This window comes from Lingula anatina, chromosome 6 (genome assembly GCF_051362555.1).
Source record: "Lingula anatina isolate TDL-2025a chromosome 6, LinAna3.0, whole genome shotgun sequence".
Classification (NCBI taxonomy): Eukaryota; Metazoa; Brachiopoda; class Lingulata; order Lingulida; family Lingulidae; genus Lingula; species Lingula anatina.
In genome coordinates this window covers 15,343,532-15,580,554 of record NC_141772.1, presented here as the reverse complement: position 1 = coordinate 15,580,554, position 237,023 = coordinate 15,343,532, and the positions used below count along the sequence as shown (strand labels likewise).

The 237,023-nt window shown below is 35.5% G+C and overlaps 16 protein-coding genes, 1 long non-coding RNA gene and 1 other non-coding gene across 29 annotated transcripts; 6 read left to right on the top strand and 12 right to left on the bottom strand.

The window, feature by feature from the left end:
• The first annotated feature begins 17,918 nt into the window (after positions 1-17,918).
• Positions 17,919-22,822, top strand: LOC147761239 (uncharacterized). The gene is made up of 2 exons (XM_087015669.1): positions 17,919-19,339; positions 21,010-22,822. Exon 1 carries the CDS (start codon positions 17,967-17,969, stop codon positions 19,308-19,310), a length of 1,344 nt encoding a protein of 447 aa, XP_086871795.1. The 5' UTR covers positions 17,919-17,966; the 3' UTR covers positions 19,311-19,339; positions 21,010-22,822.
• A 17,889-nt stretch (positions 22,823-40,711) lies between these two features.
• LOC106154325 (E3 ubiquitin-protein ligase NHLRC1-like) lies at positions 40,712-42,778 on the bottom strand. Its single transcript, XM_013528643.2, has one exon. It carries the CDS (start codon positions 42,065-42,067, stop codon positions 40,823-40,825), a length of 1,245 nt encoding a protein of 414 aa, XP_013384097.1. The 5' UTR covers positions 42,068-42,778; the 3' UTR covers positions 40,712-40,822.
• Positions 42,779-50,635: 7,857 nt separating this feature from the next.
• Positions 50,636-89,113, bottom strand: LOC106154350 (SRSF protein kinase 1). Of its 4 annotated transcripts, XM_087014766.1 has the most exons (16): positions 88,995-89,113; positions 88,838-88,907; positions 86,084-86,116; positions 61,983-62,098; positions 60,203-60,311; positions 58,720-58,807; positions 58,338-58,425; positions 57,559-57,665; positions 56,195-56,357; positions 55,567-55,721; positions 55,177-55,273; positions 54,265-54,771; positions 53,466-53,566; positions 53,093-53,200; positions 52,496-52,658; positions 50,636-52,052 (listed from the first exon to the last, which is right to left on the bottom strand). In XM_087014766.1, exons 1-16 carry the CDS (start codon positions 89,017-89,019, stop codon positions 51,859-51,861), a joined length of 2,124 nt encoding a protein of 707 aa, XP_086870892.1. In that variant the 5' UTR covers positions 89,020-89,113; the 3' UTR covers positions 50,636-51,858. The 4 variants fall into 4 exon arrangements, with proteins under 4 accessions (XP_086870892.1, XP_013384128.2, XP_086870893.1 ...); XM_013528674.2 differs by lacking the exon at positions 86,084-86,116; XM_087014767.1 differs by lacking the exons at positions 86,084-86,116; positions 88,838-88,907; positions 88,995-89,113 and adding an exon at positions 72,022-72,392.
• LOC147761238 (uncharacterized) lies at positions 86,667-88,827 on the bottom strand. Its single transcript, XR_015334946.1, has 2 exons — positions 87,429-88,827; positions 86,667-86,934 (listed from the first exon to the last, which is right to left on the bottom strand). It is a non-coding gene; the product is annotated as an uncharacterized LOC147761238 (long non-coding RNA).
• Positions 89,114-91,104: 1,991 nt separating the features above from the next.
• Positions 91,105-91,178, bottom strand: Trnat-agu (transfer RNA threonine (anticodon AGU)). The gene has a single exon. It is a non-coding gene; the product is annotated as a tRNA-Thr (tRNA).
• Positions 91,179-92,969: 1,791 nt separating this feature from the next.
• LOC106154361 (uncharacterized) lies at positions 92,970-100,929 on the top strand. 3 transcript variants are annotated; one of them, XM_013528693.2, is made up of 8 exons: positions 92,970-93,092; positions 95,993-96,200; positions 96,876-97,074; positions 97,346-97,614; positions 97,795-97,920; positions 98,123-98,255; positions 99,000-99,183; positions 99,430-100,929. In XM_013528693.2, exons 2-8 carry the CDS (start codon positions 96,005-96,007, stop codon positions 99,961-99,963), a joined length of 1,641 nt encoding a protein of 546 aa, XP_013384147.2. In that variant the 5' UTR covers positions 92,970-93,092; positions 95,993-96,004; the 3' UTR covers positions 99,964-100,929. The 3 variants fall into 3 exon arrangements, with proteins under 3 accessions (XP_013384147.2, XP_086871790.1, XP_013384146.2); XM_087015664.1 differs by having other exon boundaries at positions 92,991-93,116; XM_013528692.2 differs by lacking the exon at positions 92,970-93,092 and adding an exon at positions 93,297-93,586.
• Positions 100,774-105,055, bottom strand: LOC106154360 (putative methyltransferase-like protein 24). The gene is made up of 6 exons (XM_013528691.3): positions 104,773-105,055; positions 104,405-104,544; positions 103,075-103,206; positions 102,519-102,593; positions 101,934-102,081; positions 100,774-101,336 (listed from the first exon to the last, which is right to left on the bottom strand). Exons 1-6 carry the CDS (start codon positions 104,923-104,925, stop codon positions 101,037-101,039), a joined length of 948 nt encoding a protein of 315 aa, XP_013384145.1. The 5' UTR covers positions 104,926-105,055; the 3' UTR covers positions 100,774-101,036.
• Positions 105,056-106,995: 1,940 nt separating this feature from the next.
• On the bottom strand, positions 106,996-112,149 carry LOC106154319 (ras-related protein Rab-29). The gene is made up of 5 exons (XM_013528638.2): positions 111,573-112,149; positions 111,121-111,192; positions 109,904-110,085; positions 109,430-109,554; positions 106,996-108,391 (listed from the first exon to the last, which is right to left on the bottom strand). Exons 1-5 carry the CDS (start codon positions 111,685-111,687, stop codon positions 108,244-108,246), a joined length of 642 nt encoding a protein of 213 aa, XP_013384092.1. The 5' UTR covers positions 111,688-112,149; the 3' UTR covers positions 106,996-108,243.
• Positions 112,150-112,657: 508 nt separating this feature from the next.
• Positions 112,658-120,965, bottom strand: LOC106154352 (NADH dehydrogenase [ubiquinone] 1 alpha subcomplex subunit 12). Its single transcript, XM_013528678.2, has 4 exons — positions 120,776-120,965; positions 119,742-119,824; positions 118,804-118,876; positions 112,658-113,079 (listed from the first exon to the last, which is right to left on the bottom strand). Exons 1-4 carry the CDS (start codon positions 120,922-120,924, stop codon positions 112,887-112,889), a joined length of 498 nt encoding a protein of 165 aa, XP_013384132.1. The 5' UTR covers positions 120,925-120,965; the 3' UTR covers positions 112,658-112,886.
• Positions 120,966-121,157: 192 nt separating this feature from the next.
• Positions 121,158-155,189, top strand: LOC106154351 (suppressor of tumorigenicity 7 protein homolog). 3 transcript variants are annotated; one of them, XM_087014680.1, is made up of 14 exons: positions 121,158-121,340; positions 137,114-137,196; positions 138,425-138,599; positions 141,432-141,602; positions 141,948-142,026; positions 142,504-142,558; positions 142,843-142,942; positions 143,459-143,556; positions 144,112-144,226; positions 144,431-144,503; positions 144,986-145,239; positions 145,655-145,747; positions 146,080-146,219; positions 154,270-155,189. In XM_087014680.1, exons 1-14 carry the CDS (start codon positions 121,190-121,192, stop codon positions 154,363-154,365), a joined length of 1,683 nt encoding a protein of 560 aa, XP_086870806.1. In that variant the 5' UTR covers positions 121,158-121,189; the 3' UTR covers positions 154,366-155,189. The 3 variants fall into 3 exon arrangements, with proteins under 3 accessions (XP_086870806.1, XP_086870804.1, XP_086870805.1); XM_087014678.1 differs by lacking the exon at positions 121,158-121,340 and adding an exon at positions 124,090-124,271; XM_087014679.1 differs by lacking the exon at positions 121,158-121,340 and adding an exon at positions 125,849-126,234.
• LOC147761237 (uncharacterized) lies at positions 129,299-132,550 on the top strand. The gene is made up of 2 exons (XM_087014676.1): positions 129,299-130,405; positions 130,712-132,550. Exons 1-2 carry the CDS (start codon positions 129,667-129,669, stop codon positions 132,322-132,324), a joined length of 2,352 nt encoding a protein of 783 aa, XP_086870802.1. The 5' UTR covers positions 129,299-129,666; the 3' UTR covers positions 132,325-132,550.
• A 1,033-nt stretch (positions 155,190-156,222) lies between the features above and the next one.
• LOC106154358 (protein Wnt-2b-A) lies at positions 156,223-164,321 on the bottom strand. Of its 3 annotated transcripts, none has more exons than XM_013528690.2 (5): positions 163,920-164,321; positions 161,374-161,609; positions 160,759-161,036; positions 158,097-158,361; positions 156,223-157,728 (listed from the first exon to the last, which is right to left on the bottom strand). In XM_013528690.2, the coding sequence occupies exons 1-5, from the start codon at positions 163,997-163,999 to the stop codon at positions 157,433-157,435; spliced, it is 1,155 nt and encodes a 384-aa protein (XP_013384144.1). In that variant the 5' UTR covers positions 164,000-164,321; the 3' UTR covers positions 156,223-157,432. The 3 variants fall into 3 exon arrangements, with proteins under 3 accessions (XP_013384144.1, XP_013384142.1, XP_086870807.1); XM_013528688.2 differs by having other exon boundaries at positions 160,759-161,039; positions 163,920-164,319; XM_087014681.1 differs by lacking the exon at positions 163,920-164,321 and adding an exon at positions 163,485-163,813 and having other exon boundaries at positions 160,759-161,039.
• Positions 164,322-166,933: 2,612 nt separating this feature from the next.
• On the top strand, positions 166,934-211,408 carry LOC106154345 (protein MCM10 homolog). The gene is made up of 22 exons (XM_087014446.1): positions 166,934-166,979; positions 190,715-190,810; positions 191,123-191,500; positions 193,344-193,445; positions 193,694-193,798; positions 194,104-194,322; positions 194,694-194,825; positions 195,094-195,190; positions 195,350-195,512; positions 196,305-196,463; positions 196,850-196,983; positions 197,605-197,685; positions 201,908-202,003; positions 206,997-207,152; positions 207,385-207,473; positions 207,723-207,985; positions 208,817-208,949; positions 209,276-209,415; positions 209,624-209,737; positions 210,054-210,202; positions 210,536-210,578; positions 210,853-211,408. The coding sequence occupies exons 2-22, from the start codon at positions 190,804-190,806 to the stop codon at positions 210,922-210,924; spliced, it is 2,832 nt and encodes a 943-aa protein (XP_086870572.1). The 5' UTR covers positions 166,934-166,979; positions 190,715-190,803; the 3' UTR covers positions 210,925-211,408.
• LOC106154323 (regulator of nonsense transcripts 2) lies at positions 168,301-190,070 on the bottom strand. 2 transcript variants are annotated; one of them, XM_087014445.1, is made up of 37 exons: positions 189,931-190,070; positions 189,200-189,426; positions 188,654-188,776; positions 187,605-187,735; positions 187,048-187,146; positions 186,397-186,754; positions 185,407-185,526; positions 185,152-185,196; positions 184,765-184,849; positions 184,191-184,267; positions 183,909-183,989; positions 183,212-183,361; positions 182,559-182,776; positions 181,620-181,794; positions 181,269-181,361; positions 180,977-181,016; positions 180,699-180,760; positions 180,239-180,331; positions 179,849-179,915; positions 179,474-179,608; positions 179,135-179,232; positions 178,810-178,895; positions 178,284-178,450; positions 177,805-177,860; positions 177,383-177,499; positions 176,805-177,032; positions 176,437-176,538; positions 176,017-176,076; positions 175,545-175,683; positions 174,980-175,119; positions 174,390-174,573; positions 173,945-174,037; positions 173,035-173,333; positions 172,428-172,592; positions 171,789-171,930; positions 171,260-171,408; positions 168,301-170,147 (listed from the first exon to the last, which is right to left on the bottom strand). In XM_087014445.1, exons 2-36 carry the CDS (start codon positions 189,404-189,406, stop codon positions 171,290-171,292), a joined length of 4,554 nt encoding a protein of 1,517 aa, XP_086870571.1. In that variant the 5' UTR covers positions 189,407-189,426; positions 189,931-190,070; the 3' UTR covers positions 168,301-170,147; positions 171,260-171,289. The 2 variants fall into 2 exon arrangements, with proteins under 2 accessions (XP_086870571.1, XP_086870570.1); XM_087014444.1 differs by having other exon boundaries at positions 171,294-171,408.
• Positions 197,682-201,287, bottom strand: LOC106154346 (kelch-like protein 24). The gene has a single exon (XM_013528670.3). It carries the CDS (start codon positions 201,268-201,270, stop codon positions 199,444-199,446), a length of 1,827 nt encoding a protein of 608 aa, XP_013384124.2. The 5' UTR covers positions 201,271-201,287; the 3' UTR covers positions 197,682-199,443.
• A 1,585-nt stretch (positions 211,409-212,993) lies between the features above and the next one.
• On the bottom strand, positions 212,994-218,573 carry LOC106152330 (kelch-like protein 6). Of its 2 annotated transcripts, none has more exons than XM_087014449.1 (2): positions 218,444-218,573; positions 212,994-216,236 (listed from the first exon to the last, which is right to left on the bottom strand). In XM_087014449.1, exon 2 carries the CDS (start codon positions 216,225-216,227, stop codon positions 214,332-214,334), a length of 1,896 nt encoding a protein of 631 aa, XP_086870575.1. In that variant the 5' UTR covers positions 216,228-216,236; positions 218,444-218,573; the 3' UTR covers positions 212,994-214,331. The 2 variants fall into 2 exon arrangements, with proteins under 2 accessions (XP_086870575.1, XP_086870574.1); XM_087014448.1 differs by lacking the exon at positions 218,444-218,573 and adding an exon at positions 216,855-216,872.
• Positions 218,373-223,797, top strand: LOC106152329 (protein MCM10 homolog). Its single transcript, XM_087014451.1, has 10 exons — positions 218,373-218,475; positions 219,403-219,558; positions 219,785-219,873; positions 220,123-220,385; positions 221,217-221,349; positions 221,676-221,815; positions 222,024-222,137; positions 222,454-222,602; positions 222,936-222,978; positions 223,253-223,797. Exons 2-10 carry the CDS (start codon positions 219,461-219,463, stop codon positions 223,322-223,324), a joined length of 1,101 nt encoding a protein of 366 aa, XP_086870577.1. The 5' UTR covers positions 218,373-218,475; positions 219,403-219,460; the 3' UTR covers positions 223,325-223,797.
• A 4,699-nt stretch (positions 223,798-228,496) lies between these two features.
• On the bottom strand, positions 228,497-234,212 carry LOC106152348 (kelch-like protein 25). Its single transcript, XM_087014450.1, has 2 exons — positions 232,850-234,212; positions 228,497-230,482 (listed from the first exon to the last, which is right to left on the bottom strand). Exon 2 carries the CDS (start codon positions 230,471-230,473, stop codon positions 228,623-228,625), a length of 1,851 nt encoding a protein of 616 aa, XP_086870576.1. The 5' UTR covers positions 230,474-230,482; positions 232,850-234,212; the 3' UTR covers positions 228,497-228,622.
• Positions 234,213-237,023: the final 2,811 nt, after the last annotated feature.

Below are 237,023 nucleotides of genomic sequence, written 5' to 3'. Positions count from 1 at the left end.
ATTAAGGCTAAATAAAAAAGCAAACAATGGAAGCAAGGAAAAGCAGTGATTAAAAAATTTGGTCATTTATTGATAACCGGATTAAACAGGTGCGGCTCAGGGATCATTATATATTTTGATAAACAGTACATAGCAGAATCAGTAAAATGATCGTAAATGCATACATACATGTAAATTTGAATACAAAAACTATCCAAATCATTTCTCCATGCTTAAACAAAAAAAAAAAAATGCTTACTTTACGATGGCTTGTACAGTAACTTTTTCTTCTTAAAGAAAACGGGCGTCAATAATGTGGATATCTCGGAAATTCAACGATCAAAGCAAAGCGGAAAGGCAAGCGACATGGTCGCAAACAAATAGAAATACGCAGACCACTGATATTTTATATCTAATCACGCTCATTGAATGTTGGCGCTCATCGGTTAGAAAACGGACCGTTCAGCCTCTGCAGCAGACAAAATGACATCTACTGAAATATTCCAGAAAATATACAAAAATAATCTAACCACAGAAATTTCATAATAATCATCCAGCCAAAAACAGGATGGTGTGATGGAAATGTGCCACTTCAATCATAACACCCAATAAATTACCTGGAGCTCTGCAAATCGCCTTGAACTCCTGCTGTACTTTGTGGCATACCACAATCCCAGTCCCTGCGGTGTCACATGCAGTTTCACAGTTTGGTAATCCATAGTTAATCAAACCAATCAGAAATTTTCCAAGGTTTTAAGGTATTATGGACCTTGTATCCAGATAAACAACTAATCTGTATCATAACGATGTTTCGTGCTGTTTTATTACATAATGGGGATTTACACTGTATTTTAAAATATTAATTAAAATTCTACTGAAGCAGAGTAATGTAATTAACTGTTGCTCAGCATAGTTGTCACACCCCGAGAAATTGATATAGGTTTTTAAATTCTTGCTGCACTTTGTGGCATACCACTCCTACCACAATCCCAGTCCCTGCGGTGTCACATGCAATTTCACAGTTTGGTAATCCATAGTTAATCAAACCAATCAGAAAATGTCCAAGGTTTTAAGGTATTATGGACCTTGTATCCAGATAAAAAACTAATCTGTATCATAACGATGTTTCGTGCTGTTTTATTACATAATGGGGATTAACACTGTATTTTAAAATATTAATTAAAATTCTACTGAAGCAGAGTATTGTAATTAACTGTTGCTCAGCATAGTTGTCACACCCCGAGAAATTGATATAGGTTTTTAAATACTTGCTGTACTTTGTGGCATACCACTCCTACCACAATCCCAGTCCCTGCGGTGTCATATGCAGTTTCACAGTTTGGTAATCCATAGTTAATCAAACCAATCAGAAATTTTCCAAGGTTTTAAGGTATTATGGACTTTGTATCCAGATAAACAACTAATCTGTATCATAACGATGTTTCGTGCTGTTTTATTACATAATGGGGATTTACACTGTATCTTAATATATTAATTAAAATTCTACCGAAGCAGAGTATTGTAATAAACTCCTGCTCAGCATAGATGTCACACCCCGAGGAATTGATATAGGTTTTTTAATTCTTAAATGTAGGCATTTTGTTTTGTTTTGTTTTGTTTTTTCTTCCATGCAGTAATAATTTTAGTGATCATTTCTTATTACCTGGGTCAAATATGAGCACATGTTCGATGAAAGCCCCAAGGCAAAGTTAAGAGTGTTAGATGTATGCTAATGTGTGGTGCAAGCTTGGATATCAACAGGTGCTGTTGCCTTGATATACTTGGTAAAGTAAATAAATTGATGGAGCAAATAAATGTTGAACTCCATCGATTGTAATTCACTGTTGCTCAACATAGTTGTCACACCCTGAGGAATTAATAGATGTAGGCATTTTATTTTTTTCCCACGCAGTAATGATTTTAATCATCATTTCTTATTACGTGGGTCAAATATGAGCACATGCATGTTTGCATGAGCACATGTTCGATGAAAGCCCCAAGGCAAAGTTAAGAGTGTTAGGTGTATGCTAATGTGTGGCGCAAGCTTGGATATCAACAGGTGCTGTTGCCTTGATATACTTGGTAAAGTAAATTAATTGTTGGAGTAAATACATTCTGAATCTCACCGCTTGTATAGGTACAGCTAAGGCCAAACTAGGTTAGGTATAGTGCTTTGATACCGTTAAAAATGCTAAAAATGCACTGTGATTTACTGTTAGCCCAGTATAGTTTGAATTTTTTTCAATATCACTTTTTACATTTTGTACTTTATTACAAAGGGAGTGCAAAAAGAGCAGAGAGAAAGACCTTTTTCGTTCGCGCCTTAACTTAACATCAAATGCATTTTAAAGGTGGTGATTATTTCTGAATGAATGAATGATTGTATGGTGTAAGAAAATATGAAACAACAGGATATGGGTTCCAACTGTCTGCTTTCACATGCTGAGAACACGTGTTTCAAACCGCAGTGAGCATTTAATTGCTTAGAAGGATAAGTCTCATTTAATCCTGATATAATTACCTTTTTCTTCTGATTAATGGTACATTGAGTTCTTTGTCGCCAAAACTAATTGGCATGCACAAGGCTGTGTTTTTCAACATTGCTCTTAATTAGATATCAACTTGTTCTGACTTCAGTTGAAACATGATATTTTATACATAACGACGCTGCTAAAAGTAAAATTTTAATAATGCCAATTATTATCAAAACGACATCATTTTGTGAAAGAGAAAAGGAAAGCCTGGTGTTTAAATTAGATCGACATATCCCAAACAGCATTACTCTTGACAAAAACAGGAACATGAAATCCACCTCTAAATTTATAGAGTAAACGTGTTTTTTTAACTGCGACACGTGCTTATTCGAATCTTTTTCATGAAATCCTGATGGCATAACTAACCCATGGTATACGGTAGTATTTGATCAAAGATACGTACGTCTTATGTAAAAGTGCCAATAGAGAACATTTGACGATGCGTCATCTTTGACTATCACAACCACTACCCAGGCTGTATTCAGGCTGTATTCGATGTACAAATTATATACTGATGTGTAATGTTTAATCTTAAAATATTGTATAGGGCAACACCTTGCTTCTTTGAGTCCTAGAGCACTGGTCACAAAACTAAAAAGAAAATAAATCGCCTTCCGAGTTTACATTTGCATTTTCTTCTTTGCTTATGTATGCTTTCTTCCTAATTGTGAGAGTCCGGATGTGTTTGAAGGCACACGATGGGTGTGACTTTATACAGCAAAATTTTGATCATGTTTATCCTTATTTTGAATAAATATAATAAATTGAACTTTTTCTTTATAATTACCCTTCAATGCCGACCTTTGATTTTAAAACATAGGGCCCCAGGATATTCCACACTGTCATACTGCCCAGGTAGGATTCTACATTTTAGAACTTAGAGTTATTTCGATACAGAAAGTCTGCCGGACTGTCACTTTTAAAACACCAGATCGGACGGACCATAGAATGGTAGGACTGTTTTGCTTGACATCGGGGGTCCTGATACCGAATCTAAGCTATGCGAAATAAAGCAAGTTAATATTGGTAATACCGTTTTATTAAAATACGTCCAAAATCTTACGGCTTATTCAAAATGACACCTTATGAATTTTTTTTTTCACTACAGTCCAACATTTACCCAAAGCCATACCACAAAATAAACGCCGCGATAGACCAAGAGGTAAGAATAAGCCAATATTTGAATATCCACTTTAGTGACTTTTGTAAAAAGAGACACGAACCAAAACCATGCTCCTTTTGAATCTAGAGTCGACGCGTTCGGTTCATTTGCTGATAGGTAAAATTTACAAAACATTACAACATTGTAACTCAACTATCTCTTCATGCTCAGCCATTGTTTGGGCTGATCTATGAAAACTTATCCATCAATGTGAAGACCGAACATGATTACTACTGTAATTCACTGTTTAGCTCTGTCTTGTTGTACACCTGCTTTTCAACTTATTTTTTCACAAAGAAATTAATTCCTCGCAAATGCCCTGCTGGACCTGAAGCCTAAGGCAAGAAATCTGTCGCGCAGAAAACAAGTGGTACAATTACACGTTAGAGAGCAGATGTCCGTTCATTCAGTAACGAGCTTAAATAGTAACGTATATTCCGATAACGTATGTTCCGGGTTATATTTAATTTTAATTGTTATATATTCCTTAAAACAGTAATGTATTTATATAAAATGTTGGGAAAATAAGGGAAATCTTCTCATTTAAATGATAGAAAACAAATACAAACAATAAGTTACACAATATCAGTATATTTCGGACCTTAATTGTACACGTAAGCTTGGTATGAATAGCATGATATTGATAACCCAATTTCGCCATATTTCACATCTAAATTATACAAACATATATATATATATATATATATATATATATATATATATTAACCAAAATTAACAAACCCCTGAAGATGCATTGAAACTGGTCGGGGCAAAATAGCTGCTGTTCTTTTTATTATAAATATATATATTTGATTTGATTTGAGCTAGAAAAAAATTTTAAAATGCACGAGAGCAAGGGAGGGCCTTGGACAGTCGGTGGTCGATTTTAAGTATAAAACGGAGGAAAACTTTTTGTTGAAACAGTTGAAGAAATTGAAGTATTTGAATCACATCCCGAGGTATATTGATCTCGTTAGAGTTAGAGATTAATAAGGAATAAACCAGTTGGTTAATCTTGCCAGCTAGCTGCTGTTCTTTGGCTGTTTTGCCTGGATTTCAGAAAGACCATACATACACATACGAGCTGACTAAATCGAAATTACAAACAAAGTTTTTAAAATAACCTCCACACGACTAACAGTCTAATGTATAGCAGCAAGCGTGTATGTAGGCAACGTCGACTTTTGGGGGTATTCATTTTAATATCCTCATAACATTTTGTTAACAGTTTGGGATAAATAGAATGTGTTTGTAATTAAAATGTCAGCCAAAAATATCACTGTTAGTGACCACAACAATATATGAATTAATATTAAAATAGCATATTCAACTACAATGTCATAGGGAAATCACCGCCCCAGTACTTATATCAAATAACAGGGGTAATATACATGTATATATTGTTATAGGGACCTTATATGGGACACATTCACTAATATTCACTAATAAGTGAATGGTTGATAATAAACACACATAACAGATTACTTAACATTGTTATCTATATAAATTTAATCGTTACAACTATGAAAAATTATCATGGTCTTTCAGCTGATGAAAATAACATTTTGATTGTCCCTCAGACATAAAATTTACACTTGTCTACGCATTTTATCATATCATTAAAAGAACAGAAGATGTTTTACCTGAGGTATTCATGGGTATGTGTACAGTTGTTTCTTAATGGTAAGGCGTAGACACTTTATTTTATCCAGCTTCACAGTGTGAACCTCACGCTGTCGTCAAGTAGAAGTCTTTTCCATTAGAAAGCGTAATCTGCTTTTCATTGAGTAGCCTATATTAAATTGATATCAATATCAACCTCGCTACCCGGTGCTGTGATGCTAGTCGTGATATTTTAAAGATACGTCGCCACCTTAAGTTAACATAATAATTTGTCACGTTGTATAAACAAGTTTGATGTTTTCTATATTTAAATATTGATGTTTATGCCCTGTCGCATTTTAACATTTTAAAAAATGATCGCCTAAATTTGGAATTCATCAAACCATATATGAACGGATTAATTGCTGAACTTAACGATGCAAATTCCACGGCAATGTTTCGAAGAACAGCATATGTCAAACTATCCTTCTCAAAGAGTTTTTCGCACCAAAAGATGATCGGGTATGGACAATACAGAGCAAAAAAGCAACCGAGAATAATTGCAGTCATTTTTGCAAGCCTAGCCTCCGTATTGCTGGTCGGTAATTTGATTGTCACTCTTTTAGGCTTGTCAGTGCGGGTATGAGACGTAGAAGGACCTCCTCTGGACGTTGTCGCCTCCAATGACGCCATATCAGTGGTACCGGTTATTCCACTTTCACCTCCCATACTTGGTCCCGGGATGACACAGGAAACCGTATTTAGACCTCCGAGGCTGGCTGTCGCATTGGGTGATGCTGATGGGCCTGCAGCTGAAGGAAATTTCAGCCCCACGCTGTTACTAGCTGTTTGGTTTTCCGGTGTAACAGTTTGCAACCTATGCAATGAAGTGCCTTGCAGTGCATTGCCGTATTGCCCAATTTGTTGTTTTTGTTTCTTGACTTTTCTAAATATCGCGATGTAGAAACTTACAGCAACCAATAGACAAACAGGAATATGTGGTGTTCCAAGGTAACGCAAGAAACCTTACATTGTCTTCTCTGCCCTACACTCCACCCCCGGAGTCCAGTTATTCCATCCCATTAAGGGTATAGAATTCAAAATGAACATATACAAGTAGCACATACCGGTGATGAAATAAAATCTCTTTTTTGGTAAAATTCTTTGATAGTGAGTATGCCAGCATATTTTGACATATCTTTCAAAAGAAATCAGAGTCTGAATGAGCATTGAAACTCCAAGGAACAAACCCACTGCCACTGTTTTTCCGATGCAGAAGTACTTGTTGAAAGCCAAATGATGTAGTGCTGGAATAATGTCGACGAGATACGTTAAGGTTATATTGTAAGGCATACTAATTAGACCGGTCAAAACGTCAACCAGTGCTAAACTCACAATGGCTATGTTAGTGTTCGACCGAAGCCACTTGAACTTCCAAAACGCAAAAATGACAAAACAGTTAGACGTTACCGATATCAGTGATATCAAGGCTTCAACGGTGATAAAGACGACGCAGGTCATGCGTTGACAGGGGGGAGCGGCCACATTTGATCCGTTCAGTGGAACAACGCCACCCTCCACAGTTTCATTCGATATCAAGGTAGCGTTGAGCATTATCTCGTCTTTAAATCTGTAAGCGCTCTGAGTGTGTGCAACGAATCTTCTTGATTTTGCCTTAGCACGAAAGCAGTGCGGAATTGGCTACGTCTTTGTAATTTATGTAGATATTTTGAATAGTTCTTAGACTTAAAAACTGCCGACCGTCTCTCATTCCTGGATGCTTCTATTTCCCGTGGATTACTAGATTATCCTTTTGCAAGTATGAAAACCCAAGCTGATTAAGAAGTGACGTCGTTGATATAATCTCTGTTCAGTTTGACAGAAAAACAGAAAAGTAGATATCCCACTTGCACTAGCACACTGCATTAGTCTTCGCTCTCCCTTTTTACTTTCAGCTTTAAAAAAACTAAGGGTCGTGCTTACCATTTTTGTTGAGATTAATTGATTTTTTTTAGGTTATTAAGTTTAGAGCTCTTATGTAAGGAATGAGGCACGGATAACAATACTTTGAGATACTGGTTTGACTTCACATCCTGATTGTCAGAGGTACCATATAACTGCCAGTTTGTTCTCTTTCTCATATGTTCTGAGATATAAAAATGAAGGAGCAGGCAGGCATGGCAGCTGAAGCTCACGATAGACATGGCATGACATCACATTTCTGTTAGCAGTTGGCGTGGTCCTCTGTCACGCGGTGGGCATTTGGACACTGCCGACATACGGCGGTTTTATTTAATATGTTAAAAGTTAATAAAATGGTTTTTACTGTGGTAACTAGGCTGACATAATAAAGTCATTTTGATATTTAATTGTTTTTAATTATTGACGTATCAGGGTGACACACAAACGTCATCTAGCTCCGTCAAGAAAAGTCACGCCAGGTAGATGGTGAAGATTCTGAACTGAGTTAGCTGAGAAAATTAAACAACGATAAACATTCACTTCACAACTACGGTAATGGAGTTTTTTGGTCATAGTATCTATGGTTTAGAATACATACTTTATACTTAATAAACTGTTATTACCTTCCTTTGTGTGTGTGTTTTTTTTTTTTTTTTTTTTTTTTTTTTTTTTTTTTTTTTTAGCCTTTTAAAATAAATGCTCAAAGGAAGGTAATAACAGTTTATTAAATATAAAGTTGTTTAATTTTCTCATCTAACGCAGTTCAGAATCTTCACCATCTGCCTGGCGTGGCTTTTCTTGACGGAGATAGATGACGCTCGATCGTCTGTGTTATTTTGTATTCAATGTAATTCTTTTTCTCAGAAAGGAATGTAATTAAATAGAATGTATATTCTGTTTGTATTCATGTACCTGTGGCAAGAACATTTTATGTTGACTTGTAATTGTTCCCCATTCTACAATTTTAAAATTTTACCGTATGCTTTAGGGTTGATCACATCTCCAAGGAGGAGTTAGTAGATGCTGTAATGGCCGTGTAGAGAAAAAGATGTACAAATTACAAGTATACTGACAGGTAACTGATGGGTAATCGATATGATAAATAGAGCTACTACATTTTAATCTTAAATATTGCCTAAGGACTATTATAACACCCTGATTCTTTGAGTCCTAGAGTACTGTTCACAAAACGAATACGAAAATAAATGAGCTGCCGATTTTACATTTGCATTTTTCTTTGCTCGTGTACACCTTTTTCCCCCTAAATCCACCGATTCCTAATTGTGAGAGCCTGGATGTGTCTGAATCCACACGATGGGTGTTACTTTATATAGCAAAATTTTGATTATGTTTATCCTTATTTTGAATGAATGAATGTAATAAACTGAACATTTTGTTTATAATTACCCTTCAATGCCGAACTTTGGTTTTAAAACATAGGGTCCCAGGATATTCCACACTGTCATACTGCCCAGGTGGGATTCTACATTTTAGAACTTAGAGTCTGGGGCCCGTTATTTCGAGACAGAAAGTCACTTCACTTCGAAACACCGGGTCGTACGGACCATAGAATGGTAGGACCGTGTTGCTTGACACCGGGGGCCCTGATACCGATTCTAAGATATGCGAAATAAAGCAAGTTAATATTGGTAATACCGTTAATACATCTAAAATTTTATGACCTATTCAAAATGACACCATATGAATTGTTTTTTATTACAGCCCACATTTTACCAATAGCCATACCACACAGAGTTGATATCAGGCACGATTAAGTCTTTTGAATTGGGTATGGTGTAGTACGGGTTGTGGTCAGCATGGAGATTTAACCTAGACTTAAGTATAATTCTTCCCTTGCTTCAAATTTGATCTCACGATACTTTTACTTTTATACGAATTACAACTCTCTGGTAAAAATAGCACCCTTGCGTGAATTGAAATACAAGTAAAAAACAAATAGTCCAGAGTATATATATTTGCGAACTCGATTTGGCAAGAGTTGATAAGGACTCAATATTTGTGGATGGCGTCAAGAAAATAAATCAATTGCATTTTTCTATCAGTAAATGAATAAGTAAATAAATAAAATAAATAAGCTAGCAGGTCATTACAAATAAACCTACTATAGCTAGCTAAATCTATTAATAACAAATGGACATGAACTATCCCGTACTTAAACATAAAACACCCACTGCATATACTGTATTACAGGCTAGTACAATATATGCAGAAAATAATTTGTACCATATAATAGATGTACATGTAAGTTAACTTACAATGATGGCATTCACATCTTTTTAGCGTAACAAAATACTATGTGGAATTGTTCTATAGCAAAATATACCAAAATAAAGGCTACAACTGCTGTGTCATCTTTTGAAATTAAAAAGGATCGAAACTCAATGAGCAATAATGACGCAACTCTCATTTGCAGTAAAAATAGAGTATCCTGCTTATAGCTTTGAAACCAAAGTATGAAGGTAAATTTATACCGTGACTGCCTGCTTGTTTGAATGGGTTCATTGTGTAAATGATACCTATGTCAGCATGAATTACGTTTTTGTATAGTACTTTATTTTACTTCCAAGAAATTTAATCAGTTCTAATTAATGTCGGTTGTCACAGCTGCATTGAACTACACATTCACATTTTGTGAAATGTAACAAAACCGATGTAGTGCCAGAGACTTAATGTTGGTTTTGCTTGTTTTAAGTTTATACTGAAATGTGGCTATGAAGTAGAAATATAAGTGACATGTATTTGATTGTCCAATTATTTTTGACGGAATTAAAATATAAAAGAATAGAATTTACTTTCAATCTCATTGACTAAACATAATGATTCAACGCACTGACAATAATATTTGCATCCAAGGGCATATGTATGTATATTAGTCGATTAAACACTATATAGTCATCTGGTCATTTATTGATAACCGGATTAAACGGGTTTTGCTTAAGAATCATTATATATTTTGATAAACAGTAAATAGCAGAATTAGGAAAATTATCTGAAATGTATACATGCATGTAAATTTGAGTATAAAAATTATACAAATCATTTATCTTTGCCTTAAAAAGAAAAAGAAAAAAAACATTGCTTACTTTACGATAGCTTGTACAGTAACAATTTTTTTCAAGCAAACGTACGTCAGTGGAGTGGATATCTCGCAAATTCAACATCAAAACAATGCGGAAAGGCTAGCGACTTGGCCGCAAACAAAGAGAAATACGCAGACCAGTGATATCTTATATTCTAATGACGCTTATTGACTGGCCCTGGTCACCCTTGGCGCTTATCGGTTAGAAAACGGACAGTTCATCCTCTGAAGTAAACAAAATGACATTGATTTACTGAAATATTGCAGAAAATATACAAAAATAATTTATTCATAAAAATTTCACAATAATACTACTGCAATAAAATCAGAATGGTGTGATGGAAATGTGCCACTTCAATAATAACACCTAGTAAGTCCTGGAGCTCTACAAATCACCTTGAACTCCTGCTGAACTCCTGTGACATAACACTCCTACCACAATCCCAGTTCCTGCGGTGTCACATGCAGTTTCACAGTTTGGTCTTCCATAGTTAATCAAACCAATCAAATTATATCCAAGGTTTTAAGGTATTACGGACCTTGTATCCAGACAAAACTAATCTTTTTCATTACTATGTTTCGTGCTGCTTTATTTCATAATGGCGATTTACATTGTATAATTTCTACTGATGCAGAGGATTGTAATTCACTGTTGCTCAACATAGTTGTCACACCCTGAGAAATTAATAGATGTAGGCATTTTATTTTTTTCCACGCAGTAATGATTTTAATGAAAATTTCTTATTACCTGGGTCAAATATGAGCTCATGTTCGATGAAAGCCCCAAGGCAAAGTTAAGAGTGTTAGATGTATGCTAATGTGTGGTGCAAGCTTGGCCATCATCAGGTGCTGTTGCCTTGATATACTTAGTAAAGTAAATTAATTGATGGAGTATATACATTCTGAAGTCCACTGCTTGTATAGGTATAGCTAAAGCCATATATGCTAGGTAAGGTATAGTGTTTTGATACCGTTGAGATTAAAAAAGCTAAAAAATGCACTGTCATTTACTGGTAGCGCAGTATTGTTTGAATTTTTTTCATTATCATTTTTTACATTTTGTACTTTATTACAAAGGTAGTACAAAAAGATCATGGAGGAGACCTTATTTGGTTAGCGCCTTAAGTTTACAACAAATGCAATTTTTAAGTTGTGAAGATTTAAAAGGTAATTTAAAAATGTGATGATTGTTTCTGAATGAAGTAATGAAGTAGGAAAATGATATGATACAAAAGAATATGTACACCGAGTTCAAACTGTCTGCTTTCTCATGTTGAGAAGATGTTTCAAACCACAGTGAGTATTTGATGGCTTCTGAGGGTTAGTCGCATTTAATCCAGATATAATAATTATATGACCTATTTCTTTTGATTCTGCCGCTGAAACTTATTGGCAGACACAAAGCTGTGTTTTTCAATATTGCTCTCAATACTAGCCTGGGCCCGGTTTTATAAAGGACGTTTAGCACTAACCACCGATTAAATCCAGCGTTTAACTTAAACGACGTTTAACCGGGTTTCATGAACGTCGTTTAGCACTAACCAATGGTTAAATCTTCTTAACGGTTGGTTAAATTTATACGCTTGAGGGAGGTAGTTTAAATTTCTTAAACGCCGGATAAAAATAACAAACCTGCTGCGGTTTGCCAGAAATCCTCGCAGATATATACCTTTAAGACCGAGAAGAGACAGCAATTTCAGTAGAGATTGATTTGATTTTGATGGAGCAACTGAGCAAGAACTCATTGAAAGATTTAGATTCAGTAGAAATTCGATACTGTATTTAAAAAACTTACTTCAAAACCAACTAGCTCCAGAGACGGAAAGGAATCATTCTTTCAAGGAAACTAGTTTCATTTTGAATATTTTTTATGATATTATGATTATTAATTTATTTATAATTATTATTATTATTTTTATTTATTTATTTATTTATTTATTTATTTATTTATTTATTTTATTATTATTTTTTTTTTTTTGGAAAATAAGTACGTAAACATACTCTGGCAATCTAAATCATCTAAATCAATCTAAATCATCTCTTTGTTTTCTCAGATATTGCTGACAATGCCAAAGTACATTAAAGAATAGCAGACAACACAAAAGAACAATGGATTAATTATGGGTATTTTATTTTGTTTATAGAGACCCATTGCATTCTGAGAAATTTTATTTCCAAATATGGTCTGGTTAAGTTGTTCATAGCAACTAAACACTGGTTAAAAAAACTAAATGGCTGTTTAAATGCTGTTTATAAAACACAATTTTAACCGCCGTTTAGTTAACCAGTGTTTGGAGATTTTATCCACTGGTTAGGCTTATCCACTGGTTAGTGATAAACATCCTTTATAAAACCGGGCCCTGGTGTTTAAATCAGATGGACATCTCCCAAACAGCATAACTCTTCACAAAACAGCACTGAGAATAAAATTGGAGTAATTTGACTCTCTAGTCAGAGTCCAGCACTCTTTGACCCTCATGGAGTTAATTTGGCTCCTATATAAGGGTCAAATTACCCCACTACCTGAGTCGTTAGACTCTCTTCTCATAGTCAATCACCCCTGGCTCTGATGGAGTCTCTAAAATCAGAGTCACATTACTGGGGGCCAGTGTCTGGCTGACCCCTTTCACCGACTCTTTTCGCTCGCTGGACAGTAAGCCTCGCACTCAGTACTTGTGATGGCAGTGAGCAGAAGGCGTGGTGAGAACAGTTTTCATCATACTTTGTCAGTATAAACATTACTTTATTGGCCATAGTTGGTTTTATGCATGAACAAGTGCTTTTCTGTGTGTTTCTGCAAGCAGAACTCGTGCACTTATTACTGGCCCGGGCTTTCAATTGGCCACACCCTGTATATGTGTGTATGTGTGTGCGTGTGTGTGTGTGTGTGTGATGCTGTTTATTACCAGATTTAAAAACTGTTTGTTATTGCTGTTTCAACATCCTATGCGACCGGATGACCTTGTGTTTAGAGTGTCCGCCTCCAGAGCCGAAGGACATATCAGTCTTTATTAAACGGTACCTGCTGTCTCCCCGCTTGGCACTATTGTTATTATTATTATTATTATTTTCATAATGTGCCAAGAGTCAAAAATCCCTTAATATGGGGTCATGGTGACTCTTTTGTAGAGATAAATCAAGGGATGAAGGGATATGTGAATGGAGTCAATTGTGACCCTCCTGTGGGGTCTGGGATGGCGCTACTCCATCGGAGGCAACTCGACTCCAATTGGGAGTTATTTTAGGCACCACTGCTGGACTTCAAGTTTGGAGTCTTTTGGACTCCGATTTTATTCTCAGTGAGGAACATGAAATCCACCTCTAAATTTGTAGAGTATTTATTGCGAGGCGTGCTTATTCGAACCTTTTTCATAAAACCCCGATGGCAAAACTGCGACAGTATTTAAATACAGATACGTCTTGTATAAATGTACCAAAAAAGAGCAATTGACGGTGCGTCATCCTTGACTATCAGAACCACTACCCAGGCGGTATTCAGTGACATTGACAGAGAGGGGTAGGGGCCAAATTTATAGAATAGTCACAGAGAGACCATCCAAAGTGTTCACAAACTTAAGTCACCATGGGGTCCTCTCAAAGCTCCACTTGGCTTTAACGTTTTGTAATTTCAAATATGCTTCATGAGGTTTTACAAAATGTATTACCTGTTTATTTCATGGTATCTAATAGTAAGACATATTTAACGCTTTCTTGTTCTCTTGGATGCTGTCATGTTTTATAGAAGCAAAAACTTTATTTTATATTCAATGTATTTTTTTTTCGGAAAGAAATGTAATTATATAGGATGTACATCCTGTTAGTATACTTGTGCCAATAGCCTTTAATGTTGACTTGTAATGTTTTCCATTCTACAAATTTATAAGTTAAGCGTATTATTTGGGGTGATCACATCGCCAAGGAGGAGTTAGTAGATGCCGTAATGGCTGTATAGAAAAAAAGAAGCTGCGTCACTGTACAAATTATACTAATATGTAACTGATGGGTAATCAATAGTAATCAATAGTATAGAGTGATACAATACAATAAGATAAAAAGAGCAGATTTCAATCTTTAAGTATTGTTTAAGGACTATCACTCTGCTTCTTTGAGTCCTGGAGTACTGGTCACAAAACTAATAAAAAAATAAATCGCCTATTTTATACAGCAAAATTTTGATCATGTTTATCCTTATTTTGAATGAATGTAATAAATTGAACTTTTTGTTTATAATTACCCTTCAATGCGGACCTTTGGTTTTAAAACATAGGGTTTCAGGACATTCCACACTGACATAACGCCAAGGTGGGATTCTACATTTTAGAACTTGCAGAGTCTGGGGCCCGTTATTCCAGGACAGAAAGTCTGTCGGACTTTCACTTTTAAAACACCGGGTCGTACGGACCATAGAATGGTAGGACCGTGTTGCCTGACACCGGGGGCCCTGATACCGAATCTAAGATATGTGAAATAAAGCAAGTTAATATTTGTAATACCGTTAATACATCGAAAATATTATGACCTATTCAAAATGACACCATATGAATTGTTTCTATTACAGCCCACATTTTACCAATAGCCATACCACACAGAGTTGATATCAGACAGCACGATTAAGTCTTTTGAATTGGGTATGGGGTAGTACAGGTTGTGGTCACCGTGGGGTATTTTAATCTAGACTTAAGTATAATTCTTCCCTAGCTTCAACTTTGATTCCACGATACATTTACTTTAATATACGAATTACAACTCTCTGGTAAAAATAGCACCCTTGCGTGAATTGAAAACACAAGTAAAGAACAAATAGTCAAGAGTATATATATTTGCAAACTCGATTTGGCAAGAGTTGATAAGGACTCAATATTTGTGGATGGCGTCAAGAAAATAAATCAATTGCATTTTTATATCAATAAATGAATAAGTAAATAAATGAAATAAATAAGCTGTCATAACAAATAAACCTACTAGTTAAATCTATTCATAACAAATGAACATGAACTATCCAGTACTTGAACATAAAACACCCACTGCATATACTGTTTTACAGTATTGGAATAAATAATTTGTACCATATAATGGATCTACATGTAAGTTAACTTACAATGATGGCATTCACATCTTTTTAGCGTAACAACATACTATGTGGAATTGTTCTATAGCAAAATATACCAAAATAAAGGCTACAACTGCTGTGAAAGTCATCTTTTGAAATTAAAAAGGATCGAAACTCAACGAGCAATAATGACGCAACTCTCATTTGCAGTAAAAATAGAGTATTCTGCTTATAGCGTCGAAACCAAAGTATGAGGGTAAATTTATACCGTTACTGCCTGCTGGTTTAAATGGGTTCATTGTGTAAATGATACCTATGTCAGCATGAATTACGTTTTTGTATAGAACTTTATTTTACTTCCAAGAAATTTATTCAGTTCTAATTAATGTCGGTTGTCACAGCTGCATTGAACTACACAGTCACGTTTTGTGTAATATAACAAAACCGATGTATATATAGTGCCAGAGACTTAATGTTGTTTTTGCTTGTTTTAAGTTTATACTGAAATGTGGCTATGAAGTAGAAATATAAGTGACATGTATTTGATTGTCCAATTATTTTTGACTGAATTAAAAAAAAACAAAAGAATAGACTTTACTTTCAGTTTCATTGACCTAACTTAATGATTCAACGCACTGACAATATTATTTGCATCCAAGGGCATATGTATGTATATTACTTATTTAAGCATGTACAGTAACTATTTTTTTCTTACAGAAAACGGACGTCATGAAGTGGAGTGGATATCTCACAAATTCAACATCAAAACAATGCGGAAAGGCTAGCGACTTGGCCGCAAACAAAGAGAAATACGCAGACCAGTGAAATCTTATATTTTAATGACGCTTATTGTCTGGCCCTGGTCACCCTTGGCGCTTATCGGTTAGAAAACGGACCGTTCAGCCTCTAGAGTAAACAAAATGACATTGATTTACTGAAATATTGCAGAAAATATACAAAAATAATTTATTCATAAAAATTTCACAATAATACTACTGCAATAAAAACAGGACGGTATGATGGAAATAAGCCACTTCAATAATAACACCTAATAAGTTCCTGGAGCTCTGCAAATCGCCTTGAACTCCTGCTGCACTTTGTGACATAACACTCCTACCGCCATCCCAGTCCCTGCGGTGTCACATGCAGTTTCACAGTTTGGTCATCCATAGTTAATCAAACCAATCAAAATATTTCCAAGGTTTTAAGGTATTACGGACCTTGTATCCAGACAAAACTAATCTTTTTCATTACGATGTTTCGTGCTGCTTTATTTCATAATGGCGATTTACATTGTATAATTTCTACTGATGCAGAGGATTGTAATTCACTGTTGCTCAACATAGTTGTCACACCCTGAGGAATTAATAGATGTAGGCATTTTATTTTTTTCCATGCAGTAATGATTTTAATCATCATTTCTTATTACCTGGGTCATATATGAGCACATGTTCGATGAAAGCCCCAAGGCAAAGATAAGAGTGTTAGATGTATGCTAATGTGTGGTGCAAGCGTGGACATCATCAGGTGCTGTTGCCTTGATATACTTGGTAAAGTAAATTAATTGATGGAGCAAATAAATGTTGAACTCCATCGTTTGTACAGGTATAGCTAAAGCCATGCTAGGTTAGGTATAGTGCTTTGATAACGTTGAGATTATAAATGCTAAAAATACACTGTGATTTACTGGTAGCTCAGTATATATATATATATATATATATATATATATATATATATATATATATATATATATATATATATATATATATATATATATATATATCATTTTTTACATTTTGTAATTTTTAACAAAGGTAGTACAAAAAGAGAAGGGAGACCTTATTTCGTTTGCGCCTTATGTTTACAACAAATGCAAATTGTTTCTGAATGAATAAATGAAGTAGGGAAATGATATGATACAACAGAATATGTATACTGACTTCAAACTGTCTGCTTTCTCATGTTGAGAAGATGTTTCAAACCACAGTGAGTATTTGATGGCTTCTGAGGATTAGTCGCATTTAATCCAGATATAATAATATATTCATGTGAAGAATGCTAAAGTTATGTTTTATTATGCATAAAAATTTCAAAATTAAACATTTCATACATCATTGTATATTTTCTGATGAATGTAATTCATCTGTGTAATCTATTGATAATAATCATAAATTTAAAAGTGTCATTTTCTACACAAAATGAAAAAGCAGACTGTCTGCAGAAACAAAGCACTCGGTCGCACCGAGACCTTCCTCAATGTCTATTATGATTGTGAGACTGGACACTACTCACCAATGTGTCAGTAATTGTGTCAGTCCAAGCTTCGCTTATTGAATTGTTTTTTGACATTTTATTGGTGTCAAACACTTCAAATATCAGTATTTGTAATTATGATATTCTTATAAATAGAAACAACCTCTTGATTAGCGTCTTGGTGAAAAAAATCACATTTTGTGTAATTGTGTTATGACGTCTTCAGTTTATGCAGCAATCGAACTTTAGTAGAGTTTGAGGTTATAATTGGTTATAATTCTATTTCGTTTCTATACAAATGAGGTCATACGAGATTCCCGTTTTATGCGAGAGCATATGCGCACTTGCGCACATCTCCACTTCCGGTTTTTTGTCGAGCGAGCACGGCACGTGGAAAAATTGTGGCACAAAAATTTTCAAGAATATTCTAATATTATGGCTGAAAAGGTCGAAAGTAGACCAAAAGTTAAGAAAAATACGCATGGCCACAAGAAATCTTCCGACGGGAAGTCGAAAGAAAGTGGTGACTCACCACAATTTCTAACAGAAATTCAAACTCTGACGCAGAGTAGCGTTCATGTGGAAAATGAAAATGGCGCGTCCACTAGTGCCGATAATACCACGACTGTGGATCATAAAATTAGTGCAGCACTTGACTTCATAGCTGGCACAATGAAGAATATGCAAGATAATCTTCAAAAGCAAATGGAGGATTTTAAAAACGAAATAAGGTATGAATATCCTCATGAGTATTATGAAGAGCCAATTTATGACGACACGTCAGTTCTTAGTGAGGCTCGGGATTCAGACCAAGTAGTCGAGATGGCAGACACTGCCCATAATGAAAATCCCAGTACCAGTAAAAGACACATAGAGGAAGAACTTCTTCCAGAAAAGAAAATGAAAGTCTTGAAGAAAATGACTGAAACAGCTAAAAAATCTGAGCCCAAAGGGCCTGAAATTAACACAACCTTAGCTGACAACATTACAGCATTCATGAGGTCTAAACCAATGGAAGAGGAGACCAAAGCTCTTTTTGAGAAAATTTTAGCTCCTTCCAACTGTGAAGGTTTGCAGCCAATTATTATTAACGAGGAAATATGGCCTAGCATTAGTCATGATGCTAAAACACAAGATTTAAAGCTTCAGAGAGTGCAAAATTATTTGATAAAGGGCGTTTCCTCAATGGCAGTTGCAATGAACAAACTCATTAGTAAATGGGATTCAGATACTAAAAATTTGGAAGAAGAAGATTTTGAAGAAATAATCAATGATGCTACGAATGCACTTCGAGCATTTGGTTGCACAAACTTTGAACTTTGCACAAAAAGGAAAGAGGCTTTAAGACCTCACATTGATAAGCAATATTCACATTTGTGTGCAAGTTCCATCCCATATACAAATAGGCTTTTTGGGGATGAAATAGTAAAAAGAATCCGTGACATGTCTGATGTCAACAAAATGAATCACCAAGTGTTTAAAAACACTGGTTCATCATATTCTGGGACTCCCAGAGAAAGAGGAAGCAGAACCAGCATGCGAGCTAGGGGAAGAAGTTTTCCTCCTAAGAGCATAAGAGGTGCAAGAAGTGGCACCAGTAGAGGTCATATTAGGACCTATCACAGGCAGCAGGATTTAAAAAACTGCCCTGCAACTCTGCATCATTAGATGTGGAAAAGTTGAAGAAAATTTTTGAGGTAAGTCCTCAACATAACATTGCTGGTAGAATATCAAAGTTTATTTCCCAATGGGAATTGCTGACATCTGATGCTTGGGTGTTACAGACTGTTAGAGGTTTAAGATTGGAATTTGTGGATAATAATTATCCTAAACAGACGACACCATTAAGAGAAATAAGATTCACAGAATCTGAAGGAAAATTGATTGATTTTGAAGTTTCAAGATTATTATGTAAAGGTGTCATTGTTGAAACACAAAATGAAGAAGGACAATTTGTCAATACAATATTTACTAGGCCTAAAAAAGATGGCACAAGAAGAATGATATTAAATCTTAAACCTTTCAACAAATTTATGAAGTACCATAAGTTTAAAATGGATACTTTAAAGACAGTCTTGAATTTATTGTGTCATAAAGCATACATGGCACGCATAGATTTACGAGATGCATATTATATGGTTAGAATTTACAAAGAGCATCAGAAGTTTCTCAAATTTCAATGGAGAAATAAATTATATATGTATACTGCCCTTCCAAATGGCTATTCAGATGCTCCAAGAGCATTCACAAAATTATTAAAGCCATTATGTGCATCCTTAAGAAGGAAAGGGATTATTATGATATCTTATATAGATGACATTTATATACAAGCTAGTTCAGAAAATGAATGTCTATGGGCAGTACAAGAAACTGTTAAGTTATTCAAAACTTGTGGATTTTTGATCCATGAAGAAAAGTCAGCATTAATCCCAACTCAAGAAATTGTATTTTTGGGATTTAAAATAAACTCTAAAAATATGACTGTGCAACTGACCAATGAAAAGAAACAAGTTTATAAAGAAATGATTGATGATTCAATCAGAAGAGATGATGCATCTATTAGAGAAATTGCAAAAATATTAGGAATATTAATATCATGTTTGCCTGGAGTCCAATACGGGCCATTGCATTATAGGAAACTAGAGAGAGCAAAAATTAATGCATTGAAACAAAATAAAGATGATTATGAAGCTGTAATGGATATTACAGATGACATGAAAGTAGATCTAGACTGGTGGTCTAGAAATATATTGTTTGCAACAAATAAAATTTATCATGGCAATGCACAGATTGAAATTCAATCAGATGCTACTCCTTTAGCATGGGGAGCTAAATGTAGAGATACAAGAATTGGTGGATTCTTTACTGAAGAAGAAATTTTATTCTGTCATGATAATATCAATGCATTTGAATTGCTTGCTATAAAAATGGCTTTACATGCCTTTATTCAAGAAATCAAAGGAAAAGTAGTTTTATTGAGATCTGATAATACTACAGCAGTTGCATACATTACACATATGGGAGGTTTGAAATCCCCAGTTTGTGATGAAATAGTATCAGACATATGGAATAAATGCATTGAAAATGACATATGGCTTACTGCTGAATATTTGCCTGGAATATTAAATGTAGAGGCAGATTGGGAATCAAGAAATGTGAATATTAGAACTGAATGGTCACTAAATATTGATATATTTAAAAAAGTGACAGATATATTTGGTATGCCATGTATAGATCTATTTGCATCAAGATTGAATAGCAAATTAGAAGTATTTGCTTCTTGGAAACCAGAACCTGGTGCTAAATACATAAATGCTTTTTCAATATCTTGGGAGAATATGTATTCATACATTTTTCCTCCTTTCAGCCTGATTCCCAGGATAATCAAGAAGATTCGGGAAGATCAGGCAGATGCTTTAGTTGTGATACCTTTTTGGTTGACACAAGCATGGTTCACTCCATTAATGGAAATGTTAGTAGACATCCCTATTCTGTTACCGCCAACAACAACAGTATTATCACTTCCACACCAGAAAGGGGTGACACACCCAATGGGAAATCACTTGAAACTGTTGGCATGCAAAGTATCCGGAAAACTCTCAAATCAGATAGAATTTCAGAGAGAGCTATCGGAATCATATTTCAATCATGGAGAAAATCCACTCAGAACCAATATTCAGTCTATATTAAAAAGTGGAGAATGTTTTCAAATCAAAGGAAGGTCAATTTTTATAGACCAACTGTAGCGAATGTGCTAGATTTTTTAGTACATCTCTATGAAGATGGCTCAAGTTACAGTGCTATAAACACTGCAAGATGTGCATTATCAACATTTATTACCATTGGTGCTTCAACAGTGGGGAGTCATCCTTTGATTGTAAGGTTTTTGAAAGGAGTGTTTAACACTCGACCTACTGCATCCAGATATCAACAAGTGTGGGATGTATCAATTGTTTTATATTACATGAGAAAACTGTCACCAGCAAGGCAGTTATCACTGAAAGATCTAACAATGAAGTTGGTCATGCTTATGTCTCTAACATCTGCACAGAGAGCACAAACGTTGCATTTACTGAAGTTCCAAGAGTTAGAACTTCACAAAAACTATGTTTTATTTAACATAAAAGAAACTTTGAAACAAACAAGACCAGGAATTGGTACAATATCTATACAATTTAAATCGTACCCTCCAGATAGGAGATTGTGTACATTGACATATGTTAAGGAATATTTAAAAAGGACAAAGCCATTGAGAAATGGACAAGAAAAATTTTTTATTAGTTATAGAAAACCTTTCTCATCCGTTTCAAAAGATACAATATCCAGATGGATTCGGATATTGATGCACCAAGCAGGTGTAGAGGAATCATTTAAGGCTCATTCAACCCGAGCTGCAGCAGTGTCGGCAGCAGAAAGAGCAAAAGTTCCCGTACATGATATTTTGAAAGCAGCTGGATGGTCTTCAAGCAAGACTTTTGCAAAGTACTATAATAAACCCATTAAAGGGAAAGAGTTTGCTGACGCAGTTTTAAATAATTAGAAAAGGTATGTAGTACTATGTTCAGAGCCAAGTTGCTCTCGTGACCAGCAAGCTTCGAACTGTGGAGATGTGCGCAAGTGCGCATATGCTCTCGCATAAAACGGGAATCTCGTATGACCTCATTTGTATAGAAACGAAATAGAATTCAAAAATTAAATGAGATTTATTGAAATTTAATTGAAATTCTATGAAGTTTCTAATACAAATGAGAGGTCATACGCCCACCCACCTCCCCTATTCCACAGCAAAAGGGGGGGGGGGGCAGTGCCTGGTTTACATAGTAACATGTAAAACCATATTTATGGGTTGATATTTGTAATGCACCTAAGATAACTTAAGTTATCATATCAATTCATTACCATATTTTTGGGTTGGTATTTATAATGCACCTAAGATAATTATTTATATTATCTTCCTTTAGTTAACGGGATGAGAAGGATATACTTTGTCTGAAAAGGATTTCATATTCCTTTTATTGTATAGTGGTATTACAATTGCATCAATTTTCTGGTATGCAGTGCTGGTCACTCGAGATAGTGACTATCGTGCGCAAGTGCTCTCGCAAAAACGGAAATCTCGTATGACCTCTCATTTGTATTAGAAACTTCATAGAATTTCAATTAAATTTCAATAAATCTCATTTAATTTTTGAATTAAAGAGGCTTCGAGACAGCAGGTGGGTGCAATCTCACTCGCAAATAGTGCAGAATAGCCATGTTCGCGTCCGCTTGCAACATAGCGAAGCTTTCGAGATACGGGGCCCTGGTCACCCTTGGCGCTTATCGGTTAGAAAACGGACCGTTCAGCCTCTACAGTAAACAAAATGACATTGATTTACTGAAATATTGCAGAAAATATACAAAAATAATTTAACCATGGAGATTCACAATAATACTACTGCAATAAAAACAGGACGGTATGATGGAAATCCGCCACTTCAATCATAACACCTAATAAATTACATTTTTACAGCTCTGCAAATCACCTTGAACCCCTGCTGAACACCTGTGACATAACACTCCTACCATAATCCCAGTTCCTGCGGTGTCACATACTGTTTCACAGTTTGGTCATCCATAGTTAATCAAACCAATCAAAACATTTCCAAGCCTTTAAGGTATTATGGGCCGTGTATCCAGACAAAAACTAATCTGTATCATTACGACGTTTTGTGCTACTTTTTTTCATAATGGGGATTCACATTTTATTGATTCTACCGATGCAGAGCATTGTAATTCAATGTTGCTCAACATACATGTAGTTGTTACATGCTAAGGAATTGATATAGGTTTTAAACTTCTTAAATGTAGGCATTTTGTTTTTTCTTCCACGCAGTCATTATTTTAATGATCATTTCTTATTACCTGGGTCAGATATGAGCACATGTTCGGATATAAAAGCCCAAAGGCAAAGATAAAAGAGTTAGATGTATGCTAATGTGTGGCGCAAGCTTGGACATCATCAGGTGCTGTTGCCTTGATATACTTAGTAAAGTAAATTAATTGATGGAGTATATACATTCTGAAGTCCACCGCTTGTATAGGTATAGCTAAAGCCATATATGCTAGGTTAGGTATAGTGTTTTGATACCGTTGAGATTAAAAAAAGCTAAAAAATGCACTGTCATTTACTGGTAGCGCAGTATAGTTTGAATTTTTTTCATTATCATTTTTTACATTTTGTACTTTATTACAAAGGTAGTTTAAGTTTACAACAAATGCAATTTTTAAGTAGTTAAGATTTAAAAGATAATTTAAAAATGTGATGATTGTTTCTGAATGAAGTAATGAAGTAGGAAAATGATATAATACAACAGAATATGTACACTGAGTTCAAACTGTCTGCTTTCTAATGTTGAGAAGATGTTTCAAACCACAGTGAGTTTTTGATGGCTTCTGAGGATTAGTCGCATTTAATCCAGATATAATTACCTTTTTCTTCTGATTCTGCGGCTGAAACTTATTGGCAGACACAAAGCTGTGTTTTTCAATATTGCTCTCAATACTAGCCTGGGCCCGGTATAACATGAAAATCTGACTCCCATGAAAATGTGACTCCCCAGTCAGATTTTCATGATGAAAATCTGACTCCCCCCATGAAAATTTGACTCCCCCTCCACAAAACTTCATACATCTTATTTTATTTGAGTATATGACTGTGATCTTGTAGTATGTAAAATGGATGATACGTTGGCACATTTTTTGTAGTTTGCAGTGAAAATTCAAATGAAAAAATAAGAAAAATAAAAATGTGCACATAATGAAAATCTGACTCCCCCGTGAAAATTTGACTCCCCCATCATAAAACTTCATAAATCTTATTTTATTTTGGGTATATGACTGTAATCTTGTAGTATGTAAAAAGGAGGATAGATTTGCACATTTTTTTGTAGTTTGCAGTGAAAATTTTAATGAAAACATAAGAAAATTAAAAATGAGCACATAATGAAAATCTGACTCCCCCATGAAAATTTGACTCTCCCATCATAAAACTTCATAAACCTTATTTTGTTTTGGGTATATGTCTCTGATCTTGTAGTAAGTAAAATAGTTGATACATTGGCACATTTTTTGTAGTTTGCAGTGAAAATTTTAATGAAAAAATAAGAAAATTAAAAATTTGCACATAATGAAAATCTGACTCCCCCATGAAAATTTGACTCTCCCATCATAAAACTTCATAAACCTTATTTTGTTTTGGGTATATGTCTCTGATCTTGTAGTAAGTAAAATAGTTGATACATTGGCACATTTTTTGTAGTTTGCAGTGAAAATTTTAATGAAAAAATAAGAAAATTAAAAATGAGCACATAATGAAAATCTGACTCCCCCATGAAAATTTGACTCCCCCTCCACAAAACTTCATAAAACTTATTTTATTTTGAGTATATGACTGTGATCTTGTAGTATGTGAAATGGTTGATACATTGGCACATTTTTTGTAGTTTGCAGTGAAAATTTTAATGAAAAAATGAGAAAATTAATAATGTGCACATAATGAAAATCTGACTCCCCCATGAAAATTTGACTCTCCCATCATAAAACTTCATAAACCTTATTTTGTTTTGGGTATATGTCTCTGATCTTGTAGTAAGTAAAATAGTTGATACATTGGCACATTTTTTGTAGTTTGCAGTGAAAATTTTAATGAAAAAATAAGAAAATTAAAAATTTGCACATAATGAAAATCTGACTCTCCCATGAAAATTTGACTCCCCCTCCACAAAACTTCATAAAACTTATTTTATTTTGAGTATATGACTGTGATCTTGTAGTATGTAAAATGGTTGATACATTGGCACATTTTTTGTAGTTTGCAGTGAAAATTTTAATGAAAAAAAGAGAAAATTAATAATGTGCACATAATGAAAATCTGACTCCCCCATGAAAATTTGACTCCCCCGCCACAAAACTTCATAAACTTCATCCACATAGTTTGCATAGAGATGGATATTTTGTCATTATTTGAAAGTTTGATGATGAAAATTTTGGTCAATATTTTTAAAACAAGTATCCATCTTTATTCTTGTAGGTTTTGCACTCCCATGTCAAAACACTACATTTTTAACACAAGAAATTGGCCCCATCGCCTTTTTATTTAATTCTTCTTATATAGCATACCCAACAAAACACTTGCTTTTGTTTTCCCATTATTTTCCCTAAAGCTGGATGAAAGATGGGGGTTAATTAAGCAAAAAGGATAATAAGTATGCATTCTTGCGCCCATAGGACTTTGACGACCCATCTTACAAATCAAATGTTTCATATTTAATATTTTTTCCTTTAAGCTACGACATATGAATATGAGCGTGTCACAGTCCTATCACATTTGAAAGTTTGGTGGTGAAAACTTTTGTCAAAATTGAGAATGTTTTCGAAAGGAATTCATCTTACCACCTGTAGGATTACCTTGTCAAAATGTTTCATATTTCATTTTTAGCATTAGAAAATTTCATTGCTCCAGGTCCTACCTGTGGCACTTGGTTAGTTGCAATTAGGTAGCTGCCAGGGCTGTGACATGTTTGATGGTAGCCTTGTGATCTCAAGTTGATTGCAATCAAGCAATAACCACAGATATTTCAGTGCTCTAGGCCTTACTTGTGGTACTTGTTTAATTGCAATTAGGTAGCTGCCAGGGCTGTGACATGTTTGATGGTAGCCTTGTGATCTCAAGTTGATTGCAATCAAGCAATGACGACAGGCATTTCAGTGCTCCAGGCCTTACCTGTGACACTTAGATGATTGCAATTAGCTAGCTGCCAGGGCTGTGACATGTTTGGAGGTAGCTTAGATGCCTGCCTATATAACTGGCAGAGTTTGTGCAAACTTGCCAGTCTGTCTCTGAGTGTCAATTTGTTTGCCATGGATGAGACAGAATATCATGCTATCAAGGAGTTTCTTTTAAGTGATCCTACAAATAGATGTTGGCCCCCCTACAGTTTTGGACAAAGGGGAAAAGGCAAATTTCAGAAGAAAGGTCAATAGATATTCAGTTGTTGCTGGTCTTTTGTATTACAATCATAAACAGAGGGGGTTGTTAAGAGTAATTAAAGAGTCAGAGAAGAATGAAATCCTTGAAGGCTGCCATTCTAGTCCAACAGCCGGACATTTTGGTATAAACAAAACGGTTAAAACTGTAACAACTTGGTATTTTTGGCCCAACATGGGAAATGAAATTGAAGATTTTATTTGTGAGTATTCTAACAAATATTTAGTTTCATAAAAATAATTATTTTATACTTCTCAAAAACAATGCTTTAAAAAAAGTTTCTTGTAACTGTTACTTGGGCTCATTTTTTAATGCTTGTTTTTACTCTAATTTTTTTCTAATTTTGCAATTTGATCAATTACATAAGTTATGTTATTCTACTTGACCAGATGCTTTGAAAAGTAATTTTGTAATAGGAAGAACAAATATTAGGATATTATGTACTTAGTAACAAGAAAAATAAAAAAAAAAGTGAATGGATAACAATACATATATAGTATTCTTATAAAAAAAATGATTAATCAAGTTTTATTTATCCTTTTCCAGGTAGATGTGATCTGTGCCAGCGCATCAATGTACTTTCAAAGGCACCATCCACGCTGCATTCAATTCCACCCCTGACCAGACCTTTATCCAATTCGGAATGGACTTAGTCGGGCCATTAAATAAAACACCTAGAGGCAACAAATACATCATTGTTTTGACAGACTACCTCACTAAGTGGCCTGAAGCGGAGGCGATTCCGAGCAAGGAAGCTGCAGTCATTGCAAAATCTCTTATGAAAGTTGTGTGCCGTTATGCCAATATCAAAGTGCTTATTTCTGACCAAGGACGTGAATTTTGTAATCAAATTAATGAAAATTTGTGTCAGCAACTTGGAATTGAGCATCGCCGCACAACTGCCTACCACCCCCAGGTAAATGGACAGTGTGAACGTTATAACAGGACTCTCTGCAATTCCCTCGCAAAGTATGCGAATGCCCATCAGGACAACTGGGATGAGTTCATTGACCCATGTCTCCTTGCATACAGAACCACAGAACACTCTTCAACTAAGAAAACACCTTTCTTTTTGGCATTCGGCAAAGAACCCACCCTTCTAATTGAAGACAAATTCCCTGTTGGAAACCCCACCTCAGAGGTAACAGAGCAAGAAGCCCTTGACAGTCGTTGTCACAAAGCATCAGGAATGTTTTCCAAGCTGGTTGAAGCCCAAGAGAACATTTCCAGGGCCCAGGTCCATCAAAAGAAAAGGTACGATGCACGCCATGAGGCTCCAAGTTACAAAGTAGGGGATGCAGTGTTGCTGAATAACGCACGGCGAATTGCAAGGATGGGAGACAAACTACAGCCAAAGTGGGTGGGACCATTCGAAGTGGAAGAGGTACGTTCAAAAGGGGTTTACAAGCTGAAAAACAAGAAAGCACTAGCTAATACCTCCAGAATGAAGCCATACAAACTGCCGAAAGACACTCCGCAAGTGCTGGAGAACACAACTGGAGAGACAGACCTTGAGTACAATCCTGTTCACCAGCAGTGGCAAACAGAAAAAGCTAACCAGTTGGAGATTCCAGTGCATGGCGTAAATTTGAATGGTAAACCGCATAAAATCAAACGCACAGATCCACCCAAAGTATCTGCATCAATTCGAGGGGATGGCAACTGCTTTTTTCGCACATTCAGCCACATTATAACAGGTTGTCAGACCTATCATAGAGAAACCAGAAAGGCAATCACTACTTATTTGGAGCACAACAATGAATCTTTTAGCAAGCTCGCACAATGTTCAGATTATTCTGCCATAAGCAATATCAGCAAATCTGGCCAGTGGGCCTCCGAAATTCAGGTTTTTGTAGCTGCAACTTTACTTTGTACTGATATCATGGTTTATTCACCCTATGGTCAAGACAAACAGGGTAAACAAATTTATAAGTGGTTGAAGTATAGTCCAGTACCTAAGTTGTCAGACAAGTCAAAGAAAAGTGGAGTAATCTATATTACAACAGGCATCAACATTTTCAGCCTGTTTATGATATTTAAAACTCATCTTAACAAAGAGAATAACCTTATGTGATAGTTGTAAAGCAAATTTATGGGAAATTTGTAAGCAGCATTATTCACATGTTGGTGATATTTCCTTACTATTGTGTTCTTAAATTACAATATGATTTTTTTTAGTTAAGGGGCAAAAGTATTTTGATTTAGCCTAGCGTGCAAAGTAATCATTAAGTTTTCACTGCCACAAGGTAAAATATTGAAGAGAAGCAGAATTTTCTTGTCTCAGTGGATCCTTTTTACATTCGTCTACATTTTGTTGATATTGTATGCACTTAATTGAAAAAATATTCTTTTCTGATATGACACAAAACTATTTTTATTTTCATATAGCTTAGTGTGCAGAGTTATCATTATATATACAATGAAAAGTATGTGGAAAATAATGATATAATGACTGAATAAAAAATAATTGTCCTTTTCATGGGTGTAAAATAAATATTATACTGAATTTCTCACTATTTTTAAATTTCAAACACTATTGCAAAAATTTTTACCCACAAAATTTAAATATTCCACATATGTTCTCCATAAAAAAACTAAAAAGTAGAAACATTTAAATGTGTGCTAAATATGAAATAAGTGCTTTTAACTAGGGGAGTCAAAATCCTACGGGTACAAGAATGCAAATTTAATATCCATTTTTCATTTATTTTCATGCAGTATTTTACCATAAAACTTTTTAATATTTCCAATAATTTTTTTCATAAAGTATCATAAAAGAAAAGTTGTCAGAATGATCATTATCAATAAATGAATAAGTAAATAAATAAAATAAATAAGCTGTCATAACAAATAAACCTACTAGTTAAATCTATTCATAACAAATGAACATGAACTATCCAGTACTTAAACATACAACACCCACTGCATATACTGTATTACAGGCTAGTACAGTATATGCAGTAAATAATTTGTACCATATAATGGATGTACATGTAAGTTAACTTACAATGATGGCATTCACATCTCTTTAGCGTAACAACATACTATGTGGAATTGTTCTATAGCAAAATATACCAAAATAAAGGCTACAACTGCTGTGAAAGTCATCTTTTGATATTAAAAAGGATCGAAACTCAACGAGCAATAATGACGCAACTCTCATTTGCAGTAAAAATAGAGTATTCTGCTTAGAGCGTAGAAACCAAAGTATGAGGGTAAATTTATACCGTGACTGCCTGCTGGTTTGAATGGGTTCATTGTGTAAATGATACCTATGTCAGCATGAATTACGTTTTTGTATAGTACTTTATTTTACTTCCAAGAAATTTATTCAGTTCTAATTAATGTCGGTTGTCACAGCTGCATTGAACTTCACAGTTACATTTTGTGTAATGTAACAAAACCGATGTAGTGCCAGAGACTTAATGTTGTTTTTGCTTGTTTTAAGTTTATACTGAAATGTGGTTATGAAGTAGAAATATAAGTGACATGTATTTGATTGTCCAATTATTTTTGACTGAATTAAAAAAACAATAGAATAGAATTTACTTTCAGTCTCATTGACTAAACATAATGATTCAACGCACTGACAATAATATTTACATCCAAGGGCATACGTATGTATATTAGTCGATTAAACAGTTTATAGTCATCTGGTCATTTATTGATAACCGGATTAAACGGGTGTTGCTTAAGAATCATTATATATTTCGATAAACAGTAAGTAGCAGAATTAGGAAAATTATCTGAAATGTATACATGCATGTAAATTTGAGTATAAAAATTATACAAATCATTTATCTATGCCTTAAAAAAAGAAAAAAAAAACATTGCTTACTTTACGATAGCTTGTACAGTAACAATTTTTTTAAAGTAAACGTACGTCAGTGGAGTGGATATCTCGCAAATTCAACATCAAAACAATGCGGAAAGGCTAGCGACTTGGCCGCAAAAGAGAAATACGCAGACCAGTGATATCTTATATTTTAATGACGCTTATTGTCTGGCCCTGGTCACCCTTGGCGCTTATCGGTTAGAAAACGGACCGTTCAGCCTCTGAAGTAAACAAAATGACATTGATTTACTGAAATATTGCAGAAAATATACAAAAATAATTTATTCATAAAAATTTCACAATAATACTACTGCAATAAAAACAGGACGGTATGATGGAAATACGCCATTCAATAATAACACCTAATAAGTTCCTGGAGCTCTGCAAATCGCCTTGAACTCCTGCTGCACTTTGTGACATAACACTCCTACCGCCATCCCAGTCCCTGCGGTGTCACATGCAGTTTCACAGTTTGGTCATCCATAGTTAATCAAACCCATCAAAACATTTCCAAGGTTTTAAGGTATTATGGACCTTGTATCCAGACAAAACTAATCTTTATCATTACGATGTTTCGTGCTGCTTTATTTCCGATGAAGAGCATTGTAATTTAACTGTTGCTCAACATAGTTGTCACACCGCGAGGAATTGATATCGGTTTTTAAATTCTTAAATGTAGACATTTTGCTTTTTTTCCACGCAGTAATAATTTTAATGAAAATTTCTTATTACCTGGGTCAAATATGAGCACATGTTCGATGAAAGCCCCAAGGCAAAGTTAAGAGTGTTAGATGTATGCTAATGTGTGGTGCAAGCTTGGATATCATCAGGTGCTGTTGCCTTGATATACTTGGTAAAGTAAATTAATTGATGGAGTAAATAGATTCTGAAGTCCACTGCTTGTATAGGTATAGCTAAAGCCATATATGCTAGGTAAGGTATAGTGTTTTGATACCGTTGAGATTAAAAAAGCTAAAAATGCACTGTCATTTACTGGTAGCGCAGTATAGTTTGATTTTTTTTCATTATCATTTTTTACATTTCGTACTTTATTACAAAGGTAGTACAAAAAGATCAGGGAGGAGACCTTATTTGGTTCGCGCCTTAAGTTTACAACAAATGCTTTTTTAAGTTGTGATTATTTAGAAGATAATTTTAAAATGTGATGATTGTTTCTGAATGAATTGATGAAGTATGAAAATAATATAATACAACAGAATATGTATACTGAGTTCAAACTGTCTGCTTTCTCATGTTGAGAAGATGTTTCAAACCACAGTGGGTATTTGATGGCTTCTGAGGATTAGTCGCATTTAATCCAAGTATAATTACCTTTTTCTTCTAATTCTGCCGCTGAAACTTATTGGCAGACACAAGGCTGTGTTTTTCAACATTGCTCTTAATTAGATATCCACTTGTTCTGAATTCAATGTAGCTTTGAAAAAAAGATACTTCATGTTTGACGTCGCTGCTAAATAGGCAAATGTTTGAATAGGGGCAATTATTATTAAAACGTTTTGTGAAATACAAAAGAATAGCTTGGTGTTTAAATCAGATCGACATATCCCAAACAACATTACTCTTGACAAAAACAGGAACATGAAATCCACCTCTAAATCTATAGAGTAAATGTGTTTTTTCTAACTGCGAGACGTACTTATTCGAACCTTTTTTCATAATAAAATCCTGAAGGCGTAACTGATTCATTGTATGCGGCAATATTAAATAACAGATACGCCTTATGTAAGTGTACCAAAAAGAGCAATTGACGATGCATTATCTTTGACTATCACAACCACTACCCAGGCTGTGTATGTAGTGACATTGACAAAGACGACTAGAGTCCAAATTTATAGAATAGACACTGAGGGACCATCTGAAGTGTTCACAAACTTAAGTCGTCATGAGGTCCTCTCAAAGCTCCACTTTGCTTATTCGTTTTTGGATTTCAATTTTGCTTTATGAGAGTCGAAATAAAGCTGAAAGAGGTTTTACAAAATAAATTACCTGTTTATTTCATGGTATCTAATATAACCACATATTTGACACTTTCTTGTTGTTCTGGATGCTGTCATATATTTTAGCACAGTAAAAACCTTATTTTATATTCAATGTATTTTTTTCCTTTTTTTAAATGGTAACGTGTGTTATGGGTAACGTTTGTTCGGAGTCATGTAATTTTAATTTTTATTTCACGTTCCGATATATTTTTTACATCGTTATTACACACAAGGTTGATAAAGTTACTTTGACAACAACTTTACTCATGAAAACAGTAAGTGCACGTACTTTGAATTTAGGACATTTATTCGATATTTTTAACCTTCAAAACATTAAGTAACCAGTTTTAATATATATTTTTAATTAAATTAGATAACAATGTTTATATATACTAATGTTATGGGGGGCAAATTCAAAATAAGTGAACTTTATTGCAGTAAGTGGATAGTTTATAATAAACATGTAATCAGACTAAGTGTTATTTTCTCTTTAGCTGTTGCTACTGTAAAGAAGTTTGTTTTCCTGTTCTGAAAGCTGATAATAATAACACATGTTTATCCAGGGTTTTCGACAACGTTGTGGTCTCCCTAGGCCTGACACAGACAACTTACATACGTCTTCATGCTCATTACTTGTTTGGGCCGATTGTTTAAAATCATATATCGATTTATGTTAAGCCCTTACCTAATTACAACTGTAAGACGATGTTTTAGACCGTTTAATTAGACATCCTGTTTCTCATCTGATCATTTCATGGTGAACGTAATTCCCCTAAAACTAATTATCGGACAAGCACCTGCTGGTACTTAGCATGTCATCTACTGTATATGACAATCGGTCTGCCGCGCAGGAAACAACAGGGGAGCACAGTTTGTTTCTGATTACGGCATATATTTAGCAAATTACTCTTGCTAGAGGTGATAAGATTAAGGTGATGTTGAAGACTCCTGTTTCAATAGCATGTCGCACAAATGCAGGGACAAGTACTGAACAAAAACCAGCGATAACCTATTGGACAATGAAGCAGATCTGTTGACAATTGCTTCGTGAACTTAACATTACAGCGGGAGATAAATTCAAGTATCTGAACAAGCTATGTCATAATTTAAAAAGGAAACGAAGAGCAGCATGCTAAGGCTACATAACTCAAAAATATGTTTTGATGCCTTCATCAAATTGCAGGGACATACAACAATTGTATATTACATTATATTATATATTAATATGAAACATTGGGAAAATTGGAAAAGTTTGGGAAATTTTCATATAAATGATAGAAAGCAACTAAAAACAATACGTTACGCAACAATATTGGTATATTTCGGATCATACTTGTACATGTAAGCTTCATATGAATAGCATGATACCGATAACCCAAATTCGCACATATTTCTCATTAAGATAAGATTAATCCTTTTATAATTTTTGTAAAAGCAATTCTTGACATTTCAATAAATAATTTCTATTTTGCCCCTTTTATATATTGACAGATTTGAACTAGAAAAAAATTTTTGAAAAGGCATGAGAGGAACTCAGACAGTTCATGGCTGATATCAAATACATAACACGGAGGACAACTTTTTTTGTTGAAACAGTTGAAGAAATTGAAGCATTTGAATCACACCAGAGGTATATTTATCTCATTAGAGTTAGAGATTTATAAGGAATACGCCAGTTGTTTAATCTTGCCAGCTAATTGTTGTTTTTGGTTATTTTGCATGGATCTCAGAAAGACTACGAGCTGATTACATCGAAATTACAAACAAAATTTATAAAACAGCCTTAACACGACTAACAACCAAATGAATAGCAGCAAGCGTATATGTAGGCTACGTCGCCTTTAGGTATTCATTTTTGTATCCTCAAAACATTGTGTAAACAGTTTGGAATAAATAGAATATGTTTTTAATCAAAACAGTAACCAAATATACCACTGTTAGTGACCACCACAATATATGAATTAATATGAGGATAGATTATACAACTACAATGTAATAGGGAAATCACCGCCCCATTTCTTAACGACTAAGTTAATAACTTATTTATTTTAACGATCCTAGCACATGCCAAAAAAAGAATAATATAAGCTATACGTATATCAAATAACAATATATATATATATATATATTTAAGCTGATGAAAATTACAGATGTCTATCCGGGCAACATTGTGATTGTTCCTCGGACATAGATATTATATTTTGTCTGCGTATTCAATCATATCATATAAAGAACAAAGATGTTTTACCTGAGGTATTCAAGGGTATGCGAACAGTTGTTTCTCAATGTGAATTAAGGCGTGGACACTCATCCAGCTTCATAGTGTGATCCTCACGCTGGTGTCAAGTAGAAGGGTTTTCCATTAGAAAGCTAATCCTATTTTCATTGAGTGCCCTACATTTAATGAATATCAATACCGACTTTGCAACCCAATGTTGTGATGCTAGTCGTGATATTTTAAAGATAAGTCCTAATTATAAATCAAGTACATAACTGTGTTGTTTTTTACTTTGTAACATCTCTACAGATTGCCTTAACGCCACTTAAAGTCAATACAACGATTGGTAGCATTATATACAAGTTTAATTAAAGGGGAAGGGAAAGGGGAATATTAAATGTTTTCTATTTTCAAGCGTTGGTGATTATGTCTTATTACATTTAAACATTTTGGAAAATGCTCTCCTGAAATTGGAATTCATGAAACCGTATATGAACGGATTAATTGCTGAACTTAACGCTATAAATTCAATAGCAATGTTTCTAAGTACAGCGAATGTCAAACTACCCTTCTCAAAATATTTTTCGCACCAGAATATCATTAGATATGGACAATACAGAGCAAAGAAGCACCCGAGAGTAGCTGCAGTCATTTTTGCAAGCTTGGCCTCCGTATTGCTGGTCGATACGTTGATTGTCACCCTTGCTGACTCGTCAGAGCGGGCGTGAGACGCAGAAGGACCTCCCCTGGACGTAGTCGCCTCCAATGACACCATATCAGTGGAACCGGTTATTCCACTTTCACCTCCCATACCTGCTCCCGAGATGACACCGGAAACCGTATTTAGACCTCCGAGGCTGGTTGTCGCATTGAGCGACGTTGATGGGCCTGCAGCTGATGGAAATTTCAGCGCCATGCTGTTACTAGCTGTTTGGTTTTCCGGTGTAACAATTTGCATCCCGTGCGATGAAGTGCCTTGCAATGCATTGCCGTATTGCCCAATTTGTTGTTTTTGTTTCTTGACTTTTCTAAATATTGCGATGTAGAAACCTAAAGCAAATAACAGGCAAATAGGAATATGTGGTGATCCAAGGTAACGCACGAAACCTGCCATTACCTTATCTGCCCTACACTCCACCCCCGGAGTCCAGTTATTCCATCCCATTAAGGGTACAGAATTCAGAATGAACAAATACAAGTAGCACATACCAGTGATGAAATAAAATCTCTTTTTTGGCAAAATTCTTTGATAGTGAGTATGCCAGCATATCTTGACGTATCTTTCAAAGGAAATCAGAGTCTGTATAAGCAATGAAAGTCCAAGGAACGTACCCACTATCACCAGTTTTCCCAAGCAGAAGTATTCATTCAAAGCTAAATGATGCAGTGCTGGAACGACATCGACGAGGTATGCTATGACTATATTGTAAGGCATGCCGATTAGACCTGTCAAAACGTCAACCAGTGCTAAGCTCACAATGGCTATGTTAGTGTTCGACCGAAGCCACTTGAACTTCCAAAACGCAGTAATGACAAAACAATTCGACGTTATCGATATCAACGATATCAAAACTTCTACGGCGATATAGACGACGCAGCTCATGCGTTGACAGGGGGGAGCGGCCATATTTGATCCGTTCAGTGAAACTACGTCCCCCTCCAAAGTTTCATTCAATATCAAGGTGGTGTTGGGCATGTTCTTGTCTTCAAATCTGCAAGCACTCTGAGTGTGTTTAGCGAATCTTCTCCGATTTCTCTTACTCTGGGAAGGAAAACGGTGCTGAATGTTCTATTGGCTACGTCTGTAATTTATGTAGATATTTTGAATAGGTTGATGACTTCAAACCCGCCAACCGTCTCTCATACCTGAATTCTTCTATTTCCCGTGGTGTCTACTTTTACTGGATTATCCCAATGCAACCAAGAAAACCCCAAGCTGATCAAGAAGCTGCGTCGTTGATATTCAAGCCTGCATAGTTTTACAGAAAAAAAAAATAAAGTAGATATTCCACTTGTACTACATGTAGCACACTGCATTAGCCTTCGTTTTCCCACTTCTTACTTTCAGCTGTTAAAAAACTAAGAATCGTGCTTACCATTATTGTTGAGATTAATTGGCCTTTTGTACGTCATTAGGCTTAGAGCCCTTATTCAAGGAATGATTCCCGGATAACAGTTCTTTGAAATACTGACTTCACATCCTGAGTGACAGACGTAGTGTGGACGTACAATATGACTGCCAGTTTGTTCTCTGTATTATATATTCTGAGATATAAAAATGAAGAAGCTGACACGAATGGCATGTGAAGCTCAAAATAGATATTGCACGTCATCACATATCTGCTGGCAGTTGGCATGACACTAAGTCCCACGGCGGACATATGGACACTGCGGACATACGGCGTTTTTATTTAATATGTTGAAAGTTAATAAAATGGTTTTTACTGCGGTAACTAGGATGACAGTATAAAGTTAAACTATTATAAACTCATTCTGATTAAGTCATTCTGATACTATTATTTTTATTATTGAGGTATCAGGGTGACAGACGAGCGTCGATTAGCTCCCTCTAGAAAAACCACCCCAGGCGGATGAAGATTCTAAACCGTGTTAGCTGAGAAAAAATTAAACGACGATAAACAGTGTAATAATAAAGTTTATTGGCCAAAGCATTGATGGCATGTGCATACTTTATATTTACTAAACTGTTATTATCTATCTTTGTTTTATTTATTTATTTATTTATTTATTTATTTATTTATTTATTTTGAGCCATTTTATGTTTGCCAATTTTAAACTCAACTAAACTTCCGGAAAAAATCAATCAAGCCGTTTTCTAACTGAAGCTGTATTACAGTCCTATAAATATTTTCTGTGATTTGAGATGCATAAGTGACATGGTTTTACATTAATGGGAATTATGGCGTCAGTGGCCAAAATGTTTTTTTTTTTTTTGCTTACCACCATAATCACCACCATTTTTTAATTATGCCCTGCAGATAACATAGATAAGTGGAAAAAGTGATCAGCAAAGATGTTCAGGTGAAATTCCTGAAATTCCTGAAAACGCCAAAACATGAATGTGAAAAATGAAAATAATACCAAAAAATTGCATTATTTCAAGAAAAAAAATCTGATCAGGCTGGTTTTCAAACTTGACCTGTTTTAGGATATTGATTATTCCTGTAAGTTTGAAGACAACAAGTTTTACACTCAATGTGTTATCTATATCGCATATACACTGAAAAAAGCCCACTAAAAACCAAACCATTTGCAAAAATGGTCCGATTAAGCCGATTTTCGAAGTATTTCAGTAAGATCGATCACTCCTGTAAGTTTCAAGTTTATAGGCCTATGGGTTTTCATCAAAATGTGTTTTCAGTGTTATTTCATATATGCTGAAAAAAAGCCAAAAAACCCAGCGTAACTTTTCAAAAAATGGGCCGATCATGCTGATGTTTGGACTCGATGTGTATTTTATGATAAAATATCAGTTCTGTAAGATTAAAAACAAAAGGTAAAAGGGGTTTCCGCTTATTGTATCATCACTGATGTGCACGAGCAAGACAGTCGCGGTTAACGGCTATATTTAAATTGAATCTTATACTGGATTTTACTTGAAGCGTGTAGTGGTGTTCATATCAAGTAAGACCCAGTATCAGATTCAGATTTTTCTTTATCCTAATTGAAATACACTTGGAGCAGTCAACACATTCAGTTCGAGTTCATTGTTGACTAAGGTATCCTTGATACATAACATCATTTTTAGACCAAAAATAGGAATAAATAGGGATTTTCTCTAGAAAACAAGAAAAATACGAAGATCTCAAAAAAAAAAAAAATGAAAACATAGGAGAAGTAGGAACTTGACGCCCTGATTATTGCTAAAATATTTCGTGGACTTTCATTATTAAATTAGTTGTCTGTCATTTTAAGCTGTTTTAATATCACCGTTTCTATCAGTTTTGACATTTATTTATAAATGCATTTCACAGCTTTGCTGCCTTGTTTTAACATTATGTCAGCATTTTAATATTAATTATAATAATAAATCTAAACAATGTTGTGATATATAAATATAGTTTCTCTTCCAGTCTGCTATCACAGCTTTGAAGTAGACTAACTACGCCTCACATTCTGGTTCCTACAACCTATCCTCATTGTCAGGGGTAATAACATACCGGAATGGTTTTTGTAATCATCAGTATTGTGCCTCATAACATTAAACTTTTTTCGTTTTCTACACTAAATTAAAGCTATACCTAACAAAACTTTTAGCCACTCTGTAGCATTTTCAGTGTATGGCACTACAGACTTGACATTTAATATGAAATATTTCAGTTTCGAAGGTATGCCTAGGTGAAAATGCGTTCTTTTTTTCACAAACTCGGATCTCATATAAGATATGTGAATGGAGAAGTGTGTAGTCAGGTGTGTCGCAACCAATTAACTGAATACCAGGTTTGTTGCGCTGCTGCATTATGTACTATGCAGTGATTTAATTTGGTAGTGCTCCTTTGGACAGGTCAAAGCTTGGGTTTGGCAAGGCATGGTTCTGTCAAAAAAGTATCCATATATCGGCAACTACTGCATAGAAGAATTTGAAATTTTGCATGCAAGTGGTTAGTTTTGCAAGGTGTAAAATGAGCTATGCAGTGCTTTACAAATTTGTTAATCCGTGGCAGAATGGCGCGTAAAAAACAGGCATTGCCACACAGATAATTGCTCCAAACGAAACGCTCCGCACAGTTTTATAGAGTAATGCCCAGAAAGATGTACCTACACAGAGGCCACACCCAATTTATTGAAATCTTACCACCAGGGTACAGGACCCACTGTCTTTCGGGATATGCTGTTGCAACTAAACAAAAGCCACCCAGTCCGTTCAGAATGAGGGGTATATTGCCACCAAAACGCATTTTTCAAGGCCCTTTGCGGACACCAAACTGGTTTTAGCAGGTTAGAATACCAGACGACCTCGGGGGAACCCACTGTAAACAGCAAAACATCGTTGTATGTTTCTCTGATGAATTGGGGACTTTGACTGTTTCTGGGTTGAACACTGAAATCTTGTGGGTTTCTTTATTAAGGTCAGATTTCACCTGTACCGCTCAACAATCAAAACAGAGTTTACAGACATCCAAAAGAGGCCAACGACGAAGCGCGTGCGGCGTCTAAAGTGACTAAAGTCATTAACAGCGTTAGTATTCGGAGTGGATACCACATTGGTGCCAAAACACCAATGGTAGTCATCGACGAAAACCTGAACCAGATCAAATAAAGAAATAATCTGGAAACCACTTGGCTATCATTTGATAGGGGGCAACTGAGGAAGAATTTTAGGTTGCACGGTGAGATTGCCGGTTCTTACAGAGCACTTTTAATAGCAGATTACTTACAGAACCAAGGGAATGAGCAGCTACCTTGGTCATCAAAACCGCCATATTTGAACCACATAGACAATATGTGGGTAGGCCATTACTCGCCGAATCAATGGCTTACATGTCCTACAACAAAACTGGACCAAATTGGACAGATTTTGACCGAAGCCTGGAATGTTATTCCAGATTGAACTTTAAAAACCTATCCCAAGCAATGCCTTGCCACTTGAGAGCGCTGGTAGCAGCCAGAAGAGGTCAGGCGTAACAGCCACCGTAACTGTGACTAGACACTGACATGAGGGTCCTTTGCGGAGCGTGTAACTCTTTTACAGACAATGATTTGGAAAATATGGAGGTCCAAAATATCTCTTTTTAATGATTGTCGTATGACATAGAATAGGCAATGTGTTTTTGTTTGCTTCTCTGGTGAATTCCATTAATGAACTGATGTCACAATGACATTAAAGAGATAATTTAAAGTTATTAAAACACGATTTTAATCTTTATTTTCATTTATCAGTCAGCAAAATAGGAAAAAAAACTGATGAAAAATGATTTGGAAAAATAATATTCCAAGTCAAGTCTGTATTTGGTAGTATAGCTTTAATTTATTGTAGAAAGTTAGCAGTAAAATCTTATTAATTATCAACAGCTGAACTTCCATCAGAATATCAGTATTGTGATATACATTTTCAGCAGAGTTTAATTTCAGCAACATTTATTGTAAGTACTGGAATGTCTTAACATTGCCCTTTCTCTCTGCCACCATCAGCTGGTCAGCAGGGTTGATGGCTAATGCTACGGGACGCTCCATTCCATCACGGTGAGTGGCAATGTATCTGATGAACTGTCCCTGTGGACTCAGCGCCACTATCCTGTTGTTATCCCTGTCAGCAATGAAGATGTGACCATATCTGTCTGTGCAAACTCCCTGTGATATCAACATTTGACCAACACCACTGCAATATGTCCCATACTGGTACAGCTGATTCCCAAATGGTGACAGCACATGTACACAGCTACTGCCCCAGTCTGATATCACAATGTTATCATTTACATTGTTCACTGTGATGTACTCTGGGCATTCACACATACTGAGTGGAATAGTGTTCAGAAGCTGCCCGCTGTCTGCATGGAATGACAAGATGCATTTCTTTCCTCTGTCACAAATCATCACATGACCTTGTTTGTTCAGCGTAATACCCCATGGCTCCTTCAGTTGATCCTGACCCACGGTTGCCAGCGGCTGACCTCTAGTGGAGAACACTTTCACATATTTGTCATTTACTGATGTTATATACGGTTGACCAGTCTGTGACACAGCCACGTGAAATGGACTGCTTATTTCAATGTTGTGCTTGAACTCTCCAGCATGTGTGAACATTTTTGTTCTGTTGTTTTCATTATCCACAACAAACATTTGTTCCATATCTATGGCTAACCCATGTATGGCAATTTTTCTGTCATCTTTCAGCTTAGAACTGAAGGAATGTACACATTCTGCCTTCTCTAAGAAAACATGAGGATGTGGTGTTGGATTTGTTCCCTCCCCAGGTAATGAACGTTGTGATTGTACTGTCACCTGTCCTAACATGGCTATCAGTCCGGCAGTAGATATCTTACCTTGGCTGTACAATATCTGTGTAGGTGTGTCTGGAGATGGGACAGGTGTTTTCTCCATTTCTTCCAGTCTTTCTATCAGAGATTTTGCATGAACCATGACATCAGAGTCAGTGGCATTAACGATGAGTTCCTGGGCAAAGTCACAGGCACTGTACAAGGAAATATGGTGGAGTTCAAGGATGTCCTTGTTTTTCTCCCTCTGCCTTTTCCTGTTGTCGTAAGCAGAATTCACCTCTGATATCAGTGTCTCTACCCTCTGATCAATTAATTTGTGGAGACTCTGAGCTTGTTTTTTTATGTTTTTGATGGTGCCTGTCCTGATTTGAGAGTCCTGATTCATTGGCTATTTCCATGGCAACTGCCGCTTTAAACCTGTTTGTTGTTTTCATGGTTTTCACAAGGGTAGCTTTAATTTTGCCTCTACTGCTTTTTGCAATTGCTCAACTGATGAAATACGACGTCCACCATGTTCTGTTGCTATACACTCACCATATTTAACTGTATCATCATCTTCACAGTAATATTTTAATTCATTATTAGCATGTTTCTCACAACTGTTTGTCATCTGTGTAATGGCCTTTGCCTCTCCTGCTACATTGACCTGTTCCTCTTCTAACGTCCGTCTCTCTCGTTGCTGGGTTATGATGTCCATGGCCTTGCTGAAGACAAAATTATTTTTCAGTTGAGTAAGTCCACCAGTTGGAAACTGGATCTCTTCTCTACAAATGGGACACAAAAACGTCCTATTCGGAGTCAGGGTGCGCTTAGCATGGTCACATAAACAACCATAGCAAAATGTATGGTAGCAAGGCAGCACATGTCGAGAGACTATCTGTGAAAGCTGCTTCTGCCATGTCTGGCTGTCTCTTTTATAGTTTACAAAGGATGATTGAGTTGGTTTTGTTGAATCACTAAGTCTAAAAATTGTCATAATAATCATTTATCCCTCAACTTCCAAATGGTGCAGCATCGATCAACAGAGATCGCAATTACATGTTATCACTTAGGCTTCGTTCACATGCAATGTCTATTTTCTAAATTCTATTTTCTATTTGCGGCATGTCTTATGATCACGGTCTGTGCACTGATTATCCCGCCGCGTAATTACTGGCAGTGCGAGGCACTTACTATAAGTTACTATAAGTAACTGGCTCGCGCTGCCAGTAATTACGCGGCGGGATATTCAGTGCACAGACCGTGATCATAAGATAGCGCGAATAGAAAATAGAATTTAGAAAACAGACATTGCATGTGAACGAAGCCTTACTGCGCAGGCCTACTTTCATATTTATCACAACAGTTTTTAAGATAATCCCTGAAACATGTGCCCTGTTTCTTCCTTTCCCTTTTAGAACTTCTCCACAGTGGGGAAAAATGGCGCTTGTTTATTAACTGACTCTGACCTTAAAAATATATCTTTGAGGACAAAAAGAACACCTATTGTGTTGGCTGGTGATGTAGTTGTATTGTACTCTTCAGCTCAAGTTATTGAAATAGAGCCATGAATGCGGGCATTCCTGTCTTGCTTTGTATGAAAGAAACCTCTCCGTGTATAATGGCCGTTATATTTATTATACAGAGATATAATAAATTAATATACAGTTTATTCATTGATAGATATATGTGCACGTCAACGATACTGGGTAACAACTCTAGGACATGAGCAACATGGCGCCGATCTTGAGCACGCTTTCCGCTTAGAATATGCATCGTATTTTGCTTTGGATAACTTTGGAAAATGTAACACTTTACACATACAAATTTTTTAGGAAAGACTGCACTTAACTTCACAGAGTTGGGGAAAGCACTCTGCCATCCTGAATCGAAATCGTATCTTATGTGCACGCTCTTCGTTTATAGTATATATCGTGTTTTGCTTCATATTCATTAAGTTTAGAAAATGTAACTTTAATCACATATGAAAATTATCAGGGAAGAGTACACTTAATTTTACAGAGTCGGGAAAGGTCCCTGCGATCCTTAATCAGCGGTTAGACAGCGTTGACATGAAGTAATCTTTTGTGAGTTACAAATATGGGGACCGGATATAGCTAATTTATTTAGGCTCATTTCATAATCATTTGACTGGGTCATTGCGTTATCAATGGAAATCTCCGCTCTTTTCGTTTAGTTCCCGGGCCCAATCTGAATGGGGTAACGGAACTACGCGCTAGCAGTGGTTTCGATGACGTGCGAGTATGGAGGAAAAGAAACGACCCTTGATATGACAAAAACAAGACAATAATTTTCTGATAGCTTTCTTTTACATGATATACAGCTGCAAAACGGACAGGTATGCCTGTGTACGAAATTTAAGCGCTATTGTAGTGTCATTTCCGGCTAAGAATTTAGTCCCTGTCAACGCGGTGAACCTTCTGAGAGGACTACCAGCACAACGCAAACAACTCTGAATTTCTAGGGAGTTCGTCTTATCCTTGTTTTATCTTCACTGCTTTACTGCTCCTAAAATATGCAACAGTTGACATCATAGAAATCAAGGATTGAATGCATATCCATTACGCTGCTCTTGAACACAGGGTGCCAATGACTGATTGACTACAGGCATATTTATATAAGATGTAAATAGAGTTAGCACAGTTTCGCCATTCACATCTGAGTAAACCAATCTCAAACATCTCAGCTCGTAAGTTATTATAGGCACTGTCTTGGAGCGAACCAAACGCAAATTTGTCGTAAGCTAGGGTATTTCATTTTGCTGATTTTGTTTTACTCTTTCAACTATTTCAGGCCATGATTTGCAGTAAATCTATTCTGCTAGTCACAGTCTTTGTTGCAGTAAGCTTGGTAGAAGTTGGGCAGGCCGTATGTAGTATTAATTTTTTTAACCGTTTACTGTGCCGACTGCAAAAAGGTACGTATGTCAATGAACGTGTAAAGTAAGATTAATTTTTCACCATAGATTCAACGTTGCTAAAGCTATTACATTTAGACAAAACTTGGAGGTTGAGTGTGTTTTGTGTGTGTTACACTGTAAGCATCTTATATGATTCTGTTTCTTATATCTTGCATGTGCATTCATTTACCGTGGACTTTACGAAATCTGATTATCATGACAGTCTTGGTTTCATTCCACAAAATAGCACAACAAGTGTCAGTGGCGAATTTAGATGGGGTCAGGAGGTCGTATTCTGGGTCTTCAGATTTTTCAAGTTTCAATCGTCCGGCATTTAAGATTTTCTGTCGAAAGACGGTCAGAAATGAAGAAAGATACCTTGGAAAAGAGTCAGAAATTATCTCTGAATCAGTTAACGTGAATGTACTGCTTTGAGTGTCTTTCGTCTGCTCTACGCTTTCAAAATCTGTGTGATGAATGAATGAAAGGAAGGAATCGACAGAGGCTTTCCTAATGACATTTGGCAGTCCCTTCGCTCATGAGCAAATTGTATATACTCGATGTACTTTTACATATAATATGTGATAAATTAGTTTAGGAGTTTCCCGTGTGAATAGGGGACAGGTAAATCTTTCGAGTGTGGTATGGACATAAGCACAGCAGTACATGCAAACACGCGATTCTTGCGAGCGTGTGTGTGAGTGTGTGTGTGTGTGTGTGAGAGAGAGAGAGAGAGTATTTGTGTAAAGGAGACGGAATACTTTCATAAGATTTAATTTGCCCTATTGCAGATCGGTCCACTGTGTGGTGTCGGGAGGTGTAACTTCTTCGGTTGTGCTTGTAGTGGTGGTTGTAGAAAGAGAGAGGACTGTGTTGACACTTTTTTACAGGTCAGGTTCATTTTTAATATTGAATCTTGCTCGAAAATGCAGAAAAAAACACTTCACATGGGGAAAATATGTGTTCGATTTTACATCATATTTTGTTGTTCATAAATAAGGTAAATCTTTTTAGACAACAATATTCTTCATAAACACACAGTAATCCTTGTGTTACTACCTATCAGACGTGCCGATTAGATTCTTCACACAACACTTGTGACGTGATTGCGTTGCTATTTAATTACAGGAGAGGTATCTGCAGGTGTGACAAAAAAAGAGCTGTTGACAATATGTCATATGTCAAAGCCAAAATGCAGGCTGCATTCAGTGAAATCGACAAAAAGGTATGATGGTAGTATCTATCCAAACTCTTCACAATGCACGGGTCTCTATCTCAACTTCTCATATCGTTTACCCATACGCATCTAGCAAGTTCACATTGTATGCGTTCTTTGGAACAGTTAATGAGAGAAGTGATCCACTGAAATATTTGATAAACCTGAAAAATGATCCTCTCAGTTTTGCCTATAGGAAAGCTACAGCTGCATTAAAACTATTTAAAATGATCTAAAATCACAAAAAAGGCGGAAACTGAGTCACGTTTCACCCATATTATACAAAAAGAAAAAAGGTTCAAATGGATGGAAAATGGGCTTTGATGTTGACTTTAAAGTGTGGTACCATAATACAATAGGTGAAATTTGACACTTTAAGGTCACAAAATAAAATTCCATTTCAACATTGTGCCGCCACAACAGATTTTCTGGATGAACAACATGCAAGTAATAATGTAATTTTGTCCAGATCACCTCAACCTAACCTAAGTATCCAGACTAGAACACAGTCTTATCTTTCATTTCCATTATATATATATATATATATATATATATATATATATATATATATATATATATATATATACTCGTACAGAAAAAACACTTTTACACAAAAACCGACCAAATAGTATGGTTTCAAGTAGTATAACTAAGAAAATTACCAAAAGGCATTGTTTAATTTTACTCGAAAATTATGTTTGAAAGGATTTTTCTGCTAGCATTCTAAGCTGTATGTCAATGGGACGGAAAAGTAGGTCACGAAAGTAGGTTAAATTTCCGACCAAAAATTAAAGAAAGGAGTAGTCTAAAGCTCTTTATGGATGATTGAGTGATCTATTCAGTTCATCCCTTAGCATGTTAATTTATTTGAGTCATATAAGAAACTAGAAGTGGTTTACATGTCTTACTGGTAATCCACACTCCACCGATGCTCGGTTCGTATGTACCTTTAACCGTGTGTTTCAGGGTAGATCACATCTCCAAGGAGGAGTTTACAGATGTCGTAATGGCTGTGTAGAGAAGAAACATTGTCCTAGCTTAATCCGCCATCATGAAGTGGAAAGAAGACGACAATACGGACTCTGAGGAATTCTATCGCGAGTTGAAAAACTAAACCCCACCCGTATATGTAGCAAAGATAGCAAAATTGTGCATTTAGCTTTTCTTTAAGAATCCTTACTCGGAAGAAGTTAAGATCAGTATTCAGCCTGTGTTATCTTCCCCGTTGCTTAATTCACATTGCTTTTGTGGAATTTGTTAAGAGGTGAGATTGCAATCAGTATGGGGCATAACTTAATTCGTCCCTGAACAAGATTTTTTTACGAAAATTGGCAGAATTGACCATGAGTATATAGGCTACAACCAAGTGCAGTCATTTTGGTTTAAAAGTTTTCTTATGGTGTTACAGTATGAGCCCCTAATTACATATTTTCATTAAACATAGGCATTATTTTGCTTTATCAACGATAAAATCTGAACAAAGACTTTTAAGAAAAACCCCTATCAGGGTTTTGAAATGATACATAGTGTCATAAAATCGAAGCATTGAAACGATGATCGTGGCTGCTCAGGTAAAAAAGAAAGTTGAGAAATCGATTTTTCAGTTTTTCGCCAAAATCGCAATTAGTACGTCACCCGTAAGCTGACATATGTGTAAATGTTAATTAATTTACTCACTGAGCACTGAAGATTTATTTAATACCCAAAAGAATGTATGTAAGGCAGTAAATAATGAGTTTTGGGCGAAGGGTGGCAATATCCTTAAAACGCACTGATATGAGTGAAATTCGTCTGCTCTACGTTTTTAAAATCTGAAGCGTGCGGATGAAGGAGTAGAAATCGGCTGTTCTAATGACATTGGCAGTTCCGTTCGCCATAAGCAAATTCTTTAAATTCGATATTATTTTTACATATAATATGTGATAAATAGGTTAATGAAGTCTCTCGTTTGAATAGGGGAAAGGGAATTCTTTCAAGTGTGATATGGACACTAGCATACCAGAAATAAAAGATTCTCGCGAGCGTTTGTGAGTATGTGTAAGGAAGATGGAATACATTCATACGCTTTAATTTACCCTGTTGCAGACGACTCCGGTTTGTGGTGTTGGGCCATGTAACTTCTTCGGTTGTGCTTGTAGAGGTGGTTGTAGAAAGAGCGAGGACTGTGTTGACACTGTATACAGATATGGTTCATTGTAAGTATTGGATCTTGCTCTAAAATGAAGAGCGAATCACTTGATAGGGAGAATTATGTGCTCAATTTTGCAGCGTATTGATTATTGGGTATTAGAATCTATTAACCAGTTGTTCAAAAATAAGGTAAAATTTTCTAGACAACAATATCCTTGATAAAATTAAACAAAGTAATCCGTGTGTTCCTACCTGTCAGAAATGCCGTTTAGATCCTTCAATAAACCCTAATGCCTTGACTGACTCATTGTATGCGTTACCATTTAATTCCAGTCACAAAATCTGCAGGTGTGACAAAAAGAGAGCAGTTGACAATATGCCATATGTCAGGGCCAAAACTCGGTCTGTATTCAGTGACATTGACGGGAAAAGGTATGATGGCACTATCTATTCAAAGTGTTCACAATGTATGGGTCTCTATCTCAACTATTTATATCGTTTACTCATACGCATCTCAAAAATTCATTGTATGTGCTATGTTCTTTGGAACAGTTAATGACAGAAGTGATCCACTGAAGTATTTAATAAGCCTGGAAAATGCACTTCTCAGTTTTGGCAAATGGAAAGCTACAGCTGCATTAAAACCATTTGAAATGATTTGATATAGGAAATGAGTCACCCAAAAACATAATATAAAAAATGCAAAAATTTAAAATGGTTGGAAAATGGATACTTTAATATTGGACGTGCATTTGTTAAAACATGGCACAATATGACAGTTGTTAAAATATGACATTTCTGGGTCACAGCAAAAAAAATTAATTAAATACTGTGCTCCCACAGATTTTCTGGATTAACTACATGCAAGTAATGATGCAATTTTGTCCAAATTACCTCAAGCTATCTTCAGTATCCGACTATATCAATTGATAAGACGTTTCCTTTAAGACCATGCCTTTTCTTGAAAATCTGAACACAAGAACACAGTCTAATGTTTCATTTCCATATTATGTATAGGTAGTGACACAGTGTACATGTAATATGATAGTTGAAGCATAGGATTCTTTTCGCAGTGCTACTGGGGGTTATGAAACTCGACCTAAACTGGCTTGACCTAAAAAGGTAAAACGGTCAGATTTTTACGTGGGCAGGTGAAATATCTTTGAGTGTCTAGTCATTGTTTTTTTTTTTTTTTTTTTTTTTTTTTTTTTTTTTTTTTTTGAATGTGTTATACGGGAGATGGATTTAGCTGTATTTCCCGTGCTGCGAAAGGCGTTTTATGAAATAGAAGTTCAACATATGTTTCAGGGTTGATCACATCTCCAAGGAGGAGTTTACAGACGTCGTAATTGATGTGTAGAGAAAAGACATTGTTCTAGCTGAACCAGAACAAAGAGGACACAATGGATTCTAAGGAATTTCATCGCATGTTGAAAAAGTAAACCCCACCCATTACGTAAATGTAGAAAAGATAGCAAAATATTGCATACAGTTTTATCGAAAATGCATTGAAATATTTCACTCCAATAACACTTACTCGGAAAAAGTAAAGACCAGCATTCAGACTGTTATCTTACCATTTGCTTAATTCACGATGCCTTTGTGGCGTTGCGCTTGATGAACAACTAACGCAATAAATTATGTATATAAGGTAACTATGAAAACATAATTGCATTTGTGTTTGAAAGCCTGATATCACATAAGTGGGATAATAGGTCTAGATATATTACATGTATGTATAACACAAGTATTTTAGAGGGCCTGCAAAATGTACTGAAACATTTTAGTGCTCAATAAATTATTATTATAATAGGGTGTTGAAATTGAATTTTTTATTTCTTTTTTATTGATAAGTCCTTGATTCCTATCTGAGGACAAGTAATACATTTTATCATATTTCAACAGATAATTGCCATAAATTAAAAACCAGAAGCAAATAATCTAATTTTTGATCTCCTGGCTCCTGGTGAACCACGAGCTAAAAGGAATGGGTGAATTTTAACACCTATCGCAAAGTACGGGCTAAGTACTTTCCCCGTTTTTTACAGTTATGGCGAGTGTCAGGTAAGGCGGATTTAAGTTTGGTAAGTCGGAGTAAAATAATTAAAAGCGGGGAAAATATGTGAAGTACTGCAAATTTGAACAAACTGTAAATTTGCAATAAAATCTAAAATAAACTTCGTTTGCACAGCGGCGTAAGCATCACTAGCAGTCAGAACTTTGACCAGGTGGCATCAGTTCCAACCTTCTGTAAGGAGCCTTTCGCGCGTTCAGTTTGGGCTGCTGTCGAAAAGCTAAAATGTATGTTTATATGCCATTGAACAAATTAAATCTCGGCTCGGGCATTTAATTGCTAGGCCCCTGAAGGGACGGCGCGTGTGGAGGCGGGGAGACGCACGTGCCGACAGCAGATTAGTCGGCATTGTTTTTAAGTCGGTTGGCCAGGTTTGATCCGCGGATCTGTTAGACCGCAGATGGCTTGGTCTGAACGTGCTCAAATTGTGACAAACCGACGGGAGTTAAACAGTTTTTTTTAAATATCTGTTTTTAATAGGGACCCCTTACTTTGGTTAACCTTCTATCTGACTTCGGACACTGAACATTTTGACCCTTTAAAAATGCAGAAACAAAGTTATACATAGTTGACCTCAAGACGCTGTAAATACACAATACACAGAGGCTGAAGCAGAAAACATTGATAAATACCATCACCTTTCAGTATCATATTTATTCCGATGTAGCAATCACATTTTGCAAACTGATGCAGTCAAAACGGCAACAATATGTTACAGTATGTGGGAGAAAATCTGACTCTGTTTTCAATGTTTTTTAATATATCACACCACATATACAAGGACGAAATGCTTTAAATCGACAGCCCTTTCACCCACTGCTTTTAAAATTTGATATAGATTTTGTACACAGTGCAGCGTCCGTATTTTGCCATGTTTTTGGCAACTTGGTCAATATATTTTAAAAATAATAATAAAAAGAAACGGAAGGATGGACTGTGGAAGTTGTAGCGCGCTGGCACAAGCATAGCTAGAGAATGCAAATATGAAGGGTACCCAAGGCAGGGTGGGCACCAAGTCCACCCAACTACCCCCTAACGGTACATAATAAAGCACTTTACCATACAAAAATGCAGTGAAGAATTCAAAATCCAGAGCAAGACCAAAAGTGGTGTAGAGGAACCAATAGGTAATCAAATCCATAACTTTATACATGGGAACACAGATTAAACTATTAGCATGAGGAGAACAAATAGACGTTTATTACCAGTTCCATACATCCTTATGTTGGGTGTTAAGTAAATTTAAGGATAGAAGCTCGGGTGGAGTTTAACAGGTGGATCCAGGGCGTCTCAAATAAAGTAATTAGGCATTTTTTTATACCCATGCAAAATTTACCCAGTTCTATGTTACCTTCACTGACAGCATAGCAAAAGGACAGTAAGCAGTACAGCAGTAGTCCAACAGGTTGGAAAGTGATAAGGCTCAGAATACTCCTACTTCTGTCCGTCAGAAAAACTGCTGCTGAGCTGGCAACTTTCTATTTTTTTATGCTGTCAGTCAATTTAGTCAAGATCTGGTTTCATTTAACCCAGATGAACACTCCTTTGGCTAACATGGGATGACAGCATTACAGTTCCTTTGGCATAATTGTCAAGCTCATCTCCTTTCAGTAATGTTCAAATATGGTGGCATCACTTTGCAATGTTTTATATTTGGCAACAGTCTCTACAATTCTCATTGAAATACTCATACTTAAGAAGCACTTCCAACTACAGAAGTCCTTATCCTGGCACCCTGCAATGGAGTGCTGTAATCCTAACTCTCTGAGAACAATACAACTCTTAATACAAATACTTATTTATCTTACAGAATAATTATAATTATGGAACTACTGTACAGAATCGTCATATCAGTGTTTATGCATCAGCGTCTTGTAGCCAAGGATGCCTTAGACATTCTTCCGCCGTGGCGCGCTTGGAAGTGTCAAACTCGAGCATTGGCTTGAGAAAGTCAGCAAAAGCCTGCGCCTCCTTGGGATCCCACTCATATTTCTCCGTCAGCACTTCTAGCAGACCCCAGGGCTTCAGCTTGGTAATGTGTCTCAGTTCAGCTAGAAATGAAAGCATGGTGAACAGTTTTCAAAAAATATAAATTTTATCAGTAACCTGATAAAACCACATGAAATAACAACAGAAACAAATACAATCTTTATGCCACTGTCAAATTACCTTTTAGGCATTCCTTCAGCAATAAAATATGCATATAGAACTGATGTGGTTGCTCACTTAAATTCAATTTCACATGCATTCAGCACTGAACAATGCAGTATTCATAAACATTAACACAATTATAGAAACTTGATGGAAGGAATTCGAAGAGATACATGGTTAACAAATACACAGAATAAGACACTGTCTATATTTATCTGAGTACACAAATTATAAAGCTAAATAATTTAAAAAACGATATATTATAATGGATGTTTTGTTCACTGAAATAGGCTGAAGAAGAATCCATCCACCTAACATCCAGGTAATTCTATCACCCACCCACCTCTTTTGTTAAAGAACTCCCTGGAGTACTTGCCACTGAGGGCAATGTGCTTGGGAATTGCCCCCAGGAGTTCGATAATGTGTGCAAGGTGATCCTCATCCCTGGAGTAGTCCTCCCCTGAGTGGGGCTCAAACAGGTAGTCCCCAGTTGCCAACTCAAATGCCTGGAACAGAAGTTTTCAAAATAAATGACTGGGCACATAACTCGCTAGTCCTCAAGAAGAGGAACAAAATTTTGAAATGTGACAATCACCTTGGACCAAGGAATGGACCTAAATTGTTCAGTACAATTTTTGTGAACCAAGTCACACATGTTATTACTAATAGACACACGCACTCTTTTAGCATGTATCAGTGCCATATATTCACACTAGGGGAACATATCCTGCCCCTTTTAGAATTTCAATTAACCCCACTCAACCCAACCAGAGTGCCTAGCCAAAATGCTGTGCTCCATTAATCACACCAACCCATACGATCTTTGCTCTGTTTATCACATAAGGGAACCCATACCTCAACTCATCATCACAACCACCGATCCCAAACATCCCCCCCCCCCCCGCCCCCCCAATACCCACCCTTACACCCCGCCACCTACCATACAAGCTGTACTCCATATATCAGCAGGGGGGCCGTATCCTGCCCCAATAAGGACCTCCAGACAACGATACTGCCTGGTCTGAATGTCTTCTGTAAAATGGTGATGCTGAAAGAACAGCAAGGGGAATTGTTATTTAAGAAGTAAGTACACTGCAGTAGATTGACAAGTCGAGTTTTTTCAACAGTCATGATCCAAACAACCTAAATGACAATACCATAATCAAACTTCTTAATTGATTAGATCAAAGTGAATCTAGTGCACATGCAATAGCCGAGTGATCATGCACTTTTTTTAAACTCATGGGAATAATTTACATTAAAGATTTCATCTATTAATTTTTTAATAGACTTATTACAAATAGTTGACTTACAGTCCAACATGCGTTCCCTAAGTCAGCAATCTTCACGTGGAGCTCACATATCTCAGAGGAAGGGTCAGGTTTCTTGCCCTCTGATGTAGTGCTGATGGCACCTGAAATATGGTCAATACTCACTTTCCATGTGACTTACTATTCTGCAGAATATCCAAATCTACTACATTTACTAAATAATTCTTTTTCCTCCTTTTTTTTTTTTTTTTTTAGTATCAATTCACATGGGTTGGACCAGGCGGGTCTTTAAATCTGTTCACAAAATGTATCCCTGGTTAGACTGTCTTGTTCTTAAAGAATTTATGTTCAAAATTTGAGGAAAAAGTCAACGAATAATGAGAGGACTCGACCCTTGTATTAGCCCGAAAACACCAGAGAAAACAACATGTTCCATCTGGACATGATGTTACCTTAACAAAATTAATGAGGTTAAAAATTCAATTAAGGGACTTGTTTCACAAACAGTCTGCAGTTAAAAGTCAATATTACCAAAGACGGGTGAGGATTTTAGCCAAGATAATTCAATAAGAACCTTAAAGACAGCCTGCCTCCCCCCCCTTCCCCTCTCATTACTAAGCCCCTGTTGTGAACGTCTGTGTAGTGATTGGAATTCCTAATGGTGACATAATTGAATAATTGAGGGCTAATCATTTTTAAAACACACTAAAACCAATGTTGCACAGTCAACTTGAAGTAGCTTTCTGTCCCACTTAGGCTGTCTAGGCTAAGCTCCAAAAAATGTATAACTTCATACAAATCAGACCCAGGCCTTCTTTCCCTTGAACACCCATTTACTTGCCTTGGGAGTTGGAGCCCTTCAACTGTGGTCTATTTTTCTGCTCAGTGGACAATTCAGGATTCCCATTCTCATTCTCACAAGTGTCATTACTATCACCTTGCTCCATATTATCCTCTGTTTTAGCAGGCTCATTGCCAGCACTGTCGTTTGTATTCAACACGTCACTCTGAGATTCGTGCGCTGTCATTGTTGTCTCCCCGCCTTCCTCAGACGAGGCCGAGGAGTGACCGTTGCATAATAAGGGCTGACTACTGGAGTCCCTAATTGTCTCCTGACTATCTGGACAATCAGAATTTTCAATATTTGATCTACTACTGTTCACAGTATTGTTTTGGTTTATTGCCTTGTCTGCCTCCAGCTGACTGGCTGAATCCAAGCTGCTACTGGATTGGCTGGATTTACAGAGACCTTCACCTCTCTCACTACACTGCTTTGTCTCCACAGCATCATCTCCTGAAGCATGGGATTCGCCTTTTGATTCGTTGCTTTCTTTTCCATTGGTATCGTCTAAGAAGAGAAATGAAATCATAAAATTGATGACTCCATTAAGGCAATTTTTGATTATAATCTAAAAAGTGTTTTTTGGGGTTTAAATTCAAAACACAAACATGAGCTTAACACTTTTCTTTGTAAATAGAAAATTAGTCCAAAAGGTCCATGAAGAACATGGAACTGTAAAAGAGCAGTAAAATAAAACCTATTCTTCTAGTTTTTCACAATGAGTTAAAAATACTATTCCAAATTATATCACTTACATTTTTCCCTCACGTACCAATATGGAACAACCCAAGAATGGACAGTAACTGTAATTAAATACTTATGTAGTCTTTTTCTAATCTTATTCTTACCTCCTACTATGGACAGTAACTGTAATTAAATACTCATCCCGTCTTTTTCTAATCTTGTTCTTACCTCCTACTTCCATCGCCTCTGCATTCTGTGTGGGAGTGGTGGCAATATGGTCTGACTGAGAACTGTTCTCTTCCCTCTCCTCATCATTCATTTTTTGCTGTAATAGATAATTAACATAAAATACATATATGCTATAATACACAGGGTCATTCCTTTAAATTTTTGACAACAATGTATTAGCTGTGTATGTGTGCGTATGTATGCATGATCCAAGATATGCAACATCCATTTATTATTTCTTCAGTAATCATTTCCTTTGCGCTCTTTTTTTTATTTTTCAAACTAGATTTGTCTATTCTTAAACATATCAGCACAATGCTATCATTAACCTTACAATATTTGTGGTGTGTGTGTATGTGCGTGCATGTGCGTGTGCCCACGCATCCTTACAATCTTCTCCCCTCCTCCCATGTTCAGCTCTTCCAGCTGCTGCATCTGTTTCTCCAACAGTTCCTGCTGCCTCTTCATCTTCTTCTTCAGTTTCTTCTTTTTATTCTTGGACATTTTACTGGGATCTGGGGGCTTCTCTTTGGGTGCCGTGCTCACTGAAATAAAAAATACTTACTATATCAGTTCATAAATTATGAAGAATTACTGGATAATAAAAGAAAACATACAATATTTTGGTTTTATGAAGTGACATATATTACAAACTGAAAAACTCAATCATAATCCAAGTCAATAACTTGCTATTCCCAAGCTCCTTTTTTCTGAAATCAACTAATATATCAAATTATATTTTCTTAAAAGACAAAATCCTCAAATTCTGACAAAAAATGACTCCTTACAGGTAGGGCAACTGCAACAGCTATGAAAAAAATACAGTACTGTGTGTGATTTGAACATTGTTTTGCCCTTCCAAAAGTGACAGAGTGTGTTTGTTGAGACGGACACAATTGTGCTGCAACATTTTTGGGTTAAAGTTAAAGCCATGGTGTGCCTATGTGTATATCTATTCAGTGTGCCTACACAAAGACGCATTTGTCCATGCACAGCTAAGAATAAAAATGAACAGTACCTGCAGATCCTGGGAGTTTCTGTCCCATCTTCTGCCACTCCACTGCATCTGCTGCAAGCTTGCGAACATGTGCCTCATCCACGCACATGAGAATGTTCTCTGGCTTAATGTCTGTGTGGATGATCTTACACTTTGTGTGGAGGTAGTGGAGCCCTTGTAGAGTCTGGAAATAAATACATAAGTGAGAATTCCATAATTAGACATTTTTAATAAGAGAAGTAAATACAAATGTGAGAATTTCATAAACAATTTTTTTAAAAATAAATTTGAAGGTGTACAATGCCTCAAAGTGGATGTTGTGATAAAAGTGAATTTTTGGAGTCTGGAAATATAGTACAAGAAAATAATTCAAAATGATCACAAAATCTTGATTAAATGTTCATCATGGTGGCAGCCATACTCTTTTTGGTGTTGCCAAAAATTACGTTTTCCATTTCAAATTGTATCAGTCATGATCGCCAACATTATTTCCCAACATTATTTCCCAATATATTAAAGTTTGCCAAAGCAAATGCAATTGGTCCTCCAGTTTTTCTCCCTCACAGTTTACTACTGAGAGTTGCTATTCAGTCTGCCTTTACTCTTTTCACCCTTGGTTAATGAAAATGGTAAAGAGTTACTAGCACAGGCCCGTAGCCAGGGGGGATTCGAGGGGCCTCAAAAAAAAAACACCACCTTTTGCTGGAAAAAGGTCTCCTCTGGGTAAAATATCATCTAGGTACATGGTTTCATGGTAAAAGGTCCACTTTTTAAAGAAAAAGACCCCCCCCCCCTTTTTGAAATTGCTGACTACAGACCTGCAGAAGGACTCTCAAACTAAGTGCAATGGGTCATGGTTTGGTGAATCATTTATGACCGTTCCTCTTTACGCTAATCTACTTCAAAGCAAAGCTTGTGAAGCATAAGAAAAAAAGGACCAAAAAATATCCAACTAAAAAAGGTCAGCATTATAACCCCACTCACCTCACCCTTTGGGAAATGGACTTAACATTTCACCTAACAATTTAACTGGGTTCAATTTGTATGGTTCACATACAATGAACCTCCATGTGAATATTTTTATATGCTTTTAGACAAAAAAATAATAATAATTTTGCTTAATATTCTTTAAACTACTGCACTTAGCATGAGAATCACCTTTTGGCATATTAGCTGCAGAGCTTTACATGATTTTTCTAAATTTTCACACAGGCATAAAAATTTTTTTTTGAAAACCAAGTCATCACTTAGTGCAACTTATAAGACTTATTAGATTTCTTCTTAATCAATTGGAAATCACGAAAGTACAAGTTGTTGCCCCCCCCCCCCCCCCAACCCTTTCTCTCTCAAAGAGAACAAACACAAGTTGAATTCCCTCTCCTTACCTGTCTAATAATGGACTTGACATTTGATAATGGAATTCCTTGGTAGCTGGACCTGATGATCAGTTTCAGTAGGTGATGACCCAGAACCTCAAACACCATGCACACATCTGAGAGACTACAGTCAAGGCCACATACAAAGAAATGTTCACCAGTTTAATGGATATTCCACATCATTTCTCTCCATGGTAACACCTATTCCTCCCCATTACTTTGTTTGGTAACCTTTCATATCCAATTATAGAGAAAATCGAAATCAGTGAGTTACTAAATATGAACAACTCTCTGGACTATATTGGTGGAGACAAACATGGAAAGGAAGTTTTACAAATGAGAAGAGAAAAAACAGAGAAATAAATATGGTGTCCGTCCGTGGTATTAAACAGACTCATTTTAAAGCACTGCAGAGGGCAAAGCATGCAGGACCCTACAACATATAGCCGCTTTCAGTTCAACCAAAGGAACTGATGCTAAGCTAGCATCAGTTCCAATACTCTAATCTATTTATGACAAAGTGCATTGTTTTACTTTTTCTCCACACTGATATAATGCGCAAAACAAGTTTTCAATCCATTTCTAAATCATGCAGTCATTTCAAGAGTGGTAACAGTAAATTGTATGGGTTACATGGAACTACGTTTTTTCACCCATCTCTAAGGAAATATTCACACTCTGATACATTTCAATATAATTAATTCGGTTGGACAATGTTTTTTTTTTTTTTTTTTTTTTTTTTTTTTTTTTTTTTAACGTCATTTCCTTCGACCCCAACAAAAGGATACGAGTGCCATTCACCCCAGAAACTTTGAAGTCATCCAGAAGTTGAACTGTCCTCTCTCTACAAGGATCCTCGGGGTCACTCTCACGAACCTTGAAAAAACACTTAAAACTGGGTTATCAGAATTCACAATGGGCATATGAATGTTCTCTAAAGATAAATACCCTTTTTCCTGTCTAATCGCTAATCTCTTTAAATCCTCCTTCCAGAACTTTTTTTTCATTTAAAAGAGAAACTAACATTGACTTTTTTATCTTAAACTGTCACACACAGTGTGGACTTTACAAATTTGCAAAACATCGAGAACTACACATTGGGCATAATGTTTAATTCTCTATTTTTTTAATTTATTTTTGCTAGGCTCCCTCCGATAATAAAATACTTACACATTTCAGTAATTTAATTTCATCCAATGCTGTCTCAGTGTAATGTTGTGCACTCTTGACAACTTTCAAGGCCACAAAACGCTTCATCCTGAAAAATAAAGAGGAAATTAAGTCCCTGTCAGTCATACACCTATATCCCATCAAAACAGAGAGTTAGATTCTTGAATTCTAAGTGCTTTTCATGCTTCAACCTATTAAGGTATATTTTTGATTTATTACTGTCACTGTATAATATCTGTGTATTCATTGTTGAGTCATAGCCTATTGCAAGTTTTGTACTAGTATATGAGTATTGTCTTCATCATAATTACTATGTTACTTATGGCCATTATTATTACATGATGAAAATTATGCTGATGTGCCACAACTCAGCCTTGCTACTTCTCTATTCCTTCCTCCCAGTCTATTGGAAGCAATCTAATAAATGTGTTGACTTTCCATGGCTAGGCAATTCCCTTGAAAGGCATAAGTCAATAAGGAACTGTTTTATCTTACAATACTAAGAAATGATCTCCATCTGTTCAGAATTTCCGGAATTTTTTTCAAAAGGTTGCCCAGCATGCTATTTTTTGTTTAATGTCAAATAATCCAGATTTATAAAGGACTGAGATGAAAAAAAATTTGACATGCTTCATGAACAAAAAACTAAACAAGTAATGGTATTTCATTATATATTAAAAACATATATCATCTACAATACTAGTCTCTTTACCTATTATTTCTTCACAATTTAGAGATCAAAACTGATACAAACTAACACTTACAAAACACAGCATTGCAAGAATAATGACATTATCTTAACTGGGCATAAATCATCAGAAATCTCCCATGAATTCATAAAGTTAATATTTTCCACAGAGGTTTCATGACCTTCCGGACTTAAAAAGAGAGAAATGAATCATTTAAACCCGTAACCACTGCAAATTTCAAAATGGTTCTCCCTAATCAACAAACCTGTCTACCAAGGGACACTGTAAAACTGGCAAGACTTAGTTACATATATATAAATTATCACTTAATTCACCTTCAGCAACATGAAAGCTGAACCCTTGAGATTTACTCTTTATCTTGCCTGGTCTGAAAATTTATCAAGTCTATTGATTCACCATTTGAACACATTTCCACAAATGGGAGAGAAAAGTGGCTCCATCTTTTCTCCCCTAAGGTGACCAGTAGAACACTGACCTCCAGCTTTGAGTTAAACTGCATGTCCAGATATGTTCACCAAACACACAACCTTCCCTCAACTTTTGGAATTTATCAAAAATAACAAATATGTCCTCTGTTAGTGTGGGTATATTTACTTATAATCTAAGAAGGCACATCGCATCAATTATTTTGCTTATTGACTTCTTCTGAGTCAAACTACCAACAGTTTACAGTCTCTGCATCACCTGCATTGCTGATAGCAATTAACATGGTTAGTATGCAGCATGTGGTTCAAGATAACAGTTCAAGCTGATTGTGATGACTTTCCACTTACTGTAGATCCCAACACAGCCACACGGTGGAGAAATGACCCCATCCAAGCTTACGGACTACATGGTAGCAGTTGTTATAGAGTTGGCCTATTTTCACGGGATGGTAGCCGCCTGAAATAAATGTTAAAAATATCAACATTGACTAAAAAATGCAAATAATACTAAAAAATAAAACAGCCAGTGAGGAATTTGTTATCTGCAAGCAATGAACTATATCGCTGCCTCAGTTGAAAAAAAAAAATTATTCCAGTACGAACAGCCTTTTATCCTGTGTTAGTTTATATCTATTATCTATATCCTTGATTAAAAGAATGTAAGTGAAAGCATGTAAATGCAAAATCCCATCTGTGTCCCTTTTGGACACTGTATCAGTTCCTTAACAAACCTAATGATAATGAGTATATTTATGATATGATGACACAATGTAAATGGTGAATGATACAAAAAAACAGTTTACAATACTTAATTGTCATTACTATAAATGATCAACTCTCTACTAACTCTCTCCTGTAGAATGATATATAACGATAGCTTCATCACTCAGATACTCATCTTTTTCTAACAAGTAAAAACATACTGAACAGGTGAGAAAATACAGCTTGTAATAATAAACAAACGGGTCTATGGTCCGAATTAGCCCACCCTTATCCAATATATATATATATATATATATATATATATATATATATATATATATATATATATATAAAGTCCAATCTGGAGATCTTAATTTGATTATCTTTTAACTGAAGAAAGGTTTTTAAAGATTTGTTGATTTTTGTAATTATCCCTATTTCTCTTTTCCTTCTTTTCTTTTTTCCTCTCTTCTTTTCTATAAAAAACATTGAAGAATAGGTCCACATCTCCTATCAATTTCCCAAATGCTAGAAATTTTATCATTTTAAAAGACAACTTGCTAACAACACCAGGAACCCCAAGAGCATTGGCTATAGCTAGATAGGTCCCATATTTCTTAGCTTATTGCTAAATTCAGAAAATTCCAGACACGGATAAGTGTTATCTTTGTTCCTCTTCTACATTAACATCAGAGAAATTATAAGGATATCAGGAAATTCCATAAAAAATTCAGAGGTACCTATTCCCCAAAAAAATTTCTCGCATTAGAGATCAAGACATTAGTTCAAATGTGAACACTTTACATATTCTCCTCAAATATCTGTCATTCTGAGAGTGAATGTTTCAGACACATAATTCAGACTTAACGGTATTATGTCAGCGCCTTCTACTTACTCCCTAGACCGATTTAATTTTCAGTTGGGCCCAGGTCCAATTTTTCTCTTTTGCTCAGTAGAATTTTTTAAAAAATATCTTTGGTGCATGAAAATATTTTTAACAAAGCAAAAATTCTTACAAACCTGTGCGCTACCAGAGGTACATGGAATTGCCAATTACAGGAACTGTACCGCTGTACAGGACACAGATTTTGATGATGAAAATTGGCTTGAATTCTTTAATTTTGAAACTGGCAACTTCCAACCCATCCACCCCCATTTACATGAGTCTAATTTTTTTACCATTTACCATGGAAATTATCACAATTTATCCAGCATTAGCAAATAAATGTTTTTTTTACACTTAAGCTTTCAATTTCTATACCAAGTATACTCAAAAGACTACCCAGATGAATTTCCATCAAAATAATATTTTCTTGTACTTTATTATGGACAGGTTCAATTCAAATCCTTGCTTTCCCAATAATGATGTTGATTTTTCATTGGAAATGGTCAATATTTTATTAGATGGCATGCTAGGACCTGTTACCTTTACAGTAGTCCCTGGGGTCTTCCTGTTCATCATCATCAGAGCCTAAGATTTCTTCATCTTCTTCCTCCTCCTCCTCGTTGTAATGGTCATCATTTTTCTTCTGAGAGCTACTCCTGGAAACACAAATATTGTTACCCATGTAGAATAAGAACTGTAAGGAAATGAAGTCTTTCCATAAGAATATAAAAACCATAAATAAGGGAATTTTTTTAAATAGGCTTCCATATATTTTCTACAACTAAAAGTTGTTCAACTGATAAGGAGAAAAATATATATTTGCTTGTACTACATTTCTAAGAAAGGAAAACTTACTTTATTAATGAGAAGCAAGATTGCTTCAAGCTGAGGTGCTTATAATTAATGAAAGATGACATTAAGAGAAAATTCAATACAGAAAATTTAATTGAAAAACAACTCTTCCGCCCACTTCTCTTGAATAAATTCTATACTCCGTTATGAAAAAGATGATAAACAAGGCAGCAAAGCTGTCAAATGTACAGACAACAAGAAGGAAAAAACAAAATAGGGTACAGTCAATTCTGATGCAAAAGTACATTATGTTAAACTGCAAATTCAACATCAAATTTTAATTATGCTCAACAGATAATTCCAATGTAAGTAAAATGTGTAACAAGCATAAGGCTTCAGCCCCATAGGAGTTCAAGTTCACACTCTGAAAATGTATAACTTCCAGAAAAAGAAGTCAATTAGACTGCTTTTCCAACTCAGGCTGCATTTTAGTCCTGTATTTCTTTTTTGAAAGTTTGGCAATCATAAGTAACATGGTTTTCCCATAATGGTTTTCATGGCAGCAGCACCCAAAATTGTGTGTTCTTCTATTCTGATGCAATATTACATAATGGTTAACAGCATAATGACAATCAATTTTTAATAATAAAATAAAGGTATCATGGATTTTCAGAAAATGTGTCTAGCATGGGTCTTCAGGCCTGTGGAACTTCAAAGTCACACCTTGAAAATGCCAATATGTGAAAAATTAAACTTTCACAAAAAAACTGTTTAACCGGCAGAAAGAATTACCAAACAGATTGCATTGCCTACTGAAGCTGTATTTAAGTCCCATGTTTCTTTCTGTAATTTTGAGAACAGTAAATGACATGGTTTTCCTTAAATGGTCATCATGGGAACAGTGCCCAAAATAGGTTTATTTTCAAATTTTGATCCAATATTACATAATGTTTAACAGCATAATGATCATCAATTTTTAATAATATCATGTATATTCAGAAAATGTGACTAGCAAAGGTCTTCATGCCCATGGAACTTCAAAGTGACACCTTGAATATGCCAAAATGTAAACTAGACAGCACTGTGCTGAAATGGGTTTATTTCCATTTTTAACACTTTTTTAATATAAGATGAAATAAACAGTTTACTGCCATTTTTATATGATCAACTAAGAAAATTGATGAGATGGGACAAATATCAATAGAACTGTGTCAAATGTCCAATTTCCTCCATTCTGACATTCTGAACATAGTAAATGATTGAATCTGACTGATATGAGTTTATTTCCATTTTTGACACTTTATTACACGATACACGATAACAAGTTTACCATAATTTCTACATAATCAACTAACAACGTTGTAAAGATGCAGGAAATGTCAAACAAACACTTTTATGTGTCTTATTAATTAAATAATAAGACTGTTAACATGCCTAAGAATTGAATTTGAGGAAATGTGAAAAAACAGCATGACTTCTAAAACAATGGCCCGATTATACTAATTTTCATCCTCAACCTGCATATTAGTAAGATTGACCACTCCTGTGAATTTAATGACAATTGGCCTATCTGTTTTTCTTATATTGTGTTTACAGTGTTGCATATATGCTAAAAAGTGAAAAAACAGCATAACTACTAAAATAGTGGCCCGATCATGCCGATTTTCGAACTTGACCTGCGTTTTAGTAAGATTGATTACTCCTGTGAGTTTCATGACAACAGGCCTATCGGTTTTCCTTAAAATGTGTTAACAGGGTTGCATATATGCTGAAAAGTGAAAAAACAGCAAAAATTCTACAATAATGGCCCGATCATGCTGATTTTCGAACTTGACCTGCGTTTTATGAATATTCATCATCTCTGTAAATATAAAGCCAAAAAGTAAAACTGCCCTCCACTTATCGTGTTAACAAGGAAAGTGCACGGCGCCGGCATCGGCATCGGCGACGGCGACGACAGACGCAGGTGATGGCAATATGTACAGACACATCTGTGTCTGTACATAAAAATATTGAGCGAGATACAAATTGGCTTCAAAACCACTTACTGGACTCATAAATTTTCCAGGAAATCAGATTGCCTTCTATACCAATTAAGCCTCAACTCTTTTCAGTGACAATAAATAAAATTCATGATCAACTCCCAGGAAGTATTTCACAAATAGTACATTTTTTTCACATGAAGTGTGTGTGTGTGTGTGTGTGTGTGTGTGTGTGTGTGTGTGTGTCGCATAAGGTGCAGTGACCATTTAAGATATATGTTGACTTTGCATCAGCTTTTCATTGTGGCTCTACTTTTTTTTCTTTTTTGTCTGCATATAATATGATAAAGAATTTCCACTATTTACACTTCACCACTATAATATTGCTTACTAACTAGTACACTTGGGACTGGAATGACAATACCCAATTACTCTACTGGAATAAGAAACAGGCTGATGAACAGATGACTGATGATTATAAAACAGCACAGGACAATTTGCTGCATTTATCCGTTTTTATGCAAATCAAGTCAAGCAAAAAATGGTAAATATACAACCTCACGACTCCCTGAAATCATTTTAAGCATGAATGCAGAAAATGTCAATAAATTCGCAATAAACCAACACTACCAGTTACTAGTAACTGTAAAACTTAAGAAAAAATAAAGAAAAACAAGGCAGCAAAGCTGTCAAATGTACAGACAAAAAACAGAAAATAAAGATGCAAAATAGGTCATTTTGTCAATTTTGATGCAATAATAAATAATGCTTATAATAGCAGTCAGTCAACACTGAATTCTAATCATGCACAACAGGTACCATGGTCAATAACAGGAGCGAACCCAGAGATATTTTCTAATAGTATTCCAAAGTATCTATGTTGATCCATCCCCCATTTTTATGGTCTTCCAACAGAAAAAAAAATAGATACCAGTCAATATAAACTTAATAACCTGACCGTCTTCCGGAAGACCCAGAAGATGGTCTCAATCCACCCCTTCAATAAGATTACAGTTTCAGGATCATGAGAGTTCAAATTCACATGATGAAAGTCTCAATTTTTGAAAAATGATGACAGTGCATAAAATAATATTACATAATGTTTAAAGACATAAAAAACAATACAACTGCTTACGTGGAAATAAAGACAAGACAGCACGGTTCTGAAATGTTTTTTTCCCCATTTTTAACAATTTTTTAACATAAAACAAAATTAACAGTTTACTGCCATTTTTATATGATCAACTAAGAAAATTGATGAGATGGGAAAATATCAATAGAACAGTGTTAAATGTCCAATTTCCTCCATTCTGAGATTCTGAACATAGTGAATGATTAAATCTGACAAACTGCAATGATATGAGTTTATTTCCATTTTTGACACTTTTTTACACAATACATGATAACAAGTTTACCATCATTTTTACTAAATCAACTAACAATGTTGTAAAGATGCAGGAAATGTCAAACAAACGCTTTTACGTATCTTATTAGTTTAATAATGAGACTGTTAACATGCCTAAGAAATGAATCTGAGGAAATGTGAAAAAACAGAATACCTTCAAAAATATTGGCACGATTATGCTGGTTTACGAACTCAACATGCATTTTAGCAAAACTGACCACTCCTATGACTTTCATGACAATTGGCCCATCTGTTTTTCTTATATTGTGTTTACAGTGTTGCATATATGCTGAAAAGTGTAAACAAGACAGCACTGTCCTGAAATGTGTTTTTTTCCATTTTTAACAATTTTTTAACATATAACAAAATTAACAATTTACTGCCATTTATATATGATCAACTAAGAAAATTGATGAGATGGGAAAAATATCAATAGAACAGTGTTTAATGTCCAATTTCCTCCATTCTGAGTTTCTGAACATAGTCAATGAATGAATCTGACAAACTGCAATGATATGAGTTTATTTCCATTTTTGAAACTCTATTATACAATACATGATAACAAGTTTACCATCATTTTTACAAAATCAACTAACAATGTTGTAAAGATGCAGGAAATGTCAAACAAACACTTTTACGAATCTTATTAGTTAAATAATGAGACTGTTAACATGCCTAAGAATTGAATCTGAGGAAATGTGAAAAAACAGCATAACTTATAAAATAATGGCCTGATTATGCTGATTTTTGAACTTGACCTGCATTTTAGTAAGATTAATTACTCCTGTGAGTTTCATGACAACAGGTCTATCGGTTTTCCTTGAAATGTGTTAACAGTGTTGCACATATGCTGAAAAGTGAAAAAAACAGCATAACTACTAAAATAGTGGCCCGATCATGCCGATTTTTGAACTTGATCTGCGTTTTAGTAAGATTAATTACTCCTGTGAGTTTCATGACAACAGGCCTATCGGTTTTCCTTGAAATGTGTTAACAGTGTTGCATATATGCTAAAAAGTGAAAACACAGCATAAATACTACAATAATTGCCCAAACATGCTGATTTTCGAACTTGGCCTGCGTTTTATGAATATTCATCAGCTCTGTAAATATAAAGCCAAAAAGTAAAACTGTCTTCCACTTATCGTGTTAACGATGAAAGTGCACGGCGACGGCGACGGCGACGGCGACATCGACGGCGACAGGGACGGCGACGACAGACGCAGGTGATGGCAATATGTACAGACACATCTGTGTCTGTACATAATAAAAAGAAAATCTTACCCATAAACAATTTATGAATGAATACTTGCTCTGACGTGATCACCTTCTCATCGTCATGAACTCCTCAACTCTCTCAGACAATTCATTTATCTTTCCTGTAATGCACAGTGCTCAGATCACAGAGGCTCAGCTTGTTAGATTCTTAAATCACTTTTCTAAGATCACGCCAGCCTGTTATACAATTACCTCACACAAATTGAAATATTTTTAAATAACTGCTTGCTAAACTGCTTCTAACTTATTGATTGGGAATATGATTTGTCTGAAACTAATAGGGCAATTGTTGAAAATTTAACTTTTATAAATATATATACATACAAAACAAAGCTGATCATAACATCAGTTGGGAGAATGGTATACCTGCCAAAATAAATGTACTGAGTAGCACCAGGGTAGTCACTCTCGTTCTTCAAGTCAAATACGCACTCTGTTTCATCAATATCTGTGTCATCTGAATCAATAGACATGACTAGGATTTCAATCTATTGTCTGGGTAAACATTTGCCTTCATATAAAATATGAACTAATACATCTCTCTCTCTCACACACACACACACACACACACACACACACACACACATTCATTTTTTTCCTGTTATTTCTTTTCATTATTTTTCAATCTCATGATACACCCTGTCTTTCAGAATCTGACCACATGCACTAGTGTTGCAATAATTGCTAAAATAATCTTAAGCAGCAAGCTGCACACAAAACTGTTGGAATTCAAGGACACAAAATGGAATATATAATATGGCATCCTTATCTTCATAACCTCATTTTTCCTATCAAAGCTATGTTTCAATTCGATATTACACATTAAAATGGGTATTTTTAAAAATAAATGATCAATTTACAGCTATTATCATTAGTTCCTCCATTTACTATGTAATAATAATAATATGGCAAACATGTACTTATTCTTGACAGAAGTCAAGAATATTCAAAACAATTTTTTTTAATTTCATGTGCCAAGGTTAAATGATACAGATCAGAGTGGTTATATATATATATATGCGCTAAGAGGCTTGGCTTTGAATATGTATCATTTTCCCACCAGTGTCCAAAGAGAAAAATTGACTCATCCTCTGTGTTATCAGCCAATCATTTTAACCACATATTAGCTAAGGAACATGTTTTGTCGTCTTTACCAACATACAAGTACACAAACAATCTCAACCTTGACATGGTTAGAGTACTTAATGTCCATCATTCTCACCAAATAGCAAGGAGTTATGTACAGTTGTTTAGCACATTTCTGTATAATGGGTAAAATTAATGACAGTAATTTTGGCCAATAAGATCTCTTTTTAAAACAGTGTGTTTAGTGCTTTTTAACTGAATGTCGAGTAACTGAATGATTTCCATCCACAAAGCATTTACATGGAGAAATCCTGGCAAACATTACTGAAAAATCAAATACAGTAAGCCATTTATATGAGTGGTACTTTTTCCTTTAGCAGGAACACCAAACAAAACCATAGAAACACACAGAATTAGCTACACATGCACTGCTGGAAGCATACAGTTTTTGAGCCTACCAAGTGAAGTTCTTCAGAACAACCAAGTTCTGGTAGCATTTCCCTGCTACATGTGAATCTATATATACCACACCTGTGTTAACTATAGTAACCGAGGTTAATGTCTCGAACATCTGAACACTTGGATCCTGCTTAAACTTAACACAGTTCATCCAGTTCTGTATATAGACAAACTAACTATGAAACTTGGCTTACCTCTGACAAGCGCCAAATCTCTTTTCTTCACCCACTATGAAGAAATTCTGTTAGAAGAACAAATTCAAAGTCTTCCTCACCTGACTGTAAATCTCTATTTATATTTATTGTAAGAAATTATGTTGGATGTTGTTGGATATTCTGCTTCATACATGCTAATTCACCCCTGTGTGAATGAAAAAGGCTTCTCAGACAGCCAGTAAAATTTATTTTTAGCAACATTTCTTTGTCGACATTTTTTTCTCGTTCTTTTTTCCCCTCTATAGCCTTGTTAAAAATATGTGCAACAAAAGAACACTTTAAAAAATCTATACATTGACCAAGATCCATCAAACTGAACAGCACCATGTACCAATTTTCTCTTGCACCATCAAGTAGTCCCGCCATTTTTGTGCCTCATAGCTCCCATACCTGAGCAATGAACCTCTATTCCCAAGCAATCAGCCCTTGCATACCTGTAAGTGAACTGGGGTCCCTCAGAGACAGACCTTCGGAATTTCAAGACGGCTTTCTTATCTTGCTCCCCTGCCTGTTTCTGTCTAACCATCCTGACATCCTTGTGTCTGATCAATGTGCCAGCACTGCTGATGATCTGGTATTGATCTTTCAAAGTTTTAGCCAGGATTATTGCATATTATTACGCTGCTCACTACTGACAGGCCCTGTGAAACAGTAGAGGTACATACCATCATGGTGGAAGAATATATGGATCTTGGCTGTTCAATGTGTGCCAACACAACTACCACAGCCCCTACAGCCGAGGTGGAGTGGTCCATACGGCACACAGAACCAGATGTTACGGTAATGATTGTGAAATTTCGGTCCTTCTGTTGCTCTTTATGAAACCCGTGCCTCTCATGCTTACAGTGACAATTTTGGCTCTCTCATTAACTTTAAACAACTTTAAACATATCCGGGATACCTGCCCCATTCAGCTGATAGTTCCAAATGTTATGGTAATGGCTGTGGAATTTTGGCCCTCTTCCTGCTCTACTATAACTCCTGACCGTCCTACTCACCATGACATTTTGAGTTTCCTACTAACCAAAACCTCTTGTAAGTTAATCCACTGTCATACAATTAACATTTAAGTCGTTAATTTTACAGAATTTTTATCAGATGCTTAGGTATCATCCTCCAAGGTTTTAGTTCATTCAAAACAGGAAAAATCCTGGCATCACTTCTGATATGTTGTTATTATCTTCAACAAAAGAGAAAATCAATGAGAGTATGTATAAGACATTGAATAATTTTTTTTTTTTTTAACATCTTTATATCTCATTGTAAAAACATCTACTGGGAATTTTCCTCCCCAGAGTGCTTTATCTTTTACAGATAAGGGGAGAAATCAATATGTGACAGAATTAGACACAGGGCTGTTACTCAAACACAATGGATTTTCCCCTTTGGCTAATTTCTTTCTGTTTTCTCTGTACAAGATGGCAGGCAGAAGTATGTTTCTATCTTTGCATTCTAAACCCCATTGTTTTCTGAGAGGTACATCAAATGTGTTCTAAACCACTATTCTTTTTGAACAGATCAATACATCACAAGCCCTCCATAATAAGAAGATAAAGAGGTTCAAACAAGTGCCAAATTCAAATTTTTTTTATTCAAAAATGCATTTGTTTGACAGGCAACATGATTAAACCCCTAGAGTTGTGAAAGCCTGAGTTATATTGCAGATTTTTAAGTACTCCTGCAAACACAATGTGCGTTTCCATGGAAGAACAGGCCTTATAAAGTCTCAGTGAGCTTATCTGGTCTTTCTACTCAGATTAAACTATTTCAACTTGAAACTTTTCTGAACAAAACTGCTCAACAGATACTTTCCCCTGATAGCACCAAGATCCATACCATAAACAAACAATTAAGAGAAAAGCCCTTATGGGCTTACATCTGAGCTGAGAACAAAACTCAAACTTACACCAGTGGTTTCTGAAGCACAACTAATTTTCACAGGAAAGCATTCAATTAATGCATTTGTTTCCAAACAATTACAATTCCCTTAAAGACTCCTAGTTTGCACTCTGATTGCAATATACGACTAGGTCAGTCTATTGATATAGAAAACAATGACTAACTATAACCCATGAAGATAAAACAGATATCGAAATGTGCAATGACTAATACTAGAGAAGATCTGACTTGTACATTCAATTCCAAATTTGATACCTAGGCCAATTGCCTATACTATGAAAGTTTCATGGTTCATTAATCACTTGTGGATATATGAGAAATAAGATTTGTGGGTGATTTTGTTTTTATTGAAGCAAATCTATTTTTGTCATACCCAACTATTACAGAAGAGCCAGGTTTATATTTCCCTTCACAGCAAGACCATTATGGTAACACATCTCATAAGAAACCAAAGCCATAAAAGCATAATACCATTCATAATACCATTCATAACTGACTTTTAATTTGTGTTGACTTCTCCACTTATTGAAATGATAATTATAAAACAATGTTGACCACTGAAAGGTGACTTGTGTTAGATCAATACAGACCAATGACAAAGACAGCTTGAGAAAATATTCAATGCTCCAAATTTCTGTGTACTTATTATTGACAAGCACTTTCTATTAATCGCTACATCACTATTTTCTTCAGAACTTTTAGCACACTGCTGTACAGAAAAAAAAAGAGGTGACCTCCCACACATTAATAACAGAAAACCCCAGCTATTCTTTTAGAACCTAAATGCAACAAGTGTATAAACATAGTTCTCTCTGGCAGAAATCTACTAGTAGACACATCTGTACAACATGCAGTACTCATTCATAAATTTCAATCAACATCACATAATAGCCCAGTATTCAATCTTTACTTACGCCCCCCCCCCCCCCCCCCCCCCCCCCCCCCCCCCCCCCCCGCAAAAGATTTGAATAACAAGTCATAACACTTTTCCCATTCTTTCCAACAAAGAACTGTGACTATATTCATATTTTAATATTCATGCATAAATAGAATAATTAGCATAATAAATCTGGTACAGAGACAACATACCCAATAAATATGTGGTGCAATCCAGTATTATACCACACAGGATTTAGCTTCCAAGTTCTAAATAATTAGTAATTTATCTAATTTCAGGTAGATAAGCTGTTTCAAGTTGAGCATAACCTTCAAAATGACAAATCAAAAATGTTTTTTCAATAAAAAATCACCCTAAAGAAGATCAAAGTTTTAAAGCATATACAAGTTATTAAGCAAACTTTATAAATTGAGATCTACAAATAAAACTTTAAACTTGTCGGGGAAGGTTTACATAGAGGATATTGGTTCAAAAAGTTTGTAAAATACCTACAGAAAACACATTACAAGAAATGATGCTCCAGGAATGATGCTCCTTCAACCCAATTACACAGGGTGGTACTTACCGCAGGCTAAATTTACTGCCCATGTTAGCTGGTAATGTTATTGTTTATCCCAATCTGTCATGTCTCCTTCCCCCAACACATTATGAAGAGGTGAAAAATGAAAACTCAAACCAAGAAGCTGAGGGTTTTTCTACTGCAGCCTTGTTAATCTAGTTATGTTCCTTTTTTCGCCAGTCTTATCGTCAATGTCACCAATGGTTACTGTGCTGCTTTTTAATCAGCATTCAATGTCAGGAGTCAATTTAGGAGGAACACATGCACGAGAAACAAAACCAATTATGCAATGGTCATTCACAGGGTCATCCTATTTGAATCCACTGCCTGAATAAGGCCTGAACACTTGTCTTTGATAAAATTACTGTTTAGGCATTACAAAGTCACTCGTTCAGTTTCATTTGAAGTTTCTTTTTATCCTCCCAGTTTCCGCAAATACTGTCAACAGATAAAACTATCTCCAAGAATGATGCTGCCTCATTAGTACATCTCCAATTACGCTTTTCTAGAAAACCTGTAGGATGTTGTAATTGGATAATATTGTTTAATACATGTCTTCATTTGTACTTTCCTTTTCCTGTCACACTAGTCTGCTAATGAAGCCTTTGCTTTTTCCCCAACCACTACTTGTCAGAATGAATTTCCAATAATGCACCAAGTTCATCAATTTCTTCTCTCTCTTAATTCTCCATATAGCCCGATTTTTTTTCCTTTTTTGCTTATGCCTCCACCAGCTGCATTACCACCATACCAATCAGTTGCACAATAAATCTTCAAACTTCTTTTTTAAGACAAAAAAATGACCAAACTATTTTTCTTCCCTCTCCTTGCTACAATGATCATAAATTTTTCTCCAGAATCATCTTCCTTACTTACACTAGCCCCATTCACACGTACATGGTTAATCGAGATTTAGGGAATCGCGATTCTAACGCGCTTAGCTAAATTCACTTTTTTGCGTTCACACATGTAAAAACGAAATCGCGATTTACCTTGCTAGATCTGGTAATTGCAACTGTGCTCGCTAGGGGAGTCACGGTATATCCTGTTGATCATGCGCAGTAGCTGCCTTCAAGACCATGCTTTCGGTGTGTACGGTGTTATTTTCTGTTTAATATTCTCATCGGCCCAAATATTTGTTTATGCTGCCACTGAGTTTTCAGACCATACTTCCTCTTGGCCATTTTGCTGACTGCGAAGAAACTTGAAATTGCGTGGACAGTTTGTTTTCTTTCACTTTCCAGTCGGCGAATAGCTGTATTTAGCTAATGTTTCGTTTCAATTTATACCCGACATGAAATAAAATTTATTGTATTGTATTGTATTGTACTTTCGATAGAAACTATGCACGCGCCTTAAGTCCTCAACTTCCGGTGTTAACATCGATCCCGTTCTCACTAGGAAATTTTATATCGCGATTAAAGTTTACATCGATAGAATCCACCTCTCGAGTAGGATTAATTTGAATCGCGATTTGGCGTCTCTACTGCGTTCACACTAGAAGCTTTACATCGATAGAATCGCGATTTGGCACTAATCGCGATTGAAAGTGTCTCGTGTGAATGGGGTTACTGTCTCTGATCAATTACTTGATAGACAAACCTGTCCATACTTTATTACAAAATGAAGCTGTGAAATTCAAGTAACAATGTTGCTATCAGTTTTTCATAGAAGTGCCAGTTCAGCTTACGAAAAATCTACAATATTACTGCTGCAAGCTGGCATCTGTAAGACGTCTATATTAGCTGCCTCTGTCAGTCTGTTGCCATGAAATAAAGAGTATAATCGTCTTGGTTTCCATTACCTATTATCAAGTCTTCTGCTGTTAAGCCCTTATAAATAGCCCCTGTGCTCCTGTGAGGTTATCAACAGTGGACTGATGCACTGGCAGCACAGGTTGTAACTTTCTTTCCTGGTTTCTTAGATTTCAGAGTTCCAAAGTCAACAGCCTAGGAAAATTCTGGTTTCCAACAGGTCTATATTGTTCAGATATCATGGACAAGCTGTTACTTTTTGTCTAAATTTACATGTGATACCAGTGTTGTATTATCTAATAAGTCTGTGTGTTAGTCTTACGAGACGTGCCTTTGTACTTGTGAATGCTGCATGTTTGCAGTGGTGCACCAGCTTGCCACAACAATCTCATCTTGGATTTAAATCTTCATTTCGGTTTTTCACCATGACTTTTTCTACGGGAATCTTTCGAGCAACTTGGCTTAAAATCAAGAGAGATTTTGGGCGATTTCAGAGAGTGGGAACTCATCACACAGAAAAAAAGGCACATTAGCAAGCACAGTTTGAAAACATCACAGCTGATAGAATTTATCCACAATTTTTTTTCTGGATGTTTCACAAAAATTCTGTAGAATAACAGTATTTTACACAACATCACACATTCACCATGGTTATGCTTTGTATTGCTTTTTAATTACAATTTAAGAAGACATATGTCCTGTGCATACATTGCAGTAAGGTTAACCCCATCTCATGCATATTAACAAGATGAACAGATTAAGCCATACTTTCAATTAGTTCTGGTCTCAAATTTGCCTAAATCATCCACAAGTTGTGTTCTAATAAGTCAACCACCTGTCTCTTTGGCACAAAAAAAAAACATTTTTAAATTTTCTGAAATCCTTTGAAATGTATCAAATGTCCTTGATGATAGTGTGTAGGGTATACCTTATAAACTCACTAGTGCTCAAGGTAACCAGAGAGAGTAAAACAGTTTAATTTCCCACTGCCAATTGCAATATAATATGAATTATTCAGTTCCATTATAAGGTCCTCCTGAGAAGACATACCTCAATTACTAATTCACCTTCATGGGCATAACATGGACTGCAGTTTATCTTAAGGAAAAAAATCAATGCACTATCACCTTACCTGACTGGCAAAGAAAAATGCCAAAATTGCAAGTATGCCAAAACAACTAAGTTATGTTAAATTGCCCACACAGACTAATTTAAAATAGAAAAAAATCAATGAAGAAGCAATCAAATATTGATCTTGAAACCCAGAGTTTACCATCTTTGCACTGGTCATAACGAAAAATCATATTAATGGAGAATATTTATGACAGGTTGTTTCCCATGGAATAATAGAAGTTAAATGAAGAAGTATGTGAGTGTGCATGTGTGTGAGAGAAAGTGCACACGAATGTCAAACTGAAGTATGTGTGTGTATTTGCACATAATATAGCCACACTATAAACACTTAAATATGTCCAAGGTGAGGAGCATGTCTTTCATCATAATACAGCACCATGCCTTTTGTAAAATGTTTCACCAGTCTCTACATACTTATGCACTTCCAGAGTGTTACATACAAGCCTACATGAAACAGTTTGATGAACACAAAATGGCAGTATATGGATTCTGAAAAAGTGATCAATAAAGTTTAATAAGTGTTTGAGATTGATGATGCATATAATTTCACCAAATATATTGAAAAAAACAACGACCAGAAGAACAAACAAATAAGCTAATCAATGGATACATTATGTTACTTTTCTCATAGGAGCCACCATATTGTACAAGATCTAGACTGGAGTGTGCATGCCAAGTATGGCACCCAGACCTATAGGAGTTGTAAATGAACAAATTACTATTATTATTATTATTATTATTATTATTATTATGTTTGCTGTTGAGTTAATCAGTTCCTCATAACAAGTTAATATTAAAGGAGGACAGAAACTATTGAAATTTATATATCTAAATACCTTCGCCCACAGAAAGGTCACTTTCTAAGCAATCAGTGAAATGAATTGAGAAGCTTAATTCTTTAAATGTCCTATAAAATATATCGACTGGTTTAATTTGACTTGAAGCAAACTAGCCCCAGGGTGCTACAGTGCATAAATAAAAGCCACTGAATGTCGGACTACAATGTAACATTGTATTGATTTCTTCTCATTTCTGATCAGTTTAAGTCTCAGTAGACAAAGGTTTCAGATTTCAAGGTGATGGAACCATCTGTGGGGAAAAAGACAGAAATAACTAAAATGCCTGAATCCATTTTCACTGAGATTTCACTTTATTTCCATGCACTACCATTGATTTTAAATGCTCACCACTCCTTGACCTTAGGACATTTTGGCAGTAAATTCATTCAATACGGACTGGAGAATGTCATTTTTATTGAGTTTATGGAATAGAAAACATGAACATCAATCAGAAATTGAACAGTCTGGTAGACTGAGACAGCAAATCAAATTGGTATGGTACAAAAACTCGTATAGAGAGAATTAAAAGGGAACTTAAGTTAACAGAAATATAACTAAACCAAAAAAAATGCAATGAATATAATAAGATTAATTCTTGCAATCAAGAATCATAAAAGACCCCCATAACAAATGGAGACAGTATCAATATATACTTTAAGAAGTATATTTCTTCCTCATATTGGGCAAATATCAGGCCTGTTCTTAAAATTTCACTCTCTGCATTTAGATCTTTTAAAGATCCCTTTGACGGGAAAGGGAATCTGGACTGTTGGCACTGATATCCATGCCTAAGAAAAGACTGAACATAAATATCTTCTAGCATAGAGATAAATCAGATTACAAATAAATATCTGACTGTTATCTTTCTTCAGTCTTATCTAATAAAATAAGTCTGCTGGTTCTATGAAATGAATCCCTTTCCAAGAATTGCCCATCCCATGCCCAATGTTTTAAAAACAAAGCTCCACTAAATCAACCACAAATGTTATTGTTAGAATAGCCATGTGCAAGGGGAATGTGCTTGCTGTGCAGCTCAAAACACAATACACATGTCACACCAAACACATTCATAATCTTTAGTACAATACCGAATGGTCTTGCAGCTTGGTCTTGCTTGGGGGGGGGGGGGGGGGGGGGGGGGGGGGGGGGGGGGGGGGGGGATGGCTAGCTTATTTTTCTGGATTTCTTAACATTTACTAAAACTCTTTCCATTTTCTCCTAAGAACAGAATTCTGCACATTTGGATTTCTTAACATTTACTAAAAATCTTTCCATTTTCTCTTAAGAACAAAATTCTGCACATTTTGCATGGCAGTTTAAGACCTTAAAACATGTATAAAGAATAGTGGGGAAAAATAAGACAACATTTAGACCTATTTAAAAGCTATAGTATTGGGTAAAAAAATCATTTAGAAACCAGTCTGCAAGTAATTCTGTCTACACTAACTGTAGGGCAGCAAGTTTTAGCCAGAAACTAAACTGTAAAACATATTTCTATCTGACTTAAGAAAATAAGACATTGTTTAAATTTTCATTTACCTAAATTCTAAATAAACTGCCCAGCTATCAGGTTATAGAAATAATGTTATGTCCTAGAAGGAGCCCAATGTTTTTCACACTTCACCTAGAAATGTTATTATTCTTTGTGTGGGCCAATGAAAATGGTGGTTAAAATGCCCTTTCCTGGAAATAATTCTCTTCTTCTGCCAGCATGGCTTTGAAATTTCTTACAGTAAGCCTAGGTGAATCAGGCCACGTCAAAACTGATCATGTCTCAATTTGCAAAATGAGAAAGCCCAGGTGCTGTCAATAAATATTGAGTCTAATAATATCATCCATCAAAGTAATTCTCAATGGAAGCAGCTGCTTTGAATGGCAAAAATAGAACCGGGCATTTTATTTGCACTTCCAGCATATAAACTATTCAGATCTTTTCTCTAAGAGTACTCCCCACCCCACCCACCTCTGACCACCACTACAACCACTAAAACCAAATATTTCAAGTCAGCCACTCTAAATCTTCCTACCCAGTAGCCTTGAGCTACTGCAAAATACTGCTGGTAACAGGAATCAACTTAACTGTAAGTCCTTCAAGCCAAATTGTGAAATCACAAGTCTTTTTTTACAGTTGGGTAGCACAAAACTAGTAAGAAAGTCTAAACCTGTTATCTTTTTTTTTCTCAGAAGGTAGTATGCCTGACTACTTATCCAGTAATGCCTGCTGCTTATTTTTCTGTGAAAGGCATTAGCCTTATAATAGCAGATTTAGGAGAGAGAGAGAGGAGTTTTTACAATTTACTCTAGGAAAAATTCATTCAATTGCGGTTCACCATATTCCTAGTACACAAATTCACAGAAAAACTGAACTCTTGCCATCAAATATGAGATATTGTCAGAAAAAAAGGTTTCGCACCATCCTGAACTTCCTCTTTCTTGATGCCAGATTACCTGAATTTAGGTTTGAAACCAGTAAACAAGTGCTCTCTCATTCATCTGTTTTATTCCTGCAGTAGAGCACTAAACCATCCATGCGCCATTCATGAAATTCAAGAACTTTTACTACATGTTTATCTTGTTGCTGATTACTACGTCTAATTATCTTCTCAGCAAACTTGAACAATTTTTCATCTTGACAAGTTGTGCCAAAGAGAAAGCTATTTCTGTATTTCTCTATCTATGAACATTAAGAAGTATCAAGGCACTTTCAACTTTGTCTTTAATAATGTACTAGGCAAATCTTTTACAGAAAACTAAGAAAATTTTCTCATGTTTGTTGCCTGCCACCAAGATGAAAATAGGAACAGGAAAAAGGGAGAACTATTGATAAAATTTGGCAGTAAATATTTCAAATAAGAAAAAGAAAGGTCAAGTCAATTGCAATAGCCTGTTTTAGCCAAATTAAAATATCTAAAGATTTGTTAATTGAACCATACCTCTCTTACCTTGAGTGTTTTTTAATACACGTTTCAGTCCATTGTGTTTGTATGTATTTTATTAGAAACATTTATCATCAAGAGGTCCACAAAGAGTGACACAAAAATCAGGAATCGTTAGTATTCAACTAGATAGGCCAGGCCTCATAAACAGTAATTGCCCTAGATTTGGAGGCACAAATGTCCAAATTAACAACTTGAGTCACAAATACTTTATCTTAGAAAAATAATCATGGAATATATAAAAAGGCTAAAAACAACCCAAACTAACTTATTCCTGGATTTGACTCTCCAAACAACATATTAACGACAGCAATGTGCTCTAAACAAACTCTGGCTCATACTGAAGGTACTGAATGGGTAGATGAGCAATTTTGTGGGCCATAATGCTATGTTCATGGCTACTTATTTTATGTTGGAGTTCTCATTTTGTGGCTTGAGTTGTTACTTTGGGCACTTGTTCTCACAAATCTGAGGCTCTAGTTCACAATAGCGTACTAGTAATTAGTTTATAAGGCCTGAAGGCTGAGCTTCAATTCCTAATTGAATAAGTTTCCCATTAAGCTGCTACATTTTTCTTAGAGCATCAACTCACGTGATGAAATATTAAATGATCTAGAACTCTTGAACACTGCAAGGATAACAACCCTGTCCAGTTAAGGCTAAAATGTCCTTGTCGGTCTGTTCAACGTGAGAAAAATTAATCTGGTTCATGTCAAAAGGTAAGATGTTCATTTGACTGAATATTCAATACAAAAAGTTTGAAAAAGATCAAATACTTAAAGGAGTGTGTTTGGAATGTTTGATCAAGTACTGTAATCTGTACACATTTCAAGATAATCTACACTTTTAAAATTACTTATAAACATTATTTAAATCTTTATAAAATTAACCTTTCGAATTTCCATCAGAACCTTGGAGTACAAACGGCTTCTTCTAAAAATATTCAGTTCACTCAATTTGCAGTATGACTAATGTCTATGTAGGCATATATAGCTGTGAATCTTCTGCCAAATTGGCATGAAGCCTGAAACCTTTTGCAGCATTTGCCTTCAATGCATATACTGCATTTGAAATTTGTACATGTACAATAATATATGCACATGTGCCATCTTCCTATGATATGAAATTTCCTGATACAATCTGTTGTCTACTTAAAGTATATGTCTTGAAACACAATCAATGCATTCTCTTGACAGCAAAAAATGTAAGATAAAATCCACAGATGAAATATTTTTGTCATCTGAGTCTGTGCTTATCATATAAAATTTTTTAAAATTGGGAAAAGTACCTGGATTTATCAAATGTAATAAAACATATTTTGTCAGTTATGATCGCCTTTTCTGCGTAATAATGGCAAGTGTAATCTTTTCGAGTTTGTTTTATGTGGATTATGGATTGTTCTATGATCAATGTGACATCTGAAAGTGACCAAGTCATTCAATGATTCAACTGCTGAGCAAAAGGGGAATAAAATCAGAAAAGCAAACTATTCAGAGGCATCCTAGGGTTATGGTGTCTGCACAAACAAGAACTCTGTTGACTGACTACTAGTATTCAATACAATCATTGAATGGTATTTATACTTGCCTTCTTTTTGATTTAAAAATCAAGCCAGTCGTGATCAAGATCAAAACCAAATCTTCAAGACGAATTTCAAGACTTGCTCATTTTCACTTACCATTTACCTTGTACAGCTTATAAACATGTTTACTTTTTTCTTAATACTTTCCATTACTATTCATTCATTTATCCACTTACTTTTATTTTTTTTTTTTTTTAATTTTTTATTATTATTATTTTATTTTTTTTTTTGCAAGAGAACAAAAAAAAAAGAAGTAAAACTGATAAAATATCAGACTAAATATCATAAAAGAACAGAGACTCATAAATTCAGTGGTTTGACTACCAAGACAAATCAATACTTGGCTATTTGATACAAAATGATACTTGGAGTGTTTGAAAAAAGATGGAGCATTTAGTTAGTATAATGATAGTGTATTGAAACCCACTGGCAAAAAAAAGTAATGACATGCAAAAATATGTAAATGTAAAGCAAAAACACGACAGTAAAAGGATTAAACTATGATAAACAGAAGAAAGCTACAAGAGGAACATTTCGTGAACTCCACAGGTAGAGGGAGGATATAAAATAATTGAAAGGTTTGGCATTACCAGGCTATTGATTGGCTTTTACCTCAAATCCTAGTAGCCAAGTAGAATCAATCAAATACGGATGCTGCCCTACACCTAGCCACTAAACGTTAATCACTGCCTGAATATCACAGGAAGTTAAACATTTAGGCAAGGTCTACACTTAAAGTAAGGAAAAGTGTAAGCATCCGGGATATTGGAAACAATATATGCCCAAATTGTGCATCTTATTTTTAAGTTTGTCAAAAGCCACACTGTACTTTAAAAGAACCTTAATTGACATCTGATGGTTATTTCAGAACAAAGTCTATCTTCATAATAAGAGATGTTCCAGCAAAAGTATAGAGATTAGTACTGGAAGCAATTACCTTTGTATCAACTGCAGCAATTACTTCTGTAGCCTCAACTGGCACACAGGCAATATATGACAGGTGATTCTATTTTTACTTTCTAGTATTGCAGCAAAATAAAAAATAAAAATCTAGGAACTAATATTATTTGATAAGTGTATTTGTTTGAGCACAGTAACACTGACTGCTTTGATATTTGACAAATTTGAAATTTACCCTACGAAACCCAAAGGCATTTACTTTAACAAACAGATCAATAATATCCATTAAAAACAATGAATATGTTTACCATATTTTATCATCAAATTTTACATTCAAACTTAGCAATTATACAGCATAAACCATCCCTGCTACTCTACAAGACATTCAATCTGGACAAATGCTCATTTAGTGTCTTAATAAGATTTTAATATTTCTCATAATATATATTTTTGTCAAAGAGACTTTGTTACAGTCCTAAGTTAGATTTTCAGGTTTTTAGGCAAAATAAAACTTTTGCTATAAGTGGAGGAAAGGAGATCATGGGGGTAGAAGAGATAAGGGCATAAACTCCTTACTAGTAAGATGCCTACTAAAAATTTGAGAGACAAACATTTAGACAAAAGACAAAAAAACACACCTTCACTTTAACTGATGGCAATGAGAATCATCTGAGATACTTCAAAGTCTTACTGCTTAGTGCAAAATCAAGCAAGATTTCAAGAATGGTGCCAGAAACAACAACCTGAATTCAACCCTCAATGCTCAAAAGTTTGCCTTCCACAAAGTGGGTTCTTGCACGTTTTCCTGTCTCAGATGACGTCACGCAGTGTGAACAGTCTCAATTTAACCATCTCAGATGATTTCCATTCCTTTGTCAGGACGAAAACAGGCCCGTTGTTTTAGGCAACGCATGTTGAACGAAACTGACCACATGTGTACATGGTCAGCTGGCCATAATGGTCAACACATGAACTGATAACTAGATACAAGTGTGTTCGTCTGTGTGCATGTGATTCAGTTGGTTAAAGGATGTTCATCTATTCCAACTAAGCCTCAAGGTTCATCTTAGAGCATTTACCATAAAACAACAACTATTTCATTTCAGCTCCCAGTAAGATAGTATCTGTGAGGATAAAGGTTCTTATTAGTACTAGTAAGAGTGCACTATCATAATTACTAGTAGACAAGCAGTACTGTTACATCAATTAAAATTTGTTCATAACAAAAACACAGAGAAACAACAAAAATTGGCAAATATGTACTCTGAAGCAGTTAAAACTGCAATTAAACACTTAAAAAAATGAAAAGTAAATTTCAGTTATTATTGTGCCCCCCCCCCCCCCTACACATACACACACAAACACACAATTCAACTGAAGTGTTATTATCTAAATACTGCCATCACAAGTCCGATTGAACATAATCGGACATGAGATGCATCCCTTAGATAAGTGAAAAGTATCCATCAAGAAGATAAGTAAAATGCATCTTTGGAAGTCATCGATTTATTATATGTATGACTTGTGCCCCTCCCACTTACTAGCCAGGTTCTCTCTTGCCCTTGCTCTCACTCCCTCTCTCTCTCCTTTCTCTCCCCTTCTCTCTCTCGTTTGATGTTCTGTTCTCCTGCACAAATATACTCATATGTACATGCATGTGAACATGCATACACACACATAAGCACCCAGAAAGTATTTTGTACACATTGTTACATATCGACAAAAGCTTTTGTTTGTTCAGCTTCCAGGCAGGTGTCCATTTGAAATTCATTGATTTTCTATTTCCATCTACAGTGTGGCATGCAGAAGAAAGTGCTTTTCTGTAGTGAAAATATGCATATCCCATTCTTTTGGTTCACTTTTCAGCACAAATACCAACACTTTTTCATGTCATTTTTTAATCAATAAAGTGCAATCAACCTGAATGTTTCAAAGAAAAGACATCAACTTATTTATTTATTCTTTTTTTATTTTCTTTTCCCTTAAACCATTTTTTCTCATCACTGAATTCCATACACTGGTTTATCGTAAAGAGCTAATATTGATAAACAACATGACTGGCATGGATAAATATACATCTCAATGAGAGGGTCACTGACACATACACAACACACTCGCCTAAGTCCATTGTTTTCACAAGTACACAGGGCTGGCGCCAGGGTAAGGGCATAAACCTGGCCTAATTATAGACATCTACACCATGCACCTGGATTACCTGAAGTTTTCATAAACAACACCCACACCTACATAGTGAAGGCAATTCTATTCATTAATCAAAACTACTGTGAATTACCTGTGACATGGGAAACATACACTGGTGCAAAACCTTTAAACATATATATTATTATTTCATTCAGTGCAGATTAACAAAAACCACCGACTTGGTTGACAGTGGCATGCCTTTTGTCTTCACATGCTGCAATTTTTTTTTTATCAAATTTTAAACAATTTTCACAATATGTATATCCTGGCTATTATAGTCCACATTCAGAATACTTTTACCAAATTTGTTATGAAAGCTTTCAATAGTATTCAAGCAGAGTTCTAAAAAGCAGTTAACATTCTAATCTATACGATGAGAGAGAAAACCCTGTGAAAAGTGTGAAAAGGCAAAGGCAAGTCCCATATATCCTATAAATACCTGCAGTTTGTATAACAGGATACCAACCGATTTAAAAGACAACAAATAACAAGGACTCCTCCTATATCATGTAACACACCTTAGACCTGCAGCCTTCTCTCTTGTGATCAAAACCAATACAAAGCCTTAAAGTCATAATAACTCTTCGTTTTGGCCAAAAATTGGATTTTCCTGGAGTAAACGGCAATTTTCCCGTACTTACCAATGGTCGGCGACCCCATTCCTGCATTCAAAGTTAGTCCAGGGTTTTTTTTCCTAAACGTTTGGTTTTTTGTTAAAATCTCTTAAGAGATTTTAGAGAAGAGATTTTAAACTGACGGAGCCCTTTCTGACATTGCACAGTCTCGCGATATCGAGTGATAGTTTGTGGTAACCTTCTTAAAACCGCGGGAAAAGCAGACAACAACAACACCATAACAGTAATATAAGATTCATAAGATATATTCGTCTTATTGCTCAAAATGCATTTATATCTACAATGTGTGCTATCTGTGCTATTCTGGGCCTTTCTTTATCCGACTTACTGTACAAAAAATCCGACTTATTCTGCTATTGCATCAGACTTTTGGCGCCAGAAGTTATTTTGGTCTCGAATGAACACGAGAATCCGCGTGACACCCTAACTTCATTGGCAACGGATGACTTAACGACCGGGAAGAAAGGCATCGAAAGCTCTATTGACAAGCACAGATTTTAGTTTTACTACAATAATGGCCGTTTCAGTGGTAAAATGCAATAGAATATATTTCCATGCGTTGTTTACAATGTATTTTTTGCGGAATTTTGAATCTCAAAGGAAGAGTTATTATTGCTTTAAATTGTAAAAGCTGGGTTATTTTGAAGTCAAAAATAATGATAATTCACTTAACCATACTTAGTAGTTGAGTAACTTTTCTACCCAACACTTTCAATTCAAAAATTATACTCAGGACAACTATGTCACTCACAAATTTCAAAACTCATCTCAGAATTGGTCCAGTAAATTGATTAAAAAAGCACCACAAAGCTTCACAAAATGCATAATCACACCAATGCTTGGTTTCTGACATAAAAAAAAACTCCATTTAGTGTATCGACCATTTTAAGTAACCCTTCAATTCTCTCAACAGACTAGTTTCTAGCTGAGTAACTACTAAAGATCGCAAGTGTGTTTTTTAAAAGAGAAACCTTGTAAAAACATAAGAAAGAATGGGATTAAATCTTGGCTAATAGTCTGTGACCTACTCCCATACAGTTACCTGACTGACAGTTAAATACTAAAAATACTTCTCTGCTCTACGTATAAGTACTTCATCCTCTCTATTGGCAATAACAACACTTCTCCATATTCAAAGCCACGCGAGATATGTTGTGACATTCAACAACAGTAATCGAGTTGCTTTACGGTGTAACTCTATACAGTAACTACAGTGTGCAGACTACTTTCAACGGTTCAAATCCACCTACATTCCAATACCCATGGTACCATTCCCTGTGCCACAAAATAGTATTACACCATGTGATCAGAAGGCACAATGATGTCACTTGGCCTAGTTGAATTATAAGTTTCAAGCACCACTTTTAGGCTCTAACATGTATCAAAGCAAGGTCAGACTCATGTATCTACTATCTTGTTATCTGTACTGTCTCTATCATTCATTTATCAGATATTAGATTTGTTTCATCAATGTATGTGTACTAAAAACTGGAGAAATTTTGATCAGTGAAATTTAAATTTGGGAAAGCCATAATTTTCACAAAGAAGAAATATACATTAACCCTCATGTCTATCCTTTGCCATTAAAGGTAGAGATATCATATTTCATTTCTGCATCCAGCAAATTATTCCCAACAATTAAATTTTCAAATATCAATTAAGTCAATGGGGAGTTCAACTTCCATTCAAACCATTAACATTATAGCAAGGATGGCTGTTATTGATGCGGTTGTTTCACCGATTCATTAATTGGCATTTAGGAGTGCTATTATTTTTCAATTATGTAATGTGTCATTTTCATAATGTGAGATTTACAAATTCCCTGTTGACCTGAGACTGCTATGATATCAATAGTGCACTTTTTGAGATAAAAGTTTTTATAAGAATAGCATAATGAAAATAACTGAGAATCCAACGAGCACTGGTATAACCCAATTATGTGTGACCTCATGTTTCAGTCTGGGCAGAGATAAGCTCCGTGTGGTAACAACTTTCATGCGAATGCATGTTGTTAAATGGGTAAAGTCTTTTTGTCCATCATTATAGCAGACTTCAGTTATGCACAGAGATGTAAGATATAGTTAACCTAACTTGGGCAGTGTTCACAATTTCCAATGAGCTGAAAGATATAATACATCAGATTGGAATTTTTTTATTATTTTTGTTACTGTCATTCTTTGCTAGTGGTTACAAAATGTTGAATTTGACCGAAAATTTCAAACTTTCTCTGGGAAGCTGTAATTTTGCGATGTGATAGCTACACCATCACAGTTTATCATTTCATAAAAAGGGAAACAGCAGCTGCCCTTTTTAGGGCACACAGGAGAGTTGAACAGCTATACCCACCAAATCCAAGACGCGTTACCCTGGGTAATATATTTTGCACAAACTAATGAAAGTCTAATGGAATGTTTTCAGTTTTAGTTTAAATCATAAGGGGGTGTTGTCTCAATGCTTCAAAACTGGTTTTGAAGAATTTAATCCACATTTCATAATTAATAAAAATGGTGAATATGTGGGTCACGGTAACGTTATTGACGCGGGTACAAAAACTTTTTATAATCATGTAAATAATAACAATATTTTTGCTATTATCCATACACACTTCATTCATGAGGGGCACACCACTTTCACATGCTTTTAAAATGGAATTGACAAACACAGAGGAATAATGCACATATTTTATTTACTGTAACTCTGTCATATGGGACACACACTGAACAAAGTTGATCTAAAGAATGTTCCAGATTGTAGTTTTTTATCAGAACTATTATTTTTTTATTATTATTTTAACACAATAAAGTTCAGTTAAATACAAAATTTAACAAAATGAAGTTCAGTGTAACACAAAGTTCATAATTATAACATTCTTCCTGACATATGTAGACCAATGGTGATATCTGTTCTGTGCTCACTAAGGCATCCACTCTTGGGATTCTGAAAAAAATTCACACAAAGAATCTGTTAACTCTGATAACGAACAATGGATAACCTAAGATCACAAATAGTTTATTGCTTATTCAAACAAAGTACAGTGCATTATGAGTGGCAAACACGCATTACTGAGACACATTTTCTTCACCCATTTTCGGTGCTTCATTGCGTAACGTAAGTGTTGCTAGTAATCCATTATTGCTGTTTTTACAGACGGTTAAATTTTAAACGCACGGAATACAGTGTAGCAGCTTAATTTAAGACAAAACTAAAAAAAGTAATTCAATTTCGATGATTGAGTTTTCGAGAACAAGAGAACATGAATACGGTATCACCGCGTCACCATGTTCAATATGACCTTTAGTCCCCCATGTGAAACAGATGCAAAACGAAAGTTCAGACGAAGTCACCCTACTTATAGAATGGTAAAAATCAATCGGTACACAAATATGTTGAAACAATTGAAGAAAAATGAAACGAAACTCATTATTTCTCACCTTCATACAAAGAAGATCCCAATAAACAATCCTGTGACGGTTAAATCGAGGGAATTACACCTGTGCCCTGCATCCTATCTCGACAGCGTCATTGCGTGATATGTTATCAGAATGGGCCACCCGCCAGTTTGAGCTGGTTTTTTTAGTGTGCAAAAGAAGCCATTCGTGTGTAAGACGTCATCAGTTAGTGAGTATGGAAGAAGATCGCTATCGATGTATAATTTTCACGCGGCATTTTAAAGTCGTCTGATAAAAATCGATCTCTGAAGTTTCAGCGTTGCGAACGTTATATTGGGACGCGGTGAAGAAAAATCGACCTTGCTGAGCAATAAATGTGAAATTCTTAAGAAAACTGATATTATCATGGACTTCGTGACACAAACTAACCGACATACTACTTTGGACGATTGAACAGTTTTAATACGGAAAGATAGGATTAGATGAAATTTTCATCGGGGTGGGACACCGCATGTATCGTAAGTTAAGCTAATTTTGTGATCATTTTTCAGTGACTTCAAATAAATTTTTATTTAAATAACAATTTGCACATTCTGTTTATTATATCTTCTTGCAGTAGATGTATTTCCTGCTTCAATAATCCATTCAAACCCTAAACAAACTGTTCTTAAATAGAGGTAGGGTCAAAATTCCACAAAAAAGGACGCCATTTTGAGGGTTATTTCGATATATTTTCTGCTTTTTCTATTTTTTTGCTTTTATAACAACATCCTCCTTGCTCATGCAGCTTCTTTGATTTGTTATTGAAACATACACAACGATGTCATGAGAATTTGGTTGGCTATCTAAATTTAAATAACATTCTTGTTATGGCCCCCCTGCAGTGCACCACTAGCAAAGAATGACTGTGTTAAGTTTTTATAAATCTGTACATGTTACTGACTATTTGAACCAGTAAAGGTCTTAAGGATGAAGCAGAAATATACTGATATGGCAAAGAAATCCAACTTGTATGCATGAACCCTAGAAAACTTTGTGGTCTCACTCAGTCAGTGATTTCATAGAAACAAAACATGACATGTCAAGAACAAATTTCTGCTGACCTAGTGAAGAATTAAATGATCACAACAATGTCAAATGGACATAATTATTCAAAACAGGACCAAATACAAAGATACAAACAACTGAAACTTAATCAGCTATGTAAGTCATTATTATAATGACTTTGTATTCTTCGTCGTTATCGATCACTAGCGACAGCGTTTCACTAGTGCAACGGTGATATGCCCTCACTGTGACTGTGGAAGCTAAGCAATGCTGAGGATGGTGGCATCTCTGATAAACACATATTCTTTTGTTCGTCTTTGCACTGTGACAAACTGCGATGAATCATCCCACTTTACTACAATTTCAACAGGAAAAACAAACAGGCGATCAGATTTTCAACGTACCGTTTGTCGTCTGGCTTGTTGTACCTCGACTTCGGTTTCCCCCTCTTCTTTCGACCTTGTTTGGCCAAAACTGTGAAGAAAAGGAACAATATATGATAGATTTTGAGAGAGAGCAGAATTCCAATGACATTATATTAAAAATTCAGAAAACACTTACCCTTTCTTGGGATTTTGGAGCTCATTTTGAGCCAAGAAAGTTCGAGCTCCCTTTTAGCATTCGTTTGAGCATGCGTATGATTCACTTCCTCTGACAGTTTATTCACCGCATCACAGCCTCGTTTCTACACAATCTTAGGCTAGTGTTGATTTTGCCATATGATGAACACTGAATGTGACAGGTGTGACAAACCTCATGCCACAGTTGCAATGTACGTAGAAGGGATGTGTCGATGACATTTACATGTAATTTTGCTCTAGTTGTGTCTGCATACGTTAACCTTTTAATTTTATTTTTAATTTTTTAGTTTATCGATATGATGATGAACTCCTTTAGTTTGAACCATTTTGAAGCTGTTTAAATGTTATCTTGCATAGCTATAGGCACAGACCTCTGTCTTTATTTGATTCTAAGCAACCAAGAGGGATTAATTTGACAAGCTAAGAGAGAACATACATTTTTGACTTTTGTTGTTTTTTGGACATTCTCTGATTGAAATACGCCTGAAACCCAGAATATGGAAAGTATTAGATTGCAATATCAAAAGGATAGTTGAAATGTGTGCCCGATTTTGAGCCGCATATAAATTCAAACTTTCCTTATAAAATTTTGCGCGGTGAACACTGTCAAAGTAGGCCTTTGTATAGTTTCTAACAAAACTGAAGATGCTCGTTGCATAGTATTTTGCTGCTTGATGACACTTTCAGTGCATTGTTAAAAATAGAATACCAGTAGTAGATTCCTGAAAATCATTTTCGATTTAGGAAAGACTCTCAAAATGCAAAAAGCAGTACCCTATAAGTAAAACGTATAAAGCAAAAGAGCTTGTAAATTGTCTGGTGATGAAAGCCTCACATTCTGAAAAACATTCACATTTTGAAATAAAACCCTGGCAAATATCCGCGTCAGTGTTACTTAGTTTGTAACAAAAGAGTTTTAACTTTAAAAGGCAGTAAGTTTTTTTTTTTTTTTTTTTTTTTTTTTTTTTTTTTTTTATGAAAGAGTTTTTACCCTTTAACCTTTTCTCGTTTTAACTCTCAATTTTAGTTCTAATTATCTTTTTAATACACTATGGTGTTTATCGTTTTATTCTCACATCTCAAACTTGATGATTTTTATTATTGCCATCATTGTTTCACTTATACAATTTCTGACGTATATTTTACATAGGCCCATTACCCATGTAGCTGAACAAATCAAATCATCATTCATAGTGACCACGACCTCAATTGAAAGGGGCCGTCATATCTAAAAAAATCCAACGCTCGCTAAATGACCACACTATGAAGCTGAAACGGAATTACATGTTAATATCAGGGATATAATGACTCTAGACTGGTGATATTGGCTGAACGGGCAAGGAAAGCAGTTTCTTTGGCGCCTTAATCCCCAAAATAAAGCCTGCCTGAATATACATTGCACGGCAATTCTAAGAACTGACATTAACCATGTCAGTAATTTATTAACGAGTATTTAACAAGATTTCTTATTATATACCTGTTGTTCTATTAAACCTCTTCTATTTCTGTCCACATGGCGGGTAGGCTCCACAAAATATCTCTCAAAAGAGCTTACAGTGTACGTAGGTCTTAACTTTTAGATATTTTAAAAAGGTACTCTGTACAGGATTTTCCACCAAAGCAATTTTTTTCCTGCTTGCGAATCATTGCTCTAGCCGTCCCTGTACTTGGAGTCGATATTTTATTCCATTTTTATTTGAATGATTTAGTTCTGAATGAGATATGACCTGCCAATCGTTTTAGCTTGGAACGCCATGTCTTCCTATTCATTTTAGAATTATGGATTTTTTTGGAATTATTGGCGTCGGGTACTTTTACTGGGGTTTTATTGTTTTAAGATCTGAATTGGAAAAGATCAGAAACTAGCTTTGCAGGATATGTAGACATACAAATGACTTTTGGACATTTTCAAACATATAGTAGACATTAATGAGACAAAAATCTTGCCTTCGGGAAATTTTTGAAATGTTGAAATACTAATCGGCCAAACATATTAATCAACGATCTCTCTTACCTTCTTTCTTTCTCTCTCTCTCTCTCTCTGACATGATAACCAGGTAAAGTGTACCTAAAAGAACTACTGATCAAAAAGGCCCTACTGGGATTCGAACCCAGGATCTCCTGTTTACTAGACAGGCGCTTTAACCAACTAAGCCATAGAGCCGATAGCACCGCTTCACTCATGTCATGCCATATGGCTAACAATTTGGTTAAATAGATCCTTGTATAAAAGGCCAACAAAGAACCCTATCAATAATAACTTTGTCGTGAAAGACATACTGGTGATTAAATTGAACTGTTTGATATAAAAAAAAAACTTTATTAAAAATAAACCCTATAACCCCTGGTTAATGAAAATTGGCAGATCCAAGTTTTTGCTAAAGTGGGAGAGGGCGCGCAAAGATAAAAAACATCCTTACTTCATTCGGCAAATCTAAAAAAATATACAAGGCCAATTTTTCTTTTATATATCCGACACATAGTGAAAGGATGAAAATTTTTCTTATCGCCCGGTTTACTTTTTTGGGGATGGGAAAAGATGGTACTTGTTGTACATTCATTTCTAAGAGAAAGGCTCACGGCCTTCTGAGCATATCATATCATTTGGCATTTGTTTTTATAAATGTTTCACGTCATACTAGACATTGCATGCGCTTAGATATATAGATGTAACTCATCAACAAGATACCTGTGACTTCCACTCGTGCCTAGCACTCTTGCACCTCTTTAAACATTCAGATAGTGCTAATTAATGACAGAACTCATATCTACCGGAATTTACCCACCCCTGGTTGATAATCAGTGGACGAACATAATGTGGGGCTTTTATTCTAATCTTAAGCACACTTGATCCATTGTTAAAATCTCGTTTCACTTTGGGAATTAACATACGAGCACTGCATGCAGTTAGGCCCCATTCCCATAGACAACATCGGTCTATGTGGGTCGACCCAACTCTGCGGGGACCCCAGCTTAACTGAAAAATAATGCAAAAAGTTAAACTAAACACATCGGTAGAAACTATCTGAAGGCCTGCAAAAAACGGATAACATCTCAACGGTACCGGATCGAAACGGGAATGGAATACAGTAGTTCCTCAAACGTCTTATATGCGATACCCGTTCTAATTTAAAAAAAGAACGTGACAATATCTTAATTATTAATTAACTTGTGTGACTGAGTGTTTTGCGATGGCCTGACTTAAGCTGAGGTGCAGTCATGCGGTTTTCATCATAACGATACGTCCTTATTGTCTCTTATGATTCAAGATAAACAGGATCCTCTTGAATATATCTTGGATATTCATTTATCTATTTTTACACGTCCTGGTAAGTCCCCACAACAACATGCGCTATTTCACACCTTATGCTAGAAGGTTAGCCCCAGCCCTATGCCAGGGCCACAAATGGATTTTTCACTAGATATTCAAAGATATATGTATCAAGCTTATGCATGGCACATTTCTCCACTGTGAAAAAAGTGCACATAATTAATCTGCAGCCCTGGTAGAGGGTAGTTAGCCCACTTTTTATATAATCTAGTATGACATATTACGCAGTGCTGACGACGGCGACGACTGTCTCGGTTTGTTTCCATTTAATTACGGAAGCATACCTCGCTCATCTGTACTCAATGCACGGCAGTGTTGTTCCCACCCCCCACCCCCCCGGCTTGCGAAAATGTAGAGCATATGGAAACCTGTTTCTCTTTTGTTTCACATTGCATTTTTAACTACGTTGCTTCTTTCTATTAATAAAAAAATTCAAAATAGACAGCCCGTTTTCCATTGCAAAAGAAATTAGTATATGATTGATCATTTTTTCCTCATTTTCTTTTTCCTTTTTTTTTCTTTATTTTTATTCCTGTTTTTCATTTTTTCATTAGAAAAATAGTACGTGTATGCAATATCAGGACGATAGATTCCTCTTTAGGGAGAGAAAGAGAGATAGAGAGGTCAGAGTTCAGCATACAGTCTGATCTTGGAAGAAGAAAACGTTTTATTCGTCCAAGGCCTGAGGCAGACTCTCTGGCTAGGACAGGAAGCAATAATGATTGAAGATGACGCAAGTTAGTTCAGGTAATCTATTTTGCCATGAGGAAGGTAGGGCTACAAGTTGAGTAAGTAGCTGTATGAGTCATATTAGATATATGTTGCAGTCAGCTCGTCGGTGTAACGGAAAACACCAGAAGCGCTAATATTGCGTAAGCGCAAAAATCCCATTGAAATTTCATTGTTCAATGAAACGCTGATCATTGGCACGTTCTAAGAAATATGGGACAGACAGGTTTTGGTGCAGCGCTTGAATAACACTCCTTTTTTTACCTTCCTCTTTATATAAAAAGGCGCTCTATTTTAAGCAACGAGACAAATAAGTAAATATATGCTCATAGGCAATATAATAACACACTGATAGTTTTAAAAACAAAATATTGGAGCTGCCTGACCTCGAGGCGTTTGAAAGTAAATAACGTTATCGAATCCTCACACAGAGAAGCGTGCAAAATCATACTACGGCATACCTGAATAAGGTGGAAGATTAAACTGTGGAAGATAGCGCCATATAGCAAAAGGTAAGATGCTCACGAGAAAAGGAACTTGTTGAAGTGCTGTTGAGATGAGTAGTCTTGTATAGTATTAGTTGGCAATTTATTACTGATTGATTGACGTTATGAATTTTCGATGTCGGTTTTTATGAGAAGTATTGGCTAACGGTGTGGGACGAGTAAACTTGGCCGTAGATCTCATAGGAATCTGACGTCTACTATGTGACATGGAAGACTTTTTGGGAAATATTTTTTATAAATTTAACAAACTAAAATGCTGTTTTATGTACACTGTGACTTCTGTGGTGTATCGCTTTCAGCTAGTGATCTTTTCTTGATTTCTCTTTAGTTGTCGGACACAGAGATTGAAAGCCAATGTTTCGCCGGTTTTACCAGAATTTCCGTGACCATCAATCCTTTGTAAATTACTTTACCCCCCCCCCTCCACGCACACACACACACACACACACACACACACACACATTCTTCTTCTCTCACCGGGTATTCAAAATACTGACTACGCATAGTACAAGTGCTGGTGTTATCGCAATCTTACATCAAAGTATGTCAACCTTTGGCCTAGTTGACATTTTTCCAAGTCAGTAGATTGCCTTTCCAAGGCCAGCAGGATTGGTTTCACTTTGCTTTCAAAAAGGCGAAGAATTAGTATGGTACTTGGATTTGAAAAGTGTCACCCAGCTACTGATTTTTTAAAAATTATTTTATTTGATATTATTCTCATAATATTAATTGGGGCATAAACAAACAAACAAATAAATAGGTAAATAATTATGAAGTTATATTGGCTTCCTTTAAGGCAATTTTACCAGTATGAATCGCGTTGATTTCGTTGATATGAAGTCGATTGTTTCTGACATCTCTCAAATACCACCACCCCTCCCCCTTTCACGAATAAAAAAATAGTAAATAGATGTTTCCTGTTGGTGCCTCACGTGATTTCCACCAGCTGTGACAGTATGTCTTATGCATAAACGTAGTAACAGTGCTGTCAGCGAATTTCAACTGTTGTATTTTGAAATTAAAATTAGTGCACGTGTAGACTTTAATTTATCACACATCACGAGTGTAACTCATTGTGCAAAGCGGCAAGCATAGCATGTATATATAGTGCCATTCTGTTTCTACTCGTCTAACAACCGTCTGCTTTTACAAACGATTGAATATTTTACAACAAATGATCGATATTTTATTTATTTATTTATTTATTTTTTTATTTTTTTTTTTGACTGTTTAAATGGGATGCTGACTCAGCGACATTGGCCTAAAACGTCCAACAAACCGATATCAGTCTTAGTTAACGTACCTAAATTGTCACCAATATTAGTAAAAATCGCTTTTTTATATGCCGAAAAAGTGACACGTTAAATGTGTATGTGTAAATCGGTAAATAAAATGGAGAAAAAAGTATTAGTTGCTTAAAAGTATGACTTTCTTCAGACAGTTGTATTTTCGTCTAACCGTTAAAGAAAGGGGGGTGATGGTGTGCATTCGGTGATGACAGATATAAATAACTAATTTCTCTCGGTTTTCATGCATAGAATTTACCCACCAACCAACATTATCTCAACTGCCAAACCTGAAGATTCTTTTTTATTTAATACAGCCTTTTCTTCACTTGGCTTCATTTTCTGTTAGATATGTATATTTTCCGCATTTTTATCTCCCGTTGTAAATGCGAAAGCTGCTCCCCGCTGTAACTTAAATTGATAAAGTATCTTTCTTTTTGTCTATTTTATTCATTGTACTCATTTATCTTATTTTGCCAAAACCATACCAATTAATGCAAAAATAAGGCTAAATGTAATGAGTGATGAAAATTAGGTCTTCGGTCATCTAAAAACTTTATCCAGGACATAAAATTCTAAAATTTAAACATTTAACAATGTATACTTGCAATTAAAATTTTCATGTGCGGCCTCTCTTATCTGTTTTTATTATTATTATTATTACTATTATTATTATTATTATTATTATTATTATTGCAAAAACCAAGCATTTCTCTGTATGTAAGGGTAAATGAAAAATGCCATGAAAACTAAATAAACCATTCTGTTTTCGGTCTTTTCATTATAATACCTCGTGGATATAGAAACTTACATGTATAAAACTGTTCTTAAATTCATATACTAAATTGAATTTAAATTTCAAATATTCATGTGCGGCGTCTCTCTTTTCGTCAGACTGGTACCACTAGTGTTCCCCAAAATATGCAGCCCCTGTATTTAGTCGGGTACAATGTCAAACACATAAAATTTCCAGAAAAGTTTACACAAGAATAAATGCCAGTCATGGAAAAATGTGCAAGTTTGGTCACCATTCATTATTGTTTTACAGGGATTGATTACTATGACACAAAAGCACACCGCATGCACCAAGAACTACTACCTTAACCTATTATAATATACTTTACAGATATCAGGAAAAATGTCACACAGCAACTGGCTCTTGCTTGCTGTCGTCTGCTTCACTCTGAGTGCTGCAGCATATGCAAAGCCGTCATACCAGGAAAAATGGCGACTTCAATACCATTTTAGCCCCGAAAAGAATTGGATGAACGATCCAAATGGACTTCTTTACTATGGAGGAAAATATCACCTGTTTTATCAATACAATCCTTTTGGTAAGCATTCCATGATTAAGCTTTCGTTTGATTTAGTTTCGACAAAATTGATGAAAAATTATGTATGCGTCCCAAAGACGAACTGTTGGACTATTACGGAAATGTTATTTATTTTCAATACAATGGTTTTAGAAAGCATTCCATTTTAAAAGTATCGGAGATATAACATTTGCAGGTTCTCTTCCTTTGTTTTTTTAAACCTTCTGTCTTTTTTTTTATTTCTGTTAAAATGATGGCTGGCAAGTTGAAATGTCAACGTAAATCAATGTCCCTGTCATATGGTATATTAAACGAATCAACATATTTCGAATATCAGAAAAGTCAAGCACACTTTAAAAAATAAAGTGCACTTGACTTTTATTCAAATAACGTGGTATTATTTGGACCTGTCCAACTGAACTTGTTACAGTGAAGTTTAAGAACGCTACATACTGTTGATCATGAACACTTCTTTATCGAGAGCAAGGCTCTGTTCACAAGTTGAAAGCCGCCCACGTAATGGTAGTGGATTCTCCGCGGATATCATGCGGCAAGCTTTCAAGTGGGTCGGCCATATTTGATCCGCATATCAGTTAGTTTGCGGATCAACTGAGTTGTGAACAGAGCCCAAGCGTACGTGGGGAGTGCATAAAGGGTGGCAATGAATACCAATTTAAATTACGTGTATAAATCCAGGTGTCCGCTGGGGTCACATGAGCTGGGGTCATGCTGTCAGCGAAGACCTTGTTCATTGGGAACATTGGCCAATAGCCATCCCCGAAACAGGTGACATCATGGCCTTCAGTGGGAGTGCCGTTGCTGACGTCCACAATACATCCGGGTTCTCTAGAAACGGTGCCGTGCCCTTGGTGGCTATATACACCGGATATAATAGGTAATGTAAAAAATAACAGGGTTGATACCAGGAACTAAATTGCCTTTCTATAGAAAAAAACTTGTTATCTTTAGAGTACTATTTATGACTCTTTCAATTATCTAGGAAATATTAAGTCAACGTTTCAGTTGATGCTAGGATCCAAAATAATATGTTATGATAGATCTTTGGTGATGGAAACGGGATAGGGGCTAAAAACAAGGGAACAAAAATGTATTGACAATTGCATTGTTGTCATTTGTTATGTGTGGCAATCATTACATTTCATTAGCTCAAAGGCCGCTAATGAGAAACAGGACCAGCGCCTGTCCTATAGTTTGGATGGTGGGCGAAGCTGGACGATGTACGCTGGAAATCCCGTTCTACAGATAGAAGAACACCACTTCCGAGATCCGAAAGTGATTTGGTATGAGCCTTCACAATCCTGGATTATGCTAGTTGCAAAAGCCAGAGACAATATTTTTCAGTTTTATTCTTCTCCAAATCTAAAAGATTGGACGTATATGAGCGACCTTGGCCCGAACGGAACAATACCGACAGGTATGCCATTAATGATAATCCGTTTTTTTTCTTAATGAACATATGAATGCTGACATGTATCAGTTCTACCTTAAGCGATCAAAAACATCTCCGACAAATAGGCCTACCGTACATTTTATTCTTCTTGGATGAAGGTATTTTTGTGAATAAAACGCAGCGTTAAACAATTCATCGTTGCAGGTGAATGGGAGTGTCCAGATCTCTTCCCTTTAAACGTCACAGGAGAGACGGGTGTGCAAAAATGGGTGTTACCTATATCAGTGGGCAAAGACTCCGTTCCGCGCAGAGGAGTAATGTATTTCATAGGTACGTATATTCTAGCTTAAATTAATCTAAATGCCAAGATACATGTATAGGTTTTATTTGATGTGTAACGAGGTTGTGTTTTTTACAGGTGAAGGACAAGATATTTTAGATTGTTTCGGTCACAAAATTTTATTCGCTGTAAACAGTTGTCATTGCGAACTGTTGAGAAACGGTTACAGATCTTTTCAACATATATTTTTAGGTTCCTTCAATGGAACTCACTTCACGCCCGACGAACCTGTTGCTAAATATTTGGACTTTGGAGAAGATTTTTATGCCGCAAATTCGTGGAATAACTTTGTCGATGGCAGACGCTTGTGGATGGGTTGGATGTGGTATGTAGATATATTTCTTAGATGTCTAGATCGGAGAAGCCTAATATGGGCAAAATGATAAAAGATGCACCGTAAAAGCCTCCTTAGTTTTCTGCTAAAACTGCAAAACCATAGATGGCAACCAAACCCACGGGTGCGTTGACTGGTATTTTTGTTAACATGCCCATATAGAATTGCGTGTTGACGGGGGGATGGGGTGTGTGGCGATGAACTCCCACTAAATTCAGCCATAGTTAACAGTCTGCACTCTGGATATGATAATTGTTCTTATTAACAGCACATCGGCTGCGATAGTTGAGACGAGTAAAACTCATAACGTGAATGAGCTCCCATCGCATCTTATGTGATAGATAAAATTCTGACTAGTACAAGGGGTCATGTAGCTTTTTTCCCTTGGCAAGTTGGCACACATTACCTTTGTCGTTAACATTTGTATCTGTGGCTTAGTAAATTATGGCTATAGATTGTAAGTTTTTTCAAATTATATGGTCGATCATTTGTTATTGGAGATCCATACTATGTTATCCTTATTCTTTTATTTGTACTTGATTATATGGAAATCTTTCACACAATTTTTGGAAAATCGTAATACAATAATAAACAAACATGTTTTGGAGCGAAACATTCTCTGTTTAAAGAAGGACTTTTTTTCCCTCGGTTTAATGAAACTTTTAACGATGCTATGTTGCCCTCAAAGAAAGTTTACTGAGCTTTTGAATCACAAATATCGTATTTATCATTCAGTTCGTGGAGATACTGCCAGGATATAGAAACAAACCCGTGGCGAGGAGCCCAGACTATGGTGCGTGTTCTTTCGTTGGAGAGAGAGAACGACGGCGACATTGTGCTCGTTCAGAAACCCATCAAAGAAATGGAAAAATTGAGGACCGGCGTAGAGTGGAAATATAGAAATACCGATATTACCACCGTACGTATGCTGTATAAGTCTTCGCAATTTAAAACGAAAGTATGGTGATTGTTTTCATCTTGGCATTTTATGGTCGGCCATGTATACGCACGAAGGCCAGTTTAAATAGCCTCTGTAGTCTAAAAACTGTATATAGCCAAATATGAAGATAATGAGGAAAAATATGTAAAACGTTTAAAACATAAGTTTCAGAAACGCTTTTCAAAGTATACATTTAGAAGATGACACTTTCATTTTTTCTTAAAGGTGAAGCAAAAATTGACCACCGATAAAGTGCATGGACGGTTATTGGAGGTGAAAGCAGAATTCAAACCGAAAGCCGGGACAGAAAAAGTAGGGTTTAGCATCCTTCAAGGTCCAACCGAGGAAACGCTCGTGGGCTACAACCACGTGAACAAAACCGTCTACGTCGATAGGAGTCGCTCTGGTTTTATAGACCCCAGGATGGGTACGATAGATGTCGCTAAAGTCTACCTCCAAGGCGGCATCTTGAACCTTCACTTTTTCGTTGACTGGTCATCTGTGGAGGTATTTGCGAATGGTGGCCGTCAGGTGATCACAAATCGAGTTTTTCCGAATAAAACCGACGACGGCTTTGGTGCTTACGTCATAGGGAGCGATATTGATGTGGTCAATTTGGAGATATATGAATTGAAAACCACGTGGCAGAGTTACTGGACCACGAGTGGCGCTGCGTCTTTGTTTTTAGTCACACCTGGACACTCTGTTGTGTTTTTATGTTCAGTGGTTATTACGGTGTTTCAGTATTTAATTGCTTAGGTATTGTTTGATAGTGTTGGTGTCTATATGCATTAGTCGAGATGCCACTCCCACTGGCCCGAGTTTTTATAAAATAAATAATAATACAGGAAAACACATTGCGGGATTAGGGTTTTGGCAACTCGACTATAGCATTGGCAGTGGGACGCATACAGTATTCCGTGTAAAGACGTACGTTTAGTATTTGTTATACCCTTGTGCTTTAGTTTACTAATGTTGTGTTCTTCATATCTTCAATATGGGATGTGTCATCTAAATCTACACAATAACTAATAGGGCCTACTATCTTTTCCTTTTCTCCAGCGACCGATCCAGAACTGTAATAATAATCTAAATATTTCTCTTTACCATGTATTTTGTACGTCCGTCATAGCCCCACGCTGTCTTTTGATGAAGTATTTTAATGTATATGGTAAACATCTGTCACTACCACAGTATAGAAACGTTAGATAAGTCATGGTTTTTTATAAAATGTCCATGTAGGGAGCAGACTCAGGAACTCTCCTTTTGCATGTTCAAACGAGGAACGTGTTATTGCTGTGATTAATTATGTAATAAAAATCATGCAGCTTACGTTGACAGAAAATGAACATACAGTAAATGTTTAGAAAATAATGATACAAAGGAGGGTATCTGTTTTGCCACCGTTATTATTATTATTATTATTATTATTATTATTATTATTATTATTTCTTTTCTTCCGCATTGAATATGTTAAATATGGGAAGAAACATCCACTACTGCCGGTAGTTTTCGCTGAAAATTAAACAAATTGGCAAAGAAAATGATAGGCTGTAGGAAAACAAAAACTCGTAATAATATCTTTTTATATTCCCTCCGCTCGAAATCTTTCATATGATGCTGTTCAACAAGTATGTACAACCACCTGGCAAAAGTCAAAGGAGGCGATAATGGACATCAAAATAAAGCGATCTCTGTGAAAAAACATTGATTAATCTAATTCAATATCAAGTTAATGCGTGTATTTACTAAAATACACATTACATTATTTTCGTGCCTCCGTAAATTATAAAGCAATACTCCCGCGCGATAATCCCTTAATATCAAACATATTACTCTTGCATAAAATTAATATTGACGAAATGTACCTCCTGGCACGTAAAAATTGTTCTACCGGTTGCGATGGATGTCCTTCTGCAATTGTGGTTCCAACTCGTAAAATAGATTCTAAACCCTAGCCGATACAACCCCCGCCATATACTTATACGCATAGGTTGTAGGAGGTTGTGTTCCGCACTGTGGAACTCCATTCCTAATTGTTTGACGTGTCTCAAAGCTCCTTCCGCTATGGCCGTCTGTAAGGACATCCACTCGTGACTTTCAACATCAATCTTCAAGTAGTCTAACGTTTTCTGAAGAACAATGAAACGTTGCTCGATTGAAAACAACAGAAACTAATTTCCTGTGCCAAAACAAAACAAAAGTTTATGATAGATTTACATAAATCAACCGAATATGCCGAGGCCTATGCAATTGTTTGGGTTAATAATGATATAGTAAGTTTATTATAACATAGCAACCAAAAGGTTGAAGTTGTACAGAAAATAAATTAGATTAAAATTTACAAAATGAAATATTTTTAAAAAGTAAAGTATACACAATAAGACCAAAATGAGTTCGAAAATAGAACATAGACCACTAAGAGTTTGATAAAGAAAAAGGGATAGAGGTGTTTTCTGAAACGTAGGCCTAAGGCTCCTAATTTTGGTACACTGAAATTTGACCAAAATTCAGGACCGAACGTTTCAAAAACTGTTCGCCAACTGACAACAATTTTCGCTGAACATATCAAAGTATAAAAAGATATTTCAAGAATTTTAGCGCCTGGAAGTAAGGACATTCTTTTGTGCCCAATGAGCCTAAAGATACGGTCCGCAGAAAAAGGCCGTGAAAAGGACGGGTCTATCTTGTAAGTAAAGGCGCCTTTGAATTCTACTACATGTCCTTACCTCGCGATGGCCCAGCTTGTTCATTATTGAACCCAGTGTTTTCACAGTCCATGGCACTTTCTTTTTAGTAATCACACTGTTCCGCCCGAAGATTCCCAGATTGTGGAAATTTACGTACTTACTACGTTTATGATCCTTTTCTCCTATACTGAAAATGTAAGTCAAGGGTCCCTCATAAAAACTGAACGCCGAAGATAAAATTAAGGCAGTTAAAAAGATTTAAAAGAATAAAATGATGACCAACAATTTTGGATAAATTCTCATGGCCATTTTTATATGGCTGAATTTGGTTTCATTTTCACTGTACTTTCTTCAAGTTTTCCAGACCTTTTGTTCTGCTCAGATTTGTTACACAGTGTCTCTTTTGAGCATTCACCAAGAAAATTTTTTTCATTGGCGTCACCTGGAGATTGTTTCGTACTGATTGTATAAGCCAGGCATTTGGATGGTTGTGTGGATCGTTTTGGTGTAGTTTTGGAGGAAAATAAATATACTAATTTTTAAATGTTTTATTAATTTTTGCAAGAATGTATTCACCGAGATAATTCTGTACTATAAATGTAATTGTTTTGTATGTAGACAAACCTTGGATCAAAGGAATGAACTTCACAATGGAAAACATCCCCCATGTAGTCATCAAACGTCCAATCTCTGGCTATCCTGCAAATGTCAAACAAGCGTGGTTAACGACCGTACATGCCAAGTGTGAGCATGGCAAGATTCGGAGTGAAATTTCGCCTCTCATCCTGCGGCTCTCATTATACAAGGTGGATGAAATTTAACTGAATAATTGTGAATTAAAAGTCACTTATCTTTGAATCTTACTCTAAAAATGATCATTTTATTATGCATACGATATTTAAACATTTCCTATGATAATACAGGTGCCATGCGTTGGTTGTTTTTACTGAATAGCTTTTGTTTCATCCCAGTGACACTCAATACTGGGACGAATCGTTTTGCGCTCTCTTGAATTCTTGCAGTCAATAAAATATACAACACAAAACATGGGTTTAAATTACTGCTTAGTGGAATCACTCATATAAATTATATAAAATTACCGTTCATGTTTCTATGGTTTTTCATATGCATATAGCCATAACACTTTTTTGTATTATCAAAACCCAAAAGAAATACTGACCCAAATGAATACACTAGACAGGCATCTTTCTTCATGTCGTAAGGTGGATCTAAGCAGACCTCCCAGCCGCCCTCGGGATCTCCACCTGCTCGGATACGGTTGCGGCAGTCAAACTGGATATTGTTCAGATACCTAATGTATAATTACGTTATATTGGTAATATGGGTGAAAAGGCAACAAACAATATTATTTCTGTGATTTAATACAAACAGAATTGCCGCCTTAGTTAGCCAGGTTTCTACACTTGCCTGAAATCAGGCACATATCTTAAAGGCATACATTATGGTCCCTTAGCGTGCAGTAGTTATTCTGCTAAATTATGAATAAGAATTTGCGCTTTCCTCCGCGAAGCCAAGCTGTTGCAGTGTCTTTTACACCATCAGCTGTGCTAACAGTTGTTTTTGGTCATGATAAAAAATTGATGACTTTCATTGATTTTTGCTTATGCGAATAATCCGAACCTTTATAGTAGCATGGTACGACAGGAACGATTAAATGTATATGTTTGAAGGCAACAGGACGATTTCAGTTATATCATTTTAGTATTTTTAAAATCGACTGATCTTAGAACATATTTTTGTAAAGGAAAGAAAAATATAAGCGTTATTTTTCACGCCATTCCTCCTCGGAAACAGTGTAAAACAAATGTGTATTGATAAAACAAAAATACATCATGCACCGTCCTGAAATTTGCCTCTAATCAGAACTTAAAGAGATACGGTAAAATAGGACCCATACATAGGTCTACTTGGATCGACCCAACTCTGCAGGGATTCTCGTTGAATGCAATCAGTTTAACAGCTTAACAAGCCTCCTCCTGGCGTAAAGTAGAATTTAGAAAAGCTGGTGATAATACAAGTACGTTGGAAACAAGAGAAGGTGTGTCATTCAGTTAGCACTAAGCGGGAGTCCCCGCAGATTTTGGGTTTTCTATGGGGTCATAAACATTAATAAAATTTAGTGACAATGAGGGAATTTTTTTATCGAAATAAAACAAATTCCAAGCATTTCAACTTCAATAGTTTCATGAACATCAACATTCGATATCATTCTGACACGATTTCAATGACAAGTAGGAGGAAAGGGATCATAGAGGATAATTGAACATGATCTGGAAAACACATGGTTGCAATAGTAATAATCAATCAATTAGTGTCATTGAGCATTAAGGCAAAAATATCGAAATGCAAAAAAAAAATCATGTTATGTCATGTTTCATTGCATAATTTGCGAAATGAAAAAAACCAGATCTCTTCAAAACCAATTAAAATACACTCCAACCTCACCATGTTTTATTAAGTTGCTTTCCATTCACATTATGAGACATTACCTGAAAAAGTCTCTCTCTAGTTTATCATACGCTTCCATCGACATATTCATATTTGTGATAAATTCTGGGGCGTCCTTGCCTTCTAGTCTGTCTGTTTGAATCACAGGATCCTTGATTCGGAATACATGTGACCCTTCAGTCTGGAAAAAAATTGCAAAATAAAACATGTATGCCCAGGGTCTTAGTTCCACAACCACTTAAGTTAGTGTGTGTGTGTGTGTGTGTGTGTGTGCGCGCGCGCGCAAAATATTTGTTAATTATTTTGTATATACCCTTTTGTAGACTTTTAATTGATCGGTCCATCATATCTTATCCTAATAAAAAAGAAACATTATCTTCGTGTCTATGGAAACAGACCTATGGCTTACCCTTTTGGACGGTTTATACTCCTGTGCGCAGAGCAGACCGGACCATGATCCTATCATGACGAAAAGAAGAGAAATTCCCGCACACATTGCGATCCATGTTAAGCAGTTGGTGAAATTTTTCTCGATTTGTCTTGTCCAGCGGAACTTCACCATAACGTATTTTGTTCTTTTTCTTCAAGTCAATTAAATGTCCGCTATGTAACGTGAGATAAAATATCTATTTGTGAAACGTCACTCGGTTGTTGCAAACGTGCCACGCGGTAGCTTACTCGCCAACCTCTGACTTATCAGATTAAGCAAAAATCATTATCGCATTTTTGAATATGCATCGTCGGATGGCTAAATAGGCCTTCGGATAAATATTAATATGCAGCTGCCATTGTGTAAGTTCCGCATGCAGTTGTCCCATTATGAGATGCCACGTACGTCGCACCAACTGACTTTGACAGATCCAATCTGAATTGGTGTAAATGGCGCAGATTCCATCACAATCCGGCGTTCTTAATTTTCAGAAGAAGAATACCTTCCCTCTTTCTTATAGGCACCATGCGGTAAACAATGTCGCTTGATTACAATAAGCATTGCTAACGGCAATTCGATAACAGGCCCATAACCGGAGATGGGTCGATCCTGCTAGATCGATCTAGGTATGGGGACGGGGTCGACAGCGACGTAGATTGCAGCCAAACAGCAAACAAGGCGCAGAATGCTTGTTTATTTAAAATATAAGAACAAATTTAGATTATTTGCAACAGGGTTATCAATAATAAGGCGAGAACTAAGAATTTCTGGAAACAATATTAAGTGATAAAAATAGTTTCTTCAAACATCAGCTGAAATTACAGTCTTTTTCACCCTAATATTTATATGATTAAATAAATAAATAAATAATAATAATAATAATAATAATAATTATTATTATTATTATTATTATTATTATTATTATTATTATTATAATAATTGCAAATGGGTTATGGAATCAATTAGTTTTAAAAAACCATGCTACTGGAAGTTGGCAGCATCCACGTCAGTTTCGGAGGCTATACTGAAAAGTTTTTTTCTTTACTGGCAGTCATGTTTCTACATGCAGTCAAAGAAGCTGTAAGATATGCTGTTTCAAGTCTTTTGTCAACCTTCTTTCACCCTGAGCTTCAGAGATAACTTGAAACAAACCCCTACTCTATAGTATACCCTTGTCGTTTCAAGTTACGGCAAGGGTGTGCTAAAGTGTGAAGGTTCGTTTCAAGTTATCTCTGAAGTTCAGGGCGCCACTTTCCAACATTTTGATGATTGTGTGTGTTACAGATTAGACGAACTACCATGTTTATTCATTTATTTCTTATATGCTAACACTGACCACAGGCACGTAGCCAGGAGCTCGACGACACGCCCATTTTTGCAGGGAGAAGGTCCGCTCTGGGTAAAATTTGATCTGGGCACACGACGGTTTTGTGGTAAAAGGTCCACTTTATCCGTAAAAGAACTCCCTCTTTTGTAATTGTTGGCTACAAGCCAGAACCATGTTGTTTCTCAAGTTCACGTCTGCTCATTATACGTAGCGCTAGCGGTACGTCCTGGCGACGATTGTTCAAAGGACCGCGCTATCAATCAGTGATCAGTTTAAATCTGTCATTTTTTCAAACCACAAGTAATTATCAAAACGATTAACCAGATAGACTGAATATGATCAAATAAAAGTTGGGGTTAAAAAAAACATCTGTGCCTTTATTGTGAACAAACACCTAACGGTTATTGCCAGATCTAATTTTAAGGGATAAAAACTGTTCATTTTGTAAAAAAAAAAAAATTGATTTTCCTGTTCCAATCTCCCCATACTTACCAATGGTTATAATCCAACTTTGTGTGTGTGTGTGTGTGTGTGTGTGTGTGTGTGTGTGTGTAAAAAGTGTTTTTTATAATTGCCTGTTTAGAGATTATTACAGAAGGTACAGCCATCCATAGCAGCCACATAGTCCGATGGCATGCACAGATTCCAAAATAATTGTGATAACCACTGTTTTGTTGGTAAAATATAATTTATTATATTTCTACGAGCTGTTTACAATGTATTTATCAAGAATTGTGGATCTCATGGGAAGAGTAGTTGTCCCTTGAATAACCACGAAATTCTGTGGAAAAACTCATGCCTGTGACACAGACCAACATGAGTAGGCTACATTCAATATTCATTCTCTATCATAAAATGAAAAAAAAAACACAAAATATGAGAAAATCAACAATTTATTTCTAGTTTGCACAACACATAACAAAGTACAAGACCAAAAAAAATCAATTAAGTACATTTTATAAAACATTTAAAGCTCAATTATGCAAGCCCTTATTTCAAGGTACCAGTATATTTCTATGGAACATAAAAAAAGAGGGAAAGTAAAGATATTTTTTCTTTTTACTCAATCAGCAGCATACACCAAATGAGCTGCCCGAGGCAGGATCTCCAGTTGTGGTTTCACCGTGTATACCTCACAACCAATGTGAAAACTTAAAATAATATTTGGGACATGTGCTAAGATGCCAGCCTCTCCTTAAATAAGACAAAAAGGTGTAGTAACATTGTAAATACTGCAAAATAGATATGTCTCAGGAAATATTGCCAAACATCCATCCCAAGTACAAGTAGATGTCTAACAGTGACACTGCTGCCTGCAATGAGTAGCTTCTACTCTGATAAAATCACTCCATCCTCTGTTGCTGATAATAACTTAATTCTTGCATGGGACCTTGCTTAGATATCTGTGAAGATCTTAATGTGGCATTTGTTCATTATAAATATTTCACATATTTCAAATATATCACATTTTTGTGCCCCAATTCAATGTCTGATGTTTCTTGTTATAAAGGCTCAGCATGAATTATTCTTTCTTTACAAGCACCTTTACTAATCATGATTGCATATTTCCCCAGTCCATTCCTAAACAGATTGAGGGAAGGTGGCAATGGAAATTCCCTTTCCTATTTCATATGTTTGATCCAACAGTTCTGATATAAAATGTAATACAAAACCTAATAAATTATGAATTATACTAATTAATACAAAATTTGCTTTAAGTTAAATTATTTTATACAAAACAGCATGTTATTTTGTTCTCCTGTGATACATCCTTTTTTCATGGATAATACTAAAAAAAGGATTTTAAAAGTTAAGGTTAAATTTCATCAGTCTCCTTAATACAGAATCTTTATCTAGGCTCATAGGTAGCAACATTTATCAATCGGTCAAAATTCTAATTAACCTTTTTTCCTTTTGCTTATTATAAATAATGTAAATATAATCAATAACAATAGGTTTTAAATAAATTTTGGTCTCCTTTTCTTTGGCCCAAGTAAATTTATGAATGCCGTGAAAGAATTTTGCCTTGAACATTCACAGCCCTCCTCATTACTTGACTTAAATAGGGCCCCCAATTGACCTGAAAACTCAAGTTGGTTATATTTCACTCAAGGCAATGGGAACTAACATGGGCATTTGCTGCCACTCTCTTCTACTGGTTCTTGTGGTCGTATCCTGAATGCTCTCCCTGCGCCATCTCCAGTATTTTGCGACTGCATCATGCTATGGTCAAAGTCTACATGACGTACCAACATGTCTTCCAGTAAACATCTACAAAAAATAACCGTTTATTTTAAAGGTGAAAAGAAACTTAAAGATGAATTTGAAGTCAACTTTTTGCCACTAAAGGCCACCAAATGCCACCATACAGTTTCAATTAGTATTACTTGAAATGCCAATGGGTCATTGATTCGCTCTTACGAAAAATCCTATAGGATCCTATAGGATCTTATAGGATCCTATAAGACTTTTTCATAAGGGTCATACATGTATTACCTAAAAAATGATATTTGAACAGATTTTTGCTTGCTTTTAATGGTGTACAGTGAATATAAACAGGGCAGATGAGCAGGCCAGACAAGTAGGTCAAATTTACAACTAAATATGTGAAGAAGGTATAGTTTAAAGCTCTTTTGATAGCTGACCGAGTGATTTATTTGGATTATCTCTTGGCATTTCGACTTTAGTTGAATAATTCAAGGAACTAGTAGGAGTGGCTTATATGTGTTTATGGGAATCCATGCTCTACCTAGGTTCAGTCCAAATGTTCAAATCAGTCCAAATGTTATTTTAGGTAACCATACGTAATATTCGGCATGTCATTAATTATTAAATATGCCTGGGGGAACATGGAAAGTCATTTATATTGCCCATAATTTTCTTTAATTTCAAATAAAAATCTAAAAAACAAACAAACAAAAAATAATAACAATAATAATCTGATTTTGCAGTTTCAAGCCATGAAAACAAATGGGTAATTCTAAATAAATATGTCAATGTAGAAAATATTTACAAATAATTGGGTACAAAGTGTATAAATTAAAGATTTACAGTCTCATTCCATAAATCATTTTTTTTCTGAGAAATAAGACATCTTCAAGGCAACTGCCCAAACTATTTACAAAAGAAATTTTTTTCTCTCTCCTCAGTTAAAGCAATCCATGGATTAAAAAAAAAGAATCAATAAATTCAACAATTTTTATATTGATCAGTAATCAAATACCCAGTTGATCAATACTCCAAATGCATTCATCTAATAACAATTTTCAATTTTTAACAGAGTGTTAAAGTTTTTTTTTTAACTCATACCTCATGGACTCTTCTATCATGATATTCTCCTTCACTGAGATCTCTTTCCAGTCCAGAAATTCATTTTCTTTGCACATAGTTTCTATTTCCTCCTGGTCTACTTTGCGTTGTTGGTGGAGATCACACTGAAAACAAAGCCATATGCATACACAAACTTGTGTGGTAGACATGTCTTTTCTAAAGTGAGCACACCCTAAAACAAGAATTAAAGACTTTTACTTTCAAAAAGCTTTATAACTGATATGACTGTTTTTAACTTTACCTTGTACAGTAATATGTGTTCATATATATATTCATTATCTTAATGTTTAAGCCCTCCTTAATGTTAATTTACCCTTGTAAAGTCTACTGAACACTTTTAATAGATTTTAGAATGTAAATACATGTAAATTTAATCATTATTATTTAGAAGCTGGGCTTCAAGTCTAGATTGTCACTTGCCATCTTACCCCATTCTCTACCAACCCAACTTACCTTGTTCCCTAATAGCAAACATGGGACATTGCTCCCATCAGGTAATGTACACTTGGAGTCAAGGTCTTTCTTCCACTTGATAGCATTATTAAAGGTGGATTTCTGGAGCAGGTCAAACATAATGATACAGGCATGGGCATCCTTGTAGTAGACTCTTGTCATGGATGTGAATCTCTCCTGGCCTGAAACATGGTCAAAGGTGGTGGTATTTTAATGAAATTAAAATTCACTGATTGATACCCTTTGAAGTTAGAGTACTTTGTCTCCCTGAAATCACCCATCACCACACTAATGAATAAAAATATGAATTGACATCGATAGTTACCAGCTCTTTTTGTCATTCCTACATCAGCCCAATATATTCTAACAACTGAAGAGACAACATAAGCTATTTACATTATGGTCTCTAGTATAACCTGCCTGGAGATCAAAACCACAGTAAAGTTGGGCACTCTGCCATAATACCACAAGAAAGAATGTAATGACAAAAAGAAAATATGGAAATAAAAGAAAAAAATTACACGAAATGATGTGTATTTTTATTTATTTTATTTTATTTTATTTATTTTTTTTGGTAATTGTTGTTTTGTAAACAAATTATATTTCTACTACTGTAGAAGGTTAGCTCAAGCAGAAAAAATTTAAGTAGGTAAATGGAAACATACTACGTACAGTAGTTGTCTCAAAATAGCAACTCATGACTGGCATGTGACTTGCTTTTCAGGTCTTTGCTTGTTGGCATATCACATGTCCTACTATTTAAAGAGACGTGCTTTCCATACTAAGACACTAAAATTTTTATCTCAACTTAAAATGTGATGAAAATGAATACTTAACTATGCTAAGAAATAGAAGAATTATGATGATGACATATTTTAAACTGTTTTCTTTCATTAAAGAGAAGACTTGCCATGAATGAAAATGTGGTATTGGCAGTTGTTTTTTATTTAAATTGCCACATGAAAAGTATTTCTAATAGATTGAAAAATCCAATTACCAATCTTTCTGATAACACAATTTTGGAATCAGGAAAAAAAGTTCTGTATAGCACTTGTCGTGTTTTTACTGTATAGAGTAAAAGTTTAGGCTGGCCTATTTTTCAGTATTACAGCTACCATCTATAAAAATGGCCAAATTTCGAGGATTTAAAAATTCTAATAACTGTAAAATTTTACAACTTTCCCCATTGAAAATATGGAGGTGTTATCGTACTTTACCTGCAATGTCCCATAGTTGTAACTTGACTGTCTCTCTATCAGACCACTTCACAACCTTTAGAGCAAAGTCCACTGAATTATAAATAATAATAAATATCATAGCTTAGTCCTTTTAATACTGTACAGAAGACCTTAATTTCACAAGCATGGTGTAAGATTAATTGCTCATCAGATATAAACTTTCCCTTCCATACAATCTGTAGATTATATTAAACTATGTACATGTATATAATAGTATTTGGTGTGAAATGGGGAGCTGACTTGGCACATTAACATTTTACATCATGAAAAATATAATCTATCCGAATGATCTTAATAATCACAAAAGTATAAAGAATCCAGAGTGAATTAAAAAGGTTAAGAATTTCCAAGAAAATGGTAATGATACATCAAGCTCTCACGCCCACTGTTAGCCTTCAATATAAGTCCAATTAAAGCTTTGCCGTGCCTACCTCCTATCGTCCCTTTATAATCTCTCCTATAACTGTCGTTCACGTATCTCTGGACAAAAGAAGTCTTTCCCACCGTCGGGTCACCAATAATTATCACTTTGAAAAGCTTCTCCATATCAAGTTATAGACAACTTCAGTCAAAAAGTACTCTTGGCGTACCGATAACGCCTCTCGACTTCCTTATTTCCTATACACGATGTAATATATGTGAATGGTGGATGTAAATGCCTTATTTCACACAACTGCTGCTGGACATTTGCTAAATACAGAGAACATATAGCTATATGCAGCGCTTCAACGGTTGAGTAAACAGTTGTTGAGTAAAAAACTCGTGCAGCAGCACTGACCTTCACTCTTTACACGTCTGGTACAATGACAATAGAAAAAAACAGACACTGTCACGTTTGTATAGATGTCATTTAGCCACGGCGGCAACCACTATATCACAGTCATTATACATATAGGAAACAATGGCACAGATGAGAGCGTCATTAATGCAAATGACTGCATTGTTTTCCTCAAATTGGATTACGTGTGGTCTACAAGCCGGACAGCGCCATTTTGGACAGATCACATGATGTTTTGACCTATTTAAAAAAAATCTTTCCGCAAGGCTGTCTCGTTTTCGATTTTTGATCCGATAACAGTACAGTGCTCTCTACATATAATCAATGTATAGTTTTAAATAAACAGTAAAATTAGTTTCCCGTTTGTTTATGGTCACAAAATTATTTCTAAGGGAGGAGATGGAGGGGCAGGTACACCTCTATCGGGACCATAGATTTACTTTTTAACTGGAAATACTCAGAAATTTCTCTGGTTAATTATGTGCACTTCTCTGTGCTGTGAGAATATTTACCCATCATGGATTTAATCAACCAGCTAGAGTGTGTGTGGGTGAAAGTAGGACAAACCATTTTAATACAGGAATTAGCAACATGTAAGGGGGGGGGGGGGGATGAAAAGAGTACGGAGGGGGGAGGTCTAACATTCAAGCTTCTTTTATTTGCCAGCATTGTACTTAATAAGATAATCTTCATTCAAACAAATGAGTTTACATGTATATTGATAAAACAAAGTAAATCTTCAATCTTTATAAATTAATTTATTTCATGTCTGAAAACATGCAATCTTATTATTTTTTTTCCCATTTCTCGTGGAGCATGAGAAATACACCTTCCATTGCTCCATTTTGTAAATAAGCAAGTGTGCAACTAAAAGAATACATTATCACAAACAATGCAGAGTTCAACAAAATACAAGACTCCAAGTGTCAGAGCTTAAATTTTGTATTTTTTCTTATTTCGAATGAGTCTATCGTTTGCTTTCTAGTTGTTTCTTTGATTGGGTAGGATCCCAAGGTTCTATTTTTTCTCTGGTGGTGCTATAGGGTATATATCGTGAGCCAGTTCCTGTTGGATTCTGTTCGTGATCTGCCATCCAGCGGTGTTGTACTGGTGGCTCTTCACTTGGTGGAATATCTGTCACATAGTGGAGCCACCTGTGCCTGGATAAAAAAAGATTAAAGATATTTTAGAAAATGTGTAGTTAGTACTTAAATGAACATATTAATTTTGCGCACCCTTTGGGAATATATATTACCTTGAGACTTCAAAAATATATTTAAACTAGAGGATCAGAGAGGCGATACCGCCTCCGAATATTGTACCACCAGCTGGAGCAAGCGCATTCGTATAGACCCCCACATACACAAAATAAGGGGTGCAGCCACCAGTCTTGTGCTTGACAAGCTGTAAAAATGCAATCAACAAGAATTTTCAAAATATGCAAAAAATATATATAACTAAAAATGGTGCAATCAAAGTTAAGTTCATTGTAAGGTAGGTCAAAGGTCAATTTCAAGGTCACAGTAAATTGCCAGTATATGACTTCCTATCCAACTTCAATAGTAACTATGGACCTATCTCTGCCAGTTTTGGAGATAAAAGGGAAGCAAAATTTGCAAAGTTCAGTTCATGGTGAAAAGTAGGTCAAAGGTCAGTTTCAAGGTCACAGTAAGATTGCCAGTATATGACTTCCTATTCAACTTCAATAGTAACTATGGACCTATCTCTGCCAGTTTTGGAGATAAAAGGGAAGCAAAATTTGCAAAGTTCAGTTCATGGTGAAAAGTAGGTCAAAGGTCAATTTCAAGGTCACATTTAGATTGCCAGTATATGACTTCCTATTCAACTTCAATAGTAACTATGGACCTATCTCTGCCAGTTTTGGAGATAAAAGGGAAGCAAAATTTGCAAAGTTCAGTTCATGGTGATAAGTAGGTCAAAGGTCAATTTCAAGGTCACAGTAAGATTGCCAGTATATGACTTCCTATTCAACTTCAATAGTAACTATGGACCTATCTCTGCCAGTTTTGGAGATAAAAGGGAAGCAAAATTTGCAAAGTTCAGTTCATGGTGAAAAGTAGGTCAAAGGTCAATTTCAAGGTCACATTTAGATTGCCAGTATATGACTTCCTATTCAACTTCAATAGTAACTATGGACCTATCTCTGCCAGTTTTGGAGATAAAAGGGAAGCAAAATTTGCAAAGTTCAGTTCATGGTGAAAAGAAGGTCAAAGGTCAATTTCAAGGTCACAGTAAAATTGCCAGTATATGACTTCCTATGCAAGTTCAATAGTAACTATGGACCTATCTCTGCCAGTTTTGGAGATAAAAGGGAAGCAAATTTTGCAAAGTTCAGTTCAAGGTGAAAAGTAGGTCAAAGGTCAATTTCAAGGTCACAGTAAAATTGCCAGTATATGACTTCCTATTCAAGTTCAATAGTAACTATGGACCTATCTCTGCCAGTTTTGGAGATAAAAGGGAAGCAAAATTTGCAAAGTTCAGTTCATGGTGATAAGTAGGTCAAAGGTCAATTTCAAGGTCACAGTAAGATTGCCAGTATATGACTTCCTATTCAACTTCAATAGTAACTATGGACCTATCTCTGCCAGTTTTGGAGATAAAAGGGAAGCAAAATTTGCAAAGTTCAGTTCATGGTGAAAAGTAGGTCAAAGGTCAATTTCAAGGTCACATTTAGATTGCCAGTATATGACTTCCTATTCAACTTCAATAGTAACTATGGACCTATCTCTGCCAGTTTTGGAGATAAAAGGGAAGCAAAATTTGCAAAGTTCAGTTCATGGTGAAAAGAAGGTCAAAGGTCAATTTCAAGGTCACAGTAAAATTGCCAGTATATGACTTCCTATGCAAGTTCAATAGTAACTATGGACCTATCTCTGCCAGTTTTGGAGATAAAAGGGAAGCAAATTTTGCAAAGTTCAGTTCAAGGTGAAAAGTAGGTCAAAGGTCAATTTCAAGGTCACAGTAAAATTGCCAGTATATGACTTCCTATTCAAGTTCAATAGTAACTATGGACCTATCTCTGCCAGTTTTGGAGATAAAAGGGAAGCAAAATTTGCAAAGTTCAGTTCATGGTGATAAGTAGGTCAAAGGTCAATTTCAAGGTCACAGTAAGATTGCCAGTATATGACTTCCTATTCAACTTCAATAGTAACTATGGACCTATCTCTGCCAGTTTTGGAGATAAAAGGGAAGCAAAATTTGCAAAGTTCAGTTCATGGTGAAAAGTAGGTCAAAGGTCAATGTCAAGGTCACAGTAAGATTGCCAGTATATGACTTCCTATTCAACTTCAATAGTAACTATGGACCTATCTCTGCCAGTTTTGGAGATAAAAGGGAAGCAAAATTTGCAAAGTTCAGTTCATGACGAAAAGTAGGTCAAAGGTCAATTTCAAGGTCACAGTAAGATTGCCAGTATATGACTTCCTATTCAACTTCAATAGTAACTATGGACCTATCTCTGCCAGTTTTGGAGATAAAAGGGAAGCAAAATTTGCAAAGTTCAGTTCATGGTGAAAAGTAGGTCAAAGGTCAATTTCAAGGTCACAGTAAGATTGCCAGTACATGACTTCCTATTCAACTTCAATAGTAACTATGGACTTATCTCTGCCAGTTTTGGAGATATAAGGGACTAAATGTTATAATTTTGGAGTTACCATAATGTGCCATAAATTTCCTACAGAAAAAATTAATTAAAATAAAGAAAAGGTCATTTTGGTCAAAGTTCTTGAAATGGGAGGTTCTCTGAAGTTGCAGAAGTTTAAATTTGATAAAATAATGTCATTTTTGACCACAAGTTGTCTGCTTTGCCAAGCATTATGTTTTATTTTTCCGGAGTTCAAAATTTATTATCCATTACCATACTGCACATTTTTACGGAAGCCGACTGGTGCCATATGTTGAAAAAAAAAATTATCTCGAAATTTCGAGATAGCATTTTTTTTGTTCAAATTTCAAAATACTATCTCGAAATTTCGAGATAAATTTTTTTGCTCAAATATCAAAATGCTATCTCGAAATTTCGAGATAATTTTTTTTTTGTTCAAATTTCAAAATGCTATCTCGAAATTTCGAGATAAAAATTTTTTTTGTTCAAATTTCAAAATAGTATCTCGAAATTTCGAGATAATTTTTTTTTCTACATATGGCACCAGTCGGCTTCCGTACATTTTCCTTTCACCACCAATATGTACTTTCTGATACAGCGTAACTCGAAAACCGTATGGAATACAAAAAAACCGAGACCACCTCCAGTGTTGGGCTTTACATGCTCTACAAAATGCAAAAAAGAATGGGTCTCTAGCATTAACGGTTCCCGAATTAGAGACAGTTTTCAGTTTCGGTATCTTATGGCCGCTACTCCTGTGAAAATGCACCGATTGACCCCAAATTCACGGAGATGAAAGATGACCTGAAGGGTAACACTTTCCAATAATATTATTGGTTAAGTCTGTGTGGCGTCTGAATAACAGGGCAAAAAAATTTTTTTCGTAAAAAATTTCATTTTTTTGAAAATTTTGACCCATTTGACCTTGAAGTAAAGGTCAAAGGTCAAATCCGAGGGTATATTTGAAATCTACACATATGACTTTTGGAAAGCCGTCTATAGAAATTTTTCCCGTAACTCCTTCTGTAGGGTAGATAATTAGCATTTAATTTTGCCATTTTTAGACAAGGGTGCATTGCAATGAGTGCCACACCCAGACCCCAATACCGACAAAGCCCAAATTTTACGTGGAACGAGTTGAGATTATAGGTGACCTAAATCCATGAGATGGGTACGGGGGCCCTTACCGTCTAGGAGGAGAAGCGGTAACGGTAACATGGCGGCGGAGCCGGCGGAACGGACCGGACGGGACCGAAACCATGTGTACCGCCAGCGCTAACGCTGGTGGTAAATTTTTTTGTTCAAATTTCAAAATAGTATCTCGAAATTTCGAGATAATTTTTTTTTCTACATATGGCACCAGTGGGCTTCCGTACATTTTCCTTTCACCACCAATATGTACTTTTTGATACAGCGTAACTCGAAAACCGTATGGAATACAAAAAAACCGAGACCACCTCCAGTGTTGGGCTTTACATGCTCTACAAAATGCAAAAAAGAATGGGTCTCTAGCATTAACGGTTCCCGAATTAGAGACAGTTTTCAGTTTCGGTATCTTATGGCCGCTACTCCTGTGAAAATGCACCGATTGACCCCAAATTCACGGAGATGAAAGATGACCTGAAGGGTAACACTTTCCAATAATATTATTGGTTAAGTCTGAGTGGTGTCTGAATAACAGGGCAAAAAATTTTTTTTTCGTAAAAAATTTCATTTTTTTGAAAATTTTGGCCCATTTGACCTTGAAGTAAAGGTCAAAGGTCAAATCCGAGGGTATATTTGAAATCTACACATATGACTTTTGGAAAGCCGTCTGTAGAAATTTTTCCCGTAACTCCTTCCGTAGGGTAGATAATTAGCATTTAATTTTGCCATTTTTGGACAAGGGTGCATTGCAATGAGTGCCACACCCAGACCCCAATACCGACAAAGCCCAAATTTTACGTGGAACGAGTTGAGATTATAGGTGACCTAAATCCATGAGATGGGTATGGGGGGCCTTACCGTCTAGGAGGAGAAGCGGTAACGGTAGCCGTCCGGCGGAGCCGGCGGAGCCGGCGGAGCCGGCGGAGCCGGCGGAGCCGGCGGAACGATCCGGACGAGACCGAAACCATGTGTACCGCCAGCGCTAACGCTGGTGGTACAATTATACCCCTTTCAATCACTGACACTCCCCCCGCCCAACACCCCCACCCTGACTTACGATCACAGACTTTTCTATCCGAGGACTGAGTAAAACAGAGGTTAGTGGAGCTACAAGATTGCTCCCAATTTTCATTAATTTAAGTCTCAAAGGGCAAAAAGCCATAACCAAGTATGTTATCAGCGTGTTTCAGTGAGTGCACAATTTTTTGGGGTAAAAAATCATTCCAAAAGATCAGTCAGCTTATACAAAGTTTCTTTTTCTTAGCTTTAACACATTTAATTGATAGTTTTTATTAACATCAGTACAGTATTTTTTTTTAATGTTCTCAAATTACAAACAATCAGCTTTGGTAGGCAAAACATTAACTCCACCTCTTGTTGGATTCCTATACCCTTTTCACATTTGAGTGGTATACTTTAAGTGAGATATATATCATCTAATAACCTAGCTTTTACACAAGAGGGTCACCTTAACGGAGCCCCATGCTTAGCATGGCCAAACAATAGACAGCAAACCTGGGGGGAACTTGTGAAAGAGAGTGAAAGTTCCCTTTAGGCTCTGCTGATAACACATTAGGACTTGTCATCATGGAACAGTTTAGATTGGATCATTTTAATACTATGACTCGACCTTTTCAATGGGGAATAGATAACAACCTTTCATATTTAGTAATTTGTAATCATTAAAATATGTTTCTTTACATAGCATTTGTGGTGCTTTTACTGTATAGATTAGAGCTGTATCGTAGTCAGCTTTATAATTTTGTTGCTACAACTCAATACGTAGTCATGTCCCAATTTTAAGAATTTATGACCTGAATAAATACAATATCAGTAAAATTCACTATTTTCCCCATGGAAGAGATTGAGTCATCACTGTATTCGCAGCACAATGGGCGCATTCATACCAGTGGACTAAACATTCCGTGGGCCAAATATGGCGACCCACTAAAAAGCCTGCCGTCTAATCCGCTATTAGACACTGAATAGATTCCCTGTGGGAAGTATTCAAGTGGGTTGGCCATATTTAACCCTCGGACTAGTTAGTCCACTGTTCTGAAAGCAGCCAATGTTAAAGGGGTTTTATTTGGTTTTAAGTTGCTATCTTACTTACCATTCTGCTGGAATCTGGGATGCATCTATCCTCATCCCCACCTGTGGACTGTACTCCACCCAACGGTTAGAACCTACAGCAGTAAATATAGGTAAACTAAAACCACATTCATTATGTACATCAGAGTCGAGGAAATTAAATTAGAATTAATTATTTATTAACTAATTAACAATTAAAAGGGACAGAGTTCAATGACCTTATTACCTCCCCCAAGGAGGTTATGTTTTCACCCCTGTTTGTTTGTTTGTTTGACATCAACCTAACTCAAAAAGTTATGAATTTCGATGAAATTTTCAGGGGTAGGTCAGAAAGCGGCTAACTTAAGAGTGATTAGTTTTTGGGGGTGATCTGGATCAATCAATAATCAATAATCTTAAATTTAAAAAAAACTAAGTTATGAATCGATTTTGATGAAATTTTCAGGAAGTGTCAGAAGTGGGCCAAGGAACAGATGATTAGTTTTTGGTGGTGATCTGGATCAATAATCAATCAATAATCAATAATAAAAAACTAAATCATTATAGAAGGAAAATTTAGGGGTGAAACGGCATTGGGTGGAGACTTTGCTGCCTTGGCGGGGGTCTGCATTCTCGGAGTGCTTTTCTAGTTATCTCCATGGGATTCCCCCTCCCATTTCTTAAAATCTTTTATAAAATATAACAACTTTCTAAGATATATTTTATACGTTTATGCTAGGGGAATCCTCCAAAAAAGGGAAAATTCCTGCCTTTATTGTTATCACTGACTTCAGAACTGTACTTCTAGACAATGCAAAAAAAAAAAAAAGGGTAAAGATCTATTACTGTATTTATTCAAGAAATCAATGACTTCAAGTTAATTTTTGTAATGAAAGAACAATTCTTTTAATTTTGTATGTAAACTGTTTTTAGAGGATTTTTTTATAATAAATTGATTGTATGTCATATCATGTATCTTACCAAAGAAGTAAAAATCATTCTGCCAGTACTTGTTGCCATATTTGTCTTCACCAACAAAGAAGCCATACTTGACGTTGTCCATTCTATTCAAAATACAATATGCATAAATTATACGGACCCTTTTTCTTCCTGTATTAAATATGCTACTATGTGAATGATACAGGTGTCAATAACTATAAATTGATGTTCTGCTGGCAGATCCGCCTTTCGCATGGGCTCTTCCACGCTCGGCTGTCACCTTGATTGGATAGTAAACGATTGTCGTAAAATCGCTAAATGGTATTAAAATCAGGTGCATAAACTTGAAAACCACATAGGACAACCTTGGACTGCCACATTAATCCAATACAATGCAAAAATAAACTATAACAAGTGGTTAAAGCCTTCAAACCGAATGTTGTAAAGTCCCCATATACCTCCATAGAGACAATAAAATAGAGTAAGCTTGTGAAACAAGATTCCACAATTTTAAACATAATAATCGAAATAAAATACTGCCAGCAAATACTGCAGGCTACATCATCCCATGGCTCGTTTGTAAATTCCATGCATAGCATACGCACAATCAAACCGTAAATCCAAATTCCCACCTTGACGTTTAAGTCGGTCCTCTCTGCTTTCAAATTCCACCGGGCTTACAAAAAAGAAGCCATGTCATTGGACAATGCGACCTCTGGGGTAACGTCCCTTCAAAAACTGGATGGTAGAGAGGACCGACTTAAACGTCAAGGTGGGAATTTGATTTACGGTTTGATTGTGCGTATAAAAACTACAACTACATTGTACCTTACTTGGCATTCCTGATTTACATTTTGATTTTTGATGAGATTTCCTTGATAGTGGTTCTCTACTGTAGTCAGAGTATACTAACAGCAATAGGTTCTTGTTTTAATCAAACTAAGAAATATTATAACAGCTTTCGTAAAAATCTGGGAACGACTTCTGACTTCTACCTTTTTGCAACAATCTAGAATGATAATCGCATTCGATTTAGTAGCACCTTCAGATTATTGAGCTATTCACACTAGAATTACCTGTACAGCTGAACAACCGTCCTTGTCAATCCGCCATTAAAGAATCCACCATTGGCCTGAACCGTTTTCCCAAGCATTTGGATACCTTGGACAGGTATCTTAACTTGTTTGACGAGGCCATCGGCGATAGCTTTCAGAAGCTTCGCCATTTTGGTTGTCACAGCTTGACCTTCAACGTGATTGGTTAAAATAAGTAAGGTCATACACGATATCCCACACAACATAATTTTGCGTCCACCATTCAAAAGAATTATTCTATCGCAATAGTAGTAATAGTTCTAATATATTATATTTCCATTCATCTGATATCGCAGCTAACTTACACTGTTAGCGTTGAATATAATTTCATTAGATACTGCATTGCAATATTTTTTTATGTATGGTGTATCAATTTCTCCGACACAGTTGTCCAACATGGCGGGTATCCTGGGCAGATGTTTTGAGAAAATTAAAGCCTGGATTGTTTGGTCGTGGACATACCTGTGGGCCGTCTGGTTTTTACTAGTCATCTTTGTCATATATGTCCTTAGAGGGCCGTTAAAATTAGGAGAGAAGCTGAATTACGGTAAGCATAAATGCAGTAGCTGACACTGTAAATCTGCCGGCACTGCAGCACCAAGTACTACTACTAGTAGTACAAGTAATAGTCGAAGTGGGTAGCCTAAGCTGTAGGGCGCTAGTGTAGTAGTCTAGGGGTCCAGTTATAGCATTTCAGCGCTTCATAATTGGCACACGTTATGCACATTAATCGAAGTCTTAATATCACCAGGTTGACTTAAAGCTGATGAATCTTTGAAGTTTCCATTTTTAATAACGGGCACGTTGTGTGATAAATTGCAAGCAACAGGTAAACCCTGAATGTACAAGATCGAAATATAACTAATCAATATGACACATGTGTATTGCCATTGCAAAAATACTGGCCACAAGACAAGGTTTTTGCATTTTTCTGAAAAATAATACCAGCAGCTGGGTCTTTGTCATAATATTCAACGTACAGCTAGAATCCTCTGTATATATTTTAACATTTTAAAGACCATATGACACCAGGGCTAATGCGGTTTGATAACACACACAAAAAATGAGTCTTTTTGTCTTTAAATGACCCCATGGTTTTTGGAACAAGAGTTTTGCAATTATGTCTAGCAAAAATCTATTTCAAAATCAAGGCATGTTTCAGATTAAAGACCCACAGTAAGATTATTTTTAGTTAAACTATAGGATTCATATACATGTTACACAAAAATTCGTGCATTAGCATTCCTATATAAGTTTTTGGATACATATCACTGTTGTGCAAACCCATGAAATAATATAACTGTACAATAGTATCCACCATGCTACAGAGATCTCAAATCTTTACCCCACCTCTCATCTCCTCAATTCATATATTCTGGTAAAGACCAGTTTTCTTATCAACAAAGCTATGAGTTAAGTAAGACTTGTGAATCTGTTTATCTGTACGTTATATTGGAGTGCTTACACATGTTATTCTTTGCTAATGTATATGATTAAAACTTATTTCCTATGTTGAAGAAGTCACATGTATGGAATGTGGTCTTGCATTTGCACTGAGTACTAATAATAAAGAAAACTTCTGATGATCAGGCATCAGAGCCTCTCATTTATGATGCGTGCCACTTGCTGAGCCCAAATTATTTGAAATATACTATATTTACTTAACTAGACATTCTAGGAGATATTTATATAACGTTGCCTCTGGGACCTCTTGTGAAACCAAGATAAAGACAACCAAAAGGAATGCACTGTTATGCACAGCATTTAAAGTGAGACTTTTAAAGCAGTAATGAATAGTTTCAGAATATAACCTAACCATTGTCCCATTTGGGTTATTTCTGAGATAGGCTACATTTTTAGACTTTAAAAGAGAAAAAAAACCCTGTCTGTTGACAAATTTGAACATGCGTTAGTTTACTGGTATGCATATTGTGGTTGGAGAAATACTAGTCACATCTAAAGCAATCAGCATTTAGTGCTCACCTAGCACAGTGGGTGTTGAGCACAACCTGGCCAGACCACACCTACCACGACTAGGCCTTGATACAAGTTGTAGATTTAGTACTGTGATTATTATTATCTCAGTTTTTGGCAAATACTTTGGATGATGCCCGCTGAAAAAATTCCCCTAACTAAATTGGCTTTATTTAGTTATTTTGGAGGAGAGGGTGATTAAATTTGATGTATAGTCAGTGTGTGTATATACATGTGAATATTATTCTTACAGGCTATAGAGGAAATTAACTGCACACTATATTAATTAATGTCTGGTGCATCCATCAACCCATCCAAAAAAGTTGAGATTCATAGGATTTACTAGAAGGATAGATTATGCTTTTCTGCTTTTCCAGTAGGCAGTACACTTTGTTTCTAGTGTTTTTTGATGATATTTTTTGTTTAATGAAAATATGAAGATCTTATTTTTGTAAATATCAGATACAACATGGTGTTATATAACAGTTACATAAATCAAATAACCATGTGTGCAGTGATGTTCCCTTGGTTTGACCCCCACCTATCTGTTACAAACAAACATTTTTTTTTTTTTGCCTCATGTTATTTTTTTCTTCTTTGTAATTATAGAATAATTGAGTTATTGAGGCTGCCAGGTCAACACATTTATTCCTTTTCTGCTCAGTTTTAATTCTAATTATTTTTGTTGTAATGCAAGTGAGAGAGATTGTGAAGATCATTAGATATATGATAAGAATGGAAAGGGTATCACTCGAAAGTAATCAAGTGGTTTTATGATAAATGAATGAAAGTAAGTCAGCTTTGGGAAGAGAATCATTATTCATGGTGACTGAAGTTGAGTGAATGCCAGGCCTGTGACCAGCAATTTCATGGTACATCATTTTAGTCTTTGAGTGTTTTTATGTTGTATTTTGTGTGTGCTACAGCACTGACATAGAGCCTTTAGGATCAAATTTTGAACTAGAGCAGTGGAAAGGGAAGTTTGTTCAAACCCCCACAATCACTCCTTCCTTGGGCCTGAAATTTATGGTGCCTGAGCTAAAAGACATCACCATTCATACAGTAATAGAACAGATATATTCAAGCATTTTGCTGTGCCATTTCTGAAGGTCCCTCTCACGCAACCTGTCTTCGTTTGATGAGTATGATTAACTAGAAAACCTATCTCTGGCTCACTTGAGGGATTTCTTCAGCTCATAAGTCTCAGAATTCTGCTATTATAAGTCTCAGTGGAGTTGGCGTCTGATGGAAATGTATGACATCACTGGAACCGATTTTCCCAGAAAAGACAGTTCAGTAAAATGGAAATGAGCCATCTCCACAGAAGCTGCCAGAAAGGTTTGGCCTCCCTGGATGAGTAGGAAAATTATAACTGAGACACTCCTGAGAAACCCTCTGCCATATTAACAGCTGTCTACATTGATGATCAGAGGGAAAAAAATGATGCTCGGGTTTGTGATGGAATATGTTTTTGGTATTGTTTCCAATCAGTCTGGTATTGAAGGTAAGATAATTTGAATATAGTCTCTGGTTGTCAGAGAGTCCTGAGATCCAGTTGTCATGCAATTATTGATCTTGTGGTCAGTAAATGTTACCTAAACCATGGTTAAGCTTTGCTCATTCCCTGTGTTTTTTTTTCCTGTATCAATATAATTGTTTTTATGGATGTATTTATTTATTTATTTATTTATTTATTTATTTATTTATTCTAATTTGTTGCAGAACTTTTAATTGGATAGGACTTTGTGCTAGCTGACTAAAACAAAGGTTATGGAAGTGTGTTCAGAGGCGAAGGTCATTTTATATCAGAAAAATACCAGTGAAACTTTTAAAGGTCTGTCAGATCTAGTTTTTAAGTGTGTGTGTAGGGGGGGGGGGGAGAGGAGAGGGGAATACATGGCAAAAATCAGAGATAGTAGCTCCACTTGAACAAAAGAAAAAGGATTTTAAAACCAAAATTTTAAGGGTGAAATGAACCTTCTTTGCTACCACCATGCCCTCCTTCCTGAGTACAACTTTGTAAAACACGCCAACAGTTATGACACTATATTTGGTTGTCATAGCAATGGGCAAGTTGCCAGGGCAGCAGAGGTCCACCTCTATACAGTAAGCATTGGGTCATTCCAATCAATTATTCACAAATAATTGATGTTTTAACTCCTGTGAAGTCCATAATATTCTATAGATAATATAGAACTCCCAGCAGTGTATGCTCAGATTTCATTATGATTAGTCCAGTTGTAATAGTCCTCCTACTTTTAAATAATCAAATCAGCTTTGTGCTTATATATCTCTCGGTATATTTTGCATTCGTGGGCTGAGCCTGCTGTATTTCATATAGATCCGTGACTTCAGGTTTATGGGTTTACAGTATATGGTCAGCATTATCCGCTCTCTCTCTCTCTCTCCAGGACTACCATGCAGATAAATACTCTCAGAGCCAGTTGGTCAATAGTCTTAGCTTGGATACATTATAACATGACCATCCAGAACAAAAGAACTCGGGGGTCCCTAAAGTGCATGTCAATAGAATAAGCCCATCTTTCCCAAGCCCAAAGATATATCTGGTGAAGTTCTACTTTAGATGTGTCCTTTAATGGCAGATTAATTTCCCCATCCATTTCCAAATGCGTAATATCATTAACTAGCTTGTGTAATTGCAAAGACTTGTATTATGCTGTGTTATATAAACCCAGGAACAAAGGATTAATGTTGCCAACTTTACTCAGTATTAACGCCAAGCCTGTTATTCAATAATGTGTGTGATGCAGGTAGAATACCAATCAAAGGATGTTTTATATAAAATATATAGCTATCACACAGTGGTGTTAATCTGTGAGGTTTATGTAATGTAAAATATCTCTAAGAATATGCCCAACTGATACCTAATCTTTCCTTTATTAAGCTCTTCCCTGTATTGAGATGATCTATTAAGACTTGTCTATTGTCTTGATTAAGAGATAAAGTGCAGACTGAGCAGTTATTACTTCATGACCAGGATATCGTGACTTGAATCGTGAGGCTGGTGTAGACAGGTGGTTCCTTCGTCAGTGCTTCCCTGTATTGTTGATGTGTTCAGAGAGGCTGGATAACAGATCGGCAGCAGACAGGCGGGCAGGCAGGCAACGTCTGAGTTAACACACACTGAACTTGTTTGGAGCGAGTGACTCACTGCAGGCTTTGCTTGATGCACACAGACTGGTTTTAGTTATGTGAAAAGAGCAGTGTACAGCGTGTGTAGTGATATGATCGCAGACCTCAACTGTTATTGCAGTACTGCCACCTGTAATGCACAGATGGGAAGGTTGTTATGCCAGTAGGTGACGACAACAGTAATAACAGCCAGGAACAGAGAGAGAGAGATAGAGAGAAAGAGAGACAGAAAGGAGAGGATTGTATTTACCAGTACAGACTTTTAAGTTAGAGGACATAAAAGCATCACAGCATCATGATCAACCTATTGTTAAGTAAGTGAACTTGGTTTCTTGTCTTGAATTCATGCTCATTGATATATAGGACAGTTTTGATGTCTGGACTAGTAGACAAACATCAGTAATTGTAACAGTGGCATGAGTATTCATCATTGTGAAAAATTACAGGAAGACTTTGACATCAAGGCGATCATTTAATATGTACTCTTAAGTCAGTGAACCTGTACTAGCATGTGCACTAAATATAACCTCTGCAGTGTAATACAGCCATGTGTTAGACCAACTACTACGAGGTTAAGGAAGACAGAGAATTATGTCTATGAAAAATGGAGCATTTCGGATGCTGTGGTTAACCCACCTATTGAATGTGTAAACAAATAGATTTCTCAACCTGCTGTTCTTTTATTTTTTGTCTTCATAATAGCCAGGTGAACACATTTATTTTCTGTCCAGTTTTAATTTTTTTGTTGCCAATTGATATATTGTGTTATGTGATAATAACACTGTTGGCAATATACAAGTTGCACGTAGATGCACGTTAATTAAAAACAATAACGCTGGGAACCAATATGGTCTATATGATTGATGGTGCTGTTGCTCAGAAATATGAGATGGTGAATACAGCTTGAATTTCTTTTAACTGATTGATTGCCCTTTTTAATCCTGACAGAACAGTAGCAACACCGCACAGTAAGAAGGCCTAGTAGTCATTTGTTTGTGAAATTAATGGCAAAATTACGGTCATAAATGGTCTAGGTAAATGCACTGTGCTCCCACATCGGCTCATTTATTTATGTAGCCGGATGAGATGCTAAGGGAGGTTATGGTTTCTGGTTCCTTTTAATTTCCTGCAGTATACCTGTCTGTGGTTTTATATATTAGGTTCTTTTCATGTCATGCAGTATATTTTTCTGTATCGAAATACTTTCACTGGTCCTTACAGGTTATTTTGCTACTGGGGATTTTACTCTCTTTCACAAATTTGCTTCCGAATGCTTTGATCCAGTTAACTTACTGGTTACTTACAAGACTAGTACCATGTTGAGCGTAGGGTTTGAAAATACAGTATTAGTCTAGGAACTTATGTGGCCATGGATCTGAGAGGCCGCATTCACAAAACTAGTCTGACAATCAAGTACATTCGACCCACGTGAATGCTTAATCCCGCAGGGAATATAGTCAGTGTCTATTAGGGGATTAGATGGGCAACTTTTAAGTGGGTAGCCATATTTGATCCGAGGACTAGTCATTGCACTGTTCTGAATGTGGCCTAATAGTCAGCGGATCAAATATGGCTACCCACTTAAAAGCTTGCCATCTAAAGCTTGTTTTGAACGCGGCCATTGTATCAGTAGCAAACTGTCAACTGGTGTGAAGGTGGCAGATTTATCGACTTGATCTGATTTTCGAGAAGAAAGTTATTTTTGGATATGACATTTGTATTTGACACTATCTTATATTGATTGCTGTCTTTCTGAGATGAAATTATTTGAAATAAAAGTGCGTCAAGATATATTTTTCAATCTGTATTATCTCAAGTCAATTGATAAAGATCAAACCCCTGTTGAGCCAGTTCAGGAGATGTTAGTGTTGTCAACATCTACTTGCCTTTTTTAAACTTCACTAGATGAGATGTCCTTAAGGGAATGAGTTTGGGAGCAAAAAAAAAAAAAGAAAAATAATGTGGTAAAAGCATGCATTTGTATGGAAATTGTATTTTGGGAAAGTCTTCCAATGAATTCCAATTTTATTCAGTTGATGAGAAATTGGAGAGAAAAATTGGAGAGAAACTAATTCTTTATCTGATTGTGTCACGTATGCGGAAGGCTGCACTTTATTCAGCCGTCTCCAGTTGTGAACTGCAGCTAGGTGATATATTGTCTTCAGTAACAGCATTGTTGCCTGATTTGTTATTACTTTGTAATTTCAGTAATATGACAAAGTAATAACAAGTTAGACAATAATATGGTATAGTTGTCTTTGGAAGAACTCTGCTGGTTATTGCATATAGATAATGCTGCTGACGTTGTGATGAAGACTTTATGAGGTAATCTTATGTCTGCCTGGTAATTAGGATGCCTGCTTTGACAAAATGTCATTTTGTGGTCAGACAAGATTTAATATGCATCAGGCTGCTTTCTTTTTCTTTTCTTTTTTTTTTTTTTACTAAAATGACTGTTCCAAAACTGAAACGTCGGCTTGGTAACAAGAATGCCTGCTTAGTAACTGAAATGTGTGCTTGGTAACACAAGCTAAATATTGTTATTAGTGATTTTGAGCCATGGGTTTGTGATTGCAAAAACCAGAATTAACAACTTAAACTGTGATTTCATGGTGCATTCATAATAAATGCTAATTGCAGATATGCAATATTAATCACAAAGAACAAGTCTCTTCACCTGCCTATTTGCACGTTCGATATGGAGATTGTTGAGAACTCATTACTCCCTTATTGATACGCAGTAGGAAATTGTCACCCTGAGCTTCAGAGATAACTTGACACTAACTTCTTCCCTATAGCCTATCTTCATTGTGTCAAGTTACCTCTGACCACATTCGATTGCCCGCACCGCCCGCCAATCAAATGTAAAGCCCGCCCTCAATGACTCATTGAATGATCGAGCCAATGAATGCGAACGAGTCAAAGCGCGCTTTGTTCAAATCCGGACCAATCAAAGATAAGGCTGAATATCAGGGACTTGCCGTAACCTGTGGGCAGCACGCAAAATTCATCATCTCGCAGTAGATAATAGCCCCATTCACACGTACATGGTTAATCGAGATTTAGGGAATCGCGATTCTAACACGCTTAGCTAAATTCACTTTTTTGCGTTCACACATGTAAAAACGAAATCGTGATTTACCTTGCTAGATCTGGTAATTGCAACTGTGCTCACTAGGGGAGTCACGGTATATCCTGTTGATCATGCGCAGTAGCTGCCTTCAAGACCGCTTTCGGTGTGTACGGTGTTATTTTCTGTTTAATATTCTCATCGGCCCAAATATTTGTTTATGCTGCCACTGAGTTTTCAGACCATACTTCCTCTTGGCCATTTTGCTGACTGCGAAGAAACTTGAAATTGCGTGGACAGTTTGTTTTCTTTCACATGGTTCGCACAAATCTGGAAAATCCTGGAATTTAGATAAAATCCTGGAATATCCTGGAATTTGCTTGTGCTCCTTGAATAGTCCTTAAATCTTTAAAGTAGTCCTGGAGAAATCCTTGAAATTTGAAAATTATTACGTCTATTCGGTAGTTTTCTAGTTAGTTTACGTGAAAGACGCAGAGTAGTATTTCGTGTTATTGTGTTTGTTGAGCATCGAGCAATTCGGCTGTTTCCGCGAAGCAGTGATAGAGTCGTTTTAGCCAATCACTGTTGATTTAACATCGACTGTTCGGCATCGAACACGTGTGGCCCAGCATGCGCACGGTGCGAGACGAGTGGCTCTGTGAATGATTAACCAAGCATGTCAACAACAAAAGGTATTTGTGTATTTAACCTTGCGTGGGAACACGACCCGGAATTCAAACAGTGGGTGAAACGTGTGCCGAATGACAAGAAAAGAGCTAGCTGTTCAGTTTGCTTCTCTACATTTGATATATCGAACATGGGTGTTTCTTCACTGAAATCTCATGCTAGAGGTATGAAACACCGCGAAAATATGAGATTGACAAACTTGAATTCCTGTGGACAGTTATCGCTGAGTTCGTTATGGGGAAATACTATGAAATCACCTGGAAATAGTTGTACTACACTCACGCCTACATGTACCACTACGTCAGCATCAAGCAAGTCTTCATGTACCACAATGTCGGCATCAAGCAAGTACGCTACGTTGGACACGTTCGTTTCAAAAGACGATGTTGTCAAAGCAGAGATTCTGTGGACATTGAAATTAATCACAGATCATCAGTCGTACAGGTCTTCACAAAACATTGGTGAATTATTAAGGAGGATGGACCCTAACAGCAAGGTTGCACAACAATTCACTTGTGGCGAAAAGAAATCTGCTTACTTGTGCGTGTTTGGATTGGGGGAATATTTCGCTAGACTCCTGAAAGAAAGTGTAACTGGGCCATTTGTTATTTTGTTTGATGAAAGTCTGAATAAGAAGATGCAGAAGAAACAGATGGATATACATGTGAGATTTTGGAGTGAGGAGTGCCATAGAGTCGTGACAAGATACTTCACATCTGAATTTCTAGGTAAGTGTCATTTGAAATTAAACTTTTCCACTCTTAATACAATAATAATGATAATAGTGTATATATATATATATATATATATATTAGATGCTAGACTTTATTGTCATAAGGTTAACTTGCCGTAATGATGTATTTCAGTGAAAATTTATTAAAAACATGGGGCATATATATATATATATATATATATATATATATATATATATATATATATATATATATGATTTCATAATTATAACAAGATTTAATTATTTAGTCATATTTAATCATTTCTGAATAAACAGCTTATATTTTATTTTATTTTTTCAGGACATGCTACATCAGATGACATGGTCTCACATTTTAGTCAATGTGTTCTCAATAGTGGTCTACCAATCAAGAACATGTTGCAGATTAGCATGGATGGACCAAATGTGAATTGGAAATTCTATGACACAATATCGAGGAAAGTAGCAAATGACTATGGATCCTCTCTCATCAACATCGGGTCATGTGGTTTACATATAGTCCACAACAGTTTTAAAGCAGGAGCAGAGTCCACAGATTGGAATGTAGCATCATGTCTTTCAGCCCTGTACTACCTGTTCAAAGATTCGCCAGCTAGGGCTGAGGACTATGTCAGAGTGACTGCAAGTAACATCATGCCACTGAAGTTTGTAAAACACAGATGGCTTGAGAATATTCCAGTAGGCGACAGAGCTTTACTGATATGGAACAACATAGTACAGTATGTCGAAGCAATCGAATCTAAAAATCTCAAGATGCCAACAAACATCTCGTACAAAGTTGTTAGCGAATGTACAAAGGATGAGCTGTTTCTTGCGAAGATGAATTTTTTTAAATCTGTCGCTTTGCAGCTAGAGCCATTTCTAACTAGGTATCAGACAGACAAACCTATGATACCCTATTTGAGTGATGATCTCTGTTCTATCCTAAGATTGCTAATGAAGAGATTCATCAAAGATGACGTGATGCAAACAGCAAGAAATCAGGAAAAACTAGTCAGAATTGATGTAATTGACAACAAGATCCACCTGGATTATAATAAAGTGGATTTGGGATTTTCAACGGATCGATCTCTAAGCAAGATTAAGAAAGGAGCAGTCAGTGAAAGAGGTTTAATGGAGTTCAGAATGGAGTGCAAGATGTTCCTAGTTACTGTTGTTGAAAAATTGCTCAAAAAATGTCCTGTGAGTTACAGTTTGGTAAGGTATTTGTCCTGCCTCAATCCTGTCAAAATGTCATCCGATGCAGACAAGGAGAAGTGTATTTCCAGCTTCAAAAAAGCTCTGTCAATTCTATTAAACCATAAACTTGTGAAAGAGAATGAGTGTGACAGACTTCAACAACAATACTTCTTGTTTCTAGATGAAATCCCTGTCATAGGATCTGCTGAATTCAAGCAGTATGATTCACAGCATGCCTGCCAAAATGGAATTGATGAATTGATTCACAGAACAATGTCCACCCCAGATGGCAGATTCAAAGATTTGTTGAAGCTAGTAACACATCTTTTAGTATTGTCTCATGGCCAAGCCTCAGTGGAGAGGGGTTTTAGTGTCAACAAAGACGTGGAGGTAGAGAACATGAGAGCTCAAACCCTGGTTGCACAAAGGATTGTCTGTGACCATGTGGCGAAGGTTGGAGGAATATTTGAGGTCAATATCAACAAAGACTTGATACTGTATGCCAAGCAATCAAGGCAGAAATATGAACTGTTTCTTCAAACAGAAAGGGAGAAGAAAAACAGTGAAGAATTACAGAAAAAGAGAAAGTGCATCTTGGATGAGATTGATGATTTGAAAAAGAAGAAAAAAAGAATCCAGGAAGATATTGACAATTTAACCAAGGCTGCAGACAGTCTGTTCTTAAAAGCTGAGAAAACTAGGAAAATTTCCTTTGTTACCCAAGCAAACAGCTGAGGAGAAAAAGAAAGAAATTACTGATATTGAAAAAGCCTTGGCTTCTTCAGTGGAAAAATTATAAACTTAGTTCAGCAATTCAAGAAGCAAAACAGACTGTTTAACTACATTTTCATAACAGATTAAACTGTTATTTTTCAACAGTGCAATATACATCATGAACATTTAGACTCTTTAATGCATGATATATTGATTCATAAGACTAATAAATTCTAGCTGTGCCAAATATTCTTGGTTATATTTTTACATATTCATATTGGATGGTTTACAAATAATAATTGTCCAGTGTAACATACTCCTGGAAAAAAAAATTATGTCCTTGAAAACTCCTGGAAAACTCCTGGAAATTAATTTTATTAAAGCTGGCAGAACCATGTTTCACTTTCCAGTCGGCGAATAGCTGTATTTAGCTAATGTTTCGTTTCAATTTATACCCGACATGAAATAAAATTTATTGTATTGTATTGTATTGTACTTTCGATAGAAACTATGCACGCGCCTTAAGTCCTCAACTTCCGGTGTTAACATCGATCCCGTTCTCACTAGGAAATTTTATATCGCGATTTAAGTTTACATCGATAGAATCCACCTCTCGAGTAGGATTAATTTGAATCGCGATTTGGCGTCTCTACTGCGTTCACACTAGAAGCTTTACATCGATAGAATCGCGATTTGGCACTAATCGCGATTGAAAGTGTCTCGTGTGAATGGGGTTAATGATGCAGGGCATCAAACTGCTCTGGTTTCAATTTCGATATACCCATATTTGCAAAGAATCAAGAGATAACTTAACACATTCTTTTATGTAGTCACTCGTAGGAGATGCCATGCTTTCTTTGTGTACGGTTATGCACTCGGGACTACTCGGATGTCTCCGCACTCGACAATAACTTTGTTGTTTGGAGCTTGCGGAATCAGTCACGGAGTGCCGATTGACGGTTATGTGGATGCAACGAAATATAATTTTCTCATTGGACATAATTCTGGACTTTCAACCAATCAGCGTTTTCACCAAACTTTGGTGAAAATTTTGAAACATGGATTCGATTGGCTTAAATAAACTAGGTCAAAATATTTTCGTCAGAGGTAACTTGACACGATGAAGATAGGGTATAGTGAAGAGGTTAGTGTCAAGTTATCTCTGAAGCTCAGGGTGGAAATTGTAGATTATGGAAAAACATAGCTACATACTACGTTATTACTGTTATTATTTTAGTTATTATTATCAAAATTATTATTATCTAACATTGTCTAATAATTCTGATCATGTTGTCAGATGCTTCTGTGTTATTAGATTTTATGGTTGAATTAAAATCACTTAAGTTACTGTTCCAGACAAAAAATTCACTTCACTGGACAATGCCTACTAGTAACGTTTAAATCCACTTTAAGACCTTATTCCCATAGATGACACCATTGGTCTACATAGATCGACCCAACTCTGTGGGGACTCCCGCTAAGTGCAATCAGCTTAACAGAATGGCATGCCTCCTCTTGTTTACAGCATACTTCTATAATCACCAGCTTTTCTGTATTCTATTCTACTTCTACTCCACACATAGTTGGCTGACTGATTGTATCTATGGCAATGGAGCCTCAGTATTGTAGTGTGAAATAACTACTGTTTAACCATCACGAGACATTAATGAGATAATTAAGCTTGTGTTAAAGTTACAATTTTAGTTGAATATGGCCATAGTGAAACAGAATTCCAAGTTGGAGTTGTTTTTAAAAAGCATGATACACGGTAATAAATGTGTAGATTACTAGCTTGTCGGGGAGAGCTTATTTGCTATAATTATCACCAGTGTTATCAAACTGGAGTTGAATGAGACTTTAGTGGAGTTGTTTTTTTTTAAAAAAGCATGCTACATGGTGTTGAAAGTGTAGATTACTAGTTTGTCAGAAGGGGCTTATTTGCTAATTATCGTCAGTGTTTCCACACTGTTTGTGATTACCAGCAAGATCATGGCTTTTAAAAGGTTAAGTGATTTTGCAAGGGGAAGGGAATTAGCATTTAGATAATAACCTGTCAGATAAGTTGTTTAATAAACAGTTGGGAGAGTAGTTTACTAGTAATTTAATTTGTATTTTTTATTAGATTTGATTTTTTAGATTTATTTTTAATTAATTAATTTATTTATTTTTGTCTACTGGCCTCTTGAAAGGTCTTTCTGTGATATGAGGCAAGCCAAGGTATAAGGTGGACCAGACTGTAAAAACAGTTTGTAAAAGGGCTACAGGGTAGGTACTAAGTTCAGGTTACAAGGTCAGGCAAGAAAAGCACATTACTAATGGTCAGCCAGAGATTGATATCTTGAAAACAGGATGGGGTTGTGAGGTTTTTAACAGTCTCGGTCTCTCGAATAACAAGCTGCAGTTAGAAAATATGTTGTTGGAAGCAAGGTTTACCAGACCTTGAAGAACCACATAATAAATAAACAAGCTACAGGTGTGTAGGTTCATTTTTTTCAAGGCCAAAGAATGACAGGTAGAAAAAAAGCAATCTGTCAGCAAGCTATCTGTAGGTCAGTAGTCTTAATTTCCTTCCTGTTCATGAGTTATTATGGCAATTTAGGTTCAGATTTGTGATAAGTATTTTAGCTGTGTGTTCTTGAACATTTTTCATGTTTTCCTGGAAGATGTATGCATGTGTCAGGTGATAAATAAAATAGACACTGTTCTGAAATGGAAGTCCTGGCATTAGCAGTGAATTGATAATTATTTTTGTTTTCAATAAATTTTTACTACTGAGTTAATGATATTCCCAAGAAAAAAGCTTTATATTTAGAAATGTTGATTAAAAAATTTGAATAGTTTGTTGGCTTTATGTCATATAGTGCAATTTTATGAGAGTCTAAAAATCATAAATCTTGAAAAAGAAAAATCTTAGAAAAAATGGGATATTTGAAAATTTCATATAATCACCATGATGGTAAAATAGGGTTTTCTTTGTCTTTTGTAAATTGATGGTAGGAAATTATATTGAGGAGTCTGTCATGTCATCAAGGCTCCTTGAAGGGTCGAAATTCAAATGTCATACTCGGGCAAAAAACAAGTTTAGGCTCTTTGGAAGTATAAAATTTTATACCACTACTACCATGAGGGCTGTGGGCTCATTGCCAATGTTACTTTCATTCTGTGTAGATCCATTTGAGCTGGGACTCTCACTGAATTCAATCAGATTAATACGTCTCCTCTCGTGTCCAACGTACCCGTTTAATCACCAGTCTTTCTGTATTTTACTCAACGCCAGGAGGAGGCATGTTAATCTGTTATTCTGATTGCATTCAGCGAGGGTACCCACAGAGTTGGATCGGTCCATGTTAAGCGATAGTTTCAATGGGAATGCGCCCTATGACACCAAAGCAATCTGACTGATGTTGAAATTGTGTGACTATTATATTTAAGGTATGGATTCATACAACAGCTCCTTACGGGTGTCATTTTTGCTGAAATTACATTCCCAATAAAGTAACTCATTTTTATCAAAACACTCTGCATATTTATAAGGAATCTATAGACAAAGTAATAATAATAAGTAGGATAAATTATGCAATTTGCATTTGTCAACGTAAGCACTTCTATGCACTTGGCAATAGTTTGTTTCTTTGATGGCACAGTATGAATTGTCTCCCATTGATGCATCATACCATGCATGAAATTGTGCTTTCCATTCAAATAAATGCCATGGCTGCAAATATTGCAAACTGGAAGTAATACTCATATAGCTCTCTGCTGAGCCGATGCCTGTGGTACAATATGATAATGTACAAGTCGGATAACGTAAGCTATAGAAATTCATCGCCTATCCAGCAGACAGCATGGAGTGACGAAGAGAGTTAGAAGATAGTCGCATCATTATATTCAGCGCTAGATTAATACTCTTAGCCATACAGTAGTAACATTAGGTTAATGATAGTATTGATTTTGGGGGTTCTGTTTTTCTGCTGCCGACTTGCTAATTATACTGCTTGTGGCAGTTTGGCTCTGGCTCTAATTGCTGCTGGATAGCTGCGGAATACTGGAATACGCTGCATGGCATTTGTAGACGAAGCTCTGCTCTGCATATTTGTTGAGTATTGTGATTAGGTTATTTAATAGTTTGACACGGCAACAGGGCAGTGTTCATTATTCAAGCCAAATACGTGTCTGGGTTGAAAATTTGTTTGCGACATCTTGGCTGAGTAAAAAATTTTCAAGGCGAGACGTCTGTCTGGAAGTGAAGTTCATCATGTTTATGTTCTCAAGTAGGTTCATGGTCTGCATTTACATATATTATGTTTTTATCCCAGAAATGGATAATATTTATGTAATGTGATGTAACATTTTTTGTGGCATTTATTAATTAGAAAACAAACTTTGACGACACGTTTTTTTAAACTATGAATATGTAAATTGGCTAATGGAAATGGAATGAAAATAGCTATTTGGTGTGATTTAATTGTTTTTTATATATCACAAGTTATTTTGTCGGATTGTTCTGTCAGATGGCAAGAACAGCTGTTTATCTAGCCATTTGTTATTATTATTTTTTTTTACTTCTTTAAATTAGTATGCATGTACTACAAGCATGTTCCATACCTTGGTGTTTGAGAGAGAGAGAGAGAGAGAGAGAACATGTGTCTGCCTCACTAAACAATTTACATATAAGAATATTGATGCCATTGTCTTATTGACGTCAATGAGGGAACACTATCTATATTTCATTATTAATATCAATTCATAGCATGTAATCAAAGGAGAGAAGCATGGCCTTTCTTGTAACCTGAATTCTCTTTTGTTTCAGCTTCCATGTTCCTGAATACACTCACACCCAAGTTTTATGTGGCACTGACAGGTACTTCATCACTTATATCAGGCCTGATATTGGTAAGTGAATATTGGGAGCTTTGAAGAATAAACAGCTATGATTACTTGAAACCAAATTATCTGCTTTTCCACCTGCTGCCTTGGCTGCTGCTGGGGAGAGAGAGCAAGAGGAATATAGAATATAATAAAAATGGAAATCATCCAAAATAGCTTAAGAGCTCATTCAGATCTACTCATTGTACAAGCTGAGTCGGTCCAACTCTCCAGGGGATTCTTGCTAAAGTGCAATCAATGGAATCAGGTTAATTAGCACAAGATAGTGAGATATACCCAAGCTGCTCAAGGAGGCATGGTAGACAAATGAGCTTTTTCCTCTGATTGCACTTTAGCCAGAATCTCTTGCAAAGTTGGAAAGTATGATGCATGACTCTGAATGAAGTCTAAAACGAGACTATAGGCACATCATATGAGGTTAGAAAATGTAAGTGTATCTGTAGTAAGTGCGACTGACTTTTTAGCATAAAAAGATGAAACCCCATGTGTGGTAAATGTCGACATATATGTGTATCCTTGGCCATTATGTGTGCTAACACTCACAGCACTGGGGGTGAGAAAGGCATATAAAGTGCATTACATCTTTATATAGGAAAAAAAAAAGAGATGAAGAGAAGTTCCTGGGAATTTGAGTAATTTGCCTTTTATCATCTAGGCATGCACCATTAAATGCTGTTGAAACGATTATGATCTATAATTTAACCCATTTTCAAGTTGCTGTTTTTTATCATCATCATCGGTGAATTCTACCAGTATGTCTCCATTATGATAGTGAGGAGTGGATGAAAAAAAAGGACAGAAGACCTCAAAAATGGATTTATGGATCATAATTTTTGTGAACAGTTTTGGATAATGTATTCATGGTGATTAAAAGAAAAATGTTGAAATCTACAGGTAGTTTAATTTTTTGCTTCAGACTACAGTTTAATTTTCTGTTTTTTTTTAAGTGCAGTTAAGTGAACAGTTTTAAAAATAAATTGTAAGAGAAGGATGATACCACTCACAGGTTGATACTGACTGATCAAGGTGACCAAATTAGGCCCAAAAAATCAATTCATAAAGGTGTTTGAGTCAAGTCCATATCCATGAATAGTCAATCAGCAAAGCTAAAATCTGTTTGAAAACTGGCACTCAAGAACAAAAATACACCCATCTCAATAAGTATTAACTTCCATTGATATTCTTAACCTTTCTCTTTTTCTTGATGTAAATTGTATTCTTTTTCCTTTTCCAGATATTTGAATGGTGGTATTTCAAGAAATACGGCACTAGTTTTATTGAGCAGGTGTCCCTGAATCACATTTCCCCGCTCCTGGGGGGCGCCGAGGGGGGTCCAGACAACAACAACAGCACCAGCACATCCAACAGTTCCACTTCTTCACAGCAGCAACAGAATTCTTCAACACCAGGTAAGTTTTAGGAAAAACTCTTAGAAAAGGGTGGAAATATGGTAGTTAAGGTTTGAATATGATATTACATTTATTTTTGGAGGTGACGAAAAATCAATTTTATCTAATCCATTTGTATAATAGATGTCGAAAGCAATCAAAGAAACATTACACTCCTTTGTTCTTCACAAAATTGTTGGTTTCCATGGTCGCAGGCATTTTTTTAATACCTGGAGAGATTTGCATATTTTCACACTATAATCTATGAGTGTTCTTTAGGGTATAATAAATGACACCTGATTTATGCAATGTTTTTTTTTTAAATTGTCATGACGTATATGATCTTCTATACCAATTTTATTATTATTCATTATCATTATCATCAGACAGTACAAGAGGATACAGAATAAAACATCTCTCATCCTTACAATTTTATTTTGCACTTCATACTCAGAGTGACTATAATTAAACCTACAACACAAATTTGTTTTAAAGTTATTATTTTATATCCATGGCTTTTTTTGTGAACATTTCCATACTGCTTGTAATCAAGCCGTTTTGTGACAGCATGGCGTCAGATCCAGATTTTTTGGCTCATTTTTCATTTCGCAGTTTCTGCAGGCAGAGCTGTATGTTCCTCACCTCAGATTCCCAGAGTGCCTTTAGGTAGATTCCTAGAAATGTCACATCTCCAAGGATGCCCGAGTGGCATTCATTGACATCCACTTACAGGGGATAGGCATGGTGTTTGCATGTGATAGTCCTGTAGAAGAGTTTACACCAATTGGACGTATGAATACAGCGAGTGGATCGTTGGGAGGTTGTAATTGATCTGGGATGTGTGGGAGCCAGGATATGTTATGGGGATGATGTTTTAGGAGGATGTTGGCATTTGTTGAAGTGGTATGTTTGTGAATGTGTGTGCATACCGTAATGACTGGATATTTTTAATGGACAAAATTGACCAAAGTTCACATGTGTAATTTTGTAATCCACAAAATTATATGCATATTTAGCATTTGTGGTGCTTTTACTGTATGAAATAGAACTACAGATTAAGCTGCTTTTTAATGTCCCAACTTAAAGAAATTATTACTTAAAAATACAGTATCTGTTAAATGCACAAATTTTCTCCATTGCAAATATCGTAGAATTACCGTATTTGAATACCTGCATGTCAGTGTGTAGTGTTATTTAGTGTGGATGCACAGATATGAATGCTGTAAGTGGTTATATCCAAGAGTTTGTAATAAATGTAGGAAGTGTGGGAGTGAAAATATGATTTACTGTGGGTGTGTTATCAGGATATGTATGGATTTAAGGTTATGTGACTAAGAAAGAAGATAGATAAATCCCATGGATTGAGACTTGAGTCTTAATTTATTTGGACTGAACCAGATATACCTTTGAGGCTGGTCTTTGGTATTACTTCACAGTTACCCAGTATTCTGATATAATTGCAACTTTACCAAAACGAACTATATTGAATCTGTTAAGAATTTTGTACATTAACATATAAAAATGTGTCTCTCATAACTGTGAGTTTTCTACAACCTTGTCATTCAGTGACACAAGTTTGTTCCATTTTCAGTCCAAAGTTATCCTTGTCTTAACTCACCTATTTGCCTTGCCTGTTTTCCTAATTAGTGAAGGTCTTTTTTACTCATACATGTAAGCAAATCTTAATTACATTGCTCACTTGAGTAATAGTCATGGTACAGAAGCTAGTAAATATCGATACTAAATTCATTTTGGCACGTTGCTTTGATGCCCATTTTTTCAGTGTTTTGTGGTAATATTATGTGCTTGGTTGATGTGTCTGTTAAAGATCTTTTCGTGACTAGTTTATCAAAAATTACCATTGCTTCTCTGTAATCTGTCTGCTTGATGGTGCAAGTTACACCCGTCTCCCAGTCGAAGTGACGCCTCATCTGCATCATCAGTGACATGAAAGTTTTCCTCTGGGATTGGAAGAGATCATTGGAATGGTGAAGGAAACAGCCATTCCTCCTATTTGTGTTAAAAGCCATCAAAAAGCAATAATAATTCCTTTCATCAGTGACACAAATCAATAAACTCTAGCATAGTGAACCTAAACCAAATGCTCAGTTTTCTGATTTGGCTGAAAGATACCAAATGATCAGTTATAATTATTTTTCTTTTCTTTTTTTTTTTTCTTTTGGGAGGGGGGATTTTTCATCAATCACTGTTTTCTAATTTGGCTAAAGAAATCAAATGATCAGTTGGATTTTTTTTTTTTTTTTTTTTTCGGAAAATTTGACATCAGGCAGTTTTAAACATTCACAAATTTGAAAAGTCTATTTTATCAAGTTAAAAGGTATTGATATAGCACTTGAGATGTGTCTGGATGCAGGTTTATGATATGTAAAGGGCAACCATAACTGCCAATTGTTTTGGTCTACTTTTTCATGACTATGATAATTAAATAAGAACTACAGCATATGACAATGACACTCAACAAACATTTTATGTACATATGATAGATATATTAAATATCAACTTATAACATTAATGCACTTGATCTTAATTCCCAGGAACATGGAGCTTACACAAGATTTTAAGAAATATATTTTAAACATTTTTATATAGACTTTTAAATACACCAACTTGCAACAAATTTTGAACAGATTTTGATAAAATTTACAGGATCAGTCAGAAATGGGCTAGCATAGAATTGATTAATTACTAATGACTAGATAAAATAATGACAAAATATGAGAAGTAAACTGCCTAGGTGGAGGGTTGTCCTCCCTGGGTGCTTTTCTAGTTACTTTTACTCCAGTGATTGTGACTTCCAGTTTTTATGTTATATTGTATTTTATTTTATTACAGAGTGTAAAGTATGGCGAAACCCACTGAATCTGTTCCGCGGTTCAGAGTATCAGAGGTTCACGTGGGCCACTGGCAAAGAACCACTCACCTACTACGACATGAATCTCTCCGCTCAAGATCATCAGACGTTTTTCACCTGTGACACAGACGCAGGAAAACAGGAATATGAAGGTAAGTGCTGGAGAGCGTGATGACGTGAGAGATGGAGGCAATTGTGTGAATGCAGATGGATTCATGGGTGGATGGATGAAATGATGAAGAGAACGCTGGAAGGGATTGGCAGGTAGAAGAAATGCTGAATGAAGAATTTTTTGTTCAGTTTGTAACTTAATTTTATTGTATTGGAAAAGTGATCAAATCACTGTGCTAATTTTGTACCTAAACATGTTCTACTTTTTATGTTTTGAAGTAGGTAAAATGAAAGATTGGTCGTTAAAGTGTATCTGTACACACACAGCCTTATGTACTGTTTTGAAATTAAGAAAATGTATCAAGTTTTCTTTCATTATTTCTCAGTTATGCAGATGGCATGGAGAGAAAGAAGTCCACAAGCAAGGGTGAAGGCAGCCAAGGAAGCCTTGGAGAAAAACCCAGAGTAGGTGTAATAATTATTTTCCTGAAAAGGAATATTTAGCTCTGGTATCTTGAGGAATGTATTCATATTTGCTGACGTGAGACCTTTTAGGAAGTCATTTTACATAGCATGTCATAAACATTTGGCATTTAGCTAAACGAGTTGACAACTTGGGTTACAATGTAGTGCTAATGTCCTTTGCCAGTAAGGAGATGCATTGTGTATGGATGATGAATGATTCCATTGAAGACAGGTCGGAGAAGAAAATATGTTTATTCAAAGAGCTCTGTTATGTTTTCTGAAAACACCTTTGTTATTAATTTTTTTTTTTACTCTTCATACACTTACGATAATTGTAATATGTGCCACTGAAATCACATATTAAATTAGAAGTAAGTCCAAATAAATTAGTATTAATGCAGAGATAATGGAATAGTATTCTTTTAGAAATGGAATGAATCTCTGGTTGTGTATTACGTTGTTTATTTTCAATTGCAGTTGTGCCCCAGCAATGATTTTATTAGCAGAAGAAGAATGCAGCACTATACTAGAAGTAAGTATTGGCAGTGAGAGGATATCAATCCTGCTTTTTCTTTTCAGTCAAATACCTTAGCGCATTTAGCCAAGAACACCAGTGAAATTAAAACAAATATGAAAATCTATGAAAATAATATAATAACATTATGCATATTTTCTACAGCCAATATGAAATAGTTAAGTATTTCCTGCAGTGCTTTTAGGTGTAGTTGCACCAGTTGTGACAAAGATATCTAGAAATTTTTTCCTGCTTCCAAATACTTGTTTCTTAAATGTTGGTTCATATTTTCTTCTTTCTAGGTGGAGAAGATGTTTAAACAGGCCTACAAAGCTGCAGAGACACAGTATAGGAAGAGTCAACAGACACAGCACTATGGGACACAGTATGAACAGAATCACAGTAAGACTGGCTTAAATCTCATGCTAGTGTAAAGTTTAGTGTGTGTGTGTATGTGTGTGTGCATGCGTGCTTGCGCGCGCGCGCATGTGTGTTCCATAAAGGTTATCCTTTCACCTCCATTTGTCTTTCTGTTCGTCACCAGCCTAACTCAAAACATTATGGATTTTGAATAAATGTCCAGGATGGGTCACAAATGGGCTAACCTTTAAGTGTTTAGATTTTGGTGATGATCCCTTAGTCAATTAATTAATGGTTTATTATGAGTTAATTGTCTTGGTGGAGATCTGCACTCAATGAGAGCTTTTCTAGGTAAAATATACTTGGATGCTTTGACAGGCTTGCAGGGCAATTGTTTTGACAAACCGTAGAAAATTTTTGGTTAATCCTTATTTTTAGCAATAATTTAAGCCTATCAGTCCATGCCCAACTAGACAAATGCTGAAAAAAAGTTTAGTCTGTACCAAAAGAAAAATGTTATATTGGGTACCATTAGAAGTGACCTTGTTTTCCTCTCAGGGCGAGACACCAATGTGATGATCTACATCAAGCGTCGTCTCTCCATGTGTGCGAGGAAGCTAGGGAGAACTAGAGAGGCCGTCAAGATGATGAAAGATGTAAGTTCATTAAGTTTTGTCTAGAATGTGAGAACTGAAAATTGAATGAAAGGTGACTGCTGAATCAATTCTGTTCATGGACTGTCAGTTATCGCAGAACCTTAAAGTTTCACTGATAAGGGCATCGTATCCCCCAAGGGGGGGAGGTTGACTTGCTTTTCAACCTCTGGTGAAGATCTTGCATGCTATATGTGATATAAGTGTTATTTGCTGTGACATACTGTATAAATATAGTTATTTGGGTTTGATCAGTGGTTTATTCTTGTCTTTGATAATTATCGCAAAAAATATGAATAAACAGTGTAATAATTTGAGATTTTAATCAAGTCCCACAATAAGTATCACATCTTTATTGAGTATTTTATATATAATTTTAATACTTTATTTAGGTCAGTGTGTTGTGTATGCCTTGAAGTTTTTATTCGTTTAATTATATTATTGTTGTTTTTAAGGTTATTTAGATATTAGTTAGTCATAGATATATACTGAATATAATTATTTTATAAAAAAAATAAGAAAATGAAAAATAACAATTGTGATACCCTTGTATTTCAGCTGATGAAAGACTTTCCTATGTTTAACCTGTACAATATCCATGAGAACCTGATAGAAGCTCTGTTAGAAATGCAGGCCTATACGGATGTGCAGGCAGTTTTAGCTAAGTATGATGGTAAGTCGAGAGCAAACGCAATACACAATTATGGAGGTTAATTATTAATTTTCTGATGTACCTGATTAAAAAGAAGCGATGTGTAATGTCACTGGACTTGTTCACTCGTATGTAATTATGTATCTGAAAGTTTGATAATTTTTGCCAATTGAAAAGATCGAGTAATTACCATATTGGTTAATATCACTGACTTGTAATTTTCAGATATAAGCTTGCCCAAGTCAGCCACAATATGTTACACAGCTGCTCTGCTCAAAGCACGACAAGTGGCAGACAAGTGAGTTCTAATTAGATTTTCATGTGATGACCCTTTGTTGAATGAAGTTTATATCCACAGTTGATGGAGACCTCTGGTACTTCATACACTTAACAGCACTCCACATATCTTGTTGCCAAGTAACCAATTATCTTATTTGTAGCTAGATTGCTTTTAACAGTATGCATACTCTATCTAGTTTGAGAATGTCTAGTTAGAAGGAAAGTGCATTAGCTGTGTTACTGTGTACTTAAAATAATGGAAGATGTTGAATTAGACCTAGAAAATTTTGTCAGTCATTCTTTGTGTCTTTTAGGAATAATGTAACTAATGATAATGTAAAGCTATGGAAGATGTTGAATAATACCTTGAAAATTTTATTAATCATTCTTTCTGTCTTTTAGAAAAATAAAATAATGTAATTGTTAATAATATGCTAAGTAATGGAAGATGTTGAATAATACCTTGAATAAAATTTTAATGGTCATTCTTTCTGTCCTCAGATTTTCTCCCGACATAGCGTCCAAGCGCGGGCTGAGTACGGCGGAGATGAATGCAGTGGAAGCCATACACAGAGCAGTGGAGTTTAACCCACATGTGCCAAAATATTTACTAGAGATGAAGAGTCTTGTCTTGCCTCCAGAGCATATTCTCAAGCGGGGAGACAGCGAGGCAGTGGCGTACAGTTTTTTCCACCTCCAGCACTGGAAGAGGGTGGAAGGGGCCCTGAATCTGCTACACTGTACATGGGAAGGGAGTAAGTTGTACTCGGGGGGTCAATTTTGCAAAAGAATTCAAGGCAAAAGTGTGTCACCTTAATCTGAACTGCTGCTCTAATTCAATGATCAGTCTTACTTCGTAGATTTTCCTTTTCATTTGTTTCATACAGAATAGGGTATTTCATATTTGAAGTTGTGTACCAAGAATGAATCAAAAGAGACCTACTTACACACCAAAGTCATTCATGTCTTTTAATGAATAAAGAATTGAATGTAATTATTTAATTTGTTTGCTTCCCCAAAAGTTCGGCTAAAATAGCAGTAAAAAGCAAATAGCAGTTCTAAAATAATAGCATTTAGTGACCAAACATTTCAAAGTCACTGTATGTGCCAGCTTTCCCTTTGAATCTTGGTAGAATTCCAGTTGTAAAAGCTTACTTTTTCAATTTTCAGCTTTCCGTATGATTCCGTACCCACTAGAAAAAGGCCACCTGTTTTATCCCTACCCTCCCTGCACAGAGAATGCAGATAAGGAACTACTGCCAGGTAAGAAATAACATGTAGATCTATATGCGCTTGCATGAATGTGCTCACACACACACACACACACACACACACACACACACACACACACACACACACACACACACACACACACACACACACACACACACACACACACACATATATAAATGTGTACTTCCATGCACTTTTTGTCAGTCATTTGAGAGACGGTTCCTTGTATTTGAAGATTCACAAAACCAAAATGATTTTCACCTAACATGGAAAAATTACAAAGAAGTTTGTCATAAAAAATCAAAAACCAAGCCTTAAACAAAGAGTGCCATTGTTTTAAATGGTCTATGTATGTCTTCCAGCTTTCCATGATGTTTCTGTCTACCCAAAGAAGGAACTCCCTTTCTTCATCCTATTTACTGCGGGGCTGTGTTCATTTACTGCGCTCCTTGCATTACTCACACATCAGTATCCCGAGCCAATGGGATATGTTGCCAAAACAGTAAGTTTTCATATTCGTCTTCCATTTTAGCCAATGTTTTCGCAAGGTAGCCAGCCTTTGATCCTTTACCTTATTGTGTTTTCTATTTATTTCATTAATTAAAGTTATGTTTTGTTATATTAATTATTTATTAATAGTTGATTTTTTTTTTGGGGGGGGTGTAATCATGCACGCGCAAGCACGCGTGTGCACATGCACACACACACACACAGACACATACACATGCATGTTCTGTGTATTCAAGAATGTGTTAGCAGGGCTGCATACTGATTGTGCTATATCATAAGGAATGTAGAAGCAGTATTCTGACTTCATTAAAACTTAAGTTTTCTGATTATAAGACTTTTAGTCACTGATACAAGTGTTCATGTATTTATTTATTTTTATTTTATTTCAATGTATTTGAAATGACTGCATCAAAAAAAGGGCATTTTTTTTTTTTTATTATTATTTTATTTATTTATTTATTTTTTTTTTTTTGTATTCTTGAGTGCTAAGCTTTCTGACCAAACTCGGTATGAATTCAAATAAGTCTATATGAGGAAGAATTATTTTGTAGTCATACTATTTGCTTTGTGTTGTAATAATGTTTGGATTGGCTTCATTCATGCATTAAAGTATAACTGTAATAAGGGGAAGTGAACATACAGTTCATTTGTGTCCTAACTGCCCAAAGCTTGACTTATTTTCCTTATACAGCCTATTTCTAGAAAATATTATTAAAAAATTTGGTGTATTTGAGACACTCGATTTGGAAGACTGCCAGAAATATGTCTTGATCCATGCTGCGCAATACATAAAATTTATTATGAAACTTAAATTAAACCTCAATTTCATTTTGTGGAGATATTTATGCACAGCATGTTGGCAGCTTTGGCTAATATTTAAGATCTCTATATTTGAACTAGTATTTTTTTATGATTTTATTATTATTTTTGCTCTTCTCACTGAAAAAATTTCAAAGCTATGAATAAAATGAATTATAATAATTAACTGGTACTACTGTTTATAATATAAATACATAAATGGACATAGAACAGTGTCATGTCATCATATTAAATGAGAAGTGAATCCTAGTCCACTGACTAACCAAACTTCACTCTTTGGAATGCCCATTTTTCCGCCAGTTTTCAAAACCAATTTCATTTCATCTCTAAAAAGTACAGAAGTCCTATGTATAAGTTGTTTACCCAAATCACATTAACTTAAAGTTGAGATATTTGTTTTAAGGGTGTCGTAAGATCCTACAGACAGGTTCACATCCCCACTCCTTGCTACTGTGGCAAACTTTGTTCTGTTACTAAATATGTGGTGGGAAGAGTTTTTTTTTTTTTTTTTTTTTTTTTCAAAAACGAGAAATCGATACTTGGGAAGGGTATCACTTTCTGTTGGGTTTCTTTTATTAGATGTTATCATAATTTTGTATCAGCTACTTCCGTTTTACCCTTTGGCTTTCATTTTGACTGTTACTCATTATCTGTGTTGCTTCTGGCAAGATGCTGTATGGGCTTTTTGTGCTACTCCCAAATTTGATTAATTTTGTGATTTGTTTCGTAATAGAATTTTGGAGTGATTAAGAAATAGCTCAGACAGAACTTTGTTAAAATTGGAATAGATTCACATTTGTTGAAATTTTGACAGTGATATTCAAATATAGCCTTTTTCCACTTCTTTGCTTCCTCATTCATAAGTGCAATCAGCTGTTTTGATAAAAAATACTACAGAGTGAGAAACATGAATTTGATTCCTTATGCTTGGTTAGGTAGGAGTGTTTAGCCCAGCATGTGCTGTCATTACCCCCTTTTCAGCAAGAATCAGACATTCTGGACTGTGTTTCGTGAAGAGGTTTAATTGAAAAATTGTTCCTAGCTAAGCCAGAGAATCTTCCGGCTTGTACCCATTGAAACAATCGGTCTCCAGAGGTTGATCCAACTCCGTGGGTACTCTCGCTGAATGCAATCAGTTTAACAGATTTACACACCTCCTCTAGTTTCCAGTGTACTTGTATACTCACCAGCTACCTGTATACTTGCACAGTATGCTTGTTCATCTTTTAAACTGATTGCATTCAGCGAGAACCCCCACAGAGTTGGAACGATCTACATAGACAGTTTCAATGGGAATGAGTCCTTGGACAATAAAGCATTTAGGACAATTTGCAGTCTGAGATGGTCGTGGTCTGAACGTGACATAATAGCAAGGATGAGTTCTGAATATGACCTGAAATAAAGTTAGTCCTGCTGAGCAGAGAACAGACCAACTTTGCAACTTGTCACTCTCAATTCTGTCTTCCTGAATCCTGATAAAAGTTTTTCAGAAGTGATGCAACACTCATGACATCCAGTTGAGTCAGTGACTTTAATTGGAATAAGGGAAACACTTAGTGCAAACGAACCGCCTTCTTTAGACTAATGTCTTGATAGTCCTCTAAAATATTAACTGCTTTGTTTGCAACAATTATTTATTGGTGAAAGTTCATCTTTTATCTTTTGTAAAAAAATAAACAGACAAAATGTGAGGGAATTTATTTTCAGTAATATGGACACAATTTGCTCAAATTTTCATTTTGATCGCAACCCTGGTTTAACAAAATTTATTATGTTGTTAACTAATGCTGCCCACGTTTTAAGAACCATAGACCCCATTTCCATAGATTTAAGATCGATCTATCCCTGTGGGGCTTCTCACTAGATTACTGTCAGCTTAGCCGGCTTAAGCGTCTGTCCCGCCTACTGAAAGCTGTAATTGGGTAATTAACTATGGTGCGTGCTTGGCTGACTGCAATTTAGCGTGAACCCCCAGGGAGTTAGGTCGATCTAAATCTAAATGTCTGGGAATGCACCCATAGTCTTGTGTGTTAAGGTGGGAGTGAAGAGAGCTTGGTGTGGTTTTGAAACAATAAGTACCCACTTAATTTGTACATAGCTGGTTATTGGTTTTCTTAGTATAATACTTTGTGAATAAAAGGCGAATAGAAAACATTTGAAAGTTATGAAAGGCTGTGTACCCAAAAGATTCCCTTTTGTTAGCAACAGAGACTGATGATAGATCTTGAAAAGAAATTATTTAAATTGGAATAAGTGAGATATTTCATATTTGTGGAACATACATGTATCTTCTATTATACCTTGTCAAAGGCACCGTATGTAAACAAAGCTCAACCTAGCTGCGTTCATAATATTTGTGGCTGCACAGTATTGTGAGGAGTAATTACACGCAAACCACCAAAAATTCCTTTCAAGTTTTTTATCAGGTAATGCAATAGTAGTGACTTGTACTCATTTTCCCCTTCAGAAATTGAGGGTTTTCCTGTGTGTAATGTAGCAGTTTTATGAATGAAGAGAATCGAGAACTCTGGCATTGACTAAAGGAACGTTTACACTCTGTTGATTGGGTTGATATTGATACAAAGTCACAAAATGGGTTTAACAAGCAAGCATTTTTCAAGTTGGGATATATCTGTTTACATGGATTGTAAATTTGTAGCATTTACCATAGATTAGTGCCTTTGTCATAATCTATTTCTGCCACAGAACTTGGGTGTACAAAGGCTTATTTTAAACCTCAAAGCAAGTTTTTATTTTATGAAGGGTATACTGTACATGTTTGAAAATGTCCTAAAGTCATTTTTATATGTCTAAATATCCTGCAATTTGCAAAGCTACTTAACTTTCCCAGATCAAACCTCAAAAACCATAAAACTCCCGTTGTCGATATTTCCTCCTGAAATGCTCAAGAAGACATGCTGGTCTAAGACCCCATTCCCACAGATTTTAGATCGACCTAGCCCTGTGGGGAGTCTCACTAGATTACTGTCAGCTTAGCCAGCTTAAGCGTCTGTCCCGCTTACTAAAAGCTGTAAGGGTGTAATTAACTACAGTGCACGCTCGGCTGACATTGATTTAACGTGAAACCCCCAAGTAGTTAGGTCGATCTAGTGGGATCGATCTAAATCTCTGGGAATGCACTCTAAATGGCTGGTTAGAACTAGTTGACATAGAGAAAAATGGTATATTGCACCAAATCCAAGAGATGGGTTGACCAATGATTCATGATAATGATGAGCGGGGTTTCTATGGTGAATTTAGGGTTCTTTCACATGAAAAATCTATTTTCTAAAAATCTATTGGCAGTATCTTGTGATCACAGTCTGTGCCCTGAATACCCCACAGCGTAATTACTGGCAGCGCGAGCCAGTTACTTCCAAAGCTGTAATTAATTCTCAGCTGCGCTCGGAGGAGATTCTGACACCTTGACGCATGCGCAGTAGTATCTCTAAGCTGTGGAGTTCATCAGTTTAGTTGTGACGACTCAAGCATACAGACGCGTAATATGGCTAGTGGTAGTGCTTATTGTTGCACAAAATTGACAAACACATTTTTCAAAGCAATTGTGACCGCCATTTACTTTCTAACTTCCTATTGCGCATGCGTCAAGGTATGAGAATCTCCTCCTATTTTCTACTTTGTATTATGTAGAGTTAGTAAAATAATTATTCTATTGATGCCTTGCACAAAATATTTCTGTATGCCCTGGCAGCATTGCTAACATTATGTGTATATATGTTTTCTCATTAATTTTATACGCAATATAATAACAACAAAAAACAAAGTGAAGTGATAGACAATTCTAGAGGTATAAATGCCTAAAGTTAACAACCTTTGCTAAGGTGTCAACTTTATTTGTGTGCATGCACTCATTTCTGCCACCGGAATTGTGTGTATGTAGCCTGCCACCAGAATTGTGTGTATGTAGCCTGCCACCGGAATCGTGTGTATGTTGCCTGTTAACCTCACAGTTGGACGGATGACCTGGCGTGGCCTCTAGACTGTCAACGATGCCAGGCCAGATTAACAAGCGAGAGAGAAATTAGTAAAGGCGGAATCTAGAAGTGTGGAGATATACATGTACAAGTTTGGGAACAAATTATCTTAGGAGGGATTTGAAAGTAGGAACAGTAGTGGGAATAAAGCATCTGTGTAAAATATCTGTCTTCATATCCTATGTGGTACAGTAGCAGTAGTCAGGATTAAAAATTAAGGGTAAAAATTGAAGGTAAAAATGAAACTAGAAAGAAAAATCTGGAATTCTGGTACAATAAAAAACTGAATCGATTATCAGTAAGTGAAGAATTAAAACTAACAAACATTCATATTCATCTTTACCATCATTATTATCCATTGCACCCTCTATGGTGTACCACTGTGGATTGCAATCGACTTCAAAGTCTGTGTGAAAGTGTGTATGAAATTGCCCACCAATGTTGTTGCAGTATCTGTACATATTAACCAAGTGCTGATACCAAAGAGTAAACAGTGGAGATAGGCCAGTCAACATGGCAATAACAGTGTTGCCCAGGGCACAGACTTGGGGAATAGACATGTCTAGGGCGATACCAGGTTGAGATGTTGGTTTTTCATCATATGTCTGTATGTCTTTGAGTACTATATGTGCAGTGTTTCATATTTTGAGTTTTGCCAGGTTAGGGGGTAGGGTATTATGGTTATGAACTTTAAGCTGTAATAGTGTGTGCTGTCGTGATTCAATGTGTAAAAAATTATGAAAAAATGTATGGACAGTTAAAGTGATTTACATCTAAAAACTTTCAGAAAATTAAATACGAGCAGTTGAGTTTTAGGATATCAAGATTACAAAATGAGGTAAATTAGATATTAATAAATGAAAGAAAGAGTTTTTCTGCTGCACGTCACTCTACAAAATTTTAGCTGAACATAGTTGCAACTTTGTTACAAATGACTAACTTAATGTAACTTAATTCATCGTAATATCAACCAGGAATAACAAAACTATAGATTTGAAGCAAACCAATCTACCTAACCATATCTACACACAGCGTACACACAAACACACCTCTGACAAAATACTGAAACGTTACATTTTTATTTTCTTGTGGGCTGGATTTTCAGCTCGTAAGATTTCTCAAATTAAAATGGAAAGCAGTGGTCACCATTTGATGTTTTATACAAAGTGTATAAATCAGTGGAGCAAAGGGCTCCTGTTAAAATTTATTACCTATCACAATAGATGAATTCATTCTCATTGGGTTTGAGATCATGGTAATTTTTATGTGGAAATATCAAACAACTTTTTTAAAAACTTGTTAAATAGATAAAGAAGAAAATTCGGTCAATACCCCAGTTTCTGACGCTAGGCGTATATAACATCAGCATATCTACAATGTTTACTTCCAAATATTTGTGAAAACTATAGCGCTGTAAGGTATGTTTAAACAACGCAGAAAAAGCATCAACAAAAGGAGAACAATTCGTGTCCTTACATGTTCGGTCAACACCATAAAAGTGTCAGAGTTAAAGGTGACATCCTCATCTTTGTGTCACCCTCCTCTCTGGCTTGTCATGCTACACAAACTGTCACATTATTTCTTAGTTACAAATATGCTTAGTAATTGTCGATCGCGGCTTTCCAGTGTGTTCCAGCTCCCCTGCAGTTTTATTGTGCGTTTTTGTTGCTGCGAAAATCTTTTTTGTAAAACTGTGATTTTTGTTATCAGGTGTCGTTAGAAGTGCCACTTATGGCGATGCTAACAGTTAGTGTCTTCCTGCGCCTTTGACCTGTTTTTCTGGCTGTTATAAAGGCCACAATGGAATTACGTTTATTATAGGACTATGTAGGAGGTCTGATGGTGGGGTGTTGGGGTCAAAAGTCCTGCAAAATATATCAGTGTTACTGTGAAATGTTGGCCCAAGGAGTTGCTATTACTTGCTGTACATAATATCTGTTTTCGTGTAACTATAAGAAGATATTTTGAAATGTTAGTGCGTAATGTGCAAGGACAATAGAAACGGCTATTAGTTGGGATTTTTGTGGACTTGTTCTGGACATTTTATTTAGTAAATGTTTGCTTAACTTTGTTTCAGAAGGTTTGTCCTCATTTTTGACAGTCTTAGTTTTTTTTTTTCCTCTAAATTATATAGTATATGGTTTAATTGATTTGTATAATAAATTTCCTGTTTAAAATGATCTCATTAAGTTTTCTTAATGAAAAAATAAGTAGTGGTAAAAGGAAACTGTGAGAAACTTTGTTATTTACAGTAGTTGGGTGTATGCCATCCAGTAATTGATTTTAAATTATTTAGATTTAAACTGTGATTGCCTGCTTTTAAAAATAGAGGCAGAGCTGTAAGTTAGTGTAGCTCTAGGGATAGATTGGTATCTATGTATATAAAACGCCTTGTTTTAAAACTCGTTTATCAAAATACTAGTATTAAACAATATGTTATGTAGCCCTGCTTATCTGTATATAAATATTGCACTGTGCTTTTCTAGCTCAGTTTCTTGAATTATGTCAAACACAAGCTCTATTTACAAATTAAATAATTTTGATTTCAAAACACTGCTCATCTGGTTAAAAACTTCAACAACATTGATGCAACTTTTTAAGGAAAAACGTACTAAATACATAACAAGAAAGAGAAAAAAAGTTGGTGGGAACTCTCTATTAAATCTGCATTAACAAAGAAAGCATTCGCAATCAGTTGATCCTCTAACTAACTAGTCTGTGGATCAAAAATGGCACACACTTGAAAGCAAGCCATATAATCGACCAACAATAATGTAATGGATTCCCCGCCTCCCACTTACGCTGTCACAGCAGAGGCAGAGCAATTTAATCTCGGCACTTGCTTAAAAGTGGGTCACGACACATTTGATCCATTAACTAGTTAGTCCGCAGATCAGCTGGTTGTGAAAGCTCTCGAACTTAGCCTGCTGAAGGGCGGTTTGGACAACCAGTAGTTGGTGAAAATAGAAGCTTGAAGTTATTCAGATTGGTGGTTTCTTATATACATTTCATACATATTTCTCTTACACGTTGATTTTACATTTTTGGCGGATCCCCAATGAAGATTGTGTATAAATGTTGTCTTTGCATCTGTGGAAAAGAGAATTTTCCTTTTTTATTATTTATTTTATTATTTTTTTTTTTTCTGTTTTATTACAGTTATAGTAATAAAAATGTCATTTTGAATTTTCCCAGGATTTAATGACTAATTTCCATTTTACCTTGCAGGCTCTGGGTTGGCTGTACCTGCCAATAAGTTATCTTGTGGAGAAATTAGAAGCCATCTTGCCATCCAATATCCTTCAGCAGTTGTCCAGAATCTAGCTCAAGGTCAAGGCTGAGTCAATGTCAAGGTCGAGACTGGGTCATGGTCAAAAACATGGCGGCCAAGTCAATGAGGAGTCTTAACAATGAGACCAATGTCCAGAAAAAGAAGAAAATATGATCTGTATTTATTTGTTGTCAAACAACACTAGTTGCTTCAATGTTAAGTTGCAAGCATTTTATAGTATTTGTTTTAGTCTTATAAACATGGTAAATGTCAGGTATAATTTTGAACAGCAGAAAAATGGAGAAACAAGATGTGAAAATAAACTGCAAAGCCAGTGACATTAGATTTAGAGAAAACATTAGAGACAAGAGTTCTATTAGGATGTTTGTTTGTTTGTTTATTTATTTTTATAACTTCCCAGTTTATGGCCATGGTCATCAGTTAAAATGTTATCAGAAACTTTTCCTAATTTAAGTGAATTGAACGGATTTCACAGTGAATAAAGCAAAGACATCAGGAGAGTTATGTTAAACTTAAAAAATGCAATTTTGAATGTTTTGGTAGTTTCCAGTGAAAAAATTATCTGTGCACTAATCATGTTTTTAATCTACACACAATATTTCTCTGGGAATAATAGAAAGGGAAAAGGCAACACTTGGTTGAAAGTTAATTTTCTGTAACAAAAGTATAAGATGGTCAGCATTTGCTTTCCTCATGTTTGTAAAGTGCAATCTGACAAAGGAACTCTGGAGAAAGGGGTTATCTTGGAGATTTAAGAGACATCTATGATCTTGTTAACTATTTGATTTGTTGTAATTTACTTATTTTTGTTAATTTAATTGTGCTTTCACAATAAAAATAAGTACACTGACGTTGACCTGTGGTTTGGAGTATTTGATAATTACTGAAGAAACGACATTCAGTCAAACAATTATTATTTATCTTAACCAGGCAGTGGCTTGAAAATTCCAAAAGGCCAGTTGACAAAAAAAGATGAGTCTTAAATCTTAAAATGTTTAGTTTGTGTCCAAATCATAATCTCTCCAAATTGCTTTTAACTACGCTCGGAAAGATTTCAAACGTCGAATATGAAAACCAGTTTTAAAAGATTCAGCAGAGGCCAGTTCGAACGTAACCACAACTGAGGAGAGATGTCTCATATTCCATGCAAGCTCGTGCACTTTAGGGGGCGTCTCGATAGTCCGAAGGTTCATTGGTCCGAAAAATGGTAACTTTTTCATCGTTTTTTTTTTAATCAAGGGTTCATTGGTCCGAAGGTTCTATAGCGAACATTCGGACCAATGAACCTTCGAACTATTGAACCTTCGGACTATTGCAACGGCCCCGCACTTTATACCTAAAATAGACTGCTTGAAAAGTATCCATTGGGTTAGGACACGAAGCGTACAAAGATTAGTTTCTTCTAAGACTGGATTACATGTTAAAACAAAGTTGCTGATTTGAAAACACGATTTTGTTAAAACCCATGTCCAAGCAATTATATGTTAAATGAAATGTTTTAAAGTTGATTTTTTCCACGGGCGAAAATTTGGCATTATCAGTATGTTCAAAATCCTGAGAAAACTTCCTTTCAACCCGACTTTTTAGATGGCAAGAAAATGTGCATACATAATTTCGGTTTTGATTGCTATATTGAAAAAAAAAAAGAATCTAATTTACGCATCCGATCAAATGAACACAACCTTTCTTTAATATTCGTGACATTATATCTCCGGATTGCCAACATATCAGTATGGTTGCCACTCGAAGTAGTTTTTACTTGTGTACGCTTATTTGACGTTTATTATGATGAGGTAAAGCGTATGCTAGAGAGTGTACGCTGAAGTTTCTCAATAAACAGTTTATTATTTTCAACCTATCCTAAAACTGCGAAATAAATACAAAGAGAATGTCGATATTTTAAAGCAGTTTAATATTCTATTAGCAGTGACTACCATGGAAATTGGCAAAAAAATATTTTAAAAAGAAGCACGAGTTTCATCAATACTAAGACTAAGACTACTACAATATTGCACCAAGGGGCAGTCCCCGTTCCATAGTTACATATTTACTTAGTGTTATAACGATGCTGATAAACGCAGTAATATATACAATACAATATCTGCTATAAATTCCTATAGTAATCCAACACAAAACAAACATATTATTTGTCTCTGTTTAAACCTCCGGTTCATAATAAATATGCACAGCTTTAAATACATTCAAATATGAATTATGTTCTGTTATAAATAAGGTACCGTCCCACAACAGCAGGATAAAGCAATATTATTTAAATAAGTGTCACTTTAAAAGAAGAATATAAATGAATATCTCTGAAATATCAACAAATTATATACATAATTTACATTATCAGAATGAAATAAACGGCTTTACATAATATCTTTAACAAAATCTACTAAATATATGGCCTATCTTCTAAAAAAAAAGATCTTTGCAATAGTAATAACATGTTAAAAGGCATTTTGACAATCATAAATACTTTACTGCTTCCTCATTTGGTCTACCACAAGTTCATGAAGACTTTCTCAATTTGAACGAGGAAGAGTTAGTTTGAGGAAGACAACATGATGAGCCTTCAGATAGAGTACAAAATACAAGGTAAAAGTCTCCATGTATCAAACTTGCTTCTCACTGCACAATCTGTATCGTATCGTTGTTTTCCTGGCAAACACAAAACATGACAATTTATAGTCCTTTTAGTAGCTTTCCAGCCAGCTTAATCATTTTATATAAGGCTGGGTTTTGATCGTACACAGCAGTTTTGGTTATGAATATTTACTGGCTCTTGATGCGATTCCATTCATACTGATATATGTGCATTATTCTTTTGCATAGTCTTTAAACAATTAGATCATCAAATGTGATATCAAGAACTGTTTCTCGCGCAAGGATGCTGTTTACTCTGCCTCGCTGGAAATATTTTATGTATCCTTTTTGCAACAGTTTCTCTCTCCACGTATATTTTGCTCACCGGTTTACATCCCCCAAGTCTTCTCCTTTTTTATTTTAAAGAGACTTGAATTTAATCTCCTGCAACCACTTTTTCATCGTTTTGTCACCGACAAGTATCAAACATCGTAACTGATAAAAAAAATGACTTCAAAGAGACCCACTGGTCATTATCCGGGTTGCGTCACCGTCCAACCATCTCTTGAACCTATTACGATGCACATTATTGCTGTTTTTCCTGACGTTCGGTCCCTTGCAAGTGTGGACGTCGACGACGCGCGAGCACTCTTTGCACTTGACGTAGCAGCACCAGTGAAATTTGCACTCACATTTGGTAGTCTGTACCACAGTGGTGGTGTCGTACCCTCTTCCACAGCACATGATATCACAGCCGTCTGTACCCATGGAGTCCTTCTTACACTCCCGTCCTGCTGTACCGAAAGAGCCTGAGGAAATGAGAAAAAGGAGTGATTATTTTCTGAACCATTCTGGTCTATTTGTAGTTTTTGTCTCTTTGAATGCATCATTTTACCCTTTCAAAACATGTTAACAATTTCCATATTAGCTGTTGATTGAAGAAAAAAATACTACTTTATTCTTATGTTTCTTTTTACATTAACATATGCCATCATTAATATATTCCAAATTTAAAATTGGAAGAGCCTCATGTAATTCATTTAAAGGTATAATCTACGAGATATACAATCATTACTTTGTCTCAGTCACATTAGACTCGAAATTTGTAGTTCATTGCCATGCTTGAATAATTAAGGTAACACACACACACACACACACACACCTGTGCATGACTTACCTATTTCAGGGTTTTTGTTACAATAATCTGGCGATTCCTCGAAATACACGAGATCATGTTTTGTGGCTTTCTTGTGATTTTTGTTGGCTATATTAAAACCCGTGCCGTCCTGGTTCATTGTCACTTGTGTGGCACTGTTATATTTATTCTTGATATAATTTCCAACTTTTCGGAATTCTTGCATAGCTAACCAACACGTCCTAATGGCACATGAGCCGCTCACGCCGTGACATTTACATTCGAGTTTCATGAAACGTTTCACTGCCTGGAATAAAGTGACGAAAAAAATCTTTATGTTGATGACTGGTAGCAAAAGTGCATTTTTGTTGAATTGGTAATTTCATGATTTACTTAAATTCCTTGGATGACCTCTCAGATTTCTTCACCAATATTATTCAATACGTAAAAAAATTAAAGACAATAGTCTTAAGTAATGTAAAAGAATAATGTTAAACTGCATGCCCGGACTTTTGTGAGTGTAAAAAAATGTTGCTTTACGTGCACAATACGCTAGTTTAAAAATAAAGATCTTTGCATTATGATATGTAACAATCAATTCAACTATCTGATAAACCCTGAACTTTCTAAGTTAGATAAATAGGATTTCTGTATTGTAAACATTGAATATTTTCAATACCGAAAGAAAGGTGTGAAAGTGTGGCTGTCACTCATAAAGGTGAGTCATATGGCAGAATACCAATCGTTACTTCTGGTTGTGCCACCTACTTGTTTAAAACGTTAAAAACGAAGCAATTATTTTATTTGAAGGAATTTGTCATTAGTTACACAGGACGATGTTTAAGAATCGCAGATAAAAGCGCGGTTTTCCTGCCTTGCCCCGTTTGTCTACGCATGTGCATCAGGTCTGTAGCCAGCAATTTCAAAAGGGGGGTTCATTTTTTGAAAAAGTGGACCTTTTCCCATAAAAACTTCATGTACCTAGATCAAATTTTACCCAGAGTGGACCTTTTCCCAGCAAAAGGGGCGGTTCTTTCGAACCCCCCGAACCCCCCGAACGCCCCCTGGCTACGGGCCTGTGCATATTGAATGTGCACCTACACGTTTTACAGTCCCCTGGCAAAATGTTATAACACCATGAAAGGTGTGTGAATTTCTTTCTCTTCCTGTCTTTCTGTATTGGCACTTTCATCTTTCACTGTCTTTTGGAAGGATGCTAAGTGAAACCATAAATCTCTTCAGGAACAGGTACGATGCTTTTCTAATTTATTTATTTACTTATTTTGAAATACTTTATTTAGTGTGCAGCTGAAGGAAGGGTGCTAAAATCTAAAAGGCATATAAACTCGTGAATTACCCATTCTAGATACAAGTTTATCTTGTTAATTCTGTGCCCCCCTCCCCCCCCCCCCCCCCCCCCCCCCCCTCCCTACCGAATAGTTGCCTCTTAATATAGTGGCCTTGCTTATATTGGAAAGTGGGGAAGTGTAGTCAAACAGATTAAATGTTTGTAGTAAGGTTGCATGAAAATACTAAAAATGTTAATTTTGTTTTCACTGTGGATAAATCTTACCCCCCCCCCCCCCTCCGGACGTAGCTAAGACGTGTGCCAGTGAAATCAGGTTCAGTCGCAAATAGTTTGCCAAGATTGGTGCTTCTCTTCCATTTTTATCTGACCCTGACTAAAACTTCTCAGCCTACATTAACCAAGTAATGGCTCAACATGTAATGTGACTTTACCGAAGAGACTTAAATTCAACACGGACGTCAGCAGACCAAAAATATTCCAATATCGTCAAGTTTGTTTACTGTTATAGCTGCCGGGATAAATACAACTACATCGGATAAAAGCACCCGTCGCCATTTATATTCCAAAGTGAAAAAAACATAAAATGCGTTTTGCAGATTTGGCTGATTGTTTTTTACATTAAAAAGGGTGTAAAACAGCAAAGGTGTGTTTTTCCTTCTTTTTTTTATTTGCATGGCAGTCGAAAAAGATGCAAAACTTGTAAGACTTCAAAAACTGAATCTCAATAAGAATTGTTTTGTTTTCTACACGCAATGCAACACCTTGTGAAAGTTCTCTCTTTTTTAAAATGAACGCGCAGTAGCTCATTTTTTTTCCTATTTGTCGTTTCTGACTTTATCTTGTATCATATTTTCAGTACGCTTAGCATATTGTTTACCCAATGAAGCATTCAGCTGGAAAACAGTGTAAACAGAGAGTTTTACGCCGCCCCAAATATATGTACACAATCCCTACCCAAGTTTTAGAAATATTTATGAATAAAGTTACATTATGAATGAAGCTAAACCCCCATGCGTGGCCCATGCAGTGTTTAACATTTTTTAACATTCTTTTATATTTTATTTGACTAGAGTTTGGAAAGAGGGGCTGTTATTGATACCCCTTTTCGGTTATGATAGGCAGTGGAATTGTTTGGATAGGAAATGGGTTTGGTTAACGCGAAATTTTTGTATTCGCTTAAGGCATGCAAGGGGTACCTGTCATAAGTACACAAGAGTCAGCGAAGTGCACTTTTTTGCGTTGATTTTCGTGAAATGTGTGTTTGTGTGTCAGAGAGAAAGAGAGAGAGAGAGAGAGAATTATTTTCTCCTTCTTTCGTTTTCATAAACATGGGTATGTGAAATAAGTAATATAAAGTTAGAAAATACGTTTGCTTAAGGAGAGCACTTAACATACCTTTCGGCCAGCCCTATTATTGTGAAGATTCATACGAGCACGTGCATCGCGCACGCGTTTTTCTTGTGCATCGACGAAGAATCTGGAGAAATTGCTACCGTATCTGACATTATCACTGCAGCCTCCCCAGTCGAATTCTCCTTTCTTGTCCCGACTCTTCCCTTTCTTTGTGGGATCACATGCACAATTCAACAGTTCCCCCTTGCTGCATGCGCGTGTGATCGCGTGCACCACGCCCGCGCTTGAGATGGCATGCACAAACGCAGCCTCTCGGCTACCTACTTCACAACGAGAAAGAGAAAAAAACAAGATGTAGGAAAAGGTTTTCGACATTTAGAATAAGAACACAAATATTTTCTTTATGATAAAACGTTTGAATTGCCGCTTCCCTAAGTCGAAAAAGAATATAACTATATATCCCATATTCCTGTGCTAGCGACATTATAAATCTATCACTTATTTTAAATCTAAACCAAAGAATAATAAATTAATGCAAAGGGAATCAACAGTAAAACAAATGCTTGGACGACAAGTCAACGCACTGATCTCTGTGCATTTCTTTAGTCTATCGCCTCATCAACGAAACAAACCCAAAAAGTATAATTCACTTCTTACCTTTAAGCATAACTTTCCCAAATACCGAAGCGTCCCTATCCAGCGTGCTGCAGTTCCACCGCTGGTTCCTGAACTGGTATTGGCACTCCTTCACTCCCAGCTTAGCGCCCTCGCCCAGGCTTATCATCACGTCGGGATACGTCCGACAAAGTTTCTTCTGTTTCCCCACCAGTCCCGGGATGTTATCACAGATGACGCGCGCCCCCACCGCATGTAACGGGAGTTGACTTATGAACCTGAAAAAGACAAGGTTTTATTGAGGGTAAGCAATGGCCGTTTCGACAGGTGAAAGAAGATGAGAGAGAGAGAGAGAGAGAGGGGAGGGGGGGGGCAGTACTAGCGTTGGTAAATGAGGGGTAGAGAGAAACCAGAGGAACCATTTACACATATTTCACATAATTGAAGCTTTAAGATTAGGTTTAAGATTAATTATCGTTGATTGAATAGCTGTGACACACCCTGTAGCAAATTTCACCTTACACTGCATATCATTAGCGTTCGATATTTACTGTAATAAACTGAACCCCTTTTCTAAGGTGATAGGTAGACTGTCAGTCTCGGCCTTGTTACATTTACTACAATAGTGTTAATAGAAGTTTGTGCGTTTCCCAATGGTATTTTGTAAATTAACATTTACATAAACAGGCGGGAAAAACACTACTTTATCGAAAAGAAAATACGTTAGAATTTTGAATAAATAACAAATGTAAATAACGGGATCTAAGAGCAACATGGGTGAAATCCTATATGGCAATTCTCTGTGCTTTCTAAGGCAACATAATGTATCAACATTTTCCTACAGGAACAATCGAAAGAAAAACTCCTTCCAACGTCTAATTTAATGAGGAGATGGATGAAAATTAGCTCGACCCAGCCTTACCTTCTCTAAAGATTTAAACAAATTTAATCTAATTAAGCCCTCTTCGCATTTGTAATATTTGAAGAGTGTCTGCTTGAAAACACTTGACGCTAGAGTGAATATACCATCCCTTCTTTTATAAGTCATTCAGCGCAATTGAAAGCCTTTGTTTGCGATGACAAATAAGGAATATTTTGCTGTTATTAATGTTGTTTTAATTACCCGCTTTCTAAAAGAATGGAACACCCTTTCTTAAACGTTTATATTACGAACTCTGTCTCGTCACCGTGACGGAATAAAAACCGCTGTGTCTTTCACGGCCCATGCCTGCGGATAACACAAATATTGAAAATAATCTAGCTGTATGCCTATAATAGTGAACCACAATATATCGTGGAAGTGTACATTTTGTACGCCATGGCGAGGACGGAAACGGGTAAATTGGATGAAAGGCCGAGTCATGTTCGCATGTTTGAAGAAAAGAGAGCAATAAAGAGAACAATGATTATACTACCTGATTGTTTCCTTTCCGTTGTTTGATGGTAGCGTATCTCAAGGGTTTTAGAGAAATTACAGTAATTGTGGGGATCTTTACTCATAATAAGGTAGCACTTAGTCGTGACCGTCTGTAATATTGTTTTTGCACCGCTTTCCCCCGTGGTCTGTACCGCTTTTATTGTGTAACTACATGTAGGTAACTCATCTTTTTGTCTTATATTTAAGATACTCAGTTGCTGTTTTCTTTTCTTTTTTCTTGTATCACTCACTAATACTTTATCAACGTTTTAATCATGACTCAATACAGCCTTTCTGTATAACCTTCATTTTCTATTGCTTAAAAGCGCTCTATATGTATGCTTTTTAGGTTTTCCCCGAACGCCAAGTAATCTAATAACTTTTGCGTTTTTATCCGAGGCTCTTAAACATTTCATTATGCAATCTGCACATAAGATTCTTTACACGTTAGATACCCAAGAGTAAAGCGAACAAAAATGTAAAGATGGCTTGTCTAAATGAATTGCACAAAAAGACTGCCTCCTTGGAAAAATCCAGAAAAAAAACAAATAAAAAGAATCTCGTTTGCACACACAACAAGACTATTTTGCACACTTGCGTATAACTGTATGCCAGTTAGATTATAACTTAGTAATGATAATAATAACGAACGAATCACACCATAAAACATTTGATACGATTCAAACGTACTTTTGAAAAGTTTTAAAAAAGGTTAAAAACTAGTAAAACTACTTACGTCAGTGCTGCTAAAATTTGAATATCGATCATTGTCCAAATATCTTAACTCTGTCATATGCTGCAAACAAACTCTCTCGCTTGTGAAAATTCACTTTTTACACCATGACATTTACAAACAACCCCTTTAGTAGTCTACAACGTTTTGCTCTTTCTCTGTATGTATTTCTCGTTCAAGAACTCCATTATCACGTTGGCTCTCCATCGATTAAAGCACTCTACAAAAACCCGGCAGTCGGGAAAGATAAACTAAACTTTCTCCCTCACTTCAAAGACTCATACTTAGTTTAAGAATTAACCTTTCTCGCGATAGAATGCGTTTCTGTTATTGCCTCCTAGTTGTACGCCGCGTGACGTTAAGAAGAAGCGGCGGCTTGGAAAACGACGCTACCCAGGCAAATCTAAGATAAAGAGAAGGAAAAAGAGGTCCACTTACCACCACGTACTGACGGCAAACCTGAGGTATCCAACAAGGACTATGAGTAAAATCCAAAAAGTGTAACAAAGCTTTGCCATAATGCGAATAAATCCATCGATGCATAAACGAGTCAAAGCTCTCTTGGCTCCGTCAAAATTCTTACAACCATTTTGTCCAAAAAATCCACGTGAAACGCACTCGGGGATGTACGGTTTGCTCTTAAAGCATCATCCGGTGATCTGATTGGCTAGACGGAAGATCAAAGCGCACCGCTCAGTGTTGGACAATTTTACAGCACAGCGGCAAAGCGGGTTTCTATCCACGGGTTGATCAGCAGAGCGTGGCAACTTGAATTTCTGGCTGGACGCTGTTATAATTATGATTAATAAGTCTTGACACTTGACAAGCGGAGAGCGTATCTGAATGCGAACGAGGGAGGGATCGCCTTTTATGTGGGATTTGCAAGCCATGATTTGATTTGCAACGTAAATCAGGGGAAGCCACAATAGCACTCATTGAGAATAAGGCTGTTACTATTTGTATGCGTTTCCTTTGCTGGCATTGTACGGGAGTATTGTGACGAGGGTCAAACCCCAAAAAGTGAATGGCGCACCGTATTCATTGGCTTACAATATCTTAATGAAATTGAGACGCCTAGGCCAGTTAGATAAACAAACGAAGTAACGTAGTGTTAAAGAAGTGTGGTTCACTTGCCCCGGGATAAGAGCAAATCAAAGACCCCTCCCGTCTACGTCGCAACCTCACACAAAACGTGTTATAAAAGCCCCATTGCCTGATTGAATTAATATTTTGTCGCATTCAATTTATAGTTGTGTCAATCGAATTATATTGGCTGTTATTTCGCTGGCAATATTAGTTGAATAAATTCAGACTATAATTTCGTCAACTGAGCCCTATTCTGCTGCTCTGAATCCCAAATAAACAAATTAATTTTTAATTAAATTATATCTGATTTGGATTTCATTGAGAGAAGGAGAGGAGGGTGGGTACGCCATTAAGTCGTGGAGGAAGCTCCACTCTCAAGTTCAAGGGAACTCCGTGCAACGTCCCTTTGAATAAGCATTCTTATTTACAGATATTTTCAAGAATAATGACCCGTTTGGCATTGTCCTCAGTTGTATGCAATTTCAGCTAGTATTTCTTCAAATAGTGACGGTAGGTGCTTTGAAATCACATTTTCCAAAATATCCCCATAATTTCCCCACAATTTCTATTAAAAAATTCTTTTGCACAAACAATGCATTTATGTAATATTTCAGGAAATACCTAACCATAAAAATGATATCAATTCGGCGGTTTCTAGAGTTTACTCTTTATTTCAATTCAATTCAATTCTGAATTTCAAGTTTCAAATTTATTTCAGTTCTTTTTACGACTGTTTTGGGGTTTCGCCTTATTTATCCAAGAAACCAGCATTTATATATCTACTTATATGACTTTTGATTAATTGAGAGAGAGAGAGAGGGGCATTGCTAGAAATTCTCTGGTGAGGACAATCGAAGAGTAAGGTGATATTGTGGTTTCGGCAATAAATTAACCGCACGCCCCCTACCCAATACGTGACAATCGTTTGTCGAGATCCCTTAAAGCCCTACCGCCTAATCCTATTACGAACAATCTACACGACATTATACACAACCAGTGTATATAATTCCACCACTTCAAGTACAGGTATCAAAGCATTTAAGAGAACAACTAACACTTGAGTCTATTATATCTTAAGTGGCGAGCTAGGCCGCTTCGAGGACCCTCCGGCAAATTCTATGGCGCCGCGCATACGAGATGGATGCGAGGGAGGACCTTAGACAGATAGACGTCTTGATCACGGGGACGACGGTATTCTTTGATTATGTGTAAAATATCACACCTCGGTTGCCCTTCAAAGGAACAGCAAGTGGATCTTATGTCAGCCGCATGCGTCACGTTGTCAGTGATCGGCGTAGGTGGACGCGGATATCAAATTTTCTTCGTGAGACGGGAAACTGTAGCTCGAGTTCAGCGACAACAATGGGATCAAAGTTTATTTGTGCAGGCGATTTAATTTGATTATTTATATGACCCCGCCCTTGTGTCCGATGCCAAAGTGTGAACTTAGTACCTGATTAAGAATGGACAATATTTACTTTGACAATTTAGGGCCCTTTTCCATGAGATGTCAATCACATCATGTGCCCTGAGTTTTGTAGCTATGCCCCGTGCTTTGAAATCCACAGCCTCAAGAATCCAATTTTAATTTTTCCAACAATATGGCTTTCTGTAAGTGAACAACGATATGAACAAATTACTTCGTGGTGTAATGAAGATAAATCGAAATCCTCAATCTTTTTTTTCGTCAGATAATCGGACTGTTAAATCCGACTAAAATAAGTTTACTGGATGCAAGATTTAATATTCTTAACATTGAAAGAAAGGGTCCTACTTGAAAGGCATCATCTACCCAATTCATAGCTTGCGCTACAAGAGCAAGTGCTGAAAACATAGGCAAATTTCTATCACAATTGTGTTGAAAGGGAATGAAAGAAAATCGAAGGTAATAATTATCAATTACTATACTAATGGTAAAAAAAAATGATGAATGTGCATGGTATTTAGCTTTCTTTATATTTACAATTCTTCTTCTTCTTATAAAGATCATGGGTAAAATTATCGTTTGTTGATTTTGATATTATAATAATAATAATAATAATAATAATAATAATAATAATAATAATAATAATAATTATTATTATTATTATTATTATTATTATTATTATTATCATTATCATCATCATCATCATTATTATTATTATGTGAATCTCTCCAGCTCGTAAATGTTTTTTTGGGTCTTTTTTTGTGTCAGCTGCTTCCTGCAGCTCAGACACACAGCACTTTTCGCAATATGTAAGCTGTTCCAAGTATGACCAACAATAAAGGGAACCAAGATCAGCATTGGTCAGAATTGTGCCGGAAGTGACGTGCAGTGGTGTTAGAAACGAAGCTGAGTGGTCATTTTAACATAGAGGTAAACGGCAGTGAAGACGGGTTGTCGGAGGAAAAAGAAGTTTTCTAAACAACATGGTAAGATAACACTTTTGTTGTTGTTCTTCTTCTTCTTCTTCTTTTTCTTCTTCTTCTTTTTATTATTATGCCAGAGTCAAGATGGATGCGAGGGAGGACCATAGACAGATAGACATTTTGATCACGGGGACGACGGTGTTCTTTGATTATGTGTAAAATATCACACCTCGGTTGCTAGAGTATATACATGTGGATTCTTAAAAGAGACAATATTTTACTTAGATACTCAGGGTGCAGTAGAAGTGACGTCGACGTTACTCAAACGTTCCGTGAGCAGGTATCTTTAGCAAAGAGTTCTCAGAGCCTAATAGTATATGTCCTACCTTGAGAGATGAAAAGTTAGTTTCGGATTGAAATATACTGTTTTTCGATAAACATGAATAAAAAAAGAGACATTGGCGTAAGACACACACAGTATGACGATAGGCTACAAAGACGATCTAGAAGCATAACCGTGCAAGAACAAATGCAATAAAATGCCTTCTGCAACACGAAAATCACAACTTTGTTATAATCAATCATGTTTAAAAATCAATAAATCATCACCATAGCTTTCGATTTCTGTTAAAAACCATTAACAATAAGCTTTAAAATGACTTTGAGATAATTTTCTCAAAACGTTCTGAGAATGTGACTGCGGTTAACATGACTCAAAATGCTGACGTGGTAGATGACGTAATTGACTTAATTACATTCTGCTTCCTGAAAGTGAAAAAGAAATCACGCCATCCTTAATTAAGTCTGGTGGGTGGAATCCTATTTGTAATAAGAAGCAAGAAATGTTTCCTTTGCCGCACTTTTCAGGTGTAGGTTAGCTACATTTATTGAATTCTTCAATTACATCAAATAAACAAACATATTTTGATATGTGGGGTAAGTTACTAAACTGAATCTCGCGTTAATAAAATGTGCTCAATTTTAATTCAATTTGAATATTAAATGAGCAAAATGAAACGTTAAAAATGCAGACTTGTCCGAGTGCCAGGTGAGTGATCTTGTTTTCTTACATGACACCCCTGTAACTTCCAGCTAAGAGTATAAAAAAGCTTACGGTCAACGTCCACTGATATCTATTTATTCGCCGATTTCCTAACCATTTATGCGCGTGGACCCTGTTAAATATGGCCGAAATATGACACAAATCGAGTTAAGATCTTTGGACAGCTGATGACGCCATACACTTAACGTAAGTACGCGCCCCTTTGAAAATAAATTTAATTTAAAGATATCGACGATAAGTTATATTGATATTTGACCTAGACAAAGCGGTTAAGATGACTTGTCAGTTTCCGTATATTATCACATATAACACAAGTCGGTCTGTAGTCACATGTAGTTCAAATACGTTTTATTGCTTCAGAAGATGAAGAGCGCAGGTTTTTTAAAATGTCACGAACGTCACAAATAAAACCCATCAATACAACAAGGCTTCATCCAAGCCTACTGACCATCTTTCACAAGACGCCTAATTCCATGAAAAAGAAGATAATCGAAGAAAACACAAGGTTACCGTTTTCATGCCTTAACACGTACAGGCGTCCGACCTAAAATGAGAGGTTTCTAGATTCTACACTTACATCCCATATATCTATTCATTTTTAAATCCATTTTAGCATTAGATTTCATTGTGCACAGTGATGCTAACTACTAATTTTAATTCAATCTTCATAAGATCTTCTACCACTTTAACACCCAAAATGCGCATATTTCAACTGAAGAAGTGCCATTTAAAAATCGTACTTATCTCCAGTCTATAATCAACTTGGTGACAGAAAAGCACACCACAGTTCATTGACAGGGAAAAGGACAGACCTTTTGAAAGTCTTTTCCTTATTTTCTCTTTTTCACATCTTTCATTTGGCACTAAAGCAAATGTCATGTATTCAACTGTAGGTCGTCATTATATGATATAATGATAAGCTTCGGCTTCGTGATACGAACCCAACAAAGCAAAATGACATTCAACTAGCTGAAAAGAATTAAAAAATAAAAGCAACAAAACAGCAATAAAATACCAAAGCAGCTAGGCATTTTTTAACTAAGGCTCAAAGACAAAATTATTCTACCACTGAAATGTGAGTGAGAAGGAGATGCTAGTCTGCTAAATAACATAACTAACAGGAGCCATAGATTACAATTTTACAATCATTTTAAGAATCAAAAAAATCTTTCTTTTTTTTCTAGTTTTCAGTTGAAGTGTTATCTATAAAGTGTACTTCTAAACATGTGACACCATGTAAAAAACAACAGAAAACATGTTCTTTACTAGTATGAAAATAGACTGACATTAATGTAAACAACAAATAGTAAACAAAGCTTTGCCCCTGATGAAAAAAAGCTGCCATAATATTAAATTCCAAATAAAAGTGTCTTTTTCATAAGTCAATTCATGGTTCCAAGGCCAAAACTGGAGGGGGATGTGGGGGGGACACCAGCCCCCATGCAGTTTGTCGCATGTTCTTAATTAAAAAAAAAATCTTTTCAAACACTTTCTCCTCTTGTCTACATTTAGTTTATGAGCTTCCTTCTAAGGCTTGGTCAATTTGCTGATGTTTCATTTTAAATGCAATGGCCAAAGCCCATCAAGTCACCAGAGATCACCAAATGCAATTAATGCTGCCGACTTAAGTGCATTCAAACTGCTCATCTACCGCAATTACAATTATTAATTCTTTTATCTTAAGATTTCAGCTCAGCATATGCATTTTGATGCAAATTCTAATTTTATCATTACCATAAATAAATAAATAAATAAATAAATAAATAAATAAATAAATAAAAGGACTTTATCCAAAAATCTCTGAGAAAATAACCAGGTTCTGGAAACTGTACTAAAAATTGTCTGTTCCACAAATCAATGATGTTTTCTTCAAGAATTAAATAATAACAAAACTAACTCTTTTTATAACCTTAAAAAAACAATGCAGTCCCTTGTTTTTCACTTCCAAAGATGTTATTTTTCCAACTGGTCCTTAATGCTACTTGTATGCATCCTCTGTCCTATGCAATGTTGTCAGACTTTCCGATTTCCAGTGAAAGATAGAACTGTCCCTGTTCAATATGGCTGACCTCAACGACAGTTTTCCCAGCACAGTGTGTAATGTGGGCATGTCTCTCCATAGCAACTGTCTACCGCAGACAACACAGCTCCTGGCAAATCAGCGCTTCCTGAAACAGGAACAATTTAAGACAATGATTTTTTTTTTTCATATATTTACTGAATCAGATATGACACAACTTATGATCTGCAGAAAATTACCCTTTTTTTTATATATCCAAATGTTTCATGAAATTATCCAATCTTTCTTTACAGATAAGAGCCTATGAATGTATCTATGTTGCACATAGTGCCCAGGATATTATATTTGTAATGTGTCTCTTTATTTGTTTCTTAAATAACAATTTTCATTTCAAAAAAATTAAAGACAATTACAATTATATCAGTATTTTAATTTGAGTGCATATTTAAAAAATGTCAGTCTTCCAGTTCTAATTTACATCTCTTCTACAAATTTCGCCTCATTCTTCCACCAACACAATATATCCATGTTACAAGCAGACATACCTCTATATACCCACTAATACTGAATACTAAAGCCACATACCAATATATGAATAATTGTGATGTACTAACAAAAATAAAGCCAAAGTTTCAGCACAGACTAAGCTTCTGCATTTTTAAATCTCCATAAATCTGAACTTCACTATGTTTAAGTGAAGTTTACTACACCAATCACATGTCTTTTAACTGTTACACAACATTTTCATTGATAAAAGAACCAGATGACCAAAAGGGGCATTTGTGCTCAACAAAGTAAAACTGAAATCAAACACCCTGCTGAAGGTAAAATTCTATCAGGCACATATGGTGATGTGAAAATGAAGAAGCTGGTACCCTGGGGACCTGAACCTCAGGGTATGGCTGCCATACCAATAGTGCAAATGAACCACTAACAATTAACACTTGTGATTACTATGAATGACCTATTTGTCCAGGTTTTTTTTTTTTTTTTGTTTGCCGTATACACTGAATATTAACTTTTCTTTGGCCAAGTTAGGGCGTAAGAAATTTTAGAGCCACAGAATAAAAATAATAAACATTGCAATAAATAATAGTTATAAGCATGCAAAATTTCAACACTGTTGAATGCTGTCTATATAATATATATATATAAATTAATCATAAATAATAATAATAATAATAATAATAATAATAATAATAAATACAACAACAACAGGCAAACAATAAAAAGTGCATAAACTCATGCAAGCATTCTTACACTGCTATAATTGGCAGGTTGCCTTGGGGCTTACTTGGTACCAAAGATCAGGTCTGCATCAGGGGCGCCCTTGGGGTGCTGGTACCTCACACGGCGCTCACGGTTCGTGTTTGGTGGCATGACTGTACGATTCATGTTCACCATCATTTCTGTAATAAAAGAAATGCTTTCTGTATGATTTTCATTGTTAGATTAAAAGTATTACGGCATTTTAAGAATACATATCTGCTTTTGCACTATCTGTATCTTTCACTTTTCTGGTATTACAACCAAAAAAATAACTATTTTATAATAACAATATGAAAGGAGTCACTAATACTGATCAAAGCAACAAACAAAATAGCAATCCAACAGAGAGCATCACAATTCTGTTGTAACAACTCAGAACATAGCAATAAAAGTGAAAAAAGTCTCTGGTAAACTGGTAATTATAACCCATTTTGTTCTATAATTCAAACAAACATCCTACAAAATTTGAACTTCACCCAGTCACATCTTGTATAAGTTATGGCATCTTTTTCTCCTTTACCTTGATACTCCTCGTCTTCCTGTCTTTCCTGTATATCTAAGGTCATCTGTTTCAGCTTCTCTTTCTCTGCTCTCTCAGCCTGCTCTCTCTCCTTGAACTTTGCTGCCAGTTCTGCCGATATTGGCACATGCAAGGAGGCAAACTAGAAGAGTCAAAATGTAAGTGTTTTATTTATCAATATAAAACTAACTTTCAATATTTAAAAAAAATGAACCAATGCTGAAAAAAGGAAACATCCCAACCTTTAAAAAAAAAAAAAAATTGGATATTTTCATCCCTATATTTATATCAAAGATGTTTCTTCGGGAATGACAAAGGATCACAATTTGCAGTACCGTGCATTCATTAAATATGACCTATAATTAAACACCAACAAAATTCTTCCCATTGCCTGCACCATCTTTATCACTGTACCTTTCACAAGAAATAAATAACAAGTTCATTATTTACTAAAATGCTTCACAGAGTATGAATGGCAGCAGAAAATAAATAAACAACTACAATTCAATAACAACAACATTTTCTACAGAAAGCCTCTAAATTGAAATATTTTTGGGCATAAATAAAATTCCATCAGTACTTACAATAGCAAATCAAGTGCCATGGCAAATTAAATACAGAAACTTCATCATCTCTCACCTGTTGTTTATTGCCTTTCTTGGTCATGAGTGTAAAGTTGATGGTCCCAGAAGACTCATCCATGGTGGAGACCCCAGGCCCCCACTTGCCTCGTGTCTGACCCTTCAGGTGCATGGGGACAGCTATGTCCAGGGTGGGCACCTTCACAGATTCCTTGGATCTAGCCTGGAGCCAAGTTTTAACTGTTTAAGTATATATCTAATTCAATCTATCCCAATTCATAGGCTGTATAAACCGTGTAATTTGAAAGAGCAATCTGATAACCTTTTATGTAGAAGCATTTACTCATCCTGCTCTTTACATGCTCTTTATTCAGGTTTAGAATTTTTCATCCCTTCACATACAGACTGACTGCAGGTGACCAGTCTTTTCCCCCTTCCCGCCACCCCCTAAACAAACAGTTGACTATATCATATCGAAATACACACCATTCCTCACCAACACCACTGCCACTGAGCACCTTCATCTTCTGCCTGCCCAAAAATCCAACTGACTAGAGCTCATTCTTTACCACTACAGATACAGTATCAGCTATCTTCACCATCGACCACCATCTTCCGACCACCCCAGACCCCATGTGACCCATGTTAATTCTAATGACCACTACCTGTACAGTATCAGCAATCATCTTGTCCAGCTCAGTCATGAAGTCATCGTCCTCCTGGCACTTGACAGTTTTGTCCTCCCCCGTCCTGATGAAGTGGACCTCATCCTCTTGGTCCATCTCCCCAGCAGACTCCATGATCTCCTCCTCTCCCGTCTCTCCCGCTTCTCCCGTCTCCCCCTCACTCTCCTCCTGACTCTGGCTGATGTGGCCAGCGGGTGTCCTGTCCTCTTCACTCTCAGCAGTACTGCTGTAGTCCTCTCCAAGCCTGGCCTGGGACAGACTCAGGCTTAGCTCCTCAACTGGGGACAGCAATGGAGAATATATGGGGTTTTATTTCATATCAATATTGATCTATCAATACTGATAACAATATTGAATATTTCTTTGATATGACAATATTTATAGCAATATTGAACATTTCTTTGATATATTAATATCATTTCTGATGTAAATGTTTCTTTGACATTGATAGATCAATACCGATATCAACATGAAATATTTTTTTGCTATTCATATTGATATAATTATCATGTTAGTATAGTGAGACACTAGGTGAAATTTTGGAGAACAATAGCTGATTTAACCTGTTGATCAAAGAAAATATCTCAATCACAGAGTGGTTAAAACTGAAGAAATTCCTTATTTGGTGTATTATTGTATCAGAAATAACTATTCAAAGCAGGAGCGGATTCAGAGATATTTTCTGACAGTCTTCCAAATTATCTTTGTTGCTCCATTCTTCATTTTTGACCGTCTTCCGACAGAAAAAATTAGATACCCGTGAATGTAAACTTGAAAGTCTGACCGTCTTCCGGAAGACCCAGAAGACGCCCTGAATCCGCCCCTGCAAAGCAGTATATGATTGCATTTACAGTATATTTACTTAAAAACTGAGTGTGCTTATTCGTACCAGATTCATCAGCCTCTTTAATAGAGTGCAGGACTCTGTCTTCAGTCTCACTTTCTGTCTGCTCATCAGTATCTTGTATGGGCAATATGGATGCTGAAATGAAGGAGTAAAGTTGAACTTGACTGGTTATCTTAAAGTAATGAAGTGTGAAGAATCATGTGGTTTTATCAAATTTGTCTCCATCTTCATGTCTGTTCCGCAAGTTATTTTTCATTTTTTCATGAAATGATGCCAGCTGTGTGCTTGAGCTGTCACAAACTAAACATTCATTAAATATATTTAAGAAGCTTTGGCATCATCAATGCACAATTAAGCATTGATAATAAGTTGTTTGTATCTATATATTATAGGCAAATCTGATGCGTAAATATTCAACTTTGGAGATTCTGAAACACACATTGCATTTCCTATACAAAAGCAAACATATCTTCCACCATTCACTCACCCAGTTTCTCCCTGATCTCTTTCTCCAATTCATCCACTGCCTTCTGTGCCTCCTCAAAGCTGGTACACAGCTGTAGTTTGGGTCTCAGGCTCTCCAAGGTGTCTCTGTACAGGTACTCTATGTCCATGGGGAATGGACGCTCCTCTGTCCAGATGCTGGCCTGGCGCTTAAACCAGTAGTACCTCTGCAAGATACATAGGAAGAATTGAGCTTGGCATATAAGAATAGTGTATATGTATAAATATATGCATGTGTGTATGTGTATGAAAGTATGTGTGTATATGATTGAGTCCAAAATTGGTACAGAATTCAGCCTTTCTATGCATGTAAGTGTGAGGGGAAGGAGTGTTAATAAGCTTGTGCCCATAAATACTATTAAATCAGCTTTTTTATGCATGTAAGAATTGTGGTGTGGTGTGGTGTGTGTGAGCGCGCGAGAATGCCTGCATGCGTGCCAGTGTGTATAAAAAATGTACTCACTTTTTACCCTTAATTACAAGCAACTTAACATTGGGTTAAAATGTGCACCACACTTTCAACAAAACCAACAAACAGTAAGTCTGGCAGTAGATGCCACACTGAATACTGACCTGGAAGTAAACCAGGAAGCAGTCCATCTTTTTCTTGCTTGACCCTCGGTCAAAGTACTGACCACATACGTCCAACAGCACACAGACCAAGCGAACACGGAACAGATGCTCTGGCTGGTCAAGGATGTTTGGGGCATTAGCTGTAAATAGATGACCAAAGGTACGAGTATTGAGTAACATCTTACAAGATACTGTTGAGAATAATGTGATGCCAGGATAGTTATCAGGTGTTGCTTGGTGATTGGTTGACATCACTATTCAAATCAAAGTTGCACACAAAAATTATCAAACATCGAGTTTGTTAATATGAGACTAATTTTTGTGAAAACTTACTCAACACAATACAACAAATAAATCTGTTAACAAGTTAACTCTAAACAATGGGAAATCTTTTGAGAAATAGCATCTTAGTTTATCTACTTTGCCTGATTTCATGCCAACAATAAAACATTCTTTTCATGAAATATCATCTAATTCTACCTACTTCACACAATCTTATGCCAACAATGACAACATGTTCTTAAGTGTTCCTGAGGTGAGACTTTCACACCCTGCTCTAACTCACCCTCAAGCAAGACAGCAAAAGTGATGAAGGTGTAGAGAGTTTTAAAGATGACAGCAGACTCCACCATGCGGTAGTTGTACAGCTCTCCCAGGAACTTCACCATACTAACACGACGCTGGTTGAACTTAGGGTGATTGATCTAGGAAGGGACAGGTGTTATTACTATAATACTTCTATATTAATACATATAATTAGTTCATTTGTCAATTCATTCATGTTTTTACTTATTTGTTATTTAAATGCCAGCCTATTAATATCTTCATTTATATTTCTATTTAGTCATTCTCCCTTTCGATTCGGCTCGATTCAACACAACTCTACTCTTCTCTTCTCTTCATCTCCAGCATCAGTATTTCAAAAGAAATCTTCCTCTGTCAGCTAATCATGATTAAAACCAATTACCAATGTGACACATTTTAATCTATCTGCATCATGAGCGTAAAACAAACCAGGGTCACGTGGAAATGCTCACCTCCATGCCAATCCTGATGTCTTCTAACACACCATCCACTACATGGATTGCTACCTCCTCCTGAAATATCCAGTAGAGACTTTCATTATATGATCATCGTAGTATATTCAATGAAGCCTCATTCACTGAAGAAATTTTCATGACAGACAAAGTCATATTAGAAAAGGAATACCTTTAACCCAAGTGTTGCTGTTGTTTTGAAGAAACTACATAGTAACTCAAGTTTTACTAAACAGGATTCTGATGAACTGTATTTCAATTTTCCTTTTTTTTTTAAACAGAATTTGACTGAACTATATCTCCATCTTGCCTATACTCATTTCATACATAGTAATGTTATAAAAGTACAATTTATCCAATGGCAATATGACAAATCATAAATCTCTCTAGAAAATATCTATCTATTTCAGTCCAGCTTACATGGTAGGGAGCCAGTCCTGCTAGCAGGTTAGCTGCACAGTGGATGTTGTTATAGCGCATGTTCCACACATGGATGATACATTTGGTCATGTAGGAGGACACCTGGAAAATATCATATCACATTACTGCATTATTTCATTATTCATATTGACTGGTTATGCGTCTACACTGGCTAAATTGTTATGCAAGCACATTTTCCAATAATTTCTACTTAACTGTCAACATGACAATTTTGCTGTAGACTCCAATACATGCAAAGTACATAAATTGTACTGTTAACCTCTTCACACCCCTCCTTGCTCTACTTCAGGGTCATCCCACTTCAGCCTCTCCCCCCTTTACACTCTCTCTCTCTCTCCATCCTTTACCTCAGGGTCATCCCAATTCAGCTTCCTGGCCTGCCTCAACACTTTCTCTGTGGTGGTCTTAGACAGGTCCTTGTACAACAGCTTCCTAATGTACTCCTGCCAGGCCGGCCTCTCTGCACGCACCATCTGGGGCAGATCTGGAGGATTGCTATAGTAGTAGGCATTCTCTATCATGGTGGTGTACCTGCTATCCATGGTCAGGGCTGTCTTCTTCCTCATCATCACATCCTGCATCACATATTACATTGCGAATTATACCGAGGGTCTGTTATATCTTAATTTTCTTTATCTTTCAAAAACAGACCTATGAAAACTTTGTTTTTATTTTATTTCAATAAAATAATCCATTACTTATTTTGTACAAAGATCCATGCTGACCCATTTACTAATTTTTTTGCTTCTGACAGTCCAAAATTTCACATAAAATGACAATAAAAATAAAACCTTCCAAAGGTAACAAAGAAGAACAAATAGTATCATCCACCAAGTTAAATAAATAAATAAATAAATAAATAAATAAATAATTCATTCAACATGTTTTCAGATCAGAGTATCTAAGTCTCCAGACAATCCCTTACAAGGTAGACTTTGGTCCTGTGGTGAGAGTCTGGAGACCTGTATAAGTAGCGTCCACATGTGTCCAGTAAGGCACAGGCCATCTCTATATTATGATGGCTGAAGTCAAACAGCAGCATCTGAAACAGTGGGGATGATAAGTTATCTTGGGCACAACCTTTTTTAAAAATATTTCACTGGGCACACCTTGCTGCTACTTAGTTTCAATTGGAAGAGATCTAAGAGTGTTCAAGTAGAGTGTCATTTTGTACTCTCCACTTTTTATCTTTATTTCTAATTTTATTGTATTTATTTTCTCTGAATTCTATGCTATTTTTCATACCATTTCTCTTTCCTGGGATTTCTGGAGACAAAAAAAATCCCAAAATTTTATAACAAATCTATTTTTCCATATAAAAGTTAGCTGATAGAAAAACCACCCCACCTTCAAACAGTGAAGTGCCTCTGCCTTGGAAAACATTTTGAATTTCACCAACTCCCCTGAAATTTCATTTAAAAAGTTTATGTATCAGTAAAAAGAGTCTATAAATTTTATCTAAACCATGTCTTTTTGACAACCTCAATTTTTAATTTTCTCCATTTAACTGCCTGATCAAATGTGTTCTTTACTGTCCTGAAATGCAGAGAACTACTGCATCCTAACACATTCTGTGCTGAACATTTCTACTTCAAAATAGTCCACCAAATGCAATTTCACTAAAGAATTATTTAGTTAAAAAAATGTTTTTTTTTTCATATCAACCAGAAGTGATTGAGCATCTGGATATCCTGCCAATGGATCTACTCATCATATGCAGTGAAATATCCAGTTAATGTTCTTCTGTAATATATATATATATATATATGCTACAAAGCTTATCTGTATAATAACAATAATTTGCTAGTACTGCTGTTATTACCTACCAATAAACCTAATAGTCTTCAGCTTGGACTCAATGTTGATTTGATCCTTTTTCCTGACATGCCACTTGAAATCTCCCTTCAGGAAGGTAGCCAAATCAGTGGCAACATCTGGCATACAGGGATGCAGCACTGCCACCAGACGGGAATAGAATGGCAAGAGATCATACCTGTGTGAATAAAAATAACATCACTGATATTATTGAAGACTGGCATCCCTGCTTTTGTAAATATCTCACATTTTCTCATCTTTTCATTGATATGCAAACTCAGGTATAATGTGCATGTTTAAATACTTGCGAACTATTTAGGTACATCATACCTAAATCTGACACTAAATCTTGTGCCATTCACCTTTTCCATTAAAATTAACATTTACAACTATGCTGCTGCGGACTATTATAATGGAATATGAACTGTTTTTATGGGAAGAAAATTAAATTTTCTTTTATGCTGTCTGTAAGTTTGGTGTTTTAAGTCAATTCAATTGGCAGTTCACACTGTCAGGAAATGGGCAGATGACACCTACCTTGTTCTCTGCACTGTAAACAAGGCTCTGACTAGCTTCTTTCTGTTGTTTTTGGTATTTAGATTCATGCAGAAGTCCATTGCACTCTGATGGAAAAAAAATTAAGCACATCATATCAGTAATACTTATACAGTAGTTCTTATTCCTTTAAGTCTTTATATTTATTGAGTTACCGCCTCAGTCACTCTATAAACAAAAATAATACATATTTTGTACACTATGATAAAAACTACATGTCAAGATCCCGCAACAGTAAGAGAAAATTGAATACTTATAATTATTCAAAAGATTATTATGGCAAATTTCAAACAAAACATAAACATACCTTGTCTATGAGATCTCTGTTCACTAATGTCGGCAAACTCTGTAGAAAACCATCCAAAATCAGCTTTTTGGTCCCAGCATCAACCTCATCATGATCATCTGAAAATTAACATTAAAATCCTATTAAAAAATCCCTTTTTCCATTCAAAATCAATACGTTCAGTTTTTATATCCATTGCATTTTGCTTCAAAATTACTCACTTCCTAGTTCCTATCAACTGTTATTTTTCCAGTTTAAAAGAGCTCAAACCCAGCTGCCCCTTCAATGACCAATCTCTAGAACTCAAAGCTAAAATGACTTTTATTATGAAGTAAATAGAAATTAATTTAGTCACTCCACCTTCCACATCCATCATTTCCTCTACTCCAATCTCCTCCTCTTTATCCCCTTCCTTCTTTCCATCCTTGTTCTCCTGTTTTTTTCCTTCCTCTTCCAGCTCTTTCTCTACATCTTCTATGTTGAGGGCTTCAAGATCTTCATAACAAGAATAACATATATTTTGTATTAGCAATACATGGTAGTAAATCAAGGTGAAATTAACAATGATGTTTTCTTCAAGTTATTTTCACTCCCTTTTTGTTCTGGTACACATATGACAAACATGAATTATCTTTTCTGCTAAGATACAGATCGCAAAAGACTTAATAAACTCAATAGTAAATGTACATAAATGTGTACATTGGTTTCAGACACATCACATCATACACAACTCACCATCTTCTAGGCCTAACTCTTCCTCAGCTGGTGCTGTAGCTGCTTGTTCACTGTCCTTGTACAGAATCTGTACAGAAAAAAAATCAATGTATATAAGAATGTACATAGATTTTGCTACTAAAATTGCCATTTTTTTCAACACCAAAATTACTGAAAAACAGCTAAATGAAGCACACTTTCCTATTTACTGAAAACATGAAGGCACACATGTATATGAAACAACAGTATCAAACCAATCATTCAAAATATCTTGAAAAATTAAACGCTTTACTTCTGAAAGTCAAAACTCAAATAATCACGACTACTTCTGAATGTACCATCCTCTGCTCATCTCCACTAATGCCCACTATGTATCAATGACCACTCTCTCTCACAAGTGTTCAAACTTACCCCTGGGATCAGCGCCCGCAGATCTGGCAGTGTCTCATAAAATGCTCTCGTGTCCTCATCTTCAAACAGTGTTGTGTCTCCTTCATACTGATACTAGATGAGTGAGAGAGAAGTGTTTGGGGGGATAAAAGCAAATATCATAAACTAAATTTAACCGACCAGCTACCAATACAGAATTGTGCATTTAAAAGTCAAGCCAGGTAACTTACTTAAAAAGTGATGGCTGTGCTTGCAAAATGCCTCAAATCAGACATTTTTATAGCCAACTTTGATATAAAAATGTAATAGAAAAGAAAATCTGACTTAAGTGAAATCCATAAAGACCTCTTTCTCATAAACTTTACAAAATTTACCCAAAGTATACGGCTAAAAAGAATATAATAGTCATTTGTGCTTTTATATTTCTTGACAATGTTCTTTACATACAGGGAAATGATTGTCTAACAGCTGAAGTATTTACCTCTCCTGGCTTCATAGGACTGAAAATATCCAGACCCATACCATCATCATCTGCTTTGTGTTCTGGAAAAAATTTGAGCATGTGAAACAGAATCACATGAATTCACCTTCAACATCACTATAATTACTCTAAACAGTACAGCAAAAACACACCAAAAACTGAAAAAATTTTAAAGGGGATGCCTGTCGACTCTTCACTTTGAAACTTAAAATATAAGATTGTGTAAAATTTATATGAACTTCTCATTACAATGGTGCAATAGATAAAATGTGCTTTACCCTCTTCTTTCAAATCAGGCATGTCTTCATCAAGAAGGTCCTGAAATATTGAAAACCTCTTCTATCAGTTTAAGAGAAGGTAGCTTCTTTGGGCTGAATCTCTAACTCATTGATCTGTCTCAAGTACTATTCAGATTAAACACTTTTTTATTCATTTCGTAAACAGTCTTGTCACTATGTGCCTTTATTTTAAGGAACTATTCAGTCTATTAAAGATTTTTTTAAATGTTATGATAAGACCGTTATTAATAAGATTACTATTATTCCACCTAGAATTATTCCAAACACTTACAGCGTAGGTACTTGTGTTTGTGAACAACTTCTGATAAGCTGTCAAAGCAGCCTCGTATCTCTCCTGTCTTTCCCCACTCAGCTCCCCCTTGGTCTGAAATTACAAATATACAATTTATATATAAATTGTATATAAATATACAATTTATATATAATTACAAATATCTACAGGTACCCCTTATCAATTCTTCACACTCAACACAGCCTATAATTTCAACAGCTTTTATATGTGATGTAATCCTAATACAAATTATTATTATCTGTAGTGTATTATAAAATCTGTATCATTTACAAGCCTTACTAAAACAATCATAAATATCTAATGAAGATGTTAGTCTCATGCTGAGAGCACCTGCAGTATTTTCCTGTTCATTTTCTCCATGTCCTTCAGCTGTTTGTGTTCATTCAGCAGGTGTTTGCTCAGCGCGTTGTAGTACTCTTTCAGCAGGTTCCTGCAGGCTTTCTGGCGCTCTACTGGCAGAATATTATTACAGACAAGTTCTTTGCCATATTTCTCTGCCAGTAACCTTAAACACACAAATTTTCAGCATAGGTTTCAATTTCTGTATAACTGTATACTTTTCTAAATTTACCTTCGTTCTCAACACTTTAAACAGCACAAAATACCTCTTAGAGTGCACTCCCAGAGATTTAGATCGATCCATCCAGATCGACCTAACTCCCTGGGGGTTCACGCTAAATTGTAGTCAGCCGAGCACGCACGACAGTTAATTACCCCCTTACAGCTTTTAGTAGGCGGGACAGACGTTTAAGCCGGCTAAGCTGACAGTAATCTAGTGAGACTCCCCACAGGGATAGATCGATCTAAAATCTGTGGGAATGGGGTCATAGTCATTTACATGCTATGATACACAAGTTGATCACAGTGGTGAGTTATCATGGCTAAGCCCCTTATTCTTGTATATACAATTAGTTGGTAGCACACGGAGTAGATGTCCTACAATATATGCAATGGGACAAAATTTGAATTAAAATACAAAAGAAGATCAATCCAGTCTTTAAGTCACAAACTACTATCTTAATCAGGGGCAGATCCAGAGATATTTTCTGACAGTCTTCCAAATTCTTTGTTGATCCATCCTCCATTTTTGAACGTCTTCTGACCGAACAAATTAGATATCGGTCAGTGTAAACTTGAAACTCTGACTGTCTTCCAGAAGACCTAGAAGACCACCTCAATCCGCCCCTGTTAATCACCCTCTGTATAAGTCTATGCATTAAACCCATTATTCTCATAACAGAACTGCACATGCACAAAGACACCTAGTACCTTATCTTCCTGGGTATCAATCCTGCGTAGCCCTCACCACAGTGCTTACAGAAGCTGATGAGGATGGACAGGTTGTTGAACTCTTCCCTGTCCGTACTGACCAGTACAGAGAGCTGAGTGGACAACAGGGGCAGTCCCTCCTTCTCTGTGAACACCCCCACTGCTATCAGATCAGCAAAGAACCTCAGGTCTACCCTGTACTTGCTGGGGTTGGAGATCTACAGACAGAGATATACAACCAGTAATTTAAAATTGTATATGAAATGAACTTGCTAGTTTTTTTTCTTTTGTTTTAACTCAAAAATGATTTGTTAAAATTTTTGGCATTTTGTTAATTGGAAAATGATTACTGAGAAGGTCCAATGGTTTTAAAATGAGTGCACATATTTCCATTAAAAAAATCATAATAAAATACGACTATCATTATTGTCACCTTCTGTTTTAAAATAATTTTTCTTTTACTGTGAGCTTATTTGGGTTTGAAATAAATAAAATATAAGACAAAAAATAAGCTCATTCCACACTTGGAAAAATCACAAACTGAAAGTCACCAAAGCTAAAAATTTGTTATCTATATCCCAAAACTGAAAATTTATATCCAAAGTTTTAACTTCAAACCCCACATTTTATAACAACCCATAACCAACCCTGACCTTTTCATCTTTCTTAGATAACAGAATCTTGTGAAAGTTCTCCAGTAACATGGAGGAGAAGTCTGCGTAGCGCTGGTGAAGTAGACTACAGAGGTGGACGGCACAGGCAACATCAGACATCTTCAACTTGGCCTCTGTCACAGACACTGCCTAATATTGAGAACAAGAAAGATGAAAGAAGAATAGAAAACTGTAGTTATTAATCAAAGGTGTTAGCAAAACATGATCATGTTCTTACATGTGGGCAACATTTGCAATGTTCAATTTCCCCCCAGTCACAGGGAGTGTGATATTACTTAAAAACAGTCAGACAGACAGACAGACAGACAAACAAACAAACAGGGGTGAAAACAAAACCTCCTTGGCGGAGGTAATAAATATATTTGAGCTAGGCAATAAACAACAGCATCTACATATTTATAAATCCCAAATAATACCCTAAATATCATGTCAGAGTCGATCATGTATCCTTCATATTATATCTAAACTGTATGATACCCTTCAAAGTTTTTAGTCATTGCTAAAGCAAATGCTCATATTTTTTCAATGTAATCTAAATGACAATGCATGACTAATTAAACCAAACATTTCAAAGTTTTTACAATTATAATGATGTACCAGGTATTTCATATGTCACACAGACATATAAATAATGGTTCAAGCTGAAATAAGCTGTAAATTTGTCTCGAAAACTTACTGCCTCTCCAATATATTTAGTGAGATTGAGGGACTCAAAATCCTTGCTCAGAGCATCTTTCTGGGCTTCTGTTATATTTCTCTGCAACAACATCAAAATTAACAATCAAAATAACTTAAACATTAATTGCACATTTAATGTTGTAATTTCTGATGCTATTAAAGGTATACTCAACTAGATTAACGTAGTGTGATAATGATTTTTCAACAGCAAGACACCTATTTTTGTTTCAAAGTAAATGAACCCAAAGCTGTAGAAATCATATCTAACTTTTTCTCTTACCAACTTCTTAACAAATGCAGTATTCTTCTTTAAATTGGAATCCAGTTTAGTAAAAAAGGAGTCGGATGGTCTATTGTCTGCAAACAGAAAATGTTCAGATTATAAATTTATTAGCCGCAAACAAATCTCAAACAAATTTAAACAATCTAACCTATTTACCCTGATCTTTACATTCTTGCAGACAACTTGTCAACTGTCAGAAACTTTACCTATTTTGCGTACTTCTAACCTCAGCACTGTTCAATTAACATGGCTACTGCAAATTTTCATTCAACAATTTGGATTTTTAGCTGTCATGAAAGAAAGGTATGTTGTACCAACAGCTTCATTTTAGGCTTTTTTAGATGATTCCCATGGGCCGAAATCCCTGCCTTGTAGAAATGATGCTCTTTGGCCACAACATCAAAACTATTTGTTAAGACTAATCCAGAACACTTCCATGTCTTTACAATTCTATTTGTACTTTCAATTATAAAACCTTCCCAACCACTGTTAAGCTGCTGAAAACATCAATCCCAAGAGCATGTTACATCAAAGTCACTTTAGTAAAATGATAAGGACAACCCTTCTATACCTGCTGCATTGAGGTTTTTTTCCCTGAGAAATGTTCTGATTTCTGAGCTTCTTCTGGATTCTTCTAAGTATTCTTGAAGCAGTCTCTGTCAAACAGAAATAGAACATGTATACATTTTCAACATATTTTTATCACTATATATAATTCTTCTGAAAAAATCAATCATAAAACATTTCAAGTGCAGTTATATCTATAAAATTCATCTCATAAACTTGTGCTTAGATAAAATGAAGCAAGTTTTCTAGTAATTAATTTACTAATCCATCAGTTCAAGAACAATGTTAAATATTAGAAAGCTTATCATAAGATTGCTTGTCCTCAACTTTCCATTGATTCTTAAGCCTAAAAATACATCACATTTTTGATAATTCTGTACAAATATTATACCTGTTCTTCTTCTATAAGCCTCTGTGCTTCCTCTTCCTCCCTTTTCTGGATGAAAATGATTTACATCAAAAATGCTATATCAGTACATATTGTATTGAGCACTGCATCAATACAACATCTACAAAGACTACAAGGACAAGCACACTTGCCTAGCTAAATTTATACAAAATCAAAGAGTCAAATTCTCGTTTTAAAATGCAGACACCAAAAATAATTGCACATTATGTCCAGCTTACTAAAATTTACAACTAATACCTTTCTTTCTTCTTCTTCCCTTATCTTCCTCTCTTCTTCCTGTCGTCTTCTTTCTTCTTCTCGAACCCTTTCTTCTTCCTCACGAATTTTACGCTCTTCTGCCTTTCTCTTATCCTCCTCCTAATAAAAAACAAAACCCTCACTGAGTAATTTAATTTTAGCTGGTTTACTCAGGATAATAATAATAATAATAATAATAATATTTATTTCTTAAAACCGCACTACACTAGCGTCTCAGTGCTGTTTACAGGTAAAATTATTAGGATTACAACTTATTATATATATATATAATAAAAGCTAAGGTAAAAAAAAAAAAAAAAATTAAAATAATTAAAACTGGTTAAAATAGTAATGGTCTGAACAATAAAACTTTTTTTTCTGATAAAATGAGATGATATTAATTAAAATACTGTGCAAATAAGAATGTTTTTAAATCTTTTTTAAAAACCTCAACACTGTCAATAGTCCGAATATGTGAGGGTAATTGATTCCATAAAATTGGTGCTGAAATTGAAAATGCCCTGTGGCCATAGGTTTTGGTTGTTTTTTTATTATCATTTCTGATAAAACAAGGAGTGGAGGTGGATCTGGTAGACCTGGTGAGACTGGGTGTACTTGGATGTAGCATCGAGTTAAAATATGAGGGGCATTCACCTCTAGTGAATTTAAAAACAAACAACAGTAATTTAAAAACAATTCTCTGTCCTACAGGAAGCCAATGTAGTTCGAATAAAATGGGTGAAATGTTTGATCTGAGAGGGATTTTGGTCAGTAGTCGTGCTGCAGCATTTTGGACAGATTGCAATTTTTCAATTTGATAGGTAGGAAGACCATACAGTAGACTGTTTCCGTAGTCAAGATGTGAAGTTATAAAGGCATGGACAAGCCTCTCCATTTGACTTTTAGGATAAGTTTTCATCATACAGGAACTATTCTTATTTAAACAAATAAAATGGAATATACCATATCTGTAATTTCACTGTAACCCACCTCTTTCTTCTTCTTATCCTCCTCTCTCTTCTTCCTCTCCTCTTCCTTCTTTCTCTTCAACTCTTCCTCCTTTTTCTTTCTCTCCTCTTCCTTCTTTTTCCTTTCCTCCTCCCTTTTCTTTCTTTTCTCCTCCTCTCTCTTCTTTTCTTCTTCTCTCTTTTTCCTCCTCTCCTCTTCCTTCCTTCTGTCATCCTCTGCCCTTTTTCGTTTCTCGTCTTCCCTCTTCCGCCCTACATCAAGCTTGGCCTTGTTTTCTTCTTCTTGCTGCCACTGAGCCTCCAGGTCGGCCGCATTCTGGATGCCCTCTGTCCTGGGGGGTCCCCCCTCTCCCTGGAACAGCGCTAACAGCTCAGCAGCACTGGAAGTAAGTAAAATTAATCTCATGAAAGCTGCCTGGATACAAAACATGCATGTGTGAGTGTGTGTGTGTGTGTGTGTGTGTGCATGTGCATGCATGAGTGTGTATGCAAGTCTGCTTGTACATATCCACATGTTCACTATAACAAGTGCTGTCACAGTATAAGTACCGTAAAGAATTTGAGACACAACCCCAGAATTTGAAAAACCTGTAATCCTTCAAACATTGAAGACGACCAATTAAAATAAATGTAAAATTAAACACCCCAACCCACACCGAGAACATGTCCTTACCCCTTTAGCTGTTCTACTGAGTCAGCACCAGTTTGCCCATCACTGTCACCTATTGAGGATTCACTGTTTGAGGGGACACTTGGCTTACAGCTGCCTGGACTGGAAGGTGAGAAAATAATGTTGATGTTACATGACCATATTTGATTATGTATGAATAGTTGCAGGGGCAGATCCAAAGATATTTTCTGACAGTCTTCCAAATTATCTTTGTTAATCCATCCTCCATTTTTTGACCGTCTTCCGACAGAAAATATTAGATACCAGTCAATGTAAACATGAAAATCTGATCGTCTTCCGGAAGACCCAGAAGACACCCTAAATCCGCCCCTGAGTTGCAGCTCATCTTATACTCCATACTCAATGTCTCAGCAACAATCTGGTGTTCCTTTTGTCAAATGGCATTTCTAGATCAACTTCTATCTACCTTATGCCCATAAATAATGAAAAGTGAAAAAAAAAAACAGTAGCATACATACATGATAAGACCCATGAAAAAATACCACCAAATTATACATGTCAGCATGATCAGGACCTCATAATCATCATAAATATATTACCTGCCAGTCTTTTCCGCTGTCTCAGTCCCTCTTCTTCCCCCTCTCTGTGGCCTGCTGTCTCTGTAACTTTTACTTGGACTTCCTCTTCCCACATCTCTACCATCACCTTTGGCATTAGCATTGGCAGGACTCTAAAGCAAATGGTTATGCAATTAACAAAAGTTCAGAAGTTAAAGGGATAATAATAACTCTTTGTATAAGATCTATATTTCACAATGAAAATATTGTGAACAACTCACAGAAATATAATATATTCTGTTGTACCACAAAAACGGCAGTTAAAGCTATTATTCTGATATCTGAGCTTGTCTTTAGACCACGTGACCTCCATTGATAGCTATACTCTGTTATAATCTCTTAAGAGATTTTAACAAAAAAACTTTTTAGAAAAAAACCAGGGACTAACTTTGAATGTAAAAATGGATTCATTAACCATTGGTAAGTATGGGAAAATTGTTGTTTACTCCAGGAAAATTCTTTTTTTTGCCAAAACGAAGAGTTATTATACCCTTTAATTTATTAATAATTAAAAAATTATGAGCAGAAATGTTCATTAGCTTAGTAGTTGGATCAAAAATGAAAACTATCACACAAAAGTCAAAAACTTTCACAACATTAGCTTATGGTAAACCGTAAGAACATCTACTCACATCAGTCTGATGAAGGCCTACGTCTAGGTTGGCCATAAGATAACAGTATGAAAGTTTTTCGTCTTAAGATATAAATTCTGTTTACAATGGGCAGAAATAAATGTTCTACAAAAAATAATTTTGCACATGTGCCATCCACATATAGACTCCGTTCACATGAAAAATCTATTTTCTAAAAATCTATTTTCTATTCGGGGTATCTTGTGATCACTCCGAGCGCAGCCGAGAATTAATTACAGCTTTGGAAGTAACTGGCTCACGCTGCCAGTAATTACGCCATGGGGTATTCAGGGCACAGACCCTGATCACAAGATACCGCGAATAGAAAATAGATTTTTAGAAAATAGATTTTTCATGTGAACGAAGCCATAATCTATTAATATCCTTTAAGGTCCTCACCTCCCTGTCCAACTTCTTGTCACTGCTTTGCTCAGACTTTGTGACCCTGGAGGCTGGTTTATCACCATCTTTTTTACGTGGAAATCTTGGCTCCGGGCGTCTGGGACCCGAGTTACTTTTATCCTTCAGATATAAATGAATATTTAATGAATAAATAAACTCAGTTAACAATTTAAATGCAATATAAGAAAATTTAAAATGTGAAAATATCATTAGATAGAATTGATTTGTACAGTTAATCACTGGTTAAAAATTCTGACATGAGACTTAAAGCATGATATAATTTTTCAAAAAAAATCATATTCAACTGGCCCTTAACTCAACCAGACACTCATCTTGAATCAATGGTCCAAAGCAGAAAAAGTGGCCAGTAACTTAACAAAGTTTTCACAATTTTGCAAGCTTACCTTCAATTTTACTGGCATTTGACACTGGGCGATTAAGAAACAACAGAGCACGTAAATACATGTACACAGTTTTTCTCTTTATTAAATACATGCATGATTAAAATGAATTACAAATGGAATATAAAAAATGTCAACTTACATCCTGCCCTTCTTTCTTGCTTTCTTCTTTTCTCTGATCATTCTTTCCCCCATTTCCCCCTCCCTGCCACCCTTGTCCCCTGCGATCACTTCTTGTCCATTCACGTTTGCCATAGTTTGTGCTAGTCCTCCCTTTGTCTGGTGAATCATTTCTGCTACTGCTGTCCACCTCAGTCTTACCCACAGCAACCTCAGCCTGTTCATCCATGGTAAGATGTATCAAAACGTCTGGAACATGACCATATCATTGAGAGTTGTGGCTTTTTCCACTGGTCAACTTTCTGTGCACAGATTAATTATTGTAATTCAAATATTGGACTGAAAAGAAACATTCAGATTATAGTAAAAGATGTCTCATTGACATTGTGGCATTTGGTTGTTGTTAAGTTATTCTATAATGATATAAAGCAAAGAGAGATACACTGTACTGGAGGGCAAGCGCAGTGTTGAACATTGGACTGGTATTTACAAACCAATAAAGAAACATGCTTTCGATTCCAATTCAAAATTCTTGTCCTTCAAACGCTGATTATATTAATTCATTAAACTTTTGGAAATGCTGTCCATTGCTGTTGACTCTATTTATGGGTTGATGCCAGCTACACGTATTTTGTTTTCATTTTTTGCACTGTGCCGTCGGTGGCAGAGAGAAATTACAACTGTAAACATACCTTGTGTACCACACTAAAGACACACAAAATAATAAATAAAGTACTAAATAATGCGTGGTACCTTGTCTTTACACAGTCTGCATCATTCTAAAGACCAGTTTAGGTCGCAACTAAGCCAAACAGGCCAATGATTTGAAGTACAGTTTCACATTCTGAATTATGGCGTTTCCTGCATCTTCACATGTTGACTCGTTATCCAAATTAGATTTGAGTTTCGAAATTTTGACAACTATAAATAATTCAAAAGTTTATAAATTTTTGCTAAATAAATGCAACTCATTAATCTATAATATTAATTAGGAAAAAATAACAGAGACTTATTAATATTGATGTCAAATTTTGTTAGGAATACATAACAAAAACTATTGTCTATGATGACTGCCATCTTCTGACTTGGCGGGAGATACTATTTAGGTGAGTATGAGGAATGTACGTTTTTTGATTAATAAGTCCCGAAATACGATCCCAAAACGATTATATCTTCATGGGGAATGTTATATGATAGATGATAATAACCCAAAAATATATTATGATAGCTGGATCGTTTTTTTACGTGCTGAATGTAGTTATGAACGTAAGCCGGTGAAAGTACAGTACTTAATACACTGGAACTGTACATGTACTGGATAACCTCTAATGATCATAGTAAGTTTAAAAACACACACAAAACAATTTTATCTTCATTGATGTTTAAGCACACATCAGAGGACCATAAGACTTAAATCACTGCCCCCAACAATGTTTTTAAAAGAAAAAAATTAGCCATCTGTTTATCTTTATTTGGTTTGTTGGGTATAATGGACTTTATTCAACTGTTACTTCAAGGCAATTTATATTTCTTGCAGGCACATACTTTTACAGTTCGCATTTAGAGGTCAAGTATTTTAAACTTATTGCAAATTGGAATCTGATACTGGAAGAGAAAGATATAACAATGTCAGGTAATGTTAAAAATCCATTTATTATGAGCATTTTGCATATTTTTTTAGGTACCTATTATGTACTAGTATCCTTTCCCATTTTGTCTGCATACATGTACATATACTGACATCTCTTCTGATATACTTTCTTAGGATGGCATCGTGGTTTTTACTCTTTATGAGATATATATATTTTTTTAAGGTTATGATTGTCAATTGTAGTATTATTCATAACTACTGTAGTAAAAAAATACTGAAATGAGATAGTGATAAACTTGGATTACTGGTCCATAAACTTGTTTTCCCTTTTTTTTATTAATTTCTTCATCTTAGGTGATGAATGTGATCTTGATGAACTGACAGCATTTTTAGAAGAAGATTCAGACCTGGAAGACGAGGCCAGTGAGCAGCCCATTCAAACTACTCTATCTGATGCCTCTGTTATAAACAACAACGACACTAGGACTAAAACTGAGAAAAATGACCATTTTACGGATGCAACCAGAGACAAGAGTACCAATTTTACAACTAAGACAAATGGTGGGGACAAAGAACCTGAGGGCAACTCATTTACTAAGGAAAGTGAGGCAGAAATGGGAGTTCTTTCACAGAATGCTACAGATGATGACAATATTTTCGGTGAAAGCAAACAAGATCTCACAGAAGCAGAACTCCAAGCTTTGCTTGATGACAGTGACTTGGAGGAACCAGGTTAGAGATATAAATAACGTATTAATAATAATAATAAATATGAATTGATATGAATATAAAGGATGTTTGATATGCAGTGTTTCCCCTGCACTTAAATGAGCGAGTCGCCCGCCTCGATGATATTTGCAAGCGCCTCGCTGAAATTTGTCAAAAGCACCGCCTCGCTGGACTATATGGAACAACAAAGTATATTTTCACTCATGCTAACTGAAAATTATATTTATTTCTAAGCAAATATGGCATTTTCTGTTTACATACGTAATCCCATGCTTCTGAGCACTTGATTTAGTAGTAACGGAAAGACGCATGCGCGTATGCCTAAAAATAACCAGCAGTTACTATCTCCCTGTGAGTGCCTCGTTTTCGCGGTTCTGTGCCTTATTTGAAATATAAGAAACAGAGCAAAACGAGGCAACTGTTCTTGACACCATTTAATCACGTGTCAAGAATACACTTTCTCTATCACTTCATGTTCCGAAATTCAGACCGCCTGTTGTTTGTTTTTATAGTTTACGAATATTCACTGATAAAAAAGGAGCAAATAAAGTGGACTTCGTTGATTTTATAAACTTGGAGAAGATTTTCTATTGATTTACGGGTGAGTTTTGTGAAAGCAGTAGCGTTGTAAAACTGGGTCACGTCAGTATTTCGCGTGGAAACCTATGCATTGAATATGAATTTCCATGACTGAATAGAACCATATAAATGAATAAACGAAGAACTAAAATTGATGATAAGTGTGATTTTCATCTCTTTAATTCCGAAGCATTCATTTAACGGTGTTTGAAGTTGTTGATTATAAATTACATCTCAAACTACGTATAACTAGTAGCAGGAGTCGCTTTGCGCTGAACGACAAGAGAGAGAACTTTTGCGGCAGTTTTATATTAGGATGAAGCGCTCCCACACGCAAAGTCAATTGACCAGTTACTTTCACAAGAATATGAAAACGGTAAAAACAACATATTTTATCAACTTTTTGGTCAATTTAAAAATAATTCAATGTAGTAAGCCCTTTTTCTCGTTTTTTTTTTTTTTTTTTTGAAAGTATTAACCTTTTTTTTTTTTTTTTGAAAGAGTATGTTCTATAAACTGAAAAGGACTAAACTGAGTGAATGCACAGACTGGAAAATAAATTTTGTCCAAACCTTTGTTATGTCATTACTGAATTTACTCCTCAAAACATCTAAAACAAGACAATTCAGTGCCACATAAAATGTAAAAAAAATCAGTTCTAAATACCCTAAAATGCACCAAATTGCACCTCGATTTAAAACATTTTTCCGGGGGGGTATGCCCCCGGACCCCCCTAGTATTGCTGGGATCGCGGACTGCCTACCACCTCGCAGAGCTTAAAGGCCAGGGGAAACACTGGATATGTATTTGATAAGTTTCACATGCCTGACAATGCTGGAGTGCTGGTTTTCACATGCATGAGTGTATATGTATATGAGTGTATATTGTATATGTGTACTAAAGAGAGCAGGTGTGTGCACATGGGTGTATATGCTCATGCATTTGCATGATAGCCAAGAGTAATTTAAGAGAAAAATGCACCATCCACTTCCTATGCAACACCCCTTTCTGAGTTGATATTGATCAGCTTTCTGTGCTCGTGTGTATACCTATTCTTGGATCAGTGATTTTCCTCACAAATTACAACATTTTTTTTTTATTATTATCATAATGTAGACCGTTAGAAATAAGAGAGATTTGTTTTGAAAACAAATTGATGCATCACTTCTTATTGAATACTTGTCGAATAATACAACTGTCTTAGCTATCATCATTTTATGGTAAGGAGATGTTGTTTTGGTTGATAGTGTTTTAATGATTTTTTTAGTTACTCAGAGAGATACAAATAAAGAGTTCATGTCCAAACCTTTAAACAACCAGGAGGAGAAAGAGAAAAAGACTGACATTTCAGACAAAGAAGATCTTGCAGGTATGGCATTTCAGAGTTATACAGTCACATTTTAATTGAATTATCAATTATTCTACACATCCAATTATCAAATAGGTTTTAAATTTGTCGTGCAATGCCATATAAAATTGATTTTTTGCTCATTTAAATTCTGATTTGTTTCTCCTCTCAAGATTTTTTTACAAAGTTCTCAAAATGTCTTTGTTAGAAGTACCTTATAGTCAAAATTTCACTTTGCGATACAAACTTAGAAAAAATTGCACTTTTAGCTGAGCTAGCAAGAATGAAAGAAAAGATGAGACTTATGGAAGAACAACTTAAAAACCACTCACAGGCTACTCCAGAATCGGTACAGATATCAGAAAAAATGAAAGGTGAAAAGCGCCAGGTTTATGTCTGTACTGAATATTGTAATGTATACGTCTGATCACTATGGACTTATAAGGTATTATATCAGAGTGACTAATCATACAAGATAGAGCACATACATCTCTTGAAAAGCTGTTTGGTTGGAATTTTTGTTGAGTGTTTCTTGAGTTACATAAGAGTTATATTTAATTTTATTATAAAACAAAGTTTTATCTATTTTTATATGATAACATTTGGTTTGATTCATTATTTTTTTAATCTTTTGAAAAAACTTTGTTGTGCTATTTTTTTTGTCTCATTATTTCCACAGCTAAGCCCAGACAGTTAAAGGACTTGGACAACAACATCTTTTTTCCTGAATCTGGTGAAAAGGGGAGGGTAGTTTCACCCAAACAAACTTTAAGTAATACATCTGTTAAGAAAAATGTGCTGAAAAAAGAGATGACGATGGAGGAGAAACCCGATAATGCTGAGACTGATGAAAAGTTTTTTCCAGACAGTGACGACAGTGATTGGGAGGGGATGGATGGTGAGTTTGACCACAGTGCCACATCGGGGAGAAGTGAAACTCGACTGGAGTTTTTCTTTGTTGTATGAAAAAAGAAATAGCTCAAATAAGCTGAGGGTCACATATTGCAGTTATATCCATCTTGAGGCACTATATTATATATACTATTAGCATAAGTTTGATGATTATGAAGGAACAAAATGTATATTAGGTTTATTTAGATTTATCTTGTAAACCAAGGTTTGATACGTCAATTGAACAAGATTGACACTAAATTCATTTTCATAAAGACATTTTCAGGTGTTTTATTTTTATTTCTTGCTTTAATTTTTTATGAAAAATTGATATTTTACAGGTCCTCTTGGGTTTTTAAGTATGTTGCATTGTTTCAGGTGAAAAAAACTCCCTATCAAAAGAGGGCAAAGATATCAAGAAACTAATCAAGACAGGACAAAGAGAGAGACAAGCCCACAATCCTAAATATGACATGAGTGCAATACCTAAGGCAAAGGAATCCAAATCTTGTATGTCTCAGCTGATTCAAACTCTGAAATCTCTGTGGTGCAATTACATTGTAATAGCATGAATTTTGTATATTTTTTTAATCAAACCAATTGAGAATCAAATAAAATTCTTAAAATTTTATAAGTATAATAATTTTATAAACTTTTTCTTATTATTTTTTCATATTTTTGTACAATATTATTAGCCAGCACTCTGACATTAATTTCTTGCCATGGTATTTTTTAATTAATAGCATGATTACCTAGTGAATTATATATTATTTCATAGGGAAAGCTGCTGTAAAATCTACACCAGATGGCGCCACCTCTTTGCCAAGACAAGTAGACAATGACAAGGCCGACTCATATAATGGAATACGAGTCATGTAAGTTTTTCTAAATAAATTTAAGATTTGTATGAGAAAATTCCCTTAATTAGGGGACCTGCTTTGTCCCAACACTATAAAAACATTGATAAATTTGGGAATAATGTCAGTTATGCTCAGTGATGTTCTCCGAAGTGGTGCCATTTTTTTTACTTCCAGTAACCCCCTTATTTCCTCGAGTCTTCTGAAGACCCGCATGGATGGACGGCGGCTGATTAAACTGTCTCAGGTTCACCGTAGAGTTGGTACCAGGGAGATGGAGGGTGACTGGGTCACCACAGGAGTAGTGGTGTCCAAGTCAGAGACAAGACTGAGTGGGAATGTATGTATTGTGGATTGAAATAAGGTTGATTTGGTTGTGTGTGTTTGTGTGGGTTTTGATTGTTTGAAGATAATGCAATACATGTGCTATGCGAAGTACTTGCAAAGTCAGGGGCGGACGGGGCTGTCAGTGTCTGCTGGGTCTTCTGGAAGATGGTCGGAAGCTTTCAGGTTTACATTAACAGCCATCTTGTTTTTTCTGTCGGAAGATGGTCAAAAATGGAGGATGGTTCAACTAAGATAATTTTGAAGACTGTCAAAAATATCTCTGGATCTGCCCCTGAAAGTGGTTTACTAGAATTCTGATATAAAGTGAAAACATGTAAACCATATTTAACTGCATATGAGAACTCGGTGTCAAATCACATATTCAGGGTAGTGGGCAACACATTAAGGCATGGGTCATATGTCCTATAGGTTAAAGCTGCTTGTATATAGGGGAGCATATTAAATGATGTGGCATTCCATGTGACCAAAAAACGTGTTATGATGTCTCAACATTGCATGTGTAAGTAACCTGACTCATATTTTTGTCGAAGACAGAAATTTCTCGGGTTATTATGATCATTTAACTTTTTTTCTGCTTAGAAACCAAAATAAAATTGTAAGGTTTTTAGTTGACCGTGAGGAAGGTGGTGTCCATCCTAATTTAAAAATGCTTGAATCATACATAACAAGTGAAGGTTAAACTGTTATATTTGTTACTTAGAGAAATTGTCTTGATTATAATAAATGAATTTTTCATTTTACACTCGACATATGATACATAGAGACTCCATATTGCTATTTTCAGGGTAAAAATTTTGTAATCTGGAAGCTGAGCGACTTGGAGGACTGTGATAAAATTGTGTCATTTTTCCTCTTTGGAGAGGTTTACAAGCACCTGTGGAAGACAGAGACTGGGAAAGTAATAGCTGTGCTCAACCCCTCAATAATGCCTGCTTCTGAAAAGGTGAAGCGTTATGCCAGATTTTCAGAGAATACACATTTTTTGTCTTCTGTCTCAGTTAAGATTTAACTCTGTGTTTGTAACTATTGAGTTGAAGTGGTACTGAGATAGAAGAAAAAATCTAAACAAGTTTTCAAAAATTGCAAAAAATTATTTTTTAAAAATCTGTAGTCACAGTAGCACTTTTTGGTTGATGTCCCTGTGCCTGTTGTTCATATTCACTAGTACTTATGAACCCTTATGGCTTTAGGAAACCATTATTCTTTACATGATCATGATGTGCATATTCCAAATTTTTATCCCAGTTACTAATCCCAATATTCTTCCATCGTTACTGTTACTTTAACAGGGTGGACAAACATGACAGTGATTTACATTTTATGTTTTAGAAGCTAAATTCCTTCGATGTCAGCTTCACTGTTGATAACTATCAGAAAGTGATGATGCTAGGAATGTCCAAGGATATGGGGAGGTGCAGAGCCAAAACTAAATCTGGACAGGACTGCTCAAACTTCATTAACAAGTAAGAATTAATAGTAGATTTGCATGCCCACTGGTTTTAAGTGAATACAGTAAACTTTAGGTGGTTTTTCTTTGTTTCGTGTATAATGATGGTAAGAAAAGTAAATCATTTCTACAGACACCTCACATGCTCTTTGTGTATGAGACATGATGGTTCGATCCAATATCAAAGAGCCTAGATCATGACTGTGTTGTCTGTGTGAGCTCTATGGACATTAGTCGGACATGATCAAAGCCCTCATGAAGGATCAAAAAGTCACGCCTCATAAAATTTGAACACATTTCTCTGAATTAAGGTCTCTTAAAAACTATATACGGAAAAAAAGATTAAGCTGATAAAAGCTAGTTTGGATAAAAAAGCACTTCCAGAACATTGAGAGAATTTAAAGTTTTATTAAGCAAACTTCTACAAATACATCTGGTCTAATCCATAACAATAAAGATTGAACTAAGCTGTTTATAGTACCGATCAATAATCAATAAAATCTGTTCACTTCTGAAATATCCCTCTGTCTTCACTGTGGAGACATGTATATACCACATAACCTATGGATACAAAAATACATGCTTCTTTAAAATACAGTATATTTGATACCGTCATTTGTTTCTTTTCTGGTTTCAGGAGTCAAGGAGAATTCTGTACATACCATGTGCAATATGGCTACAAGAAAACCTGCTCACAAAGAGTTGAACTCCAGGCAAGGTGAGGAGAGAGATATTTCATGTTATTAAAGATTTTAAGACCCTTTTCCCATTAAGTTGTACACTTTTCTGCATGCCATCAATTTCAGGGGTTAACAATTAATAGACTGGCTTTTACGTATGAAAGTCATCTAAACAGAATCCACCCATATAGCATGTCCCCCTCCCCCAAGTAATATAATTATGTGGGGACCAGTCAAAACATTGCGATACAGCTAAGAGCACATCACAAGTGCACATCATGTAAAAAGGGACTAACATTTCAAAACATCAGGATATAAAGCCTTCATAAGCCCTGAGCAATCTTAACACAGGTGAATTATTTAAAACATTAGCAAGTTGAACTATCACTTTTTTTTACATGAAATAACATTTTTTTCATGAAATCTGCCTAGGCTACCAGTCTTCTTTTAATTTAAGCCAAGTAGCAAGTTAAATTTTTGGGGACTGCATGATAGCAGATAGTGATAACATGAAATAGTTCGGTGTTAACAATATAATAGCTGTCCTTGTAAAATGGAATTTGTTAATCAGCAAGTAAAAAGCTTAAAATGTCAATACAATTTCTTTTTTTTTTCACATTGATTTAAGTGAATACTAATAAAGGCTACCAGTATGTGATTACAATTCTTTGAAAAAAACTACATCTACGGTTGTACCTCATGTTCATTTATATGATATATTGTAATAGAATGTAATATATAATAAAGTTATAGAATGTAATATGATAATTGTAGTATTGATTATTCATATGATTTAACTTGGCATGTCTTTGAGATGTAAACCACCCAAATTTTGGCTCAATGCTAAGACACTATGCTTGCCACAACTTAGAAAAGCAATATTTGGCCTACTGCCTAGTACAGGAAATAACTGTCGCAGTGGTTTTATAATGTGATCTCCAAGTGATCTGTCCCTTTTTTAAGATTTCTCTCTTGGAAATGGAACTGTTCAAAACCTTCCAAAATTCTTGCAACTATTATACATGGCAAAAAAGTATCGATATGGCATAATAGTTTACAGTAGGTCTTACAAGCCTTGGGTTACTCTCCACTGGGTCATAAGAGACTCAAAAAGTTGCTCTGCTTGTGGTATCGTCTGGCCACATAACTTTGAGGAAGTTTCTAACTTAAAAGCATTATAGATCCAGCTCCAGAGCTGACAATGAAGAAAGGCGAGAATGGCTGAAACTTAATGAAATTTACCAAATTTTAAGTTGATCGCCATGGTAACAAAGCATAAGTCTATATTTTGAAACACCACAAGAAAGATCCGGAAATTTACCAGATATTTTTTGCAGACATAAATAACCCATTTGTATTGATGCTACACACATTTTCATTTACCAAAAATACATCAGAACAACTATTGTAGTCAAGTAAAGAAAAATACTTGGATACAAACTGATCATTGAAAAATTGTTTAAGTGGTGACGTTGGTTCATGTGGGTCTAATAATACATAGATTTGATAAATATTACTGGCCCCACTTCACTACTGCTTGGTATTGAACCACGAAAAGTTTTGCTTTGCCTGTTGTTTGTTAAAGATAAAAATTTTACTGGATCAGGTAAAATAAATTGATTTGATTTCTTTAAATTTTCGCAAATTAATAACCAATCCAAAATAAAAGAATGACATGAGAACAATAAAATAGCTAAAGCCTGTCTTTTAAACAAAAAACAATTATCTTTAATCCATGTCTATTGAAGCCTACAGCAGTTTTTTTTTTAATTGTCAAAGCATGGATGCATAGTTGTCTAATATGTTATCTGCATGCATTTAACTGAATTTGGTAAATTATTTGATTCATCAGCATCTTCTGGGTCTTCAGAATTGCTCTCCCATACATCACTCAGGAGATTGTAGGAATACACTTTGGTCTCAGAACCAACCACAATATTCCAGATTTTTCCATGGAATGTACACAAAGCTGAGTTAGTTACGTTAGTAGGTGGGTTGAGTTTGATCCACACCCCATCTAGGGGCTTGAACTGATAGAATACTCGGTTTTCTTCATAGACTTCCTCATCATCATCCTGTTCCTCTTCATGTTCTTCAGAATTAGGCAGGGGCTTGATCTCTACCTCCAAGCCAATGATAAAGATGGACTCTTCCATCACTGTAGCAGTGCACTTGGAAATGGCTGCAGGTATTTCTGGGCCCAGCACACATTCTCCTGTTTGCGAGGAGTATATCTGAACCTTGTTAGTGGCATCTTTCAGAGAGCCAGATTTGTCAGTTGTCCCTCCAAAGGTGTAGACTTTATCTTGAAAAGAGACAGAGGCATGCTGCCAAACCCCAGTGAGCAGATTACCTGCTGGTCTCCACTTGTTCTGCTGGATGTTGTAGACTTCAATCTTGGAAACTATGCCGTTATTTTGCTGGGAAGACCTAGAATATACCTGACTTTCTAAACCCCCTATAATATGTAAACAACCATCAAGTATTACCATAGTATGATTTTGCCTTCCAGTCAGCATTGTTGCAAGATTTCTTTGACATTGGAGCCCAAGCTCAGCCTTGTGCATGATCAATCTCTCCAGGTTATACTCTCCCCCAGACACAAAAACCTCAGAGTTCACAGCACTGCTGCAAATGGCTGCGTGTCTGAATCCCCATTGTTCAGTTTGTACAGATGTCCAATTTGGATTGCCCAACTGGGAAGTCTGTCTAGAAAAAGAGGTGCCATCATTTGTTGTGCTGAGAAGTAGGACATACTCTCGTCTTTTCAAGGAATGCCTTGGTGATGCTTGGGGATATGGTAACTCAAAGTACATGGTAGGGTCTGACTGGAAAAGCTGGGCTTGGCGGAGAAGCTTCATGATGTCTCCATTATTTCTCATGATTTCATTGTCCATAAGTGTCATCAAATATCGGGAACTTAGCAAAGAGAACCGAACATGAGAGAGGACCTCAACAGCATCAGTCTTTCTCTCTGGTTCTGCCGCTATCCACTGAAGAGCAATTTGAGCCACGTTGTCTTCAGATTGAATATTCAAACTATCACTTGATATAAATTGAATAAGATTTACTTTTGACAGGGATGCCACCAAAGGAGATGCAACTTGCAAAAAATTTTCTAAGGAAAAGTGCATGCTTCTCTGCATGAGCTCTCTGCAATCAATGGCATCAGCAAACTGCCAAATATGAAAACAATTTTGAACTGTTAAATTTTCTGCTATGTACTTGGCACATATTTTGATTAAAGCCAAAATTTTAAGCATGTTTGCTGCTTTTATAACAGCTTGTGCATTTTCAATGGAAACCTTGCACTTTCCTGAATAGATGAAGTCTAATATGGTTTCAAACACCAGGGGCTCCATATCTTTCATTTCTATTTCGGCAGATTTACTCTCTGCCATAGGGCTTGTAAACATTGCTTCAAAATAATTTGAAATGGAAGCTAGAACAACTTTGTGGCATGGAAATTTTTGCCCTGCAACGTCTATGGTTACATCGCAGAAAAAGGCCTTTTTCTTAAGACGATGAATGCCATTTGTCAGTTGATAGGCGAAGCTTGGGTCTACTATTTCTTTGTACTGTAATATGGAAGTGTCCATTTTGAATACCTGCAACAGTGACATAGGAATCACTTTTAGCATGTGCATGTCAGATACACTTCTGATCCAAGAGAAAGTGAGTGAGAAAGTGAGTGAGAGAGAGAGAGAATGAAACAAAGAAAATTTATTCCTATATACAGATATGTCTGTACATATAGTCATCAGGCATCTGCCGTCACGATGCACCTCCAGTTCTATGATGACAAGTTATACAATTGTTTGATCTTTTGTCTTCAAACTCACAGAACTGATGGATATTTATAAGATATAATATTTCTAAAATTTTTCCAAAAGCTATGCTGTTGTTTTTTTCAGCATATTTTGTCCACCTCTATACAAACAAGGCAGCAAAGATGTCAAATGTACAGACATAAAGCAGGGAAAAAAATTATGCACAAAATTTTTTTTTATTGTCAAATTTAAAGCAAATTTATATTATGTTGAACAGCATTATCACCACTACATTTTAACTTGTTATAACAAACACATTTGTTAAAACAAGCACATTCAGAGTACCTTTGCTGCCTTATTTATTGTAATTTACTTATTAATTTCATTTTACATCTATTTTATTGTTTTTTTCCACTAAAATCAATATTTTGCTACCACTTCCACTTTCACTTTGCTAGTCTCGTGACAAAATCTTGATAATCTTTTGCAGTTATACTGGTCCACAGCCTAAAGCATACGAGAAGAAATGTAGACAAAAAAATGAAGGCACTTACTTCTATGGAGGACAAACATATACCACTGCCAGGTAAGAATATTGGGATCTACGTGCTGGATTTTCTCTTGATGACTTTTTGTATGTTCCTAGACTTCTTGTGGGGTGGATCTGCTGTATTAATCTAGTTGTGGTGTGGTCTAATTAGCATAAATCCTTCCACCAAGTATTAAGGGACTATTTTGAGGTTAAGTCCACTGTGTATTGATACTATGATATGAACTGGTTAGGTCAGACAAGGCATAAGTTTGTTAGGCTGCTATCAGACTGTCCTAAATTGACACCATGCAGTGAACTACCGTACATATAGGTCAACAGCCAGTCAACAGCTGATTCAAGTTCAATGTCTATATATCTATAGAATGTCACATGAAGGCAACTGAACAGCACATGACGGTTAATAGAAATCTAAGTTTTCATAGTAGTTTACACCAGCAGGAAAAAATGAAGGCCTCACGAAGTTACTAACAACTTTGTAGAGTTGTTCAGGACTGACGTATGGAAGATGTTTGAAGGCTGGCCTTTTGTATATGTATGTCCACTTTAGCATGACATGTGGGAAATACTAATAAACTACTCAGATTAGGCAATTGTTTGACCTTTTGTCTTCAAACTTACTACAAAAATTTGAGCTTTTGCCACCACTCATGATATTGCCACCACTCATGATAAAGCTTAAAAGTTGAATTTAACTTTTTAAGTGGGGAGGGGGGAGTATAATAGGTCTACAGTGTGGGCCTTTCTTGAACACTAAAGCAACAGAATTAAAGCTTTTTCCTGGGCTTAGATTTTTATTTTCTTCAGTTTTGATATAGATCTATCCATTTGTAAAACAATAGGCCCGAAAAAATAAGTCTGATTTTTATGTACAGACACAGATGTGTCTGTACATATAGCCATCATCTGCGTCTGCCGTCGCCGTGCACTTTTACCGATAACACGATAAGTGGAAAACCATTTTACCTTTTGACTTGAAACTTGCAGAACTGATGAATATTCATAATACGCAGGTCAAGTTCGAAAATCAGCATGATCAGGTCACTTTTAGGGAATTTATGCTGTTTTTCACTTTTTTCAGCATATATGCAGCACCGATAACACGATAAGTGGAAAACCATTTTACCTTTTGACTTGAAACTTACAGAACTGATGAATATTCATAATACGCAGGTCAAGTTCGAAAATCAGCATGATCGGGCCATTTTTAGGGAATTTATGCAGTTTTTTCACTTTTTTCAGCATATATGCAGCACCGATAACACGAGAAGTGGAAATCCATTTTACCTTTTGGCTTGAAACTTACAGAACTGATGAATATTCATAATACGCAGGTCAAGTTCGAAAATCAGCATGATTGGGCCATTTTTAGGGAATTTATGCTGTTTTTTCACTTTTTTTTCAATATAAATGCAACACTGATAACACAATATAAGAAAAACGGATTGGCCAATTGTCATTATACTCACAGGAGCGGTCAATCTTACTAAAATGTAGGTTGAGTTCGAAAATCAGCATAATCGGGCCATTATTTTAGAAGTTATACTGTTTTTTCACATTTCCTCAGATTCAATTATCAGGCATGTTAACAGTCTCATTATTGAACTAATAAGATGTGTAAAAGTGTTTGTTTGACATTTCCTGCATCTTTACAACATTGTTAGTTGATTATGTAAAAAACATGGTAAACTTGTTATCATGTATTGTGTAATAAAGTGTCAAAAATGGAAATAAACTCATATCATTGCAGTTTGTCAGATTCAAACATCCACTATGTTCAGAATCTCAGAATGGAGGAAATTGGACATTTAACACTGTTCTATTGATACTTTTCCTATCTCATCAATTTTCTTAGTTGGTCATATAAAAATGGCAGTAAAATGTTTATTTTTTTTTATGTTAAAAAAGTGTTAAAAATGGAAATAAACCCATTTCAGAACAGTGCTGTCTTGTTTACATTTTGGCATTTTCAAGATGTGACTTTGAATTTCCATGGGCCTGAAGACCTTTGCTAGTCACATTTTCTGAATATCCGTGATACTAATATTTTATAATTAAAAATTGATGGTCATTATGCTGTTAAACATTATGTAATATTGTATCAAAATTTGAAGAAACCCCTATTTTGGGCACTGCTCCCATGATGACCATTTAAGGAAAATCATGTCACTTACTGTTTTCAAACTTACAGTAAAGAAACATGGGACTAAAATATAGCTTCAGTAGGCAATGCAGTCTGTTTGCTAATTTTTTGTGGCAGTTAAACAGTTTTTTGTGAAAATTTAATTTTTCACATGTTGGCATTTTCAAGGTGTGACTTTGAAGTTCCATGATCCTGAAGACCTTTGCTTGTCACATTTTCTGAATGTCCATGTTACTAATATTTTATTAATAACATTTGATGGTTATTATGCTGTTAAACATTATGTAACGCTGCATCAAAATTTGAAGAAACCCCTATTTAGGGCACTGCTCCTATGATGACCATTTAAGGGAAATCTTGTCACTTGTGTTCTCAAACTTACAGGAAAGAAACATGGGTCTAACATACAGCTTCAGTAGGCAATGCAGTCTGTTTGGTAAATTTTTCTGGCAATTTAACAGTTTTTTGTGAAAATTTAATTTTTCACTTATTGGCAATTTCAAGGTGCAACTTAGAACCTCCACGGGCTTGAAGACCCATACTAGTCACATTTTCTGAAAATCCATGACACGTATATTTTATTATTAAAAATTGATGGTCATTATGCTGTTAAGCATTATGTAATGTTGCATCAAAATAGAAGAAAACACAATTTTTGGTGCTGCTGCCATGATCATTATGGGAAAACCGTGTTTCTTATGATTGTCAAACTTTCAAAAAAGAAACACATGACTAAAATGTAGCCCGAGTTGGAAAAGCAGTCTAATTGGCTTCTTTTTCTGGAAGTTATACATTTTAGTGAAATATTCATTATCTTTTTGGCATTTTCATTGTGGGACTCGGAGCTCCCATGGACATGAAGCCGTATGGTAATCAAATTTTCTACATGTCCATGCTATTTATAGTCAATAATCAAAAATTGGTGATAATTATTCTATAATTTATTATGTAATGTTACATCAAAATTGACAATAATCTTTTTGCACTGCTACTGCAAACATTATGAAAAGAAAACTGTGTTTATTATTATATTTAACTTATTAGTATGATTTTTAGGATTGGCATGTAGTTCAAATTAGAAAGCCAGGTCAATTGGGTTATCATTTATTATTGAATTTTATGCAATTTTGTGTGAAATTTTCATTTTACTCATTCTGGCACTTTCTAAGCATAAACTCTGATGGGCCTGAAGCCTTATGCTTTTACTTTCGTCGGTGTTACCTGTTGTGCAAGATTAAAATTTAATGTTGACTGTGCAGTTAAACATAATGTATTATTGCATCAGAATTGGTAGTCTCCTATTTTGTGCATTATTGTTTTGTGCTTTTCTTAAGTTGTGACTTATGGGCCTGAAAGACCTTTGAGAGGGTTAGTCTGTAAATTTCCCTTGAGTATCACTTAGCTAATTTCAGTGTTATAAAGTAATTTGCCTAATTGATAGGCCATTAAATGAGATTACATAAAGCACACTTGTTGATATTTCCCTGTAAACTCCCAAAGATAAAGCTCTCTGCTAGATTAATAATAAGGAATCAGTGATTATTATGCAGGTAAATTTTGTTTAATATTGCAAATAAGTTTATATATATTCAAACTTTTAATCTTTGAGTTTGATATATATATATATATATATATATATATATATATATATATATATATATATATATATATATATATATATATATATATATATATATATATCAAACTCAAAGATTAAAGGTTTGAATATATATAAACTTAGGATATATATATATATATATATATATATATATATATATATATATATATATATATATATATCAAACTCAAAGATTAAAAGTTTGAATAGCAGCTTCATTGGAATTATATTTACCTCTGCCAAGGAGGTTATATTTTCACCCCTGTTTGTCTGTCATCAACATAACTCAACAAGTTATGGACCGATTTTGCTGAAATTTTCAGGAACTGTCAGAAGTGGGCCAAAGAGGACAATAATCAATAATAATCAACAATTGCTGCCTTGTTAATTTTTTTCTCAAACACTGGCATTTGTGACTTATAACTTCCATACACCTGAGGCTCTGCTCATTTTCTGTATTTCCACATAAGCAGTTGTATTGTTTTTTATGTCTTTAAACATTATGTTATATTATTTTATGCACTGTCATCATTTTTCAAATATTGAGACTTTCATCATGTGACTTTAGTCTCTCATGGTCCTGAAACTGTAATCTTATTGAAGGGGTGGATTGAGACCATCTTCTGGGTCTTCCGGAAGACAGTCAGGTTATTAAGTTTATATTGACTGGTATCTATTTTTTTTTCTGTTGGAAGACCATCAAAATGGAGGATGGATCAACATAGATACTTTGGAATACTGTCAGAAAATATCTCTGGATCTGCTCCTGTTATTGACCATGTTACCTGTTGTGCATGATTAAAAATCACTGTTGACAGACTGTGCTATTATAAGCATTATTTATTATTGCATCAAAATTGACAAATTGACCTATTTTGCATCTTTTTTTCCTGTTTTTTGTCTGTACATTTGACAGCTTTGCTGCCTTGTTTCACATATGGGCTTACATGTATGTATTAAATTATCAGCCTTTGTGTGCAACTGTACACTTTTTATCATGGCTACCTGCACTAGGAGCTTATCCTGCTGGTGTGTAATGCTCCAACTGGTGGAACTCGTGTTTCAAATGTATTTGGGATTTTGTGGTATTTGGATGTATAATTCATCCTATTACAAGTAAACTTTCTATTAATCGGTAATATGCATAAAAAGGTAAAAATGGTTTAACCCTTTGTCATTCACCATATAACTTGCCAAATATAATTTCTTTGTTTTTAAACTTTTTTTTTATTCGTCTCTTTCACTTTCAATGTATTTTCTCTTCTCAGTGTAAAGACCCAGAAGAAGAAAGACAAAGTGTCCATCCAGACTCTCAAACAACACAATATGAAGGAAGGAAAGGCAACAACAATGAGCTTTCTTCACCCCATTCAGCCACAAGATGAAGCCAAATTGAAAGCTCTGTCAGACAAGCAAAAGGCCCTGTAAGTTCATAATCCACAGCACTGATGTTTTTTGGTGATACTTATATGTCAGCAAGATTTTGTTTGATTGATTGAAATCGTATCAATGTAAAATTATATTTTTTCATTGAATTATAACTGGATTTTATATTTTCTTAAACAGTTGATTCACTTATTGATTGATAGTTTGCAATTGATTGTTTAGATTTTTAATTTTTAAAATTTATCATTATCATTATTTATTTATATTTAGTCATGATCTGATTTCCACGCCTTCTGCTGGTGCTTTGAATTTTGTGAAACATTTGGAGAAAAAGGATGGAATTGAAGCAAGGGCCAAAGGTTTGTGCCTTCATAATTTCTATTTTAGCTGATCAACAAGCTTCCTGTTCCTGAAAATTGATGAACCCCTCTGAACCAGCTGGGTAGCTATATTATTGAATTTTAATGAATGACTTTTATTCCTGAACAGCACATCATGATTTTGAAAATTACAAAGGAATTCTTGTTTAGCTGAAATTAACAGCCGTTTTAGTAACAAGATTTGCCATTGAGGTAATACAGAGGTCATTGTTTTCTCCTTCTCTCCAGCTGAAAAACAGAACAAACCAATCATTTCCATCACTCCAAAGCAACTGTTACAACAAACCCAGAGAGAGCACGCAGAAAGGATGAAGAGACAGAAAACCCTCTCTGGTACCACTGGTGTACCTCAACAGCATGTGAACCCCCTTGACTGCGTTCCTCAACTAGGGAAAGGATTGGGGGGCGACAAGGGGGAAATTTTTCTCGAGGATTCCCCCTTGCAGAGACCCCTTTCTGCAAGGAGAAATGATAGTGTGGCAGCTGCAAAGGTAAATGTCTTATGTGATGATTATTTGGCATATTGAAGACGTATTATCATAAAAATTACAATACAAAACTTATCACTCTTAGTTGGCATAGATATGCAAATTTTCAGCTCAAATTTTAATTATAAAGAATCGAGTATGAATTAAAGATGCATACAAAGTCAATTTTTTGTCACAAAAACCAACCAAATGCCAGCATATGGTTTCAAGTAGTATAACTAAGAGAATTACCAAAAGGCATTGTTTAATTTTACCCGAAAATGATGTTTGAACGGATTTTTCTGCTGGCATTCTAAGCTGTATTGGTCAATGGGGCAGAAAAGTAGGTCACAAAAGTAGGTTAAATTTACAACCATAAATTTAAGGAAAGGAGCAGTCAAAAGGTCTTTTATGGGTGATCGAGTGATCTATTCAGTTTATCCCTTGACATGTCGAATTTATTTGAGTCATATAAGAATCTAGTAGAAGTGGTTTACATGTGTTACTGGGAATCCACGCTTCACCGATGCTCGGTTCGTATGTACCTTTAATGTATGTGATTTTTACCTCCACCAATATGTTATATTTTTGCATCTGTTTGTTTGTTCATTTGTGACAAGCTTATGATATTTTTAAGATGGTTTACAAGTGGACTAACTTAAAAGTGATTTTTTGTTGATGATCCATTAATTGATTAATGGTTAGTTCTTACTAGTTAATTATTTGACTAGAATAAGAATTGAATTGTCTTGGTAAAGGTCTGCTCTCTCTGAGTGATTTTTACATATTTGCAAGCAGGAAATTACCAAAAGCGTACCTAGAGCTGTGAATTATTCAGTAATTTTTCAACTATAGAAAAAAGCTGTAGCCAAGGTGCAGGCAAAGGGTGGACTGGAGAGACAAGATCCTAATGCCATTAAGAAGAAAAAATCTCCGGAAACTTTGGAAGCTAAAAGAAAAAGGTTTGCCAAAGAAGAAGCAACTAAAGGTATATTAATTTTCTTATTCATTTCAAACTGAATATGATATAAGATAATTTGTTCAAAAGTATTTATTACAAGATATGACCATACAACGACACCATGGTTTGCAGTGTACTGAAGTAAAAACATGAGTATTTTGATATTAAGAGTAAGTAATTCTCTTCTCTCAGTTAAAGCCTTTAACAATGGAAACTGAAGTGATCAAAATATTTTTCTTGTTTTCTATGCAAATGTTCCTGACACCTTTGTTGTCTCATTCCAAAGATACAGATATTCACCAAAACTATTGCAGTGATATGTAAATTTGTACTCTGTCTCTTTTCCATTACAGAAACTGGTTCTGGACAAAACGGGAATTCTACAGAACCACCTAAAAAAAGGTCAAGGTTATTAGGTGACCTTGATCCTAATTCTGAGGAATTTAAACGATTATTGACTGCGAAATCTTCACACTCTGGCGCTGTGTCTGAGGTAACATAAAATGTACTTTCACATGTTTTTGTTTGATATTTTTCTTGTCTTGCAATTTTATTCAGCATGTTTTATTATTTATTTATTTTTGAAATAGGATAGTGTTTTTGTTTTTCTCCAGTTATGATGCAGTGTATTATACTTTTATTTTATGAAATTAGGTATTTTTACCAAAACTTGCAATTTCCTGCTTGTCTGATAATTTTAGATTGAGATGGAGCAACAGGAAAAATATTTTGGTGAGCTTGAAAAACGTGAAAAGTATGAAGATAAAATGAGCACCACATTGGAGGTGAAGTGTTCAGTGGTAGTGTGTAAACAGGTGAGCAGCTGGACTGTGAAATAGAGTTTGTGTGTGCATTTTTTACCTTAAATTTTACCTTGAAAATGCTATAAGATAACAAGGCCCTAATTTAGGACAGTTTATAAAGATTTATGCCAATATGTTTATTGTAATTTTTTTTTCATATATTTTTTTTGTAGCACTTAATGAAACAGTCATAACAGTAACTTGTAATTACTATGCAGGTTGTCACATAGATATACATATAATTGTATATCATAACTACAGTTTTTTAAAACCACGTACCTTAGATTTAGAATGAATCTTTTTTTGAAATAAATTTTTGTATTGGCAGTGTAAGTACATGGCACAGAGTGCGGCCGACAGATGCAAGGAAGAAGGGCACACATTAGTCCGAAAAGAAGCCATGAAAAAATTCTTCAAATGTGTACCTTGTGGTAAAAGAACCATAGCATTTGGAATGCTTCCTACCAAAAACTGCAGGTAAAAATGGAATTTACAGGTCATAAGAGATGAAATAGCTATACTAAAGAATGGATAGAAAACTCTAGTTACACTGGACTTGATGTAGATGGTTTTTGGACAAGCCAACACTCATTTTCATGAATTCCATATAACCTAGTCCAATTTTTAAAATTTAATATTTGCTTATGATTTCTGACTAATGAACAGAATAATTGAGGAAATAGTGCAGTAATAAAGATAATTTGTACTCTGATGGGGGAGGGGGTATACTCCTTGTAATCCTGTGAAAATGATAAAAATAAAATAATTTTAAAAAGAAAGAATTACAAAATGCCACAATATTTATTCTAGTGGTTGTGGTGAATTCAAGTATGAGAAAACGTCTATGTGGAAGGTAAATAACTCTGAATTTTGCTTTTCTGATAATCCATATGATTTTTCTGCACTTATATCATCTGTCTAAATGATATTAACAAAAATAACACTTTCATATTTTTGAATGGAAATAGTTTAACTCTTCAAGAAAAAATTAAAATTAGAGTTCTCCAGTATTTAGTTGTCTGTCAAGTCAATTGGGAGAAACATTTTGTATTGATATGAAGTACTGAATACAATGTAATTATATTGAGCCTCCAAACACATTCTTATTTATGTATATGCTATTTTAGGAGAAAAAAGGACCACTACTTGACAGTGAAAAACTCTTACTACGAGGAGTGGAGGAGAAATTCCTGAGATAAAATCTCCTGATTTGAAACAGCAAATAAAATGACTGATGGTGATATTTATTAACTGACAGCTAGCAATAAAAAGGAACATTCTGTGATACTTAATCAAACTAAATCATCATTATTTAATGAATGAAGACTTGATATGGAAACTGTTCAAGCTATGTCACCTTGAGTTTGAGACCTATAATGATGGCTTCTCCTCAGTCATGGACAATATTATCCCCAGTTGTGGTATCCATACTTGAAACAATTTTGCTGTATACTGAGATACAGCGTGGTCTTAGTAAGCTGTGATTTAATTATTGCTATCAATGGTATCAGTGAGTGTCCAATTAAAGAAACATTTGTATCCATTTGGCAAACAAATTAGTTTTTATTATTTTATTAAAACTATATAGAAATGGAATGGCAATTTGTCTGTATCAGTAATTTTTTATTTGATACACCATTATTATTTTCCTACAAATATGTTATAATAAAGACAAATCTATTACTTTCTGGTGTTGGTCATAAAATGTATATAAAGAGTGAACTCTGTTAAAGACAAGAGGACATTTAGTGAAAAAGGACTGAAGGTTTTGGGGAGGTTTCAAGCATTTGCAGAACTGCGCTCCATGCCTAAACAATACCTGCCTCTGAAAAGGTACAGGTGTCAGATATATATTCAGGAAAGGTATGAAAATTTGAAAATACTACTAAACTATTGAGACAAGTACACATTGTTTGGATCTTTTCAACATAGAATCGAGTTTAAGTGAGAGATTTTTCTAGTTCATTGTATTCTGATGTAAAAAATGAAACAGTGGTCATTACAAACCCATCCACAACTGGATGCCACTTGCCACAATGAAAAACAATACTGAAGTAAGCTGTATAGTACCGATCAATTATCAGATAAGTCTGTCTGTAAGAAATCCTCCCTTGATTCATAAGCATACCTATTTACATATTGATAGAAAAAGACAGGATATTTGTAACCAATATTGGTGTTCGGATTTCAGGAACCGAGGAGAATGCTGTACAAGCCATGTCCCATATGGATACAAAGCACTGCACACAAAGAGATGAACTCTGGACAAGACTGATGTTTTTTGCCATATCAATCATCAGGAGAGAAATTCTTCATAAGTCCTGAGCAATTTTCAGACAGGTAAATGAGAACATTTATTTTAAAACAAGCTGTGCATATAGTTTACATGACTGAATGCTCTCATAATACTTTTTCACAAAATCTGCCTGGGTAACCAGTATTATTTTAGTTTTGCTAAATTGCAAGTTAATCTTTTGAGGCATCATGTCAGGTATTAATGACATGAGATCTTACTACGCGTAGTAGATAATCACCTGTTTTGATTATAATAATAGCCATTTTTAGACAAAATAAATTTGTTGACATAATCAGCTGATAAAAAACTATACAGGTCATTAGAATCCCATTTTTTCTTCACATCAGTTGAAGTAAATAAAGGCAAGTATATGCTTACAATTCTATAAAAACCTTAACAGGTCATTAGAATCTCATGTCTTCTACACTTCAGTATAAGTAAATAAAACCCAAGTTCACAATTACAATTCTATGAAAACACTTCATCAGTACTTGTGTGTGCTTTATAATTATGTAATATATAATGAGATAATACAGCAATATATATAAAACTTTTTTTTCAAATTCAGTGAATCCACTGGATATATTTAGGTCTAAACTGGAAAGGACTATCCCATTTAGTCATTTTTATTCGAAATATCTCAGAACCCTTTACTGTAATCAAAGCGTTTCTGAACTGCAATATCTTTTTTGTTGATTTTGTTTTCAAAAAATTATTTCTCATTAAGCACATAAAATAAAAGCCATTGTGTCATGTGCTACGCCATGCCAAACAGTACAAAAAGAAAAAAGACACAAAAACAATATGATAAATATAGTTCTCACTATTTTCAATATAAAAACCAAGTATCTATAATCTGTGTCATATCTTTATGTCCTAGCATGCATATCTTTCTAATAAGTTATCTGCATGCACTTAACTGAATCCCATTCTGATTCATAATCTTCTGATTTATCAGAATTTCTCTCCTGCACCTGGATGTCATTTATACAACATATATGGATATAAAAAGACACCTTTTTAAAACAATATTTGTTACCAGCAGTATGTTTTCAGGAGTCAAGGAGAATTCTGTACATACCATATGCAAAATGGCTACAAAAAAACCTGCTCACAAAGAGTTGAATTCCAAGCAAGGTGAGGAGAGAGATATTTTATAACTTCATTGAAGATCTTACCCTTTTCACAGCATGCGATATACATATTTGCACACCAACAATTTCAGATGTTAACAATGTAATAGACTGACTTTTACATATGAAAGTCATATAAACAGAACCCACACATGTAACATGCCCCTCCTCCCCCAAGCAATATAATTACAATTTAGGACCAGTCAAAACATTGTGATACAGATAAGTGCACATCATAATGTGAAAAGGGACTAACATCTCAAAACATCAGGATATAATTCCTTCATAAGCCCTGAGTAATTTTCACACAGGTAAATTATTTCAAACATTAATAAGTTGAACTAAAACTTTTTTATTTAATTGCTTTCAGAGCATTTTTTAATGAAATCTGTTTAGGCTACCAGTCTTCTTTTAATTTTAACCAAATAGCAAGTTAAATTTTTGGGGTCAGCATGATGGCAGGTAGTGTAACATGAAATAATTAGGTGTTTACTAATAGCTGTTTTATCAAAATTAAATTTGTTTATTAGCAGGTAACAAACAATGTGAATAGAATTTTAGTTTTTCTTCACATCAATTTAAGTGAATTATTATACAGGGATAGAATGTAATAATATACATATAGTAATATTATGTTATATGATACATTGTAGTATTTTCTGATATAACTAAGTATGTCTTTGAGATTTAAACCACCCATATTCTTGCTAAAACACTGGGCTTCCCACCACTTGGGGAACCACCTTTGGTGACCTACTCTAATCTTCAGTCACAGAAAATTGCCTCAGGTTTGAAGGTGATGTCAAAGTGATATTGAAAAACTCTTAATTAAGATGTCTATCTTGGTCTCCATAGCTGTACATTGGTCACCTGGTTTGCTAGTGCATGCGCAGATTTTATAAGTATCGCTGGCCCCACTTCACTATTACTTGATATTGGGTTTGGGGCCAACAAGTTTTGCTTTGACTGTTGATTGTTCATAAACCTCTCTAGGGGCATGTACAACAGAAGTAGTTGTCAATTTAAAATAAAATCAGTGTCGTTTTTTCAAATTAATAACCAATCCAGAATAAAACAATTACATAAGAAAAATAAACATTTTTATAGCCTTTTTAAGTACAGTTATCTATACTATATGGTCATACATTTAAGTCCCTTTGTGTCATAGCATGTCTGGCTAGTAAGTTATCTGCATGCACTTTACTGAATTATTCACATCTTCTGATTTATCTGGATCTTCAGAGTCATCAGAATTACCCTCCCACACATCATTCTGATGGTTGTAGAGGTAAACTTTGGTCTCAGAACCAACCACAATATTCCAGATTTTTCCATGAAATGTACAAAGAGCTGAATTTATGTTGGTGGGTGGGTTGAGTTTGATCCACACCCCATCTAGGGGCTCGAACTGATAGAATACTCGGTTTTCTTCATAGACTTCCTCATCATCATCCTGTTCCTCTTCATGTTCTTCAGAATTAGGCAGGGGCTTGATCTCTACCTCCAAGCCAATGATAAAGATGGACTCTTCCATCACTGTAGCAGTGCACTTGGAAATGGCTGAAGGTATATCTGGGCCCAGCACACATTCTCCTGTTTGCGAGGAGTATATCTGAACCTTGTTAGTGGCATCTTTCAGAGAGCCAGATTTGTCAGTTGTCCCTCCAAAGGTGTAGACTTTATCTTGAAAAGAGACAGAGGCATGTTGCCAAACTCCAGTAAGCAGATTACCTGCTGGTCTCCACTTGTTCTGCTGGATGTTGTAGACTTCAATCTTGGAAACTGCAGTGGTAGATACTTGTGCAGGTTGAATTGTGGCAGAAGAACCAAAACCAAATGAGGCAGAAACACCAAAACTGAACCCTCCTTCAAGCCTATTTGTGACAAAACCAGTCTGAACATTTTTGGTTGAAGAAACAATCTCTAAACCCCCTATAATATGTAAACAGCCACCTATTATTACCATAGTATGGTTTTGCCTTCTAGTCAGCATTGTTGCAAGCTCTTTTTCACATTGGAGCCCAAGCTCAGCCTTGTACATGATCAATCTCTCTGGGTTATCCTTTCCCCCAGACACAAAAACCTCAGAGTTGACAGTGCTGCTGCAAATGGCTGCACCACCAAAGCCCTTAATTTCTCTTTGTTGCAATACCCATTTTGGGCTGATCAAACTCAAGGTCTGTCTAGAAGAAGAGGTGCTATCATTTGTTGTGGTGAGAAGAAGGACATACTCTCGTCTTTTCAAGGAATACCTTGGTGATGCTTGGGGATATGGTAACTCAAAGTACATGGTAGGGTCTGACTGAAAAAGTTGGGCTTGTTGGATAAGCTTCAGAATTGGTTCATTATTTCTTATGATCTCATGCTGCAAAAATACCATCATATATCTTGAGCTTAACATGGAAAACCGAACATGGGAGAGAACTTCAGCAGCATCAGTCTTTCTTTCTGGTTCCGCCTCTATCCATCGAAGAGCAATTTTAGCCACACTGTCTTCCGAATGAATGTGCAAACTATCACTTGATATGTATTGAATGAAGAAATCTTTTGACAGGGATACCACCAAAGGAGATGGCACTTGCAAAAAATTCTTTAAGGAAAAATGCATGGTTTTCTGGATGAGCTCTCTGCAATCAATGGCATCTGCAAACTGCCAAAGGGGCAAACAGTTTTGGGGAGTTAGATTTTCTGCTATGTACTTGCCACATATTTTGATCAAAGCAAAAATTTGAAGCATGTTTGCAGTATCCATTACAGCTTGTGCATTCTCTGTGGAAATCTTGCACTTTCCAGTATAGGTGAAGTCTAATATTGTTTTAAATACAAGAGGTTCTATACCTTTCATGGCAATTTCAGCAGATTTTTCCTCTTTCATAGAGCTTGTAAACATCACTTCAAAATAACTTGAAATGGAAGCTAGAACAACTTTGTGGCATTGGAATTTCTGCCCTGCAACATCTATGGTTATGTCTGATAAAGTGTTGGCTTTCTTCAGCCGATGTATGCCATTTATCATTTGATAGGCAAAGCTTAGGTCCTGTACCTCTTTTTCCTTAAATTCGTAAGTATCCATTCTGGAATTCTACAAAGAAGAAATCAAATGAATGTTTGTTAAATATAAATTTGATAACAATACATTATACAAAACAAAGGAGCAAAGCTTATTTGAATAACAGTGGATTAAAATATGCTAAAAATCAAGGCAGCAAAGCTGTCAAATGCACAGACAAAAAGCAGAAATTAATAATGTACAAAGTAGGCCACTATCATTTCTAATGGAATAATACATACTTAAAAGCAAAGTCCACATCAAATTTTAATTATGCACAACAGTAATACTGATGTAAGTAAAATTTGTAACAAGCATAAGGGTTCAGGCCCATGAGAGTTCAAATTCACATTTTACAATTGCCAGAATGAGAAAAAAAAATGAAAATTTCCCAAAAAAAATGCATAAATTCACTAGAAAAGATAATCTAATAGAGCAGGTTTTCTAATTTGAGTGGTATGTTAATCCTAAAAATCATTCTTGCAATTAGTAAAAAGAATAAGTAACAAAGTTCTTTTCATAATGTTTGTGGTAGCAGAGCACAAAATTATTTATTTATTTATTTTTTTTTTTTTGTCAAATTTGATGCAATATTACATTATTTTTCATTATCTACTGTAAATAACTTGTACATTTGAAGAATTTGATTACCATTCGGCTTCATGCTCGTGGGAGTTCTAAGTCCTATGCTGAAAATGCCAATATGTGAAAAATAAAAATTTCACAAAAATGAATCAATTCCAGAAAAACTGCTTTCAATTGCTAACCCAGGGTGCATTTTAGCCCTGTTTCTTTCCTTTAAGGAGAGTAATTGACATGGTCACTATGAAGCACCCTGAGCTTCAGAGATAACTTGCCACTAACCTCTTCACTATAGCCTATCTTGACACGATGAAGATAGGCTATAGTGAAGAGGTTAGTGGCAAGTTATCTCTGAAGCTCAGGGTGCTATGAAGGCAGTGCCAAAAACAATTTTGATGCAATATTACATAATGCTTAACAGCATAATGGCCATCAATTTTTAATAATATAATTATAATAAAATTTTTTTTTAATATTATAATTATAATAAAAAAAAATAAAAGTATCATGGATATTCAGAAAATGTGACTAGCAAAGGTCCTCAAGCCCATGGAAGTTCAGTCACACACTAAAAATGCCAAATGTAAACAAGGAAGAGTTTATTTCCATTTTCAACAACCTTTTTACATAAAATAAAATAAAAATTTACTGTCATTTTTATATGATCAAATAAGGAAAATATCAATACAACAATTTTAAATGACAAATTTGCTCCATTCTGAGATTTTGAACATAGTGAATGATTGAAGCTGACAAACTGCAATGATATGAGTTTATTTCCATTTTTGACACTTTATTACACAATACACGATGACAAGTTTACCATCATTTTATATAATCAACTAGCAATAAAAAAAACACAACTTTTTTAAAAAATTGCCCGATCATGCCGATTTTCGAACTCAAGGTGAATTTTAGTATGATTGATCACTCCTGTAGGTTGTAATACTATAGGCCTTTCGGTTTTTCTTACCTGTTATCAGTGTTTCATATATGTTGAAAAAAGCGAAAAAAAAAAAAACAGCCCAACTTTTAAACAAATGGCCCGATCATGCTGATTTTTAAACTTGACATGCCTTTGATGTATATTCATCAGTTCTGTAAGTTTACAGCCAAAAGGTAAAATGGTTTTTCCACTTACATGTTACCAGTGAAAGTGCATGGTGGCTACAACAGACACAGATGATGGCTATATGTACAGACACATCTGTGTCTGTATATAAAAATGAAAAAAATTCTTAATTAAAAGTACTTTTTAACAAGATTTCCTTATGAAAATATCAAGAAAATGGATTGCCACACAAGATATCATGACCTGTTTTTAATACTAAATCATACAAAACAGTGAATCCAAGTGCAGAGATAGGTTACACACTGATTTTTCAGTATAAAATTGCTTTCTGTCAGGGGGGGGATATGGGGGCAAAGATCCCTTAAGTATACATATGTATGTGTATGCATATGTATGTATATTAAATTTAAGACCAATCTTTTAATTCTTTCACTTTATACCTATTTTAGTGATATTTTTTCCACCAACTTTTTGCTTCCTCTTTCACTTTGAAATAGTCAAACATCTTGATAACCTTTTCTTATAATACAGGACCACAGCCTAAAGCATAGGAGAATAAATCTAGACAAAAAATGAAGGCACTTACTTCTATGGAGGATAAACATATACCACTGCTAGGTAAGTATATTGATATCTAGTTTTAAGATTTTCTCTTGATGACTTTTTTTGCATGTCGATCACTAGACTTCTTGTGCGTTGGATCTGCTGTACCCGATAGTTGTGGCTTAATCAGCATAAATCCTTTCACCAAGGGACTACTTTGAAATGAGGTTAAGTCCACCGTGTATTGATACTATGTGTTGATATGAACTAGTTCGACTAGACAAGACTGATAAGTTTGTTAGGCTGTTATCATACTGTCCTAAATTGACACCATGGGTGTGAGGTTTTCAATTTTACTAAATTAAAAGATAGGCGTGGACTGCATGTAGGTCAACAGCCAGTCAACAAGTGATTCAAATTCATTGTCTGTATGTATTCTATATAGAACGTCACATGATGGCAACTGAACCGCATGTGACGGTTACAAGAAATGTAAATTTTTATAGCAGTTTATACCACCAGAAAAAGGTCTCAGGAAGTTACTGACAGCTATGCTAAAGCAACAGAATTAAACATTTTTCCTGGGCTTAAATTTTTATTTTCTGCAGTTTTGATATATCCATTTGTAGAATAATACGCCCGAAAAAATAAGTCTGATTTTTTTTCACATATGGGCTTACATGTATGTATCGTAATTATCAGCCATTGTGTGTAACTGTACACTTTTTATCATGGCTACCTGCACTAGGAGCTTATCCTTCTGGTGTGTAATGCTCCAACTGGTGGAACTCGTGTTTCAAATGTATTTGGGATTTTGTGGTATTTGGATGCATAATTCATCCTATTGCAAGTAAACTTTATATTAATCGGTAATATGCATAAAAAGGTAAAAATGGTTTAACCCTTTGTCATTCACCATATAACTTGCCAAATATAATTTCTTTGTTTTTAAACTTTTTTTTTATTCATCTCTTTCACTTTCAATGTATTTTCTCTTCTCAGTGTAAAGACCCAGAAGAAGAAAGACAAAGTGTCCATCCAGACTCTCAAACAACACAATATGAAGGAAGGAAAGGCAACAACAATGAGCTTTCTTCACCCCATTCAGCCACAAGATGAAGCCAAATTGAAAGCTCTGTCAGACAAGCAAAAGGCACTGTAAGTTCATTATCCACAGCACTGATACTTATTGGTGATATTTATGTGTCAACAAGATTTTGTTTGATTGATTGAAATCGTATCAATGTAAAATTATATTTTTTCATTGAATTATCTCTGGATTTTATATTTTCTAAAACACTTGATTCACTTATTGATTGATAGTTTGATTGTTTAGATTTTTAATTTTTAAAATTTATAATTATCATTATTTATTTATATTTAGTCATGATCTGATTTCCACACCTTCTGCTGGTGCTTTGAATTTTGTGAAACATTTGGAGAAAAAGGATGGAATTGAAGCAAGGGCCAAAGGTTTGTGCCTTCATAATTTCTATTTTAGCTGATCAACAAGCTTCCTGTTCCTGAAAATTGATGAACCCCTCTGAACCAGCTGGGTAGCTATATTATTGAATTTTAATGAATGACTTTTATTCCTGAACAGCACATCATGATTTTAAAAATTACAAAGGAATTCTTGTTTAGCTGAAATTAACAGCCGTTTTAGTAACAAGATTTGCCATTGAGGTAATACAGAGGTCATTGTTTTCTCCTTCTCTCCAGCTGAAAAACAGAACAAACCAATCATTTCCATCACTCCAAAGCAACTGTTACAACAAACCCAGAGAGAGCACGCAGAAAGGATGAAGAGACAGAAAACCCTCTCTGGTACCACTGGTGTACCTCAACAGCATGTGAACCCCCTTGACTGCGTTCCTCAACTAGGGAAAGGATTGGGGGGCGACAAGGGGGAAATTTTTCTCGAGGATTCCCCCTTGCAGAGACCCCTTTCTGCAAGGAGAAATGATAGTGTGGCAGCTGCAAAGGTAAATGTCTTATGTGATGATTATTTGGCATATTGAAGACGTATTATCATAAAAATTACAATACAAAACTTATCACTCTTAGTTGGCATAGATATGCAAATTTTCAGCTCAAATTTTAATTATTAAGAATCGAGTATGAATTAAAGATGCATACAAAGTCAATTTTTTGTCACAAAAACCAACCAAATGCCAGCATATGGTTTCAAGTAGTATAACTAAGAGAATTACCAAAAGGCATTGTTTAATTCTACCCGAAAATGATGTTTGAACGGATTTTTCTGCTGGCATTCTAAGCTGTATTGGTCAATGGGGCAGAAAAGTAGGTCACGAAAGTAGGTTAAATTTACAACCATAAATTTAAGGAAAGGAGCAGTCAAAAGGTCTTTTATGGGTGATCGAGTGATCTATTCAGTTTATCCCTTGACATGTCGAATTTATTTGAGTCATATAAGAATCTAGTAGAAGTGGTTTACATGTGTTACTGGGAATCCACGCTTCACCGATGCTCGGTTCGTATGTACCTTTAATGTATGTGATTTTTACCTCCACCAATATGTTATATTTTTGCATCTGTTTGTTTGTTCATTTGTGACAAGCTTATGATATTTTTAAGATGGTTTACAAGTGGACTAACTTAAAAGTGATTTTTTGTTGATGATCCATTAATTGATTAATGGTTAGTTCTTACTAGTTAATTATTTGACTAGAATAAGAATTGAATTGTCTTGGTAAAGGTCTGCTCTCTCTGAGTAATTTTTACATATTTGCAAGCAGGAAATTACCAAAAGCGTACCTAGAGCTGTGAATTATTCAGTAATTTTTCAACTATAGAAAAAAGCTGTAGCCAAGGTGCAGGCAAAGGGTGGACTGGAGAGACAAGATCCTAATGCCATTAAGAAGAAAAAATCTCCGGAAACTTTGGAAGCTAAAAGAAAAAGGTTTGCCATGGAAGAAGCAACTAAAGGTATATTAATTTTCTTATTCATTTCAAACTGAATATGATATAAGATAATTTGTTCAAAAGTATTTATTACAAGATATGACCATACAACGACACCATGGTTTGCAGTGTACTGAAGTAAAAACATGAGTATTTTGATATTAAGAGTAAGTAATTCTCTTCTCTCAGTTAAAGCCTTTAACAATGGAAACTGAAGTGATCAAAATATTTTTCTTGTTTTCTATGCAAATGTTCCTGACACCTTTGTTGTCTCATTCCAAAGATACAGATATTCACCAAAACTATTGCAGTGATATGTAAATTTGTACTCTGTCTCTTTTCCATTACAGAAACTGGTTCTGGACAAAACGGGAATTCTACAGAACCACCTAAAAAAAGGTCAAGGTTATTAGGTGACCTTGATCCTAATTCTGAGGAATTTAAACGATTATTGAATGCGAAATCTTCACACTCTGGCGCTGTGTCTGAGGTAACATAAAATGTACTTTCACATGTTTTTGTTTGATATTTTTCTTGTCTTGCAATTTTATTCAGCATGTTTTATTATTTATTTATTTTTGAAATAGGATAGTGTTTTTGTTTTTCTCCAGTTATGATGCAGTGTATTATACTTTTATTTTATGAAATTAGGTATTTTTACCAAAACTTGCAATTTCCTGCTTGTCTGATAATTTTAGATTGAGATGGAGCAACAGGAAAAATATTTTGGTGAGCTTGAAAAACGTGAAAAGTATGAAGATAAAATGAGCAACACATTGGAGGTGAAGTGTTCAGTGGTAGTGTGTAAACAGGTGAGCAGCTGGACTGTGAAATAGAGTTTGTGTGTGCATTTTTTACCTTAAATTTTACCTTGAAAATGCTATAAGATAACAAGGCCCTAATTTAGGACAGTTTATAAAGATTTATGCCAATATGTTTATTGTAATTTTTTTTTCATATATTTTTTTTGTAGCACTTAATGAAACAGTCATAACAGTAACTTGTAATTACTATGCAGGTTGTCACATAGATATACATATGATTGTATATCATAACTACAGTTTTTTAAAACCACGTACCTTAGATTTAGAATGAATCTTTTTTTGAAATAAATTTTTGTATTGGCAGTGTAAGTACATGGCACAGAGTGCGGCCGACAGATGCAAGGAAGAAGGGCACACATTAGTCCGAAAAGAAGCCATGAAAAAATTCTTCAAATGTGTACCTTGTGGTAAAAGAACCATAGCATTTGGAATGCTTCCTACCAAAAACTGCAGGTAAAAATGGAATTTACAGGTCATAAGAGATGAAATAGCTATACTAAAGAATGGATAGAAAACTCTAGTTACACTGGACTTGATGTAGATGGTTTTTGGACAAGCCAACACTCATTTTCATGAATTCCATATAACCTAGTCCAATTTTTAAAATTTAATATTTGCTTATGATTTCTGACTAATGAACAGAATAATTGAGGAAATAGTGCAGTAATAAAGATAATTTGTACTCTGATGGGGGAGGGGGTATACTCCTTGTAATCCTGTGAAAATGATAAAAATAAAATAATTTTAAAAAGAAAGAATTACAAAATGCCACAATATTTATTCTAGTGGTTGTGGTGAATTCAAGTATGAGAAAACGTCTATGTGGAAGGTAAATAACTCTGAATTTTGCTTTTCTGATAATCCATATGATTTTTCTGCACTTATATCATCTGTCTAAATGATATTAACAAAAATAACACTTTCATATTTTTGAATGGAAATAGTTTAACTCTTCAAGAAAAAATTAAAATTAGAGTTCTCCAGTATTTAGTTGTCTGTCAAGTCAATTGGGAGAAACATTTTGTATTGATATGAAGTACTGAATGCAATGTAATTATATTGAGCCTCCAAACACATTCTAATTTATGTATATGCTATTTTAGGAGAAGAAAGGACCACTACTAGACAGTGAAAAACTTTTACTACGAGGAGTGGAGGAGAAATTCCTGAGATAAAATCTCCTGATTTGAAACAGCAAATAAAATGACTGATGATGATATTTATTAACTGACAGCTAGTAATAAAAAGAAACAGTCTGTGATACTTTATCACACTAAATCATTGTTATGTAATGAATGAAGACTTGATATGGAAACTGTTCAAACTATGTCACCTTGAGTTTGAGACCTATATTGATGACTTCTCTCCCGTCATGGACAGTATTATGCCCAGTATATGTGTGCATACTTGAAATGATTTTACTGTATACTGAGATACAGCATGGTCTTAGTAAGCTGTGATTTCATTATTGCTATCAATGGTATCAGTGAGTGTCCAATTAAAGAAACATTTGTATGCATTTCACAAACAAATTAGTTTTTATTATTTTATAGAAACGGAATGGCAATTTGTCTGTATCAGTAATTTCTTATTTGATACACCAGAATTATTTACCTACAGATATGTTATAATAAAGACAAATCTATTACTTTCTGGTGTTGGTCATAAAATGTATGTAAAGAGTGAACCCTGTTAAAGACAAGAGGACATTTAGTGAAAAAGGACTGAAGGTTTTGGGGAGGTTTCAAGCATTTGCAGAACTGCGCTCCATGCCTAAACAATGCCTGCCTCTGAAAAGGTACGGGTGTCAGATATATATTCAGGAAAGGTATGAAAATTTGAAAATACTACTAAACTATTGAGACAGTTAAAGGTTTATTTAGCAAAGGTCTACAAGTACACATTGTTTGGATCTTTTCAACATACAATCAAGTTGAAGTGAGAGATTTTTCTAGTTCATTGTATTCTGATGTAAAAAATGAAACAGTGGTCATTACAAAGGTATACTCATCCACAACTGGATGCCACTTGCCACAATGAAAAAAAAATACTGAAATAAGTTGTATAGTACTGATCAATTATCAGATAAGTCTGTCTGTAAGAAATCCTCCCTTGATTCATAGGCATACCAATTTACATATTGATAGAAAAAGACAGGATATTTGTAACCAATATTGGTGTTCAGATTTCAGGAGCTGAGGAGAATTCTGTACAAACCATGTCTAATATGGATACAAAACAATGCACACAAAAAGATAAAGTCTGGACAAGGTAAGGAGAGAGATATTTCAGAACTGAGATTTTTGCCATATCAAACATCAGGAGAGAAATTGTTCATAAGTCCTGAGCAATTTTCAGACAGGTAAATTAGTTTGAACATTTATTTTAAAACAAGCTGTGCATATAGTTTACATGACTGAATGCTCTCATAATCCTTTTTCACAAAATCTGCCTGGGTAACCAGTATTATTTTGGTTTTGCTAAATTGTAAGTTAATATTTTGAGGCATCATGTCAGATGTTAATGACATGAGATATTACTAGTAGATAATCAGCTATTTTGATGATAATAATAGCCATTTTTAGACAAATTAAATTTGTTGACATAATCAGCTGATGAAAAACTAAACAGATCATTAGATTCATTTTTCTTCACATCATTTGAAGTAAATAAAGCCAAGTATATGATTACAATTCTACAAAAACCTTAACAGGTCATTAGAATCTCATTTCTTCTTCACTTCAGTGAAAGTAAATAAAACCCAAGTTCACAATTACAATTCTATGAAAACACTTCATCAGAACTTGTGTGTGCTTTATAATTATGTAATATATAATGAGATAATACAGCAATATATATAAAACTTTTTTTCAAAAATTTCAGTGAATCCATTGGTTATATTTCAGTCCAAACTCAAAAGGACTATCCCATTTAGTCATTTTTATTCGAAATATCTCAGAACCCCTTACTGTAATCAAAGCGTTTCTGAACTGCAATATCTTTTTTGTTGATGTTGTTTTCAAAAAATAATTTCTCATTAAGCTTATAAAATAAAAGCCATTGTATCATGTGCTATGCCATGCCAAACAGCACAGAAAGAAAAAAGGCACAAAAACAATATGATAAATATAGCTCTGATTATAAAAATAATATAAAATAATATAAAAACCAAGCATCTATTACCGCATTCACAACAAGCCAGGCTTTACAAATCCTGGGGACTAAATATGGCAGACGTATATGAAAGAAAAACCACCTAATCTTTTAATAGTCTCTCTGCCTCTCACACACCTCTCCATGAGTCGTCACTGCGGGGCTACAGTCATTAAATTTCGGCTCCATTGGGACGACTCATGGGGAGGAGTATGAGAGGCGGAGAGACTATTAAAAGATTAGGCGGTTTTTCTTTCATGTTTGTCCGCCATATTTAGTCCCCAGGATTTGTAAAGCCTGGCTCAACTCGTTGTGAATGCGATCTATAATACTATTATGTGCCATATCTTTGAGTCATGGCATGCATATCTTTCTAATAAGTTGTCTGAATCCCATTCTGATTCATAATAATCTTCTGATTTATCAGAATTTCTCTCCTGCACCTCGAGGTCATTTATACCACATAACATATATGGATATAAAAAGACACCTTTTTAAAACAGAATATTTGTTACCAGCAGTTTGTTTTCAGGAGTCAAGGAGAATTCTGTACATACCATGTGCAAAATGGCTACAAAAGAAAAACCTGCTCACAAAGAGTTGAACTCCAAGCAAGGTGAGGACCGACTTTTACATATGAAAGTCATCTAAACAGAACTCGCACATGTAACATGCCCCCTCCCCCAAGTAGTATAATTACATGTTAGTACCTGTCAAAACATCGTGATAATAATAATAATAATAATAATAATAATAAGATTCTTATATGGCGCCTTACATTCTATCTCAAGGCGCCTTACAATAATGGCTAATATACTAAAGTCATTAAAATGACTACAATATTTTAATCATAAACTCTCATTGGAAACCATTTAAAATTTACACTACTAAAAATCAATCTTATTAAAAAAAAACATATATATATATTAAAATAAAATCTAAGAGATATAGACAGAATTAAAAAAGTGGGTCTTTAAAAGAGATTTAAAATTGTCAAAGTCTTCTGTTTTCCTAATAAAATTTGGTAGACCATTCCACACTTTTGGGGCGTAGATTATAAAAGCACGATCTCCATAACTTTTTAGGCACCCCTTCTCTAAAACAGAATGTTCTAAAATAAAATCATTCTCAGTATTAAAACGTGTGGACCACCGTGGTAAGTTAAAACAGATAAGATCAGATAAATATAATGGTCCTTGTGAATGGATCGCCTTAAAAATAATACAGAGTACTTTAAAATCAATCCTCTGCTTCACAGGCAGCCAGTGTAATTCTTTCAGAATGGGAGTGATATGGTGTGTACTATTGTACTTAATTTGACAAACCAGTCTTGCAGCTGAGTTTTGAATAACTTGTAACTTTTTAATCTGATAGTCACAAATACCAAAGAGGAGACTATTGCAGTAATCTAATCTTGATGATATAAATGCATGTACTAATTTTTCAGTGGTTTTGTTATCTAACACTTTCATTATTTTTCCAATGCGCCATAGTGCATAAGATGCTGATTTACACACTTCAGATACACGCTTGCCCATAGTGCCATTTTCATCGAGGGTAACTCCAGATCTTTTACAGAACTAGATGGTTTTATAAGAACATCTCCTATGCAAATGTTGGCATTTGCTACATTTTTTCTATTTGCCTTGAACCTTGATGTAAACCATATCAACTCAGTCTTACTATCATTTAAAGCCAACATGTTCACTTTTATCCATTCTCGAATCTCTGCAAGACAAGTCTCCATAGAAGTGATTGTTGCAGACTGGCTGCTCTTGCATGTAATATATACTTGTGTGTCATCTGCAAAAATAACAGTGTTCAGACCATGCTTTAGTATGATATCTTCTACAGGTAACATGTATAATGAGAACAGGATCGGACCTAACACAGACCCTTGTGGGACACCGTACTCCAAGTTAACTGGCTGAGATAAAACCGACTCTATTGAAACCCTTTGTGTTCTGTTTTTCAGGTAAGAGGTAAACCAACTAAGTGCAAGTCCATTCACTCTAAAACGATGCTGCAACCTGTGAAGAAGAATATTATGATCTATGGTATCGAAAGCCGCTGAAAGGTCTAGAAGAACTAAAATGACATTTCTTTGTTTATCCAGGGCAAGCATTATCTCGTTATGGACTCGAAGTAGAGCTGTCTCAGTGCTGTGGCCTTCTCTATAGGCAGACTGATACAGATAAGTGTACATAATAATGTGAAAAGGGACTTAACCTCAAAACATCAGGATATAAATCCTTCATAAGCCCTGAGTAATTTTCACACAGGTGAATTATTTCAAACATTAACAAGTTGACCTATCACTTTTTTTTACATGTAATCACATTTTTTCATGAAATCTGCCGAGGCTACCAGTCTTCTTTTAAGTTTAACCAAATAGCAAGTTAAATTTTTGGGGTCAGCATGATGGCAGGTAGTGTAACATGAAATAATTAGGTGTTTACTAATAGCTGTTTTATCAAAATTAAATTTGTTCATTAGCAGGTAACAAACAATGTGAATAGAATTCCAGTTTTTCTTCACATCAATTTAAGTGAATTATATACAGGGATAGAATGTTATAATGTATAATATAGTAATATAATGTTATATGATACATTGTAGTATAGTCTGATATAACTAAGTATGTCTTCAAGATGTAAACCACCCATATTCTTGCTAAAACACAGGGCTTCCCACCACTTGGGGAACCACCTTTGGTGACTCACTCTAATCTTCAGTCACAGGAAGCTGCAGGTTTGAAGGTGATGTCCAAGTTATATTGAAAAACTCTTAATTAAGATGTCTCTCTTGGTCTCCATAGCTGTACATTGGTCACATGAAGGTTTTATAAATATCACTGGTCCACTTCACTATTACTTAATATTGGGTCAGTAGCCAACAAGTTTTGCTTTGACTGTTGATTGTTCAAAAACCTCTCTAGGGGCATAAAGGGGGCGTCTCGATAGTCCGAAGGTTCATTGGTTCGAAGGTTCATTGGTCCGAAAAGTGGTAACATTTTTATCGATTTTTTAATCAAGGGTTCATTGGTCCGAAGGTTCTATAGTGAACATTTGGACCAATGAACCTTCGGACTATTGAACCTTCGGACTATCGCTATGGCCCCGGCATAAACATGTACAACAGAGGCAGTTGTCAGTTTGAATTATAAAATGAAATCAGTGTAATTTTTTTTCAAATTAATAACCAATCCAGAATAAACAATTACATAAGAAAAACCTTTTTATAGCCTTTTTAAAGTACAGTTATCTGTACTCCACGGTCGTGCATTTTAGTCCCCTTTGTGTCAAAGCTTGCATGTCTGTCTAGTAAGTTATCTGCATGCATTTTACTGAATAATCATCATGATCTTCTGATTCATCTGGATCTTCTGAGTCATCAGAATTACCCTCCCACACATCACTCAGGAGATTGTAGGAATACACTTTGATCTCAGAACCAACCACAATATTCCAGATTTTTCCATGAAATGTACACAGAGCTGAATTAGATATATTGATGGGTGGGTTGAGTTTGCTCCACACTCCATCTAGGGGCTTGAACTGATAGAATGCAGGGTATCCTTCAAAGATCTCCTCCTCATCATCCTTTTCTTCATGACCAGGACCAGAGTCCGGCTCTTCCTGTTCTTCAGAATTAGGCGGGAGCTTGATCCCTACCTCCACGCCAATAATAAAGATGGACTCTTCCTTTACTGTGGCACTGCACATGACAATCGCTGAAGGTATTTCTGGGCCCAGTACACATTCTCGTGTTTGCGGGGAGTATATCTGAACCTTCTTAGTGGCATTTTTCAGAGAATGATATGTTGCCCCTCCAAAGGTGTAGACTTTATCTTGAAAAGAGACAGAGGCATGCTGCCAAACTCCAGTAAGCAGATCACCTGCTGGTCTCCATTTGTTCTGGTGGATGTTGTAGACTTCAACTAATGTTGAGATAACTTTTATTGTTTTAAGTTGCTGGGTTCTGGGAGTTGAATTTGTGGAAGACTGTTCTTGACGTAGTTCCAAACCACCAATTCCATACAAACATCCCCCTAGTATTACCATGGTATGGTGTATCCTTTCAGTCAGAATGGTTTGAAGCTGGCTGCTGCTTCCAGGTCCAATCTCAGCCTTGTACATGATCAATCTTTTTGGGTTTTCCTGTCCTCCAGATACAAAAACCTCAGAGTTCACAGCACTGCTGCAAATGGCTGCATCACTGATGCCCCTGATATCATTTTGTTCAGATATCCATTTTGGCTGGTCCAAATGCAAAGTCTGTCTTGAAAAAGAGGTGCCATCATTTTTTGTACCGAGAAGTAGGACATACTCTCGTCTTTTCAAGGAATATCGTGGTGATGCTTGGGGATATGGTAACTCAAAGTACATGGTAGGGTCTAACTGGAAAAGTTGGGCTTGGCGGAGAAGCTTAGTGATGTCTCCATTATTTCTCATGATTTCATGGTCCATAAGTGTCATCAAATATCGGGAACTTAGCAAAGAGAACCGAACATGAGAGAGAACTTCAACAGCATCAGTCTTTCTCTCTGGTTCTGCCTCTATCCATTGAAGAGCAACTTGAGCCACGCTGTCTTCAGATTGAATATTCAAACCATTATTGGAAATGTAATTGATGAAAATATCTTTTGAAAGGGGTTCCACCAAGTGAGATGGGACATGCAAAAAACTTTTTAAGGATAATTTCTTAGCTTTCAGGATGAGTTCTTTGCAATTAATGGCATCTGCAAAGTGCCAAATAGGCAAACAATTTTGGGGAGTCAGATTTTCTGCTATGTACTTGCCACATATTTTGATCAAAGCAAAAATTTGAAGCATGTTTGCTGCATTCATAACATCTTTTGCATTTTCGGTAGAAATCTTGCACTTTCCTGTATAGATGAAGTCTAATACGGTTGCGAACACCAGTGGCTCCATATCTTTCATAGTAATTTCAGCAGATTCACTCTCTTTCATAGAGCTTGCAAACATTCTTTCAAAGTAGCTTGAAATAGATGCTAGAACAACTTTGTGGCATGGGAATTTCTGCCCTGCAACATCTATGGTTACATCACAGAGAAAGTCTTTTTTCTTAAGACAATAAATGCCGTATGTCAATTGATAGGCAAAGCTTGGTTCCATTATTTCTTTGTGCTGTAATTTGGAAATATCCATCCTGGAGATCTGCAAAGACAACATTACAGTGGTCACTTTTTGCAAGCAAATAATGTGACATTGATGCAATCTCACAAATAAAGACAAAAAATAAAATAAACCCATCGTTTTGATGAAGGTAGCATGCAAAGCTCACTGTAATATATAGACATAACTGAACCTCCCACAGAATTGGATCTACGCTTGCATCATAGTATAACTATTGTATACATGTCTAAGGTATAGAAATGCATTAAGCACAAGCCTGTGTTCTTGTATGTGAAATATATGCAGTACCTTGTTATGTACCTTTACATATACATATGAGATGAATGTCCTAAACTTATATAATTTAGAACGCTTAATTCAAGCGTGGGCTCGAAATAGGACATTACGTTTTAAACTTACTCAGTGGATAACGCAATTCGAAATTCCACAGTTCGTGTCAGATTTACGTAATGTCGCGCAAAGAAAACCCAAGTCCACATAATGACCAGTTTAATGGTTTATTCGTTGACGATCTCTAACTACATGTTCTATACGTGAAGCCTCCAACTTCTAAGCCGTCTCCCATAGCTCCGTCGAGCGGTCACCTTCGAGTCTTCTTCAGTCTCCCCCCCAATATTATTTCTAGACATCTTTTATACGTATTTCTTATCTATAGGTGGATTCTGTGCTGCAGTATTTGGCGGTACATACTAATTTTAATTATTCAAATTGCACACGTCCACTTAAGTTACATGACTACAGGTAAGGCCATAAAACGAGTCGAGTGCACAAGCAATCGACTCTAATCAAATTAATTTACATGTCTGGGAATTATATTTGTGAACACTACAAACTGTTATTATTTATAATCATAGACACATGTAGATTTAATAATTTTCAAAGCAATAACATACTGGCCGAACTTTCCTGTTTCAGCTATAAATTCTAAGCATATTATATATTATAGGAAATGTACAAAAGTAATATTTTTCCAGTGCTACCTATATTCTCAGTTGAGCAGTATTAACAAGGCAGCAAAGCTGTCAAATGTACAGACAAAAAGAAAATAAAGATGCAGAAAAAAGGTCATTTTGTCAATATTGATGTAACTAGAAAAGCACTCCCAGAGCACAGACCTCTGCCAAGGCAGCAATTTTTGATTATTATTGATTATTGATTTATTATTGATCTAGATCACCACCAAAAAATAATTATCTGTTCCTTGGCCCACTTCTGACAGTTCCTGAAAATTTCATCAAAATCGGCCCATAACTTTTTGAGTTGTGTTGATGACAAACAGACAGAATGACAGACAGACAAACAGGGTTGAAAACATAACCTCCTTGGCGGAGGTAATAATAAATAATGCTTATAACAGCACAGTCAATCAACACTAAAATTTAATCATGCACAACAGGTAACATGGTCAATAAAATTACAATTTCAGGACCATATGGGAGAGTTCAAATTCACATAATGAAAATCCCAATATTTGAAAAATGATGACAGTGCATAAAATAATATTACATAATGTTTAAAGACATAAAAACCAATACAACTGCTTATGTGGAAATACATTAAATGAATAGAACCTCAAGTGGATGGGAATTAAAAGTCAGTGTTTGAAAAAAGAAAACATAACAAAAAATTTTCCAATAAAGCTGCTATTGAAATTTTTAATCTAGCCATTTGAACATGAAGGTTTCAAGACATGAGACCTATCGGTTTTCTTCGAAATGTGTTATCAGTGTTGCATATATGCTGAAAAAAGGCGGAAAAAACAACATAATTTTACAAAAATGGCCTGTTCATGATGATTTTTGATTTTTGTGACCTGCATTTTATGTATATTCATCAGTTCTGTAGGTTTCCAGCAAAAAGGTAAAATGGTTTTCCACTTACATGTTATCGGTGAGATGCACTGGCGATGCCAGATGCAGGTGACGGTTATATGTACAGACACATCTGTGTCTGTACATAAAAATGAAAAAAATTTCTGACATAAAAGTACCTGTTAACGAAAATTCCTTATGAAATATCAAGAAGATGGATTGCCATTCCAAGATATCATGATTTGTTTTTAATATGAAATGATACAAAACAGTGGATCCAAGATGGGTTACACAATGATTTGTCAGTATAAAATTGCTTCTCTGTCAGGGGAGATATGGGGGCAAAGATCCCTTAAGTGTACATATGTATGTGAATGCATATGTATGTATATTAAATTTAAGACCAATCTTTTAATTCTTTCACTTTATACCTATTTTAGTGATATTTTTTCCACCAACTTTTTGCTTCCTCTTTCACTTTGAAATAGTCAAACATCTTGATAACCTTTTCTTATAATACAGGACCACAGCCTAAAGCATAGGAGAATAAATCTAGACAAAAAATGAAGGCACTTACTTCTATGGAGGATAAACATATACCACTGCCAGGTAAGTATCTAAGGATCTACTTGTGAGATTTTTCCTCTTGTCAACTTTTTTCGAAGTTCCAAGAACTGTGGACTGGATCTGCTGTATTAATTTAGTTGTGGTGTGGCTTAACTCTTCCGCCAAATACAAAAGGACTACTTTTTTTAGAAATTCATGCACCTTGAAATAAAAAGCCATAGGTGTATTAACACTATACGTTCCCGTTATAAGTGCTTATTGTGAAGAACTGGTTTTGGGGAAAATCAACAAATAACCCCTATGATAAAGTGCACCTCACAACTGCCAAATGGGCCCTAAAGGTAAAAAAAATCAAGAACAATGCAAGCTGGGTCATAGTCAGGGGAGGTATACCTCTTACACAGACAATGTAAAAATCAACAAAGGTATATTGTGTCAAAAGGTCTGGCAAATAAAAGAGGAGGAAACATGAAACTGCTAACAATAAAGAATAGAGACGCTCTTCAAAAGGCTGATCTTTGCAAAAGACTGACAATAATGAATGAGACTTGTTAGCCATTCTTGGTGGTGTAAATGTACTGTACATGTTCCCAGAAAGAGGATCAGACTCACAGCACAAATTAACACTTAGTCTCTCAACACTGACAGTGCCCACAATGCTGTGAAACCAGAGAGGATATCTAAAATAATATTATATAAAAATATATATAATTATACAAGAGCAAGTGGGTGGGGAGAACATTTGGACTGAAGCCTTAGACCCCATTCCCTGAGATAAGATAGATCCAACTAGATCGACCTAACTCCCTGGGGGTTCACTCTAAATAGCTGTCAGCCGAGCAGGCACGAAAGTTAATAACCCCCTTACAGCTTGTAGTAGGTGGGACGGACATTTAAGCCAGATTATCTGACAGTAATCTAGTGAGACTCCCCACAGGGATAGATCAATCTAAAATCTATGGGAATGCGCCCTTAGACTGGGTTCCCAAACCTAGATTGATCTAACAGGATTGATGCATCTCTGAGGGCTTTCTCACTAAATTGCTTTCAGCTTAAGCTGTTTAGTTGTCTGGCCATCTACTGAAGCTGCTAAACAGTAATTTAATACCCCTTAGCTGCTTCAGCAGGTGTGACAGACATTTAAGCTGCTTAACTGCATTGCAATTTAGCGAGAATCCCCTCAGACATAGATTGATCTACAGTTAGTACAATAGGGTCTGGAAATGGCCCCTTACAGGCAGATTAGAAGTTGTAAGTATCAAAATAATATGAAACAATGGCCATTACAAAGGCATTATACTCATCTATAGCTGTATGCCACTTCAGTGAAAAAAATAGAATGAGGTAAGCCATATAGTACTGATCAAAATTCAATAAAAGTAAAGATGATGTTATATCTTTCTCTGGCTTAACTATCCTATCAAAAGGAGTCTCCATTTCCATTCCAAACAATATATGAAAAGGTGAATAACCAGTGGCAGTTGATGGTGTTGATCTGTATGCCATCATCACTGAAGGAAGTACAGATGCCCAATCTTTTTGATTTTTCGCACAGATTGATCTCAAAGCTTGGCTAATGAAACTGTTCATTCTCTCACACACACTGTTACTTTGTGGATGATATGCAGAAGTACACACTCTTTCTATCTGATAGATGTCACACAAAGCTTTAACCAACTTTGACCTAAAGTTTGCACCTCTATCTGAAACTAAAACCTTTGGTGCCCCATATCGAGTAAAGACTTGAGAATACAATATTTCTGCAATTTCAGAAGCCTCTTGAGTTTTCAATGGAAATGCCTCCGGCCAACGAGAAAATGACTCTACCACTAACAAAATATATTTATATCTCTCATTTGTCTCTGGTAGTGGCCCTAAAATGTCCATATGCCATGTATGGAAAACATCATTGATAGGTAATGGTTGCAATGGAGATGGATGATGGTGATATTTTCTTTTTGACCTTTGACAAACTTCACAGGATTTTACGTAATGTTTGACATCCTTGTAAACAGTGGGCCAAAAATACTTCAGTCGAATCTTTTCTAAAGTTCTTTACACCCTCAACCAGTGCAAGACATTCCTTTTCTGACGTGCAGTAATTCTTTTCTGAACTTCTTAAAACTCTTCCACCGTATGCAATTGCATGCTCTCTATTGTCATCACCAATCTGACTCAACATGTAACCAATCGCAAAATCAGATGCATCAGTAGTCAACTTGAAAGGCTTATTCATATTTGGAAAAGCTAAAATTGGAGCTTTCACTAACTGGGCCTTTAACTCATTAAAGGCTTTATTTGTTTCCTCAGTCCACTCAAATTTTTCTGAATCTCTTGTTAATCTACATAGAGGAAATGCTATTTTAGCATAATCTCTAACAAATCTTCTGTAATAATTGGCCATTCCAAGAAAACTTTTCATTTCTTTTTGATTTTTTGGTTTTTGAATTTTCTTCACTGCCTCAACCTTTGACATATCAACTTCTATGCCATTTTTGGAAATAACATGTCCCAAAAATTTAATTCTTTCTGTGACAAATTTACATTTGTTTGGTGTTAAAGTCATGTTTGCCTCTCTCAAATTCTGAAATATCAACTCAAGATGTTCTAGGTGTTCCTCAAAGGTCTTACTAAAAACTAGTATGTCATCTATGTATGTCAAAGCACATTTCCAATTTAAATCTTTGAGAATTCTTGCCATAACAGACTGATATGTCGCACCGGCATTTCGAAGGCCGAAAGCTAAACGCTTAAATTGAAAATGCCCATGATGAGTAACAAAAGCTGTTTTAGGTTGAGATTCTGGATCTAACGGAATTTGCCAATAACCACTCGCACAGTCCAATGAAGAGAAATACCTACTTTCACTTTCTCCTACAGTGTCAAAAATATCAGACAATCTTGGTAATGGAAAATGAATAGGCTGAGTAACACTGTTAAGCTAGTCCACGATAGTCTATAGCAAATCTTAATGTACCATCTTTCTTTTTTACTAAGACTACAGGACTTGCCCATGGACTACTAGATTCTTCTATGATTCCATACTTCAACATTTCATCCGTTTGTCTTTCTATCTCAGCTCTGTTAGCTGGTGTCTGCCTATAATGAGCTTGTCTTTGAGGTAGTGCATTTCCAGTTTCGATAACATGACCTGAAATTTTAACCTCTCCTAATTCTTCCAAAGACAATGCAAAAACATCTCTATTTTGTGCTAAGAACTTTGTCAAAACAATTCTCTGAGTCTCCGTCACATCAGATGATGAAAGGTCAATTCCCATGTTCTTCACTACTTCATTAGCATAAACATTCTGAGATTGTTTATCCTTAACTACACTAGTATCATCTCCTGAGATATTCATATCAATACTTGCTTTGTTCTCTAAACTATAAATTTTCTCACGTTCTACTGCAGTTGCTTTGGCTAAAACCTTATTTTTGGGAATAACAATGGATCTCTCTGTTGGATTGTAAATTCTACATACTGTTGAACCCTTCTTTGGTTGTAAAACTGACTTTGCCAACATAAATTTGGTATTAGTAGGTTCTACTAACAAACAGCTATTTTTGATTCTATTGATTCTTGCCACCCTGACTGGAATAATAGTTTCGGATCTAGGTTCCAGAACTACCTTGCTAGATGTTCTTACTAAACCAATATAATTAGGTTTTTGCAAAATATGTTTATTTCTGTTTCCTTGAAAATACAGAGAATTATCATTCAAGTCAATGATGGCTCCATTTGTTTTCAAAAAATCTAAACCCAAAATGATTCCTCTAGGTAAATTTTTAAAAACATGAAAAATATGAGAAAATGTTTGACACCCAATCTTCAGTTTCAAAAGGGTTTGACCTAAGGTGTTATATTTTTGACCTCCTACACCAGATATACTTTTGATTTTTGAACTTTGCATAGAACTTTTGAATTCTGAATCTATTCTTTCAAATGTCTTCTTGGATATACAGGATATACTTGCTCCTGTATCAACTAAGGATAAAACTGAATTTTTGCCAATAAAAACCTGAATTAAATTGTTGTTTTGGGGATCTTCAGAAAAAATTTCACTCATGTCCACATTTTGATCAGAGATTGAAGATTTCACATTGTGCCCGTACCCCTATTGTTTAACAGATTGGCAAACCACCGCAAAATGACCTATTTTCCTACAATTAAAACATTGTTTGTT

Coding starts and splice junctions, on each gene's coding strand:
- LOC106152348 (XM_087014450.1), bottom strand. CDS start 230,473: ATGGATATTTCCAAATTACAGCACAAAGAAATAATGGAACCAAGCTTT.
- LOC106154352 (XM_013528678.2), bottom strand. CDS start 120,924: ATGGCGAAGCTTCTGAAAGCTATCGCCGATGGCCTCGTCAAACAAGTT. Junction 118,877..119,741: donor GAATGATTTTTACTTCTTTG/GTAAGATACATG, acceptor TTACTGCTGTAG/GTTCTAACCGTTGGGTGGAG. Junction 113,080..118,803: donor TCCCAGATTCCAGCAGAATG/GTAAGTAAGATA, acceptor TTTTTTATCCAG/GCACAGGTGGCTCCACTATG.
- LOC106154351 (XM_087014680.1), top strand. CDS start 121,190: ATGGCGGGTATCCTGGGCAGATGTTTTGAGAAAATTAAAGCCTGGATT. Junction 144,227..144,430: donor AGTTTTAGCTAAGTATGATG/GTAAGTCGAGAG, acceptor TGTAATTTTCAG/ATATAAGCTTGCCCAAGTCA. Junction 146,220..154,269: donor TGGGATATGTTGCCAAAACA/GTAAGTTTTCAT, acceptor TTTACCTTGCAG/GCTCTGGGTTGGCTGTACCT.
- LOC147761239 (XM_087015669.1), top strand. CDS start 17,967: ATGCGAGAGCATATGCGCACTTGCGCACATCTCCACTTCCGGTTTTTT.
- LOC106154350 (XM_087014766.1), bottom strand. CDS start 89,019: ATGAGCTCCAAAATCCCAAGAAAGG. Junction 88,908..88,994: donor CTCCAAAATCCCAAGAAAGG/GTAAGTGTTTTC, acceptor TTTTCTTCACAG/TTTTGGCCAAACAAGGTCGA. Junction 58,808..60,202: donor TGGCTGTGTTGGGATCTACA/GTAAGTGGAAAG, acceptor TTTATTTTTCAG/GATGAAGCGTTTTGTGGCCT.
- LOC106154346 (XM_013528670.3), bottom strand. CDS start 201,270: ATGTCACTGTTGCAGGTATTCAAAATGGACACTTCCATATTACAGTAC.
- LOC106154345 (XM_087014446.1), top strand. Junction 197,686..201,907: donor AGAGTTGAACTCCAGGCAAG/GTGAGGAGAGAG, acceptor AATCTTTTGCAG/TTATACTGGTCCACAGCCTA. Junction 207,153..207,384: donor TCAGACAAGCAAAAGGCCCT/GTAAGTTCATAA, acceptor ATTTATATTTAG/TCATGATCTGATTTCCACGC.
- LOC147761237 (XM_087014676.1), top strand. CDS start 129,667: ATGTCAACAACAAAAGGTATTTGTGTATTTAACCTTGCGTGGGAACAC. Junction 130,406..130,711: donor CTTCACATCTGAATTTCTAG/GTAAGTGTCATT, acceptor TTATTTTTTCAG/GACATGCTACATCAGATGAC.
- LOC106154319 (XM_013528638.2), bottom strand. CDS start 111,687: ATGGAGAAGCTTTTCAAAGTGATAATTATTGGTGACCCGACGGTGGGA. Junction 110,086..111,120: donor ACAACTATGGGACATTGCAG/GTAAAGTACGAT, acceptor ACCATGTTTCAG/GCCAGGAGAGATTCACATCC. Junction 109,555..109,903: donor GTTTGCTATTAGGGAACAAG/GTAAGTTGGGTT, acceptor CTTTGTTTTCAG/TGTGATCTCCACCAACAACG.
- LOC106154323 (XM_087014444.1), bottom strand. CDS start 189,406: ATGGATGAACAGGCTGAGGTTGCTGTGGGTAAGACTGAGGTGGACAGC. Junction 188,777..189,199: donor GCAAGAAAGAAGGGCAGGAT/GTAAGTTGACAT, acceptor TTATATCTGAAG/GATAAAAGTAACTCGGGTCC. Junction 183,990..184,190: donor CTGCATTTGTTAAGAAGTTG/GTAAGAGAAAAA, acceptor ATGTTGTTGCAG/AGAAATATAACAGAAGCCCA.
- LOC106154358 (XM_013528688.2), bottom strand. CDS start 163,999: ATGGCAAAGCTTTGTTACACTTTTTGGATTTTACTCATAGTCCTTGTT. Junction 161,610..163,919: donor TTTGCCGTCAGTACGTGGTG/GTAAGTGGACCT, acceptor TGTCTTTTTCAG/GTTCATAAGTCAACTCCCGT. Junction 161,040..161,373: donor TGGGAAAGTTATGCTTAAAG/GTAAGAAGTGAA, acceptor CTCGTTGTGAAG/TAGGTAGCCGAGAGGCTGCG.
- LOC106152329 (XM_087014451.1), top strand. CDS start 219,461: ATGAAGGAAGGAAAGGCAACAACAATGAGCTTTCTTCACCCCATTCAG. Junction 222,603..222,935: donor CTTCCTACCAAAAACTGCAG/GTAAAAATGGAA, acceptor TATTTATTCTAG/TGGTTGTGGTGAATTCAAGT. Junction 222,979..223,252: donor AGAAAACGTCTATGTGGAAG/GTAAATAACTCT, acceptor ATGCTATTTTAG/GAGAAGAAAGGACCACTACT.
- LOC106154360 (XM_013528691.3), bottom strand. CDS start 104,925: ATGGTGAAGTTCCGCTGGACAAGACAAATCGAGAAAAATTTCACCAAC. Junction 104,545..104,772: donor AGTATAAACCGTCCAAAAGG/GTAAGCCATAGG, acceptor ATTTTTTTCCAG/ACTGAAGGGTCACATGTATT. Junction 102,594..103,074: donor TGTCTAGTGTATTCATTTGG/GTCAGTATTTCT, acceptor TGACATTTGCAG/GATAGCCAGAGATTGGACGT.
- LOC106154361 (XM_087015664.1), top strand. Junction 97,075..97,345: donor ATATACACCGGATATAATAG/GTAATGTAAAAA, acceptor ACATTTCATTAG/CTCAAAGGCCGCTAATGAGA. Junction 97,921..98,122: donor AGGAGTAATGTATTTCATAG/GTACGTATATTC, acceptor ATATATTTTTAG/GTTCCTTCAATGGAACTCAC.
- LOC106154325 (XM_013528643.2), bottom strand. CDS start 42,067: ATGAATCAGGACTCTCAAATCAGGACAGGCACCATCAAAAACATAAAA.